Source organism: Halichoerus grypus, chromosome 12 (genome assembly GCF_964656455.1).
Source record: "Halichoerus grypus chromosome 12, mHalGry1.hap1.1, whole genome shotgun sequence".
Taxonomy (NCBI): domain Eukaryota; kingdom Metazoa; phylum Chordata; class Mammalia; order Carnivora; family Phocidae; genus Halichoerus; species Halichoerus grypus.
This window is the reverse complement of record NC_135723.1, coordinates 37,146,099-37,368,183: the sequence shown is the minus strand read 5'-3', so window position 1 is coordinate 37,368,183 and position 222,085 is coordinate 37,146,099. Positions and strand designations below refer to the sequence as shown.

Here is a 222,085-nt window from a genome sequence, read left to right as displayed (position 1 = left end):
GGTTCTTATTAAAACCCAGTATTATATTCCCACATCTCTCCTTACATCCTCAGTTTAAAATCTTCAAAAATCCCTGAATAAACCAGTTCTCATTACTGGCACCTGAAGTTCATTTGTGGATTCGCAGCAGTAATCAGAGTTATCATCATTTGATTTTGTGCTAAATGGGGAAATCCATCGAAACCCTCCAAATCTCAGATCTCATCTATGTCGATGCCACTGCCTTTCAGAGGTGATTTAGTTGTGGAAAAACAAAAAGTCAGTTTGTTCTGGTTACATATTTAGTGCACCCAAAGAAAATTACATTCCTTCAGTGAAAATGTATTTTGGATACTAAAGTGGCTTATGTCTCCTTTACTGAGTATAAGGGAGGAACTGAAAAGAAGGTATTTTTCCAATCACAGTGTTTATGTAGTGGTGTTCCTATTTTTGTTTACAAACATGGAAAACAGAGTATTTGAGGCAGCTCTAGTACAAATGTGATAATATATTGCTAAATACTCTAGACATTATTGTGCTATTATAGGGGCTGACGAAACAACACAGCTTACCATAGAATTATACATAGTGCCAAAATGATGTGAACTGCTTACGCTATGTATATGTATAAATTAATACAGAGTATGTTAAAAACAAAAAGATGTATATGTGCATATTTTTCTAAAGAAATATATTCTCATCTTTCATTCATTTATCTTGTCTCCTGCTCATTCCATGTTCATTTTTTCATTTCAGTCATGGGCAGCTAACATCTCATTTAGTTTGGGTAGCAGGAGGGGGAAAGATAATCCAAAAGTATAGGTTAGAAAACCATATGCAAAAACATCGAGGTTATTGTCTTTGTCAGTGTAATCATCTTCCTTCTTCAACTTTACTATAAACTCCATAGCACTGTTCTCATACCCTTGATAATGCAAAAACCACACACAACTGTTGATCTCTACTGTGTAAGTTTTGGAAGCACAGCAAAGAAATCTAGGTCAAGAAGTATCACATCCTTTTATTGGTTCTTGACTTTTTTTTTCTTCATTATTCTGGGACCAGACTTGAACTGTCCAACATCACATCAGATCATTAGAATTGTTACAATCATTGATTTTTAATATAGTCTGGGAGAGAGACTAAGGTGGGATAAAAGGCAACTAATTAAATGTCATTAGAATGCATAAAGGCCACTATTGGAAAGATTTTCAGATCTGGAAAGCATGAAATGGAAAAAATGAGGATTAAATGAGAACTGTGATAGGCTAATAAAGGAGAACAGGAACAATTTGTAGGTTCTGCACACTATTCAACTATTGTCCTCGTGAGAGCTGGAGAACTTTTTCAGAAAAGATACATAAGGGCTACATCTTTCCTTTATGTCCCAGTAGGCAGTACAGATAGATATCATTACCCTTGTGATCTTGAAAAACAAAAGTGAATTTCCATCATACCATAAAACCTGATTCTTCAAGAGGGCAACTTGAAGATGGTCAGTTGCCCACCTGCTTTGATCCCTACTACAAAACAGGCCTTTAGTACACACAGATATCATGGTTCTTGAAAGAGGGAAAGAGGTTGAAAAAGAAATGAGCGAAACACTATCATCATGGAGCTCCAACCTTGCTCGTTCATTCCTTCATTCATTACCATTGATTCAACAGACATTTCATACACTTTTCATTTAGCTCCATGACAAATATTTATTAATAGTAGTTATCATGGCAAAGTTTCTTTGCCGTGGTGACTGCTTCTTTCCTGTGTCAATGGTACAAATCAAAACCTACTAAGTGAACCATTACCCTAAAACCATAACCACTAATATCTTTGGAGTGGGAGAACAAAGGGACCCATGTGGTTGGAACTGGTAGCTGAATGTGACCTTTTCTCCTTATTAGTGCTCAGTAGGACAGCTCAAGTTATAAGAAACATTCTCAGAACAAAATCTCTGCATAAACACTTAGCGAGGACTCATTTTCATAAGAACAAGGTCTAACAGTGATTCTTCCATTGGCTAGACTACCATTCAACTCCTTATTGGGGGGAGTTAACACTTTAGAATTTAAAATAAGGTTATACATGAAGAAGGGAGATCAGAAGCCATATTTAGAAAAGCTATCAGGTAACGAACTATAGAAATGATCCCTGAAAGTATAGTACAGGTAAACTCAGAAGGAAATTCCATTTACTATTTTGAGAGGGGAGACAAGATGCCTCACTCCTAGCTTAAGCTTACATAAAATTGATTTTAGTGAATTAATCCATAGATAATTTACGTGTCTGCAGGGGGGCAAAAGGGGGGGAACAATAACTGGAAACATAAAATAAAGAATGATATGTGCTTGTGAGAATCAAGCAAAGTGGAAAAACCACATTTGAAAAGTAAGAACTATCCTTCTGATTATTTTTGTTCTTCTAGACATAGGATTAACATCTGTTTACTACCTGTGAATAATATGAAGCATTGAAGGAGCAAAAACACAGTCTGACTCAGGTCAGGGAGATTTTCTAATAGCAAGTCTTCCTCCATTTGGATTAGTGAGCATCTCTGAAAGATTTCAGAGATTTTCCGTTATCTTAAGCATTGACCAGCCAGGCCCTCAGGTCACTGATCAGACTTACAGAAATTTCCACTTACAGAAATTCAATGCCTTCTCTCTAACTTTCCAGAAACCCTCTTGGCTGACTGACCAGCAATGCCGCTGCATGTCACTGCCATCTCCTCTACTTAAGAGACTTCTTATCTTATTTTAATTTGGAGAAATTGCTTCCAAACAAAATCTCAGAGTATTACAAGTGAAGTGCTGAATAGAAATTCAGTGAAACCAGTTGAGATGTCCTTAATGAGGGGAGGAAAGAAAATACATTCAGAATAGACCAGGAAATCAGTGTCCATCAACCCCTGGCCGACCGGCTACTCAAGGCTAGTGCACCGGTCTCACACAGATGCCCTGCACCCAAACATACACCCAGCTGCAAACCCCTGACATGTGCACACAGCACTGTGGGTGGCTACTGTCAGGGCTGCAAGCATTTCCCTCCTGTGCCCAAGCATGACAGCTTCTGCATGCTGTCATCACAAGAGGGCTACTATCATGGGGGTTAGTGTGATAGAGAGCATCCCTTAAATAGAGATGATTTAAGAAGAAAAAAAGAAAGGAACTCCAATCATGGAAACACCATAGGCAATATGAATAGACTCCTAGACACTAGCTTACTTACTCTTTGTAACAACTGAACCTGTTTTAATCCCCATTTTAGTGATGAGAGAACTAAGTGAAAGAGAAGTTAAATAATGCACCCACCACAGTCACACAATTAGTAGTAAGTGGCCAGGCTAGGATTTGAATCAAGAATACCCGGTGCCTTTGCTTTTTAAATTGCCATCTTGGTTGGGTGGTTGCACCATCCTGCCTCTCAGAGTTAAGACCATTCCCCTCTTAACTCTAAAGGACACCAGATCATTGTCTCCTGTTGACTGAGAGGATAGAGGTTGTTTGCAACATGTTTTTCTTTTGGTCCAAAATTAACTTAATTCGTGCTCCATAGATTCTTTCAAAAAAATGAGTGGTCTTTAGATGAAATTCAGCCTTCTATAGCTTAAAGGGTTTCTTTCTATAGTGATGACTTCTTTTTCTACCCAGGGATTTTTTTTCACACACAGTGCTGGTTTGCAGCTTTTTCATTTCAGATGTGATCTTTGTGCAGACATTTGGGAGACAAAAACATGCTTTGGGAAACTCTCAGTGGACACCCCAGGCCTAACTTGAGGCCCACAGTAGAGCTGAAGAAGTGGAAGGAAGGCTGATCTTAGCACTGTTTGTAATAAGACTTCCACTTACTGATTTTCAAGAATGGAGGCCTGCACAAAGAGGACAATAAAGACCATGAACATGAACTCACCCATGGAACTAGGTATCAGGTGATGAAGAGAGGCAGAGTGGAGAAGGAAAAGGCTCGAGGAACTGTAGGGCCAGCCAAGGGGGCAAAGTAGTTGGGGCTGCCAGCTCCAACTCCAGAAATCAGCCCTGGAGAAACCACAGAAACAGAGGGCACACATGCATTTCAGGAATTAGCATTTAATGGGGGAAAAAAAGGAAAAGGAAAAAAGAAATAAACAAAAATGAAAAACTCTAGGTTTCTCGAATGAGTGGGTACTTTGAGGAGAGAGGAAGGGGTCTAGACAACGGCTGGAGGACAGAGGAAAGAGTTTTATTGTGTTCTGCTCTTCACCTTCTCTGGGCTCTGGGACCTCTCCTACAGCCACAGGTTGATCCCAGGGTCCACAGAATACTCTCAGAGTGGCACAATAGCCCTAAGGGAGTAAGGAGTTCATGAAAACAAGTAAGTTTGCACTAAGCTGCCACCTTGAGCATCCATTCCTTCCCTGGGGTTCTTCTCCAACCCCACACGTCTGGTGCATTATAACCTGGATGGGGTGGGGAGGGGAGGGTCTTATCCCAAAGCTTCACACCAGCGGCCAGGTGTAAGAGTTCCTGTGGAGTAGCAGCCCAGGAAAGTATCCAGGATACCCCAAGGTGACTTGGTCTTTACCCTGGGACCCACTCCCTTCATTCTCCTTAAATTCACCAGGATCCACAAAGCCACGGCTTGGTCTTTGGCTACTCCCCAAGAGACATTAGAGACCAATTACTCCAAAGTCAGAAGCTCATAGGCCAAGACAATTAGACGTATCAGGAATACAACCATTCCCAAGGAGAGCCAACAAACTAAACAAAGTCTACAATAAGCCAGCATGATTAGGAAAGGCTGATGAAGAATTCCAAATAAGCTTGAAAACATATATTGAAGGACATAAGGAAAGATTATTAGCAATACGGAAAGGAACAAGAAATAATACAAAAGAACCCGGGGGAATACTGTTTATGAACAAATGTAATAGCTGAAATAAATCACTCTATGTGCAATAATTGCAATGAATAACAGTTAATTAGTAAGATGGACACAGCTTTTAAATGAATTAGTAAGAAGATCTGATTAGGAATCTCCCCCAGAGGAAGCAGGAATGAATAAAGAAATAGACAACAGAAAAGATAAAAAATAGAAAACAGAGTTGGAAGTGCCAATGTGTAGACAACAGGAGTCCCAGAAGAAGACCCAAAACATATAAATGGGGAAGGGGAAATATTTGAAGAAATATATTTTTTAATTAATTAAAGAAAGAGACCTCAAATAAGAAAACTCAAGTGTTAACAAATAAATACCCCAAACTAAAATTCTTGTTGATATTGACAAGACTGGGGACAAGATCAACATGATAAGCAAGCAGACTAAAGCTTTTCTGGGTTTTTTGGTGGGGGGAAGGGGGAGGATAGAGATTGGGATAATTAAGAAAGCAATATGGGTAAATAAACATGAATATGGGTCTTAACATGTGTGAAACAGTCTTAACATAGCATTAATTATAATACAGTGGTTGTGGTCACCAATTAAAACAGAGAATCTCAAATTAAAAAAAATAAAGCCCCACAATGTACAGGCAACAAGAGATACATGTAAGACAAAAAGAAAATGAAAGACTGAAAAAAGATGGGAAAAGTTTTAAAAGAAATAATTGAACAAGAAGATTATAGCCATCATAAATTCACATGCACCCTAAAATATAGCTTTAAAACACATCAATACTGAAAGAACTTCAGGAAGAAATATGTAATTTATCAATTGTAATTGATGATTTTTTTAAAAGATTTATTTATTTATTTGTGGGGGGAGGGGCAGAGGGAGAGGGAAAGAGAATCTCAAGCAGACTCTCCACTGAGCGCGGGACTTGCTTTGGGGCTCGCCGCGGGGCTTGATCTCATGACCCTGAGATCATGACCCAAACTGAAATCAAGAGTCAGATGCTCAACTGACTGAGCCACCCAGGCGCCCCAATTGTAGTTGATGATTTTGACACACCTGCCTCAGAAACTGATAGAAATAAAATGTTAGAAGTATTATAAAAATATCTGGAAAATACAATTACCAAACTCAAGCTATTGAAAATATATTAGCTAAGCTCAACAAACAGGAAATATGCATTCCTTTTGTGTATTCACAGAATGTTTACAAAAACAGCCATCTTTAAGATCATAAAGAAAACCTCTATTAATTCCAAATGATTAATACCATTCAGAAGATCTCTGACCATAAAGCAATAAAATTAGAAATTAATAACAAAATTGTAGGTTCAGCAGTCTGATGTTGGAAATAATATTTTAATATAACCCTTACCTTAACAAGAATATTAAAAATTATAGGATGGTGACTGTCTTATATTACTGTCATCTTAGTTTTTAATTATTAATGCTATTTAGCACTACATCTCTAAATTTACAGGACATACTAAAGCAGTTCCTTGAAGGACACTTAAATTTTTTTTTTTTTTCCAATCTAAGTTAAGCCATCTCCTGCCATAAGCAAAGGGATGGGAGATCAGTATACCGGTCATCATTTGATACAAGTAAGGAAGGTGAGCTTAAGGTCCCATGTACATTTCTGGCCTATGTGCAGAGTCATAGTCCAAACCAGTGCTGTGGGCCTCACTGGGTAGTGGGATGACACTTAAACTTTAGATATATTTATCCAAGAAGAAATAAGATGGTGAGCAACAGAATGAAAGCAGAAAAACTTTCTGCTGTTATATGAGAATTTCCCCTGAGGTGATGGTATTCTCCAAGTACACTATCGGGCAAGCTATCTCAGAAGTCATGGCCCACAAAAGCTTATAGACCAAATTAACATGCTCAAATCATGCAGTTTATCTAATCAAGTGAAAACACTCAGTGAGAAGCCTGGAGAAGGAGATCTTAAGGTAGAGTACAGCAGGATAGACTAACCATACTACCTGAATCCTTAGATAGTGTTCCTCTCTAAGCCATATTCCCTGCTGAAAGCATAGATATGAGGACCAGAGTTGAGGTTTGAGCAAAGAGGCACAGAAGATGGAAGATGTCGAGAGCCAACACATAGTGCTTGCACTACCAGGGAAATGCTGGACTAAGTACTCATGGCTACAATTGCAGCTTGCCAATTACCATAATTAACAGCTATGGATTTTATCTGTATTTCTTGGGCAGAGGGCACAGGAACTAGAATAGATGTCGCATGTGTGGTATATTTAATCTCATGACTATTGAATGTCTTAGAAGCCTCATGCATATGTAGTATATCATTAATATTGGGGTTTGTATACCTTGGTATCTTTAGTAGATCATAAATACTTGGTGTCTTGTGGTTCCTCCATATCTTAATAGTCTAGGTTAAACACACATATGCTCTATTCAAATTATTCTACATCTAGTATATCTCACAGGTTACTAATCTACTTACTATTCATACCTCTCATTTACTTTCCTTGTCTTCTATGGAAGAATTGAACATTCCAACTAACTTATAAAACATGTATTACAGAGGGATATAAGTTTCAGAGCAGAAGTCAATAAAATAAAGAACAAAAAAAGAGAAGAGGAACAAAACCAAATATTTGGTTCTTTGAAAAAAATTATTTTAAAAAAGGCCTCTAATGAGACTGATCAAGGAAAAGAGGATGCTTAGTTAAAAAAACATAATAAAATGATGAATAATTAGGACACCACAGATATTATAAAAAGAGTAAGAGCATTATAATATCTATATGTATACGTTCAAAGTACAACCATACACTAATAAATTCGAAAACTTAAATGAAACAACTAAATTTCCAGAAAAAAATACATAAAAATGGACAAATTGGGCAGCAAAAATAGAATACTTGAATAAACAACCCAAAAACCACAGTCTTAGATGGTTTTATAGATAAGTTACATCAAATTTTTGAGGAATTGTTCATTTCTACCATAAAATTTTTCTAAATATACAAGATTTGCCAAAATATATAACAAAGATGGCACCACAAATCAGGGAAAAACAATGATTTGTTTAATAGATGGTGTTGGAAAAATTGGCTCACAACATGGAAAAAAATAAAACTGGATCTCTTATTAATCCTACATAAAAAGGTAGAGTCCAGGGATATTAAATATCTAACTATAAAAGATAAATAAATGCATGTATGAAAAGAATATGTGAGCAAATGGCTTGAGGGCAGGGAAAGATTTCTTAAACAAATAGCATAAACCAAAAGTCAAAAAAAAAAAAAAGATGAATTTGCTTACATCAAAATCAAGATACCTCGTCAACAAGGAATAGTGTCCCTTGTCAAATATCTTTAATTGACAAATGATATGATGGAAGATAAAACTGAGTTAATATCTAGAACATAAAAAGAACTTCAGCAAATCAACAAGAAAAATATTAGCATAGAATATGAACAAGCAGGTTACAGAAGAGGTCATCCAAAAGGTTAAAAAGTGTATGTAGATATGCACAGACTCTTTCGCAGAGAAGTCCTTACTAGAACAACAAGGCCACTATTAGACATGGGAACATGACTACTTCCAGGGAGAACCACCAAGGTCTGTAGCTCATCTTGTGAGAGAGGGGAACTTGCAAAGTGGGCATTATTTTTTACTGATCCAAAAGTTTCACAGATGATATATATTTTAGGACCAGACAGGTATGGGGAAAGCAACCCTCCTCCAGTTCACTGGAAGACTAGAAAGAATAGAGAAAAAAATTCTGAAAGACTAGAAAGGAAGCAAAGCCAAAGTTTGGAACTTAGTGACTAGAAAAGCACATAAAAAAAAGATAACTCTTGACCTGATTTATATGACAACTATAAAGCACTTAATCAACAATGACAACAGAAAACCCTACCAATCTAAACTCAATTAATAACAAGACATAACCTGCCTACCCCTGTACTTGGCATATGTTGAAATAACTGAACCAGAGAAGATACTTTGTGCATTTAAAAAGTGGATAAATCTCCAATCCAGAACAGTATGTTGATGAACTGATAAGCCAATCATCACCTCTCCATTCACACCACCATCTAAGAGTATCTGTCTCCCACCCATGCTTTGGCAGCTATGTTTAGACCACATGATCTCACTGTCTTTGCCACAGCACATTGGGCCATGAGCAGGTAACTAACCTAATCTGAACTAATTAAATTCTATCTCAGGAATCCTAACTAAGAAACATAAACACTATTAATTACGTGGTGATGGACTTTGGAGATATAAGTCCACAAAGATTCTGAGTTAGCAGACATTTTTAGCCAGAAATACATTGATAAATAAGAAAGAGAATCAGGAGAATTCTGATATACTGAGGAAATAGAGACAAAGAACCATGATGAGAGAGAGAGAGGCTAGGAGGGAGGGATGGGGAGAGAGGAAGAGAGAAATGGAAAAAATAGCTGCCTGATTGCTTTCTATCTCTCAAGAGACCTGGCTGTATTTCCAACAATTGGATTCTATAATATTGCCATTTATTCTTACAATTAATCACTCTTTTCCTTGAAATAGTTTCAGTGGATTCCTGTCCAAATATCACAATGTGCCCTAAGATAATTGGCTTCTTAGAACATATGTCTAAGCCCTGAACAAAAGCTTGCCAAGGCTCATTAAATGCATCAGACATACTCTTCTTACTCCTATAGGAATGAATAGTAATGTCATAAAAAATGATTCCTGTCAGAGGGTTTTAGGTAAGAAGCTGAGGGTCATGGAAGCACAGATGGTTTTCATTTCTTCTTCCAAATGATGGTAGCAGCTTTGTCAGGGAAAGAAGATAAAATGAGAGGATATGAGTGAAAAATGAATTTGGTTTTCTGAATCTTATTACAACAATACATTGAGTCTCTGCTGAGGACCTGCCTGCTCTACCTAAAGGCTGAGAGGATTCTACTGGGCAGAAAACCTACTGGTGAAATAAAAAAAATTTGAACTGAAAAATAAAAGGAGTAATGGTGCCCAGATATAGCTCCACAACCTTCTCTGGAGGACCCCAGTATGCCAAATAAAGTAAACTGAAGAAGAATGGGTATGTTTCATGGAAAAGTATCTGGGAGGAAATTCAGAAATAATTCTTATATCCTACAAAGACTATATGACAATGTGAAGTGGGGCAGTAACAAAGTGAATCAGAAATGTTAACACAAATAGAGAAGTACTGTCCCATGGATGTTACAGAAAGTTGGAAGGTCAACAATAGAAAGATGTGATGTCATATATATGTGTGTGTATAATGATGCCAAACATATATATTTTATTATATACATATATTTTAACTCAACTATCAAAGAAATGGAAGACCAGAATAGTATATTGAAAATATATGGAAAAATAATTGATATGCCTATAAAACTAATAATGGACCTAATGAAGAAGGGGGAAAAACTATCTAAAGAAATCAGCATGGTATTCATGAAGCTCTCTGAGATACAGCATATTATGAAGAAATATGCTCAACTAGAACTCTATTTCTTTATTTTATTTTATTTTAGAGAGAGAGAGTGCAAGCACAAGCAGGGGTGGGGAGGGGCAGAGGGAGAGGGAGAAGCAGACTCCCCGCTGAGCAGGGAGCCCAATATGGGGCTCGATCCCTGGACCCTGAGATCATGACCTGAGCTGAAGGCAGATGCTTAATGGACTGAGGCACCCAGGCGCCCCTGGAATTCTTTTTTCTACTAGTGGTTTGTGAGGTAGTTCAGATTAATTCTTCCAGAAAACACTAAAAACTTTGATAAAATATTAAAATTATCTTGTTAAAAACATAAAAATGAAAACAAGAAAAAACCCAAGGCACAAAATTAAAAGTAAATGGAAAATAATAACCCAAAATGATAAGTGCTCTCAGAAGCCACTCACACACTGAGGTCATTTGCTGATGTGAACCTTAATTTTGACAGACAAAGAAGACAGACAACTAACAGAAGAAATTCTTCCCCACAAGAAGCTATCATCTCCAAAAGGCTGAACTGTCAGGATTCAGGATGAGGGTGAATTAAGGTGAAATAATTTATGAAACTACATCCCATCCCCCTCTTCAGGATAAACTAGGGAATCTCAACTCTTGAATTTAGTTTATGTTCTTCAGAAACACTTGTGCTCCCCACTTGTGCTTTAGCAAAAGCAAACTCAAATGTTCTATTTTTTTTTTAAATGTAAGTGTAAGTTTTGCCAATAGTAAAAAAAATAAATAAATAAAAAATGATGTGCAGCACACAATCAAAAATGACTAGGCACATAGGAACTAGGTTTCATGCGGAGAACAGGAAAAGAAATAGACTTGCAAAGACACCAGATATTGAAATTGCTGTATGTAGACTATGAAATAATTTTGCTGACTATGTTAAACATATAAAAAAGAATGAAGATATCTACAGAGGATAAAAAATTACAAAAAATATAAATAGTATATAAAAGAATCAAATATAATTTCTGTAATGAAAAATACAATAATATTTGAGAGACAGTAGATGAGTTTCATGGATGATAAGGCAGAGATATAGAGGATTCACGGACTAAAAGAAGAGTGAGAAGAAAATATCTGGCGTTCACACAATTTGATAGAAGAAATAGGTAGAAGAGAAGCTAAGAAATGTGAGAAGGTCTAACATCTGTTTAATCAGAGCTCCAAATAAGATGAAGAAAGAGAATGAATTGCAAGTAGTATTTGAAAAGATAATGGCTTAGAATTTTCCATAAACTTGGAACACATCAATCCACAGACATAAGGAGCCCAACAAAAGCCAAGAAGAGTAAATAAAAAGAAATTCATAGTCATACAGACTAAATTCACAGAAATCCAAAAATAGGAACTCTTAAAAAGCAACCAATGACAATAAACAGACTAACTTCCTAATGAGTGAATTAATTACATCTCAACATTAATAATGGAAGACAGTAGAATGAGAGAATCAATAAGATAAAAATAAAATTAATATCAATCTAGATTGTGCACGAATTCAAAGGATCTTTTAAGAATGAAGGCAAAATAGAGAAGAGGCACATCCAGAATGGCAGAGTAAGGACTTCCAAAAATCTGCTCCTCCATTAAAGCAATGAGAACACTAGCAAAAATATGTCAAAATCAATATTTTCAGAACTCTGAAAATTAACCAAAGGCAGAATTATTCTGGGAAAGTCATTAAGCAACTCAGCTAGAGGCTTCACCCTGGGAAAGGAAAAAGTTGGAGCATACCTCTAATGTTCCAGCTTTTGGGGCCAGGGAATACCCAAGAGACTTGTTTCTGTCTCACGCACCACAGGCACTGATGGGAGCAGAATACTCTAGGAGCCTGAGGGCTGCTGAGAACAAAAGAAAGCTGGGACGGTTGCAGCAGCTCCAGAGAAACTGCAGTACTGCAGACAGACACCAGAGGGAGTCAGAGATCACAAACTCCTGGGGGTGGGGAGGAAGTAAATCCCTCTGATTGAGAATTTATGCACACAAATCCAGAAAAGACACAACAACAGAAAAGGCTTGAGAGGCCCCCAGAATCTCTAGCCAGACTGATTTGGTGGTGGTTTTTCCTGTGCAAAGCCTATTTGTAAAGACTGATCAGTCATTTTCTAATGACACTAAGTCAGGAACTAAATAACAGAGGCCATTCTCAAACACAGGTCTTCTCATTTTAAGTGTCACTATTTTTACCACATCAGCTTGCCTTCATGTGAGAAAGCTTGATATTGTGATGTTTCACATAACATCTTTTTCTTGTTTGTTTAAGGTTTTTTTTAAATTCAAATTCTAGTTAGTTAACATACAGAGCAATATTGGTTTCAGGAGAATTCATATGATTACATACATCACCCAGTGCTCATCTCAACAAGTGCCCTCTTTAATACCTTAATACCTATCACCCATCTAGCCCATGCCCCACTTGCCTCCCTCTAGCAACCCTCAGTTTTCTATCATTAGGAGTCACTTATGGCTTGTTTCCCTCTCTCCTTTTTTTCTTTTCCCCCTTCCCATATGTTCATCTGTTTTATTTCTTAAATTCTACATATAGTGAGATCATATTTGTATTTCTCTGACTTATTTTGCTTAGCATAATATATTCTAGCTCCATCCACATTGTTGCAAATGGCAAGATTTCATTCTTTTTGATGGCTGAGTAATATTCTATTGTATACATGTACCACATCTTCTTTACCCATTCATTGGTCAATGGACATTTGGGCTGTCTCCATTGTTTGACTATTGTTGATAATGCTGCTCTAAACATTAGGGTGTATGTACACCTTCGAATCTGTATTTTTGTATCCTTTGGGTAAATACCCAATAGTGCAATTGTTGGATTGTAGGGTAATTCTATTTTTAACTTTTTGAGGAACCTCTAAACTGTTCTCCAGAGTGGCTGCACCAGTTTGCATTCCCACCAACAATGCAACACCACATTCCCACCAACAGCTGTTGTTTCTTTTGTCATTAATTTTAGCCATTCTGACAGGTGTGAAGTGGTATCTCATTGTGGTTTTGTTTTGTATTTCCCTGATAATGAGTGATGTTGAGCATCTTTTCATGTGTCTGTTAGCCATCTGGATGTCTTCTTTGGAAAAGTGTCTATTCATATCTTCTGCCCATTTCTTAACTGGATTATTTGGTTTTGGGGTGTTAAGTTTGGTAAGTTCTTCATAGATTTTGGATACTAACCCTTTATTATATATGTCATTTGCATCACAAAACATCCTTCTCCACTGGCTATTCCTAGTCTGTAAAACTTAGTAGAGATGGCAGAAGACAAATTGCTGACTCTGCTCAGATATTTCCTTGGTGGTTTAGATAAGTATTATGCATCCTGGGTGAGCCAATTTGTGTGCAGAATTTTGATTAGTAAATTCACAATAATTTGAAAATCAGTGGAGATTTAATTTGTAGCTCTGGGGATGACTATTGGCGACTATATTTATAGAGACTGGTATCCAGAGAGCATGATTGAGTGTTTGTCAAGTTCCAAACACCATCATTAAAATGTATAATTATTTTCACACTCAGGATATTCAAAGTCTGCACATTTGTAGGAGTCTTTGCGAACAAAGTATATAAGACATTGGTCTCACAGGCTTATTGCTTATACCATGCACGTATCCATCAGTTTACAGATTTAAAAGCAAAAACAGAAACAGACTGGGCTTGTGGCAGACATTGCGAGTGTTGTTTGGTTCTTCCTTTAGGAAAAGACTGGCTGCCCAGACGTGTGTTGAGCTGGCAGCCACCAGCTGTTAATTCCAGGTCCCCCTTATCTTTTGAGCTGAGCACACACTCAGAGTGGCTCCAGCCAACGACTAAGTGACTAAATGACTCAATTTCTTAAAGTGAAGTCTAGAAGCTAACACATGCAAGAGAAGAACTCAAAACTCAAATTTGATAAATTTTTTTTACCACTTTTCGATAAATTTTTTAATCATTTTTCCAATCTTTACAGTTGTCTCACCCCCACTTATTTCAACAACAATTTTTATGACTCATTCATCATTAGCGTTGTTTCAAAGCATTTAACTTAGTTTTCTTAAAGACAACACTCTCTTTTCATATGCTTATTTAGCTTTATGTGATACTTGGTTAAATTATATAACTACAAAAGCAAGAACAACTGGTATCACATGATTTGGGAGCAAGCATCTGTTAAGCAGGTGTCCTTGTCATAGTACTTCTTAAACTTGGACGTGTTTCCAAGTCACTTGGGGAAGGGGGGAGGGTCATTAAAATACAGATTCCTATTCAGCAGGTCTGGGGCTGAGACCTAAAAATCTGCATTTCTTTTTTTTTTTTTTTAAGATTCATTTGTATATTCATTTGAGAGAGAGAGAGAGCAAGCATGTGCGTTAGGGAGAGGGGCAGAGGGAGAGGGAAAGAGAATCTTCAAGTAGACTCCCCACTGAGTGTGGAGCCTGACTCGGGGCCTTGATCCCAGGACCCTGAGATCATGACCTAACGCTCAACCAACTGGGCCACATAGGTGCCCCTAAAAATCTGCATTTCTAACAAGGTGATGCCAGGTGATCCCAATGCTGTTAGTCCCTGACCACACCTTCTTGAGTATCTTCTAGCCAGGAGCATTCAGCATGTCATGGGCATCTGCTAGTGTGTTTTACACAAGAAAGGAAGAATACTGTTTCATCTGGAAAATCAGGAGAGTTTCTTCAATAATGACAAATGAGGTTTTACTCTGATCACATGCTATGCTAAGTGCTATACATACATTATTTCATTTTATCCCCTCATACACCCTACCAGGGAAGATATTATTCCCATTTACGGATCACGAAAGTAAGGCTCGTCCAGCTAACTTGCTGAATGAAACACAACCAGTAGGTGGCAGAGACATTTTGACTAGGAGAGAGCAGTTATTCTTACTTCCAATTAAGATTTTGAAAATCAGTTAAATGGAAGAAAATACAACCAGTCTGAAGAGAAAACTACCTCACTTCTTTCTTTAGACTATAGTTCAAGGAATTTTCCCAAAAGGAATGTGAAACAAAAAAAAGAATGAACAGTGTTTAAATTCTGAGATTTCTGAACAGATTCTGGGGGAGAGGTAAGCTCATGCCATACTTTATTTACTGAAGGCAAAATCCTTATCTTTATTAATGGAAATACTTTTCATGCTTGAAATTCTGTCATATTTACTAATTTATAATGTTTGTGGATTTTTGAGTGCTCATGAATCAAACATATCACATTAGTCCTTAAAGGGATGCACCATCAAAAATTACAAATAGAAGTATGAAACCAAACCCAAATTGAGTTTTACTGAATCCTAAATATTAAAAAGTTGCTGAATAATCTAGCCCTCTAAAAATCTGGAGGGATGCCTGGCTGGCTCAGTCGGTGGAGCGAGCACCTCTTGATCTCAGGGTCGTGAGCTCAGCTGCCCACTAGGTGTAGAGATTACTTAAATAAATAAAACTTTAAAAATCTGGAAAAGATTCCCTTCTCTTTAGTAAGGACCTAAAAAGAAGAGCCACATTTGTATTTTATCCTATTCTTTGAATCACTATTTTACCATCTACAAGAAAATGAAGCAACACAATAAACCAGTATCATAAGCCAAGAAAGCAGAATCCAGATGTTTTTAAATTTTTCTTCCTGAACAATAGTACAACTAAAAGATATTCTCAATTCCACAAAAATTTTCTACCTTAGTTACATTCATTATTAGCTGACAGAATTTTAAAGAATAAAGTTAACTTCATAATGCACTCTATCAGAAAAGCATTTTGCAGGGGCACCTGGCTGGCTCAGTTGGTGGAGCATGCGACTATTGATCTCAGGGTTGTAAGTCAAGCCCCACATCGGGAGTAGAAATTACTTAATAATAAAATCTTAAAAAAAAAAGTTTTGAGATGGTAATTTCAGTCTGTTATTTATGGAAAGACTTATTCAGCTTGACAAGTATTTGAGTGCCTACTAGTGGTTAAAATATGGCACTGCACCATGGGGCCTCATCCTCTTGGAGAAATGAGGGCCCTAAAAACTTGGTTCAGAGTCTGCAATACTCAACCAACTCTCTTGCTCCCTTCAAAAAGCTGAATCACTTGGAGGAAGACGACATAAAAAATGAAATTTAGTATCTATTACTTTAAAAAATACAATTTACCAATATATTCATTTTCTTGAAAAACAAAGATTTCTTTTGGCAAAAAACCACGCTGGAAAAACCTGAGGCGATGGGGAGCCTGTTGAAAGGGTCATCCCAATACCAGTGTTCTCAACCTGGCTCTGTCACACACTATCTCTTGATTTCCTTATCTGAGATGAAGCTCTTTCTGGCTTTATAATTCTAGACTGTGTGAAGAATTTCCTTAGCAACGATAAAACTTCAAAAAATATAAACACAGTGATTGAGTTACACCTAACTTTTGAGACGTTACGTTATGAATCAAAGAAGAACAGCCATAATTATCCAAAAGAGCTATTAAAATACTCTTCCTTTTTCTACTACATATCTGTGTGAGGCTAGATTTTCTTTATATACGTCAACCAGAAACAATGTAATTCAACAGGTTGAATGCAGAAGCAGATATAAGAATCCAGTTGTCTTCATTAAGCTAGTCACAGGGGAGAGACACAAAAATGTAAAATAATACTGCTCTTCTCACTAAACTGTTTTGTTTTGGAAAATATAGTTAGAAAATATGTTATTTATGTTATTATACAATCGGTTCATTTTAAATAAATAGATATTTAATAAATAAATGTAGTGATTGTTTTCATTTTACAGCACACCATACTGAAAGGATAGTTACCAAAAGTTAGCAGAGGTTACCTGAGGTTGGTGGCCTAAACTATTTAGGGATTTTTATTTTCTTCTTTAAATACTTCTGTTTTTTCCTGAATTTTCACAGTAAGCACTTATTACTCTTATATTCATAAAATGCCATTTCAAACTTGAAAAATAAATCAAGTGGACCACAGTTCTTTCAATAATATATATTACATAGCATCCATGAAAAATTTCCTCTCTATTCAACCCCAGCAATAAAGTACACATATTATTAATAGCCATTTGTGCCACCATTGAGATATGTTGCATTTTTAATGTGGCTGATTGATATTTCTTTTCAGAAAAACAAATTAATATTAGTATATGTGCTGCCGAAGCGAGCACCAGAAAAACAAATTAAAAGCAGAACACTTTCTTCACTCAGAAGCTTGATATCATGAGAAGAGAATGGTTTCTTCCATCCCCATATACTCACCCAAGGACCCCCAACCCTTCTACTTCCCAGCTGTAACTTTACACAAGTTAGCCAATATTTCTACGGATGGGGTGGAGCTATGGTGTGGGTTATCCGCTAACTGCCTCTTAGGACCAAGGCTCTCATCTGTATTCTGCTCTGGGATGCTGAGTCTGGGACTCTAAAAACTACATATCCCAGATTCCTTGGCAGCTGGATTCCTACTAAGATTTGTCAGTAAGAGTCACTGGCTGGTGATTGGAAGGTTTCTAGATTCTCTCAGCATCCCTCCCCAACCTCCTCCTCCACTGCAGGTGACCCTCCAGCTCTAGCTTCTCTCAGCACTCCCTCCCAGCACCAGCTACACTAAGACCCTCCAGAACATCAGCCAGCTGCTCTGCATCAGGGATCCAAGCACTATGCAGTGTGGGCCCCAGAAGCATCAGCACCAGCCACACGGCACACCTCCTGTTGAGTTCTCCACCTCCGAAGATCCAAGCACCACTGCGTTGTACCCTCACCTCAGAGGTCCAAGCACCAGCTCTAGAGGTGAGCAGGAGTATCTCTCCTTTGAGCCCCTGTGTTCTAATAACTTAACTCTGCCCTGTATCCTCACATCTGTAAGAATGTTCCAAAGTCTGCAATTTCCTGCATCCCTTGTAAGGACAATTCTACCCCCAGGAAGTTCCACTTCCTAAGTGAGTAAGTTCCCAGTTAACTGGGAGAATTGATGTCCCCCACCCCCCACAAAAAAAAAGTGTCATTCCTTCCCCAAACCACTAACTTTTGACTCCTCACACTTTCATTCCATTTTCATCTTGGAGGAAAGGAGCCAAGAAACTATAGAAAGACAAATTATGTTACTTAAAAAGACCTCTACTTTAGCATTCCCTAGAGAGTTCCTTAAAGATTTTTCAATCAGTAAGAAATCCCCCTAAGATAATGATCAAGATACTATGTTTTGGGGTGCCTGGCTGGCTCAGTAAGTAAAGCATGAGACTCTTGATCTTGGGGCTGTGAGTTTCAGCCCCACACTGAGTGTAGAGATTACTTAAAAATATTTTTTAAAAATACTAAGTTTTTTGTGCATATAGTCAACTTTCAGTTGTGACATGACATAGTCACTGAAGTGATAATATACCAGACAGATGCAATGTCCTTCTCTAGGTAAAGAAAGGAATACAATGTATTTTGAGCATTTCCTAACAGATCCAGTACCTGGACCTAAGTATTGCTTCGTGTGCTCTGAGTCTCACAAAGTCCCTTGTGAAAACAGTCCTTTGATTTTTGTGTTTGAAAACTACCTCCTCTTAGAGACTAAAAAACTAGCTGGCACAGGACTAAATGTAGTCAATATGCCATACTGTTTGAAATTCCCACCTTGTAAGTCATTTTGTATTAAGACTCTGTGTGAGGAAGACTACTGTCAGATGCAAATTTGTTAACGAGAAAGGTTAACACAATACTAAACAACCATGCATGTAATTATAAATACGTGACAATTTTGAGAAAAGAGAAATTTGGAGGAAAAGAGCAAGAGCCAAGGTCCTGCAAGAATTCTGTGAAGAGCAGGGACCAGGGGGGTATCACCACAGGGGGTCATCTTAAAAATCTTAAAAAAAAAAAAAAAAACTTATTTGTGAAAGTATTTCTCTGGATGGATTGGTTTCAGTTTTTAGAGAGTATTGTATCATTTGTACCATTTCAATATTCTTAATTTTTCAGTTTTCAATTTTCAAAAAGTATTTTTCAGTCTAAACATGACCAAAGTTTTGTATAAATGAAAATTAAAAAGTACTTTCTAAAAAGTGAACTTACTTTTTAGGAATACCATATTAGAAATCATCTTGTTTAGAGAGTGCCAAACTAAATTTATTTACCTAACAAATTCCTACAGATTACCTTTTAAAAACAGGATTAAAACTCATTATAATTAACCTTTTGCTTTGACATAGCATCAAAATAACAAAGTGCTTTGCGATTTATATGGTCTTCAATTGCTTTGTTGGGGAAAGAAGCTCTCACATGTATCATACCTAAGAGTGATTATTCTATTCCTGACAATCTGAATTATACAAGTTCATATAATTTTAGAATCTTCAGGCAATGTGAAATAATCAATAAAAATAATTTTACGAAGAATATTATGAATTCAAAAGGGATATAAGTTCTTACTGATTTTTTTAAGAATAAGAAAGTACTCTATGTGCCGTAGTAAATATGAAAAAAAAAAAAATCCCACTGGTTCCATTAAAACAAACAAACAAAAAACAAGCAAAGAAATAAACACCTTCTTATCCATCCAGGCAGCAGAGACAGGCAGAGTAACATCAGTCCACCAAAAACCAAAAGTTTTACCAAAAGGAAGGAAACACAGTCATTAAAAAAGGTCTTAAAACCACAAAAAGAACACTCAAAAACAAGAAGCTGTGATGTGATAAGGAAAAGTTATCACCGATGAGCCTTAAAACGTTTGCGAATGGCACCTTTGGATAATGAACAGGATATCTATCAATAGTGAATGAGGACTAAGAAATTATTCATAAAGGAGAAATTATATCAGAAAAATGTCTGTCTACATAGATCTGGCAGGTAATGTTTTTCCTTTTTTAAAAAATAAATAAATCACAGGTCAGTCCCTGCCAAAGAGCAACATTGATTCATTTCATTTAACTGAAGCATTGACTCATTTTTCAGCCAAAAGATTTCAGAATATTCTATGTTCATTACCAAATCGTAGATCAAATATAATAAAAAAGGATTATCACCAAACATCCTCCTAGGAAAGACTTGAGTAGAAAGTAATGTAATTCCTGTGCCTTTGACAAAAAACATATATACTGCAACTAATTTATTCTTCCCATGGATGGTGTAAATAGCACAGTCTAATTTTAAGTGGCTTATTGTTGGCACTCTCACTCAAGGAAGTTTGAAAGTATTTCTGGGTAGACATCACTCAATAACATTCCATGTTGCTAGTTTCCAGTTTATTTAAATCTGGTTTTCTACCTTTTGGTGACTCATCTTGATTTGAGGACTAACCAGCATAAGAAAATTCCTAAATTTGTGTATGGAGTCAAGATGCTTTGGAGCTTCACTTCCCAGTCATTTAATACTCAATGAATGTAAAGCTGACTTCAGATATTGTTATTAACCAGGGATTTTAATTGCAAGTGATAAAAAGCCAACTCAAACCAGTGTGAGGGGAAAAAGGAATGATTGGCTCATATCGCTGAAAAAGCCAAGGTTTAGGCAGAGAAAGATCCAGAAGTTCAAGGTATCATCTGGACTTAGTCTCCCTTTCTCTTCTCTGAGTTTTGCTTTCCTCTGTGTTAGCTTTGTTCACTGGCAGGCCCTCTTCATTTAATAATCCCTGGCATTTCCAGCTTCTCTTTCCCCTTAGTTCCAATTAAAACCCAGAAAATAAGTTTCACTTGCCATGCCTGGATCACATTTCCATGCCTGCAACCAGAAGGGGGATGTGAGTAAGAGTCTATATGACCCCTCTACAAGGACCAAGGTGGGGTGGTTCCCAAAAGGAAAATCAAAATGCTGTTACTGGAAAAGGAGAGAAGGATCCTGGACAAGCGAAACCTACAGATCTCTCTCAAAAGTAGTCAGGACCCTTCAGCTCATGTAACAAACCCAGTTCTAACTTAATGAGTGGAGACTTTTGGGTCAGAAAATCAAACCACGGGCAGGGCAGGAGAACAGCTGGGCTTCAAGGACTCAAGACACAGCCAGGACCGTCTCTCTCTCCATCTCTGTGCTTCCCTCTGAGTTCCAGCCTCATTTTCTTAGACTGCACTTCCTCCATGCTGGAAACATGGTGACCTACAACTCCTAGTATCTCTTCTCCCAGCCTCACCCAGGAAAGGGTACTGGGCTGGTACCCTCTAAACTCAGACTTACAAATCCTAGGAAAGATCTCTGATTGATCCAGCAATTAGAACAATCACTGGGCCAGGGAGGCCACAACTTTGGATAAAACCATGAAAGCTCCCTCACTGTTGAAGTGGAAAGAATGGTTCCCTGAAGATGAGAGATACAATTCCCAAAAGAAGAGTGAAAGAAGGCAGGGCAAATAGAACAGTAAATGTCCAGATTTGTATCACAGCCCATTACAAGGTTCTATTCTATTATGGTCCCTATACCTTCCATATCTCCGAAAGCAGATATAGGAAATAAATAGACAAACAAACAAACATCACTGTAGTAAATGTATTCTAACGAACGGGTTCTCCAGGGCCTCTTCTGTGTGCCCTGCCTGCAAGGAGTGGTTATCTTCCAGTACAAAGCTGTCTTCTGAAAAAAAAAAAAAAAAAAAAAAGTTGCCTAAGAGGGAACAAGTATCAGTTTTATTCTGGTACCTATAAATGGACCTGGGTTAGCCTGAAAGTAGACTTGGAATCGATGTGACATATCCTATTTTCCCTTTTTCTTTGGCTGCCGAAAAGCTGACACAAATTCTTCTGTATCATTTCAGTAATTCTCTGGTAAGTGAAACTGCACAGCTCTTTTCTCTCTTCATATGATACCTGATTTATTTTTTATATGTATATTTTACTAACAGACTGCTTTAAATTACTCTTGGAAGCACAACAGGGCATATGTTACAACAAAATACAATATTAAAATACTTTAGATATTTATAAATATCAAACCAGAAAATGTTTTCTAGACCTGACATCTTATTCCTTATAGGCCCAGTCATTCCTATTACAACACAAGTTAGAAGACCTTTCAGGGGTTTCTGTATATCAAGGAAGGTCGAGAAACAAATCCATGGTTCAGTAGAAGCTATTTTACCTCAAGAATATGTATGTGTCAGGGGTGCCTGGCTGGCTCGGTCAGTGGAGCATGTGATTCTTGATCTCAGGGTTGTTAAATTCAAGACCCACATTGGGTGTAGAGATTACTTAAAAATAAAATCTTAAAAAAAAAAAAAAAAGGATATGTGTCAAATTTTGATACAAAAAACTCTACAAACTCCCAGTGACACAAAAGGAAGAAGGAACCAAAGAGCCCTTTCTTACCCAATAAGAACCTGAAATTTATGTTGCTCTCCATGGTATGCAAAGTAATCTGGTGAGATGGTCAGTGTCAGAGCTATTGTCATTAGCATTCCTGGTTTTCATTTATGAAAACCAAAGTATAGAGAGGCCCAGCGATTCATCCAAGGCCACAAACCTTTGAACCCATGGCCTGTCCAACTCCAGAGCTCCTTCTACTGCAAGACTCAGGCTTTCCCTTGTCGACTTCCAGGGGCCACTGCAGCTCTCTGGGAAGACTGCACTTTGTCTCAGATTTGTCATCATCGTAATGAAGAAATTCTGGTAAATCATGACTTCCCAAGGCTAAAAATCCTCTGCCAAGTAAACAGTGCCTGGAATTCATTAAGTCATTCAATAATTATTTTTGAATGTCCACTCTCATTCATTCACAATTTATTAGATACTAAGCTCTAGGGGTTCAGCAACAGGTAAGAACGACAGAGTCCCTGTTCTTGAGAACCTTATATTCAAGTGGAATAAGACAAACAGTAGACAAGAATAACAGTAAGTGAAACCTTTCCAATAGTGATAATGCTATGAAAAAGAACACAAAACAAGGAGATGCAATAGGCAACAAATAGGTGGCTGCAGGAGGGTATGATACTTTAGACAGGGTTGCCAGGAAAGCATGTCTAAGGAAATGACATTTGCACTGAGCCCGACTAATAGGAAAGAGCCAGCCATGGGAAGATAGGGGAGAATAGCATTGACAGAGGTCCCGAAGGAGTGAGAGGTTGATATGTGTGGGTAACAGAGAGAACAGTGTGGCTGGATCAGACTGAGCTAAACCAGAGCATCAGCTGAGGCCAGAGAGGTGCACAGGGCACACTCAATAGATGGCATCAGAGAACCAAGCTGGACCATGCTTTCTGAAAACAAGGCAGTGGTCTACTAAGGATATTTTTTCAAAGATGTTCGTATTTATTGTCATTTAAAAAAAACCTTATAATCATATGAAAATCAAATCCCATATTGCTGTACATTTTAATGTTGTTTTTTTTAATAATAAGAGATCATGACCTTGAGCACAAACTGTCCCAAGAATCCAAGAAGTGAAGCTAATGTAATAATAGCCTATGGCAGCCTTGGCTCAGGTCTACCTGGGAGACACAGAAGCCATGTAAACCCCAAAGGTGGACTGCGAGGTTTTCTTTCCTCCATTTATGATGATATGGGGCAGTTTACTTGGGAGACTAGAACATAACCTATCTCTTGCTGAAGATGTTATTCTTTGCTGGACATTTTGTGGCTTTTTGGAACTCTTTCCATTTGTACATAATCATCATGAACAATGTTGCTGTGTGAAAAATGGTCAAATCATGCAGGGGAAATAGGCATGCCCCACTTAACAGTGAATAATCTTTTAACTCCAATGGGTGCCTCACATAATAGGGGTGAACTGAACACCAACTGAAATGGAAAAAGCCAGGGGAGGAAAGCCTCACCACAGGCCTGCCCGGAGATTTAGCATCATGGCATTTCTTCGTATGAGCTCTTCTGAACACTTTGCTTTCCATAAGAGAGGTAGTCACTTCACTATCTGAGAGACACAAAGGAAATCCCAGAGAGTATCCCTTTGGGAAAGGACATGATACCCTAACTTTAAGCTTTGAATGAACCCCAAAGGAACTACTTTCAGGAACTGCCGTGGTTTCTCTGTTTCCTCCCAATTTCCTTCTTTAGCCACTTCTCCTCCCACCCATTCAAGACATCCCCTAACCACGAATCTTCAAGGGTCCCTCTTAGGATGTTTAGCAAAGCAGAAGAAAGCATTCTTCTTCCCAAACTTGCAAACCTGTTTTAGAACATGTCCTACATGGGGTGTGGCCCAACTAGATCTGGTTTATTTGTCAACCTAGAAGTTTCCAACAAAGCTTAAGTTCCTATTTTTTCATTTTATAAACCGATTATTAAAAGATCACTAGTTGGGGCACCTGGGTGGCTCAGTCGTTAAGCGTCTGCCTTCGGCTCAGGTCATGATCCCAGGGTCCTGGGATCGAGCCCCGCATCGGGCTCCCTGCTCTGCGGGAAGTCTGCTTCTCCCTCTCCCACTCCCCCTGCTTGTGTTCCCTCTCTCGCTGTCTCTCTCTGTCAAATAAATAAATAAATAAAATCTTAAAAAAAAATCACTAGTTACCTCAATAAAATTAATGGTGTTATCAGTCTAAAAAGAGACATACATTACCCCCTCTGGCATTGGAAAAATGTGTTATTTTCTGGGCCAGTCATGAGGTTTTTCGTTTTACTCTGAATGGGAACCCCTTTCTGCAGCTAACATAGGAGATGAGGCTCTAGTCAAAGCAAGGATCTTCTGAAATCACCATTCTTTTCCTAAAATTGCTTATTTTATATGCTAAAGTAGTTGCCCTTGGAGACATGAGACCAGAGAAACTAGCCAATATTCATATTTCTGTAGGGTCCAATAGGATATACTAAAACTAAGGAAAAGTTACTACATTAGTCATGGTTCTCTAGAGAAGTAGAACCAGTAGGAGATCTGCACGCATATGCGCGCACACACACACACACACACACACAGATTATAAGGAATTGGCTTAAGTGCTTATGGAAGTCAGCAAGTCCCAAGATCTGCAAGGCGCGCCAGCAAGCTAGAGCCGCTGGAGAGCTGATGGTCTAGTTCCAGTCCAAAGGCCTACAGGCTTGAGACCCAGAAAGAGTAGATATTTCAGTTTGAGTCCGAAGGCAAGAAAAAGCCAATGTCCCAGTTCCAAAGCAGTCAGGTGGGAGAAATTCTCTCCTACTGGAGGGCAGGTCAGCTTTTTGTTCTATTCAGACCTTAACTGATTGCAGGGGACCAGCTTATACTAGGGATAACAATCTGCCTCACTCCATCTACTGATTCAAATATTAATCTAATCCCAAAACGACTTTACAAAAACACCCAAAAATAAGGTTTGACCAAATATCTGGGTACCCCATGGCCCAGCCAAATTCACACATAAAATTGACCATCACATTTACAAATATAACTGTATCTTAAGCCAGATCCCCAAATTAATTGTTTGATGGAGGTTATGGAGCCAGAGGCTTGCCTTTCTCATCCAAAAATTACTGCTACTTTGAGGCCGGACAATTGGTTTCGGGACTTGTTTTGAAAGCATAAACAGGACTATAGTTGTGTTAGTCGCATTATTAACTTAGCTCCACATTCTGTTGTGGCCCCTACTTGTTTTAGGCACCTCTTAACCTTATGCACAATCAATCATTAACTTTGCCTTTTCACCCCTACCCTCTGTGTACCTACTCATTGTAGAAACCTAATGGGGACTGGATTGCAACATTTGTCTTCAAATTATCTGGTGTATCTAATCTTACCAGCTCTTGAATAGAGCCTCACTGTCCAGAAGAATGCATATCTCCTTATTGTTTCAAGGCCTCTCCCCTCAAGGTTTCAAGAAATCCCTTAACACCCTCTCATGTATGTAAACTGTCCCTAGGCTCAACGGGGCAAGGCAGCTTTGGGAGTGATCCCCTGCAATTCTGTTAATAAAGCCTTCTTTTCTTCAAAACCGGTGTCTCAGACATTGGATTACTGTGCCTCAGGTACACGGACAAGTTTGAGTTCAGTAACAACTTTACTCAGGACATTTTCAGAGGGTTAAGTGTGCTCCTCGGAAATACGGGAAGTTCTATGTTACGAATTTTTTTGTCCGATCTAGATTATACCTCATGAAATTTTGTGCAACTGAGATTTATTAAGATTATTTAAAGCTGGGGATTCTCTTTATACTGTCCCTGACTTTAAGAAACTTGTAAACTTCCTTCATGAAGAACCAAACAGCCTAGGGGCGCCTGGGTGGCTAAGTCCGTTAAGTATCCAACTCTTGATTTCCGCTCAGGTCATGATCTCAGGGTCGAGGGATTGAGCCCTGCCATAGGGCTCCATGCTCAGCATGGAGTCTGCTTGAGTTTCTCTCTCTCCCTCTGCCCCTCCCCATGCTCTCTCTCTCTCTCAAATAAATAAAATCTTAAAACAAAAAACCCATAAGGTAAAATCTCAAATAACCAGAAGCTTTGATTAAATAGTATTTTCCAATATTTTTTAGAAGAAACAAAACACAGTTAATGAAGCACAAATCATGCCATTTAGTCAAAATGCCAACCCACAAGAGAAGACAGATATAGTTGATCTCTTACACCTATACTGACATGTTTGAATGAGAATTCTGAGAGTGATGACCCTGAGTTACTACAGCGTCTTTAATCATTGTCAGACAAATAACAACAAAAACCCCTCAATTATCTACCAATGAGTGTGCATTTACTAGACTGAGATTCTTAGAAATATCTTGTCAATAAATATTGAGCCCAAAGGGTTTGGAGATGCAGTTTGAGTTTTAGAGCCAGACAGGCCTCAGTGATATCAAACGCGATGACATACGGGAGTGTAGCAAGCTATTTAAAAGGGTCTTCCTGTTTAGCTGGTTCTCAAAAAACAAATGCTCATGGGGTTTTTGCTTGGTCTCAGGCTCATGCAGGAAAATAAAGCTGACTTTCTGAGAGAGGAAATAATTCCACGGACAGATGAAGGAAGAAATGTCCTCACCTGTGAAAGAGTAGACCATCCCTTTATGTCCCAATTTTGTGCAGGACTCTGGATGGGGATATGAAGGCAAGGAGCTTATGAAGGGTGGCTACAGAGCCCTTAGGTGCTGTGGAGGCCTCTGGGTCTGAGCCTTTGATTTGTACAAAAGAAAGGTAAGTACGTTGTCTCTGAGGTAAACTCAAGTCCGAGGTCCAAGAACACAGACCCAAACTGTACAGTAGCATCTGTAGTGGCCAAGGTCAACTGATCTTAACCCATTTTCTAGGAGCCACACAAGTCCCTAGAATTACTCCATGGCCTTAGCAGAAACAAGGGCCCCAGGAAACATAACTGAAATCAAACTTCTTAATATCTTGACAAGTGGGAATATAAAAATATTTAAGTTTTTTAACAGCTTTATGAGGCAAAATTGACACAATAAACTACATTTGCAATTCCTTCATAGCTAATGAATTAGAGCATCTTTCCGTGTGTTTATTGGCAATTAATATATTTTTTTGGTGAAGTATATATTCACATATATTGTTCACTTTTTAATTGGAATTTTGTTTCTTAATTATTGAATTTTGAAGATTCTTAATATATTCTAGATACAATTCCTTAATTAGATATGTGATTTGCAAATATGTTCTTTCAGTCTGTAGGGTTGTCTTTTTTTTTCTTTTAACAGTGTATTTCAAAGTTCTTAATTTTTATGCAGTACAATTTATAAATTTCTTTTATGGATCATCCCCCCCGCCCTTGCTTGCTCTCTCACACACACTCTCTCTCAAATAAGTAAATAAAATCTTAATTAAAAAAAAAAAGAAAGAAATCTTTGCCTGATCCAAAGTTACAAAGAATTTTTCCTATGTTTCATTATGGAACTTCAAAAATTTTAGGTTTTATTAAAATTTAGATCTAGGATCCATTTTGAGCTAATTTTTTTAAAAGATTTTATTTATTTGACAGAGAGAGCACAAGCAGGGGGAGCAGAGGCAGAGGGAGAAGCAGGCTCCCTGCTGAGCAAGGAGCCCGATGCAGTCTTAATCCCAGGACCCTGGGATCATGACCTGAGCCGAAGGTAGATGCTTAACTGACTGAGCCACCCAGGCGCCCCTTTTTTGAGCTAATTTTTATATATGATGCAAACTAGGGATCAATTCTTTTTGTTTTGTTTTGCATACAGATATCCAATGGCTCTACTAGCATCATTTGTGGAAAAGACTATCTTTCTCCAATAAATGGCCTCTGTACTTTGTTAAAAATCAATATATAACCACATACATGTGGGTTTATTTCTGGAATTTCCAATCTGTCCCATTGGTCTATATGTCTATCTTGACAGCACTACTAAACCATCTTGACTACTGTAGATACATATAATAAGTCTTGAAGTCAAAGTGAATAAGACTATTGAGAGCAGACATACTTGCTTTGTTCCCAATCTTAGGGAGCAAGAATTCACTCTGTCACTATTAACTATAATGTTACTTACAGTGTTTTTGTAGATACTCTTTATCAAGCTGAGTAAGTTCTCCTCTATTCCTTTCTCTGACGGTTTGCATCATGAATGATGCATTTTTTTCAAATGTTTTTGTGCATTATCCTTTCTCCACTGAATTGACTCCAATGGAATCAAACTGGAATCAACAGCAGAAAGATAACAGGAAAATCTCTAAACACTTGGAAACTAACCAACATATCTCTAAATCTTTATGTCAGAGAGGAATTCTCAAGGAAAATCAAAAGATAAAATGAACTAAATTAAAATATTTCATATCAAAGCAAACAGAAAGAAGAAATAACAAAATCAGAGTAGAAATCAATGAAATTGAAAACAGAAAAATAAAGTCAATGAAATAAAGAGCTAGTTCTTGGCAAAGATCAGTAAGATGGACAAACCTTAACACAAGACTTAAAAGTGAAAAAAGAAGAAAGAATCAGGAAGGTAACAACAGGTATTACTATAGACCCTGCAGACACCAAAGGACTAATAAGGGAAAGTTACAAAGAATTCTGTACATACAAATAAATTTGACAGTTACAAGAAATGAGGCAAATACTCAAAAACACAAACTACTACAACTCACTATGAAATAGATGATCGGAATAGCCCTATATATGTTAAGGAAATTGCATTTGTAATTTAAAATCTCCCCAAAAAGAAATCTCTAGGCCTAGATTGTTTCACTGAAGAATGAACACTAATTCTAAACAATCTTTTCCATAAAATAGGACAAAATACTTCCTAACTCATTCTATAAAGTTATTATTATCCTGATATCAACACTTTACAAAGTCTAAAAAAGAAAACTATAGGCCAATACTCCTCATGAACATAGACACAAAAATCCTTTTTTTTTTTATTTTTATTTTTTAAAGATTTTATTTATTTATTTGACAGAGAGAGTGAGAGAGCACAAGCAGGGGGAGCAGGAGAAGGAGAGGGAGAAGCAGGCTCCCCACTGAGCAGGGAGCCCAATGCGGGGCTCGATCCCAGGACCCTGGGATCATGACCTGAGCCCAAGGCAGACGCTTAACCGACTGAGCCACCCAGGCACCCCAGACACAAAAATCCTTAAGAATATTAACAAATAGGATGTGAGGGCAATCTGGCTGTGACAATTGTCACCCCACTGATGGCCAGGATTGATTCGGCTGATCTGGCCGGCTAGGCTGGTGTCCCCTCTCCCCCTACCTGTGTTTCCCTCCCGAAGCTGCACGCTGGGTTGAAGAGGACGACCTTCCGCGACAGAGAGGGACTAGTCTTCGGTCAAGGGTACATGAGTAGCTGCACTCCCCTGCTAGAACCTCCAAACAAGCTCTCAAGAACATTAACAAATAGAATTCAATGATATATAAAAAGAATTATACACCATGACAAAGGGGGTTTATTCCAGGGATGAAAGGCTGGTTCAGCATTTCAAAAGAAATCAATGTAATCCACACATCAAGGCTAAAGAAGAAATGTGGATTATGTTTCCCTCACTAGCCAGAAGTACAATTACATTACAAACCTGTACAGGCTCTAGGAACATGTCAACACAAAGACACTTCAGGGTTGGGTTTTGGTCTGCCTTATAAGATTCCTAAGACATCATAAGTGGTCAAGGCATCGAGGCTTGTGCTACCTATTTGCTCTATTGTAGGTTAAAATTACCAACTCATACAGTGACTAAGTCTATTCTCCAATTTACTGACATAGAAACCAGGATAAAGGGAAAACAGAAAAACCAACACCCAATTAAGAGTTAATAATAAGGGTGCCTGGGTGGCTCAGGCGTTAAGCGTCTGCCTTTGGCTCAGGTCATGATCCCAGAATCCTGGGATCGAGCCCCGCATCAGGCTCTCTGCTCAGTGGGGAGCCTGCTTCTCCCTCTCCTGTCTGCTGAGTGCTTGTGCTCTTTCTCTCTCTCTGTCAAATGAATAAATAAAATCTTAAAAAAAAGAGTTAGACTTGCTTTCAGAATAAATCCAAAAGCACCATTTTTTATCAAATTGCATAAAGACTACTGTAGAGCAAATACAATAGTCACAGTCCTGGAGGCAGTTTTTTAAATTTCAAGAACTGATTAATAAAGTGGAGATGATGAGAATGCGGGAAGAACAGAACCAAATTCCTAGGATTCATGGTACCATGGTCAAAAAATGGCCCCTGGGCAATAATAATAACTACTATATATTATCTCATGTTAGGCATTTTACTATGAATTTTACGTATTTTATCTCATTTAATCCTCCACAAAATGTGACATTCAATTATTCCAATTTTACAGATGAGCAAACCAAGGCACAAAGAGGTTAAGTAACTTGTCTGAGTTCACCTAGCATGTTAGACTCCAAAGCTGAGTTGCTTAACCACTATCCTATATACTGTCTCCCCCAAAAGAGAACAGGTGTGAGAAAATGGTCAGGAAAAGATACCACAGTCCTATGTCCAGAGACTGAAAGGGAATTCAGCTCTAGAAGAACATTTAAAAAAAGAAGGAGAGGAAAAAGAAAAAAAAAAAAGAAAGAATAAAGGAAAGAAAGTTTGACTATGGAGTTCCCAGCAATCATTCTGAGGAAGGAGACAGAGTTGTCTGAAGATGATTGGGTGCCTTCTCAAGGAATATTCTGCTCATTTCACTGCAAAAAATAACAAAAGATGAAAAGAAAGATAAGTGCATAACCAGAGTGAAATACAAGAGGGACAAGGGACCTTTCAGGAGGTTAAAGTATAGTATGACCTGAGATAAAAGAAGCTTCAGGACAACTCTAAGGGTTTTTACATATGTGTTCCAAGCAGAAAGGAGGAGGAAAACACATCACTGCTTGAAGCATATGGAGTAATATTAATTAGGTTTTAAAAAAAAAAAAAAGAATGTTCATTGCACTAAGAAAGGGAAACACAAACATGATTAAGATAAATGGGAATCAAACAAACTGAGGGTTGCTGGAGGGGAGGTTGGTGGGGTTATGGGGTAACTGGGTGATGGGCATTAAGGAGGGCACTAGATGTAATGAGCACTGGGTGTTATATGCAACTGAAGAATCACTAAATTACTTCTGAAACTAATAATACACTATATGTTAATTAACTGAATTTAACTTTTAAAAAAAGACAAATGGAAATCAGAGATGGATAATATTCCAAAGTACCCAAACACCTAGAAATTTACGTGAGTTCAAGTTTTCCTCCTGTGGTGAGAAAGGAACAAGAATTAGCAGAAATTTCTGCACAATTTTATGAATGGCAGAGAGATGTCTGAAGTCTGGAATTAGGTGAATAACATTCTAATGTATTGAAAGAAATTAGGCTTCCCACACAACCACCTGTGAGCTTACCATAGAATACTTGGCAGAATTAAAAAGTATTAAAAAATAGTTTGTGAGCACTTAAAAAATTTAAAATGTCATCACCAAAAGCCTTTATGTGAGGTTTTTGGTAAGGACAAGAATATAGAAATATTTTCACTTTCCATTTTGAGGGTGTTGCTAGTACTATATTCCCAGCAAAGAATTTCACAAAATTTCATATTACCTTGTGGCCAAACTGCAAAAACATGGGGAAGGTGATGAAAGATAGTGCATTCATGGCTCTTATACACTTGTTCAAAGAGTTCTGATTACTGGAGCTGCCTTGTGCCAGGGCTGAGAGCTCTGTCCTTGGTTCTATCCCACTCACATTCTTGTCCACTTGACTAAGGACCTACAAGAAATATTTCCTTATCACTTGGGCAGCAAAGTAGAACATGCTTCACATTCTAAATGACAGAATCTGGAACCAAAAAATTCCAAATAGGCTGCAACAAGGTCCAAAGTAACAAAATAATATATTTTAGATGAAAATTACTAAGATCTTAAATTGGCATTTAAAACTACTGTACAAATGCTGAAGAGGACAGGATTTTTTTTTTTTTTTAAGATTTTATTTATTTGACAGATAGAGACACAGCGAGAGAGGGAACACAAGCAGGGGTAGTGGGAGAGGGAGAAGCAGGCTTTCCACGGAGCAGGGAGGCTGATGCGGAGCTCGATCCCAGGACCCTGGGATCATGACCTGAGCTGAAGTCAGATGCTTAATGACTGAGCCACCCAGGCGCCCCTGAAGAGGACAGGATTTTAACAACACTGAATAAATGTAAGATCTTTAGTTGACCAGAAGCTCAAAGTGAGTTGACATTCTGCTTGTGATCTGGTTATCAGTCAATGTGGCTACTGGTGGCGTTAATGGAGAGGAGACAGACACTTTTTTTTTTATCAACCAATAATCTTTACTTTTTTAATTAACATATAATGTATTCTTGGTTTCAGAGGTAGAGGTCAGTGATTCATCAGTCTTATATAATACCCAGTGGTCATTATATCACGTGCTCTCCTTAATGTCCATCACCCAGTTACCCCATCCCTCCACTCGCCTCTGCTCCAGCAACCCTCAGTTTGTTTCCTATAGTTAAGTGTCTCTCATGGTTTTTCTCCCTCTCTGGTTTCGTCTTATTTTTTCCTCTCTTCCCCTGTGATCCTCTGTTTTGTTTCTTAAATTCCACATATCAGTGAGATCATATGATAAGAGTCTTTCTCTGACTGACTTATTTCATTTAGCATAATACCCTCTAGTTCCATCCACATCATTGCAAGTGGCAAGATTTCATTTTTTGATGGCTGAGTAATATTCCACTGTGTGTGTGTGTGTGTGTGTGTGTGTGTGTGTGTGTGTGTGTGTGTATACATACCACATCTTCTTTATCCATTCATCTGTCAATGGATATCTGGGCTCTTTCCATAGTTTGGCTATTGTGGACACTGCTGCTATAAGCATTAGGGTGCAGATACCCCTTCGGATCACTATATTTTAATCTTTGGGGTAAATACCAAGTAGTGAAATCGCTGGATTGTAGGGTAGCTCTATTTTCAACTTTTTGAACAACCTCCATACTGTTTTCCAGAGTAGCTACACCAGCTTGCATTCCCACCAACAGTGTAGGAGGGTTCCCCTTTCTCTGCATCCTCACCAACATCTGTCATTTCCTGACTTGTTAATTTTTGCCTTTTCTGACTGGTATGAGGTGGTATCTCATTGTGGTTTTGATTTGTATTTCCCTGATGCCGAGTGATGTTAAGCATTTTTTCATGTGTCTGTTGGCCATTTGGATGTCTCCTTTGGAGAAATGTCTGTTCAGGTCTTCTGCCCATTTCTTGATTGGATTATTTGGATGTTGAGTTTGATAAGATTTTGGATACTAGCCCTTTATCTGATATGACAGACGCATTTCTATATTCTCCCTGATTACAGCGCACAACAGAAGACAATGAGAGTAGGTCACATGGAGTGCAGTTTCAGATCCAGGAAGATCTCTGATAATCCGAGCTTGTGAAAAAGTGAGTTACCTGTTGCTGGAAATTCTTAGGAAGTAGCTAGGACTGAGGAGGAATGCTGTAAAGGATATCCTCCCATGTGAATACCCACAGGTTATGGACATCCATAACTTTCCTAGTGGAAGGTTGCACTAGGTGACCTCTAAGCTCCTTACTAGCTTCAAAAGTTAGATTTTACTCTAGAAGCTTCTCAGCACTTTGTCTTCTTATTCCCTGGGGCTACATATTGAGATCACTGCTGCCGAGCCCATATGCTGCCTCCAACACAGATTCACTGGATCCTGGGTGAACAGGATGTTACTGGACTTCGGGTTTACAAAAGACTCCTGGACACTTCCTGCCTACTCGTGACTTTCCCAACTCTGCAGATCCACTGTGGACTCCCCAAGTCATGGTGAAGAGATCTCTGTCTTTTTTCTGCATGCTCAATTGTTACCTGTTTTTACTATTTTTGACTCTCCAACTCACCTTGCTAGATGCACAATCCTCGTGTGATTCTGTCACTGCTACATCTTCCTATTTCAAATTCTACAGTTCTGTCATTTATGCACTGTCCCTGAAGCTTAGGGAACAGCAGCTCATCACACCAACTGGTCAATACCTGCCCACCCAACCCCTGTACAAAGTGTTCTATGCCACCATCATTTTGATTACATCATGATCTCTTCCCAAAGTTTCTCCTCATAATCTCCTGAAGATGAAATCTAAGAGCTAAAAAAGCAAAAGAAGAGTCAAAGAAAAAAGAGGAGGATTTAACTTCTAACAAAAAAACCCCAAAATATATTTTGGCTTAAAATGAAAAAAGCAGCCATCAAAATGCCTTAAACCACAGAAGCCAAGTTCCTATTATTCTGGTTAAATACCAGCCAAACAACACTTCAAATTGCCAACATGTTGAAAACTGCTGTAATGTGCTCATGGTGAGCAATGGAACTTCACTTATGAGGATCACCTTGGCTTTTCTCTACAAGATGCTTAGAAAAGCATTTAAACCAGCTTCCAACAAGTGAGCTTTTAAACATAAAGACAAAGTACTTACTGAGAAAAGTGTATCAGGTACCGCCAAATCCCAGTCCCTGGTGTGCGCTAAGTATAATCTCATTTACAGTTCTATTATTGACACATACTTAAGTCTCAGTGACCAAACTGCAGGTAGTTTGCTTGGAACAAACCTTGTCTCAAAGATTAATGACTTAGAAGAGGTAACCAATGGATCTCAGCCCAAATAAATTTTAAAACAACCATTCCATTATCTGAAGAAACAGGTATCAGGTAGTACATTTGTTTGTTTAGTCAACGAAGTTGGGGGCACAGGAAGATGTGTATGAACACATGAGCCTGGAGAGGAAAATATCAGGTTCTTGCATTTATAAATTTACAAACTACAAAGAAATCTACTAAAAGAATTGAGGATACTCTCCTGACAATCTTAAGATACTGATAAATGGCAGGGTTATACTTCCATTAATGCCTCTGTTGCTTTTCTGTGCTTCTGTTGCTTTTCTTTGCTTCTCACACATCCAAGTACCATTTTTCCTCCTTCAACCCTCAAAGAAGCTGAACTAATGAGTCTAAGAAACTCCTAATTTAAGTGTGAACAAAAATGCACCCACTTCCAGAACTCTTCTTTTGTTCCCTAAAACATGCTAAGATTGGGGCTGGGGAAAGAGGTTGCAATGGGGTGACTGGGATGGAAAAGGAAGGTAGGGAGAGAGCTAAGCAGAAAAGGGGGAAGGCAATTCTGCACATGGGCAAGAGAGCAGAGAGGGGACTAAGTGCTAAGCTGCCCAGTGTGGACATTTCTATTATCTGTGGACCACCTACCACTTGAAAGCCCCAGACTTAAGACCCCACATGGAGAAAACCTTCCCCACACCTGAGGGGGAACTGAACAGAACGCCTGGAATTTCCGTTGAAGCTGATATGGCAGCAGAAACACTACCACTGTCACATGACTCACAACTGAATTTCTTAAGAGTCAGAAGAGGGTCCCTTGGATGGTTTACCAAGAGAATGCATGAAGGAAAAGACTCCTGCGCATTTGCCTATCATAATGGCATAAACACTGATTCTCACTTCCCCAAATCAAGACACATCACTCACTCATAATAGGCTCTGCTATTAAATTAAATTACACCAAAAATGTAAGGAATCCCATTGAGGACCAGCATATATTCTGCAGTGTGCCAACTAACTCCTCAGGAAGGAGGCAAATGTGTGGCCAAGGCACTGATACTGGGATGCAATTTAGGCAGACCAGCATTCTGAAGAGATGTGATGAGGTCCGTCAGTGGCATGTGATCACATGGCTGCTAGAAGCAGTGACAGGAAGAACACTGGACTCAAGTTCTGATCCCATCCCTTGCAGTGTGACTTTGGGAAAACTGCTGCAGCCTCCTAGGCCCCAGTCACCATCTGCACAAAACAAAAGCCCCATGAAGTGGGTACTATTACTATTCCCATCTTAGAAATACAGAAATACTCTTTAAAATGATGGCACAGAAGGGGAATTAGAGACTAGGCAAGGTGCAAGAGTATGAACTCAACAGAACCCCAGCCACCAACACATCCAGCTCATGCTAAGCTTCCCTTACCAAGTGGCTCCTCGTTCCATCTGATTCAATCAGCTGCTGAGAGAATCAAGGACCAAATCTCCGTAAAATGATACAATATTCCTCCAGTTCCACCATCTCACTGCACATGACTCTTGCACCAATTAAAAATCTGGGAAAATCTCTTCCCACTCAAGTCCATGTGAAAGAGATGCACATGTTTGTTGGCCTGTTCAAACACAAAATATTGTCTAAAAAACATTAAAAAAAGAAAAAAAAAGGCCTTCTCAGCAGTGTGTCTGGAATAGCTACCCTATAGCCCTGTGAGGGGAAAGAAAGTCCAGGTGAACACCTTCTCTGCATCACCTCATCCCACTGTGTCTTTGAAGTCAGTGGTTCCCAAAGTTCAATATGCATCAGAGTTGTTAAAATACCAATTGCAGGGTTCCACCCCCAGAGTTTCTGATTCCATAGGTCTCTAGTGGGGCCTGAGAATTTGCTTGTCTAACGAGTTCCCAGATGATGCTGAGGCTGATGATCTGGGACCATACTTTTGAGAACCACTGGTCTAGGGCAGTCTATTAAAACACCTCAAGCTTCATCCCAGGCAGTCTGCAGGTGTTAAAAAGTTAAGGAATTGAAGTGAGTTATTGCTTCTTTTTAAACTGCTAATGTTTAATGGCTTCCAATGCCAGTGTGGACCTCTCTTCAACAATCACTGAGTAATTAATCCTCCTTCCACAATATTGAGAAGCCAACAAACAAACAGCAATTACACGTCCGATCCAGTACAAGGAGCTCAGGGGTGTAAAGAAGCATACTTGGGACAAGCCTGCCCCGGAGACACCAAGCAGCACTTCAGGACAGTTTAGGGAAGAATTCTAGTTCAAAGGGCCTCAGTATTTGCCTTCCATTCGACCATTCCATCCATCATATAGTTCTGAGCAAAGTAAGATTCTATGCTAAGTGCTGTCGAGATGTACAGGGGAACCCACAGATAGATGTTCTGGGGAATTCCCTTCCCTATACAGATTCCCTTCTCCCTGGAGCTGATGGGCCAGTGGAGCTCATTCATTCGTTTGGATGCAGATATTAAAATTTGACTTGGAGTGCCTGTTGGTTCAGCTGGGCCCACATTGCCCACATCTCAAAATGCCTGTCACGCATTATTGAATAAGACCTGCTGCTTTATTCATTTGTGTCTCCTGCTTGGCTGCACAGGTTTTCTAAGTTCTCCACATCTCCTCTGTCTTCTCTGTGCCCCTTTCCCTGCCCCTTCTGGGTGCCAACCACCCTGCCCTTTTTTTTTTTTTTTTAAGATTTTATTTATTTATTTGACAGAGACACAGCGAGAAAGGGAACACAAGCAGGGGGAGTGGGAGAGGGAGAAGCAGGCTCCCCATGGAGCAGGGAGCCTGATGCGGGGCCCGATCCCAGGACCTTGGGACCATGACCTGAGCCGAAGGCAGACACTCAACCGACTGAGCCACCCAGGCGCCCCCACCCTGCCCTTTCTGATCCCGAAGCACACTCTGCTGTCAGCCTCCTCCCCTAACACCTGTTCTTCTTCAGTCTCCCCTTGAACATGTCTTCCTCAGTGTTGTTCCTAACTCCCACTCTGGAATTCTCCTTTGGAGTACTCCCCAGAATGGAATGTGTTTGTCTTACATCTGTTTATCCTACTAGATTTAAACTCCTGAGGCTAGGAACTATTTGTCCAATCCACTAGAACCCAGCCAGTGCGTGACTCAAGACAGGACCCTGGAGCTCACTCTGGTTGCCTCAGTGATGAGCTAGCTAGGGCAAGGGCTGCACCGGAAATCATCCGCCCCAGGGAAATGGCTTCCACTTCCCAGCCAAATAACTACACTGTCCACAGGCCTCAGGTCACTAGGTGGCAAGTTTTTCTCACAATTGCTCTTAACACCTCCCCCTTTGCCCCCTCAACACAATCTCTGCATGCTCCCAGCCCTGTCTCATCTCTGCTAGTGACAATGCCAAGAAGGTGGGAGATAATGCCTGCTCCTTTTGCTCTCCCAGGCTTGTGAGTTTCCCCAAAAAAGCCTCTTCCTTAACCTATCCTGTGTGATGGGGAAATTGTCCTGAGCTCAATTGCAAGGCAGATGGCAACTCTAAAGGGACAAAACCTCTATGACCTATGCTTATTAACCTTCACGGGCCAGGTATGACTTTTCTGCGTCCTAAAGAAAGCTCTGGGTTTCTATGCTATACGCCGATGACTCCCACACTTACATCTACAGCCCTGACTTCTCCAGACTCGTGCACAGCTGCCTCTCTATACCTCTAACGGTATATCTCAAGGTCTCTTAAAACTCAGCTGTCCAACTGTTCTCTTGATCATCTTCACAAACCCAGTTCTCCCAGAGACTTCTACTTTCTCAAGCCAAAGTCTTGGAATCATCTTTAATTCCTCTTTTCTCAAACTCCACAACAACCAATCAACAAACCCTGTCTCTACCTTTGAAACACATCCAGAATGTGATCACTGCTCACCATATCCACCAAAACTCCAGCAGTCTGAGCCTCCATTATGCTGCTCTTAGTTTACTGTATTAGCTTCTTACTCTGTCGCCTTGCTTCAGTCCTTGTTTTCCTCCGGCCTTTTCTCAAATATACAGGTAGAGTAATGTTGCTAAAACCTAAGTCAGAAATGAGGTGTCTGCTCTGTTCATAATCTTCCAAATGCTTCCTATCTTGAGAGTAAAATCCAAAGTCCTTTCCATGGTTCATAGGCCTTCACTCTGTGTGCCTCGTCCTGTCACATCCCTTCCACTCCTACTCTCTCCCACTTGCTGTGCTGGCCATGCTGGCCTCCTTAAAGCTCTCAGAGCAGAAGCCCTCACCCTAAGCCTTCACTTTGCATTTACTACTCCCTCAGCCGGCAACACTCTACCTGAGATAACTGTGTGGCTGGCCTCCTTACTTCCTTCCAAGAGAGACCTTTGGCCATCTTCCTTGTTAAAATTCTATTACCACCACAACCACCACCATTCCCTTCTTCCCCATAGCACCTACTCCTGAGAAGGACAGGTTTCATGGAAAGTACAGCATCTTGGTTGGGTTCTTAAAGGTGGAACTGTGACAGGAAGTAGAAATAAGATAAGGCAGACAGCAGGCAGTCAGCAAAAATTGTCTTCCAATAGTTACCTGAGGGTGTAATTACACTGTAGTGGAGGCTCCAGAAGGGACTTCTACTGAAATGGAAACTGACTAAAATGTCCCTCCCATCTAAAGCAAAGATTAGTATGCTATTTGTGGTAGTTGGACCAAAATGCCCACAGTATGAAAATGTCTTTTCTTTAAAACATAAATCCTTTTGGTTGCTGGTAGGCAGAATCAAGAAACAAGGGATGGGGGAAGAAAGAGAATAAAATATAGGTTGTAGATTTTTTAAAAATCCCTTTTCTGGATTGAAAGGCTTGGCTCAGTGTGAAAAACTCTGTAAAGAGCAAACCTGGAGATCCAGTCTTGAGATCGAGAAGTAATCACAAGGAACTTATAAAAATGTTTCTTCATCAAAAACAAAAAGCAAAACAAAAAAACTGTTCTAAATAAATCAATAAAGTACCAAAATCCCATAGAGAGACTAGTTATCCTTCCTCCCCAAATTCCTGCCCCTTCCCCCAACATCCTTAGCAAATAAAGGAGAGAATCTAATTATGGGTTTGTTTTCAAACTGAACAAATGATGCAGGTATATCTAGCAATATTCACAAAAGGATGCACAAATCAAAAAAAGTCTCTCAGAGTTAATGCACTATTTTCCTCCATTATTTTCAAACAAGTTAAGAATTCTCATGTATAAAATCTGACATAGTTTTGTCCTTGGGAATGTTGTGCACCTTGAACTTTCTGATGGCCTTTAAAAATTTGTGGATGATAAGAATTGAGCAAATATTTTCCATAATACTAAAAGAGAATATCTGCAGAAAGCTGCACTGGTCTTAATATTTACAAAGATCATACCAGAGTATTAATAATTTTCTTGTCATTAATCATTCTCAAGAGTTAAATATCATTTGTCTTAACTACCAAGTCTGTATAAAATTACTCCAAAGAATAAATATAGAAATATAAATATTTTTCCCCAGGACTTCTTCATTTTGCTCTGAGCACAATTTGTATTTCATCTTCAGGTCCAATTTTTCATTACAAAAGATAACTATGCTTTCAAAGTGAATTGAATTACAAGTCTTTTTTATGACTACATTTCAGTGAGCAGGTAAAGAAAAAGCTATTCAATCTAACTTAAAGTTTCACTTTAGCACTCGGCTAAATAGAAATTTTCAAAGGAAATTCTGCTTAAAGATATGATAAAATACCATATGGCCCTCGCTTCAAGCAAAATTCTATTTCATTTTGTAAGTTGAGCAAATGAGCTTACTAGTCAAAGTGAACTTATAAGATCTCTGTAGGCTTTATAAACTGAAGCAAACTAGTTCATTTGAACTGCTATGTATCTCCCTAGCATTTTAAAATGCAAGACAATATATTTATAGAAATAATCATTCTTTATCAGGGAATGCTATTTTACCATGCTCCCACATTAACTTAAAATCTTGAATTTCATAGGATACTTTCATATAAAATGTCAAAGTTCAGGAAAACTTAGACACAAAAAGAAATTTTTGTAACAGTAAAAATTTTGGAATACAGATAATTCGATTTATATTCTCACAATTTTCAATTCTATTTATCTTAAAATTAGTTTCACAAAATGTTATATGGTTATAATTCATTATCACTGCATAATGTATTTGAGAAATGTCTGGTAACTCTCTTGTTATTAGGTAATTTCACAACTCAAGTATCCTGTTACTGTTTTGATGTTAATGAGCACTTATTAAAAGCTACCCTGAAATGAAGAAAAAGAAAAGCTTTTTCAAAAATATTTATCAAAGCAGAGTATGGGTAAGTTAAAAGGTCTGTCTGACTGCATGGCTGATTCCCTAACAAGTAATTCTTTTGTATCAATTCCTATCATCCTGGAAAACGCTCTACCAGGTAGGTAACTGCTGTCCATACTACCTAGGGCAAACTAAACTGGAAATTAAAGAAAGCCAACTATAAAGTCCATGTAAAAAAGAAACAAGCAGTTCTTAATCAACTGAGAAATAAATGAGACTGATTAGCTCTTTATGTCCCAGCTGAAGGTGTCATTTAAACGACAAGGACCAAGCTTATTTCATATTCGTTCTCTTCCAGTGGCTGTACATGGATAACGGCTACTGGCAGAATCTGCCTTACAAGCACACATTCTAATGCCACAAGTAGACCATTAGAGCATCAAGCCCATACCTTTTAACCAAAGGAAAGTTTTACTGGCAATATTGACGTGAATGAACTGCAGAGGCTGAAAAGAAAAAACTCATCGTACAGACACACATACTAACACCTGCACAGAGATAGATTCTAAAAGCACTTTCTAGTATACTGTGCCAGTCATGAGTATCTGCAGGGAAAGGCAGACACTGAGTGGCAATCCCCTCCCTCCTTCTTCACCTCTATGCTTGATCACGTACCACCCTTCGCCCTCCACTTCCGCATCCCAGTTCCCAGAAGACTCACAGGACACAAGGCCCATTTCTCATGGGATGATGCTTTAGGATTCTGGGAGCTACTGATGTTATAGGTCATGCCCAGTACACCTGGACCAAAACCACACAAACTTAAGAGTCTTCTACTCTCCAGTCAAAAAGAACATGCAAAAAGTTCCGTAAAAGACAGTTGGCAGGAGTGAATGGGAAACTGATTTTTATGTCGTATATGTTGAGAGAAAATCTCTGGTTTCAAAGCAAAGTACACAGTTACTAAAGACTGAGTTCCAAAGTTTATCCCTAGCTAGATCACATTATTTTACATCTGTGATACAAAGCAGATCTCTAAGAAAGGTGAACATATGACCATAAACTTATGCTTGACTACTAACAGTTCTTTCCCTAACTCAGCTAAGCCAGGTTTTCCTGTCTTAAGACAGAAGCAGAATTCAAAGAGAACAACGCTTATGTGAAAAAATGTCCCATATTAAAAAAAAAAAAAGAAAAAGAAAAGAAAAAAAAAAAATCCCATAATCACTATTCTGGGTGCTACTCAGGCTCTGAAAAGGTACATCCAATGAAATTACTTTTCACCACTGGTACCAGGATGTAAGATCATTAAAATTGTTAGAACACACTGAAAAGTTCTGTTACAGTTTCATAAATGCTGCCTGCCGTGGAACAATATCAAAATTTAGTCTTACATAGGCGGACCATGGTAGAGTATAATATTTATTCAATTTCATCATTTATGATCACGGTTATAACCAAATTAACCCCAACATAAACTCTGACATTTAAAAACACAGAGAACATACTGATTTTTCAGCTATTTTGCTTACATGTACTTTTCAATTCTCATGCAGTGCTCATAATTAGGAGATACTGTACAAAACCCTCTCACTTATGTATTAAGAACCAAGTAGAGAGGGTAAAAAAATACCAACATAAATTCATTCTCCAAAAACTGCCCATGGATGCATTATCACTGTTCCTTCTAATTATATACTTACAGTGCATTCTTCAGTAAAATGTATAACTGTAGTCACATAACAATACTTATGACAAGGCAATGATATCATTTCAGAAAAAGAATACAACAAATGAGACTAAAAGTTGAAGAGAAGGATCAGAGCGTATAAAAGTCATTTGAGAACACCACACGAACTTCAGTGTTTTCCACTTTCCAGTTGGAAAGAACATGCACAAGGATTTCTTAGCAGACAATAGTCAGAAGTGCATGAAAAATTGGCTTTCATGTCATATATGTTGAGAGAAGATCAATGCCATTGAGAAAAAAGAATGTGTTCATTATCTTTTGGGTCTATCTATATCATCTATAGCAGCTAGAAGTTTTTGTCTTGCTTTCTTATTGATATGGGATCCCAGGCAAACATTTACCAGATTGGTCAGCTGCTTCGTTGAATACTCCTGCTCGAGAAAAAAAAAAAAAAAAAAAAAGATCCAAATTTAGTACACTGAAAGACATGTATTTGATCAATGCAAGGAAAGAACAGGCAGATACTCAGTTTTCAGTGGATAGTGACCAAGCACTACAAATCAGTGAAAAGCAGAGGAAATTATAGTTTGAGACATGGAAACAAGTTGTTTACTCAGCCGTAATAACAATAAGGACGCCGCAGGATACATCGAAACAGAAAGGACTAGAATCTCTTCAATATGGCAGAGTAATCTGACATGCCTATGCTTTTGCTACTTTTAAGACCACACACTTTATGCTTGTTTCTGTGACAGTCTTTATTAAGTTATTAAAATATACTGACCTCTCAAAATTTTAAAATGCTACTAAATAGTTATTTTCTGGCACTCCACATTTTGCAAACATTTTAAGTGAAAGGAAAAAAATCTCTAACCATAGAACAACTTTTCTGAAATATGATAAATGAGTAAGGTAACAAAGATCAGAAAGCTACTGGCTTTTAAACCCTCATATTGTCATTATAGCTAGTAAGTAAAATTAAGACTAAATCTTTTATGCTGTACAAATCTATTTGGTTCCTGAATTTCAGATAATGAGTTCCTAGGAAAAGAATGAATAGGGATTCACCAGAAAGGTTTGCATATTGATCTCGTTCTGGAGGATGAATAACAAGAGTTCAGATAAGGAAAAGAGAGAATTCTATACTATCATCTAAGAAGAAAAGTCATCTGTCTTCACTGGAGGTAACCACCTAAAGATAGCACAATTTCAAAATATGAGAAAGAGTTCATTTTAAAAATTCAGCAAACTATTCAGTTTGTGTATCTGAGCTCTGACAGCACCTGTTAGCATCTGATAAATTCTTTTAATCAGTCAACATTTAACAAGTATCCACTGTCATCAGCACTGAGCCAGACACTGTCCTGGAAGACAGAATAGTCGGCTCCTGAGAAAATTTCACCGAATTACAAATATCAGCTAGTTAAAGTTCTCACAAAATGCTAAGCTAAAAATTTTGGTGCACTATATTAAAAGAGGAAACCTGAAAATTGGTATCTTTCTTGCATCAAATAATGGATATCTAAGAGCTGTGCTTTTTCTCCTCAGTTACCTGTACTCTTTCCCTAAATACCTTCCTCAGTAGCAACCTCTAAGTGTTTACAGCTTACTTTACTAAATGGATTCCAGCAACATTCAGCAGTCCATCTGTTCCTGGGTTTAACATTCTGGTTTTCAAATGTCAGAAGTCAATGGGACTAAAAGGGACGACATTTGTCTCAATTCTGGTGTACTGATAAAAATCACTGAAAACAATATGTACATTTCTATTTTGCTTCTAAAGATATGAAACTGACCCACAGTGGGCACATTTCCACAAAATTCAGGCTAATATTCATTTCATTTTTCTAGAGTATCGAAACCAGATTGGATGAGGCTGATAAAGTATAAATAATTCCTTATTTCCTCACCCAGTCAAATGAAATAAAAATTTACTTAGCTTTTACCCATGATGTTTATATAGCATAAGTAAGTGTGATCACTAGAGTTACTGAAGGAATAAAATGAGGTGATAATTTTAATACTTCCCATATTTTCATTAAATCTGTCTCCCCACACTGCCTACCTAGACAAACGACAGAACAGTCGTATTAGGAAAGCTCCCCAGACTGAGCATGCTCTGGTGACAGATGTTGAGTTGAACCGTGTCAAAAATTCAGCATCCTAAATGACACTTAATAAATAATACTTTTCTCTACTTATTTTTATAGCCACACAAAAGAAAAATAATCACATCTATACTCAAGGTAAAATCTAATGTAGGAGGAAGTTAAATTTAGCCATTTAAATATTAATATATTCAGTCATCACTAATATATGTCAGTGTGGTCAGGATGACAGCAACTCACTGTTGAGAGCTACAAGGTTTAAGTTATATAACAGACGTTAGCTTGTGAATCCCTTCAATGTTGCTGTCTTCAATTTGTCTTGATGGTAACCAACTTCAGCCTTCTCCCACAACACAGTTGCAGGATAAACACAGCTAAAGTTCAGACTCTGGCTACCATTCCAGATAATTACTGCTGCAGTTCAGAAAGATCTCAAAAGGATTCGATTACACAAAGGGCACTGCATAGACACAGTGTGAATATGGCAAAGAATCAGCTGATGCTTTATATTTCACTCTCATGATTTTGAATTATATAATACACCAGACAAGAACAGCACAAAGGAAAAGGAATAAAAACTTAATTAACTGTTTTCCAGCTCTCACCCTGTGCTCTTTGATCCAGCGTTCCATGTCATTCTCGGTTAGATAGTAGGCTTTAATATAGGTTTCCACAAATTCTTTATCAGGAATGGGTCTAATATCTGTTAGTTTTTCAAGTTTCATTAAAAACTGTTGAAAATCCAATTGCATCAAGGCACGACCCTCATTACTACACTTCTTGACGTTGGCATATCTAAGATACACAATAATAAAAAACCAGAAATGATGGGATGGAAAAAGAAACCTGTAGGTACTTAAACTCTTCTTTAACCCATATCTGGACAGATTCTCCAGAAACGAGAGGATTCTAGGGAAAAGAGCACATGAGCCTTGTGTCAGAAGGACTGGGCTGTGTTGGGGCCCTGGCACTCAGCTGTCATTTTACCTATGGGGCCTCAGCTTCCTCATTTGCAAAGCAAAGAGATCTAATAACTTCTGAAGTTCTTTGCAGCTCCACAGACTACAGTTTCCCCCACCCCCAGTCAATTAACAGAATCATCTGTAAGAAAGTTTAACTGGTCTTCCCGTAAATCTGGCTGCCAAGAATTATTTACAAAAATTGAGCTAGGAATACTCCAAACGAATCTTAGTTTCATAAAACTGTTCAATATTGTAACTACTGGATGCAAAGAAACAAAAGCAGTAACTCCCCCATGGACTGTCAGCTGAACCTAAGAAACGTGTGAGCATATAAGCAAAAAAAAGGATATACATACTTGTCATAAACCTTAAAGACTTATTCTGACACCCCTCACTACTAAAAAACTGTGTGTTCTAAGATGGAGTAGTAATAAGAATGTATTAACCCTAAGAGTACAACATGTTATTACTCAGAAGTCAGTGTCTCATTCCTTCAATAATACAAAATGTGGAGAATCCAACCCTAGGAATGCAGTACTTCCCCTGAGGAAATTTGCAAGGACACTGAAGAGCGTATTGTTTGAAGTGACTGGGTTTTTTTGTTTTTTGTTTTAATAAAAAGTGTTTTGTACAGTAATATAACATTATTCACTTTTCTACTTTATTAAACAAATTTATTAAAAATACTTTTCAGTTGTGACTCTTGACACAGAGCCATTCTGTGATTTCCAGCACCGCTGGTTTCAATACAGAGTGCCAAAACTGTTGTCAGCTTGTCACTGTCACCTTCCCATTCTCTAATAACATTCTTCTTTATATCAAAGAAGAACTGGAAAGAAATCAGATAAATGATAGTGTGGAAAGTCAACTGATGTGCAATTCCAGACCACTGTGAATGGTCTTTGAGACAGCCGCTCGCTTTCCAAAGATAGTTTATATTCTAGATGTAATAAGCGTGGTCTCTGAGTAAGTGGGAAAATTAGAACTGATATATCTTTAAACTCAACATATGAAAGATTTATACAGTTTACAATGATATAATAATGATACCACTAACAGACATAGTGGTTATGAGGCCTGATTTTGCCATCAGAAGTTCATAAACCTTCTTGGTGTTTGAAAACTGTGTCAACTTGGACAAGTTACTTAATCTCTCTAAACCTTGATTTTTCTGAGGTTTTCTCCTTGATAAAACAGAGAGAATAATGGGTCTATCAAAGAGTTTATGTTAGGATTTGGTGATATAATCCTGTGAAGTGCTTGATCCAGTAAATGACACATAGTGCTCAATATGTGTTATGCATAATCATAATAATTATATCATTAATAATAATTATTATGAGTTTAACTTTCAGATAACCATGAGATGCTACTTTCCACTCTTCCCTACTAGCTGGCTCTAGGTTACCACTGAGAAAAGAAAGCACAGACAGAGGAGGCACAGTGGGGTTTAAGGTTTCTTCAATTATGTTCTAAAGTCAAACCTGAATTATTATAGGACCATCTGCTATCTATGACTTTCTCTACCTATTCTCTCCAGTAATGACAACATACAATGTGATCCGTATATTATGATTTATCATTGAAGACTCAGATAATGCTTTCATGAAAACTTACCCCTCCACAATAGTTCTGTTGGCCAGCCGTATACAGTGTTCCCAAAGTATATTAGACACGGGCAGGGGTATCCGAACTCTCTTAGAAACCTCATTTAACCTCCTGTTAAACTGCTCAAATTCCTAAGAAGACAAAAATCATGGCCATATGTGGATATAATTATAGTGCCACATTGCTTTCCAATCTTCCCGGCAAAGAAGAAGATACAGAAAGACTCAGAATCAAACTGAGTAAAACAAAAAGAGAATACAAAAGATAACTTGGACTTTTAAGTATCTCACATTGAATAAACTATGTTGTGATACAGAGTACACTACATTTCATCTCAAAAGAAGTAAGTGTCATTAACAGATTAAACAATGCTAACAATGTTCAAATGCTTCTTCATCTCAAATTCTTCTATGACTGCCGGTATGGATTAAAAGAGCTTAATAACCTAATATGTCTTTAAAATTATCTTCAAGAAACTCATTTTAAAAAATATTTTGATAAGCTTTCAACTCAGAGTGAACCGTGAACCATTTGTAATTTGAGGCTACACTCCTTAGAGAACAATTGGATAAATTATCCTCTCTCCTAAACATTCTTTAAAAGTAAATAAATTATTATATTCCAAATGATTTGAAAGTCATGTAATAGCTGCAAATTTTTAGTGCAAAGGAAAAAATAAAACATAAAATACTTCCTGTTTCCTACAGAAAAACTGAGTATTTTCATTACTTATTAGGAACTTTTATGATACCTCTCCACTAAAAATAAAAATATATGTAACTAATTTAGACAAATTCTAACAATCACATGAAAGCAAACAGTCTACCCTTCAATAAATGTATTTCTAGTTTCTCTGGACTACTGCCATCTAAATATGTTCATTTACAAAAGTAAATGCTATCGCTCCTTCCCTGACAATACATTTCAAATAAATTTAACAAGGTTTAAAATGACATTTTTTCCTTTAGTTTCCTCAGGACAGCAGCTACATAATGCTTAACAAGTCAAGAGTGACATGTGTTCAAATTCTCTAATAACACACAGGAGGAAAAAAAAAATCTAATCATCACCACTCAAGCTACCACATGATTACTTATTATCCTTTTGCTGTTTCGCTAATCACAATTTTTTTGATTTATTTTTGACAGTTAAATGCTTTTAATTATTTATGAAAAAGTGAATTTTTAATTCACTAAGCTTACTTTTGAAAATCAAAGCTAAATAAATAATTGTTCTTCATCCTTTTCATTTTATGAATCTAGTAGAACACTAGTATTTGCTATTGCATTTATGCTTCACCGCAGTAAACTCTGCTTTAGATTTCCAGTCATGATTCAGTACTTTCCACTAATATTTTAAAAATAAAGTTATATGCTGTGGCGTCTGGGTGGCTCAGTCACTTAAGCGTCTGCCTTTGGCTCCGATCAGGATCCCAGGGTCCTGGGATGGAGCCCCGCCTTGGGCTCCTTGCTCAACAGGGAATCTGCTGCTCCCTCTCCCTCTTCCCCTCCCCTCCTGCTCAACTCTCTCTCTCTCTCTCAAATAAATAAATAAAATCTTAAAAAAAAAAATACAGTGATATGCTAACTGTAAACAATGTCATTCTACTCATTGCTAAATTCAATGTTCAAGAATGTTGTTAAATGAACAATAAAACCATTTCATTTTACTTAAGATTTCTGGGGGGCAATAAATGCAGATTGCTTTTTACCTAAAAGTTTGGACTTGGAAAAGTAATAGAATGAATAAAAGTTATATAAAAGCTTCTTTAGGAAAGAAGGTTTTAAGCTGCTAAAAACTGGGTTCAGGTTAATAATCTGAATAAACTCGGTTCTTTCTTATAATATTAATGTTTCTCATAATTAAAAATAATCAGGGGCACCTGGGCAGCTCAATCGGTTGAGTATCTGACTCTTGGTTTTGGCTCAGTCATGATCTCAGCCCCATGTCCAGCTCAGTGCTGAATCTGCTCGAGATTCTCTCTCCCTCTCCCTGCTTGTGGTGCACGTTCTCTCTCGCTCTCAAATAAATAAATAAATAAATAAATAAATAAATAAATAAATAAATAAAGTCTTTAAAAAAACCACAAAAATACAAGAAGAACTAAAGCAAGTAGGCTCCTACTAGTATATATATTCACTGAGTGCAGAAATCTCTCTCTTCTTGCATCCCTATGAGTACCATGGTTAGCATGCCATAAAAAATAAACTTTTCAAAAACAAAACTATAAAAAAAAAAAAAAAAGGGTATGTGATTATTTATAAATTACATTTGTCTATCATATTCCAAATTAAAATTCCCAACTGAAATCTCATGGGGAGTCTAGACAAAGTTCTCCCAGGGTGGCAATTACAGAACACCCTTGTCACTTAGCCTCAGACCCGACAGTAACCCCTAGACACTGCTAACTGATCTCCCACCCTTAGTTCGAGTCTGGGGAGGGTCTTGCAGTCTCCATCACAGAGCTCGAGAAGGGCACCAGTCAGAGAGATGATGAATTCTGCTGCTATCTCTGTTTTGATCTCTGGCTTTGCTTACTGGTTCTCAAGTGTCCCGGCTACCATCTGTTGCCCTGGACTAAGCAGGTAAGAATGTTTGTGTGAACGAGATAAAAGTCAGGAGCTTAAGAAGGGCCAATTTTCTTTTCACTGACAAATATGAAAAACAAGACTTTTCTGAAAGCAGTTTTCATCTCCTCAGATGCCCTTTCCTCACCTCAGACATCCACATGGCTCATCTCCTTGCTTCCTTCGGGCCTCTCCCCAACTCTCACTTTATCTCCTGATAAGTATCCCCTTCTCTGACAACACATAAATAAACAATATTGCCCCCAACCCACACCCTGCCACTCTATCCCTTTTCTGCTGCTTATTTACTTTTTCACAGGGCTATTCATTATCTGAGATATTTTATCTTAATTTATGTCTTTACTGCTGTCTCCGTACTGGCATGTAAATTCTCTGAGGGCATGTAAGTTCCTTAATTCACAACTATGTTGTCAGCACCTAGATCAGTGTGTGGCACACATCAGGTGATCTACAAATATCTCTTGATTCATAAATGACAAAAAATGTACAAGTCTTTCCAGAAAACTTTTAAATGTAAGTTTTAAATACAAAGGTGTTTGCATGACACATTGCAAAAGTAAAGTGATTTCTGGAAAAACAACAACAACAATGGAATAATCAGGGGCCTGGTCTCTTGCTAATAAATCTACACAACTACAGAAATATCTTCTTGTCACCACAGTCATGGTTACTGAAATTATTTAATATGAAAATCAGCCAAGACATGCCAATCAAACTCTAATTCAAGATGGGAAATTAGGGAGCAAAAACCAAAAAAATCTACAAAGAATTCTTGGGTCTAAAAGAACCCAAAATTCAAAAAGGAAGTCTATTCTGATTCAGGGGCTTTAATATCATGATGCTAGCAATGTGGTAATAACTATAATCTCACTACTTTAGAGCAAGTGCAATGATAGGAACAGTTCTCCTGGTAGACTCGTCTTTAACAAAGGTGTTTCTGTGTACTTGCCTTTAGCAGTGCATCTACATAGATGTTGTGCTGTGACATAATTTCTTTTACGTCCCACTTCACGTTGGCCATTAGGAGCAGCATCTGTTCATAATCAATAGCTTTACCAGCTACAATCCAATAAATTGGTTTGCGTAGTTCACTGGCAGTTGAGACTGTCTGAAATACATTTCACAAAAACGAAAACAAATATTTTCTAAAAGTATCAAGTTTATAAAAAATCTTCTGTGCCTATTTCTAGTATACATCACATCTAAAAATAAAACATATATATCTGGAGATTTAAATTATGAAAACACCTCAGTTCGTTGGCAAACGACTTACTCAAAACATACTTTGGAGACATCCCATCAACGTGAGGCCACGGGTAACACAACAATAAAAGAACCACAGATCTTCATGGAGATGAGCAAATATTTCTCATGGTTTTTCACGTCTCTCCATTTCCACTCCAACTGCCCCACCTCAAGATTTCGTCACCTCTCAAATGTAAACCTGTAACAGCCTACAAGCCGGTCTCCCTGCCTGCAGGCCTGTCATCTACTGCTGCCAACTACACACTGACCATGCCACTCACCGGTCTCAAATCCTCTGGTACCTTGCCTGTACCCTCGAAACAGAGTCCGCCTCCTGCCTGAGAGCACTGCGTACCATGCAGCTCCTGCTTCTTCCTCCAGCCATCCCTCTCACCACTAGCCCCCTTCCCTGCTCTGACAGTTGGACTTTTCCTCGGCCGCTGACACGCACCCTGCTCTCTCTCACCAGCTGGTCTTCATGTAAGCCATTCCCTTAGTTTGCAATATACTCCCGACGTAGCCGGCTGCCCCAGCTTAAACATCCTTCCTCCAGACAGCCTTTCTAGACAACCTTCTCCCAATGACACATGCCCCTTTCCTCCTCCAGCCAAGGTTAAATTCCCTGCTGCCATTTCTTCCCCCTTCTCATACTTTATTGTAAACACAGCTGTAATGGGCATTAGACTAAAAGTTATAGGAGGTGCTCAGTACTTCATACAGGAATTCTATGAGTGAATAAACGTATGCTAATTGCTCTCCTGGAATTTGGAGACTGGCCACTAGCCAAAAAACCCCAAATAATGTGCTCACAGTTGAAATGACATCCAAGAGTGTCTCTGACCTGAGAATAAAACTGCTGAAGAAAGGGCTTTTTGACTGCGGGCATCACGGCATCCAGATGGGGCTGAAGGAACTCAAACTGTTCAGCCAAGAATACCCTAAAGGGAATAAAGAAGCCACGGCGTAAGCAGAGTGCAGGATCCACAGGCCGGTCAATACTTCTGTATATGTCATCTTTAAGATCTCTAAGCAAAAATTCGACCATTAAAATTCTTTTCCACTTGAGTGAACCACCTTGTATTAGCTCATTTACAACCTACCCAAAAGTTATTGCTGAGCTTATCATAGAATGTGAGCAGAGGTGGAAGAAGGAGACTTCAGATCAACTGCTCTGGAAACCACAAGGTGTAGAGCTATGCTGCTCTGCATGTGACACAGAAGCACAGATCACAGAAAAGACGGAAGAAAAAACGTAACAGTTTTTTTTTGGAAAGGATTTCCCATAAGGATCCCATTTAATTATACAGAACAGAGAGGTGAATTCACAGACTTAACATCTGGCTGGCACTTCTCCTAAGTAACCTCATGCAGCAAACTGCAGCTTGGCTGAGACACACGTGAACTTCAGGTCAGGAGGCTGGTGTGCGGGAGGGGGTCATTTGCCCGGAGTATTGCCAGCAGCTGCCCTCTTTTTCTCTATTTTTTGTAATGTACACAAAAACTCTTAACTGATACTAGACTACATTTAAAGGAAGAAGTCATGTGCTTTACCTGTATTAAAAACTGGGGGATTTATAAAGGTCAGGAAGCATTCTTGCTGATGTCAAGGGCTGACTACAGTTAACACTAAACTGACATCGTAACTAGTTTCTCTAGAATCACAATTTGATAGGAAAATATAAAGTATGCTATAATGTGGTGTTTTTTAAAGTTTTACTTTTTTTTTTTTTTTAAGATTTTATCTATTTATTTGACAAAGAGAGACACAGCGAGAGAGGGAACACAAGCAGGGGGACTGGGAGAGGGAGAAGCAGGCTTCCCGCCGAGCAGGGAGCCCAATGCGGGGCTCGATCCTAAAGTTTTACTTTAAAGCAAGGATCATGTTGCTAAAGACTGAAACCTAAAAGATTTCCCTTCTTCCATTTATGTAACTGAAAACCAACCATGCAGTTTTAAAGATCGACTGGTAATCTATTTTAGGATAGACTTCTCAGAAATATATAAGTGACACTCAGAAGTGGGAGATGGATACAGCTAGAAATCTAATTATACAATGCTTACTTTTATAACTTTTCTTAAAAACTTAAAGGCAAAGCAACGGTTTTTAACAACTTACAAGGATTCTGTGGCTACCACCCTTTCCGCCAGCCCATATAATGTATCCCCAGATGTCAAAACCACTAGGTGACTGAGGTGTGGACTTGGTACCTTCTCCTTTCTCTCTTCTGCTGCTGTGAGGGTGGCAGTAGGATCAGCTGAAACTTCCTGAAAATACAACACATGTACACACACAGCCTGAAATCAAATCTAATAGCAATAAACCATGTGGTTTTACAAAACTGGACCTGTAATTAAAATACTCGTAGGCATACATATAATTACATTTAGTTTCTGTTCTTTCTTTTCCTTCTTTTTTATTTTCTAACTACTGGAAATTTCCTTTTTATACTAAGTGAAAATGATCCAACTCCATATGCTATTATCTGCGCATAACCTAAAATCGGCCAACACAAGCAATCTTTATGAATTGGCAGGTGTTTCATAGAGACAATAGTAAGATGCCTTCGAGAACCTGGAAATGAGAAAAGAGAGACGGCCTCTGGAGGACTGAACTGGCACATTCCAAAATTATGGTGTGGTTAACCATTTCACATCCACACTTTAATCAAGGTAACTCTGGTATATCTCAAGAAGAGGAGTAGAAAGCACTTATAAACTGAAACTGAGCTAACTGTATTGGTAGATGTCTGGGGTCATGTTACTGATGAGAAGGAAGATGGTTAATGGGAATAAAAGAAAGGGATGCCCGAAAAGCAGGGTGTATTGAGCTTTAAGATCCTCCAAGAAAATTATGGCACAAAAATTGGATACAAACAAGTCTAAAAGTGTACAAAATGTAAATCTAGATTACTTCTTAAATCAATTATATAGTCACGAATCTCCAACACTTGCCTTATGAATGAAAGAGACATCAAATGCACAGGACTCTGGGAGCATAACAGATTTATAAATTTAGCAAAATGGAACTAAAACATTATAAAATCTTCCAAGTTAGAAAATGGTTTTATTCTTCTTTAGTTCTTTTTTATATCCTATCTTCTATAAAAGATATGGTTTCTCTTCAATCTCTAATTACTCAATTAGCATTTAAAAGTTATTTTGGGAACAACTGTGCTTTCTCTAAGGGAGGATCAGGATAAGGAAACTATGCAACTTAATCAATGTTGTGGCTCCATTATTTATTTTCTTCTACTAGAAAGGAAAATTATCACCCCTCTCCTGCACACACAGTCACAAAATTACATACTGTTTGGTATGGCTGCCTGTGCTATTTCATTTAATGCTGGTGGTTATGTAATTACCATCTACCAGACTGTCCAAGTGAGGAACCCTGGAATCATTCGTGTCTTTCCCACCCTCCCCCCTCCATCATGTCTAAGCACACACCTCTCCTTCGTTTCTTCCCCTGTCACTGCTTCATCGGGACCAAGGCCCCACAGCATTTCTACCTGAACTTACAGTCCCCAAATAGAGACCTCTCCCTCTGGCTTCTCCTATTTCTACTTCACTTTGCACACAGTTCACTGGCTGATTTTTCTAGAATACCCAAGTGATCTTTCTAAAATGGAGATGTGATCACACCACTCCCGGTTTAAAAGTCTCAATTAACTATCCACTCCTTACAGACAAAAGCCTAAACTTGTCATTATGATACTACTCCTTTACAGCGATACCAGCTACCTTGCCAGCTTCATTTCCCAGTAATCTTCTATGCCCCTAGGATCTAGCTGCACTGGACTACCTCCTATACCTGTCTTCCTGACACTCTTCTCTTACCAGCTCTCTGCTCCTTGTCTGCCTAGCTCTGTCCTTCTCATCTTTTAAGTCTGAGGTCATATTTACCTCCTTTCTGTAACTTTCTCAGCCTCCCAAGAAAAATTAGTATCTTAATTCTGTTTTTTTTTTTTTTTAATTTTATTTATTTATTTGACAGAGAGAGAGAGAGAGAGCACAAGGAGGGGGAGTGGCAGGCAGAGGGAGAGAGAGAAGCAGGCTCCCCACCGAGCAGAAAGTCTGATGCGGGTCTTGATCCTAGGACCCTGGGATCATAACCTGAGCGGAAGGTAGACGCTTAACCGACTGAGCCACGCAGGCGCCCAGTATCTTACTTGTGTTAATGTTACCTACACATATACGTATGTCTATACATGGGATCAAGTGCACTTTGTCGGTTGTGGTTTCCTGACCCCTCTACCTCACTGTGAGTTCTTGGGAGCACTGGGACCAATTTCATCATCTTTGTATCTCAAGACCTGGGCATGCCTCCTGGCATGAGTAGGCCCTCAAATGGTTTAACTGATGGAGATGGTAAGAGAGTCTTTACTTCCTCTCCTCTTACTCTCTTTCAAGCCCATTCCAATCAGGCTTTTGTGTGCCCTATTCCAAAGAAACAGTTATCAAAGTCCCCAATGGCATCCTATGGCCAAGTCCAATAGTCAATTCTGAATACCTATTTTATTTAAACTACTGTAGCATCCTACATGGCTAATCCTGAAAAACTTTCTTCACTTAGTTTCCAGAGTACCATACCCTCCTGGTTTTTCTCCTATGCTAGTCTTGTCTTCTTCTCCCTGACCTTTAAACACTGGAGTGTCCTAGAGTTCACGCCTCAGACTTCTCTCAAATTCTACTCCCTAGATGATTTCATCTTCCATTTTAAATATCATCCACATGCCAAGAACTCAAAATTTACATGCTAGCCCTGACCTCTCTCTTACCTTTAGTACATTTAACATATCTGAAAACTGAACTCAAATGTGTCCCTCCTAAAAGTCTTATCCATCTCCACTCTCCAGAAGTTAGGTATCATCGTTGACTCCTCTCTGGGTCCTACCTCACTTATAATCCATCAACAAATCTGGATGGGTCTACCTTCAAAACACATCCAGAATCTGACCATGTCTCACTACTTCTTCCATTAACACTGGTACAAGCCACCTTATCTCTCTCCTTAACTGTGATACACTATGGCAAAAATAATTCTCTTTTACCTATTTAAGGCAGATCATGTCAACTCTTCTGCTAAATCTCTTCCAACAGCTTCCTGTCTTCCTTAGAGTAAAATCCAAAGGCCTTACATGATCTAGGCTCTGGCTATATCTTTGGTTTTATCTATCACCAACCCTCCTACTTGCTTCATTCTAGTTATACTCATCTCTGTGCATCAAGCATGGTCCCACCTCAGGGCCTTTGCATTCCCTGTTCCCTCCACCTGAGACACTTTTCTCCAAAATATTCCCTCTCTACTAGCAAACAAGTTGCACACGAGTAGGGAGTTTTGTTGGATTGCTCTCTCCCCACCAAAATTGTATCCTCAACTCCCAGACAGGGTCTAACATCATATATAAAGTGTTCAATAAACCAGGCACTAAATAAATGTTGTTAAATAAATGAATTCTCATCCTAGTGGCTCACTCCTCTATTTCTTCCTTTAGGGATCTACTTCAAGGTTACCTCCCCAGAGAAGCCATGTGTGATCACCTAAACAAAATCACACCCCTTCTCTATTTTGAGTTTGAGATTGTGCAATATTGGCAGAAAGTTCACGTCAGTTTGTGTCAATATAATTACAGAATATTTTATTTTATTTTTTTAAATATTATTTATTTATTTATTTCAGAGACAGAGACAGAGATAGCGAGAGAGAGGGCAGGAGCAGGGAGAAGAGAGTCTGAGGCGGGACTTGATCCCAGGACTCCGGGTTCATGACCTGAGCTGAAGGCAGCCACTCAACCGACAGAGCCACCCAGGTGCCCAAAACACACCCTCTTTTAAAATATTCTGTAATTAAGGGCGTCTGGGTGGCTCAGTCAGTTAAGCGTCTGCCTTCAGCTCAGGTCATGATCTCAGGGTCCTGGGATCGAGCCCCGCATCGGGCTCCTTGCTCAGCAGGGCGTCTGCTTCTCCCTCTTCTCCCTGCTCCTGCCCTCTTTCTCACTATCTCTGTCTCTGTCTCTGAAATAAATAAATAAATAAATAAATATTTTAAAAAATAAAATAAAATATTCTGTCATTACACTGACACAAACTGACGTGAACTTTCTGCCAATATTGCACAATCTCAAACTCAAAATAGCACCAGGATAACCCTGAATACCATGAATACCACATATTTATACTAGCCGAGTTACTTTTGAATTTCATTCTTTTATGATTAGTTATCACTTATATATAAATATATATAAAAACTAAAAATATATTTAAAAACTAAAAGTTCCTGTGAATATAGATATTAACTAGCTAATTTAGGACAGAAGAGGGAGATAGTGCTAGAAGGTGACAGAAGGCAAGGAGAGGTTTTATCTATGGCCTGAGAGAAATGAAGTTTATCTCTGGGTATGCAGGAAAGGCCACAAGCACTCACCTACTCTGTTCTTACCTACTCTTTACCTACCTGCCATTCAAATGTGCTGAACTCCCTCTTTACTCACAGAGCTCTTTCACAAAAACATTCCTGCAGTGATCACTGGAATTGTTGCCCCCACTTCAAAAGGTTTGCATTAGGATGCCATTCTTTGTTCCTAGTTAACACTGGCATTTTAGGCATAAAAATTATGGTAATTATCTGCTTAAAGGCTACAGTTCTGTGTTTACATTTAGGGAAACAGGCTTGAAGAGAGCAAGAGAGTCACAAAAATGTCAAGCTGATATAAATAAATGGTATGTGCTTATTGCACACTTCAATGGAAAAGCTCCTAAACTGGATCAGTGTTTCAGATTACACCAGTACAATAAGGAAAAGATATAAAACCCCTTGAAGACTTTGAGAAATAAAACCTTAATAAAAATCTTTAGTTTCACAGTGAAAGTCACAGTGTTTAACCTCTCCTGCCACTAATAATTTACTACTACAAAGAGAAGTCATTTTTATGGACTTTTCCGGACTGATTTAAAATATATTTTTATTATCAAAGATTTCAAGTTAGTCAAAGATCTTAAAGTAAACAATTTAGCATCATCAAGTATATAACTAATAATTCACAGTTCTGGTACCAGTATGACCTATACCAGCTTCCCTTTCTTCTTCCCCCTAGTAGACTCCTTTTCTTGAACTTCTATTTGATGTGTCGAATTTTCTTATTTACATTAAATATATATGATAAACAATTTCAGGTGGCGTTTTTAAGACCATAATGATTCCATGATACCTTTCACAGCTTAAAGAGAAGCAAAACTTAGAAGATATATATGGAGAAAATGAAATTACCAGAAATGTGATTATTACACTTTTAACCAGGAGAAAGTACAACTTTCATCTAGTGGTTCCAGATTGATTAGGCTATAAATTATTTTAATAGCCAAAGACTGTATTGAATAGCAAGAACCAATTAATGTTCTCTGCCAATATAGACGCAAATTAATGAAGTGAAGAAAAATTAATATAACAGCTTACAAGAACCTGAGATCAAGGTCTAGCAAATGACAAATATATTTTCCAAAATAATATACCAATGCTTATCAGTATGAGTAATAATTTAACATGTAACACTGGAAACCAACAGAAAATTCGAGAAAAACTTCTGTATTGCTGTAGGAGGAATAAGGACTCCGGAGAGACCCTGTCAAAAAGGTCAGCACTACTTACAAACTGAAGAAGGAATGACCGCTCTCATGGCCTTCTGATCCGAGGTGCAGTTTGATTTAAGAGATGGTAACGATAAAGACTTAAAGAAAAGATTATCTTTAAAAGACCAGATACCAAAGAAAAAAGCAGGCATATCTATCTATCCATTTACTGGGGAGGGGTTTTTAAAAACACGTTTCTAAATCTGACTACCAGTTCTGGGAAAACTTACCCAGCGAACACAGAACTGGTCAGACAGCATCTACAGATACACTGTTGTCCACAGATGGGTGGCAGCTGGTTTGAATAGCTAGTTTATTTACTCGGTTATGATACTTCATTACACACCGTATGGCAAAATCTGAAACATCAAATCCATGCCTTAAAGGTCAAATTTGGAACTGTGGTTTGACAATCATGAGCCAGTAACTAGCAGAGATGACCGAGACATCAGAGTGAATGGTTCTAGTGGTAAATTTTGACCTATCAATCTTTTTAACTGTATTATTATTATTTTATTATTAAGGAGACTACTGCTATAACTGTCATGAAGCCGAGACTAGGTTAACAGTAATGAGTTCTAGAGGTAACTATACCCCATTCTGGACTTCTGATTATGACCATTCAGTCCATCAATGTCATGGCTTTCAGCCAGAAACAAGAAAAACCTAAGCTTGTGGACTAAGATCTGCAAAACAAGATGTGATGGTCAAGGTTATACTAAGTATCAAACAAGGAGAAGCAAAACAGAAACATGGGTAACTTCTAATGGAGTTGAAAGCCAATGGATTTTACAAAACAAAGACAAAAATATATATAAATAAGTGGCTGGGTCAAACAAGGAGCCTTGACTCTGAACATGATCAGAATTAAATGGATAGCAAAGCCAAGAAAACAAAACAGGTTAAGCCAGAAGACAAGATAACTCAGGGATTAGAGTTTACTCATTTATTCTATGAACATTTACTGAAGAAATGCAGTTTGCTGAGATAAGTGCTATGAAAATATAAATATACATGTGCTGGGCAGAATGATCTCCAAATTATAAGGGAGATGGATGAGGTGGATACAGGTGATTTCCTCTGTGTAAAGAGTGCTCTCCCGAGATATGAACACATGCCTCTCTCATCTTACTCACCTCTCTGCTCAAAGACCACTGTTCTATCACTCTGCTTCCTTTTCTTCTTAGCGCTTCTCAGTTTCTGACACTATATTACATATTTGTTTGTCTCTCTGCCTCAATAAAATATTAAGTTCCAAGACAGGAATTACCTCTTCTGTGCACTGATGAATGTCCAGCACCACTACCACACCCAGCAAATATTATTTCAATTAGTATTTCTTAAAAGAATGATTACATTGCTTTATTAAAACTCCAATAGCAGAAGTATGTACATAATAATAGACTTTATGAGAAAAGAGGCAAATGACTGCTTGTTTGGGTAGGTGAAGAAAAATTAGAGGATCCTGGGGTTAATGTAGATGCAGAGGAATGTGCTGAACAACAACAATCTCTAGCTACAGCGACCCATCACAAGAAAAAAACTTTGTTATTTTAAATGCCTATGTTAGCTTAAGCACTACAAAGGCTCAGCCCTGTTTTGCTGCCTAACTTATTTTCTTAAAAACCATGTTACATCATATGACACAACGGTCAAGAATCCAGACCCCCTACTACATAGCCAACTATACCCAAACCTCTTCCTTGAATCTCAAGGCCATTTGTAAAGTGGTTCCTAAACAGTCTCTGCAACCCGACTCTTCAGTATATACCAGTGTCCCAAACTCAAAGATGGCCAAACTTTGGGCAGGCCTGCTCCCACCTCCGGGCCCTTTCTCAGCTTCTGAACCTTAATCTGAATGCCAATCTTTCTTCTTTTTCCCACTAACCCCATGCCTGTTCTTCAAAGACTAGCAAAAGTTTCACTTCTTTAATTATTCTCTGAAATCACGTTTCCACATGAACCTTTCCTCCCCTTGAACTTGTACTGGATGTACAGCCAACATCACACTCTTCCATGTACACCAGTCTTTTCTCTCCAATCAGACTGTAAGAAACCTCTATTTACTTCCTTACAAGCACATAGTGTAATACTGAGGACTCAGGCACTCAATATACATATAAACGTACATTTATATGTAGTTGATTGGATGGCTAATTTTCATTTTCTGTAACCCAAAAGAATTATTTCCAACTGGTTACTTACCATATCAATAAGGCTTTCTTGTATTCTGTTAAGAGTTGTTCTTAGTCTACTACTACTAAGGCCTAGTCCTGTTGATTCCAGCTGAAAAAGAAAAAGAAAGGTATGCTACATCACTTTGGAGATAATCTTTTATACGTTATAACTTCAAATTAACCAAAGTTAAGAATCTGATGAGTTTTCACTCAGATACTTAGCCTTCAGAGGGTCTCCAAACTGTATTTAAAAATTTCAAAACGTCAAGCATATTAGTCAAACCTTAGCCTTCAAGGGAACAAGAGAACTACTTTACACATTTGCATTTACAGGTCACACTAGCATCTGTCAACCTAATAAATTTATCAGGAGAGAGTTCACCAATATTTCTCTTTCCCAGAAGTTATTATTTTTAGTTCTAAAACTTACGATTTCAGATACTTAAAGATATTGCACTGTGTCGTATTTATGTAAAAGCATTATAATGTAGACTGTTTTAAATTTTCTTTTCTTTTTTTAAAAGACTTTAATTATTTATTTGACCCACAGAGAAAGATAGCGAAAGAGAGAGCACAAGCAGGGGGAGAGGCAGAGGCATAGGGAAAAGCCGGCTCCCCGCTGAGCAAGGACCCCAATGCCGGACTCCAGGATCCTGGGATCATGACCTGAGCCGAAGGCTTAACTGACTAAGCCACCCACGTGCCCCGTTTTAAATTTTCTAACACAAATTACAGATAGCCCAAATCCTTACCCAAAAATTAAGGAAAGATTTTATTAGGCTCAGTAAACATTTCACAGTATAGACTTTGCTTTACTACATCAGAGCCGAAGCACTTGTAAACATTCTCATGCAAGAATATAAATGAGAAGGGACACTCGACTGTTGAAATGAAAAGCTGGGGCGCCTGGGTGGTGCAGTGGGTTAAGCATCAGACTCTTGGTTTCAGCTGAGGTGGTGATCTCATGACCGTGAGATCAGAGCCTGACAGTGGGCTCTGCACTCAGCGCGGAGTCTGCTTGTCCCTCTCCCTGTCCATGCTCACTCTCTCTCTCTCTCAAATAAATAAATACAATCTAAAAAAAAAAAAAGGGCATGAAAAGCCAGTTAGTCGGCTCCTTAATTGGTGATGATTCAATTGATGAATATAAATTTAATTTAGAGGTAATCATAGCTACATACAGACATCTGGAAAAATGTTAGAATGTTCTATATGAGCCAAAAAATTTAAAACATTGGTAACAGTAAACTATAAAATATATAGTCTAATTCATTCATAGAAAATTATAATATATATGGCATGCGCACACATTTATTGCTCCTCATCCTTTCCTATCTGAGATAGGATGAGAACAAGGAATTACTTACACGACACGTGACAGAAAGCCTCAAGCTACAATAGTGGTGTGATGGCATGGTGTAGTAAAACATGAACTCATGTAATATGGTTATTTTTTTTTTTTTAAGATTTTTTTTTTTAATTTTTATTTATCTGACAGAGAGAGAAACAGCCAGAGAGGGAACACAAGCAGGGGGAGTGGGAAAGGGAGAAGCAGGCTCTCCACGGAGCAGGGAGCCTGATGCGGGGCTTGATCCCAGGACCCTGGGATCATGACCTGAGCCAAAGGCAGACGCTTAACGACTGAGCCATCCAGGCGCCCCGTAATATGGTTATTTTAAATAAATTTTACTTTCATTAGGTTTTATAAACTTTATTACTTCATTTCCCCTCTTTTTTCACTAGGGCCTTATTTTTGCACAGTTAAATTTAGCCACTGCAAATATATAGTTTGATGAATTTTGGTAACTGTATATAGTCCTATGACCAGTACCACAATCAAGATGTAGAATTTCCCTCACCTTTAAAAATGTCCTTAAGCCCTTTGCATGGATTCCCTCCCTCCACCCTTAATCCCTGATCTGTCACTGCAGTTTTGCCTTTTCTAAAATTTCATATAAATGGACTCATACATGTGTAGTCTTTTGTATTTGACTTCTTTCTTGTATTTAACATGCTTTTGAGATTCATCCATGTTGTAAGCCTATTAGTAATTCATGCTCTTTTATTGCTTAATGGTATTCTATAACATGGATATATCACAACCTGTTTACTTATTCATCAGTTGATGAACATCTGGGTTCCAGTTTTGGGCTACTTGAATAATGTCACTATGAACATTTATATATGTGTATATGTCCTTGAGAAGACATACATTTTCTGTTCTTTTGGGTAAATACCTAAAAGTGGAATTTCTGGTTCATAAAATAGGCATAGTTTTAAGTTTGTAAGGGACTGCCATACTGTTTTCCAGTGGCTGTACCAGTTTGCATTTCCATAAGCAATGTATATAAATTCTAGTTATTCCATTTATGGACTGAATGTTTGTTGTCCCCTCAAAATTCATATGTTGAAGCCCTAACCTCCAATGAGATGCTATCTAGAGATGGGGCCTTTAGGAAGTAATCAGGTTTAGATGAGGTCATGAGGTTTGTTGCCCTTTTAAGAGACACAGCACATAATTTACACTTCTTTTTCTAGTTTCTTAAGGTGGTAGCTTATCATTAACTTGAGACTTTCTTCTTTTTTACTACAGGCATTTAAAGCTTGATACTTCCTTTTAAGCACTTATTTAGCTGATACATTGTGTTTTCATTATTATTCACTTTAAAATATTTTCTAATTTCTCTTATGATTTCTTCTTTAAACCAATATTTATTTAGAAGTGTGTTAATTTCCAAACACTTAGATTTTTCCTAGTTATCTTATTGGTTTCTAATTCAATTACATTGTCATCAGAGAATATATTCTACATGATTTTAATCTTTTAAATTCACTAGAACATACTTAATGGCCCACAGAATATGGTCTATCCTGATAAGCATACCATGTGCACTTGAAAAGAATATATATCCTGCCACTCTTGGGTGTGTTGTTCCATAAACATCAATTAACTGAAGATGGTTGAAACTGTTGTTCAAATCTTCTATGTATTTGCTGATTTTCTATATACTTGTCCTGTTAGTTACTGTGTAGTTTTAAATCTCCAGCATAATGGAATTTTTTTTGTTTCTCTTGAATTCTGTCAAGTACTGTCTTATGTATTTTGAAGCTCTGTTAAGTAGCCACATACACATTTATGCTTGCTATTCCTTCCAACTAAATTGACCCTTAAATTATTATGAATCCCTCTATCTCTGGTAACATATTTTGCTTTCAAATTTATTTTGTCTGATATTAACATAGCTAATGCAACTTTTTTTTTAAGATTTTATTTATTTGAGAAAGAGAGGGAGGGAGGGAGGGAGGGAGAGAGAGAGAGTGCGAGCACTCGCATGAGCAGGAGGGGCAGAGGGAGAAGGAGAAACAGAGTCCCCGCTGAGGGGCTTGATCCCAGGACCCTGGGACCATGACCTGAGCCAAAGGCAAGACTCTTAACTGACTGAGCCATCCAGGTGCCCCAACTACTGCAGCTTTCTTAAGAAAGCAAACACTTACTGTTTGCAAAGCATATCTTTTCAGTGCATTTGCTTTCAACCTGTATGTGTTTTTTTTATATTTAAAGTGTTTTTGTTGGGTGCCTGGGTGGCTCAGTCATTAGGCATCTGCCTTCAGCTAGGGTCATGATCGCAGGGTCCTGGGATCAAGCCCCACATCGGGCTCCCTGCTCAGCGGGGAGCCTGCTTCTCCCTCTCCCACTCCCCCTGCTTATGTTCCCTCTCTGGCTGTCTCTCTCTCTCTATCAAATAAATAAATAAAGTCTTTAAAAAAATAAAGTGTTTCTTTTGTTTTAATCATTCTGACAATCTCTGCCTTCTAATTTGATTGTTTAGTCCATTAACATTTAATGTGATTATTGGTTGGATTTAAAGCTACCATTCATTATAGGTTATCTCTTTTTTGTTCCTTGGTTCCTCTTTTCTTGCCTTTTCTGATTATATGAATATTATTTTTTAGAATTCTAATTTAATTTTCCTATTGGCAAAAGATCTAAAGTCTTAAATATTATTTTTCATTGTCCTATGAATTACAATATACATTTTTGGTATTTCACAATCCATTTGCTGTTAAAAATGTTCTGTTTAACATAATATATAGAAATCTTGCCATCTTATAGGTGCATATCTTGTTATAGTTGTTATATGTAATATACTTACATATATTATGAACTCCAGAAAAATAATGTTATGATTTCACTTTTAATCAGCTATGTGGTTTATACAAAAATTAGAAAAAGAAAAAAATAATCTTTTGTATTTCCCCAAGTAGTTTCCATTACCAATGCTCTTCATTCTTCCTTGAGGATCCAAGTTTTCTGGTATCATTTTCTTTCAGCCTAAAAAAAATTCCTTCAGCATTTCAGTATTACATGTCTGTTGGTGACAAGTTGTCTTAGTTTTTTTTTTATCTAAAAATGTCTTAATTTCACCTTCATTTTTGTTTTTAAGATTTTATATATTTATTTGAGAGAGAGTGAGAGAGAGAGATCACATGAGAGAGTACAAGCAGCGGCAAGAGGGAGAAGCAGGCTCCCTGCTAAGCAGGGAGCCCAACATGGGGCTTGATTCTAGGGTTCCAGGATCATGACCTGAGTCAAAAGCAGATGCTTAACTGACTAAGCCACCCAGGTGCCCCTCACCTTCATTCTTTAATGATGTTTTGCTAGATATAAATTCTGGATTGACATTGTTTTCTTCTCTTTCAGTACCTTAAAGGTATTAACTCTCTCCTAGCCTCTACAGTTTTGCATGAGGAGTCAGCTGAATCAGATCATTGGTCCCTTTATGTAATAAGTCCATTGTACTTTTCCAGAGACAGTTTCACCATGAGGTATCATGCTGTATGTTCCTTTGTGCTTACTCTGCTTGCTGTTCATTTAGTATCTTGTATCTGCAAATTTTTGTCCAGTGTTTCTTCAAACATTTTTTTTCTACCTCATTCTCTCTCTTCTCCATCTGGTATTCCAATTACCTGTATATTTGATCATTTGATATAACTTAACATGTCCCTAAGGCTTTGATCATTTTGCTTTCCAATCTTTTTTCTCTATGTTCTTCGTTTTGAATTATTTCTATTGATTTATCTTCAAGTTCACATATTCTTTCCTCTGCCATGTCAATTTGGTAGTAAAGTACATTCAGTAAATTTTTTTTAATGGCTGAAATTCTATTTTTCACTTCTAGGATTTCCCTTTGTTTTTTTTATTAATGTTTCTACTAGAACTTACTATTTTTCTACTGAGATGTTCATACATTTAAAACATCTTTTGTTTTACTTTATTTGAGATGGTTCTAATAGTCCATTTAAAATTCTTATCCCTTAGTTTCAACATCTTGGGGCCAAACTAAATTGATTTTCTTTTTACTTAAGGATGTACTCAATTTTTTTTGGTTTTATGTATGTTGGGTAAAGTTAGACTGCATTATCAATTTAATTCTGGAGATTTTGGATTTTGTTATTTTTCTCCACTGGGCACTGTTTCCTTTGTTTTCACTATGTAATTTTCTTGGCTGGGCTCGTACTACAAACTGTCTCTTATGCAACAGCTTCATTCTCTGTTCACATATTTTTTTTCTTTGGCTCTAGTCAATCTGTTTCATATAAACAGGTTATGGGTTAATCAAATATGGGGGTAAAAGATTTGGGGGATCGCCTCTCTACCTCTTTTTCTTCTGAACTTCCCCCTACTCTTTTCACTTTCCCAGTTTCCTGGCTTCACTTTTCTGGTTCCCCAATCCATAAAGACTGAAGGTTTTCCTATGCCTGCCTCCACCTTTGTGCTGTGTGAACTGTATTCAATCCTGGGCTACAAGGCCAAGGAGATGGAATTTATTTTTATAGCTCCCCTTTCCCCAACCTACACAGTAGCATGAACTGTGCCCCCACCACCCCTAGAGTCTATGCTTTGTTCACCCTCCAGTATCTTTAGGTAGTTGCCTTTTGTGTAACATTTAGGTTTTATAGTTATTTTTTTTTTTTTAAGATTTTATTTATTTGTCAGAGAGAGGGCACAAGCAATGGGAGCAGCAGGCAGAGGGAAGATGCAGGTTCCCCGCTGAGCAAGGAGCCCGATGTGGGACTCAATCCCAGACCCCGGGATAATGACCTGAGCCAAAGGCAGACACGCAACCTACTGAGCCATCCCTATTTTCTACAGGGACTATTATCCAGTAAAATCTTAGTCCTTCACAGCCAGAAGCAGAAGTTAATTCATTCTTAAAAGTTTAAAAACTGAATCACAGACTCTATATGGAAAAAAAAAAATCTCATTAATGAAGGTAACTTTAAATGATGCTCATAAACTGTTTTCAAGTAAGAACACTCATCAGATTTACTTGGATAAGAAATAATTAGGACATCAATACATGTGTCCTAAGAATCTACTATGTGCTTATTACTGTGTTAAGGTAAGATACAGAATGGTCTTCATGAGATAATATAACAGGAAGAACTACAGAAACTATAACTCTAAAGGTGAATAATGGAAGGTTGGGGGCAAGGCAAAATAAAGCAACACTGTAACTAACATTATCATAATAGAGCCAAATGGATTAGATACATAATAGAGCATGATGTAGTAAGTTATGAACAGTTCAGCAAAGAGCAAGAGCTTCTGAAGGAATTAGTATGAACACTAAGAATCCCTTAGCCTACTGCATACACTATGGCTCCCCAGCCAATGACTTTCTAGAAATCCTGAGAAACATACACTTATTCTTCTACAGGCAGCATCCATCTAAAGTCACTCATACAAGTGTCTTTCTTCCCTGGAAGAGAAGCAGGAGCAATCATGTACCACCGTGTTCTTCCAGTTCTACCAGTTACCTAATTACTCCTCCCCTCCTACCACCTAGGACTCAACAGCTAACACGGCAATTTGGAGTATGTATGTATGTATGTATGTATATACATATTTGAATATCAAAATTTCTAGGACTTCTAATGGACTTGAAGGCTTATCTTCTTAGCAAATTAAAAGCTACCGCTTCAGTCTTATACACTTGCATATGCTTATTTATGCTATTTAGATTGTCTTGTTCCAAAAGGAATTTAAAGTAGGAAATTAAGAATATAATCTTGCAAGGTAAAAAACCCAGAAACCTTAAATAGATATAAAGTTAAGCAAAGCATGGGGCGCCTGGGTGGCTCAGTCAGTTGAGCGTCAGACTCTTGATTTTGGCTCAGGTCCTGATCTCAGGGCCATGGGATGGAGCCCCACATTGGGCTCCATGCTTGACAGGGAGTCTGCTGAGATTCTCTCTCTCCCTCTCCCTCTGTCCCAGCCCCCACCTGAGCTCCCTCTCTAAAATAAATAAATAAATCTTTAAAAAAAAATTAAGCAAAGCAAAATATGGGTAGAAAGATGGAGTGGTTCTTTTTACAAATGTGTAAAACCCCTTTTTATGGAGATTCAGTCTTTGTTTTGCTTTAAATAGTGTTTCCTTCAGTTTGGCAGAATCAAAAATAGTAGGGTCCGAATTATAAATTGTTCTATTTGAAGATGTGCATATTTTCAATATTCACATGGTAGATAAAAGCTAGTATTACTAAGCATACTCTAACAACAGGAAAAGTCTTTCTTAAAAAGTACAAGACATAGAGGCAGCACTGTATTCATACATCCTCACTCATAGGCACATTGTATCGGTTCAAATAATACAAAATGTTTCTAATATGACATATGTATAGACACCCAGGTTAAGGACAGAAATGCTTATAACTGACAGCTAATTAAATAGCTGTTACTGAGTCTTATAAGACTGAAAATGCTTTTAATATAAAATATAAGGTTAATGTGTTCTTTAAAACATGACATATTTTAAATAAAATATGTAGCATATTTTACAATAAGCACCTAACTATATTTTGCTAACTTTCTCAGGTCCTAGTAACTCCACTGTAAACAAATCTGTGCCAATATATAATCAGCTAGAAATTCAAGTCCAAAAGCATTAGTTCCCAAAAGCTTCCAAAGAACCCTATTTTAACACATCTTATCAACAATGTGGTCCACAAGTACTCTATCCAATATGACAGTCCCAGCCACATGTGGCCATTTATATTTAGAGATAAATTAGCTAAAATTAAATACAATTAAAAATCTGTTTCTCAGTTCCTCAACTAATCACACAAAGTGCTCAATAGTCACATGTGGCTAGTGGCTACCATAATAGAAATTTAGAGCATTTCCATGACTATAAAACTTCTCTTGGACAGTGCTGGTCTGGAGGCTCAGCTCAGGAGAGAGAGTAAGGCTCATCTAGAAGACTTAAAGATTCTGACAATTAGCTAAAATTCTAGAATGTCTTTCTTCTCTAATATTTATTTATTGAGTTTCCAAATTCAGAGCAATGAATTAGTACATATTTTATAGTAACCTAAATTCTGTAGCAACACTCTGACTTTATTAGTATTCTTTCTAAGGAATATTATAGAGAATTAAGAACAGGAAACTCAGATCCCATTATTAAGAGATCATGTCTTTGGGGCGCCTGAGTGGCTCAGTCAATTAGGTGTCCAACTCTTGGTTTCGGCTCAGGTCATGATCTCAGGGTCATAGGGTTGAGCCCTGTGTTGGGCTCCATGCTCAGCACGGAGTCTACTTGTTTCTGCCCCTCCCCCCACTCACACACTCTCTCTCAAATAAACAAATAAAATCTTTAAAAAAATAAAAACAAATAAAAGATCATGTCTTCGATATAACTGTAATCACAGCAAGGATATGAACATTTATATAATAAATGTAGTTATCCATTAAAATTCATGTTTTTATTTTTTATTCATTTATTTATTATTTTTAGATTTTACTTATTTATTTGACAGAGAGAGACACAGTGAGACAGGGAACACAAGCAGGGGGACTGGGAGAGGGAGAAGCAGGCTTCCCGCGGAGCAGAGAGCCCAATGCGGGGCTCGATCCCAGGACTCTGGGATCATGACCTGAGCCAAAGGCAGACGCTTAACGACTGAGCCACCCAGGTGCCCCAAAATTCATGTTTTTAAAAAGATACAAAATATAGTACACGAAAACTTTGTATTATGATATAGTCATAGGACCCAACAGTATCCTTTTACACAGAAATCTATCAAATGTCTAGGTGAGCCACATAATAATTACCAAATATCAGATAAGTTACCTGCCTAATATTGTGTTGTTCTCTTTAGGAGTAGAAAAAGATAAAATCAATAAGAGCTTTGGAAACACAAAAAGGAGGTATAGGAAACAATTCTGTAGCAGACAGAAGGTTCAGTTCAAAGGTTTTCAATTATTTTAATAAATATTTGCCATTATCTTCTGAATGTAGTAGTGCCTGCTAAGGTTTGTAAGCCAATATTTAAAATGTCTCATTTACTGTGTAGTAATTACACACTGGGCCAGATTTAAACAAGGCAACCCACACATTTTTCATTGCCAAAATATGTCAAGGTTAAAAAAAGATGCTGCACTTTTTCTGCCAAAAATCTGAATAACATAAAATATGTTTATCATTTCAAAGCTTAAAATTAATATATAAACAAGGTAATTAGGCAGACAAAAAGCTGACAGCAAAAATTTTTAGATTTCTGATGAATAATTTTCAAAATAATATTATTTGTGTATTTTATACAAAGAGAATGAGAAACTTTGTATTTTAAAATTAAAAGAAACAGACTTTCCCTCCAAAGGTGACTTACTGAATCATTCCGACCAAAAAAGGTATATATTGCATACAAGTAGTAATCAAATAGCTGAGACATGAAATGGATAACATCAAAGGCAATCGGCTTAAGAATGTTCATCATCTGCATATATTTACCTGAAAAGAAAAAAAAAATCAAAATCAGAAAAAAATTAAAATCTGTTAGTCTATCATCATAAGAGACAATCAAATTGCACACCCAGAGCAGGTGAGTTTTATGCTATATAAATGACACCTCAATCTATTAAAAAAAAAAAAAAACTTTACCAAAATATATATTTTTGATGAACTATTACATTCCTCAGCCCTAGCCATGTTTCAAGGACTCACTAATCATTTGTGACTAGTGCCTACTGTATTGGACAGCACAGATACAGGACAGGTACATCATCCTGGAAAGTACTGCTGGACAGCACTGATATACATACTACTTACAAAAAAGTTTTTATATCATTATATTTTACTGTCTGTCAAATATTCATGGGATATCTATGCTCTTCTACAAATGACACTGCACAAACACACAACACAGTTCCACATTCTTGGAGATTCCATTTAAAATAATTTCCTCAAAAATGTTTAGGTATAATAAAACAAAAGACAATGTACTTGAGAAAAAGCATTTTTTTCCCCCCATAAGCTTATATACACATAGCAAAAGTAAAAAGGCAAGAAGAAAAAGGATACATGGGAGGTTTCCCCTGAACTCTAGCCCTGTGAAATCTTGTGGCAGAGGCCAAGGACATTTCTTTATCACTACATCACTCAAGAGCTCAATACTCTCAAAGTGCCAAGAAAATGTCCTCCTCATTCCTTCCTTTGGGAGATGCCAATATGACATTCTCTTTTCTCTAAACATATGATGCAGTTAGGGGAAAAAAATTTAAAAACCAAAATTTCTGCATTTATAAACTTGTTAATGTATTTGAAGGGTGCATGGGAAATGGGCTGAATCAAGGAACAAATAATAACAAATCCTTAATTGTGTTTCTGTTTTATGGGGAATAACAGGGAAAAGAGTGCATCTATAAAAAATGCTCTTCTGCAGAAGATGTTAAAACAGGCCATTTGCCTAATTTCCAAATGAGCAAATAATTCAGGTGCTCGCTCTACTTAATGTAACTGTTATAAATTTTAAATTGGTACTACTGAAGACACCATGACTCAAGAGAAACACATTAACTGCAATAGAAAAAAATGACAAATTTACTCTAATGGAAATGTCTACTATCGAAACCATCCATTATTTAAGAACTCCATACAGCTGTCTTAATTTATATGAGCGATGATTCTAAATAATACTCAGATAGTCAGGAAGAGAAATATACACACCAAAAAGTAGAAACCATTCAACTCAGATTCTATTCTTACTCTTATTTACAAGTCTATTGTTTCAGAGTCATCTTTTATAATTCTTTCACACAGACAATTTTTTAAAAATCACAAATGAAAAATATTTGAAAATTATGCTCCTAGAACATTCTGGATCACTATGCAGATATTTATCAACTACAAACATGCAGTTTTCAAACTGCAACTATTTACACATAAAATAATGTGACACCGTGGAAAAAAAAGGAAAAATACTATGATACGTTATTTTAACTTGTAAAAGAAAAAAAGAGAGCTAATAAGTAAAATGAGGTAGAATGCAAGTATCTGGGTTGATACATATCCAGAACACAAAGCTCCTCTCCATTACTAATAATAAGATTAGCCATTGTTCATATAATTAATCTTAAGAATATATAAATGAAAAAATAGGTAAAAGCTATTTTAAATGTTGCATTCAAAAGAAAAACTAGATAAAAACCCACTACTCTAAAAAAATTTTTAAACATATTTATATTCATTTATTCATTTAATATTCAACAAAGACTCTTTGAAGGCTTACTATGTCCTTGGCTTTGTGTTAAGACACAAGGAATTAGAGTCCCTGCTCTCACACCTTAAATGGTCACACAAGGAAGGCAGCCATTGATAAGCAGGCTGCTGGCATATTAAAATGTGTAAGAATAAGAACTCTGTCTTTCCAGCTCATGAGGGCACAGTAGGCATTTGGAGGCCTGAGGAGGCTTATGTACCTCCTCAGAATTACTGAATTAGAAGAATTTTACAGTGGATTAAGCCTGTATCTATGAAGAGAAAGGAATGAGGAGGTAAAGGTGAGTAGGTATGATCACCAGAAAATGAGAAATCTCAAAAAATTTCTAAACCAAGGGTTGGTAAACTTTTCTTGTAAAGAGTACATCGTTCAGGGCGCCTGGGTGGCTCAGTTGGTTGGGCGACTGCCTTCAGCTCGGGTCCTGGTCCTGGAGTCCCGGGATCGAGTCCCGCATCGGGCTCCCTGCTCGGCGGGGAGTCTGCTTCTCCCTCTCCCGCTCCCCCCTCTTGTGCTCTCTCTCTCTCAAATAAATAAATAAAATCTTTAAAAAAAAAAAAAAGAGTACATTGTTCAGGCAACTACGGCAACTACTCAGCTCTGCTCTGCCTGTCTCCGTGGCAACTAGCAGCTCTGCCTTTGTAGCACAAAAGCAGCCACAGACAACATATACACAAATGAGCATGGCTGTGTTCCAATAAAACTTTATTTTATAAAAACAGGTAGCCTAACTGATTGGACCTGCATGCTGTAGTGTCCCAGCCCCTGTCTGGATGACAGGTAAGAGATGGGAGCAGGGAGCAAAGATGACCATGAAGGAGGTGAAAGCTATTCTTGTAGGATGGTGATTGCTTAGACTCAGTGGGTAGAGCAAGAGGACAGGAACAAGAAATGGAGCTGAAAAAGGATGGATTAACTGAAGGTTCACGTATGGGATAAACTACCAGTCAGCAGTCCCTCCTCTACCACTATCCCTCAACAACATCAGAGTACAGGCTGCCAGGCTGTTCCCACAGACAAAAACAAAAGAAAACGAAAACTCTTGGGATTTCTCTCTAAAAGAAGGAAACAGGGGCTCCTGGGTGGCTCAGTCAGTTAAGCATCTGCCTTCAGCTCAGGTCATGATCCCGGGGTCCTAGGACTGAGCCCCACGTCAGGCTCCCCGTTCATTGCTTCTCCCTCTCCCTTTGCCCCTCCCCCTGCTCCTTCTCTCCCACTCACTATCTCTCTCAAATCTTTAAAAAAAAAAAAAATAATAGAAGGAAACAAAACAAAAAAAATTGAGCAAACTTTAAAAAATAATAAATTAGGAAGATGAAGGCTTCTAGGGTAGCTGTTGGCACCACAGATTAAAATCTACCCAATTCTAGAAATTTGAGGATCTGTCCCCGTAAGGTAAAGACTGCTAATAAATCCACCCAGCCCTGCCCTGCTCTATACAAAGTTCCCAGTCAGGATTCCTACTGAGAAGGGGCAGTGAGAGGGTAGCTCTCATTACTCAGCAGGGGACACCCACAGCAGCTACCTAGGCCTTCTATTTTGGATATGAATAGGTCATCAAAAATCACCAGGCCCTGGAGGAAAACTCAGAGAGTAAAAGTAAAAAGAAAAGCTGATCCCAGAGAAAACAATTAATTCAAGCTAAACAAATATAATAATTATGTAAAATCCTATAGCAGAAAAATATGGGAGGGAAAAAGAGAATATGGAAGGGCTCCTAAAGATTTCAAAAGTGATTTTTAAAGTTAAAAATTGAAGAAAATAAATGAAAAAAGGAAGTCTTCTAGAAGGTACAGCAAAAAGACAAAAATATGGAAAACATTAGAGAAAATATGGGAGACAAGAAGGGGCCAATCTAAGGGACTAAACATTGGAGCAACAGGAAATCAAAGAAAAAAGAGGGTAGAGAAAATGGGGAGGTGGAAATCATCAAATAAATAGTAGTATTAGTCACAACTGAGGAGCACAAGAGCTTTCAGACTGAAAGGGTCACGAACTACCCAACACACTTAATGAAAAATAACTCACACCTGGACAGATCACTAGAGAATTCTGAAATCTCAAGGGAATAAATACTAAAAGCTTTCAGAGAGAGAGAAGAAAGAAATTCATCTATGGTAAAATGAACAGAGAACACTAGAGGTTTCAACTTTCTAAGGCAAAATAATTCTTAATCTACAATTCTATACACAGCTAAATTGTCATTCAGTGAAAGGGCAGAATACAGACATATTCAGACTGACAAGAATTCAAAACATTTACCCTCTCATCACCCTTTTCTGAGAAATTACAACTAGTAGAAAGGCAAACAGAAACAGACCAAGAAATTGCCTGCAGGCTGGTGGCAGGGAGACTGGGGATAGGAGAATGCTGCTTTTCATCACGACCTCTTCTTTACTATTTACTGTGTTACGGTGAGAATACTACCTTAATAAAAATGTAGAAGCATGGCTCTGAAGTTAGCCGGCCTAGTTTAAAAAACACGGCCAGTGGATTAAGATGTGGTTCATTCAGATGCACTTCACCTTCCCTTTCTTCCCTTCTAGAGTGCCCTAGAGAGGAGAGGTGAAAGGAGTGGACACAGTGTGCTTTGAAAACACGGAGCAAGGTTATTTAATACCCAGATTGATGCCAGACTGGCCAGCACCCCAGAAGGGAGGGCCTCAGGCCCCTTGCTAAGAGGGCTCTTGGCTTCATGTAAGAAAGAATACAGGAGCAAGCCATTTAGAGGAAGGGACAAAGATTTATTAAGCATAGAAGTAAGAAAGCGACTACTTTATAGACAAGGTAACAGTCTCTCCTCCCAGGTGAGGAAGAGGACCCCCCCTTTGACTCTAACAAAGGGTTTTATAAGTTTTATTTAAGTTAGCTAATGGTATAGGGAGGGGTTTACTCTTTAACTTTGGGTTTATCATTCACATCGGGCAGTTAGTTTTTCCATTATCTTAAGGTTATGGAATTACCCACAGGGAGCAATTTTAAGAATGTCCAGGCTGTATGGCTTTTACTGCCAGAGGGAGTGGGTCTTACGGTTTTCCGTGAGTATGATCTTATGATTCTTCATGACCTACTGACTTTTAGGTTAAGGTTCAGCCTAAAACCAAAATGACTTTACTTTGGTGAACCTGTCTTCCAAGCCTCCCTTCCCTCCTGTCTCAAGATAACTGACAAAAGCATCTCTTCCCAAATAATCATCTGCGAGAAGTTCTTATTCTTGCTTCTAACCTATACTGTAACCTCTCTGAACTTTGTCTAGGTAGAAGAATTAACTTTCCCAATTTCCTCTACTGGTTGTGAAGCATGAAAAGAGCCTCCTGGCTCTAGGATCAGACAATCTGGGTTCTACCAGTTAGCAGCTGTGAGACATTAAGGCAAGTTATTTATCTCTGGGCTTTAATGATTCGTACATAAAAAGGGTACTGTGAAGAATTCATGAGAAAATACATGTAGAGTGTTTACATAGCCTATAACAAGGGAACAAGAACTCTTAGCTACTGCTGTTATTTTAAAATAATTATAGTTATGATGAATGCAATAAGGGAGAATTATAGAGTGCTATGTAAAAGAAACCTAACCTGATGAGGAAAAGCTTCACAAGGGAAGCGCTGTTTAAACTATTATCCTAAAATCTGGACCAGGAGTCCAGTACACTCATGGGGAGAAGCCACAGGAAACCAACCAAAGAACAGCATGGAGGAGAACTAGAACCAAGAGGAACAGTGGGCCTGCCTTACCCAGCTCGTCAGCAGGGGGCACAGAGAGCCATGCCATCACCACCTGAAAGGTGTCCCGGGGAAATTCAATTAGTGAGCCCCACTCCTATGCAGAGGAGTAAATACCAGGGTACAGAGAAGGCGCTGAAAGTGTGTGTTCCTCCACTATGGATCAGGACAAGAGAGGAAGAAAATGTGTTTCTCCAATAGTTGAGATGTTAAAAACTAAGGTTTGTCAGTCCCGTACATTGGGCACCTATGAAAGTGAAAAGTGCTTGGCTGTATGCTCTATATGCTGCAAAGGTGACTCCAACTCCAAATGTTTTCATCTGTAGGAGATGACAACCTGATGGGGAAGAGCAAGAACAGAATCCAAGCTGGAAGGATGTTCATTATTTTTATTACAGTACAGTAAGTTGAGACATCATCAATGGATATAAACAGCACATAAAAGTGAACTAGAAATGCTATAAATGAGGCATAAAGGAAAGGAAGGAAAAGTCAGTTCAGCTCAAACAATCTAGAAAAACGCATTGAACAATGTAAGTGAGGACCAGAGTAAAAAATTAGTAAGCTAAGTCCTTAGCTTTTATTCCATTCTTTGAGAGCTTTTAATCGATTATTTTATTCTATTATTCTATCACTGTATTGTTATTTATTTTTATTATTGTTTGTATATTCTTAGCCCCACCCCCAAATCTCCAATATCATTTTCTTGTACATTGTACTCAAGGATGACACTTGGATCATTCTCTCAAAATATCATGTTGTATATACAGCTACCAGCTCAGAAAGTGTTTTAAAACTGTTTAAAAATATCTCATATAAATGACAAAAGTATTTTTAGAGAAATAGATATATTGGAATGTAATCTAAACAATGATAAATTTTTTCCTTAAACATTGCATATGAAAATATTAAGTTTCTTAAAAGATAACTTTATTCTGGTTTCATGTTAAATCTGGATGCATGATGTGCTGGTGTGTTATTTTTTCAGCTGCTAATGTAATAAATTTATCCTACGGTCTGTAGTTTTTACAAGCATGGATTTTGGCAACCTATCATACCTGCTCAAGTGAGAGCTGCCTCCAGGAGAGAGAACTTTGAATAGCAAGGCTATTTCAGTGATGAGACACATTCCTTAAAATTTCTCTGCCTCTGTCTGCAAGAAATTGTCAGGCTGACAGAATTTTCTCTATACACAAGCAAGGATTCTGATTAGTTCTCTGCACTTGTGAACGGCTCCCTGGGCCTTTCTAACAGATTTAGGTACCACCTGGGGCTGGGAAGCCCCATTAACACTTTTTTGTTTAATCTCTCCTAATTACCTGCCAAATAAATACTACTTGAAAAGGACATTTTAAATATGCCTTTAGTGTTCTAAAATGTGCCTCCCAACTATTGAATAATTAGTTCCTTCATCTTCCCAGGCACCCAAAATGAATCAATCTTATTTACACAACTGTACTTCTGGCTTTGTAAGAAGAGACATTACCTTTGCCAGTTTATTATCTTCAAGCACCTCTATGCAATAACAGGGGATAGAATAACATTTACTGGTTGGAGACGCCTTAGTGAGTGGTTCTCTTAAAGCTCTATTTTATGAATATGTACAAACTGAAGATAAAGACATCCCAGGGAGAGAAAGTGGTGGGCATAAAAGTCTAGTGGAGGGAATAATGGAAGCACCTAATCCCAGCTCTAAATGGGAAGATGGGAGAGTTAAAAGCATAGTAGGCATTGTTTCCTAATTGCAATTCTAGTAAAAGATCTGGTGGTGGTGAAGGCTGAAATTAAAATGGTTAGATTCTCTTCACTGAGTAAGGTTTTATTCAGGCTGTTCTGCTTTATAGGGCTGACACACCAAAGGCCCCTAAAAATGCAACTTTTCCCAGTTGCTTAAATCCACTATTAGAAAACAATGTCCACTATGTCAATGAGTAATCCTTAGATAAGAATTTGTTGTTACTGACTTCTGAATTTAGCACCAATAGCACATTTCTATCGTTATTCGATCCCCTTCTTACATAATGAGAAGAGCAGAATGCATTGTTTCATTTCCTTATGTCTACCAAGAATTGAAGATTTGCATTTGTTGTCTGCATTTAACTGAATGAAACGTGATTTCCCCCTCCTCAATTTTGTGTTAGCCTTATTTTTGATTTGATTCTACTAAATATGTCTTTTAGAGTAAAAGCAACAGGATGACCTCTAGCTCTTTTTGAACTAGGTGAAGTAAAAAATATAAACCACCACTTCCATGGGGTTGATTGTACTATTTTCCCCAATTATCTCCACCCACTCCCCTTCCCTGTAAGAAGATTATGCATCCTTGTCCAATGCCCTGAACTTGTAGTGCCCTCCTGGGGCAGAAGCATACTTCTCTCTCCAATAGTTAAGCCTGACTTGCCATGGCCAGGGACTTATGGCGGAGGAAGTCAGGGTGCCACATCAGAGCGGAAGCCTTAAGAGTCATTACATGGTTCAGCTCTTGCTCTTTTCTCCATGTTCCAAACTGGTGCTATTTTTTCAGCCTGCATCTCAGAATGACACATGGAACAGAAGAAGTAAGGTGATCAGGAGCCAACATGCATCATGTAAACTTTTGTGGTTGAAAGTCACTCATCGGGGCGCCTGGGTGGCTCAGTTGGTTAAGCAACTACCTTCAGCTCAGGTCATGATCCCAGGGTCCTGGGATCAAGCCCTGCATGGGGCTCCCTGCTCCTCCCTCTCCCTCTGCCTGCTGCTCCCCACTGCTTGTGCTCTCTCTCTCTGTCAAATACATAAATAAAATCTTAAAAAAAAAAAAAAAAAAAAGCCACTCATGTGTTACAGTGGTTTGTTCCTTCAACATAACCAGGCAAAAGATGAATTCATTAAACTACATCTCAAGCAGCATGTTCAGAAACCAAAAACTACATTGAGTCCAAAAGGCTGAGGAGGATGACCAGGATTTTGGAATATTTATCAGTGAGAACCACATGAGGAAAATGAGCACACTCACCCTGAAGAATGAACTGGGGGAGCATAAGGGAAGAAGGACAGTATAACTACCACCCACACCTGAAAAGTCATCACAGGGAAGAGTAGGAGAAAAAAGTATAGATTTACTCTTTTTGCTTTTAAAGGTGTAGCTGAGACCAACAGAATTACAGAGAAAAAAGAAATTCTGGTTTATCATAAGGAGGAGATTTCTACCAATTAAATCAGTCTAATAGTAGAATGAGTAGTCCTACAAAATAATAATGTATCCACGGACTGCGAGACATGAAACAAAGGCTAGCTGGCCACTACAACTTGGGGGCATTAGATAAAGAAATCCTAGTTTTACAGGCATTTATAGCAGGTGAGCTCTCAGAACCCTTCCAGTTTCCGTTCTATAAATTCCACAGAGTAACTAGAAAAGCTAATTTCCCTGGCAATGATCAGCCAAAAAACACTTTTTAGAATCTGTCATTTTTCTGTGTGTCATGAAAATATATACTTTTCCTTTTCCTGCCAACTCATTACTTCTTTTCCACCATTTTTCCTAAAGAAACTGGGACTTCTAAGAAACATTTTTGTCTGCTTTACCCTATTCATTAACAGAATTTAGAAATTATCTTCAAGAACACAGACCATTTTATCAGAGCCAAGAGTAATCAAACTAGAGAGCAGGACATTATCATCTCCATATAAACAGAATACGGAGATTTTTTTTTTTTTTAATAGAACACATTACAATTCCTGACTGGTATAGATGACTTAATTAATTTGAGAAGATATCTCTATAACTTATTTGTCAAATGTACAGACTTGTGAGATATAAAGGTTAAGATGGCATATAAAATGCTGAAATACTGACATTAAAAATTCCACATCATCTTCAAACCTAAGTATTTTAAATGGCATTTCTTCATGTTATTTGCCTTCTACAAAATCATCAATAGAGGTCTTATCTGTAATAAGAACAACTCTTCCTATGGTGTGAACATTCAGCTTATAGAACTCTTGTGTCTGAAAATACCAGAGAATCACTATTCACTCTGCCTATTTGACAGGAAGATTGTGAAGATCAATGAAACAATTAAGCACAAAATATTGTGTAAATGTAAAACGGGTACTATCATCATCCTACATATACCTCCAACTCACATAGAGAATTTTTCATTACATTTCAATTAATTGAAATATTTTAGAAAAAGTAGAAGACACAAATACTAAGTAGTTAACCAAAAAATAAAAACTAACATTGTTAGTATTATACTATTTGAACAATTATGATGAGAAAGCACTGACATATGACAATATTAAAACCTTCCTTATGGTGGGCACTGCAGTGTACAATGAAAACCCCAATAAAGTAACAAAAGTAGACTGATTTAACTAATAATGTTTTTTTTTCTTAAAAGGTGGCTACTTACCAACAAGTCTTATTACATTCAATGTTGTATTTGTTAAGATGGGTGCATTCACTTTATTTAGACTATAATCTGACTTCTTCCTGCTTTTTAGAGTTTCTCTAGAAACGCTTAATATGGAAAAACAAAACAGAGTTGCAATTAGGGTTGTCAACTAGTAAATCAGTAAGTTATTCCAATTAGGATCTATCTTTCATTCACTAATTAGTTACTGAAACTGTTACCGTGTGTCAGGTGGGGATATAGAAATGATCCTCCTGTCCTTATAGAGCTTACAGCCCAGAGGGGAAGAGAAATTCGTAAGTAAAGAAATAAAGTACCATACTGTACTTCTTTGATTCTAAGACATTCATTATCAACCATTAAAAGAAGCTATGTCACTTAAAAAAACAAAACAAAACAAAAAACAGATGTTCCAGGGAAATTATATATCAAATGTACCAAGTATCCTGATTTCAGACTTATAAATATGAAAAAATACCCTCCTTAGAACCTAAATCTAATATCTAAAGTATAGGGGAAGATGATAGAGTCTGGGGTTGGGGACGACACCAGGTTCAAAGAAAAAATTGAAGTTATATGGTAAGTACACAAAAAAAGGGGACAACATGTAATAAGGTCAGAGGTAGGAGAAGTGAGTGTGCTCAGAGAAGCACAAAGAATTCACATGGAGAATGAGTGGGTTGAGGGAAAAGTGACACGAAAAGAGGTAAAGAAAGGCCAGATCACTGAAGGCAATCAAATCTAAAGAGTATGAACCTAACCCTGAATGCAAATTTTAACCAGGAAAATGACATGAGCAAATTTGTATATAAGAAAAAAAAAACTGAAATTTGTATCCAAGAGGGATTAGGAGGGGGCAAAACTAGAGACAGAAAGCCAAGGTAAGGGGGCTGAGCCAATAATCTGGCACAGAGAGGATTTTTGCATGAACCTGGATGGTAGCAGTGAAATACAAAAAATTTTGATAAATTCAAGAGATACTTTGAAGTTGGAATTGATACTAACTGACTGAATGCAGTTCGTAGTTTATATTATTCATAGTTCTTAGAGGTAAGTTAGGACAGTTTAGGAGGGTAACTGTCTGTATAACATTACCAAAAATGCAAATATATACACATATATTGGCAGACACTATCCTACACGTTCATTTCAGTTAGAGCTTTTCTTTCAGCCAAAATATACCCAAAACATCCAATGAAGAAGTCCAACAAAAACAGTTCTATTCTGTTCATAATGGACCATAGATGGATTTAAACATCACACATACATGAAAACCAATGGAAACAATTTTTCCCAGTTCATATATCTACAATCACATGAGTTGCTCATTTTTGAAGAGAGAGATTATATCAATCAGGGTTTCAAATTAATTAGGTACTAACTAGGTACTTTGGGGGCAAAATATACTTAAATCTATCATTAAAATTTAAGTATATTTGTGGTCACTAAATGTCTGATACTTAGTCATGAAATTAACTCACTTGCATATAAGAATCAGGCCCATTTAACAGGGAGAAGGTGACAAAAAATTCTTATGTAATTATCATAGTTTTTGAAGAGGACACTTTATCACGGAAATAAAAGAACGAAAGAACCTTAACAGAAGGCCCAAATAGTGAATGTAATTGACCCTGGAAAGATGAGTGGAGACTTTCTGTATTTACTAGATTGAGGTAGGAATTCCACATGCAAGACAAATAACTACTTTCCTCCTTGAGGTTTTCTAACCTACGTGAAGCAGGAATTGCCTCCAAAGGCAGTACTGATTTTACAAATCAGAAGTTTGTTTTTCTGCAAAAACCACTGCTCTCTAAATTAAGAGCTCTTTGATTATGCCCAATATCAAAAAACTACATTTTCAAACTTTCAGCAATTTAAAACATATTGACTTGTCACATGACATCAAAAGCTACCGAAATATTTAATTTTTTTTCCCTAACATTTAAAGGAAATCCTTTATTTAAATGCATAACATAGGGGCGCCTGGGTGGCTCAGTTGGTTGGGCGACTGCCTTCGGCTCAGGTCATGATCCTGGAGTCCCGGGATCGAGTCCCGCATCGGGCTCCGTGCTCGGCGGGGAGTCTGCTTCTCCCTCTGACCCTCCTCCCTCTCACGCTCTCTGTCTCTCATTCTCTCTCAAATAAATAAATAAATAAATCTTTAAAAAAATAAAAAAAATAAAAATAAAAAAAAAAAAATAATAAATGCATAACATAAAATATGAAATACCATACAACCTAAGAACAATTACCTTTTCACAGGCGCATCACCTGTTTGCTCATCCACATAATCTCGTTTCAGTTCCTCAGGAACATCACTGTCACTGTCATACTCCTGATAGGCACTTTTTTCTTGTTCATCAGATTCATACTGAAGAAAACACAGTATATTCAACAATGAGTATGAAAAGCCAACATTTCTTGGAGTCTTTCAACACAATAAGAGTATCCAATTTTTAAGAAGTAGTTTAGGGAAGAAAGTTCTTAATAACTCATCTCTAATTTTGCCATCAAGAATATTAACTTTCCATTTTCTTCTTCTTCACCCATCTTAACCATCAAAAGAAAAAAAGGAAAATAAAATACATTTTATGCCTACAAAAGCTCCTAAATGTCTCCCCCAAAAATCAAATCTCCATATAAAGAAAACAAACAAACAAACAAACACAAACATCATGCTAGGCCTTTAGGAGAGGAAAAGAGTGTACATTTGACCAAAAAACAACAACAACAACAACAACAAAACCTCTTCTCTTCCTCCATGTGGTTTCATCATACTTACTTCCATTTTGCTAATTCACTATAAAGAGGCTGAGTATACAATTCTGGCACCGTGGAAATGTTAATTCAGCGTAATAAACTCTCACAACACACATGCTAATGTCCTAATTCATTATGATGAGATTTAATTCCAAGGGAGCCTTAGAAAATTACACTGAGCACTGAGGGACTACTGAGAGCAAGGACGAAAATGGCGGATTTCCTCCTGAGAGGAAGGGTGACTTCCTAACACTGTCATCGTCTTTATGGCAACATGGCCCCATGACAGCATGGGGGGACAGTGGAGTCCATGCACAGGAAAGAAAGCAGCAGCAGCATTATCGCTTAATATTATAAATTAATATGATTAAATCATGGCTAACATTTCTTGTGTTAAGTGCTAAGTGCTTTCATAAATTTTCTCACTGAATCTTCAGAACAATTCTGTAACAAAGTTTATCCCCATATGCCAGTTGAGGAGACGAGTATGAAGACAACATGAAAAGAAGTTGGTCCCCTAATTCAAAAACCATTTTTTGAGAGCTTAAAGCAGTGTGATAGGTCATAGTAAGATGTGGACCCTGACTCTGGAAAGATTAGATCACACATTAATAACTGCAAATGAGCATTCCAGGCATTCTCATCCGCCTGTACACACTGTGATCCTAATAACCTTCAGAAAGGGGATCCACACAAACCAGGCTCACCTGGCTATAACAAAAAGCTTCACAATTCCACAGTACAAGAGATCATCATTTTTGAGGATTCTGTATTTTTGCAAATTTCTGTACTTGCTAAATTTTATTTGTAACCCCAACATTGATACTTTGTGACACTTTCACAGTCAAACATGGATATGTACAGAGTATGCAGAAACTTTTGAGTTATCCAACATGCACGTTCCTAGCTGAGTGCAGACAAGGTGACGCTCTGCCTTCTTGCTTCAGCTTTCCTACTTAAACACATGTCCTTTTCATAGTCTAGTGCCACATTTAAAAAAACATGTGTGGTTTTTGCTGGTGATTTCCCTGTTTAGAAAGGCCCCTAAGTGTAGGACTAAAGTTTTGTCTAGTGTTCCTAAGTGCAAGACTGTAATATGCCTTATGGCAAAAATACATGTATTAGATAAGCTTCATTTCAGGCAGGAATTCTAGTGCTGTTGACTGTGGGTTCAATGTCCAATACTATATATTAACTTAGGTGTCTTCAAGCAAAAATACACATAAAACAAGGTTATACACTGATCAGTTGATGAAAATGTTGTGATCAAAGGCTCACAGAAACCTAATCCTGTATTTCACTTAGGAACAATAGTTCTGTATTTGCTAATTCAGTGTTCAGAGGGACTTCATAGAACACAACTGCCACGAATAATGAGAATCGAATGTTATGTGAGATTTAAATTAGCAAATTACCAGTACAGAGGGATATATTATTTCCAAAATATTGAAAAGACTTTTAATTCCTTCCAGTTTAGTGTACTTTAGAGAGGCAAAGTGTCACTAAGAATCACTAAATTGTAATTGTAAATATGGCTTATTATGAAATAATTTCTACTTCATGATAAAACATGACAACAATACACGTTCATGGCAATATTTTTTAAAATTATATCTTCACCAAACAAAAAAGAAAATGCCAAAACTAAAATACATACACAAATTCAACAGATTTTCATCAAATCTGAACAGTTTTCACTTCAGCTTCATCAAATCTAAAACAAAAACCATACAGGGTCCCCTGGAAATGATGAAGATCAGAAGGACCCATCCAAATTAAATACTATAAAAACACAGATAACTGTGAAGTAAACATTCACTCATTGTAAATATAGGAAAACTGAGGGTCACAGAGTTAAAATAAGTTGCCAAGGGCCACACAGTTAATAAATAATAAAGGTGATATTTATTCAACTGCCTTAAAATCCTTTCCATTAACTCACACAACCTAAGTTACATTATGTTTTTTGAGCTGCTCAAAGTGTTAAAACATTGTACTTCTAAATCCTAAAAACATCCCTGCTGGGTAACCAGGTAAGATGTTACTCTCTCTCAGATAAAGGGACATGGAATAAAATAATTCAGATGTCCAAGAGTGGAGTTGAGAACTAAGTGCAAATGATCTATTCCCTCATCCATCTATCCAACAAATCACAGAAATATGCAGTGAATAAACTATACTCCTATGTGATATAGTAATCTAGTAAGAACATACAGCAATCTAATAAGAGCACAAAGTAAACATAAGGGCAAAATGTTTTTTTCAAAAGGACTTTTCAACAAAGCATGTTGCAGAGCCATTACTGTACAAGTGGGATCACAGGTATATAAGCATATAGGTGGGAAGGTGGGTGGTAAATGGATAAATAAATCTAGCTAATTACCTTGCTCCCTGGGTAGAACACTTTTCAATAAGAAAATCTCACTTATGTTCCACATTAGGTTTTAAAAACACTACATACCCCGTTAGAAGCCAGGACATCTTCTGTTTCTTCATCTTTGTGGTTGGCCTGGATTTCAAATGGATTCCCATCACTACAGTACTGCTCAAACAAGGTCACTGTTTTTGAGGATGTTGAGGCTGGCTGCTTACTAGGTGAAACTGATGGGGAACGAGACTGTTCCATGAATTTAAATTCCTAGACATTAAAAAAAGGAGCCAGATACCTTTTAACAACAATAATAAAATTCAAGTACATAACATATTCCATCAATATAAATGTTGAGTTAGTGGAAAAAAAATAATCCTGATTGATCAGGTTATTCACTTTTAAATCTTGGAAGTTGTCTGAAAGCACAAACTTGAAAATATGTGCTCAAAGGTTTGCCTAAAGACAACTCAGCTGCTGGTATCACTTTAAAAAGTGTTATCTGCATCAAGCTGCTTCTGGCTTAGTTTACAGAACTGCACAGAAAATTTCTGAAAATAAATTTGAATCCTAAAAATTTTAGCATAGCAGCAAAGACCTAGTAGAATATGATTTTAAGCAATAAAAAGGCCACAATAAAGATTAATCATTGTTAATAATAATTAATTATATGTTTATACCATTTAAGGTACTGTATTCTGTAAAAACACATTAGAATCTTTGTTATATTGATGTCTATAAACTTTCATTTCTTTTTCTTCATACACCTACAAGTAGACAACACAAACACACATGCTAAAGTCAAATGATCTGTCTTCCAGACCTAAGGTTTGCCATTAACCCATTAACTTCCTATATAATGTTGGGAATGTCTCTGTGCCTCAATTTCTACATCAATAAAATGAGAAAGTCAACCTCCAGTACAAGAACCACAATGCTAAAACTAAAGAGCTGTTCCCAGATGAGGAAACCAAAGTAGTCCAAAGGGATTCAGTGCCAGGTTCAAGACCACAGTGCTTATTAGTGGAAGAGATGGAATAATCTCTAAAGTTCCTTTGAGGGGCACCTGGGTGGCTCAATCAGTTAAGAATCTGCCTTCAGCTCAGGTCACGATCTCAGGGTCCTGGGATCGAGCCCCACATTGGGCTCCCTGCTCAGTGGGGAGCCTGCTTCTCCCTCTCCCTCTGCCTGCAGCTCCCCCTGCTTGTTCTCTCTCTGTCAAATAAATAAATAAAATCTTAAAAAAAAAAAAAGTTCCTTTGAATTACAAAACTCTTGATGATTTTTCATAAAAATCCGGTACACATTTTTCTTATACCTTTTAGTCTTTTTAATGTTAATCCCAAATTTAAAATCTTTCCTATTCAAAGATAATCTTAAAAATTACATATGTTTAAGTTTCAAATGATGTGTTTATTTTCTTTCTAAATTGCAGTTACACATAAAATCAGATCCATCATAATGCTCAAAAATTATGCCATTATTTTTATAATTCTAAACAGGGGGTGACTCTAATTTAATGAGATGATTTTTTTTAAAACCGAATCTACAGGAACACAGGTGTCAAGAGAACACTATCTCAGTTGTGAATAGTTTTCAAAGTAACTACTTTTTAAAATTGTTGTTAGAACACTTAACATGAGATCAACCCTCTTTTTTTTTTTTTTTAAAGACTTTATCCACCCATTTGACAGAGACACAGTGAGAGAGGGAACACAAGCAGGGGAGGTACGAGAGGGAGAAGCAGGCCTCCCGCTGAGCAGGGAGCCCGATGCGGGGCTCGATCCCAGGACCCTGGGATCATGACCTGAGCCAAAGACAGATGCTTAATGACTGAGCCACCCAGGCGCCCCTACCCTCTTTAAAAAAAAAAAAAAAAAAAAAAGATTTTATTTTTAATTAATTTCCACATCCAATATGGGGCTGAAACCCACAACCCCGAGATCAAGAGTTGCCTAATCCACTGACTGAGCTAGCCAGGCGCCCCAAGATCTATCTACTCTCTTAAAAAAATGTTAAGTGCATAATATGGTATTGTTAACTATAGGCAAAATCTTGTAAAACTCAAGGTAACTACTTTAAAGGAGATAATGCTTACTTGGATGGAAATATTTCAAATGTATCTTGTAAAAAACTGTTTGATAATTACACCAAGTATATGTGTTCATACATACAGACATAATTTGATGGTTAAGTAAAATTATTTAAATAGGGATTCTAAAATCAATGTTAGAATTCTAAATAATGTCAAGGAATCATCTTATTTAAGAATTCTAAAATAATGTTGGGGCGTCTGCGTGGCGCAACTGGTTGAGCATGCGACTCTTGGTTTCAGCTCAGATCGTGATCTCAAGGTTGTGAGACTGAGCCCTGCGTCAGGTTCCAAGTTCAGTGTGGAGTCTGCTTGAGTTTCTCCTTCTCCCGCTGCCTCTCCACCCACCCCTCAGCCCCCGTGCACCCTAGCTCTCTCTAAAATAAATAAACCTTAAAAAAAAAGAATTCTATATCAGACAAATTAGATTTTAAACCAAAGACTACAATAAGAGATGAGGAAGGACACTATATCATACTTAAAGGGTCTATCCAACAAGAAGATCTAACAATTGTAAATATCTATGCCCCTAACATGGGAGCAGCCAATTATATAAGCCAATTAATAACAAAAGCAAAGAAACACATCAACAACAATACAATAATAGTAGGGGACTTTAACAACCCCCTCACTGAAATGGACAGATCATCTAACCAAAACATCAACAAGGAAATAAAGACTTTAAATGACACACTGGACCAAACAGATTTCACAGATATATTCAGAACATTCCATCCCAAAGCAACAGAACACACATTCTTCTCTAGTGCCCATGGAACATTCTCCAGAATAGATCACATCCTAGGTCACAAATCAGGTCTCAACTGGTACCAAAGATTGGGATCATTCCCTGCCTATTTTCGGACCATAATGCTTTGGAACTAGAACTCAGTCACAAGAGGAAAGTCGGAAAGAACTCAAATACATGGAGGCTAAAGAGCATCCTACTGAAGAATGAATGGGTCAACCAGGAAATTAAAGAAGAATTAAAATAATTCATGGAAATCAATGAAAATGAAAACACAACTGTTCAAAATCTTTGGGATGCAGCGAAGGCAGTCCTAAGAGGAAAGTATATAACAATACAAGCCTTCCTCAAGAAACAAGAAAGGTCTCAAATACACAACCTAACCCTACACCTAAAGGAGCTGGAGAAAGAATAGCAAATAAAGTCTAAGCCCAGAAGGAGAAGAGAAATGATAAAGAACAGAGCAGAAATCAATTACATAGAAACCAAAAGAACAGTAGAACAGATCAACGAAACTAGGAGCTGGTTCTTTGAAAGAATTAATAAGATTGATAAACCCCTGGCCAGACTTATCAAAAAGAAAAGAAAAATGACCCAAATCAACAAAATCATGAATGAAAGAGGAGAGATCACAACCAACACCAAAGAAATACAAACAATTATAAGAACATATTATGAGCAACTATATGCCAGCAAATTAGATCATCTGGAAGAAATGGATGCATTCCTAGAGATGTATAAGCTACCAAAACGGAACCAGGAAGAAATAGAAAACCTGAACAGACCTATAACCACTAAGGAAATTGAAGCAGTCATCAAAAATCTCCCAACAAACAAAAGCACAGGGCCAGATGGCTTCCCAAGGGAATTCTACCAAACATTTCAAGAAGAATTAATACGTATTCTTCTAAAACTGTTCCAAAAAATAGAAATGGAAGGAAAACTTCCAAACTCGTTTTATGAGGCCATCATTACCTTGATCCCAAAACCAGACAAAGACCCTATCAAAAAGGAGAATTACAGACCAATATCCTTGATGAACATGGATGCAAAAATTCTCACCAAAATACTAGCCAATAGGATCCAACAGTACATTAAAAGGATTATTCACCACGACCAAGTGGGATTTATCCCTGGGCTGCAAGGTTGGTTCAACAACCACAAATGAATCAATGTGATACAATACATCAATAAAAGAAAGAACAAGAACCATATGATCCTCTCAATAGATGCAGAAAAAGCATTTGACAAAGTACAGCATCCTTTCTTGATCAAAACTCTTCAGAGTATAGGTATAGAGGGTACATACCTCAATATCATAAAAGCCATCTATGAAAAACCTACAGCAAATATCATTCTCAATGGGGAAAAACTGAGAGCTTTCCCCCTAAGGTCAGGAACGCGGCAGGGATGTCCACTATCACCACTGCTATTCATCATAGCACTAGAAGTCCTAGCCACAGCAATCAGACAACAAAAAGAAATAAAAGGCATCCAAATCGGCAAAGAAGTCAAACTCTCACTCTCTGCATTTGATATGATACTTTATGTGGAAAACCCAAAAGACTCCACCCCAAAACTGCTAGAACTCATACAGGAATTCAGTAAAGTGGCAGGATATAAAATCAATGCACAGAAATCAGTGGCATTCCTATACACCAACAACAAGACAGAAGAAAGAGAAATTAAGGAGTCGATCCCATTTACAATTGCACCCAAAACCATAGGATACCTAGGAATAAATCTAACCAAAGAGGCAAAGAATCTGTACTCAGAAAACGATAAAATACTCATGAAAGAAATTGAGGAAGACACAAAGAAATGGAAAAACGTTCCATGCTCATGGATTGGAAGAACAAATATTGTGAAGATGTCAATGCTACCTAGAGCAATCTACACATTTAATGCAATCCCTATCAAAATACCATCAACTTTTTTCAAAGAAAGGGAACAAATAATCCTAAAATTTGTATGGAACCAGAAAAGACCCCGAATAGCCGGAGGAATGTTGAAAAAGAAAAGCAAAGCCGGTGGCATCACAATTCTGGACTTCAAGCTCTATTACAAAGCTGTCATCATGAAGACAATATGGTACTGGCACAAAAACAGACACATAGATCAGTGGAACAGAATAGAGAGCCCAGAAATGGACCCTCAACTCTACGGTCAACTCATCTTCGACAAAACAGGAAAGAATGTCCAATGGAAAAAAGACAGTCTCTTCAACAAATGGTGTTGGGAAAACTGGACAGCCGCATGCAGAAGAATGAAACTGGACCATTTCCTTACACCACACACAAAAATAGACTCCAAATGGTTGAAAGACCTAAATGTGAGACAGGAGTCCATCAAAATCCTAAAGGAGAACACAGGCAGCAACCTCTTCGACCTCAGCCACAGCAACTTCTTCCTAGAAACATCGCCAAAGACAAGGGAAGCAAGGGCAAAAATGAACTATTGGGACTTCAAGATAAAAAGCTTTTGCACAGCAAAAGAAACAGACAACAAAACCAAAAGACAACCAACAGAATGGGAGAAGATATTTGCAAATGACATATCAGATAAAGGGTTAGTATCCAAAATCTATAAAGAACCTATCAAACTCAACACCCAAAGAACAAATGATCCAATGAAGAAATGGGCAGAAGACACGAACAGACATTTTTCCAAAGAAGACATCCAAATGGCCAACAGACACATGAAAAAGTGCTCAACATCGCTCGGCATCAGGGAAATCCAAATCAAAACCTCAATGAGATACAACCTCACACCAGTCAGAATGGCTAAAATTAACAAGTCAGGAAACGACAGATGTTGGCAGGGATGCGGAGTAAGGGGAAGCCTCCTACACTGTTGGTGGGAATGCAAGCTGGTGCAGCCACTCTGGAAAACAGTATGGAGGTTCCTCAAAAAGTTGAAAATAGAGCTACCATATGATCCAGCAATTGCAGTACTGGGTATTTACCCCAAAGATACAAATGCAGTGATCCGAAGGGGTACGTGCACCCCGATGTTTATAGCAGCAATGTTCACAATAGCCAAACTGTGGAAAGAGCCAAGATGTCCATCGACAGATGAATGGATAAAGAAGATGTGGCATATATATACAATGGAATATTATGCAGCCATCAAAAGGAATGAAATCTTGCCATTTGCAATGACATGGATGGAACTGGAGGGTGTTATGCTGAGCGAAATAAGTCAAACAGAAAAAGACATGTATCATATGATCTCACTGATATGCGGAATTCTTAATCTCAGGAAACAAACTGAGGGTTGCTGGAGTGGTGGGGGGTGGAAGGGATGGGGTGGCTGGGTGATAGACATGGGAGGTTATGTGCTATGGTGAGCGCTGTGAATTGTGTAAGACTGTTGAATCACAGACCTGTACCTCTGAAACAAATAATACATTGTATGTTTAAAAAAAAAGAAAATAGTAGGAAGGGAAAAATGAAGGGGGGGGGAATCGGAGGGGGAGACGAACCATGAGAGACTATGGACTCTGAGAAACAAACTGAGGGTTCTAGAGGGGAGGGGGTAGGGGGATGGGTTGGCCTGGTGATGGGTATTAAAGAGGGCACGTACTGAATGGAGCACTGGGTGTTATATGCAAACAATGAATCATGGAACACTACATCAAAAACTAATGATGTATGGTGATTAACATAATATAATAAAAAAAAGAATTCTAAAACAATGTTAAAATCATTGTTAATTTTGCTGTCTCTAAAGCATTTATTAATCGACATGTTTCACTGTATTTAATATTTCCACATTAGGAAAGGAATATGATAGAACTGGATAAGTAAGCTATTATACAATATAAGCATAAAGACTATCCCTATTAAAAGCTTTTAATCATGTATTCTTTACATTTATCTAGAATAAGAAAATTGCTTCTAGCAAGCCATTCCTTCCAAAGGCAAAATCTGAACATACCGGACCTTCTATACAGGGACCTATGTTTATACATTGTATTTTGACATTTGGTATTTGTAGACACCATCTATCACACAAGGAATATTTATCTACAATGTGTTTCAACCAAGGGAAAACAAATCAGTTAATATTTTCACGGATTACATATTCTGTGAGGATTCAAGGAATTAGTTAACTAATAAAAATTAGTTAAGAGTATTTTTTGTAAATGCCTCTTTTATTTTGGAGGCATTGTCTGACTACAGGTACATTTATGAGTTGCAACATAAATTAAGAGCCTTTTAGTTCCTTTAAGAAATGACAAACAAACAAGAAATCACAAGCATTCTGTGAATGTAAGTTTTTTCATTAAAGACCATCAAAATACAACTGATTAATTTTCTGCAGAATTTAAATAAAGCAGATCTCTTTCTGAAATCAAAAGAAAAAGATTAGGCAAAAGAGTTTTCCTAAAGTATATAAACTGAATTTGTAAAAAGAGACAGATTTTGACATTCATAAAAGGATCACTCTTATAAAAGAGGCTGGCTATTACTCACTTTTAAGCAAGGAAGGAAAGATGCTATTCTTTAATTTAATGATTTTAAAAATGATTTTTTAATATCTGTTTTTTTTTAAGACAACTAAATAAAAGACAGACTCATTTGTTCCTAAGAGACACTTACATGAAGTTGCAAGATGCTGAAATTTGACTTCACAGGACAAAGCTCCCATGTCTCATTCTCTAGAAACATTCTCAGTTCATCAAGCCGTGTTCTTAAAAAAAGAAGACAAACACTCCAGAAAGTTAGAGGAAAAGTACACTGCACACAAGAATTAAGAAAATAAAATACAATTATAGAATTATCATCATAATCATAATCAACTTGGAGAATCTATTCAAAGCAACACAGTAAACACAAACATGTACTTTTACTTGTTAATATTTTATCATCTTTAAGAGAAAAAGCTCTCAAATGTTTACTAAACTCACAACATCTCTACTATATTACAAAAATAATGAATGTACAGGAAATGATATTTTTATTAAGGGATGAAACTAAAAGCTACTCCCCAACTCACATAGTTAAAATATCCCTAGCTAATCATATCTCAATGCCAAAAAACAGAGAAATAATTTACAAAGTTTATGAGATCATTAATACTAATAAATGCTTTATGCTAAATAGCAAAGATCTTAATCATACTTACTAAGCCACAAGATCAAGATAATTATCACTCTCCAAATATATTTAGCTCAGGGCCTCTCTCTACACAGCACTTACAAATTAAATTACCAAGTACGGCACTTACAGAGCCAGCACCGCACTAATCACTTACATCACATTGATCTCTTCTTTCCTTTTTAATGCTATTGTGGTTTACTGTCTATCCTGAATAATCAGTACATTATACAGGCAGTTCCAGAAAAGTAACTACTTCCTTCCAGTTGACCCAGGAAATAAAGGGCCAGTGCCTGCCCTACTTTTCCCCTTCTTCTAACAGCTTCATTGTTATTACTAACCTGCTAAAAACAAAATCTAGATTTTTTTTTAAATTCACATTTCTAAAGTAAAGAGGCAATAAATGGGTAAATCTGTAAAAACAAAAGCTGCTCCAAATATTAGAATTAACAGAAGGCGACTTTAAGATAACTATTATAATTAATAAAATAGAGAAAAAAGATGTATAAAATGAATAGAAAGAAGTTCAAAGAATTGCAATAATAAAAACAAACAAAAACAGAATCATATTCTGTAACTGAAAAATACAATTACCTTAAATTAAAAATTGGTTAAGCAGATGCCAGGATTAATGAACTCAAACACAGATCAATAGAAACTATTCAAACTGAAGCACGAATTGAAAACAAAAATGGAAGCAACAGAAAAGATCATAAAAGATACATGAGACACAGTCAAAACATCTAGTATGCATGCAACTGAATGGAGAAGATAGAATGAACGTAAGCAGTTTTGAAGAGGTAATGGCTGAGATTATGTGCAAAAGTGATTATGCGCAAATCTCACATCATATACAAAAATTAACTAAAAGGGACCACAGACCTAATATAAGAACTAAAACTGTAAAAGTTTACAACTCTTACAATTCAACAATAAAGACAAACAACACAACTGAAAAATGGGCAAAGGTTTTAAACAGACATTTTTGCAAAGATATACAAATGACCAATAAGCATATAAAAAGATGCTGAATATCATTAGTCATTAGGAAATGTAAGTCAAAAACATAATGAGACATCACTTCATACCCACAAGGATAGCTATAATCAGAGACAGACCGTAACAGGTGTCAATAAGGATTTGGAGAAATTAAAAGTCCTTATATAATGCTGATGGAAATTGAAAATGATAGAACCACTTTGGAAAACAGTTTGGTAGTTCCTCAAATTGTTAAACATAGAATTACCACTTAACCCAGCAATTCCACTTTGTATTGGTTTCCTGTGGCTGCTGTAACAAACCACCAGAAACAGAGTGACTTAAAACAACAGAAATTTATTTTCTTATAGTTCTGGAGGCCAGAGTCTGAAACCAGTACCACTAGGTTGAAAGCAAGCTGTCAGCAGGGCTACACTCTCTGCAGACCTCTGCACATCATCTACCAATCAGTTCCTTGCCTCTTTCAGCTTATGGCGGTTACCACCATTCTGTGGCTTGTGGCCTCAGCACTCCAATCTCTGCCAATCTTCACATTACTTTCTCCTGTGTGTGTCTTTTCCTCTGTGGCTGTGTCAAATCTCCCTGTCTGTGTTAAAGCATGAGAAAACTCTATGTGCCATTATTGACTTTTAAGATGGAAATGGTCGTGCTCAAGGACTGGAGAGAAGCTTCTAGAAGCTGAGAATGTTCCCAAGCTGACAGCCACCATGAAAATAGGGATCTCAGTCCTAAAACCACAAGAAACTGAATTCTGCCAACATCCTGAATGTGCTCAGATGTGGATTCCTCCCCAAAGCCTTCAGATCAGAGCCCAGCCCTGCTGATCCTCTGATTTGGGCCCTGTGAGATACGTAAAAGTTGAGCACCTAGACAAGCTGATCCAGACTTCTAACCTCAGAACAGTGGCATAATAAATGGATGTTGTTTTAAGCTGTTAAGCTCATATCAATTTATTACATAATAATGATAAAAGGTACGAACTCACAGATAAAAGCAGCTTAGTGAACCCTCTGCATAAAGAGTATACAGGAAACAAGATAGAAAGTAAATGATAAAAACATGTAAAAACACTAAAAGGATAAGAAAAAATAAATGCAGTTACAAAGTCAGTTCTCGCACTATTCTGGAAGTATACCAACCTACGGTCAACTATAACAGAACAGGAGTGCATATTGAAAAGACAGTAACCACTACAAGAATCTATTTTTAAAAAGCTAACTGAGAAACAAAATAGTATTAAAATATATGCATGATCAATCCAAAAGAAAGGAAGACAAAATATAAATAGAAAAAGAATAACACTTTTAGAAATAAAACAGCAATATGATGGATTTAAACCCAACTATACCAATAAATACATTAAATGGAAATAGAACAAAAACCAGTTCAAACAAAATACAAAAATCATCAGACTGGATTTAAAAACAACAACAAAACAAGATAAGCTATATGCTGTTTACAAGAGACACACTTTAAATATAAGGCCATAATTAGATTGAAAGTAAAAATCACACACAAGCATGATTTCTTACAATTATGAAATAGGGTGGAATTTTTTTATCAAAATTTTTTTCTTCATCTATGGGATTTTAATTAATTTTAAATATTTAGCCAATGTTGTATGGGATTTTTCCTATATTCTGTTAATTAGCAAATTAAATTTTAAATATTTAGCCAACATTGTTCTCCTATAATATTACCTGTTTGTGATGTCATTATCCTTCTTAGATATCACTGAATGTAATTTGCTAATATTTGTTAACAATTTTTACATCTATGTTCTTATGAGCCCTGTAATTTTTCTTTTTTGTAATGTCTTTGTTATGTTTTGGTATCAGTGTTATGCTGGCTTCATAAAATAAGTTACAAAGCATTCCCTCTTTCTCTAGTCTCTGAAAGAGCTGGTGTTGATATTTCCTCCTTAAATGTTGGGTAAAATTTACCAGGGAAGGCAGCAGGCCTAGAGACGGAAATGTTTTTAAAAAATACAGATTCAATTTCTTTAAGAGACACAGGTCTATCAGATATTCTGTATTTTATTTTGTCAGCTTATTAAGTTTGGTTTTATGAGAAATTTGTTCAATTCATCTACATTGTCAATTTTATTAGCATAAAGTTGTTCCTATCATTTTATTATGTATCTATATCACTACACATTTACTGTATTCTTTTTTAAATTGAAGTATAGTTGACACACTACTACATTTTTAATGTCTAGGATCTATAGATCAACTCCTGCTAATATTGGTAATTTGTGTTGTTGTTTTTGCTCAGTGTTACTAGTAGTTTTATAGAATTCTATTATACATTTGCTTTCTGTTTCATTGATTTCTACTCTATAATCTTCCTCCCTCTGTTTCCTTTTGTTTAATTTGCTGTCATTTTTGTAACTTCTTGAAATGGAAGGTTAGGGCACTAATTTTCAAACTTTCTTCTTTTCCAAAAAATACACTTACAGCTAGAAATTCTCCCCTCTGCTTTGGATCCCGTAATTTTGATGCCATGGTTCTATTATTATTCATTTAAAAAGATTTTCTAACTCCCAATATGATTTCTTCTTTGACCACTGGAAATAGGTTGTTTAATTTCCAAAAACTGGTGCATTTTCTTGTTGTCTCTCATTTATTTCTAGTTTAACTTCACTGTGGTCAGACAATGTAAGCTCTATGATTTCAATCCTTTGGCATTTTTATTTTATTATTATTTTTAAAGATTTTATTTATTTATTTGACAGAGAGGTAGAGAGAGAGCACAAGTAGGCAGAGCAGCAGAGGGAGAGGGAGAAGCAGGCTCCCCGCTGAGCAGGGAGCCCTATGCAGGGCTTGATCCCAGGACCCTGGGATCATGACCTGAGCCGAAGGCAGACGCTTAACCGACTGAGCACCCAGGCGCCCCAATCCTTTGACATTTTTAAAGAACTTGCTTTATGGCACAGTGGATAATCAATTTTGACAAACTTCCTGTGTGCTCTTGAAAAAAATATATACTCTGCAACTGTTGTGTGGGTCTCTCTCTCATACACGCAGACACACACACATACAAACACACACAAAAGGCAAATGTTATTAAATATGTTAGTCGAACACATATCTTCAGTGATTTTTTTTCTGCTTCCATTATCACTCACTAAAAGTGGCATACAAAAAAATTCAAGGATTATAGAACTATTTCTCTTTTTAGCCTGAACATTTTGCTTTATATGTTTTGGAGTTACATCAGTTGAGGCATACAAATTTAGGATTGTTATATCTTCCTAATGAACACTCTCTTATCATTATGAAAGTATTCTCTTTATTTTTAGCAATACTTCTTGACTTAAAGTATACTTTGTCTCTTAGAAATTTCTCTAATCTGACATAAAGTATCTATAGAAGTCTACCACAAATATCATACCTAATGACAAAGCACTGCACAATAAAGATACCCTTGTCACCACGTCTATTCAAAATTGTATCAGAGGTCCTAACCAGTATAAAGATTAGAAATGAATATATAAAACTATCATTATTCACAAATGGCATAAATGTATACATAGAAAATTCAAAAGAATCTCCCAACTATTAGGTCTAATAAAATCCTTTAACCACCAGATCACAGGAATTTCAGGTCAACATACTAAATCAACTTAAATATGTATACGTATGTATGTGTATATAAGTATGTGTATGTGCAAGAAACAACTGGAAACTTTAAATAAAAAGCAAAACAATTCAGAATGGCATAAAAAAATATTTATACAATGCTAAAAACAGGCAAGACTAATCAATAGTGATATAAGCCAAAATAGCAGTTATCTCTAAGGATGAATTTTGAATGAGAAAGGACACAACAGATCCTTCCAGGGTAGTGGAAAAATTCTGTATCTTAACCTGGGTGGCTTATGTGGTATACAGATATGTAAAAATTGATGGAGTTGTACATTAAGACATGTATACTTTTATATTACACTTTAATATATTTTTTCAAAAGAAAAAACCTTAATAATCCTCTTATTCCCCTAACTAAACTGTCTGCAATAAAGGCAGGCTTGTTTTAAAAATACAGCCACAGAGGGCCTTAGGCAACATCAATCCACTTGTGAAGGGTCACAAGGTCACAACTAGTAGACAGCAGAGGGGCCCTGATTTCCAAATCTTTCTTTTCATTGCACCACTGTTGAAAAAACATAGTCAAAGGCAAAAATCTACTTATTTTGTGACTGTGAATGATAAATTCGTTAATATTATCCAAATTGAGGGATGCCTGGGTGGCTCAGTTGGTTAAGTGACTGCCTTCGGCTCAGGTCATGATCCCAGGATCCTGGGATCGAGTCCCACATCGGGCTCCCTGCTCAACGGGGAGCCTGCTTCTCTCTCTGCCTCTGCCTGCCACTCCCCCTGCTTGTGCTCTCTCTCTCTGTCAAATAAAGAAATAAAATCTTTAAAAAAAAAAAAAAATATTATCCAAATTGATTCATTAAAGCCACGGAAAACTTCCTTTACATCTCTGCCCAAGAACATTTTTACACAAGTTGGAAGGTTTGCATTTTACTTTTTTCTTCTATTTGACTCTACTAATACACATAAAGAATAACAGTTACGATGAAAAAGCAGTGAGTTCATAAATTACAAACTGCAATCAGATGCTGAATAACAGAAATGAATGCTGACCTATTAAGTGAAAAGCAATTGTAATTATTACTGTTTAAGCAGTTCAGGTGCCCCTCTGTCTTTAAGAAACAAGATATAAATAGGATACAAAGAATCTCCTGTGGAGTACAAAAGAATAGGTACAATTCAAATAAAATTTAAAAGATTTTAAAGGGCAAATATAGTAAAGAAGACAATAACCAATCTAAGAGGCATCTCAAATATGCTGACCTACTAATTAAAGGGAAAAAAAAAATCCACGAATTGGAACTGTGTGAAATCCAGATCTTTTAACTAACCTGATAAAAGACTTGATGCAATAAAAGGCAGGTTCCAAAAACAAATGATAAAAACAAACACTTCAAGGAAGGTAAAGATTCCACTACAAGCCGGCCACATTTAAAGAGAAGGAACTTGATGCTCAGAGAAATTAGAAAACCAAATTACAGAGGTGGTAAAGCTAGTAAGTAGTCCAGAGGTAGGAATCCAAGTCCACTGATAACACCACACTGCCCCAAACATTTTATCAGCAGGAAGAAAACTGGAAATCAATAACAACAGTATAAACTAAGAGGAGTTTAAGAGTGGTCTACCCACTATTATTATATACTATGGCAGAGGGAGTTAGTCTGACATCAGATAGATACCATGAAGACTTTGTTCTCATTTTAACTCCAAAATTTAAGCCCTATTGTATAGTTTAGAAATGTAAATGTTTTTACTTTTAAATAATCTAATTTACAGTATTTTAAATATTAAAGATAATTTACTGGTACCATTATCACCAAGTCCAAGAACATTTGTTTTCTAAAAATATTTCTCCTATTTTCCCAAGGAATATAGCAAAGAGAGTTGCAACAATTACCTCCTATCCCACACACATTCTCTCATACAACATGACCTTACCACGCCCCCATCAAATTTCCCTCCTCTTAAATCTGGGTAGCCTCACGACATGTTTGTATTCAATGGAATATGGTGGAAGGACTGCATGACTTCTACGCCTACATCAGAAAAAGCCTTGAAGCTTCTGCCTGGGTCTTTTGGAAAACTAGTGCTGTGGGAAGCCAGGTGCCATGTAAGAGAAGTCCCACCACCCTGAGATCATCATAGTGGAAAGGCCACATGCAGGCACAATGGCTAACAAACTCAACTGTGTACATCCTTCTAGCCATCTCCACCAAGGTGCGAGCAAAGCCATCCTGGATTCTCTAGACAAACCCTACCATCAGCTGAGTACTACTCAGTCACCTCAGCCAATCCTCTAAGGAGCAGAAGATTAATTCAGTTCATCTCTTCGTAAATTCCCGACTCACAGATTACATGAAATAATGATAAAATGATGGTGGTTTTAAACCCTTAAGTTTCAGGATAGTTTGTTAGGCAACAATAGTAGTTAAAATGTAAGTTGGACACTTATAAATTTAAACCTTTACATTTGTTAAGATTGTTTCCTTAAAAAAAAATCTGAGATCTATCATAAAAAAACTAAAACTACTGATCACTTATTTACTGCCCTCTCTGAAACCTTAACCAAAAGCGCTTATTTGGCAGAGAATATATGGGGGGAGAAAAAGCAAGTGAGTTCTACAAGATATAAAGCCCAGTACTCAAAAAAACAAAAAAGATTAAATCACTTGGTCCAGGCAGAAAACAAAGAGAAGTATATGGATAATAAACTTGATCCTAGAAACACACATTTTGAAGATGCTTACAAAAATAAACCTTTCTTACTCAGGCAATGGGAAAGTATTTCTCCCTAAAAGGATAGGGGACCTCTCCCCTCTTTTAACACCAGTCGCTGTACCTTCAGGATCCTCGAAAATATTTTATAAGATTTGATCATTAGAGTAATTACAAATTAAAGTGCACTTGTTAAATAGAATGTTCTGGCAATTACACTACATAATTTCTATGTCATTACTGTTTAAATCAGATAATTTGTGCTTTTGGGACTTCTGTAACATCTGGCAGAAGAATGATAGCGTTGGATGTATACAAACTTAGCACTGAACATAAAGGAATTTGGGGGAATAAAACCTATATTTTTGTAAGATAAGAATTCACATTGATAGAGACTGTGTTCCCTCAGTCTAATGTAATTTTGCCCTAGAAAAAGATAATGGCATACAGACTTTTATACAACTACCACAAGCAACATGAATATACTTTATATAAATAGATGTTCCACCCAAAGGTAAAATGCTTCTATTTTCACCTTATTATGCCGACATCTCTAAACCAATAGCCTAAGCGGACTCTAAGTCAGAATAATTTGGTCTAAGAATTTCTTGATTCTCAGGAGCTCTATTTGGCAGTAGAGGACCATGAAACAATTGTAAGCATATTTTAACACTTAGGTTACAAAACTAAAACCCACTTGATCTATAGTTCACCATGTTTCACACTGCTTTTAAATATTTATGTAGTATGATCTGGTGAAGAAGATATTAAATTGGAATTTAACAGATTTAGATTCATCACTAGCTAATGTAATGACTTTCGTCAATTCAGTATTATGTACATTGGCATCATTTCTAAACCACCTGTTAAGTTTATCTTGCTTATAAAGAAAAAGATTTACTTCAGAACACATTAATGGTTGGCATTAACTCTACCAAATGATTTTTATTATAATTTTCCAAATGGCAGCTGTTGGACAGATAGTGACCATAGCCAGTATATAAGCTGGGGATAGAGGAGAATACTTTTAGAAAAGTTAAATCTTTACTTTTTAACCTATTCCAATATTCCAATATACAACACAGCAAGAAAAAAAGGGTAAGATCTATAGGCAACACTTACGGAGACCTTTTCATCTAGCCACCCCATTTGCAGTTGATAGAACCATCAGCCAGAGTTAAATGATTTGTTCAGTGTCAGAGAGCTGGCAAGCACCAAAAGTGGAATAAGAACCCAACTCTACTACCTCCCGGTCCAGCTCTCCTTCTGAAAGTACTGTACAGCCTTTTCAATGGGAAACAAATTTCACATATATTTCTAAGAGAAGTCCATTAAAATGCTGAGTGTTTTGGAAACAGTTAATAATTCATTTCTAGTCTCTAATTTCATCAAGGTAAACTTTGGTGAGGAATCTCCATCATGGTCATAGTCTAGAAATGCCCAGACCTGGCTGCCATAATGACAGATACCTTATGATAATAAGTAAACTAGAATGCAGAATGGAGACCATTAAATAAATCAGGGTTGTCTTTTTCATCACACACATTGTGCAGTCACTAGGAACACAAAAGGTCTCCCAGTTGTCTTACTGACTAAAAGTAATCTTTGGGAAATGGACATCTGTCATGCTTTCATTCTGACAGGTAAGTGAGGCTTCTGGCTCCTTCATAGTTCCTTATCCTTTCCCATTTATGACTTTAAAACTCCTCCTTTTGTACAGCAATGTGTACAAGCCAGGCTATCTTTTCAGCAGCGCTTAAATTTTAACAGGAAAAAAATATATACAAATAAAGGCAGTGTTAGGGTTTCATGCTCTCCCCTTACTACTGTTTTCCTGAGGTTTAATCAATTAAAAAATTTTTTTTAAAATCTTCTAAACATTCTTTTCAATTCAACTACAAAGCCCAAAGGCTCTGCTTTGGTACAGGATCAAATTTAAATCTCTTTCAAAACATATTTAATAGTTTACAATAACAAAGAACACTGGTACTTAAATATATTTAATAATTAATTAATCATTGGTTTGATGCCCAATAATCTCTCTTCTGACATGGCACCTATCACTCTGACCAGGTATTGACTCTGAACAAGCAGAATTAAACATACATACAAACATACATACATACATACATAAATAAATAAAATAAAAATCATTGAGACAGGAAAAAAAACCAATAAAATAAAATAAAATCGGGGTGCCTGGGTGGCTCAGTCATTAAGCGTCTGCCTTCAGCTCAGGTCATGATCCCAGGGTCCTGGGATCGAGCCCAGCATCAGGCTCCCTGCTCAGTAGGAAGCCTGCTCATCCCTCTCCCACTCCCCCTGCTTGTGTTCCCTCTCTCGTTGTGTCTCTCTCTGTCAAATAAATAAATAAAATCTTTAAAAATAAATAAATAAAATAAAATGTTTAAAAAATAAAAATAATAATAAATAAAAATAAATAAAATAAAATCCGTACTTTCTCTGGCACCAAATAACAATAAAATCAAAACATAATTCTAAAAAATAAAAATGTAGAATAAAAAGTAAGATACAACAATTCAACTGATAAAATATATATAAGGAATACACTACAGTCTCCACCTTATATCAGGAAAGGTCTAATAAATAGCTCTCTCAATTTAATGCTGCTTTAAGCATACAATCACATTGCTAATTAAACACTCTTTCCCATCTTCCTCCATTCCCAAAACCATTCCTAATCACGCTTTCTAAAGTCAGTAGTGACTGTTTTGCAGTGTAATACATAATTTTGACTTTGTAGCTAGATTCTGAATATCATGTCTTCTTCTTTAGAACCTTCTTACTCTTAAAAGGTAGATGCTTTCAAGTAACCCCTCCCTGAGTGCTGCCTCTAGTGATCTAACTCCCTCACTAGCTCACACCATATACGCAGATACAGGATAGTGGCCAAATTCTTTCGGTGAACTCCAATAGAATAATCATCTTTCACCCATAAAGAAATTGGTTCAATATTTAGTTCAACATTTTAAGCCTCTCAGGACAATCTATCAAAATTTACAATAAATAAGGAATGAGAATATTTTATGATATTTTTGGCAAAAAAAAGTCCTTAACCATCGCAAAAAGAACTGCAAAGGAATTCTTTCAAATTCAAAAGTAATTGTTTTAGGGGCTCCTGGGTAGCTCAGTTGGTTAAGTGACTGCCTTCAGCTCAGGTCATGATCCCAGGGTTCTGGGATCGAGTCCCCAATGGGACTCCCTGCCCAGCAGGGAGCCTGCTTCTCCCTCTCTCTCTGCTGCTCCCCCTGCTTGTGCTCTCTCACTCTCTCTGTCAAATAAATAAAATCTTTAAAAAAAAAAAAAAAGTAATTGTTTTAAACCAATTAATGCTATAAGGTTTAAGCATTAGACAAAGTATTCTCATTTCCTAAATAAGTCTATTCATATTTTATTACAGTTCTTACCTATGGTAGTTCTTAAAATAGTTGACACTCTGTTTTCTAATGGACTCTTGCAAAACTTCAGATTTGCTACCACAAAATTCTTCTCCAACTTGCATTAACCTAGTTGGATAAAAAGATTTATACAAATTTCAGCAACATTCTTATTACAGAACAAAAGTAGTCCAGGTCATCTTTCTTCAAAGATAACACACCATAAAAATGGATGTTTGAAGAAATTCTAATGTTCACAAATTCATTATGGCTTACAGACATCCAAAGGGCAGAAATATTTAAACACACTCAAACACACCCAGCAGAAATTAGATTATGAATGTTCAATTGTCTTCATTTCCATGAAAAAGTTATATATAACTCACTGATTCATGATTTCTTTGATTATCATCGTTGAATGACTCAAGCTAAAGAATAAAACAAGATCTCACACAGTACCTGCTGATTATATCCAAAACAAAGATGAAATCATCATATTTAAAGATAGACAAATCTGTTCCAAGCAAGTAGGTTTTTACTTTTAGCTGAACATCCTGCAAAACAAAACAAAAAAATATTTCAAGTGAACCCAAAATATAGAATATAAGCTCCCAGAACCATTTATTCTATAGTTACACATTGAAAGAGACAGGAATACATTCTTTTTTTTTTTTTTTAAAGATTTTATTTATTTATTTGACAGAGAGAGACACAGCGAGAGAGGGAACACAAGCAGGGGGAGTGGGAGAGTGAGAAGCAGGCTTCCCACCGAGCAGGGAGCCCGATGTGGGGCTCGATCCCAGGACCCTGAGATCATGACCTGAGCTGAAGGCAGACGCTTAACGACTGAGCCACCCAGGCACCCGACAGGAATACATTCTTAAGAATATATATTTAGGCCAATAATCAATATTCTTACAGTGATATCCCTGAAACAATTCCATAAACATCAGATATAAAAATAATAATGATGACAATCATCACTATTAATACAGACACATATGCAAGATAAAAATTATATCCTCATTTTGGATATGAAGATAAAAATCACCATCATTTATGTGTGGCTTGGTAGGCTAGAAACTCCAAAATAATCAATTCAAAAATAATTAGAATAATCAGTTCAAAAATAATTAGAATAAATAACTATGTGATTATGTGCAATACATAAAAATTAAGTTTTCGTGTATTTCTGCTATAGTATCTTAAAATGAGATTCCATTTAAAATAAACATTAAAAATATAATGTACTTAGGAATAATTTTAATAGGCAACATTAGACCTGTAAGAAAAAGCTAACAACTCTAACAGGATACAAAAGAAATTTCAATAAAATGAGAGTCAAGGGACTGAATGGGTATAAAGACATCAACTTTTCCAAATTAATGTTGGGGTTCAGTGACATTTTAACCAAAATCACAAAAACCTTTTCCTATGAACAATCATTCTAAAATTCACCAGAAATAAGAAACAGGCAATAACCTCTTTTTAAAAAACAAAGCTTTGAAAAGATGGAGTAAAAGTTATAAGTGATGTTGAAGGACTTGTCCTACCTGTACTAAATATATTAGAAACTATTTTTTAAAAAACAATACTGCCAATACCCAAAGAATCAACAAAATAGGACAAACAACTCAGAAATAGTGCTAATATATATATATATTAATAAACAACAGTAAAAACTACTGTTTGCTGATTGTTTACTTTTTATCAGCATTATACTAAGAACTTTACATATTATCTTTAATCCTAAAACAGCTCTGTTGAGCAGGCATTTATTATCCTCTGAAGAGAAGAAAAACTGAAAACAGGACTGAAAACAGTAATTGCCTAAATTCACATGCCCCGTGAATGACAAGGCTAAGATTTGAATCCTGGTCTCTCTACCTTCAGAGTCTCCTCTTTCCAGCAGACCTTGCTATGAGGAGGCATCACACATAGACAAGAAAAAAGATTATTCAGAAAGTAGTAGAGAAAAAAAAAAATCAACTAGATTTGGAGGGAAAAACTCCTCTCTCCTCTCCTTATATCACATATCAAAAGACATACAAATGGATTAGATAACTGTTTTTGTATGTTTGCAAAAGATTAAAAATTAATCCAATAAAGCAAAAGTATTTTCTCAGTACTAAGTGTTCTAGGCAGTACTCCAGGTATTAGGGATATAGCAATTAATATAAAGTTTAGATAAAGATCTATAATTACCAGATGAATATTGACCTGAGCTTTACACAGGAAAAAGTATTTTAAGAATAAATGTAGCACAGATATTGAACTCAAGTTGGAAGAGGGGACTGTGGTCTCAAAACAGAGGTAAAACTGCTGCCCAGTTTACCCCGAACCCAACCCTCCCCCATCGCCATCGCCACTGCTGCTAGGGAAGGAGGGCCAAGATCCAAAGGAACCAGAGCCGTTGAGAAAACTTTTTTTTTTTGGTGATTTGAGCTTTGAAACTATGGATGACAGTTTAAGAGAACATTCTGAAAAATGGGGCACAATTACAGATTGTGTGGTGATGAGAGACCCCCAAACAAAATGTTCCAGGGGTTTTGCTCTTGTGACTTATACTTGTATTGAAGAGGTGGATGCAGCAATGTGTGCTTGACCACACAAGGCTGATGGGCCTGTACTGGAATCAAAGAGAGCTGTTTCTAGAGAGGATTCTGGAAAGCCTGGTGCCCATCTCACAGTGAAGAAAATTTTCATTGGTGGCATTAAAGAAGATACAGAAGAATATAATTTGAGAGACTATTTTGAAATGTATGGCAAGACTGAAACCATAGAAATTATGGAAGACAGGCAGAGTGGGATTTGCTTTTATAACTTTTGATGATCATGAGAGAGTTGATAAAATTGTTGTTCAGAAACACTATTAATGGGCATAACTGTGAAGTGAAAAAGGCCCTTTCCAAATAAGAAATGCTGTCTGCTGGATTTCAAGACATCGTGGAGGTAGGTGGATCTGGCAACTTTATGGGCTGTGGTGGAAACTTTGATGGAAGAGGTAGCTACGGTGGTGGAAGTGGCAGGAGAGGTAGTTTTGCAGGAGGTGATGGTAGATATACTGGATTTGGAGGTGTTGGTGGCAACGATGGTGGTGGTCCTGGTTACAGTAGTAGAGGAGGCGGTGGTGGTGGTGGACCAGGATATGGACACTGAGGAGGTGGTATGGTGGCAGTGGTGGAGGACAGGACGGTTACAATGAAGAAGGAAATTTTGGAGGTAACTATGGTGGTGATGGGAACCACAATGATTTTGGAAATTATAGTGGACAAAAGCAATCAAATTATGGACCCCTGAAGGGGGACAGTTTTGGTGGAAGAAGCTCGGGCAGTCCCTATGGTGGTGGTTATGGATCTGGTGGTAGAAGTGGTGGATATGGTAGCAGAAGGTTCTAAAAAAATTTCAGAAGAAAAGGGCTACAGTTCTTAGCAGGAGAGAGAGTAAGGAGTTGTCGGGAAAGCTGCAGGTTACTTTGAGACAGTAGTCCCAAATGCATTAGAGGAACTGTAAAAATCTGCCACAGAAGGAACGACGATCCATAGTCAGAAAAGTTACTGCAGCTTAAATAAGAAAGCCTGCTTGTTCAGGAATGTCATAGCCACAGTTTACAAAAAGTGCAGCTATTGATTGATGCAATGTAGTGTCAATTAGATGTACATTCCTGAGGTCTTCATCACATATAGCTTTGTCTTTGTCTTTCTTCTTTTCATTACATCAGGTATACAGCCCCGTAAATTGTGGTAGCGGTACCAGGAATAAAAAATTAAGGAATTTTTAACTTTAAAAAAAAAAGAAGAAATGTAACATAGGTCACAAAAGATAAAGGTCAATGGTCTGACCTCATAAAAATGCTGATCATCTGCATATTGAAAATATAATAAGTGAAAATAGACAAATGACATACAAAAGATTACTCATTATCACATAAATCATTTTGGACCTATAATCAAAAAACATGAGCAAATAATTCACAAATCAATAATAAATAGATTTTTAAATGTTCAGCTTCTCTAATAATTAAAGAACTATGAATTAAAACACAAATAAAAATATAAACAGATTGAACTGCCCAATTAAAAGACAAAGAGAGACAAACTAAGGGTTCTAGAGGGGAGGGGGGTGGGAGGATGGGTTAGCCTGGTGATGGGTATTAAAGAGGGCACATACTGAATGGGGCACTGGGTGTTATATACAAACAATGAGTCATGGAACACTATATCAAAAACTAATGATAATAAAATTTTTAAAAATGTAAAAAAAAAAAGATAAAGTCTCTCTCTCAAAAAAACATTTCTTTTGCATTTATAGAAGACACAACAAAAACATGATCTAAAAGCATTTAAAATAAAGGAACAGTCAAAGGAAAATATGAACAAAATAAACACAGCAATGGTAATAATAAAGCAAACTAGAATTCACGGCAAAATGCCTCAGGACAAAAGAACTATATATTTTTTTTAAATTAACAAAGGAATTACATACAAAGAAGGTAGGTAAAGTAGTTATTAGCATTGCAGCATCAATCGACATAGCATCCAAGTATAAAAAGCAAAAGCTAATGTTAGAAATAAAACAAAAACCTGACAAAATTACAATCCTTCTGGAAGGTTAAAACTCCTCCCTCAGAATTACACAGGCCAAGGAAACAAAGAAAAAATAAAGATATAGATTAGAATAATACAATTAATAATAAGCTTGCTCTAATATACACAGAGGACTTAACCCTACCAGAAAAAAAAATACAGTTATTTTCCAAATGCTCAAGCAAAAATTTTTAAAGTGGGTGGCATTCTAGGATGTAAAGAAAACCTCAAATTCACAGAAAGTAGAAATATTGCAACCCCAATGCTCTATAACAAAAAGAAATAAGTAGCATAAGAATAATATGAATAATTTCTTATGTATCAAATATTTAAAGATGAAAATGAAAATCTTGGAAGATTGAAACTTTCATATAGATTCGTAAGCTCCATAAGGTCAAGTATCATGGATTCACCACCGTGTTCTTAATTCCACAGTGTCTGCCAAATGGTACAACTCATACAACCTTTTTTCTTACAGATTTTCTATTTGAGTCAAAATGCATGGAAAATACTCTAAAAATTTTCATATAAAAAAATCACAGTCATTCTGACTTTTAGTTTTTATGTTAAAAAAGTTAAGTATCTTCTTATGCTTTTCAATCATTTTTCATTATCTCTATATACATTTATAATAAATGTATATAAATTGTCACATGCTAACTTGTGCTTTGGAATTCAAGATTTCAGATGTTAGAAACGTATCATGGCACATATAGCATATACATTTAACACCCCCCAGTGGGGGCAGTATCCCAAAATAAAACACATTAATATTCCTGCAACATATAAACGTTCACTTTAATGCGATAAATAAATACTACACAAAAAAGCTTAATGACAATACAGGTCTGGTTCTGCTGCTGAATGAATTCAAATCAGGTCAGGTTTTGCCTGCTGAATGTGTTATCAAAAAACATTTGTTTTTCAGAGGTTTTGCTTTTTTCAACTGAATTGAGCCTTATAATTTCAATTAACACTCAATGAGTTCCTAAAGTCTGCAAAATACTGTTTTAGAACTATTGAGAATGGGGGGGGGTGGCAAATGAGACTTGGGAGTGGTGGAGATGAAGATATTCTAAAGCTTGAAACCTACAACACAATAATCTATACTCAAAAGCATGATCACTTGCATTAAACTGGCCAAATGCTTAAATGAGAATAGCTTTACTAAACCTCATATTCAGCAGACTTTCCTAGATCTGGAATGACATCAAGTTGCCAGACTGTATGGAAACTAGCTATATAAAATGCCAGGTCAATATTTCAAAGCACACTGAACTACCAAAAATTCCATTGTGGATTCTACAATTTTAACTAAGTACGATTGGTGTCTATTAGTAGGAGACTAAATCAGGAGATTAAATCAGAAACAACTCATAATCTGACCTTAGATGTATATTTAATGAGTATGAGATTTCCCTTTCCAGTATACATAATATTCCCAGAAAAAAGTTAGCCCATACCTGTAATTAATGGTAAATTAAAAAGTAGTTTAATATATAATAAAGGCCATATATGAAAACCCCACAGCTAAGATACTCAATGTTAAAAAAACTGAGAGCTTTTCCTCCAAGATCAGGAACAAGACAAAGATGCTACTCTTACTATAACTTTTATTCAACACAGTACTGGATGTCCTAACCACACCAATCGACAAGAAAAAGAAAGAAGCACCACCCATATTTGTAAAGAAGAACTTAAACTGTCACTGGCAGATGACAGGATATTATACACAGAAAACCTTAAAGACTTGACCAAAAACTACTAGAAGTAATAAACGAATTCAGTAAAGTTGCAAGACACAAAATTAATACCTAGAAATTGGTAGTGTTTCTATAAACTAATAACAAAGTAGCAGAAAGAGAAATTAAGAAAATAATTCCACTTACTATTGTCCCAAAAAGAATAAAATACCTAGGAATAAACTTAACCAAAAAGGTGAAAGACCTTTACTCTGAAAACTATGAAACAATGATAAAAGAAACTAAAGACAACACAAACAAATGGTAAGATATTCCATGTTCGTGGACTGGAAGAACTAATATTGTTAAAATATCCATACTACCCAAAGCAACCTACAGATTTAATGCAATCCCTATCAAAGTACCAACAGCATTTTTCACAGAACTAGAATAAATAATCCTAAAATTTGTATGGAACCATGAAAAAGACCCTGAATAGCCAAAGCAATCTTGAGAAAAAACAACAAAGCTGGAGGTATCACAATCCCAGATTTCAAGTTATACTATAAAGCTGTAGTAATCAAAATAGTATGGTACTGGCACAAAGACAGACACATAGATCAAGGGAACAGAATAGAGAGCCCAGAAATAAACCTACACTTGTATGGTCAATTAATCTATGATAAAGGAGGCAAGAATATACAATGGGGAAAAGACAGTCTCTTCAATATATGATGCTGGGAAAACGGGACAGCTACATGCAGAAGAATGAAAATGGACCACTTTCTTAAACCATACACAAAAACAAACTAAAACAGGGGCACCTGGGTGGCTCAGTTGGTTAAGCATCCAACTCTTGATTTCAGCTCAGGTCATTATCTCCAGGTCCTGAGATCGGGCCCGGCATCAGGCTCTGTGCTCAGCACAGAGTATGCTTGTCCCTCTCCCTCCACCCACTTGCACTCTTGCTCTCTCTCAAATAAATAAAATCTTTAAAAAAAAAAAAAAAAAACCCTCAAAATGGATTAAATACCTAAATGTGAGACCTGAAACTATTGAACTCCTAAAAGAAAACACAGGCAGTAATCTCTTGGATATTAGCCTTAGCAACATCTTTATATGTTGCTATATGTCTCCTCAGGCAAGAGAAACAAAAGGAAAAATAAGGTATTGGGACTAAATCAAAATAAAGAACTTTATATGGTAAAAGAAGCCATCAACAAAATGGAAAGGCAACCTAATGAATGGGAGAAGATATTTGCAAAGGCATGTTATTCTCTTCTGAAAATAAAAGAGGATACATTTTCAGATTTGCTTCACAACGTTTTTGTTTTCCCAAAAAAATCATTTTAATTCTCATATATTGTAAGCCTATGTAAAATTTTAAGGGGTTAATACCCAAAATATATAAAGAAATTCTATAACTCAACAGCAAAAAACCCAAATAATCCAATTAAAAATGAGCAGAGGACCTGAGTAGACAATTTTCCAAAGAAGATACATAGATGGAGAACAGACACATGAAAAGATGCTCAATGTCACTAATCATCAGGGAAATGCAAATCAAAACCATGAGATATCACCTTATAACTATTAGAATGGCTAAAATCAAAAAGACAAGAAATAACAAGTGTTGCCGAGGATGTGAAAAAAAAAGGAACCCTTGTGCACTGTTGGTGGGAATGTAAATCGGTGCAGCCACTCTGGAAAACAGGATTGAGGTTCCTCAAAAAATTAAAAATAGAGTTACCATATGATCCAAAAGAGCAGTCCAAAAAGAACAAAAAAGAGTTATCTTCAAAGAAATTATACTTTTATCTAGGAAATAATAAATTTTAACAAATTAACAAATTTAATTATCTGATAACAACAACTATGCTACTAAACTGCAAAATAAAAGTTAAAGAAGATACATTCAGCCAATAAACACATAAGATGCCTTCAAGGCACAAAAATCATTGACTGAGAAAATTTTTTTTCATTCTATACTAGATTTCAACCCAACTATATCACCTATTTAGTTATCCTTTTCCTAAAATTAATAGAAAAGGAAAGAAAACACAAATGAATGAAATAAAAATAAACAGAGTATCTCAATAAGAAAGCAATTTCTTTAGGAAAGCATACATTTGCTAGGACACTAAAAGAAAAAACGTAATAAAGGAATATATGTATATTTCCAATGGAAATTTTTCAAATTAAAAATTTATAGTCAAATACAACTGTGAACTAAATTATAGAAGTTAAAGGACAGATTTAGTCCAAAGAAAAACTAACATAGAATTAACTATATAGGAATGCAAATGAGTACAGAAAATTCAAACACTGAATTTCTAAACAATTTAGACATGAAAGTTTCTATTGCTTTTGTAAAAAAAATAATTTAAAAAACCCAAACCTGCCATATTCGTGTAAGTCCGTGTTCTAATTTCTTTTTTATGTAGCCACGATCAAAATTAGTTTCTTCAGTACCCATATTACTCCCTTCTGAAAATAAAAGAGGATACATATTTTCAGATTTGCTTCACAACATTTTTGTTTTCCCAAAAAAAAAAAAAATCATTTTAACTCTCATATATTGTAAGCCCATGTAAAATATAGAAAATATGTTCAATATTTATACAATCAAAACAATGTCAAAAATAAGTGTTAGGATTAAACGCATTTGATACATAAACTTAAGACTGTGAAATGTTAAGTATTTTACACCTAAGACCACTCAGTACATATGCGATTGGAGCTGGGATTCCAAGTTGGATAATGTGATCCCAGACACTGGGTTCTCAATGACTTATATACTGCCTACTGCCGGGGCATTACCAGACCCATTAACCTAATTATCAGTTAATGTGCATGTTAACAAGGGTACAGATTGCAGAACTGCTCGTGCACATGTTTTATATCTTTCATGATCCAGAATAGTCTAACAAAGAATCTAACAATGTCCAGTTCAACAGGTGAGAGCAATGACCTGCTTGAAAACAAATTTCCCCCTAAAAGCAACTGAAAATACACATATATACATTTATATTAAAAAGATTATGCCTTTTTTTGAATAAACTGTGGAACAACTGAGAATACTATTTCACCTTAGGCTAGTAGGGTGAGCACTGGTAACCAGCAAAAGGCCCTTGCATAGGCCAGGGCCCATATTCACGCCTAGTGTACCTCTGACCACTCCTACAGCTTAAGCTTTATTATCTGTATGGTCTGGCTATTAGGGACCCAGCAGTGCACCTGGATGACAGCTTTAGAGTTTTCTTTTAGAATGGTAAAGCGTTAGGATGCCAGCAGTATCACTATAAGGCTACAGCAAACAACCTCTTGAGCCCCTATCAGCTTTATGACGTTCTGGGAAGAAAAAAGTTCAAATTACTGACTCCTACAATTGTATTCCTTAATGTGAATATGAAAGGATTAATTGCAGGTGAACAAATGACTTTTTCAAGTTCAAGATATTGTCAGATGTTAGGCTAATCAAGGTCCTGAATATTCTTTAGATAGCCAGAATCAGGTCAAGGAATTTTAGCAAAGAGTACTAATAAGTATATAAGGCTCAGTGTTTTAAGTTTGACTTTACACCCCAATGAAAATACATACATATATACAACAATACATGCAATCTATGAGCCTGAAGCAAAAAAGCAAACTTCACTATGATGAGTATGTATCATCCCCTAAACTCTTATATTTCAAGTGTGTATTAATATTGTTCCAAACTTTCTCTCTGGTTTCTCCCTAAATAATGTACTAGAAAAGGGAAAAGAGGTGCTGAAATGTCTTAATAGTTTCTGCATCTAGAAAAAAATAAAAGTTGCCAAAACAGGATAAACTTGTGAAGGTCTGGGGTCCCAGTAATCCTAGCAATTCCCTAAGTAACCTGAGATTAAAAAAAAAAAAAAAAAAGGCCTGTGGACATTTTGTCATCATTATCATCATTATTATCTCTTGACCCATTTCCTTTGATATTAACAACAACCAGTGTAAGCACGTTACATTATCCTTAAACTTTATAGCAAATCTACGGGTAGATGCGTTACTACCCTATGGAGCTGTTTGTTTGTTTTGATTTTTTAACCTCCCACTTTAAAAAGGAAGCTGAGGCCTGGAGAAGATAAACTTCTTCACATTCTCATCTTTGGAAAATGGCAGTCAAAAATCTAAAGCAGGTATCTCTGACTGCAACACCCGTGCTCACCTGGGTAGTACAGGGATGAGAGTACAGGAGTTGGGTAAGAACAGTCTGGCCTAGAAACCTGGCCCCCTCTTCTCTGCTTTCTCCTCCTCCCTTCCTTTACCATCCCCCCAGCAATATTCCTAAAAGGATGAAAATCCTTCTATAGAATCTTCCTCTGTTATTTTTTGCTATCTATATTTACTATCTATATTTATAAACTTCTTATGAGTCAAGAAAAATATTAAACTTATGCCTTCTATACTGTAAGAATCCTACAATACGATTTGTGTTCTTCCACGCACCCAAACACAGAAACCAAACACCTCAGAAATTAGAAGTTACTAAAATAATTTGATTGACTAGCTACATTAAATTGTATGCAATACAAAAAACCTGTGCAGTATAATTTATTTTGCCCATATTAAACAGAATGCTGATAAAAACATTTATTACTTTAAAAGTATTTTGAATACTTAATCATATTGTTCAAGGATGATCACTTAAGATATAATTATACAAATGAAGTAATTTAAATATAATGTCTAGTTAATAATTCCTCAAAGATTTGTTCTTTATGTAGCTGACTATACCATAGTCATTTAAAGTTGTGTTTTCCATTCAAATATTAATATTTTAAAACCTTGTTTTTTATAAAATTTTAAGTCCTGCTGTGTTTTCATAGGAAGAAAAGTATAATTACGATTTTTATTTTTTTTCAATATTTTATTTATTTATTTGAGAGAGGGAGAACATAAGTGGCAGGAGGGGGTGCAGAACCCAACATGGGGCTCGATCCCAGGACCCTGAGATCATGACCTGAGCCGAAGGCAGACACTTAACCGACTGAGCCACCCAGGCACCCCAGAAAAATATAATTATTAATTCTTAGAATCTAGCTTTATTAGTACAACTTGCAAATTAGCAAATAGATTTAATATTAAACATTAGCATTAATTTTACAGTAAATTGGACAGACCAATGTCTTACCTAGTTTGCAATTAATTTTTTAAAAGCCCTTTGTTAATAATTTAGTCCTAAAGCCATCACCACATATTCCTGAAAGCTGGTAATATCTATCACTTAAGAAGTCCTTTGGTCCAGTTAATCCCCAAAGTTAATGGAGCTTTTATAGACACTGAATGACTTTCTTCAGTGAATATTTAACCTATGGGTCACTAAAGTTCCTGAAATGGCTATCCCTTTTCTTTCTCCCTATTCCAGAAATATGGCATATTTATAGTTGTTTTTAAAATAAAATAACTTCCTACCAGAAGCAGAAGTAGTATCCTCATTGTCATGCTTTTCATGCCATTCCATAGTCCTGTAATAGCTGAGCATAACTTCCCACAGTGCTTTGCACAGGTCAGCAAGGCATGGAATATAGCTGTCTGGTGTAACATGCTGAAGAAAATGAGCAAAGTCAACTTTAAAAATTATCACAACTTGGAAAAAGGAAATCAATCCATTATGTCATTTGTGTAACTTAAGTACCTTTGACGATCTCTAAATTCTAGAAATCACATGGATATTATAGATATTCCATATCTATTAGTAACATTTTAAAATAATGTTTTATATAACATAACTATGAAACAATATGTAGTCTCAAATCTCCCTAATGAAAATGAGTATCTTTTTCCCCCTCTATCCTTTGTATAAACTACCAGCTTGTCATTCTGCCCTCTTTTTCTGTGGGTAGAGTGATGCCTCCATTCTATTTTGCAGGCTGTCATAATGGAGCATTTGCTTCATCATTTGAGATTTCGTAGCATTTCTTCCTTTTGTAATCAATCTACCACAACCAATCGTGCCAATAAAACACTAAAAGGCTAGTAAGACTGGTATATACTAAGCCCTCCAAAGTACAGAGCTAGTAGAAATAAGTTACATAGCAAATATGGCTATGGTGTGATTGATGCTTAAGACAGCACAGGTTGGTAGTGGTCCTCTGTCTTTCAAAACATTCTTTCCCTCCTCTAAGCTCCATGTTTATTAAAACATTCATCAAGCAATTAATAAAAACATGAACTTGTATGGCTCAGTTCACTTTTGTGCAAGCAAGTCAAATCTCTGAAACTCAACTAGGAAGTAGTAAAATAAAGGAGTTGTTAAGCTCTGGAGTCAGACTACCTGAGTTGGGTTTATGCCAAGAATAGCAGGATGGTTTAATCTAAAAAAATCTATTAATATAATTCACCATATTAACAGTCTAACAAGAAAAACCAAATGATTATCCTAACAGATGCTCGAATAAACCTTTTGACAAAATTCAACAGCCGTTCCTAATAATAACTCATAAAAAAATTAAAATGGATGGATATTTCTTTAAGATAAGGAAACTAAGGCAATACCCACTGTGGTCAGGAACAAGACAAGGATGCCTACTATCCCCACCACTATTTAACAATGTTCTGGAAGTATTAGCCAATGTTATTAGACTAGAGAAAAGAGTAAGAAGCAAATAAACAGGAAAAGAAGAAATCAAATAATTTCTGTCTGCAAATGATAATAATATATCTAGAATATAATTCTTAGAGAATCAATAATAAAACTAACTCAAGCAAAATAATTTAGCAAGGTAGCAGGTCACAAAATTAATGCAAAAAACAACAGCATTCATATATACAAATAATAATCCATTCCTCATACCATACACAAGAATAAACTCCAAATGGATAAGAGATCTAAATGTAAAAAATAAAACTATACTAGCACTAGAAGAAAACTTGAGTTAATTCTTCTCTCAGCTTGATATAGGGAAAGTCTAACTATGACTCAAAATTCAGAGGTAATAAAATGTAAAATTTGATACATTTTAGTACATAAAAATTTTAAAAAAGAATTTACATGGCAACACGAAACACCATAAGCAAAGCCAAGACAAATGACAAACTTGAAAAAATATTCACAACATATATCACAACAAAGAGTTAATATCCTGCATCTATAAAGAACTCTTAAAAGTTTTGGGGAAAAAGACCAAACATCCTATATAACATCCTATATAAGAATGGGAAGAAGTCACAAGCAAACTGCACAAATAGAGATACAAAAATGGCCATTAAACCTATGAAAACATGTCCAACTTCATTCATTAATAGGACAAATGAACATTAAAACTACAATAAGACACAAATTCTCACTCATCAGATTGGTGAGAATTTTAAAGCTGACTATTAACAAAGATTCTCTCCTTGACCAAACTCTAGCCAAGATCCTCTAAGCTAGGCCTCATTCTTGGCCTATAAAAACCTGAACAAAACACTAACATAGTTTCTAACAGCCCAAGGCTGCATCCCTAGGATGACCCTAGTCCCCGTTAAAGTGCCTCTCTGAGAAAACTCAAGCCTGCCAAAAGAATTTACTGTCTGTTCCAGGTAACACCTGAAGATAGGGCCCCCATCTCCCAGGCTCTGAGGGAGAGAGTGGGAGTCTAACTTCAATAAGCCCAGTTAGCAAACCCAGATGGGCTTCACAGGGACTAACCCCCACTTCCTGTTTTCTGCAATTTTTCATTCCCTGACTCTGAGCCCTGCCTCATCTCCCTCCCTTTAAAACACCCAGTCATCTCTGTACAAATGGAAGTTGAGCCTGGTTCACACTGGATTCTTTTCCCTATTTCAACAGGATATTACTAGTTAAAATCTGTCCATACAACTTTAATTTAGTATTTGGCTTTGTTTATCTTTGACACTCTATTCTGTTGTCGAGGCTGTGAAAAAGTACCCACTGTCATACATTGCTGGTGGGAATGAAGGATGACATAACCCTACGGCAGGAAATTTGGCACTGTTTAACAAAACTACATGTGTATGTTCCCTTTGACCCAGCAATCCTACTTCTAGGAATTTATCCTGAAGATACCACTCAAACAATGTGAAAATATATATGCACAAGGTTATTCATTGTGAAGGATTATTTGTAACTGCGAAATACTGGAATCTATCTAAATGTCCAAACAGGAGATTGGTTGAATAGACTACTGTTCATACACACAAAAGAGTACTACACAACTATGAAAAATAATAAGCGGATACATGCATATTTAAATTTTTTTAATTAAAAAAAAAATTCTCCTGGTAACCATCTGTTTGTTCTCTATAGTTAAGAGTCTGTTTTTTGGTTTGTCTCTTTTTTTCCTTTGTTCATTTGTTTTGTTTCTAAAAGTCCACATAAATTTTTTCTCTGACAGACATATTTCACTTAGCATTATATTCTCTAGCTCCATCCAGGAGGGGAGGTGGGTGAGGGGATGGGTAAAATAGGTGAAGAGGATTAAGACTACATTTATCTTGGGGGTGCCTGGGTGGCTCAGGCAGTTAAGCATCTGATTCTTGGTTTTGGCTCAGGTCATGGGATTGAGCCCGCATGAGGCTCCACACTGGGCGGGGAGCCTGTTTAAGATTCTCTCTCCAGCTCCCTCACGCTCTTCCTCTCAAAAAAAAAAAAAAAAGAGTACACTTATCTTGATGAGCACTAAGTAATGTATTGAATTGTTGAATCACTATGTTGTACACCTAAAACTAATATCATACTGTATGTTAATGATACTGGAATTAAAATTTTTTTAATTTAATTTAATTTTATTCTGTTATGTTAGTCACCCTACAGTACATCATTACTTTTTGATGTAGTGTTCCATGATTCATTGTTTGCATATAACACCCAGTACTCCATGCAATACGTGCCCTCCTTAATACCTGGAATTAAAATTTTTTAAAAATTTTAAAAAAAATTTCCCCTTCATGACATACATATATGAGAAAGGGAAAAATTTTAAATTATATGTATAACATATAAGTTACATATACAATATAAAAAATATATACTTAAAATTATACATATGTCATAAGAAATAGAAAAAATTTAATGCATATATCTGATATCATCACAAAAATAAAGAGAGAAGATAAACAAGAAAATATTGAAGTTAGTTATCTTTACAAGGTGGGGCTGGGGATGAAATGGAAGAAATGTAAGAGGAAGTGACACTTCTCTAAACATACCACATTGGCTATAGGTACATATTCAGAGAAGAATTAGAATGACCATCCAGATTTACACACGGCTGGCAGAGATGAATAAAAAATATTTTTCCACACTTATACCATAATTTGGAGTAATTTTTTATGTTTACATTTCATGTTTACTTTTGTAATTACCACCTTTACAATGAACCAGTCTTGATTTTTTCCCCCTTGGTTTATCTTTATCCCATCACTACATATCCCTTATAGCACACTCATGTAATAAAAACTTGATCCTGATGCACAAGGTCAGGAAAAAGCTAAAAGCAGAAGGCAAAGGAAAGAAAAAAATCACAAAAATGTTCTGGGCTGCAACTCCCAGCAATCATTCACCTGAATAAAGGTACTCTTTTACAAGTCAATTTTTTTTCACCTTCATAAACTCAACTTTACATAAATTTATATTTATATTATGCAAATAAATTTAATCTAATTATATCCCAACATTCTTTCGGGTAGAAAAAAGGAAGACAGTGTTAGTCTTATTTCTTCCCAAAGAAAAATTACGACTATACAAATAACTGTGTTATAGTTCACCAATTAATTTTTATTATACTTGTCACAGTTTAACAAACCAGAAAATTAAATCTTAGAACTACCACTACCTTCTATTTTCTACCCAGACGCTGTCTAGCTACATTATTTGCCTATTTATTCGAGGAAAAGGAGGTTCTTTACTATGTTACCTCTTGATGATTTGCTGAAATGTAATGGGTTTGGATGAGATACACAAAGACGTATATGTAAATTCTTTTCCAAAAAAAAGTTGGCATTATTGAAGTTATAGCAAGCTTTTTCTCACCAAACTGATCCAAGTGTAAATAATTCACAAATCTAGCTAAACCACTGCACATGCCTGAAAGTCTTCCAAAAGAATATAAATTGCATTATCTTCACAAATATGTTCATATGTACAAACATAAGACTATGACGTACTGAGCACCAGATAACAAGATGACTCTTGCCTAAATTTATATTCTAAAATAGAAACAAATGTAGAGATTCTTTGTACTAAATACACATGCAGTAAATAGTTTAAGGAAAGAGGGCAAGGTGGGAGAGAGAAAAAATACTGTTTTTAATACATTTAAGCCCAGATATGTTAATTTCTGCACGTGAAGACCATTTTGGCAATAAGTTAAAAGAGTCCTTTCATTTTAAAACTGGACTCCAAAAACCACTTTTCTCTGTACCATGCAACCAACTGGTGTCAACTCTCATAGCAACAAATGCTTCTTATGCTTTTAACACCTTATTACTAAAATCATTCACAACTAGTGTTCTCTCATCAATTTATAAGAATCACCTCTAAATTACAAGTAGAGAATCTTATCACACGGACATGGGTGAATCATAATTATAACAAAAGAAATTCAAAGAAACCAGCAAATAAGCAAATAATTGCATAAGTAATCAAAAAATAAAAGATAGGCCAAGAAGAGAATTTGAGTTTCTGAATTAACAGACCATGAAACTTCCCCTCAGACATCGATTCTTCTTCACACCAGCAGGACATAACAGGAAGAAGCCTACAGAAGGAATTGGAAGCCCTGGGTCCAGCCAGCATGAGTTCCGCAACTTAGCGGTCACAAGCCTTACACAATAAACCACTGGGGACTGAAGTTTCTGCCTTTCATAAAACACTGTTAGAGATTCCTGGATCTGCCTACCTCATCACTAGTTTTATCTGCCCACCAATTACTAAATACCTAACACTTCATCTCAGTTCAAGTCCCAATTAAGGGACGGTTCATTTAGGATAAGACCAGAAATACCAAGGCAGGGGAATGCCATACTCTAATCCCAGTTCCATGTTCGTATCACCTATCAATAATAGCAATGAAAGTCTTGAATTGATCCATTTAGAAAATATTCACAGTGAGACACCCCAAAAGAACTAAAATAACATGTCTTTAAATTCTGTTTTAAAAATTAAGAATAGGGGTGGGCGCCTGGGTGGCTCAGTTGGTTAAGCGACTGCCTTCGGCTCAGGTCATGATCCTGGAGTCCCGGGATCGAGTCCCGCATCGGGCTCCCTGCTCGGCAGGGAGTCTGCTTCTCCCTCTGACCCTCCTCCCTCTCATGCTCTCTGTCTCTCATTCTCTCTCTCAAATAAATAAATAAAATCTTTAAAAAAAAAAAAAAAAAAAAAAAAAAAAAAAAAAAATTAAGAATAGGGGTGCCTGGGTGGCTCAGTCATTAAGCATCTGCCTTCGACTCAGGTCATGATCCCAGGGTCCTGGGATCGAGCCCCGCAGCGGGCTCCTTGCTCAGCGGGAAGCCTGCTTCTCCCTCTCCCACTCCGCCTGCTTGTGTTCCCTCTTTCGCTATCTCTCTCTGTCAAATAAATAAATAAAATCTTAAAATAAATAAATAAATAAAAATTAAGAATATATGGGAAACAGAAATTTAATTATCAAATATTTTTCTATGTTCTAGAGCTATTCTCCATTGCCATTCTTTGGCTGAAAGCTAGTAGTTTCAATTCATTCAGCAAAAGTTGTGAGGTAAGTGGAAAAGAAAAAGAATAGTATTTTAGAAATATCTCAAAAAACATGTAGAAAAGAAAGTATATTTTAAGTAATATAATTTTTTAAAAATCCATAACCCATATACAGGTAACATACATGTCTAGTAACTCTGAGGATTATAAAAGGCAACAAATATTCTTGGGGAAAGGATTTGGAGAATATTCACAAATCTGGATGTTATAATGTAACATTATAAGTAGAAAGTCCAACACAGCATTTCCACTATGCTTCACTATTCAAACATCAAAATAGGCTTCTTAATCAAATCTTGATTAACACTTTCAAAAAATCCACAGAAAGGATATGCTATTCCATCACTGTTGGCTAAAGTAACACTCTGCACCTTCCATTTCTGCTATTTAACTACTTCAACCAACCTACCTGGTCAAAATAAAAAGGATGATATTAGCTTAGTAAAACCAGCAACATCTCAGCCTTAATTATAAACAATAAGTAAAAATCTAGAGGTCATTTTCAAAGAACATGAAACGAATAGGAGCATGCTCTTCCAATTTGAAGCACACAATGAAAAAAAAATGCCATCTTTTAAAACTTGCTTAAGTGCAGAGCTAAGTGGTACATATGAAAAAAGGAGAATGCCAGATTTAGCTTTTTAATTCTTATTAATTTGCTTTTATACACATCAGAAATCTCTATTACCAAATACCTACAAAAATTTCAGGAAGATGATTTTTAAATTACAACGTCAAAATAAAAATTCTTAGGATTATCTTAAATTCTTAAGGTATTTTTTGTTCTTGTTTCATTTTGATTTAGCACTCTAATCACATCCTGACAAACATAAAAGGAACAGATGTCTTGGCATCCTCACAGGGACCCAAAACTCCCAGCGCTGCCATCCCCCCATCCCCAACTTCATACACACACTGATAGATGGATTTCAAAAAACAACAGAGTTAGCAGTATCTCTAGATGAATCCTGTTAGCACTGTGAGCTACATCACCAGAAGCTGGTACTACTGCCCGTCTGGGAGGCTTCAGGAAGTATGCTGCAGATCCAAACGGCACTAGACCCAGGAGCTAAAAACATCTCTGGGGAGGCTGAACTCTGGACCTAAATAAATCTCTGGGCCAAGCAATTATAAGATCTCTCCAACCACTAATTATTTCTGTAAGGGCCAAGCTGTACAAAATACGAACATCTTCAGTACTTTCTAACCATTGGAAGCCAGAGATGTGCACAGTATAGTGGAGTGGACAGAACACATTTGGGCTTGGGGCCCAATTTTGTGACCTACTTGGTCATGAGGCTATAATATCACTTCATTTATCTAAACACCCCTGGATAAAGCAAATAACCTACGTTCTCTCTGAAGCTTTAAACACTATGACTCTCCAAAGACAACAATGTACATAAGCTGTAGCAAAACTTTCCTTGTACCAAAATAGATTCATTCATGATTTAAAAACACAAACATAGGGACACCTGAGTGGCTCAGTCGTTAAGCGTCTGCCTTCAGCTCAGGTCATGATCCCAGGGTCCTGGGATCGAGCCCTGCATCAGGCTCCCTGCTCCACAGGAAGCCTGCTTCTCCCTCTCCCACTCCCCCTGCTTGTGTTCCCTCTCTCGCTGTGTCTCTCTCTGTCAAATAAATAAATAAAATTTTTTTTTTTTTTAAGATTTTATTTTTTTTATTTATTTATTTGACAGAGAGAGACACAGCGAGAGAGGGAACACAAGCAGGGGGAGTGGGGGAGGGAGAAGCAGGCTTCCCGCAGAGCAGGGAGCCCGACGTGGGGCTCGATCCCAGGACCCTGGGATCATGACCTGAGCTGAAGGCAGACGCTTAATGACTGAGCCACCCAGGCGCCCTAAATAAAATATTTTTAAAAAAATAAAAAAAAAACACAAACATATCATGGTAAGAAAATAGTCACTCTCATCTCCCATTTTATCATTAATACTAAAATTATATATACCCACAAAATCATATTTATCTGTATGATATAAATGATCCTAACTTGGAACTAAGTGACTAGCACCTTGAGAAATTGCTTGTAAAGTACTAAACTGTGAAACAGAAGTGTCTCCTCTAAACCATTGGAACTAAGTAACTAGCACCTTGGAACTAAGTAACTAGCACCTTGTGAAATTCCTTGTGAAGTGCTAAATTGTGAAACAGAACGGTCTCCTTTAAACCATTCTCGGGTTTTTTTGAATTGCTGTTAAATGGCATGAATCAAATAGACAGGTTAATACTATAAAATAAGCAAAGCAGGTGTAGTCAGAATACATAATTATCTCCCAAAGTTACAATCAATAAAATGCTGGGAACCCCTAAACTGAGATTATCACCAAAAAAAGGGTAGTATTTAAATGTAAAAGCACCATCAAATTAAAAATAGGGTTTCTTGAAGGTCTCAAGAACAGCCTTCTACCAGTAAATTATTTTTTGTTTCTGCTGGCAGTAAATGCCATGCTCTAAAAACAGGTTGGGTCTTTAACATTTACTCCCAACCCTCCCCCACCACACACACACACACACACACACATACACACACATTAACTTTTACTCCCAACCCTCCCCCATCACACACACACACACACACACACCAGCACACACACACACACACACACCGCCCAGCAGTCTACACTACACTGACAGGTTCTTAGACTTGGGCAGCCCAGGGGCCTTGCCACACCTGAGCCAGTTTCAAGTGACCAGGAAACCCCTCCATTTCTAGCCAAAGAGGGAAGACTGGCTACTCAAATAACTACAGCCCAAAGCATGCACTCCAGAGGCACTCAGTCCCAGAGAACACTGAACAACCAAATCTTCATACTGAAAATCCAGTTAAACCAAGCCAGAAGACCTAAGGTTGGTTCCTTTCACCTGCCCTAGGCTCTCCTCCTCTCGTGCCATTGCTCAGGATATTTCCTTATACTTCCCCAGGACCCAGCTACACACAGTGTGCTGTTGAAATCCAAGACCCTCAAAACTTGCAGCCTCCTCTTAACAATAAGATACAGTTTTGCCTTCCTTGGACCCCAATAACACTACGTTGTTTGAACTTTTCTTATCCTACCTCTGATCATAATTAACGTGACACCTTACTGGATTATAAATTCTATAAACCCTTATCTATCCTTGTTGAGCTGAACTGATTACTTGATTAACAAACGCTGAGTGATGATAAGGGAACTGGCTTATGCTTAGCAAGTCAGAATATTAAGAAAATGGAGTCTTGTGTCCTTTGCCAGCATCCATGAAAGGGTAAGGTACTAGCTTGTCAGTTTGTAAGTAGGATAAAATTTCAGACCCTTAACGGTTTTTGACAATCCAGAGAGTAAATAGCAGGGAAAATTTTTCCTTACCTAACTTTTGATCATTAAGTTTTGAATTTTAAAAAATTACCAAAACCTAGTTTTTATTTTATTTTAAATATATAGACATCAATATATATTCATATATAAGAAAATATACGAGTGGTGATGGTAAAAATATGTGATAATAAATCTGACAGCTTTATTCTTTGGAGTATTCTAAAACTGACCTGAGGAAGCAACTCAAGTAAATGTATAGTATTACTCTTCTAACTGAAAAGACTTTTCTCTTTGAGCAAATGTTCAAATTTGTAGCTTCCAATAAGAGAGAAAAGGTCTACTCGCCTAACAAATCAACCAAATTAACTCCAACAATCAATTAAATGTCCCAGTTTAATTTCCTTCACATCCTAAATATGCCTGAGTGATAAACAAAATAAATTATTCTTGATATGCTACCTTCTGGTATCTGACAATTAAGCTAATAAATACAAAATAATCAGCATTCATGTGTACAGGGAAAGGAATAAAAGCAGACATCACTGATGAGGAGTATAAACTGTAACACACTTTCTAGAGGGCAATTTTGGAAAAATGAACCAAAATCCTTATAAATGCAAAGCCTTTGACAATGCAATTTCATTTCTCATCACTTATTGTAAATAAAGATGTGTACAAAGATTTAGCTTTAAGAATATTTACTACAGTGTTGTTCATAATAACAAAAACTAGAAATAAAATAAATATCTAAGAATAGGAAACTGGTTAATTAATCCACAGGATCTTACACTGAAATACTGTCAAGCTATTAAAAGTTATGTGGGTAGCATATTTACTGAAATGAAAAATTATTTATAACACAGAAAGTGGGGAAAATGTTATAAAACTGTGTGTACAGCATAATCCTACTTTTAAAAGCTATTTGCTTACAAACACATTAAAAGAATCAGCTTTGCATGCATAAATATTAATTTTTATTTTCTTCTTTTTAAAGCTTATGTATATTTTTCTACTATGTTTTACTTGTATGATTTCAAATATGTATAGTTTTAAGAGTAAACATCATGTTAATTAATGATTGCTTAGTTTGTGCAACTACTTACATAATCCACATTCTAACTCTGTAGACTCTAAATAATGTAAGAACATATAAATACCAGACTAGTTTAAGTCAGAAAACAGTCAGCAAAAGAATAAAGAAGCAGTTAATTCTATAGAGAAGCAAAAACATGATTGTTTGATGAGAGACAATATATTCTTCATAACAGAAAATGCCCTGAGAATTTGGGAATAGAAACATGTTTTTGACTAAAAAGAGGAATTTGTCTTTAGGTTTCTATATGAACATCAAAATAAACTATACCTGCAACAGAGATCTTACTAAAGATATTTACTAACCCTCAAAAAAACTGACATTGAATTCAGTATCAAGAGAGAGTATTTACAAGAAAAATTTTATAAAGCTTAGAAGAATGGAATGTTAGACCAGCAGTCCCTTTGTCTTTCTACGATGTACACACATAAAGCATCTGTAAAAGTACATGGCACAGGGGCACCTGGGTGGCTCAGTCGGTTGAGCATCCGACTCTTTATTTCAGCTCAGGGCATGATCTAAGGGTCGTGAGATCAAGCCCCAAATCAGGCTCCGTGGTCAGCACGGAGTCTGCTTGAGATTCTCTCCCCTCTGCCCATCCACTCCACAGCCACCCCCCCACTCACTCTCTCTCTCAAATAAATAAATAAAATCTTTAAAAAAGAAGTCCATGGCACACAAAAGATGCACAATGTTGGTTTTCTTTCCCTCATACTTAACTTAAATTTGAACTGTGTCAACATCGTACCAATTAGAGACAAGGAGGGCAATTGAATTTACTCAAGAAACATTTACTAAGCACCTCCAATGTGTCAGACTCTGGGAAAACATACACTGAAATGATTTCAAAGTTTTTTCTAAAAAAACTCCATTTTTCACCAAAGTTATTACTACATTATCAAGTTCATTTCAAAAACAGAACTCAAAACTCATTAAGCTCATTTGGAAATGAAAAACTGAAAAATGGTTGGGAAAATTTCAGCCAGCGTTAGCCAGCTCTATTATCATAAAATTAATCAATAACATCCTAATTAACATCTTAATACAAGCTTCCCAGGGAAATCCAACAACCTGTCAAAGAAGGTTGTAAAAAAAAATTTTTTTAACTTTCAAATAGCCTACAAAAAGTTTCTCTACAAGGTCACTAAATAAATAACATCCACTTGGTGTCTATAAATCTCTCCACAGACTGGTATCAACATGTAGGGGTACATCAATGTAAATGCAATCACAAACAAGGCTTAATTTTTTTAAGTAAGTAAAATGACCACTAAGCCCCTTTCATTGGCCCTTTCCAGAAATGAATGAGGTTTAATTCATTTTGAAATTTTTGCTAAGTATCAGTCATTTATTTGAGCTCCGAAATAATGTACACATTTTTAAAGGAGCCTAAATTACTGATCTAACAACAGTTCGCCAATACATTCAAGAAAAACAGGAAAACCACACTGAAAGATAAACTGTAAGAAGAAAAATTGTGCTTCTAATGAAATCATTCAGAAAACATTGTTTAGTAAAGAGAGAAAAGTAAGTACATTCAATTACAAAATAATTTCAAAAAGCTCAAAGCCAACTAAGCTTTTAAACTCAGAGCAATGGTTGACAGGACACAAATCGCAGAAATCTCGTAACGGGATAGGATGTTGCTGGCCTTAAGAACTCTGAAGTTCTCGGTTTACCAGAGTAAATAGAAACAGAATGGTAATTTTACCCCAGATTTCTTTGTAAAGGGATATCAAAAAACTTAAGTTCAATTTCATTCTAGCCCATTTAGTAATAGATGGATATGAGTGGTTTAAAATAATACTATGAACAAGGGCAAGCAGATGATTAGATCTCTTCATTTCCAATCTCTTTCCATTTAAAGGAAACACAATTGTTCCCGTTTACAGGAACTCCACCCCTCTCTCAACTCTGATGAGTATACTATTTCATGTATTTCATTTTTTAATGTTATATTTAAACTCTATGATTAAGGGCTTCCTTCAAAATACTGCTATTATACAGAGAAAACCAACTGCCCAAATGCCTGAACTCTTTCTTCTCATTTCTAAAATCTACCAGTCAACATCTTATATGCATTTCCCGAGGGCTCTGTTGCTTCTTTCTTACCTGACATTCCATTGCCACATACACTCTCCCATTAGCACATCCTCAGTAAGTATTCTCAGTGACTTTTAATCAGAGCTAAAATGATTTCCAATTGCTACATATTGAAAAAATCAAGAACCTTACATTCTAATACAAGGCTCCTTCACAAATCATCTCCCTTGCCTGAGCTGTGCCATTCCAGATCCTTTATATGTGTTCTCACCAGGAAAACATATTTAAATCTCCTTTCATCAGTTTATTTATTAAATTTCTAAGGGCTGCTTCCATTTTTCCTCTCCTGAGCTAATCATCTTCATTTATAGAACTCAGTTACTAAAAGGTCACATCTTTTCATCAAACTAACTAACAAATAAACAAATCTGATGAGAAATAATTTCTTCCTAATCTTCCCTGGCTTAAACATGTCAAATAGAATTCAAATATTATAAAACAAATTAAAACTTAGTTAGGTTTCAAAGAGATATCCACGTCCCTGTCTGCCTGTGGCAGCACTGACTTAAATACTTCTAGAGGCCTGGGGTAATTTCTGAACTTCTTTAATTTCTTATTGAGAATTGTGCCAAAGAAAATGGGCCACCTTAAAATGCATCACATTCTTCACCTCATTATTCAGCTCCCCTAAGTCTGTTCTCTCAACATAAAGAGCCCACCATACCTAATTCTGTTAAATCCTTTCCTCAAAAGAAATTCCTTCATGAAGCCATCATCAACATTTGCTACTATTCTCATCACTTCAAAACTCTTTCAATGAATGTTTTAGCACAGCTTGAATATAAACCAGAAGTGTACAACTGCATTGGATGAATAATAACCTATGTGCTGGCTGTTCTGGGTGGAGGGGGCAGTTTCTATCCCTAAGCTCTAGTATACCAATAAATCACTTGTTTCCTTAATTTAATTATATATACCTCACTACTACCACACATAGATAGATAATTTTATAAAGAATTACCAGATGTTTCTTGGAGTCATTTTAACAAGCATTAACTCAAAATAAAATCAAGAAAGATAAGCCCTTTGTTATCTGATAATTTAAATATACACACAGCTCCTTCAAAAGTCAGCTTTAAAAAAAAACAGTGAAAGAAATTCCAAAAAAAACCAAAACCCAACAACCTATGGTAAACACTTTAAGCACAAATTTTTGTTCATAAACATTTATAAGTACAACTTTCAGCTTTGTATTACATAAATGTACAGAGGACTTTCTCAAGAAGCAGGAGCACAAATATGTCTTTGACTTAAAAACATATAAAAATTTAATGGTAAAAGTATACTATGCACATACACAAACACACACCAGATTTAACCAAAGTAAAGAAGACTGAAGGACAAAAGCCTAATTTGTTTAAAATGTTTGTTTTAATTATTATAAGTTATTTTCTGCTGTAACAGAGAAATCACCAACTTGTAATAAATTGCTTTACCATTTAAATCATCTCTTCATGACAGCAACAATAATAGAATCAAAAAATGAAACTGATTTCTTGTATATTTAATTTAAAAATATATACTATCAACCTAAGAAAATATATGAATAAGAACAACACATTTCAAAATCATTGAACTTTAACAAATGATGGCTGTACTTAAAACCGGATATTCAAAAATGAAATTATGCAACTATATCACACTTTAAGTTAATAATCATTAAATTTGTGAAAGAGTCCTCATGATTTATAAAATGATTTTAAAGACATTTTTAAGCTATATTAACAACCATCCACTGTCATTATTAACTTAATCCTTCATCTATCATATATAATCACATCCTCCTGGAATATTTATTGTAGCTCAAGTAAGAAGATTTCTTCAGATACCAATGAACATATAACCCGCACTTTTGACAAACTCACTAAAGAATTAAGATTCGCTTAATTTTATACTAATCCCTGGACATAATTATAGTAGAGAATAGATATCTACTTCCTAGAACTGTTATTTTCTAAGTTGATGTTACAAATAATTCAAGAATGTCTCCAGTGAGAGACACAGAACATTCTTGAACTAGAATTAAAGAGACCAAGGTCAACAATAACCTTCACATTGTCAAATCAAGGGTCAATTCTGTAATATCACCTTATGCAGACTCTCAGAAGCATCTGACATAGGTTTACGGTCAATTCTCCTTGAAATACTTCCTTCTGTAGACTGTTCCACCATCTCCTAGCTTTTCCCCCACCTAGCAAGCTGCTCTCTCTCTGGCCCTTCTTCCTGGTCTCTCCTCCTTACCTAATTCCTGAATGTCATAAGGCCCAAGGGTCCCATGGCTCCTTTATCTACACTCCTTTCCCCCATCTTCCTATCAAGTATAATGGCTTTAAGTACAATTAGATTCTGACGACTCTATCACTTCAGCTCTCATCTCCGTAAGTTTTTATCCAACTGCCTCCTCAACAAGTCCCCTTGAATGTTAATAGTTATCAAACAGAATTCATGACTCCCCACTACAAATCAGTCTTCCTTGTAAACACATATGACACCACTCACTGTTCTCCCAGTTGTTCATCATTCTCTTTTCCTCACACCCTACATCAATCCATCAACAGGACCAATTCTAAAACAGAGCCCAACTCAGTTCACTTCTCACCTGTGGTTATATTACCTATAGACCTCTGTTTCTTTAAGAATGAAAAGAAATTGGTTATAGATACTGACAGAAACAGCATTCATACACACGGAAAGACTGATGGAAAGGGTATACAGGAAACCAGCTAAGATGATTGCTTAGAAGTACCTTAGATGCAATCACAGAAGAGAATTAAGAGCCTGAGAGAAAAGGGTAAGAGAAGCTATGACGGAGTAAAGAGTCCATTTAGAAGCAAATACACTCCATCAATCTGTACCATCTCATCAACTTTTACCATTTGTGTGATTCAATCTTCCATTATGAGAAAAAGAACAACATGGGAGAAAAAAAAAAGCTTTCGGCAAACGTATTTCTTTTTATTTCAGTAGCATCTTCAAATAATAGGTGCTAAGAAAAACGGAATATGAATTCAAAAACTAAAAGAGAGGCAATATGAACAGAACAAAGTCACTACATACTGTACAGAGATCCTTATATTGCAGCTTTTGGAATTTCGTATCTGTGTTTCCTGAACATAGTTCCACATAACCAAGAACAACTTGAAACACAGTATTATGAATGGCTTGAGTGAAGTGCATGTGAAGTTGATCCATTGCTGTCTGTGGAAAGAAAAAAAACATACAACATAATTTCATGTTATTAAAATAAATAAATTTCAATGGACTTGAAAAACATAGGAAAAAATCTTTACCAATTATAGATACAGCACAAAGATCACTATTGTTATAAAATTTTAATTGTACTGATTATTTGCAAAGAATCCTTCAAATAACCACAACATCCTATCCCTAAAAATAAATCTGAATCATGAACCCTGCTCTGTTGCTTTGTATTTATCCATCCTGCCTATATTTGTTATCCATACTGCTCTTTTTTAGACATGTCATGTAAAATCACACCTTTGGATCTCCTCTGCGTCATTCCCTTACATTGTTCAGGATGCTTCTCAATGGTTACCTTCTCAGAGAACCCTTTCCTGACTATCCTGTATAAATCAGTGCCTTCCATGACTCTATCCACTTATCCTGATATATATTTCTTTATAGCACTTGTTACAAACCAAAACCCTGTCCATTTATTTCTTTAACGTTTGCTTCTGTTACTAGAAGATAAGATAGATGAGGGCCCATATTGAGGTGCCTGGAGCAATGCACACAATAGGGGCTACTAAATATTTAATGAGTAAAAGAATTAGTCTGATGAGGGTAGTTAGAAGTTATAATCATATTTTCAAAGGTCTTTAAACAGGTCCAAAATTACCAAGTGTCTATCTTCTTGTAATTTCTCCTCAGTAGCTTAAGATGTGCAAAATAATTAAGTAAAAAACCAAATTTCTTTATTCAGACTTAAAATGCAAACAGTTTCAATGGTTTGGTAAATTCTTAGATCTCCTAAGAGATGGACAGGAGACCATTTAAGGGAAGAAAATATTTGTATCTTTCACGTTTAGCTGTTTTATAAATAAGCGTATAATCCTGTACAAGCAGAGGGTACAATTAACTTTCAATGACCCTTGTTGCAAATTTTTCAAGGAAGCCCTTGGGCAGTAAGAGAATGTAAAACCATGCACCGTGGGAGTAGTGAAGTCATTCGGAGAGTAAGAGAATCTCTTGAAAAATATGATAAATGAAATGGAGCTGTTTTACAGATAAACATATACACTACACAAAAGTTTACATACCACTTTGAGGGAAACATGCTGGCCCATCTCAGAACCATGAAGCTCCAAATTAAGAAGTTCTTATTCAGGACAAAGAGCTGAGGTAAAAGACTACACATCCCCTCCAACTAAATTATCTTATAATAACACTTCAAAAAAAAAAAAACTATATAAAATTGTGAAAATATTAAACCTGATAAACACTTCATAGCTCAAAACAAACTTCTGTCATGTTTTAATCATACTCCATACACTGAACCTATGTTAATATGGCATAAAAATGTACTTTGTTAAATGAAACTTTTTAAGGACACTACATTAGTAATATTCAGACTTGAGCATTCATAAAGATCAACAGATTCCTGATTAAGAAAAAAGCAAACATTCTTTCAAAACTAACCTGTGTTTTTCCAAGAAGTCGATAAGCCTGCTGAACCTTGGTGTAATGGTTTATGTCAAAATTCTTGCAAATTTTAGAAAGAGCTACATCCAACTGTTCCTATGGAATTAAAACAAGTGGCGAGAGGCAGTTAAGGAATTGTTTTCAAGGTAATGAGAGGAAAGTATTAAGACTAATTTTTCATTTTTTAATTAATATCTAAAGATATTTACTATCACACTAGATTTAACAGTCAAAAACAAATTTAAATAAAAATATAGATTGTAATTCTCATGTATTACCAACTATATACCAACTATAATCAAGTTTACTAAGATGTCATTAATAAATGAGGAATCTAAAGACCCATGTCTAGTGTTTCAAGAGATACAAAATAAGCGTAATAGTTACTAAAAGTATTTTACTTTTTATTTTTACTTTATGTTTCCTCATACATCTGCTAAAACTTACAATTATATGAACTGAATTTATAGGACTATTAAAAAATAACAGTCCTTGTATAATCACTGAAAAGTAATTCTCAACAAAACTACATTGACCTTAAAAGCACATACCTCAAGATACATACTTTTATATCTAAATGCATCAACTCTGTTTAAGGATTTCTATTTCAATGATTTCATTTCAAAATAATGATTCTCTACATAAGTACAGAATAATATTGTATACTGAGAGTGAAGAAATACTGAGCTTTCAAAAGAAAGTCCTCAATATTCAAATGATTATTTACTTAAGGGATTTTCAAAGCATTATCTTTATGTTTATCAAATAAACTGCCATTCTTACAATTAGTAAATAACTGCATTTATGATGAAAACGTACTTTCACAAAAGGTTGTTTGAAAGTCCAGCCTCAATTTTTATAAGTACTCTCATCAGAAAAATGTAAAATAAAATACCAGAAAATAACAAATAATTCTTATTTATTAAAATGAATACCCTGCTTTGCAAAGATTGCCAAGTAAAGAGATGAACTCTGAATAAATGTAGGAGGAAAAGCAAGACTTCATGCTCATAATGACGTATCTTTTCCTTTCCATTTCTACATTTTGATGAACTGTATGAATAGTAGAAGGTTTAGGAATTTAGGAGGGTTCATCAGCCAATAATTATTCTTATATAAATTAACTCACTGAACTAAAAAAGTTAATAATCAAAAAATAATTAATACATGGTAAATATTTTGGCTATAATTTACATGAAAACAAATCTATGATTAACAGTTTTGGGATCTTTCTGGATAGGGTGTTTTCAGATACAAAATACCATTTTCAGATCCCACAACTCCCATAGTATTATTGAGTTTACAAGTAGATTAGCATTAACTCAACCATGCACAGATATCCCAAATTAAAAAAAAAACAATAAAGTGTTGTGATCTAGAACACTGGTAATAACACAAAAATCATAACATAAGATGCATATGTACTATTCAAAAGCCTCTGAAAAGAGAAAAGCACTTAACTTATGATGTAATCCTTCTTACCTCAATTTGTTCTAAAGTATCTTGAAGCTTTGAATTCAATTCACTATCAAATAAAACAGAGTTAGATGTGACTATCTTTAACAGAGGCAAACTAAGTGCTCAAAAAATATACATTAGCTGAATAAATAATTCATAAATTCACAGATAAATAGTATGAGCAGTAAGATATGTTGATTCTACAGACAGGACAATAAAGCAAGAAAAATAAAAGGAAAAGAATTAGAAAGAATAAAAGAGTCATAACTGACAGCAACAGAATTGTATAGGTAGAAACTCCTAAAGAATAGGTAGATAAAAACTAAGAATTCAAGAAATCAAAATTGATAGCAAGTTTTAAAGATTAAAAAGTATAATACAGATAAAAGGTAGAATTTCCAAAGTAAAATCAATTTCTATATACTAGAAACAAAGAACTAGACAATAAAAAATTTTAAAATACCATTTCAAAAAACCAAATACCTAGGAATAAATCTAATAAAAAATAGGCAATACAAAACTGAGCTAAAATAAAGAATACTGAAATACATGAAGATATATACCATGGAAACAAACTACAGCCTTCAATATCATTAAGATACCAGTTCTCACCAAAATGATCTTCTAGAATAACTAAAATTTTAATTAAAACTCCAGCAGGTTTTTCTTTCTTTGTGTATGGAAAATGTCAAGCTGCTTCTAAATTTATGTTAAAACTCAAATGATTAAGAATAGGCAGGAATATCTTGAAGAACAATGTTGGAGGACATATACTAAAATAGGTAAAGGTTATAAAGTCACAGCAATAAGATAGTGTGGTACAAACAGAAGAATTCATAAACTGATCAAACGAACAAGAATAAAAATAAAGGGCAAAAGGCTTGAACAGATACTTGACAAAGGAGATATCTGATTGGCCAATTAACATACAACAGGCACTCCAAGTAGGCATTAAGGAAAAGCAAACTGAACCTACAATAAGACAACATAACAGACAACCAGAATAGCTAAAAATATTTTTTAAAAATTAAAAAAAATGACATCAACAAATGTTGGCAAGGATGCAGAACAAATGAAACACTGAATTCAATGTTGGAGGAAGGGGAAATTGATAAAACCTTTTTGAAAAACTGTAAGATCTACTGAAATTCAACATACATTCACTCAATATTCCAGGAGTCCTAGATACATATCTTACAGAAATGCACACACAACCTTTGCAGCATTATTTGTAATGGGCAAAACTTAAAGCAACACAATTGTCTATGAATAATTAAATGAATAAAGTATATATTTATATGATGAAATACTATAGCAATGAAAATGTATCACCTGAATCTCAAAAACAAATTGACAAAGTCCACCATATAGAAGTTACTACATGATAACATTTATATAAAGTTCAAACCAGGCAAAACAAACCATAGTGACAGAAGTTAGAACAGTGGTTAGGTTACCTTGGGAGAAAAATGACTGGGACTGGGTATGAAGGAAGCTTCTGGGGTAATAGAAATGTTCTATTTGCATTTCTGGGATGTAATTACACAGCTATGTTTACTTTGTAAAAATTTATTTAGTTATACACTTTGGATATGTAGTTGAATCTGATTTTGTTCCCTTTAATTTTCCCTAGATCAGTGAAAAAAAATTAAAAACCAGAACTGATATTATTTGAATTATAGTATTTCCTTATTAAAAAGGATCTGTGATATCTAACAAAATAAATACAATCATAGAGAAAATATTTTAACAAAAAAAATTAAGGCAAACTAAAATAAAATAGAACAAGTGAAAAGTATAATTGTACAAGGTATTGTTTTACAACTGTTATCTGTTTATGAACTTGACTCTCAAGGTCCTAGCAGCCAAAACAAATAGGGAGGGTCCAAGTACACAATTTAGTGTCCATAATATCAAAAACATACCAGCATTCAAGGGAAAAACAAAACAAAAAACCAAAGAAACAAAAATCACTTTTGTTGGCATTTAAGTTCTGGGAGAAAATTTTACCAGAGTCCTGAAAAAGGGAACAATCACCTTTTATCTCCTAAGGCACAACACCCTTGACAATAGCCTTATATAATATATAATAATGGATTCATGGATTCATTGCATTTGCTTCTTACAGAACCTTTTAATGAAAGCTGAGGAAATAACACCAGAGTGATGAGACATATGTAGATACATATATAGATACGTAAATATAAAGCAATGTATCAGAAAAGTAAAATCAATAATACAAGTACCCATTTTTTGATGGTCTCAGGGATAGATGTCCAAATATATGGAGGAATTAGACAATTTGCTACAAATACTACTTATTGTAAGCACACTTTTGATTAAAGTTGAGAACTGGAGATTATTCTAGTAAAAACTGAGACTGAGCAAAACTATGTACTTTGACAACCAACAATATAGGGTTGATATCAGAAAAATTAAGATCTCTAACCAGGATTTATGCCTAGAAAAATAGCCACAGCCACAGACATAGGTTAAGGGAATATGTGTAGGCAGGACTGAGATTTTCCTAAAAAAAAAAAAAGAAAAAGAAAAAAAGGGTTCTGGGACAATTTCTGTTCAAGAACAATGAATGAATGAATGAATGAATGAATGAATGAAAATGAGACTTAAAGACCCCCAAATAATACACTAAAAATGATAGTCATGATAAGTACCTTGGCACTTAGAATTAAAAAGTTCCTCAGCTCCACCCCCTTCCCCCCAATACGACTTCTCCTACAGTTGTCCTTTCTCCCACGTTCTCTTTTTTTTTTTTAAGATTTTATTTATTTATTTGACAGAGAGAGACACAGTGAGAGAGGGAACACAAGCAGGGAGAGTGGGAGAGGGAGAAGCAGGCTTTCCACTGAGCCGAGAGCCCCATGCGGGGCTCGATCCCAGGACCCTGGGGTCATGACCCGAGCCGAAGGCAGACGCTAAACGACTGAGCCACCCAGGTGCCCCATCTCTCTTTTGATTCAGGTCATCACCACCCATTCAATCTAAGCTAGAAATCTCTAGGTCATCTTTAATTCTTTCCTCTCTTCATGTGTGAACTGGTAAGTGAATCCCGACAATTGTACCATTTCAGTATTTCTCATATCCACCTATGCTTCTCTTTTTTCAATTATGTGTCCTAACTCAAGCATTACCACCTTTTGCTTGAATTATCTTAATGGTCTCCTAGTGAATCTCTGCACACAACACCCACACCCACCCTTCAATCCATCATCCATTTATTTGACAAACACCATCAGCCTACTGTATACCAAGCATTGTACAACATCCTCCAAAAAGCTCTCAGGGACAGCTCTGAGCAGGGGTCTCAATATTCTGCTTGATCCGGCAAACACAGTTTTTCCTCTAGCTTATATGTGAAAGGCTTCAGGCAAGGCCTGATCAGTCCTGTGGGCCTGACCATTTCCTGCTATCACACATCTAGCAGCTTCGTGTAAGTTACCTGCCTGGTCCCTACAGACATCTGAGTTTGCAGCTTGTAATTAAAGCAGAAATAAATTCATATTAATCCACTGCTTTAAAACCTTTGGTGGCTCCCCCAATAAACCAAAGATAAAGCCCCAAATTAGTACAGCATGTAAGATTCTTAACAATGACATGAAAAATGAACTTCCCCTTCACTTTTCAGTGCCTACATTTTAGTCATGTGGACTACGGGCAATTCCCCTAAGAACCTCAGACCTTCATACCCTCTGTTCTTGTATATAATGTTCATGAGAACTAGAACATACTTTCTCCTTTTCTCACTCACAAATATCCATCTGTCTTTCCAGACCTATCCTAATGTCATCTTTTCTGGGACGTCTTCCCCTTTAGACTGTTCTGCTCAGTTTCACAATGCTCTGTTTCCAGCATCCCACATGATAGAAGGGAGTATCTGTGACTGTCCCCCTAAGCAGAGACTGTGGCTTATTCTCCAGGACTCCCTAAACTAACTAAACTCACTGCCTGACTCACTGCTGAGTCAAATTTGTGATTCAAACAAAAAGAGTGAAATTTCCCATCACATTCCTTTAGCCCCTATTTTCTACCTCAATAAATAATCAGAGATAGAAAAAGAGAAAGGAGCATGTTTTAGAAGAAAAAGAACTGCACTGAACTCTAGGTCTACAGGTGCATTAGCAAGAAGACAAGAGAGATAAGCAGAACTAAAGCAGTTCCACTCTTCTATCATATAAGGCTAAGAAGCTCATCTAAGGCTGAAGATAGAGACACAGATATAGAAAGGCAAGAATACCTGGAATAATAACTAGGTTAGAATTGGTAAGCATATTTTTACAAGGAGTATCTTGAGTTTGGTGGAAAAATAAATATACCTAAGCTCATTCACAGTTGAGAGTAATGATTTCTTCAACTCGGCAACTGGAAAAAATGGGCTTTAGTGTTTATAAAATTATCATAAATCTGGATGGTTTTACTGCTTCTATTACTTATGGTTAAAATGACTCTATATCCTATGTATTAAGAGTTAATGTAAACATGGTAATGTAAATAGTATGTATAATATTTTAAATATAAAATCTATAAATCAAACATTTTGGCTTTAAAATGCTTTTAAGGGGCGCCTGGGTGGCTCAGTCGGTTAAGCATCCAACTCCTGATTTTGGCTCAGGTCATGATCTCAGGGTTGTAAGATCAAGCCCTGTGTCAGACCCCATGCTGGGCCTGCAGCCTGCTTAAGATTCTCTCTCTCCCTCTCCCACTGCCCCTCCTCCACCTCACTCCCCCTCCTAAAAAAAAATGCTTTCAAAATCTACAAGTGCATTTTGACAACAATTTACTACTAATTGAAAATACATATATAAAAATTATGTGATTAAGGAGTGTATATATTAACTGTACAGCCTTCAAAGAAACTTTTAGCCATCATTTAGAAACACAAATTCAAGTGATTTGAGTCAATTAATCAAAGTATGCTAAAAGGATCTATTCATAAACATTTGGATAAATAAAAGCTACATTATGGTCAAAAAAATTTACCAGTTCTCAGATGGAAGGCTAAAAGCTATTAAAGGCTATCTGCAAGCTGAATAGAATGAAGTAAACAATTTTGGGGGGCACTTTTAACATCACTACAGAAGATATTAAATATATCCATAAGTAACTAATATTGTTCTCTTAAATAGCTGATCTAGGACATATACACTCATAAAATGAATCCTGGAAAGGCTGCATATAAATCAGAATTTTGTACCAATTTGACCATACAGAAAAGCAACATGGTACAGAGGTAATTAGCATCTTAGTGATCTTTCCCTGGTCTGTTATTAATGAGTCATGTGGTTTAAGTCTCTTTAATATTCCTGGGCATCAGCTTCCTATACAAAAGTGTGCTAGATCCAGAGGGTTGCTTCCCACCCTAAAGTTTCAAGATCCTATTACATGCTAAATATCAGTTACTCAATTACTGCATCTTTGTATATGATTCAGTGGAGTGCTAAAACTTATAAAATTAGCTTAAGTAAAATTTATACTTGCAAGTTTATACTGTATGTCCATTGACCCTGGATATTCCACGTATTTAGATCAGAGATCTATTCCAGTGGTTTCAATCTAGTCACAGCTGTCAGACAGTTTATTAACATTCTTCAGAGAAAACCTGACTTTCAAACACTTTGAGGCTAAACCAACAATGGTGAGATAACCATGAAGTGTCCACATGGTCTTTCAAACCATGTACAGACTGTAAAAGAACTCCAAAAATCACTGAACCTACCCAGATCTCTGTCCTCACTCTGTTCAAAAATCAGAGTCCAGGGGCGCCTGGGTGGCTCAGTTGGTTGAGCGACTGCCTTCGGCTCAGGTCGTGATCCTGGAGTCCCGGGATCGAGTCCCGCATCGGGCTCCCTGCTCAGCGGGGAGTCTGCTTCTCCCTCTGACCCTCCCCCCTCTCATGTGCTCTCTCTCTCAAATAAATAAATAAAATCTTAAAAAAAAAAAAAATCAGAGTCCACTACTAAAACTACTACAGATATTCAAAACATCTCCAAACTTTATGAATTCTAATTCTAGAGCAGAGGTCAGGTCCAGGAGCCAAATCTAGCCAACAGCCTATGTTTCTAAACAACGTTTTATTGGAACACAGCCACATGAACTTATTTACATATTGTCTATGGCTGCTAGGGCAGAGCTAAACAGTTGCAAGTGAGACCTTATGGCCCACAAAGCTTAAAATATTTATTATCTGGCTCTTTAAAGACAAAGTTTGCCCACCCCGGGCTAAAGTTCAACAGACCTTTCAGTTGGTCAATTGATCAAAGTTAAAACGAGAATATTTATACCTGTGTGTGTGCATGTCTATTTACATGTATGTTGAATGTTATAAGTACAATTGTATAACCGTATTTCATTTACCCTTTTCTGATTTAGACCCAAAATCTTCTCATTTGAGTGGAGATTTAACTTCTTGGTTTTACATGAGCCAAATCACACACAAATTGTCTATAATTTCAAGTTTCAGCTTGTCTGTGATAAGGTAGGAACTTAAAGACAAATGCAAAACAATCTGAATGCCAAATCACATTTAGTTACCTTATATCCCCCAGTTTTTATGAATTGTCTTATCTACTTTCAAAAACCTGTTTCATTAGTTTATTTACTTAACATAAATACAGTAACAAACACAACTGGTAGAAACAGGTTTAGGAAAAAAAATACAACAAACTCAGCTACCGGAGATGAATAAAAATCGGCCTCCTAGCCACGAGCTTCTGCTGCATATAATAGTTATTACATTATCAGACAATACAGTGTAGTAGTGGTTAAGAGCAAAAAGCTCTGCATTCCAGGAGACCGAAGTTTAAATCCTGACTCTGCCACCTATTTTACAAAGCATCAATTTCCTCATCTATAAAATAGAAATGATAATAAAACCTCTGTGGAATATTTTGTCAATACCAAATAAGAAAAGGCAAGGGAAATGATTAGTACAGTGCTTGAACACATAGAAAAGCCCCAAAAATGTTAAATATTATCACAACCATCATCACTATCATCACCAAAATGATTCAATTTTTAAGAGCTAAAAAAATAAAGTGTTAGTGAAAAAAACCTTATTACAATCTAATTTAGAATTACTGCACAGTTGATGCTGTCAAAGCTAGCAGTGCCTAGCTTCTATTCACACTCTTATACATGTCAATATTTCCATTCCCATAGGGGTATAAGAAGCAAGCCATTCACAGCATGAACATTTCTGATGGTCTTTTGTGTACTCTGTGTTTTTAACTGGCATATTATCCCACAGTCCTGCCTGTTAACTGCCTGTTATTATAAGCTCCTGGAGAACAAATACATTTCAAAAGCTCTTGGTATAACAAGAAGCATCTCATGCAGATAAGGATTAAATAAATTTCATTCTTGTCTCATCATCTAGGAGTAAAGAGTCTGACACAAATGACTTTCCTAGACAACTGGTGAAATTTTAGAACACCAAATAAAAAGAGAAAAATCCTTAAAGTTTCTTTAAAAAAAAAAAAAGGCACTATTTGTGAGAATGAGAATAGTATCTGACCCTGTCCTACAAACAGAAGGCTAAAAGGCAACTGAGCAATGCATTTCATTTTCAAAAAAAAATAATAATTTTTCTTTCAATCATGGGTATGGACTAAATTAACATCATTTCAAAATCTGAAAATTGATTTCCCATATATTCCATATCAAAAAAATTTCTCAAAGGGATAACTGTAACAAAACAAGACAAAGGAACATATAAAAAAGGAAACATTATAGAAATGATAGCAGTTGAGTAGGACCTAAAAAAGGTGAAAAATGTTCAACAAATAAAAAAAACACCAATAGATTTTGATTTTCATGTAGAGAGAAAGAATTACTTTTCTTTTTTTATAAGTCCAACCACTCTACTTAGTCCTGCAGATAGTATTTATATAATCATGATATAATAAATACAATTTCTATTAGGTTAATTTTTCTGGAAGTAACCTACTGAGAAAACACAGAAGATTTAACTATAGCTGCAAAAGAATATAAATGTTATAAACTTGACCAAGTAAAAATAACATTTTCACTAATATATCCTGGAAGACAGAGAAGAGAAGCAAAAGGAAGTATACCAAATTCCTATCTCTTATTGGTATTTTAATAGGAGGAGTAAACAGTCAGAGAATCAACAACTATTTACAATGATGAATCAGGAAAAAGATATTTTAACACAGTACTTTAAATTACAATGAAATCTACTGGAAAAAAAACTAATAAGCTGTAAAAGTGGTTTACTTCAGGGAGTAGGAAAGAGAATGGTGGGTAAGGCAGAAAGAAACTTTTACCTTTTGTTTAAGACACTTTTGTTTAAATATTATGTTTTGCCATCAGTAGATTTTACTTTACATTATTTCAAAATGGCACAGCATGGGGGAGGGAGACAGAGGAAAACAAATTAAAATAAAAGATAAGGAGCGCAGGCAGTATCGAATAGCATACTGTCAATAACTTGGCCCATAAAGACAGAGCAACAAGGACTCCAGATGTACCCATGGGTCTAGGTAGCTGGCCTGGTGACCCAGCCGAAACACTCACTGCTCCGAACACAATCCCAGGCAGAGTTCCTAGGTTCCCCTTGCCTGAACCTAGACAAAGACAGAGCATGACGTCTTGCTAGAAGGGAATCAAGGGCAATAGGGGACGCACAGTCCCTAGTATTGCTGTATTTGTACCAAAAAGCTGGGTTCATTATTCTAGGATTTAAAGAAGTTCTACAACCTACAATTTTTATTCCACTACCAAGTTCATATTCTGAGGGGGAAAAAAGGGTATTTTGAAGATTATGAGAAACTAAATACATGTGTCTATGCTAAAGTATAGTACTCGAGAAAGATATTCTAGTTCTGGTGGTATACAAACTTTTGAGTGCATAATCCAAAATGCTCTCAGATTCCCTCAAGTAGTTTCTTTCAAATGAAATAAACAATAAAGCAGTTTTGACTTTTAAAAATAACTTTTCTTGAAACTAATTTAGATAAATTTCAAGTGAAAAATAAATTAAATGCTTCATTCGCAGACATACTTTAACATAAACATACTGATTCCTATTCCCAGTAAATCCCAAATATATGATTCTGTCGATCAACTCAAGAAATGTCAAATAATGTAAAAATGTTCCCTGTCAGTTATAAAAGTGAACAAAACTGATATACTATCTTTTATTAAAGATGTTGAAACACACCATATCTCAAGGAAAATACAAGGTACTGAAGGGGTACAAGTTTTCTTTCAGTTTTCAATCAACTGTGTACATTGTATTACTTGGTACTTTATGTATTAAGCTACACAGTCATATAACCTGAGACAGACAATACAGTCAAGGGTTCTTTATGCAGAAGCAAATACATGAATTCTGTTTTTCCTGCTTTCAGAATCTTAAGAGTCAGCCCTCAGTTGCCCCATGTAATCTACTCCTAAGACCACAGGGTCTCTCCCATCTACCAAAACCCTTTTTTCCAACAGAAGAGCAATGTGACTAGCAAAGAAAAGAGGAACATACACTCTACCTAGGAAAAATTAAAAAGTGGACAAGCAGGTACGTTGTGCATATGAACTTGCCTAAAGTATATTAAAAAAAAAAAAATTACACCAGAACCCAGAAATGCTCTGCATCACGGGTTGTTCTCTTAAGGACATTTCTAAAGCGAATATACTTCATGATTCTCTAGCCATCAAGAGAAATGAAAATAAATTTAAATGTTAAAGAAAATGAGAGTATAAACAGTTGGAAATTAGTTACTATTCCTCGGATTACCAGAGTGTCAAATGATTTTTCACTCTGATTCACTCAGGTCCAAGCAAAGATTAAATCTTGCCTTTGGTTAAATTCCACAGCTCCAGGTCAATGAAATGAATTTTTAAAGTGTTGATGAATCATGTCTGAGCAGTCCCAACCAGAGAGCTCAAGAACAGGTACAGTACTGTATTTAGAAGACCAGAGGAAAAAGAGCAAAAGAAAGGAAAATAAATGCACAAAATAAAAGAGGTACATCCAATTAATAAAGACATAAAAGGAAGAGAGAATAAAATTCCTTTCGTTTTTGTGGACTCAACCTGACCTACACGTCAACTAACTCTATCACCATAGCTCATATCCCATTATCTACAGGAAGTGAGCAAATTTCTCATGCTCTCCCAAGTAGGAACAGAAGTGTAAAACAAGAAAAAACGAGATTGGGTTAAGCAGGATGAATGGGGGCTAGCAGAGCAAACAGTGCTGGTGTGTGAGGAAGAATCCCGGTGGAAGGCCTGGCATCGCCACCAAACAATTCCAACTAATAGCAAAGCTCTCTGAGCCACGCCGACATTGTCACTACATCACCAAGTTAAAAACACAACACAAAAACACCTGCAAAGCCTAAGGTGAAATTAATTCCTTGGGACATTTTAATATATTTGTGCATGTATTTTTACCTATTTTCAAAGAATAAGACAAACTTTTCTTATTATTACATGTACAATTCACATGTGTAAACACAGCATGCCTCTTACATAATGTACTCCCTAAAATAAAGCAATTATTACTTTAAGTTACCATTACTGATCTTTTCAATTTCAATCTTTTCACCAGGTCGGATAACTGTAGTCACAGCTCCTCCACATATCACTACATACCTTAATGAGAAAGTACTCAGAAGTCACTTCACGCTAACTTTAAAAAGCCCAAATTAAAATTTCCTTAAAAAACATTTTGTATAGTTAATTCTCATCAAGTAGATAATTACTTTAGCACAGCCAAAATTTTTAATTATTGAGGAAAAACAAAGTGCCAACACATGTCACCCTCTACCTCAATTTCCTGCCATCAAATTTCCACACCCATTCTTTCCTATTATAATAGAAGGTGACCTTTTCAAAGTCACCTCTACTATAATCCCTACAAAGCCTTAGCATAATATTATGTCCTCTATTTTATTTTCAACCTCTCACTTTCCAATAGATTTTCAAATATGCAAATTTCCCCCTCAATTCCACATCTCCCCTCTTTATAAAATTTTCTCATCCTATACTTATACTTCAGGCAAATCTATCCCAACAAAGTCAGCTATGATTTCTTTGGATAGATATTTTCAGTCCTCATTTTGCTTGTTATCTCTGCAACAAAGACTTCATCATAATACCCATAATCTCCTATCTACAACCCTCATACCTTGTCTTAGCTAACTCCTATGCCCCTCCTTCAAGTCCTCCTTAGTCTTGACCCCGAAGGAGTTAGATCCCAATGCTTCCTCTGTATGCTCAACACCCATCTCCCTAAGACCCCATCCCACCATCCCACTATGCCTTCTTCAGTCCAAGCCCTTATTGATAGATTACCTAGGTAATCTAGAAAACCAGGGATTATAATGATTACATTATGTATAGTTCAACACTATTCAGCCAATTCTAAAGCAAAGCACCTGGCATATAATAAACACTCAGTAATGTATAACTGCCTGAATTATGTTCACCCAATCATATATAAGCTGTTCTCACTGTAACTCATTTATCACCACAAAATAAACTAAATGCGTGCTATGTCTCCTCAGGACCCAGAAGGCCAAGCCTTGTTAGAAATTTTCAAATACATTCAACATATTAGAGCTAATTCTCTATTTACTCAATTTAAAAAAATCTAAATAACATAATCAAGTCTTTAATAGCGACAGTTAATCGGTGTCAAAATGGATAAAAACAAACATCACTGGAACTACCCAACTATGCATTTCCTAATCAGATAAAAAGTGTGTTGATTCAGTATGCACAATCCTAAAGAAAAAAATACCATAAATATTAAATAGCATCTCTAGTGGGAAAATAGCTAGCTCTTATCCTACAACCTGCAGAGACCCATGATGTGGGAGTATATTAAAAGAAAAAAATTTAATTAAATCTGTATTAATGTTTTGGTCTTCCCTAATCCTTATATTTTTCAGATACGAACAATCAACATCTACAACATGGGTGCATCGTGCTCACTAACTGCCAGAATTTCCATACAGGAGAGACTGAGGGGTTATGTTCTAGGATAGGTATGAATTTAATTTGAAACTGGGTTTGCTTGGCAAGCACACGATTTTACTTAGATTGTATGTTTACTTGAGATGGTTTTAGAGGAATGATGGAAATTACACCTGGGGATTGAGCCTCCCCAAGGGACTGCCACCAGTAATGCAAAACTTTCATTTTAAGCAGACCAAAAACCCATTAATAAAGTAGAACTAATAGCAAAGGCTGCAATGGCCATTTTTACACTGTACATTTTATAAATAACTAAATAAAAGATGTAACACATCAAATACATAATCACTTAAATATGACAAAGATGATTATGACATAAAATTAAATCACACTTAAATTTTCCAAAATAATTCTTATCAAGATGAGCCAAACACTTGAACTGTCTGGATGTGAAAAACAAACTGCAGTAATACTCTCAATATTTATAAGCTGGGCAAAGTTAAGGAGGAAAAATTCCCAAGAGATGCAAGAGAAATGTAAACAGATAAATTTATTCTTCTCTACTACTCTATAAATTGGAAAGAATATGAAAAAAAAAGTTTCAATGAGGTGAAAAGAAGGGGTAGGATTAAAAATATCTGATCTTTCACACCTTATGAATTATTATTTATAATTTCATTGTACTGCCCATTTATGAACAAGAATGCTAAACTAGAACATAACACTTAATATTAATTTTCAATGTTCATTAACATTGTGTGTTACACAGCTCGTATGTTAAAAACTGACAACAGAGTCACCTTTAAAATTTTTATATTACCCTACCTTATGCAACTGTAATGTTTAAAAGTGCTGGCGGCTTTCTGACATTCCAGGCACAACTGAATAGCTCCTGGATAGTCTTCCTCCTTAAGATAACAACAACAGAAGTCATTAAACAGGAAATATTTTTCCTGAAGTCCCTGAAAAAAATAAATCTCCGCTCATACTCCATCCAAAAGTTACAGAACCAGAAAATTTTAAGTCCTCTTAAGTAAGGATTAGAATACCAATGATAAATAAATAATATAAAGAGACGACTAGCTCCAAGCCTAAAATGTATGCATAGAAAAAATATTCTCTTCCCTCATATACATAGTAACAGCCCTCTAAGACCATGACATGTGGATAAAGCCTACACAAAATAGTAAGCTGCTTCACAGGGAAAGTGTTCTTTAACTGTTAATATATCTTCTTTCAGTAATGTTTATATAAAATGTTCCAAACCAGTATGAATTCCACTTGTAATCAACACTCAAGAGTTTTACCACCAAGAAATCAATAAATATTTTAAAACAAATAAAGTTGTTAGAAAGTGAAATATTCGGTCTATGGCCATACCATCCTGAATGTGCCCGATCTCAACTGATCTTGGAAGCTAAGCAGGGTCGGGCCTGGTTAGTACTTGGATGGGAGAAAGTGAAATATTCATTAATAGCCTTGGAATGTTTTTATCATCTAAAGAGTAATTTAATGCCAAACGAAATTTTCATATGCATTTCTCAAATCTAAGTTTAGAAGTAACACGGTGATTACTGAAAACCATAAAAAAGTTTTCCTATGCTCATCTCTATAATTGGACAAATGTACTTCAAACCAGTGGGGATGCTGAGATGATGACAAAGTACCTACCTGAAGGACCTCAAGTATTATGGGAAACACACACATTCCCTTATGCTTTATAAAACAAGTACATAGAGAATGCTAAGAAAGCATCAAAGAGAAAACAGATGGCTCACTCAGGAAACCAATTACTATGAGATACCAAACATAACTCAAATATGACATATTCCTTAAATCATTCCTATATGCTTGATACAAAAGATAATTTTACTGCTATTTGGGTGCAAATGCAATCAATATACTGAAGTTAACATTCCCACATTGCTACAAAGTAAACATTTCCCCAAATAAATTTTTCTAAATGAAATATGTCAATAGAAAAATGCTCTAGAGCAAGTACCTTTACATGTCTAAAAATGTTCGTTATACCATGTAGCAATTTGAAAGAAATGCACATCTGAATGTTTTCCACTACAATTTTTCTATTTAATAGTATCAGGATCACCAAATTTCCAAACTTTGTTTACTTACCTCCAGCATTTCACTTAAGCGCACATCTGTTCTTTGCTAGAAAAAAAACACACACACACACACACAAAAGTCAAAGGTAAATCTGTTTCAACCATAAAATTGAGTTTTAATTTTTAAATAGTAACCTGTATATACCAATGTTTTTATAGTTCTCAGAGATTTCAGAAGTCCAATCAGCAACTGACGTTTCCTTTGATTTGCAAGAAGGCCTAAACTAGCTTGAGTAAAACCTTCCTTGGCAATATTCAAGTGTCTGCAAAAAAGAAGAATAAATACTTAAATTTTTCTATTATAATAAGAACACTATTCACACAGAACAATTAGGCAACTGACGAGGTGATATCCTCAATTACTCTTAAAATCAGGGATTGTGACTACTATTTGACAAATGTATTCAACGGCTCAATCTCAACCAGCATTACTCAAAGCATGGTGGGTGGACTGGTGCCAATCCTCAAACTGTTACTGATCCATCACAAGAAAAGTACAGAAATGGAGAATAAGTATTAAAAAACTACTTAGAGCAAAAATTTATATAATAATTTTAAGTTTGATGAATCAATAAAAAAATTGAGACAACATTCTCTATGTCATAGGTTATTTTCTTAGTATTTTGTTTTTAGTGCATTTTACAAATATAGTAAAAAAAAAATGGAAATTAAAAAAGAAAAAAAGTCTGATCCTTATAGTTTGAGAAGCATTAATCTAAACAATATAAAAACAGCAGTATGTTAAGGCCATAATGAGATTTATAGATATTTCATTTCACACATACTTTCTTAGTGCAGCTTTTAGATCATAATATATATTCAGTTAATGAACAGTATTCTAGAAACCATAGTCATAATAAAAACTCAATTATCAATGACAATTTCACAATTTTTCTTGAAATGTTTTCCAGCTTAAAAAACAAAATATTCATCAAATGCAATACCTCCTCCCATTTGTGCAGATAACAGCAGCTAACTGAAGACCCGTCTGTAATGAGGTAACTCTTTCAAGTTCCTATGGAAAAATTAGGTATAGGTTACTGTGGAGGCATTTTATTTTTCTTTATTATTCATATGATACTCTAACAAAAACTTTAGTGGGTTTCAAAGAAAAGCCTGCTTAGAAAACAAAGTAGCAACAAAGATAGCTAAAATTGAAAACTGTTGGTGTATCTTTCACAAAATAATTTAAAATGACTACTTTCAAATGATTTTCACAATGACATATGATAAAATATTTAGTCAGTATTGCTCATAAGGAAAACTAGATCCAACCTGTTTTATACAGGCATAAACAAATACTAATAATACATCCATTGAAATGTTTCTACCCAACAGAACTTCAGAAGATAATCAAGGATATGACAAGTATGATTTCTGTTTCCTAAGATGCTTTGACAACAGATGTCTTCATTTGAACACTGGTAGGTATTTCAATGGATTTTGGAGTCTCTGATTTTCTGATTCAAAGACAGATTCAGTTATAAGATTCCAATTTTATTATCTTTTAAAGACAGATTGTTACACTGCTATTGAGCAGTCATTATTAATGATCGACATGTTACAAAGTACACAGAAGGAATTTTCACTGGGCCTTCTAAAGTTTGGAAAAACCAAAGAGATTACTTTAAAATCAATTATAAAAAGTCACTTCTTCAGTTTGGTAAATTCCCCCAAATGAGAGAGAAAAACATACATATATAGCCCCCCCCACACACACCCCAAATAGAGTCAGTATGTTGCTATAGAACTACAGACAAGAGAATAAATTATTTCAACACTTTCAAGTGTAAGTCACTTAGGCATTTTTAAAAAATTTTACTATTAAAAATAACAAATATCATCCTACCTTTACATAAGCAGGCTGTTTTTCAAGGATTAAATCTGCTACTTTTTTAGAGACCTATAAAAACATGCAATCAAACAAAGGAAGTAAAAGAAAAAGCCACATACTTCCCGTTTCATTTTACATTTTAAATTTTTGTAAGAATATTCCATAGTTCTTCCCAATAACTTCTACAGCAGATATTGGCATGCTCTGGGCTATGAAATTAGTAAAAGGGATATAACAGAGAGCATAATACTTGGTCCTTAATAGAAACTCAATAAATGGTCATTATGACTGTTAATAATATGAGAATCATCTGATTTATTAACATGCACAAAGGTGTAAGATCTTTAAGGGCTTAAGATTTGCTTTTAAAAGACGAACTCGTAAGACAAACAATCAGTTGAATTTATGGACACAGTGTCTGGGAAACAGAGAACATCCTGTACCCTTTAGATCCTTTGTACCACCTAAAAAGACAAACAGTAATTTGGTCCTCTACTTCTGAAAACTTGAAAACGTGTTTTTGGGGGGATTTTTTTTGGAATGCTATGAACATACCTAAGGTTTCCTTGTTCAATTCCATGAAAAATGTTAGTGTATGTAAGAATTATAATGATTTTGAATATGAGGCTCTTATTTCAGTTTCAGGGGCACCTGCTAGACTACACTACAGGTACTATGGAGCATGGCACATCCAAAGCATTTAGTGAATTTTTGCTCAAAAAACTCAATTAGTTGAGTTTCCCTTCCCCTTCCCCAAGCAACTGAGAACAAAGAATTACACATACATTCAACTATTGCATTAACCCTTCTATATTTTCTTAACTGCTTTGAATTTGTTTAGATATGAATTTATATAGATGTATAGACAGAAACTGGCCTAATTTTATCAAACTGGGGTTTTTTTTTTAATAGTTTAAAATAGACAGTATAGTTGTTAGTCTGCACTGTGTCAGGCAGTGTACTAAGTGCTTTCCCTACATTATCTCAATCAGTACTCATAACAATCTATTAAAATGGGTTCCTCATTTTCCAGATGAATAATCTTAAATATAGTAGTAACTGACCCACAGCCCCCACAGCAAGGCCAGGATTCAAGCCCAGGTGTACCAAATTCTAAAGGTCACTGTGCTATGTGGCCCCTGTAATGGGGCCTCATTCCCTAAAGAATACCAGCAGATCAAGTACAGAGACAGATGTGTACATATTTAAACATGCTGAAACCAACAGAAGGCAAAAGATGCCACCATCCACTGGAATCCAGTTCTCTAAAAGCACTTTTACCACACAACCCTCTATTGGTCAAGTCCCTTCCCAACACCACTGCTGCTACCCCCAGGGAGATCCTAGCACCCACTGAGACCTCTGAGTGTAGTACAAAAGAAGGAGAAGTATATCTTCCTTTATTTGTCAGATGTATTATTAAAAAAATAAATAAATAAAAATAAAATAAAATAAAATAATTATCAAGATCCCGTACTAACATTATTTAATCTACAGTATAGTCTAAGTTCTATTAAAGGAGCTCAGCTTCCTCAGCAAGGAAAATCACAGAATCACAGAATTTTACAGCATCCAAGAAAATGCAGGCCTAACCCGTCACTTCACAGATTGAGCAAGGCTAAGTGACTTGCCCAATGCCAGACAATTAATCAGTGACTACAACTGTAACATTCTGAATCTTAGCTCTCTTTTCTCTTTGGGCCTATTTCAACTACAAGCGGGGGCCTTTATTCTGAGATAAGAAACTATAGTAGGGAAGTCATGCATGCATGACAAGGAGCCTAAAGGTACTTAGCAATCCAAAAAGAAAAGGTTCAAAAATCTTTGATCACATTCAGGATTCCAGAGAAAAAACCTCTCAGTTCTAGAAGGAAATCTATATCAAGGTAATGGGAGGGAAACTGAATAGGCATTAAATTTTTAAATAAATGTATCATTGAGTCTGAGTCATGTTAAGTAATATTTGTTTAACATGTTAAGTTAAACCATAAAATCTGCAAATATTACACCTCCCTGCTGTTTCATTTAGTTATGTCAGAAAGAAAGGTGTTTTTTACTTACTGCAGCTTGCTGTTGTTTCAATTTGTCTCTGTACTCCTCTAATTCTTGCAAATTGAGAACAGGAGGCAGTTTCTAAAAAATACCCATAAATGAAGAATAAAAAATAGTTTAATTTGGTTTCATTTACCTGCATACTTCTGACTTACAAACTATCATCTGTGCATGTAAAACAGTGCCTCATCCCATTCCCACCCACGCCTCTTGGCCTCCCCACTTTCCCCACTAGACTTCAGACACGAAAGCTTCCACATGTGTGTTGCCCAACCCTCTCACGTGCCATCCCTCACCCAGCCCTATAGGACAGAAGAAAGTCCCACATCTTAACCTTACCCTCTATCAGCCATAGGTATATCCCTACTTGTCTACAACAGAACTCAAAACATTTCCCCTCTGAAATATTAGGAATAGTAACTAAGCACTATACTGTGATAGTGACAGTTGCTGGAGTACATTCTAGATTCCGCATCAGCTTTCAAAAGACAGGATGGGAAACTAACAAAAATGCATACTGCTGTGTATACTGGAAACTCCAAGTTTCAGTCAATGGACTGATGAAACTTCAGAACGACTGGGGGCTGATGGTGTATATAGTGCATATAAAGTATGTATGCATACTGTATTTGGTTTCATCTAAAACCAGATTTTACTATTCTTTTTTGAATTTCCTATAAATTTAAAATGCCAACATTATAAACATCATGGCATAGAGGTCTTTATCATGGCAAAACAATTATGTAAAGATACATTGATGATTAAAAGTCTCAAAGTTTCTCTAAACATATTTTGACAATATAAAATAAGATAGAGGCAGCACACCAACATACTGCATGCTAACAGTTAAAAACCAAAAATACATGGAGGGGGGTGGGAGGGATGGGGTGGCTGGTGATGGACATTAGGGAGGGTATGTACTATGGTGAATGCTGTGAATTGTGTAAATAAAAATAAAAAAATAAAAACCAAAATTACAGAAATGTTTCCTGGACCAATATTCTATAGCCGCACTTAATTTTACATTTTTTAAAATAATTTAATCATTAAACAATGTGGACAGTTCAATAAATCACTATATGGTCATCATAAACCAGTCCTGGTATTAAGGAAGGAAAGAAGGAAGGAAGAAAGGACGGCTGAACACCCCTAAAAAGCATTCAAATCTCATCCCCCAATTCAGTCACTGCACAAGATAGGGTTTAAATAGGTTTTAATGAATTTTGTTTTACCTCCAGCTCATATTTAACAATATCAAATGAGTCTGTTGAAAAATATACTTGTTCAATACTATTAATTAGCTCTTGTTCAGCTTGAGGGTCACTAGGCTGGTCTCGAAGTTCTCGGAATTCCTCCTTTAAGAAAAAAAAAAAGAAATCACAATTACAGTACTTGTACCTGTTATAATTCTACCTGCATGGAAATAAATAATCACCTGTCTTAATAGTCACAAATCTCCTGGGAACCATTCCAAGCAAGGAGATAAACTGACAGAAAACAGGAAAGTTCATGGAAAATTAGGACTACTAAAACACTAAAATACTAAAAACTACTCATCTATTGGAGAAAAAAAAAACTAGCCAGTTTGAAGATTCAGATTTTATTTTCAATTCTGTGTGTGCCAATGGATAGGTGGAAGAATTTATAAGTTCAACAAAAGGAAAAACCAAAGTGACTATGTAGTATCTATCATACATACATACCACATACATACGCATTTTCATCATTTAACATTCTAAAATCTGTCTTAGCACAGATAACCAGGGAATATCTCAATGACTTGCAGGTCACAATCAGCATTAAAACCCTGAGCAGAGCAGACATCCTTCCTTGTGCTAGAAATCTCACTGCTCGGCTAAGAAACACTGGCTCCAAAAAAGATTCACAAGTTTAGCTCTGTAATCCTATGAGGCTTCCTTCAAAGTGTGCTGATAATGCAATTAATGATCTGATTATGAATCTAAAGCTCTGTATTTGATAAAACGCTTTCTTTCTAATGATACAGAATGGAGCTTCTATGGATTTACACAACTAAAAAGAGCTTGACAGACAAATCCCTACCCCTAATGTCAGCATCCTGATCCTATGCAATTTCACTGCATAATTGGATAAACCTTCAGTTAACTGGGAAATTTCATTAACTCAGACACCCACTCTCTGCCATACTAATTAATCAACACATTATTATAGACATTTAACAATTTAGTCCTTTGATTTTTTTATTCATATTAATCTCAAATACATTTAAGAACACAAAAGAAACTCATACTTAAAATAATTTTATAGTCATTAAAATAATACTTAACAAAAATCCTTAATAAATCATTAATTAAATACACAGAAATTACAATGTCAATTAGAGAACATTGTTTTCCAAATAGAAATACTCTAGATTATTTTATTGCAGGGCACAGTTTTCATTTATAAAAAAGAATCTAGCTTATATATCTTTCAGACTTTAATTTATAATTTAAATATGAAAAATTATTAATTATAAAATTATCTCCTCTTAGATTCAAGCTAAAAGAAAATATTAGAGCAATAAATCTGAAACTCAAGAGAATAATTCTGTTTGTATTTAAAATTCCAATAAATTTAAAAGAGAAGGCAAAGTCATACAAAAATCAACTCTACATAATTAAAAGTGCATGTGAAAGAAAATGCCTCTTCTGTACCAAAACTCAACTTATAAAATACATTAACCAAAAAAAAAGGGTCAAAGATACAGTCATCAGTGATTTAGCATGCAATCAAATACTATGAGTAAAGTAAGAAATCCAGTGTCCAAACAGTGGGAGCTGCATTCCTCTGTGTGTGTGTGTGTGTGTGTGTGTGTGTGTGTGTGTAGCAGGGGGTTATCGACAACAAACACACTAATCTGCGTTGCACCCTGGACAATGACGCTGAGGCACAGACTTGGGTTAAAACCACACAACTTACAGAAAGGTTTCCAACTAGGCTACTCATGGGCAACCTCCAAGCATTTAATAAAAATTTGAAATGAGTGAGACATGAAATGGAAAACGAGATCAGAAATTCTTGGCAATCTCCCTCCCTAAGAGTCCACAGGCATTTGAAATACCAGCTTCTGATGCTGCAACCTGAGGCAGGGAAAAAGACCCAGGTGAGGATACGGCAATGCTGCCTCCCTAGGAATTTCACAGCACCACTAAGAAACAAATGAGGTTGGTACCATTCAAAAAAAAAAAAATTATAAAAATTGCTAAGACTGAAAATATCAAGTACGAAGTCAAGCAAAAAATTCAAATAGACTGCAATGAATGAACACTTTCATCTTAAATATAGATATGCCAATGACATAGAACTCCATGCTGAGGTTCTCCATACACTACCTAATTAACTGATCTAAAGGTAAAGACCCTTAGGTTTTAGTTGTGACTCTGGTATTAACTTGGGCAACTCATTTTTTCACCTGTAAAGGACATATACACAAACACACACACACAATGACAAGTGAAACAAATATCCAAAGTTATTAAGAATGTCAAAGGGAAAACATGATTTCATTTATAAATATCTCACAAGTGTACACTTCACAAACGTAATGAATCTGTAAAAAGGGTACAATCTGTATATGTACATAAAAGGTCAAGTGCCATTCCTTCTCGGAGAACTAGGCAATTATATCAGAGAGAGCAGACAAACCCATATAATTTCAAAGAACAGACACATAACACTTGACACTCTAAGTAACCTAGACTAAGAAGAGGGATAAAATCAAGAACGGCAGAGAAAGAAACATAGCACACAAAGTAGAATTCAATCCAAAACAAATGTCCAAACTATATCCCTATAAAATACCCTCTCCTTTCGGACAACTTAGTGGCTCATCTGTGAAAATATACACCTGAACTCATTTAGACAAACTCCATTCTAACTAGATCCTGATCACCTTGTTCCTTTCAATCCCACTGCACCTGAGGGCTGCAAGACTCTGCTTCTACCTGATCATTCTCTACATGTTTCACTACTGTTAGTGCCCCCTGCTCAATCCAATAACACACCTTTTGAGAACTGAGATTTCTCCCTATTCCCCATCATTATGTTCTGTAGTGCCAAGGCACACTGTAGAAAGCAATCACTGACTGACTAAAATTAATTTACATAGTGAGCTGTATAAAAAAAAAGAACAAAAAGAAAGGAAAAGACGTTGTTTTGATAGTCAAAACTTTCCACAAACTCTTAATAAAAGATCTCTTTCTTCTAACTAGAAATAATAAAAAATGTTACGTGATTTTAGGGATACTTTAAGCATGTAAATTAGAAAAATAAACAAAAACAGCAAGATTGTATATTCTTACCACAATTACCCCATAATTTTGCCATTATATAAACTGGTTTCCTTGAATTGGAGATGTAGAAAAATACATAATTCTTCACCTAAAACCAATTTTGCAAGCCAATATATACGTATGAGGCAAAATTTTACATAAACAAAATGAACAAAATATTTCCTACAAAAAAAATTTAAAAGGCAAAACCAGGGGACCAGAATAACAAATGAAACACCTTATACCATATTAAAATATATGATTTCTTTTAAAGTTACAATAATTTTTGATAAGCTAAGTTTGAGAATCAAGTATTTCAGTCTTACAGACTATTATAAAAATTCTTTAAAGAATTTTATTTTATAGTAAATTTTAAGTCACATAGTAACTAATAAATACATGTTATCATTAAAGTGGTATAAATGCTCTATAAAACTTGAAAATCCAAAAATAATATATCGACAACTATACACCATCAAAATTCGCCACAACTTGCTTGCTAATGGTAATCAACTACACTTAAAGAAAAAGTACATTGCTTACCCCAAAATTAAAACTGAAGAAAAACCACAATTAAGGTAATGAATTTAACTGTAAAGGGGATAAAAATAAAAATACAATGGCAAAAAAGAACAAATCAAGTCTCTCTTCCATACTATCATTAGGAAATAACCTGTCTACTTTCAAAGCTCTCTTATCATACCTTTCTCAATTGAGTCACATATTTCAATTTAACATTTTTTTTTAATTCCCACTATGTAAGAATTCCCTATACTAGGTCATACAGAAATAAAGTTGAGTAAAAAAATAGCTGCTGAAGTAATAGGAGAGGTCAGATGAAGGAAGAAGCAATGCCCCTGCAAGGCAGAACATAAGGGAGAACAAACAAAACCTAGGGCATCGAAGGGCAGTGAGTTCACATTTGATGGAACAGGTGCCATTTAGAGAAGAGAGAACAGGTGAAATTTCAAATTTGAGAAATTTGGGGAAATAAGGTAACAAATACAAAGCAAAGCACGAGTAAAAGCTGTAGCGGGAAAGCATACAACAGGTTAAACGGCAGAGGATGGCTTCACAGGGTGGAAAAATGTCAGAGGGAGCATCTACATATACACCAAGAGGCAATAAAATGCAACAATAGAGTTTTTTTTTAATCCAATATATTTTTATATATCCTAGAACCATATTTTTCCTTTACTAAAAATAAAAGCTTAACACCTATCACCGTGCCAGATGCTGTATCAAAAAAGTAAGCATAAATATTCAATATTTTCTTAACATAATAAACCAAGCAGGATTATTTTAGACAAGTGGTAGAAAACAAAGTAGTCAATATTTTAGAGGCTGTCTTTTCAGCAGTCACAATACACTGTAGGATTGCATCTAATTCTACCTAGCCTATTTTTTTCCATTTTGATCAGCTCTGAGATAAAGTTGTACGAACATACATATAAAATGCACATTATAAATGTAACTTTATGAAAAATGAAGAAAAACAATCATAACAGAAATTTAAGTGAACATCTTTGTTTTAGCCAAGTCATTTTTCCTCTCAGCATAACAACAAAAGATTTTATGAGAACTGGGGATTCAGGTCTATAAAACAATTGGAGCCCTCAAGTGTAAGATGTTATAAAACATTTCCAGTGTATTTATGGTTTCTAAGGAACTAGGCTATAACTTTACAAAGCAATTTCCTACTTAAGAGTTCATCTCTTATGGGAATGTATTCAAGTTTAGGACAAAAAAAAAAAAAAGACTACAAATTTTGCATTTAACCACTACTTTTAAATTATACAAAATACCACACAAATTAAAAATACCGACTCAAGTTCAAATTTTTTAATTCTATTCACTTTCATAAGTGTAAAAAGTGAGCTATGACAACTTCACAGTTCTCCTTACCATTATTAAACTCAATTTTCTCTTTAATTTCGAAAAGCAATTTAACCTAATTTTTAAACTCACAGAACAGCTTGGAAACTTAAGAGTCTTCAATAGTAGGTTTTTTATTCAAACAAAAAAGATGAATGCAAAATCTTCATTTCATAGGTCAAGTTTTAAAACTCCACAAAAAAATGTACAGAATAAAAAAAAAATGAAATGCAAACCAACTTCCATTTCTGTACATAGTTTATTAGACTACGGTTCACATTACAATCCTGAATGGCAGAATGCATTGTGTTGAGAGGGGGTGAGGAAGAAAAAAAAAAAGAAATTTTATTCTTGTAAAGCATGAATTGGGGTTTACCAAGACAAATCTTACCAAAGGTTTTTTCTTACTGTTTGCATTTCTTTGTCAATCAACATTTTAAAAAAAGCTACTCTGCTATAATAAATTCTAAAAATAATTATAGTCTATTCAAAGTTAATATCACATTAGAGCTTTAAATGAGAGCAAAAAATGTTTAGCTACCAAAATCTTCTAGCTAGGAGAACAAAAACATGAAGTTTTCAATATTCAATCAGTATTATAAAAATCATAAATCACTGAACAAAAATAGGTTTTGTTTCCAAATGAAACAGGATTCAAAATCAAATACCCTAAAACCATACATATACCATATAAATTTGTAATGAATTGCCAGATGTCGGATTACGCAGGGAAATGGTACATTTTCTTAAAATCCCACTGGAACAACAATAATGATCCATCAAAGCACCAGGCTCATCATCCATTTGTGTTTGTGTGTTTTAAATAAAACATAGCTTTTAAAGCCTACCTAGTTGTTGTTGGTTTTTTTTCAGGCTTTCAGTGCCATCTAGTGGAATACTGGTGAGGTTACAATTGGGAGGGAGGTTTCCATAAAATGATTTATAGATTTTTCTAGAAGGTTATTAAAGTGGCATTATTTTAATCCAGCTTTATAACACATTTAAGTGATTTAAATAATGTATTTTAATCACTTTTTATACAAAAAAGCATCCAAATAAACACATATTTGTTTTTAAAGAAAAAGATTATGAATGAGAATTGATTTTATTCATAAAAATATACCTATTAACATATAATAAAAACACAAAACTAGAAAGCAAATCTTTCATATGTGATACTCTGCCAAATGTTTTTATTTACTTCTCTTACCCAACAGTTATATTTTTCACGGGTATTTTTCTAAATTTATTTCTATGAAAAGGAAAACACTAAAGATAATAGCTTTAGAGACATCAAATATTTTTTTTTAAAAAAGCTATCTTTAAAAATTACTCAACTTCAGTGAAAAACATCAAGCTGTCTGCCACATTCCTGTCCATTTGGACGCTAATACTAAAGAAAGGCACGTCACAAACTGAAGTAAAGAGAGAGAAGCCCAGTGTATAGTCTGGATTCTATTTTTCTATTAGTTTTAAAAACATCTCATCAGACCCACTCTCCAAAAGAAGAAATACTATCTATTCTGAGAAAAGACGTCACAACACCTTCGATCTCAGTGTCTAGAAACCACAGTCTTTCCAATACCTTCACCTTCCACGTCCAATAAAATCCTCAGTCCTAAATTCTGCTTTTAAAACATCTCTCAAATTTAACCCTTCCTCATTTCCTAAACTTCATGTTCTTATCTTCTTCTTAATCACGCAATTAAGACAACTTCCCTCACAGATCTGTACCTCTGAAACAAATAATACAATATATGTTAAAAAAAAAAAAAAAAGAAGATAGCAGGAGGGGAAGAATGAACGGGGGGAAATCGGAGGGGGAGACGAACCATGAGAGACGATGGACTCTGAAAAACAAACTGAGGATTCTAGAGGGGAGGGCAGTGGGAGGATGGGTTAGCTTGGTGATGGGTATTAAAGAGGGCACGTTCTGCATGGAGCACTGCGTGTTATACACAAACAATGAATCATGGAACACTACATCAAAAACTAATGATGCAATGTATGGTGATTAACATAACAATAAGAAATTTTTTTTAAAAAGACAACTTCCCTTTCATAAGCTCAATATTTACCTCAACACCTGAACCTAGCTCTCTTGACTCTTAATCCAACACACTTTCCTCATATCTTGGTAAAGTTCTGAAAACCAAGCTCTGTAGTTAGTGTGTGGTTTTAGGATTCTTTTCATAGATGCTAAGAAGTCAAGTCAAATCCATTTATCTTACTTCACAGAAGTATTTTACAAGCAAGAAAACATTCTGCGCAAACTCCTAGAACGTTATATAAGAGAAGATACTCGATAAATATTTGTGGAATGCATTAAGTATGCAAACAAAAATACTTTCTTATATTTAGACAAATATATTTTCAAGTTTTGACTGCAACCGAGATTTCTTTTGTTCCCTTGGCCTATATTTTCTTTAATGAAAAAAATCAAAAGCATAGCTAAATCAATCGTGTAATAGCAAACCTAGCTGAATCCTATTTGTATTTATGAGTTAGTAAATTCAGGGTCTTAAAAACAAACAAAAAAACTTTAAAGAATAATACCAGAAGGCAGTAGTTCAGAAAAAATACAATGTTAATATTAGTATTGTTTTTTCTCAGTACTCTTTTTATGATATATAACCATTACGGAAGAACTATGGAAAGTGTTTACTTAAAGTTAAGATACAGATTTATAAGGTTCTGAATACTGATATTTTTAATCAGGATTCAACATATACTCTTGAATACAGTCCTAATAAGTTCTGTAACTACTAACCCTGTGGCTATTGTGATTATTATATATTATAATAAATTTTGGTCTCAAGTCTTCATAAGTCTTACAACCAATTAAATGAAGTAAAAACCTTTCACATCATTCAAAAGTATTAATTTCTTTAAATGGGAACAAATTTAGTCAGTAAATACTATATAGCTTAATTTCTTATATCCTTACCTCAGCATGGAAGTCCCATTAATTTGAAGTAAACAGAATCCATTCCCCAGGAATGAAATTTTAGGTCATCACTAACTCTTTACTCTTTCCACAAAAACTGTCCATAAAACTTCAAAAACTTTTTCTACAACAGTTCCTGTGGTTCCCCTTTCTCCATTCTTGTCATCACGTCCTCCACTTGGCAAAACTTCCCAAACACTGCTCCACATTGGAATCACCTGGGGAATCTCTAACTTGACTGATGGTACCTGGCTCCACCCCACACACCGTGACTTAATTAGAATGGGGTGGGGCCTGGTTATTAGTGATTCTAATATGCAGCAAAGTTTGTACCCCACTGACACTGGCTCTGAACAATTTAAGCTGAGATTTTTGAACGCTCTCTCAAAGTTTCCTTTTCTATAGAAAGTTCTGAAAAGAATCCTAATTTTTTTTTCTATTTTCTCCACCAAAATTCCAAATTTTCAGTATATGGATCATTATTTGACTCACATGTCTTAAAATAGGATACAGTGTCATCCTGTCCATAAAATGCAGAAATTGTACCAGATGATTTCTAAGGTTTCTTCCCACTCAGAATTTATATAGTTCTCAAAAAAAAAAAAATCAATCAACAGTCCTTTCTGGATTCTCAAGCACACCTAACACCCTTTAGTTTTCCTTCACCATCCTCCTCTTTCTAGTGAGTTGCACCATATGAAATTTGCCAGTATTAGATTATTTTTAACTCAAAGAAACAGCCATTTCCTATGATTCATCCTAATATTTCCCTACTATTTATTCTTTATACAAGAACTTTTTAAAAAACATTTATTTATTGGAGATCGAGAGAGAGATTTATTTGAGAGAGAGAGCGCACACAATCAGGGGGAGGGGCGGGGGGAGGGAGAGGGAGAGGGAGGGAGGAGACGGAGAGAGAGAGATAGAGGGAGAATATCTCTAGCCAACTTTCCACTGAGAGTGGAGCCCGACTCGGGACTCAATCCCATGACCCTGAGATCATGACCTTAGCTGAAATCGAGAGTCAGACGCTTATTAACCAACTGAGCCACCCAGGTGCCCCAATACCAGAACCTTTAACATAACGCAACCCAAGCTAAACTACTTCTTTCTTGACAACTCCACTGAAATCTCAATTCCTTATCACAACTTAGACATTATGACAAGAAAGGGAAGAAGAAATGGGTCCATACCTAAAGACCAAGGATGCCTTTTTTTTTAATGTTCTATATACGTATACTTGAGTGCGTTAGAGCTATTAGATGAAGTTAACGTTTAAAAGTTTTACTATACAAGTATTTACATTGACTACTTAAATAGCATAAATTGAGTTTGTTTTTTATTTCTTGCATTAGAATATCAGGGGAACCCAAACTAAGACAGTGAGGGTTTTTTTTTATTATTGAGAGGTACAATTGACATGCAACATTATATTAGTTTCAGGTGTACACATAATAATTCAGTATTTGTATACATTGCAACATGATCATCACAATAAGTCTAGTTAACATCCATCACCAGACATACAGAATTTCTTTTCTTAGATGAGAACTTTAAGATCTATTCTCTTAGCAACTTTAAAATATGCAACACAGTATTATTAACTATGGTCACCATGCTGTATATTACATCGCAATGACTTATTTATTTTGTAACTGGAAGTTTATACCTTTTGACCCCTTTACCCATTTTGCCCCCTCCCCACTGCCTCTGGTAGCCACCAATCTGTTCTCTGTATCTGTGAACTGGTTTCTGTTTTGTTTTGTTTTGTTTTGTTTTTAGATTCCACATATAAGTGACATCATATAGTATTTGATCATATGGTCTTTCTCTGACTTATTTCACTCAGCATAGTGCCCTCAAGGTCTATCCTATGCTTGCATGTTTGCAAGTGCGTGCACACACACACATATACTTTCTTTATCCATTCATCCATCTATGAACACATTAGGTTATTTCCATGTCATCGCTGTTGTAAATAATGCTGCAATGAACATGGGAGCGAATATATCTTTTCAACTTATTGTTTTCATTTTCTTTGTAAGTGGAATTGCTGGATCATACAGTAATTATATTCATAATTTTTTTCTGTTAAACTCTCTATATTATTATTATTATTATCTATTTTTAATTTTTTAAGGCACCTCCATACTGTTTTCCATAGTGGCTGTACCAATTTATATTCCCATCAATAGCGCACAAGGGCTCCTTTTTCTCTACATCCTCACCAACTTGTTTCTTGTCTTTTTTGATAACAGACAATATAACAGGTATAAATTAAGTTCAAAAAATATCTACCCAAGCCAAACTACTGGGTAGCTTGCTTTTCAAACCTAGTATTATACTGTAAGCATTTTCTCTGCAATACATTTTACTAACTTTAAAACCCAAACTTCAGAATAATTTATAGGATTTAATACCATTTTTGAAAAAAAAAAAAATGGAGGAGAGGGGAACCTACACTGACTACTCTATGTGAAAGAGCCTCTGGCTTCAGAGTTTAACTTATCACCTTATTTCCTTTATAGTATCTGTCAGACTTTGCAATCACCTTGTTTAGTGCCTGTCTTCCCTCCACTTGAACTAAGTTCCCTGGCAACAGAGTTTTGTCTTTTTCACTGCTATATTCAGTCCCTAGAGAATGTCTAGCACAAAACAGATGCTCAATAAATTTTTGAATATACATAGGGAAAAGACCAAAAGGCAATGTTAAACTTGACTATGTTGGTGATTTTGTGATTTTTTTCCTTAGGTATCTTTTTCTGTTTACCGTGTTTTCTATTTACAGTATATATTATTTTTATTACAGGAAAAGGTTATTTTAAAATAATCATTTCAGGGCACCTGGGTGGCTCAGTCAGTTAAGCATCTGACTCTTGATTTCGTCTCAGGTCATGATCTCAGGGTTGTGAGATTGAGCCTCCCCCACCCCCACCCTTCGGCTCTGTGCTCAGCGGGGAGTCTGCTGGAGATTCTCTCTCCCTCTCCCTCTACCCCTGCTCGTGCACACTCTCTCTTTTTCTCTCTCTAATAAATAAATAAATCTTTAAAAAGTAAAAATAAAAAAATAATCATTTCAAATTAATGTTTCAGACTTTGTAGAAATACTTCTAATAATTTGAAAAATTCAGTATAAAGGTCATCTTTTGAAGTCACAGAAGTTCAGTTTATCAAGAATTAGCCATGACATTGATTTTAAGGCAACTGTATAAAAACAAATCATGTAAAAATATATATCACCACCACTCATCATCAGGGAAATGCAAATCAAAACTACAACTCACCCTATAGCACTTGTGATGTTTCAAGAGAATGCAGAGAGAGAACAAGCACAAAGAGCTTATGAGCTTTCTTAGCATGAGGCTACATTTAAGCTGATTGCATTGATCCTAATTTTGCTCTTAACTGTTTTACAATTTAACAACTTAGCTTCTTAGACCAATGCCCCAAGCTTAATCATCACCTGAAGCATTTACATTTGCTGACCTTGTGATCCCAGACCGGCCTCTCTAGCCAGAGCCAGGCATCTCAAATCACACATTGCAGGCCACGGATGGGGCTGGGGTGACGGGACAATGAGAAGACTGGGTAATGAGATCATTATAAATTCACTACCTACCCCTACTGGAAAAACATCAAGGTGCATGGTTTAAAGACAACAGAAGTTCATGCAAGGTTTAAAAACAACAGAAAGTTCTTATGCAATACATTCATGTATTTTTTAAAGAGGCTCACCATCAATTTTACACTGGTTCTGAAACATCTAATGCAATCTAATTCAAGGCATGTTCATAATGCATGATCTCTTTTCTTGACTCAAAGAAATAAAAAGAATTATTTGTCAATTAGGATTTATGGTTATGGCTTAGTTCCCAATTTCAGCAGATGCAACAATCTCTTATAACAACAAACAAAACTGTTCAAAATGCCTCTTTAAGCTTTTTGTCTGACTCATTTCATGCAAATGGGCTGGTTAGAATTTTATCACATTTGGAGAATATGTTTGAGCCTGACCCAAAATTAAAGCTAAGCTATAAATACAAAATTCACGTTAAGGGGTAAGACTCCTCATAGGGGTGGAAAATCACTCTCCTGAGCAGCTGACACTGAGGAGTCACGACAGGCCTTATGATTGCTGACCAAGAGAAACAAGCCCTATGTATTAAGATGCCAGAAACAGAAAACAAATAGTACTTTCAAATATGATCCTCAAATTGAAAATCCCAAGAGCAGACATTCAGAAGACACTTTGATCTGTGATGGAGCTGCTATTCACGGAGGCAGCTCTAAGTGGCAACACCCTGGAGTGAGAAACAGCAGGGGATTTTTTTTTTTTTTTCCAATGGTTAATAATTCTCCTGAGGGAAAGCCAGCTAGCTTTCAAATAACACCTATTAAATTTGTAAACTGAGAAGTTCACATAAATCAGGGGATTAAAATCTAAGATAGCTACAATTTAGTATAAATTATGCTTTAGCTACCTGCTCAAAAATCTGCTCCATAACAAAAACATAATTAACGATGATTTTTGACTCACAGTGTTACAGCATAAAAAGTAAATTATTTCATTTTATTTCTCCAAATTACAGCAGAAAAATCAGTAAGTTTCACATACATACATATATATGTGTGTGTGTATAAAACTGCTTTCAGGCTAAAAAGTTGATACAATAATAAACTCTAAATTTATCAATTTTGCATTTTCTGCTTCACTATAATGAATCATACTGCATCCCAATGAAGAATGAAAGCAAAAACAAGCCCCAAGCCTACTATACTATAAAAATTTACCTAGCTCTATCATAACTACCATCTGCCTGTGGGAAGGAACAGCTTCTATGAATCAATTATTATCCAAAGGCAGTATTATTTCTCAAGGAAGTGAAAAGTCACGCTCACACATGTAGATCAATACCTTTCCAGGGACCCGGAGACTCTCAATGGCACCAAGATCACTAAGGTTTTCCGGAGGGCTTTTCAGACCCTTAAAAAAATAGTAATAATAAAATAAAAAGAATTTTAATTATGCTGCAGAACTGTAAAATGATAGAACATACTTATTAAAATAGAAATCACCATTTTAAAAATAGGAAGTTTCCTGTTTTAAAATATATAGAACATGTCTTCTAAAAACAACTGTCACTTAATACATATAGTACTATTATCAAATCAAGTAAAGATGTACTTTGGAAGTTTAAAAGTATTATATGGCAGCTTCATAACTAATGGTTGAAGTCTAACTTAACCATGGTTTAAAAACAACCAACAGACAAGAAAATTGGGTGACAAAAAGCATTCTATAAAAGCACTTATATATTAAACATTATCAAATTCACCTGATAAGAAGGACCAATTATTATGATTCTGTGATATAATATACCAACCAGCTAGCTAATCAAAGACTTTTAAATAATGCCAATTGCTTAATTAATACATAAATACCCTTGATTCTACCTGATTATTTCTCACCAATGTACCCAATTTATACTTCAATCTCATGGGACTTCAATCTCATGTCTTGCTGCTTTCTACTGTTCTTTAGCTCCTTGGTACCCAGTAATTTCTATATTCACATCAACTGAGGGATTCTGAAAATCTCATTTGAACCAAGGAAAGTTATCAAGACAGAAAGAAGTTAGCAATCTCACTTTTCTTTGAAAGCTCTTTTTAAATATAGGCTCTTCAAAGCAGATACCTAAAGTCCCTGTAATATTAGTTTGTAAACAAAATTAGCTGGTACATAAATTTGAAGAGCATTTTTGTCCTTTAGATGCCCTATATTTGCCCTATGATGTCCTCAGTTACCAAAACATATGGCATACTTAGGTTGACCATTTGAGACTTACAGCAGAACTTACTTATTTTTAAATTATAGAGCTATGTATTCTATCTTCCCTATTATAAAATATGACCAGCCATAACTACATTTTTTTAAGATAAGGTGCTTTGCCTCACCCCTAATTATTCCACTACTCCCAGAACACCCCACCCAGGCTTCTCTCACTTTCATTCTCTCATATTCTCTCTATCCCTCTTTCTCTCCCTCTCATACACACACATACACACATATACACACACATATACATACACACATGAGTGCAAAACTTCATAATTTGATTCAAAATCATGACCACTCCAAAATATATTTTTAAAATATAACTGCCATGCCTTTTATTTTTTAAAGACTTATTTGAAAGAGAGAGCGCACAAGGGGAGGGGCAAGGAGAGAGAGAGAGAGAGAGAGTCCCTAGCAGATTCCACAGAGTGCAGAGCCCAATGCAGGGCTCAATCTCACAACCCTGAGATCACAACCTGAGCAGAAACCAAGAGTCGGACACTTAACCTACTGCGCCACCCAGGTGCACCTGCCATGCCTTTTAAACAAGTATTTTTAAAACTATAGATGTGTTTATCCAATCTAACAGAAATTCTTGGAGGAATATATCACAGGTAATTTTCTTTCTCCCCAGAGCTACTCAGTAAAGAAATCAATGCCTGAAATGTAAAGAAGAATGTATATCAATATATAGGAAAAGGCCTTATCTCCAAATTAGTCACCCCATACAATAATAATTTGCTACTAATATATGGCAACTTTCTACCAAATGTACAAAATAAAAGAAGTAAAAATTGGAAACCCTGTTACATGTTAGGAAGTAGGGGAGCTCAGTGATTCAGGGAATGGGCCCCGTGGTCTTGAACAACTTATCTAACCTGCCCATCTTTATATTCTAATGAATGTGACAATAATGCAGAGGCCAATAATAAGGAGTAAAGGAGATAATGTATGTGAGAGGCCAAAAACAGTGTCTAGTACATGGCAAGCATTCTTTAAGTGCTAACCATTATTCTGATTATTACTGTGATCACAGAGAAATGCTTTTCTTTTATCAAAACTGAAATAAAGAATTACATAAATGTCTCAGAGCACATCTGACACATGTATTTTAGGGTTATAGATCTTGAAGCCTTTGATTAGCAATTTTATAAATTTCTACTGACAAAAATGAAGTCATGATTTTTATCCTCACTTCTCTAAAGCAGAAAGTCATGGTTATAACTATGGTATTCTGCTTTTATAAAATCATTAACCATTATTGATTTTCTTTGGTATTTGGTATTTGTTTGGATAAATTTCTCCAGTTTAAATTTATACAAAATTCAGCATAAATAATACCTGCCTCTGCACTTTATTTCTTTTCTCAAAGAAGATTAACACTTCAGACTACTTCTGTTATGTCTACATGACTCTTCTATTTCCATTTATGAGACCAGCAACTTATGTTCCAAAGATCAAAAGGAGCATGTGAGGTGATTTCTGCCTCTTTCTCTTTTCAGCGAAATTCAACATAGTGGTTATACTCAGTCCTCAATTTCTCTTAAACCTACCCTAATCAGGCTTTCCTCCCCATCACTTCATGAAAAGTGCTGCTGTCAGGTACCTGATGACCCCCATGCTGCTCAGTCCAAAGGCTCATTCTCATCTTCAGCCACCCATCTGCAGCAGTTAGCACAGCTGATCACTCCCTTCTCTTTTAAATTTTTTACTTCGGGCTTCCACTCTACTTGGTAGCTCTTTATCTCTTTATCCACCATGTATCCAAAAAATATTTACTGAGCATCTGATATGGGACAGGTGATCTTTGAGATGCAGTCCTCCCTTACTGGCTGCTCCTTCTCAACCTGCCTCGCTAGATCCACCTCTTCCCCTAACCTTGTAACACTGAAATCTCAAACGTTCCAAGTGTGGACCCCCGTTTTATATCCACACTCATTCCACTGATGATCGTAGCCAGTTTATGTACCTTATATGTGCTTGTAAGTCCCAAATTTGTATCTATATCCTGTGTTTCTCCTCAGAAATCGAGACTCTTAGCCAACTGCCTATTTTATCTCGCCACTTAAATATCTAAAAGAGGCTTTCAAATGAACAAGTCTAAAAACTTTCTGCCTTTCCTGAATCTGTTCCTTCCTCAGCCTTACCCACTTCGTTAAATGGCAATTCCAATGGCTGGGGCCAAACCATCTGGAATCAACCTTGATGCTTCTCTTTCTCTCACAGCCCAAATCCCATCTGCCAAGAAATCCTGTCAACTCTATATTTACAATATACAAATGATCTAACCTCTTCTCAACCCTTTCATCACTAACACTCTGGTTAAGGCCCACACATTCTCTCATTCAGATTACTGCAATAGCATCCTTTTTGTTCTCCCTGGTTTTGCTCTTTTTCCCTCTTCAAACTATTCTTTTAAAAGAGGCCAGAAAGATCTTTCTGAAGTCCATTTATGTAAAATGAGATCAAGCCTCTGCTTGCTATTTCAATCATAATAGAAGCATGGCTTTGCTATTAGTGAGAAGAAAAGTAGTAGGAGATGAGGTCAAAATGAGGTCCTGTGTGATCTGGCTTCCTGCTCTCAGCTCTCTGACCTCATCCAGACCTCATCTCCTACTGTTTTCTCCTCACTTACTTTACTCCACCCACACTGGCGTCTGGCTGTTCCTCAGCCATGTTCCTGCCTCAAGGCCTCTGCATTTGCTCTTCCTTCCACCCGGAATGCTCCTTCCCAAATATCCGCATAGTTCCCTTCCTCACTTCCTTCAGGTTTTTACTCCAATGTCACCTTCTCAGTGAGACCTTCCATGGCCAAACTATCTAAAATTATAAATGATCCCAATTTGCCAACAACTCCCAGGCCTCCCTATCCCCTATTCCTCCTAAGCATTAATCCCTATGTCTGCCTGAGCACTTGTCTGTTTTGTTCACTGCTACACCCCCAAACTTAGAATAGTGCCTGGCACATAGTGCTCTGTAAACATTTGTTGAATGAACTGAAGGAACAGAGGGCCAGCATAATAGAGAGAGCTGAACAACAGACCTCATCTAAATAAAGAGTGCCTACAAAGCCCATCCTCCCACTCTTTTCCACACCAAGATCCTTGCAGAGCTGAAATACCAAAAAACCTAAGTTTCATAGACCTTTCTTGTCTCTCCACCTTAATGATATTATCAGCATATTCTTTAGCCTTACAAAAAAGAAACATCTTTGTGTATATTTATTTGTAATACTACTAAATTTAACCCAATAATAAACAGTACTAAATAAAAATCTCCAATGTAACTCCAGGCAGCAGCCTACTTTCATACCTCAAAGATTCATGAAACGTGTATTAGTAATGATTAAACATGTGGAAGTCAAGCCATAAACAAACATAATTAGGATGACTTTTAAAATCTGTGTAGGGGCGCCTGGGTAGCTCAGTCGGTTAAGCGTCCAACTCTTGGTTTCGGCTCAGGTCATGATCTTGGGATCATGAGATCAAGCCCCACATCAGGCCCTGCATTCAGCATGGAGTCTGCCTGAAATTCTCTCCCTCTTCCTCCACCCTGCCCCCCATTCGAGCGCTCAATCTAAAATAAATAAATAAAATCTTTTTAAAAATCTATGTAAAACTCCTAATTTTACCTCACTTTTTACACAGTATAGTTCCAGCTTTTTGTATGTGTTCTTTAGTTTTTTTTCTATACCAACTAAGCACTGATTTGACCTACTCAAGTCCAATAAGCAACTGATGGAGGCTGAAGAATCACCATTTTCACAACTGCACTACATTTAGGAGACCTCTGTGATCAAGCACTTCCTTGATAAGACCCAGGAGATGTGTTAACTCCTTTATCTCTTCATCTTCATCATATCATATGAACATCACCACCAGGCTGACCCCATGAGTTACATGTTACTATCTATATTTTAAAGATGTGGAAACAAATGCTCTAAAAAGTTTGGTGACTTCCTCAAGGTCACATGGCTCCAGCAGGATGGAGCAGGACCCAAACATCCTCAAGTAACAAGTGGTATGAACCATAACACCAGTACTCAACAAATGTGAGGGATCGCCACTTACTTAAATCTTTTATTATTCAAAGAACTTTTAAATTTTATTTTCATGACATTAACAATATAATTTAAAAGGAGTAAAATAATCATGTAGGATTCATGTATTCTTCACAAGATATTTATCATTTGTAACCTATTCAGATTATCTCTCAAATAAGAGTTTAATTTGGAATTTGTAATCTCCTAATCAACAACAAAACTCACAAATGAACCTTTCACTGAATGATTATCCTCCATATTCTCCAAAGTCCTCAAAATTCTCTGATTTAAAATTCTAAATTATACTTCTTTCATATAAAGATAATAATGAATGGCCAATTCTGGTGAAATATTAGAGTTGAATAAATAAAGGTATTTAAAACCAAGTCATAACCAGTAAGTGTGTAAAAGGAAATTCTGCCACTTCTTCCTTGAAGGAAGCTGAGACATTATTAGGAAGTCCCTAACATTTATGAGATGGAATAAAAAAAAAAAAAAAAGCCAAAGTTTTTATTCATGAATTGTCATTGCAGCAAAAAATAAAAGGCCATTATTTTGCCATAACAACGATTTTTTAAGTATCTTTTCACATACATTAAATTATTGGTGACTCTCATAATAGAACTATAAAATAAGATTAACAAAAATAATTATTATTCTCATTTTCACATCTGGAAATTTAAGCTACAAGGTTTGTGAACTTGCCCAAAGTCATAAAGCTACCAATTCTGTCTTCAACTCATCCGTTTTTTTCACGCTTTCCAGTCATCTCTATTGCACAGACCTCACCTCCCTACCCAGGCCACCTGCTCAAAGACGACACACAGCCTAGATAAAGGGAGCCCTGCAGGGTAGCTGGGGCTGTCACTGGAAAGATGGCAAAAAGGAGAGGAGACAAAGATAGCCCTCACTGAAACTCGCTCACTGACCTTATCTAAAGGAATATTTCTGGGACGCCGCTACCCGCCTGAGCAGGGCTCAGATCACGGTGGCTCAGGTAAGTTTTCCAGGGTGTGCCCCGGCTTCCCAGTGCCCCTGATACCTGCCACCAGCCATACCTTCAGTTAAGCCAGCAAATCTTGTTGCTCCGCCCGCCCCAGCCCAGAGACAGAACATCTAGGCTCCTCTACCAGCAAAGACGGAGGAGGCCTTCGCTTCAGCCTCCGCTACTTACCTGTCGGGTCATAAGAGATTTGATTTTTTGCATGTCGGAATCGTAAGAGTGGTACCCTGCAGCAAAGAACTAATAAATCACGCCGAACCACCAGACAGCTGGCCCGGGCACAGGGAAGCCATAGTGAGTAGTCACGTGGAGCTGCTGACCCGGGTCATCCTTTCCTGCGCTGAGCATGCTGGGCATTGTAGTTTTCCGGCCGCCGCGGACACCGGCAATGAAGAGACGAGGACAGCTCAGGTACTACATTTCCCAGGAAGCAAAATAGCGGACGCTTCAGTTAAGCCAGCAAATCTTGTTGCTCTGAGTGACCACGGCGACCGCCAGTCTTTACGGAGGTACTTGCTCTTGGTCACCCCGCTTCGGTAAGGCGAAAACCTAACTCATAGCTGACCAGGCATTGAGCGACAGGAGCAAGCCCTGAGAAGACCGTATATAAACCGGACTGACGTGATTTCCCCCTCACAGTGTAGTGGAGGAAACCCAACCTGGTCCAGAGAGGCGGGGTGGGAGGACGTGAGACTGACGTGACAGGATCTCAAGGAAAGGCACTCCCAGAAGTGACCTGAGAACCTGGGACTCTGCAGCTGGTTCCGGGCTTTGGCCTGAGGAAAGGTGTGGTCCAATAGGCAGCTGTCCAAGGTTAGGGCTGTTCTTTCTCAGTCTTGACATCCACTGCAAAAAAATAAAACCGCATCTGATCTAAGGCAAGTCGAGATAGAAAATATAACAATAATAAGTATACATGACACTTTAAAGTTCTCATTTCAGCTCTTAGCAGTTTAGTTAAATTGAGGAAAGTAATAGGAGAGGTGTTAGGCGTTTGATTTAAGAAAGAACTGTCCAGGGGCGCCTGGCTGGCTCAGTCAAGCATGCGACTCTTGATCTCAGGGTTGTGAGTTCGAGTTCCCTGTTGGGTGAAAAGATTATTTAAAAAATAAAATCTCTAAAAAGAAGGAAAGAGAAAAGAAAGAACTTTCCAATTATGAGAATACTAGGGGGAAAAAAGCAATCCAGAGTTAACAACAGGTAGCATTTATTGAGCTTACTACATGTCAAGAACTCTGCTAAAAGCCTCACATATATTATCTCATTTATCCACACAAACATCCTATGGGGTTGTACAATTATCCCCAATTTATTTTTTTCTTTTATTTTTTTCAATTATCCCCATTTTATTTATTTTTTTTTTAAAGATTTATTTATTTATTTATTTATTTGACAGAGAGAGAGATAGCCAGAGCAGGAACACAAGCAGGGGGAGTGGGAGAGGGAGAAGCAGGCTTCCCGCCGAGCAGGGAGCCCGATGTGGGACTAGATCCCAGGACCCTGGGACCATGACCTGAGCCGAAGGCAGACGCTTAACGACTGAGCCACCCAGGCGCCCCAATTATCCCCATTTTAAAGATGAGGAAACTAAGGTATGGAGAAACGAAGTAACGTGTCTAAGATTACTGCAACATACAAACAGAAACTGAAGGAGTGATTATTCGGATGTTGTTTCAAGTAAGAGTTTCATGTATGGTGTTGAAGAGTGAGTCATGAAGTATGGTACCAATAATTTTTTAAAATTTACATTTAATTAATGTTTATTAGAAAACCTGTGAGTTCAGAAATATTTCCTAGGACAACTGAAAAAGTGTTGAAGTGTGCCAAACTAATGAAAAATACTAGGTAAACCATAGTACGGGTGGTAGAAAGATATGGCAAAAATAATAAAAGTAGTTTGCAAATAACTGAAGCTTAGAGGACATTATATAGAGGTTATTTCCAATTCTGAAATTCTATCATTTGACCTCTGAGTCTTGCCTTTCCCTTTGTCTCATTTTTACAAATGAGGTTGTAATATTTGACCTAAGATTTTGTAAGGATAAATGAGATGATGTAGTTGAATACCAATTTATAAATGGTAAAGCACCTTACAATTATGAAGAATTATAGTCACAAGTCTGCCTAGTTTGCTGCTCCAACAGAACCACTTTGTGCATACTTCTATCATTGTGCTTAACAGTTGCTTTTGAAATTACATGTTTACCTATATGCTTCTCTGTTATTTCTAACCCCATAAAAAATTCCAGGCACTTTTGGGCAATCCTAGTTTAGTTCATTCTTTACCTGCTCTAGTCTTTATTGCCAGGCAGTTCTTATGTGAAAATAATCAATATTTAAAAGTCCTTGAAGGGGTGCCTGGGTGGCTCAGTCAGTTAAGCGTGGGACTCTTGGTTTTGGCTCAGGTTATGATCTCGGGGTCATGAGGTCAAGCCCCGTGTCAGGCTCTGTGATCAGTGCAGAGTGTGCTTGAGATTCTTTCCCCCTCACCCACCCTCCCCTCTGCTCCTCCCTCTGCTCACTCTCTCTCTCTAAAATAAATAAATAAACAAACAAATAAATAAAATCTTTTAAGAAAAGTCCCTCAAAGCATCAAAAGAAACAGAAACTGCTGACTATATTAGCATATAAAATGAAACCCAATTCAGTTTTTGATTGTTAGGCACTAGGCAACACTACACTAAACACTTTACATTAGTAACGTAGAGTTTTGGTCCTCAAGCAGTTTACAATTTAGTTGAAGAGCGTGTATTAGAGCTGATCCAAGACCAGTAGTCTCAAACCTGACCAAATGCACCTGAGGAGTATGCCATTGTTATTGTTTTCTTTTAGGTTCTTTGTTTAAGATCTTCAGTGATTCTTACAGGCAGCCAGCTCTAGCGTTTCAAATCCATTCCTTAGAAATGAGAAAATTGATCCATCTAAAGTTTCAAGGTCACACATTTTAAAATTAGAGCTTGAATTGGAACTAGAACCCAGATCCAAAACCAGAATTTCCCCCTTCATACAGTCAATACACAAAGTTACAAGTGACAAAAAAGGTTTTTTATTCCACGTATATTTTGTCTTTTTCTATCAGCCTAATTGGGGAAATTAATATTTTCTGTAACTATTTGACCCTGAAAAGTCAAGAAAGCATTAAAACTTTATTTTACCCTAATACTCTAAGTTTTAGTTTATTTCTTATAAACTAAAAATAAATGAACAATCCAGTCTTCTACAAGTTCAAAGTCTGTAACCATAATATTAAAAACATGTAAATCAGTGCTGTTGTCTAAATAAACTATATGCACATAAGGCTTATTTAGGACTTTTACATTTGCCTGAAGGCTGTTAGTGATAGGACAGAGCAACTAGCAGAAAGTTTGGATGGCCTGCCAACAAGTCTTGAGGAAAGCTTGCCGGATGATAGCCCCTTAGTAAAGGACTGCCAGCCCCATTTTTGCAGATTGAAACATCAGGGCTAAGAGTTTAAGTTGTTCTGATTCAAGACAGCAGCATTAGCAGTAAAGTACGATAAGGGCATATTCCTGATGGCCCAAACCAGAGGAACCTCTGGAAACTTAAATAAAAGCTGGTTTGATTAGGAAGATACATTTCAAATCATCCTATAAATAAATATCAAAGCAGCACAAAGTTGTGGCCTCTCCAGGATGAGGTAACTACACTTTCTGAGCAGAAAACAAAACACTTGCTGAAGGTAAAGGGGTAAGCTGGAGAGGAGCCCAGGAAGGAAGACTGCTGCATAGTCATTTAGCAGCCACATCAGTAGATCCAGGCTTCTCAGAGGCAGCACTGTAGATGTAACTATAGAGGAGTGAACACCAGCACAGGCATAGGTGATTGAGATGGCCTCGTCTAGCGGCCAGCTTTTCCCAGTAACCTGTAAACTGTAACCTTTCCTAGGATCTGTCTAATTAGAACATAAGACAGTGCTTTCTTTCCCCAGTTCTTAGTCTCCACTATTCTACATTGACTTTGGCATTGGCATTTTACCACCTTTCCAATTCTTCTTAACCATTCCAAAATATTCATATGCTACTAATAAATAATGAGTGCAGGTTTTTAAAATGCATGTAGCCAACTGCTTGCCTTATGAAACAAGACCAATCTTATAATTTAAACAAACTAGATAATAAATGTGACTTGAGAAGTGACAAAAAAGCCCGCCCCCTCCAAAAAAAAACTCCCCCCCCATACACAGCAGCTCTTTTCATTGCTTGAAATTTAATCACTATAGATATGGATTGCTTAAGTTAATCAGCCTTTTCACTTTAAATGTAAATATAACTAAGATCAATAAACAGGCTCCTGAAGAGTATAGTAGAGCAGAAACCCCCTGTAGATTACAAGTCAGCTGTGAGATATTGATGGTGGGAAATTTCTCATATAATAATAAAACACTTTAAACCGTTTTTTGCAACCATGTAAAAACTGACAACAGTTGAAGTTCTATTTTAGCATTACCTTGTATGGCTTCCTGAGTAAACATCCTGAATTCAGAAATTACTCCGGCAGGTAAGATTTTATGCATATCATCTGCCGCTAGAGGGCGCTTTGTCGTGGATGTGCCACGTAGCACTTTCCCAAGGCTTTTGTCATTTTTTCATGTTTGCCATGACATGAAAAGATCACAACTATGATTCATTTTGGCATTTATTTACATTTATTTACATAGTGTCCATTATCACCTATGTCATAAAAGAAAGGACATTTTAAAGTAACACGAATGGACATTTTAAAGTATAACACGAATTTGCCTAGGACCCAGAAAGCTTCACCATGAGCCACCACTGGGTTTGAAAAACCCTGGAAAGAGTTTATTTTAAAAATGAAATTAGAAATTAATATTGATTTAAAAGATGTGAGGGGAATCTATGCGGTATCTGTAGAATGTCTATATTACTGAATTGTGTTTTTTGCAAACCAATGTTAAAATTTATATGCGTTTCTTAACTTCAATTGAGAATCAGAAGACAGTGGCCAAGGAGCATTTGGGGTTTATTTCTTAACAAAAACGCTAGTTAAGCACCGGTGAGGTGCTAAGGATCCATAATTAATTAGAATGGTTTCTGTATTTGAGTTGCCCAGAGCAAAAATAAACATGCAAGAAAATTAATTGAGGTTAATGAGATAAGTGCTACAATAGATGTATGTCCAAGATTTAGAGATAGCACAGAGAAAGTTGTGGTATAGTAATCAGCTGGGGGGAAGCTCTTGCTGTTTTTCTGAATCATGGAGAGATTATAAAGTGACCTCTGAAGAGGCCTCAGGTTTTCCAAAAGTCACTCACTCTCTTTGCCTATAGAAGCACTTCTGGAAGAGGTGGGAGCCTTACTGCAAAAAATGTTTCCAAACCTGGATTCTAAAATAACTATCATTCCTTTTTTTTTTTTTTTTTTTACCTTTACACTTAAGGAATAGTCTTTTTTCCATTATTTAATTCCTTCAGTGAGCCTTTACTGTTAAAAATGATTTAGGCAGGAATTTTGCTGGATTTGATGCAGATTTTATTACATACTTTATGTTATATGCTTCATGTTATATATGTTTGTTATATACTTTACATAGTGGCAGCCTTAGACTAGAACCTTCTCGCAATAAATGAAATTAAATGGGAGTTAACTTATAACTTAGTAAATTAAGTGGAAGTGCTAAGACTGCCTGCTCCCATGGCAATGAAGAGGTCAGGCTGAAAAGCTGTAGCCCGGACACCACAGTAGAGATAAGAGCTTCTCTGGGCCATTGGTTTACTTCCTCTATGCTTCAGCTGTGAAAATGTGGCTTCAGATATTATCTGTTTTCATTATAATTATGCATGGTCCATGATTCACTGTCACTTGGAAACACACCTGTGGTTTGCTTTTAAAAATAACATGAATCCATAGATTCAATAAAACCATGCCAGATGTTTATAATAGAAAATAATACGTAGAAAAATACATTTTTAAAGATACTCAGGCTCTCTGTTTTGATTCTTTGGTATAACTTTTACATGTTAGTGACTTCATGATGATTTGTAGTTTTAGCAGATAGATGAAATACTTCAATTTTCATAGAAAAAGAATTTTAATTTCAAAATAATGGCATAATTTTGCATGATAGGAAACCAACTTACCTTTTTCAGGAAATTTCACAATATGCTCTCATTATGAAAGCATACTATTTTTCAATAAAGTCACCCAAAAGGATGTTTTCCTTCATGTGATTATTAATAACCAAGAATGATTCATGAGATATACTGACAATTACTGATAGTCTGATAATCACTAAGAAGCTGTTCTAAAGTCATAAGCCTGTATTCTTGCAGAGTATATAACAGGTGTTCCCACTCCCTGTGTCCTTTGTATACACATTCATTCTGTATTCAAATCACAGAAGCAAGAGACAGGATAGGGTCTGTTACCTCACTGCTAATTTCCCTAGCAAATAAACCAGCAGCTGCTGGTCCATGAACCAAGTTGCCACTGGGAAGAGGGCACTGTGTGCATGGGACAGGATGCTTTCATGGAGTCCTTCAGCAGCACAGTTGGGGGCTTTCAGTGCAAAATATACCTCCTTCTCTTAGGTAAGGCACTGCATTTCAGCTGTTGTTTGTTTTGTTTTGTTTTGTATTTTTAATTGTGGGCATAAGGTAAATATTTGCTTTAAGCTGTAGATTCACTCAGATAATTGAAGAACGGCTCAGAACCTTTTAAACAATAACACACTTTGTTCCAGTAAAGAAGCAGGAACATTTAGGAGAAATGAGGTTCAATAAACGATGATTGTGGTTTTCTTAGAACAGCAATTACTGTCAACAGTACTCATTAAGAAAGTTAAGACCTTCTAAAAACCTAATGAATTTCTTCTTTTTACAGAGTTTACATATAGATTTAATAGTCTTCAATGCATTTTATTTTGGCAAATATTCACATAGGCCATGAATTTGTGATCGTTTTTAGTGAAACCCATAACAATTTATGAAAATGGTTCTAAGTAAAAATATTGTGGTAAACTGTCAGCTCTGCTTCATTTTAAATTACCTATCATAAAATGTAGAAAAAGGTGAGGTTCCAAAGTTACAAAAAATATTGTATACACAATAGGGAGCTATTTGTGTTAAAAAGTATTATTTCTCCAAAATACCTTTAGCCTTTCTCTTTGTCCAATGGTTAGTCTTACTACATTTTTTTTCCTTGACTTTACTGTTTTCTCCTCATTCTCCTCTTCATTCTTAAAGAGTCTTTCTCCAACATTCCCACTGTTTTTGTGTCATCTTTTTTTTCACTAGGTGTTCTCTTTTTCATTCTTCCTATTTATCAGTTTTAAAAGTCAAGTTCATTTCTTGTTTTATCTATAGTCAACAGGTAGGGACTCAAAAAAGACTTTATTCTCTAAACTTTAAGAACAGATTAGCTAAATAAGCAATTTAAGTCTTAGCCTTTTGCAGTAGCTTAGAGCCTTGCTTTCACTGGTATTTTTTGTTATAGTTTTCATTGTAAATGTGATTATTATTCAAATTTATATGTAATGTTGTATATAATCCCATGTATTTGAAATGTTCAGTTTGTAATTTTTTCTAAAAACTGAGTTTCCCATAGTTGGTGATTGTTTTACGTTGTCAAATTCAAGCCTATATAGATTTTTAGTTTTTGAAATTTTTAGAAAAAATCAACAAGTACCATTACTGACTTTTTATCTTTGTGCATTTTTCTGAGCTCTGAAAGTATCCTGTGTGTCAGTGCCCCCACTTATTTTTAATTTTATAACAACAGGCATGCTGTCATTTCATAAGTAATATTTTTGAAGCTGGCTTTAAGAAGAACTTAAAAACAATTTATTTGAGGAATTTGACTAAAATAAAATTAAAATTACTAATACATAGAAATAGATAGCATGTTCCTAAGTAGTTAAAATGGTTATCCCTTAAGTCTTTCTAACACAAAATCACTTTTCTCCATTGATAGTGTGTTGTAAAGATCATATGTAATGTGGAAATCTCTTTGTTTTTAAAATATTGGATATCTGATTTTTTTTCTTTTTGAAAAAAAAAATCTTAAAAATTTTGAAGCCCAAAATGTAGTTTGTAAAGGCTATTCAAAGTACAACTTCATAGTTTCTATTTTCTCTAAAGATGCAGGAGTTTATTTTCAGTCAACAATAGTTGTGTTATGCTTGCTAATATCATACATGATAAAGGGGAAGTAAATGCCAACTATTTTAAGGTACAGCTAGAGGTCACTTTGTGAAGTCTGATGTTTATATTCAATACAGTGAAACTGGTCTAGGGAGTCTTTTGTTTCTGGAATATAGATAAATTTTACAGTATGACTTCAAGTGTTTCTAAACACTGGACATTCGTTTATAGTGCTGTTAGACAGTTTAAGGGAGTCTCTAAAAGGGAGATTATTGCTATAATGTTGTATGTTAATTATTAATATTTCTTCAAGTTAATGTAATGCCTTATATGCAAAAAGTCTAAGAATTTTTCTTTTTTATATTTAAAAAGTAGGTATTACTGACTCTAATACTAAAATTGAATTTTTATTTAAGTCCAATTATTTGGAATATCAAAAGGAAATTAAATTTCATCAATTTTTAAAATTTATTTTCTTAAGGTTTATTTGTTCACGCAGAGGTTGACTTCCTAAAATCAATAGTTTTAGTTCTTTAGGTTTTCTCATACAACTAGAAAAGAGAGCTTGAAAAATTCTCAAAATGAAACTAATTTTTTTAAAGTTAATACAGTACCGTATGAGAGCATAGATTTACCACATCTGTAGTGCAAAATACAACAGTGAAAAAAAGAGTGTGTTCTTAAGATGTAGAGGAGGTATCTAATCATCTGTTTATTCACCAAAGTTCACTACAAGTAAGGATTGCATCATATCAATAGGTTCTTTCCTGCAAAATGAAAAAATTTTAGTAGCTGAGATAAGATACTCTATAAAGAAAATTACAATCTTTGCTGATATTCTTATAACTTGCTATCTATAATTTATCTGATAAAATGGTATAGGCAATCTAAGGAAAGAGCTATTGTAATAGCTGTGCTCTCTCTCACTGTCATACGTATATTTGAAAAAGCACATATATTTGAAAAAAAATTAAATGATATGATTTCATATGATTTGGTATTATAAACATTGAATACATTCAGAGATATTGATAGCAATGTATTATTTAAGGCATTATTACATGACACCATTTCTGAAATAGCCCAAAGAACTAGTTCACCCCACTTAAACAATTATTGTAAGTGCCATATAAAATGTTATTTTCTTCTAAAGTAGTTCATTATTCCTGGGCTGCAATATTTGTATTGTATTTAACTGTGCATTTAATAAAATTTGCTTCCCATAACTTCAATCATAGACTTTCCAATCAGTCTTTTCATGCTTAAGATTCAACATTCTGATTCAAGATCCAAAAGTCACCAACATTTCTATTCTAGTCATGCTAGCACTACATAGTAGTAAAGTGCCTCCCAACCATTTTCTGACTACTAAAATCTTAGTTAATCTTTAAACTATAACTACCAAAAAAAAAAAAAAAGGTAGATGAAAAACAGTTCTTCCCCTTTTCCAAAAAATAAAACAAAAGGGAAAAAAAGACCCTAAACAAGGACTTATGACTTCCCCAAACAAGAACAGATTGGCCGGAATTGCATTCAGGCCATCTATATCTATAGCTCACTGTCAAAGGCAACTACCGAGTTTTAAGTCAACAGCCATGAAACTTTTTCCAGAGCATTCTCAAGGCAATGATGTAGATTCCCACCATCCCCCATGGTTCCTTGGTAAAAAAACACAGAGTCGCTGCCTTACTAAAGGACATCCAGGGATTGTGGCTTAAGTGGACTAAAACCTGAGACTCAATACTTCAAAATTCTGTGGGCCCTTTCAATTAAATATGGGCCTTTCACCTTTAAAAGTAAGGTAGCTGCTACCCTGAGAAAAGCACCTCAGGATGTCAAGAACAAACATAAATAGTAGAGAGAGACTTAGACCTCATCTAATATTACCCTCCTTTCACACATGAGAAAACTGAGGTCCAGAGAATTAGAATGACTTTTCTAAGGCCACTTAACTGGCCAATCATCATTTTATCCCAAGGGTGTGTCCTTTACTAAGACCTTGCATTTCATCAATTTTTAACTTTATCAAAGTGTCAAATACAGAAATCTCTCTGCAAATTTAGAGATTAGGTTCCTAAAATCTCTTATTTCAAGGCAATTTGCAAGTGATGAATTTAATGACTAAATGGTGACAGTAGGACAAGGAAGTCCAAGATCAACAGTGAACTGTGAAACCTCATAAATACTTTCATATTCACTGAAATATAAAAGGAGACAGCAACACACTTCATAAATACAGTGAAAATTATGTTTGATGTATCTTAAGTTAGTAATAATGGGTATTAAAAAACAAGTTTTTATTTATTGCTTACCAGGAATTTTTCCAGAGCTTCCTATCCCCAATTTCAATGAAAAGCATGTAGATGCATGTTGTTTTGTGCAGATAACACATATGCTAAGAGGAATCTTTTCCTTTACTGGTCCCTCATCCAAATGCCCAATGTGTTTCTCAGTCTGTGGCTTGAAGAACTTTACTCTCTTCTGTTGGCCCCTGTTTCACATATCACAGACATTACTAGGTTTAAGTCCTAGATTTACCTTCTCTTCTTTTTTCTCTCTTTTATGATTTCCTTGCAGAAACCACTACTCCTTTTCTGCAATCCATTTTATCTCTGCTTTAGAATTCCCAGCACGAGTTCCTTCTTTTTCTAATGATTCAAACTAGGAACAACTACAAATTTAACATTCTTGCACTTGCCAGAAAAGAAAACAGAAGCAAATCCTCATACCTTTGTAACTCCTTTGTTATGAACCAAATCACTAAAATGAATGTACAGTACAGCCCATTATCAGGAAAAAAAATTACAGAGTCCATCACAAATACACACAGAGCCCAAGGAAACTATAAGACACATATTTATTTTGCCCATAGAGTCACCTAATTCTCAGTCCATACGGTCAGTTTCAGGTGAACATCTGGGAGTTCCTTCTCCCTCTAACCTCCTGTGATCTTCATCTTTTTGCTTTCTCCTGAGTTTTTCTCTAACTTATCTGCCAGACCCAGGTCTCACTCTCTACTAATAGCTAACTGAGGACCAAAATGATGGAAATCTTTACTCTCACCTCCAGCCTGGAAAGTAAGAGAGAGATTTGCTGTTGGTAGAATTTGATTCCTCTTAGTGGCAGACTACATCTTTCAGTTTCTCCAAAGAAATCATCACACAAACAGACCTTTATACCTTTCCTTTCCTAATATTGATGGCCTTTTATAACATCACTTAGATAAAGCTTAAAGACCCTCTTTCTAGTAGGGATGAAAAGGGAAAGCACTTAAAGAAAATAAACATTTTTATATGAGAAAATTAAAATTGTAAGGTATCTCTATTTGTGCCCAAATTTCTATTTTTTCTTACCTAGGATTTTTTTTTTATTCCACGTTCACTCATCTGTATTTGGCTTCATCAAGTTTTCTCTTTCTAGTGGATCATTTCAGTAGCTACAAACATACTGTTTAGCATCCATCCAAAGAAATAGAGAAGAAAGAAAAGAACATTTTTCTGCTCCCCTTCACAGCAGAACTCCCCAGAAGTATTGTCTATACTCACTGTCTACAGTTTCCATTCTTTCTTTTTTCCCTCAATGTTTAAAATACTTCACATTTAAATTCCTCCCATTCTCTCCCCATTTCAAATGTTCATATGCTGTCGGTAGTATCTTGCTCCTTTTTAAAATGATGCCAAAGCAAATAGTTTTTAATTAGGATTCAAGCAACATGGTAGTCTGAACTAAGGAGGAGTCTCTTCTTAATTGCAAATACATAGAAGTGCTAAATAAAAACTTAAAATATATATCATGGCTCAAGGTAAAGGTATGGAAATCTCCAGGTGCCAGAAAATAGGAAGAAACCTGCAGACATAGCAGTGAGTGCATGGGTCCAAACAACACAGGCAGGCAGGAGGCTGGGAGCCAGGGCCATGCGTTGGGCAGAGCTCCATGGCCCAAGGCCCTCCAGGCTCTCATTCTGTCTTAAACCCACATTAATCATGCTTTCATGCCCAGTATATCCTTTCAGTATTGCCCCATGGATGTCAAATGGGTATCTCAAATGAACATGTCCAAAACTGACTCCTAATCTGCCCCACAAAAATCTCTTCTCCCCAGTCTTCCCCATGGTTAATTTATTAGTTGCCCATTAATAAATGACAACCATTCTTCCATTTGATCAGGTCAACAACCTTAGAATCATTCTTGACTCTTCTTTGTTTCTTGTATTTCACCCCAATGTGTCATCAAATCCTATTAGCACCACCAGCCTTTCTCACAATATCTTTTACTACCACACTTGTCCATGTGACAAGCCTTTGGCTAAAGAGGAAAACTTCCAATAATGGTCTAGTAAGCCATTGCGGAAGACTTTGGAGAGAGATTCTGAGGAGGAAGTAACTCCTCAGTGTTTCTCAAATCACAGAGTTTAATTGGGATATGATATGATTCAAACACAATTTCATAATTTTTCCGGGTTTCATTGGACTTTAGAATTAACAATCTTTCCCAGTTCTCTTTTTCCCATTATTCTTTAACAGCCATAGATAATAACTTCTGCTTTTCCTTTTCATCTTGCCTTTAAAGAAGCCATTCAATCAACATAGTCTTGGGTGGAGTTTTTAAAATGCAGAAGGTTTAAGAGACAAATATTTACCTCTGCAGGTACTAGAATGCTCAGTACCTAGAAGCCTCTCTCCTTTGTAAGCATTATCACCCGATCAGGTTCTCTCTGTATTGCCCCTTAGATTGTGAAATGTGGTTCAGGGTCATTACAACTTTCCTTTCCTTTGTAGCAGGCGCTTGCTCAGGGCTGAAAGTGACAGTGCCCTCACACACCGTTCATGGCATCAGGGGCCAGGCCCTCTACCTCCCTGTGCACTATGGATTCCACACTGTGGCATCAGACATCCAGATCATATGGCTGTTTGAGAGACCCCACACAATGCCCAAATACTTACTGGGCTCCGTGAACAAGTCTGTGGTTCCTGACTTGGAATACCAACACAAGTTCACCATGATGCCGCCCAACGCGTCTCTGCTCATCAACCCATTGCAGTTCACTGATGAAGGCAATTACATCGTGAAGGTCAACATTCAGGGAAATGGAACTCTATCAGCTAGTCAGAAGATACAAGTGACCGTTGATGGTGAGTCCACTATAAGTGACCTGGGCCGCAGGGAGCATGGCAGTTAGTAACAGCTCAGGAGATTAGACTACCTGGGCTTTAGGTCCTGGCTATGCAACTTTGGGCAGATTAATTAACCCTCAAAACCTCAGTGTTTTGGGGCGCCTGGGTGGCTCAGTTGGTTACGCATATGCCTTCAGCTCACGTCATGATCCTGGAGTCCCAGGATCAAGCCCCAAGTTGGGCTCCCTGCTCACTGGGGAGCCTGCTTCTCCCTCTCCCTCTGCTGCTTCCCCTGTCTGTGCTCTCTCTCTCTCTCTGTCAAATAAATAAAATCTTAAAAAAAAAAAAAAAACCTCAGTGTTTCATGGCACAAATTCCATTATATATCTCACAAAGCTTTCTGAATATTAAATAAGACATGCATGTAAAGTACATGCATAGTGGCCAACGAAAGGTAATCAAGCAATAAGCAGAACTTAATTTGTTTGCCTGGAAACTATCAAGGATAAAGTTGCTGATACAGTAAGATGGAGGAATTTTTTTTCCTCAGTATCAGAACACACCCTGGGAAGAGCCCTGTTTTTGTCACATGAAGACTTTTATTTTGATACACTGTTTGGGGGAGGATGAGACTTGCTCAAGGACTGTACTTAAGGAACAGTAGAAGTTGCTGGAAATGTCCTCTGAGGGATTATGGAGTCAGCTAAATTTCAGACCTTTATTTTCCTTATTGAGGTATATAAGTAGCATGCCTTAAATATACTATGTCCAAACCCCAACTTCTGATTTTCCCCTTAAACCTGATTATTTAACAGGTTATTACTTAAAATTTTCTCCATTTTAGTAAATACCAACTCCATTCCATCAGTTGCTCAGGCCAAAACTTTGCCATCACCATTGACCCCCTCTTTCTCTCACACCCCACATCCAGTCCACAAGTTATCAGTCAGCTTTACCTTCAAAATAGTGTTCAGTCACTTCTTACCACCCCCTCTACCTCTTCTCTCAACCCCACCACCAGCTCTGAACTGGACTATCCCTAATAGCCTGCTACCCGGTCTCCTGCTTCTACTCCCACCTCCTGCAGCTTTAAACCCTCCCATGACTTTCTATCTCACTTAAAATAAGAGCCAGAGTACTAACAATGTCCTACAAGGCCCCACATGATCCCTCCCAGCATACCCAGCATCTCTCTGACCCCATTTCCTACCTTCCTCACCCCTCACTCACTCTGTTGTGACCACACTGGCCTCCTAGCTTTTCCTAGAATAGGCCAAACACACTTATACCTCAGGGCCTTTGTACTTGCTATTCAGTCTACCTAGACTGCTTTTCTCCTAGATAATAGCATGGTTCCCTGCCCTATTTCCTTTAGGTCTCAGCCAAAATGTCACTTTATCTGTGAAGGTTTTCCTGACCACGTTATAAAGTATAGCCTCATTCCCCCAAACAGAGAGACAAAGAAAGAGAGAGAGAGATTCCCCCAAACAAATATATAGAGAGAGTTACTATCTATCTTGAGTTCTGTTTTATTCTTTTCACAGCACTTATTTCCACCTGGATATATTATATATATTTATTTGATTATTTTTTCTCTCCCACACCTAGAATATGAGGTCCATGGGAGCAGGGACTTTGTATTGTTTGCTGCTTTGTCCTCAGTTCCTAAAAGCCGATGCTGGCCTTTAGTAGGCACTCAGTAAGTGTGTGTGGAGTAAATGAGTGGAGACCAGAAAAGCTGAGGGAAGCGAAAGCAGAGGATATGGAAGCAGATGCCCATAGAGCAACTGTGAAAAGAGAAAAGGAGAAAATGTTCATGAAATTCTCCTGGGTAGTATCCTATCTCTCCCCAAAACTTAATGGAATATTCATTACATTTTAATATCTAGTAAAATTGGGTCTGTTTGGCAAAATGCAACTAAAAAGTCTTAATAGGGCTTAAGGCCTATGTAAAATATCTTCCTGGGAAACTTCCACATGTGAGTCACACTCTTTAAGGCAGGTATATGATCACAGCCTATTCTGATTGGTTCTCCCCATAAAAGACCTTCGACATTACTTCTTTCCCATACCAGATCTGTTTCCACACAGAGAGATATTTGAAACATAAGCTTTTCCTGTGTAATAAATGTACACAACTCATTTTTTCTTTTTAAATCATAATAATGTAAACAAAAGCTATTCTACATCCTTTGTTCTTGCCAGGGACTCTAAAAGATTAAATTGAACGAACAAGTTGATTGTACCCATCTTAAGAAAAACTGAAGGCTTCAGAACTACTTAGGTCCCCTGCAAATTATTTCAGTTTCCTTTTTTCTTATTTTTCATTTTCTCCTATATTCCCTGGGCTGAAGGACTGGGTCTGTTTATTCCCCAATGCACATTTTTCCATGTAGGAAAATGAGTGCATGAGTCAAGAGGAATTTACCTTCAGAGATGCATCAACCCCAATTTAAAGCCTGATAGGAAATTGAAATCTAAATATCTGAGCCAATCATTTCTCACTTATCTATCATCTCACTCTCTGTGTGTCCTGTGATGATGCATAGAAGGAAATTATTAAACATATATCTCTCCAAAATGCAGGAGAGAAACATTGCCAGATATAAAGCCCTCTTCATTTTGTCACTGACTGCTGTGTAACTCTGGTCAAGTCACTGTCCTTTATCAAACAGAACTGAGAACGTCAAAGATTAATGAAGTTTGCTGAAAATATTTGTGGATACTTATATAATTTCAACCCTTACCCAATAATTTTACAGTTAAAACTCAGGGAGGAAATATTTACTCATTCTTGGAGATTTCTTCATTTGACAAATAGCATCATGTACCAGATTCATGAGATATAACTATTTTCCTATTACTTGAAATTCCAACGGGAATTACTATTGGATTTGTCTTTTATATCTCTAATGGGATGTAATCACAATAACACATTTTATCCTGTTTTCAAATTGTTTTGTTTTGTTTTGTTTTTAAGATTTTATTTATTTATTTGACAGAGAGAGACACAGAGAGAGGGAACACAAGCAGGGGGAGGGGGGAGTGGGAGAGGGAGAAGCAGGCCTCCCGCAGAGCAGGGAGCCCAATGCGGGGCTCGATCCCAGGACTCTGGGATCATGACCTGAGCCGAAGGCAGACACTTAACGACTGAGCCACCCAGGCGCCCCTCCTGTTTTCAAATTGAATCAGTGTTGAAATGTAGGCTTTGGTTTGTAAAGTGGCTAACATAATGTTGCAATTGCACAGCAATTAAAACATATAATTAGTTCACTTACCTAAAAAGAAAAGTAAGTGGTGAAAATGTGATTCTCTAAAACTTTCCCTCAATATTCCACAAGTGTAATATATATGAGCTTTATATTTTACAGATGGTGGATAAAAATTTAGGTTCATCTACCCCAAGCAGCTATTCTTGGGACATTAGAACAAATCAAGAGAGGGGAATGCCATGTAAACTTTGCCTGTGAGAGTATACCTTTATGATGTGGGAAAAGGCACAATGAACAGGAAATAAGGAAGTTGGTGTTCTCTACACTAACTGCATTATCTATAAAGTAAAGGTTTTCATTAGAAAATCCTTGAAAAGTACATTCTAGAATTTTGGTTATCTCTGCTATAAATGATATTTTTATATTTTTATCATTTTGCATTTTCCATTGATTATTTTTTATTCTCTTCTTTATTTTCTGAACTGTGTACATCTATAAAAATGTAAAATTTTAGAATCATTTCCCCAGGATTTGACGTTTGAAAGACCACACAGACTTGTATTATAATTCCGTGGTGGCAAAAACCATTTCTATCTCTTTTGATATTGCAGATCCTATCACAAAACCAGTTGTACAGACTCAGCCTTCCTCTGGAGCTGTGGAGTATGTGGGGAACATGACCCTGACATGCCTCGTGGAAGGGGGCACCCGGCTGGTTTACCAGTGGCTAAAAAATGAAAGGCCTGTCCACACCAGCTCCACCACCTCCTTTTCTCTGCAAAACAATACCCTTCATATTGCTCCAGTGACCAAAGAAGATATTGGGAATTACAGTTGCCTGGTGAAGAACCCTGTCAGTGAGATGGAAAGTGACATCATTATGCCTACCATATATTGTAAGTTTTTAAAAATATGTATATTCATGACTTTTCTTCTGGGAAGTTTACACAAGGGTGGTCACAGAGAATATCAACACAAACTGTCATTTGTTTTTTACATTATTGTAATACAGTACTAGTTTTAATTATACTTCCTATACATAGCCTTTGTCATGAAATATAGCTAGTAGAATGACCCTCTTTCTTGAGTATCAAGTTGAGATACTGGCTGTGAGCCTTTTAGGATACATTTTCTGACTTGGTCTGTTGTGTGACTTTATATCCAGTGGAAAGTAGGAAACTCAATTTTAAGAACCAAGAACCAATACAGAAGGCACTAATTTATTTACTCTAAGGACGAAGAATTGGTGATCATAAACTGGAGGAGGGGGGTGCTCTGTAGCTGACCGCAGGGAGAAAGAGTGTTCCCAGATTATGCATGGGTACTACACCCCAGGGCATGGCTATTCTTCTGCCCATTTTCTCAGCTCCATTTTTAGAGAAAACTTAATTGTTCTGCAGTAAGCTAATAAGGTTCCCAGAGGATCGGTAATTATTTCAGATTTCAATTTTCTTTGTTTTTTTTCCGTTGTTGTTGCTGTTATTGTCATTTAATCTCACATACAGAGTTAAGTTCATCAAGCTCTTCAGTTTGTGTCATATTATCATCCCAGCCCAAGCAGGATCCCTCTTTCTTTATCATATTATTTTTCCCAGTCCCCTCTACTTCATAGCACCACCTCTAGTATGTTTAATTTTGCAGTCTAATTTCAGCTTCACACAGGGTTTCTCAGTGTCCACACTACTGACATTTTGGGCTGGACAAATCTTTGTTGTGGGGGCTGTCTTATGTATTATAGGATGTTTAATGGCATCCCTGGCCTCCCCACCTTCAACTGTGACAACTAAAAATGTCTCTGGATATTGCCGTATGTCCCCTGTTATGGAGGGTGCAAAATCTCCCCTAGTTGAGGACCAATGACCTATCACACTGGGTATTCTTCTCATCAGTCACTATGTAGCTTAGAACATAGCCACAACAGCAGTGTAACAAAAAGAGTGAGGCATGGTAAAGGAAAACTTCTCAACCCTGTGGCATGAGGGTAGAGGTTTCAGCTAGTTGAACCATTGGGCAGAATTAACTGTATCTACTTACTCGCCAAATACTATCTGTATAATAATACTAGGAGAGGCCCCAAAGCCTAGTGTTTAGGTGCTTAGGAGGTAGACAGACCTAAGTAGGAGATGGGTTCTATCATTACTCATATGACCTTAAGAAATTCCTTGACCTTTCTGAGCCTCATTTGTAAAATGGAGATAGTTAAAACTACCTCACCACATTGCTGTGGCTCAATAAGGTATCTGAAAAATAGCTAATGACTGACACAAAACAAGCATTCAGTAAACAGAGGCTGTTTATATTACTGATTCTATTTTCTTCAATAGAAAATTGATGGAGTCCTCTTGAGGAAATGTGTTATTAACTTTTTGGGAAAAAGCACCAGCATATGTACAAAATGTAGGCTTTTCCAACTAGATAAAGCTCAGCAGTAAAACTGAGCTCCAGGATTGGGGCAGGAAAAGTAGCTGCAGGGAGAGGAGTGAAATAGTGTGATTCAAGTATCCAGTAAGGTTTGCTTGAGCCAGCAAAATTAAGCCAAGAAAAATGGAATCATTGACTCTTGAAACAGGAAGCTATCCTATAGTTAAGCAGACGTGAGAAAATATGCACAATAAAATGTGTGAAAGAGAATGTCATAAATACTATAGGGAAGTGTACAAAGGACCATGATGGCTAGGAACAAGAACTCTGGAGCCAGAGGCCTGGGTTCAAATCCTGTATCTACTACCTTACCTCTCTGTGCCTCAGTTTTTTCATCCATATAATGATGATAATACCATTATAATACCAAGTAATACCTACTTCATAGAGTTACTGTGAGGATTAAATCTGTTACTACATGCAAATTGCTTAGAACAGTGACTGATAGTAAGTATTCTACAACTATTAGCCATTATTATCACTATAATATTATGAGACTATGAAATTCAAAGAAAGAAAATATTACTTCTGGCTAGAGAGAATGGTTATTGTAGGAAGTAACATTTGAGATGAATCTTGAACAATGGGCATGACTGGGGCAAGTAACAGTGTCTGGAAAAACCATTTTAGGCAATGGGGACAGCAGGAACCCAAACCCAAAGCAGAGGTCAAAGTTTAGGCAAATGGTCAAGTTTAGTTAGAGTGAAGGATACAGCAAGGGGTGTGGTAGACTAGATGGTCAGATAGATATGTTTGAGTTAAATCATGGAGAGCTTTGAACACAGACCTTATATGGTAAATAATGAGGAAAAATTATTTTTTAAACAAAGGTTCAAATAAAAAAAGACTAGAGAATGGTTTATAAGCTAAAATTTAGACACACATATTCTAGGCTAAATCAAAAAATGTTTGTCAAGAGAGCACGTTTTCAAGATAGATCACAAACATCAAACAATTATAGAAATGGTATACATAGGAAAGGAAAAAAGGGAAGTAGGATATATTTTATTAACCAAAAATACAGAAAGGAAAAGTCACCAATTTTGAACTATATACCGTGATTAAACTTATTTAAGAGCAATTTCAAAATATTTTTTTCTGAAAAGTATTATCCACATGGAAATAGAAAAAACGTCATACACTGTATAAGTCATTTTTGGTTTAGGGGAACCAAAGAGGATTAGCTCCTAGTCCAACCTAGTCCAAAATTCATTGTCTCAAAGATGAACCATTCCCTTCATTTGGAAACAGAAGAAATTATATTAAAAATGCCAAAGAAGGAGGAAATTACAGTTTTTCACCAAGAAATACCACAACACCCATACTGCAAGCAACTCACTTGAGATTTGTTACAGTTATTAATTGCATTATGTTTAACAATGGCATTATTTTTATAGCAGAACTTTTAGCTATATTTTTACAGTTTTATATAATTTTATATTCAGATGACATTGTGAAAATATTGTCTGCCTTAATGCATAGACTGAGAAATAGATTCACAAAGGAAGTTTAAACTGTGCCTATCTGCATGATAACATTGTATTGGAGTGAAAAATTCAGATTTGGTGTGGTCTATTTATAAGTGTAGTTATCTTCTTGACGGAATAAGTTTATTCTGACATGAATTAACACTTCCATTCAACTGCAAGTAGCACAAGACCTAAGTATTGAAGTTATTCAAGCACAATGAAAAAAAAATGTGAGCAGGCAAGGTGAATCAAATCTAGGGCTATGCAGATACATCTTTACGTTATTCTTTATTACTTGGTCTAAATGGTTTACATTCACATAGAAGGTACAAAATGCAAAAAAAGATATTAAAGCAGCCAGATATCATCTACTGAATATTAAACCTAAGGAACCGTCATTCAGTGTGGTCAGAGACAGCAAGAAGTGAGCTTGTGCTGGAGCATCCCTTGTTAACTGATGATCTTTTTGTTTCAACCACATTAAATTCTAGTTAATATCATGTCATTTGGGGAGTGCAGTGGAGAGCACAGTGGTTATGAGCCTGAGCTGAAAATTGAGACTGCCTGGGCTAACACCTTGGTTCTGCCATTAACAGTATATGCAAGTGACCCCCTTTTTTGTGCATCAGTGTCCTCATTCTCCTTATCTCCACTGTCCTCTGTATAAGGCTAATACCTGTCTCAAGTTGGATGGGAAGGATTAGGTGAGATTTTATGAATAAAGAAGTCAGTGAGTAGCACATAGGAAGAACTCAATGATCTTAGCTCTTCCCTCCCCCCTTTTTTCTTTCTTTTTTTTTCTTTTTTTTTTTTTTCCCTGTGAGCCAAAACTATGCTGACATAATTGGGAACATGGCAGCAAGAAGTTATGGAGAGCGTGGATCATTTAGAAGATGCCTACAAAGAGAAAACTGAAGGAATACCTTAAGAAGAACATTTTCTTTCCCAAACATTACCAGTAGTTAACATTATTTTCTTTACATGAAAATATTTTCTTTACATCAGTTTTTTTTTTTTTTTAACATCTATCTGTCTCTCCATCTATTTGCCTATCTTTAAACTCTAGCTATAGATTTAAATGAGAAATTCCCGGGGCGAAATTGCATAAACAGTTACATGAAAGTATCATTTGCATCTTTAAATACACTTTTATTTGGCTATATAGTTTATTTTAATCTGTCAAAGTGAGACTAAGACTTTTTTTTTTTAAAGATTTTATTTATTTATTTGAAAGAGAGAGTGCATGCACCAGGGGAGGGGCAGAGAAGTAGACTCCCCGCGGAGCAGGGAGCCCAACGGAGCAGGGAGCCCAACATGGGACTCAGTCCCAGGGCTCTGGGATCATGACCTGAGCCAAAGGCAGATGCTTAACCAACTGAGCCACCCAGGCGCCCTCTTTTTTTTTAGAGAGAGAGAAAGTACGCACACACAAGAAGGAGGGGAGGGGCAGAGGGAGAGGGAGACAGAGAATCTTAAGCAGGCTCCATGCCTAGTGCAGAGCCTAATGCGGGGCTCATTGTCACAACCCTGAGATCATATGACCTGAGCTGAAATCAAGAGTCAAACACTTAACCGACTGAGCCACCCAGGCACCCCAAATTTTTCTTTTAACATGTACAAGTTCATGCCCCAATCTCGTTATTATCATGGAATATGGTGATACACAGGGTATAAAGAATAAAAATGAGGGAAAAACCATAGTCATACCTATAAATATTAAATATTATGCTTTAAATTCCTAAATCTTCTTTCTTATCCTGTGTTATTTTAAAGGATGAAAATATCCCCATCCAAATAAATTCAAATTTCACAGAATATGTCTTCTATTATGGACTAAACCTTTTTCTTTACATTGTTTTAGACATAGTCTATGGAAATCTCACAGAGAAACGCCAGTCATGAGTAAAGACTAATGGTAGATAGTAGGAAGAAGAACATTTGGAAAATTTGTAAGTTTGCACTGTAAAGATGAATTATCTAGATGGCTTAACAACAATTATTACTCTTATTAAGTGGTAATTGTGAATATAGTATTATTAATTTACTTTCTTGACTATTTTTACATTCAAATGCAAAACTCTTCACTTAGTCAACAATCTCATCTTACTGACCTTCATTCATTCACTTATTCACTCATCCATTCATAGTTTGTTTGATTCAAAAATCAAACATCATGGTCTGGGTTGTGCTTAACAATTATTACTTATCACATAGCATATAGAAACACAACCCAGACTCATTAACTTTTTTCAGACTCATTAATTTTTACATTTTTCTTTCTATTGCTATTTTAGCCCTGTTTTATTGTTTGTTTTTATTTTTTGTTCGGTTTGGTTTAATTTGGGGTTACAATAATTAAGTAAAGTATGTAATGTGAAGATTTGTCATTTATCCTTCCTGTTGATGTAGCATCAACATTTTTGCAATCTTTATCATTCTATACAAACTGGGAATATATGCCTTGGTTGATGTTCCCACTTCTCTTTCTTCACCTGGCTACACCCTCTTCTCCTTTCATAGTATCATCTTCTCCAGAAAGGCTCACTTGCCCCGACCTTGTTTCAGCTCTTCAGTGTGACTAAGAGGTTCGCTGTGCTCCTATAACACCTCCTTCCTGGTACTCACTGTACTGGAGTCTTTCTATTCATAAGCACTCTGACCCCAAATAGGAACTCTGCGTTATTCATCTTTGTATCCCTAGGGCAATACTTGACACAGATTAAGAACTCGATACAGGTTTCTTGAACTTGACTAAAATGGAACAGATGATCTTTCTTCATATCCCTTTCTTAATGATGCAAGGCTAAATTCCCATCGTAAGATAACAGCTTCCTAATTACAGTGCTTTGGCCTTTTATTTTTTGTTTTTGTTTTTGTTTCTGATCTTTAGCAAAGTTTCTCAATAAAAATGTCATATTCCAATATTCCCCCACAGAGGTCCACATCATAATTTAGAATTTCAGCATTAATTAACGAGTCTGTTTTCTTAAGGCACTGTTTCTGTGACAGCTTCCTTCATGAAAGCAGGAATTATTTTTTATTTTGGCAGAAAAAGTTTAACAGAATCTAATAAGACTGGCCATGTATGTATGAGATTATGATGTCATAACCTAGTAATGGACTTGTTTGGAATATAACATCAAGTCAGTAATTCAGACAAATACCTACTTATAGTCCATGAAATGTATATGCCTTCCAGCTTCGTTGTAAATAATAACCCAGTAACCACTGCATTTTGTGTGCAACATATGGCACTGCTGCAGGGAAGTATTCTAAGTGGTAAAAATTAAAGAAAAAAAAAAGGTCATTCACAGTAAATACTTACCATCTGCTCCCAAGCAGGGTTGCAAGCAGCATCATGATGGAAATTTCAGTACTGTTCCCACCCAGCCATAAATTGTTAAAGAGAACAGATGATATGTGATTTTACAAGTCACTTAGTAAACAGCCATTTCTGAGGCAAAAGGTTTATTTCTGTTGGGAGTTCTCTGCCACAGGGCAAGAAACTGAACCATAATCCAAAGTCAAAATAGAATTATCCTTCTGCTTTCATTTTCAATGTCAGAGGCCACACTGGTTGAATCACTCCAAATGTCTTCAATTGGATTGCCCATTCTCATGAATAATACATTCAGCTGCACCTCAAAGTAAAAGATGGTCAGACTGAAGTGCTAAAAAGGAAATAACATCATAGTGTAGTAAGAAGAAAACACTGTAAGCAGTGTATAGAGAGAAAGAGAGAAAGAGGAAGGAAGGAAGGAAGGAAAAAGGAAGGAAGGAAAGAAGGTAGGAAGGAGATAGATGTGTGTGTGAGAGACAGAAAGAAGTATATAAGATTGAAAGATCATACACTGAAATCGGATATTCATTCTTTGAATGGTAAAATTACAAATGAGTTTTCTTTCCATCCTTGTGAGTCTCTGAATTTCAAGGTTTCCTGCAATAAACATATATTTCTTATATAATCAGATAAAGTATGTTATATTTTTAAGAAATCCTATCAAAAGCAAGGAACTTAAATGCTTCAAGGTGTTAGGTTCCAAGAATTGGGAGAAATGTTTGTATGGGGGCTGGGAAAGTTTGAAGGATTTTGAAGCTAACTCTGAAGAACCAGATATAGCATATAATTAAGACAGAGGAGAAAAGTTTATGTCAATCATGAAACGCAACAAATGGGGAAGTAGCCAAATCAAAATATGCATACGTATAGGGAAGATAAGCTGAGATTCCTTTCTTTAGAAGCATGTTTTATTTTAAACTAGAACAATATTATTAAATTAGATAATCAACCTTATTCACCAAATTTGGCTGTAAGTGACTATGGGCTTCCTTTACAAATTGAGCCCATTCTCCAAAATAAAAGAATTACTACTTTTGAGAATACTCCATTATGTTGCAGGGTCCTAAGGCAATTCCAATTGAGGAGTTCTCAAAAAAGTTTTGAGTAATGTCAGCACACTGAAAAGAATATTACTCATTTTTATGTGTGTCAAATTATCAAGCAATTTGTTTTTATAGTCACATTCTGTAAACCCTGAAAGCCAATGAAGACAGACTTAAACTGAATGGCTGTATTTTTATGACCACACTCTTGTTTATCACTGCTCGCAGAAAAGCTCTCTTAGACTTTAGTTTTTGTGCACAGACTCAGGTCTCTTGTTGTTCCAAACTTTAGTTGATTCCTCCTCTTGGTTTCCTACTATGTGAACCATAACCAGTACTTACCAGTTGGTGGTCTTTGCTTCTTTAATGTTCTGTCAATGCTAAGAACTTGAAGGGACCCTGCTGCTGAAGGGGGCCTGGGAGAACAGCCACAGGAATCATGTCTACGACACTCGGATTCTCCCACAATGCCTAGAACAATACTATGCACACAGTGACATCTCAGTATTGATTTTGGTTGAATGAGTGAAAACAACTCTTCGTTCCCGTTACACAACCTACTGTTTAGTGGAATTCAGAATAAGAGGGTTCCACTTAGCACACAGTTCTGAAAGAGTGGTTTTCCCCAGAGACTGTATCATAGCCTGAAATGAGAGCCATATGACAGGGTTCTAGTACAGCTAGTACAGTGCAGGAAAGGGCATTCATTTCTCTTCACTATAATCTTCCATCTCCTGTTCCTGATTACTTTACATTTGAAGATACTAACGTCTTTATTTGGCTTCTGAAATCAGGATCATCTCATGTATACATATTAATGTAAATCTATAGCTTCCCTGTAGAAGTTTGTATCTTTAGGAAGCAAATATGTGTAAAGTTCATGTTCCCTAGCTAAATATAATTTATTGTTTTGCATCTTCAGTTTCTGTTTTATCTTAGGAAATGTGTTTTCCCAATGGTAGATTGGTCAGAAAATGCTGACACAAAAGGGAACCACTCTGGGAATCTGCAAAATTAAGGTTGGTTTGCCAGTATCCAAAATAGCTTTAGCATGGCATCAATCATTCAAGGTATTTCAAAGGGAGAAGGAACTTGGGCAACCATTCATGCAGTCAACCTTTTTGTAGCAAAGGTGAGGAAAGTGAGACCTAAAAGTTTAAATGACTTCTGAAGAACACTTAAATAATTATTGACAAAATCAGGATTTAACATAGTGATAACTGATAATGAGTACTGTGTAATCATTACATCATATTATTCCCTATAATGAGAGATAAATAGTACTTTTTAAAAAAAAAAATCAGAACCGGGGCACCTGGGTGGCTCAGTCGGTTAAGTGTCTGCCTTCGGCTCAGGTCATGATCCCGGGGTCCTGGGATCGAGCCCCACATCGGGCTCCCTGCTGAGCAGGGAGTCTGCTTCTCCCTCTCCCTCTGCCCCCCTCCCTCTGCCCCTCATCCCGCTTGTGCTCACTCTCTCTCTCTCTCTCTCAAATAAATAACTAAAATCTTAAAAAAATAATCAGAACCTTTGAGATTAGGTTATTACTGAGCAAACCATCCATAGCCTTTTCCATTTTATTAATTCCTTGAGAGTAAGAACTGTATCTTATACATTTTTTCTCTCTTATATTAAATATATTATCTAACAGTATCTCTCAAACAATTTGTTGATTGATTACTTGATTAACTGAGTACAGAATTAATATATAATTAGACAATTTTAGCTTATTATAGAGATAATACTATAGTTACACAACAAGAAACTATTCTGATATAGAAAATTATACAACATACATTTTTTGGGAGGTAATATGAATGATCAAATGCATATATTTTAGAGTTCCAGCTCTGCTATATAAAAACTTTGGACCATGGGAAAATTAATTTTTAAATGTCTCTTCCTTCATCCTATAATGAGAATAATAAATTCTACCTCATGTGGTCGCTTTAAAAATTAAATGTGGTTGTCTGTGTAAGTACTTAAAGTGCTTTCATATGGAAAGTAGCCAACAGATGTAGGTGATGATCAGCTGAAAACTGAACACAATCATGTCCAAACCTTAAAGTTTTTAGAATTTAAACCAGGATTTAGACTGGACAAGAAAGACTTTATCTAGCTCGGAAATTTTTTCAATCTCTGTCTTTATTTTCTGAAGAAAGCAATGGGAAATACATCTTCATCTACAGGCAGTCTGGTGCCATGGACATAGCAAAATGCCACAAGAAAATTGCAGTAAGGAAAAACACCATGGGATATCCATGATTAAGTAGTTTATGATGATCAATGAATATTTGTTAATGATAATGAAGATGTATTTTTTCCAAACAGGATTCTAAGCTTGGTTTGCAGGGAAAAGTTTTTTAAATTCTTTAAATGTTAATGTGTCATGAAAATACGGGACACTTCTGTATCTATTTGCACAAATCTGTGCTCCATGTGAAACTATTTTATTAATATTTGCATGACCTACCTTAGTACTGAAAAGAAAAACAGATAATACTCAAAGTATGAGAAAATAATGGCCATAATCTATTTATAATATGCTTTCAAGTACAATTATGGTTTCAGAAAGATGGTACTTGTCTAACACGATTGCAGATTTATCAATACATTAATTACTCAAAAGCTTAGCATACGTGCTGGAGGGGAGAGGGGTGGAGGGATGGGGTAACTTGGTGATGGACACTGGGGAGGGTATGTGTTGTAATGAGCACTGGGTATTATATAAGACTGATGAATCACAGACTGGTACCCCGAAACAAATAATACATTATATGTTAACTAATTGAATTTAAATCTTTAAAAAAGTGATGATGAATAAAAAAGCTTAGCATACAGTTATGATGGCAGTGTCTCTAAAATTATATACTAAGTTTCAAGGCTTTTACTATCTCAGATAAGTTCAATCACATCTCAAATAATTTCCATTGTCATGGATATCAGAATAACACATTTTTAGTCTTCACAATTTATTGGGAATCTAAATGAGGACCTATTTGCCCAAGTTTAACTTGAAGACTTTCATGGAAAGTAAAATGCTTCTGAGCTCTCCCAAACTCTATAACTATGTTGTGATTCTTTATACCATCCCTTTGTTTCTTTTTTCTATCAATGCAGATGGACCTTATGGACTTCGAGTTAATTCTGACAAAGGGCTAAAAGTAGGGGAAGTGTTCACTGTTGACATTGGAGAGGCCATCTTGTTTTATTGTTCTGCTGATTCTTATCCCCCCAACACCTACTCCTGGATCCGGAGGACTGACAATACAACATATGTCATTAAGCACGGGCCTCGCTTGGAAGTTGCATCTGAGAAAGTAGGCCAGAAGACAACTGACTATATGTGCTGTGCTTACAACAATGTAACTGGACGGCGAGATGAAGCTCATTTCACAGTCATCATCACTTCTGTAGGTAAGTGTGACATAAAAAGCAAGGATCCCAAGGAAACACAAATGCAAGCTAGCCTTGCTCTAGCCCCATTTTATATCTATGTGGAAGAGAAAACTATTGTGGATTGTTGATAAACTCTAAGAAACTCTCTTTCCTGAGTGATTAATCCATGGCTTCTATGAGTCAAAGAAAGAAAACCCAAAACAGAATGGAGAGAGAATTCAATTGCTAACTGAGGGACTATGAAGAAAAAGAGAATTCAATAAATGACTTAAATATGCATTTATGCTTTCCTGATTTTAAAATCAGGAGTAGAAGAGAAGCAGTCTACTCATTTAAACTGGTTTATATTTGCTATTGCATTAGCTCAGGTGAATAAATCTCCATGAGTTGGAAATCTGGTTTTCCTACTATCTGATTTGACTCCTCTTCTCACTGTCCTTCATGGGCCTCCCTTCCTCTTTCATCATTTAAACACCTGAAATCTGGAAGTTCTTAACAGGAGTCTCAACACCTTGGAAACTATAACATTTTGTAAGTCTTTGAAATTTGACATTCTCTAGAAATCATCTGATTTTTATAGAAAGCTCATCAATCCACAAAAAGTTAAGTATCACTACCTAAAAATGTGTGTCCACCAAATTCTCATCCTTTTGAGCCTTCTCTTCTCTCTCTCTAGAATAATTTTACTTTCCTATATAATTTCATTCACTCCCATGGTTTCATGTAACACTGGTGCATCCCAAATCCATATCTTTAAATCTCTAAAACTGTATACCCGGTTGCCTTCTGGGTGTCTCCAAGTTGAAATGCCAGAGGCAGCATATAAGTCAAACATACCAAAACTGAACCATCTTCTTCCCCCCCAAATTACTATTCTTTCTGTATTCCCTATTTAAGTGAATGGTCTTACTATCTACCAACCTGAATCAGGTAGCTAAATGCCACTCCAGACCCCTTTCTCTTGCTTATTGCCCTGTCCAACAACCAGTCACCAAGTTTATCCCTTCTCCTTCCTTCCTACTTCTCAAACCCATTTCTCTTCTCCTTCTTTCTTAAATTTCTTCTCCTCTCCCTATCCCTCTCCCTGTCCTCCTCCTTATCCCCCTCTTTCACCTTGTCCTCATCCTCCACCTTTTTCTCCTTTTGCTTCTTCCTCTACTACCAGTACTTCTGCTAGTATCAGGTCCTTCCTGGACTTAGCTTTGCATACAAAGACAAGTCAGTATCCACCTGGGGAACACCTGAGAGCAGGTTTGGAATGGTGGCTAGGGTGCCTATTAGTGGTGTAGGGACAAGTATGCAAAAAGGTACCACACATCAATACTTTCTCCTTTGATAACTTCTCTTTCTCTGCCTTTATAGCCCTAGTGCCTAGATTAGGGCCCATAATATAGAAAGAGTCAATACATTTTTTTGAATAAATGAAGCAAGAATACAATCCTTGTAATTCTTAGGCTAAATTTTTCAATATGTGGCCCTTGGGCCATGTGCATCAAAATCACCTGGGGAGGTCTACTAATGTATTTTCATTAAGATACCTCAGACCTATTGGGTCAGGATCTTGAAGGTAGGATCTAGGAATCTGAATATTTAACAGGCATAAGTATGGTAATTATGTGTTAAAGGTGTTTTGTTTTTTTTCTCCTCTGTAGTCTTTTGAACTTATTAAAAAGCCACCAAGAATTATAAGACTATAACAAATTACAAACCGATGAAGACATATATAGTGGATAGAATCCTCCCAGGATTCCTTAAAATTGAGAGTATTCATGTTTGTGAGATCCTCTGAATATACTGGAATTTATATACTGGCACGGTGAGGTTTTGTTTTTTTATATGAGGAAAATACAACACTCTCTAGAAAAGTGCTATCCAGGGGTGCCTGGGTGGCTCAGTCAGTTAAGCATCTGCTTTTGGCTCAGGTCACAATCCCAGAGTCCTGTGATTGAGCCCTGTATTGCGTTCCCTGCAAATCAGGGAGTCTGCTTCTCCTTCTCCCTCTGCCCCCCAATCGTGCTCGCTCTCTTTCTCTCTCTCTCTCAAATAAATAAAATCTTAAAAAAAGAAAAGTGCTATCCAATAGAACTTTTTTCAGTGAAGGAAATATTTGATATCTGCTCTAGCCAATATGGTAGCCACTACCTTCATCTGGCTTTTGAGCACTTCAATTTAGCTATGGAACTGAGGGACTGAATTTATTTTATTAATTTTAATTTAAATTAAATAGCCACATGTGTCTGGTAGCTACCATATGGGACAATGCATCTCTAGAATTTTTACTGAATTATGTGTCATTTGGGCAGTGGATAATATATTTCCCTTATTGCTCTCCAAAGCATATATGTGTGCAGGGTGCTATAAATCAGACACTCATTTATTCATTATTTAGCACCTATTATGAGCCAGATACTGGGATAAGCATTGAGAATGCCAAGTGAAAAAAAAATCCTGCTAACAAAATGATCACAACCTAATATGGGTAGCAGGCATGTAAACAGCTAAGGTGCATCCTTTGCTTTCTATTTTACTAAAATTTTAATTGGCTTAACCAGCTTTTTACCTCAGTGGCTAACCAAAACATAATTTTAAAGCAAGCCATAATTAAGCATATAAAGTCATTTAGTAGCAATCTGGTTGTCATGTTAGACTTGTTCCTCATGCTCATTGCAAGTGAAAACATCGCTATAATATGTACTTGTATATCCCATTGAAACCTTTCACACTGCCTGAAATTTCCCCATTAATATTTAGCCAAAGTATTTTCATAATATCAGAAGCCCCCAATATTGGATTAAGATCCTATTACCAAGGCCCAAAGACAGCTACAGTCTTTATATCAAATAATTGTCTTTTGCAAAATATAAAAAAACCTGTTTGACCTGTACAAAGACCAGGTATTTGTTATTATAGTAAATAAGAAGAGCAGGTGCTTAATTTTCAGAGGGATTCAGAGTTGTCAACATTAGTGACCTCTTTATGGTTTTTAGAGCTATTTTTCAACCCCCATATGTCCACAGAACTTTATTATTTTTATTTTTTTTAAAGATTTTATTTATTTGACAGAGAGAGACACAGCGAGAGAGGGAACACAAGCAGGGGGAGTGGGAGAGGGAGAAGCAGGCTTCCCACTGAGCAGGAAGCCCGATGCAGGGCTCGATCCCAGGACCCTGGGATCATGACCTGAGCCGAAGGCAGACGCTTAACGACTGAGCCACCCAGGCGCCCCCTCCACAGACCTTTAACTCAAACAGCAGCAAATGGCAAAGTAAATGAATAGTATGTCTTAAGTATCTGATTTTTTTTAATTTTCCAAATTAATGAATCTCTGCAATGGAGATTAAGTGTACACTAACCTACAGTGAAAAAATGAACATCACCAGTTGAGCCCTGACTGACCATCCACTCTGATAAGCAAGCAATCTATATTAAGATCAGTGAAATGGGGCACCTGCCTCCCTTGACAGTCTTGATTGAGAATATCAACAAGACTATGGTCTTTCTAAAACATAGATTGCATATACAGGATACTGTGTATTTTCTCATCACCTTAACTAATTTTGTGCTATATACAAAGAGATACTCTGGTTTGTCCATGACATGTGTATGTTTTCATATTAATGGGAAATTATGAAGCCTGTAACTAAAAATCATATCTAGAATATAAGTTTCAAGGAAAGACTAGCAATTAAAATAATCAATTACCACTTGTATTTTGAAAAAAATCAATGATTTTATTTCTTTGACTAAGGACTTCCTTGAGTGCAGGTGTCCATGCTTTAAATTTTAATGGGGTCTAAATCACTACTGTAACATGCAATATATAGAAAATGAAAATGTTTATGATCAGAATTCAAGTGTTCACGTTTAGTGAAGACATTCAAATATATAAATTATTGGAGTTCCCAAGAGCCACATGGCTGTAGTTTGAGATTTAGATATAATAGAAATGTCTCAAATTTGCAGGTGATACTGAGAAATCTATCATTTTTTATATTTATTTCTATTGTACATCTTTTCATATGGAAGAGAAAAAGAAAGTGACCTAAAGCAGGAAAATGAATTGACTAATTTCTTCTATCTAGAAGTTTCTCCTGTTTAAGATCTTAAGGAGATGTATTTCACTTTGGGCCACTGGAGAAAACAGCTGAGAAAGAACTACAGCCCTGACATCCAGACCCTAAGACCATAGGTGACATCCCCATGAGCATCTAGCACAGAATAACTGTGTCTATCAGGTGGGGCCATGGAGGAGTATGGAAATAGCACACCCCCCAGTATGGTGCTTTCATCTCCATAGGGACATGAATCAGCTACCATAATCAGCAAACAGATTGGATGGGAGAGATCTCAGAACTCCATTCTGATCTAGGAATAGAAATGCAGACTGGGGGGGGGGGGGCGCCTGGGTGACTCAGTCGTTAAGCGTCTGCCTTCGGCTAAGGTCGTAATCCCAGGGTCCTGGGATCGAGCCCCGCATCGGGCTCCCTGCTCTGCCGGAAGCCTGCTTCTCTCTCTCCCACTCCCCCTGCTTGTGTTCCCTCTCTTGCTGTGTCTCTCTCTGTCAAATAAATAAATAAAATCTTTTAAAAAAGAAGAAAGAAAGGAAGGCAGGCAGGCAGGCAGGCAGGCAGACTAGTAGCATATGGCTGTCCTGTTCTGGGTGCAGTCTCTCAAACAGCAGAGCTGTGATACCATGGATACCACACCTTTGCCCATATTTGCACTTAATATATTATTTCATTTTATTTGTTTGCCTAAGGAGGGGGCAAATAGCATTTGCACTAGGGCTTTGGTAAATGAGTCAGTCATATTTAAATAATGAAGAGAATGGCATGCTATGAGCTGAACAGTAGAAAACTCTCTGAAAGAAAGAATGGGGCTCCTGCGAGTGTCCAGAACTGCATTCAGAATTCCTATACATTCTCTGTAGCAATAGGATCAGAATTTCTCAAGTTGGGGTCTGGAAGTCCATCTCTCCAAAATACACTTGCCTAGAGCTGAGACTGCAGCAACTGTGCCCCTTGATTTGATTCTTGACATATTTGGCATTTTTTATTTTGTGAAAGGGAGCAAATTTCATGTTCTGAGACAGAGAATCAATGTTGAGAGGAGAGACTCAGAATGCTCTAGAAAGAAGGGGGCCTAACGGGGAAGATCATTTGTTCTGAGAATAAAGACTATCCCTATTCCTCATTCTCCAGGGAAGGATGCTTGGCCTTCACCATAGCCAAGGTTTTGGGATACAGACAGTGGTCACTACAAGGTGGTTCTCTGATGTATGGCTAACAGGGGCCGAGGGGAAAGGAGGCAAGAGAGCAATAAGAAAGGAGTCTGAAGAGATAAGGAAGTAGGGGTGCCTGGCTGGCTCAGTCAATGGAGCGTGCAGCTCTTGATCTCAGGGTTGTGGCTTCAAGCCCCATGTTGGGTGTGGAGACTACTTAAAAATTAATTAATTAACTAATTAATTAAAGAGATAAGGAAGTAATGGTAAAAGTAATAAGTGGAATCCTCTGTAGGACGAAATGTGTAAATTCAATCATTTTAAGAAACAAATCAAAAGGGACAAAAAGTTAAAAATGAAGGAGAGGCAAGAAGATGTCTTATTTAAATGTAAGATAGCCAATAATTGCATGTTAAACCAACTTTTGGTTGGTTTCAGAATCACAGAAGTGCCTGGCGAAGAGCTGATGTATGCAAGAGTGTAACCTCACCATTAGAATGAGAAGTACTTGGAAGTAATAATTATTAGCATATTTTCAAGCTTAAGGGGGGAAAAAACAACTGAGACTCTACTAAAATGTTTTTCTGCAGTTTTTCTCATGGTAAAGCACATAGCAGAAACTTGACAAGAATAAATCACCACTCAATACTTTTTTGAGGGGTTAGGGGAATTTTGGTGAAGGCAGTCCAACTATGAAGAAGTGAAAGAGCTGAAACACATCAAGCCTCCTGTTAGAAAAGATTAGAGGTAAAACTGGATACCTGCATTACAAAACCATTCTTTGACTATGGATTAACAGGAAAAAATTGAACTTGCAGTAGGAAAAAACCTATGTTCCAGTCTTAGTTCTATGACTTACTGAATATAGCAAATATTTTAGTTTCTCTGAGACTATTTCTTTGTCTGTACCTATAAATGGTACTTTAATTTTTTTAATTATTTACATTATTACTGATATGATACATCTATACCAAATAAATGGGAAACAAATGTACATTTAGTTTTATGTACATATAATGCTCATAATTTAATTGTGCAGGTCTGAAAATCGGCTAGTTTTGATTTTAATATTGGATCTAAAATGAAGAAATAGAGAATTTACTTGCTAAAAGTGGTATCCAAATCATATACTATATCTTAAATTATGCCATTCTATTATTTAGTATTTCTTCTTTATTACATTGCTTTTCTATCCCTGGTGGTGTTTCAAGAGAGTATTCTATTTGCCTTTATCTTATTGACAACCACACCAGAATATGGGTCCTTCTGAATTTATATTTTAGAAGTAAAATAGATTAACTTTTGTTGAGTTTCCAAAATTCTATCTCTAGGACAGTAGAGAATGTGGAAATCAGTCATACAAAGAACAATAAACCATCTGGAGATATTGAATCTGAAGAAGAGAATTCTAGGGGAGATATGAGAGTTTCAATAAATAATTGAGATGGCATCATGCAGAAAAAGATTTGATTTATTTTTTGTAATTTCAGTTGGTAGAACTGAGTGGCTTTGGGCTTAATGAGTGGAAGGACTTCTGTTTCTTCACTTCAGGTGGAAGTGGTGGAAAGCATAGAATTATAGTCAGACATTAATTGAGTTCAGCTTTGTATCCTGGAGTCTTAGCCTTTTCATCTTTAATATGGAACTTATTCTTGTATTTTGGAGGCCAATGGAAGTGGCAAGCAGTAAAAGTATTAATTTTGGTTAGTTTTTTTTTAATCTCCAAAGTCTAAGAGACAAAGAAAAATGTACAACTACCAAGTAACTAGAGAGGAAAAGAGGAATAAAATGAAATCCTGATTAATCCAAATTAAGACAAGAAAGGCGAGATAAAAATGGAGGAAATATAGAAAAAATAATAAGATTGTAGATCTCAGCCAAATATATTTAGTAATTCCATTAAATGCTAATGTACCACATATTCCAACTAAAAGACAAATATTGTCAAACTGGATTAAAAAATACTATTTGATGCAAAAAAATACAATTTGGTGTTTATAAGATATACACCTTATCTGTAAGGATACTGAAAGATTGAAAGTAAAAGAATGAACAGATAAACCATAAAAATAGCCAGAAGAAAGCTGATAAAGCTCTACTAGTATCAGGCGAATTAGATATATTTTTTAAGATAAGAAGTATTACTTTAGATAGAAAGTGGACATTTCATAAGAGTAAAGTGATCTATCAAGCAGGAAAATATAAAAATTCTGAATTTGAACGCATCTACTAGCATTGCTTCAAAGTATAATAAATAGCAAAAATTAACAAAGAAGTAGAAAAATCCATAATCAGAGAGAGATTTTAGCATATCTCTCTCAGTAACTGATAGAATACATAGACAAAAACTTAGTTGGAATAGAGAAAAACAATCTGTCCTAATTTCAGTAATGTAAAATATAACATACAACAACTGTAGACCACACCCTCTGTTCATATGACCATGTATATGGTCATTTTTCTAAAATCTTAGCATTCGAATGATTGAAATAAAACAGGGTCTGCTCTCTAACTAGAGTGGTGGACTTCAACTAAAAATCAACAACAGAGAAGAAAACTAGGAAACTCCCAAACTTCAGGAAATTAAGCAACATGCTTCTAAATAACTCATAGGTCAAATAAGAAATCTCAGTGAAAATTATAAAATATTTTGAACTTAATGATCATGAAAATACTACTTTTGAAAAACTCACAGGATGTTGTTCTATAGTAAAATTGTCTACACTTAAGAAAGTGATGAAGAAAATAATAATAGAGATTAAATTTAAAAGTATATTGTGTCCAGGGGTGCCTGGGTGGCTCAGTCGTTAAGCATCTGCCTTCGGCTCAGGTCATGATCCCAGGGTCCTGGGATCGAGCCCGCATCCAGCTCCCTGCTCAGTGGGAAGCCTGCTTCTCCCTCTCCCACTCCCCCTGCTTGTGTTCCCTCTCTTGCTGTTTCTCTCTCTGTCAAATAAATAAATAAAATCTAAAAAAAAAAAAAAAAAAGTATATTGTGTCCATAGCCATTACATTATGTATGGCACAAAAAATTGAGGACCTATTCTTCCAGCATCAAAAACTATTACTCAGTCCAGCAGTTATTCACATCATTGATGAATGTATGAAGTTCCAATGTATGTTGTTATTTCATTTTCATCTTATTAAATATAAACCAATATCTATGTTGAAACTACACTTGATCATATATGATGTAAGCTATTTCTTTGCTCAATTGCATAGTAATCATAGTAGTTATTTAAAGTCTATTTTTTTCAAAATATGGTTGAATTTCACCCATGGGTGGAAAATATAAGAGTTCAGCAAAAATCAACAAATGCATTTCATGAGAATCAATTAGCTATATGTAATTAACAATAAAGAGTATTGCATATTTTACATAGCACATAATTCTAAGTTATGTGCTACACTTCCATTTTTATCATTAAAATTTGTAACTTGTGTGTGTGTGTGTATATATATATATGTGTGTGTACATACATACATTTTTTTTGAGACTCAGTTACCTGTAGACCCACTGGATAGTGTCCTATTTACATAATATACATCATGTAAAACTCTCTGGCTGCCCCAAATTCTAGGATATTAGAGCAGCAAGAGAACTTAAAGGCCTCTCACTCTAACCTCCTCATTTCACTAGTGTGAGAATCAAGGCCATCAAAGTCAAGTGGCTCATCCATTGTTGCCCAGCTCTCTAGAAAGAACAAACCCTTGAAGTAGGAGCAGAGTATCTGAAGAAAGGCTCAAACCTCACAAAGAGATCACCCAAATGCTAAAGTAGTTCCAAACTAAAAGGTCAGCTTTCCAACAATGGGAGAATATAAATTAACAGAGAAAAGAAGGAAAAATAATCTTTCTAATAAGTTTTTTGATGTTCTAGTGGAGATCTAGAACCAAAAATCGCCATTCTCATTCGTTTTAAACCACCCTGTGATGCATTTATTTCTTCCATCCAAAGTTTAAGAGTTTAATTTAAAATATGTTTAAAAGCAATAAATATTGCACCGGTATTGTAATCCCACAGAAAGAACGTTTTAAGAACACAGTTTTCTGAATGTGTATCAGAAATTTATAAACTTCCCATCAGAGATAGGAAAAATTTTTGATAATGCAAAACAACCTTGCTTAACTCTTAAGGATTTAAGGGGAATATTGGACAGCATTGTGTGAGAAAATTAGAAGAGATAAATGATTTCCATGACTTTTTAACTGGAATTTGACATATGGGATCTATATTATATTATGAGAAGATTCTGGGAAGATTAAAAGATGAAAGTGTTCTAGATAGAAAAGCCATGAGAGTATGTATATGGCCACAGTGAAAGAATGGAAATAAATACTAAGGTTTTTTCTTTGTCTTTGCTGCTAGAGACCTCAGCAGAGCCTTTATTGGGGAAGACAACACAGTACAGCCTGGATATTTATTGCAGAGCTGGGTGGCCACCAAGCTCTTCACTGCACCCAAGTTCATCCAGGATGGAAGCAATATCCCATGACGTTCACTCCCACATTAAGCTGGACTGGGACAGGCAACTGCCACAGTTCATTTCATTTCCACATCAATACCTGAGTCACATGATTCATGGAAGACATCTGTTACTCACATTTGTTGCAGGTCACAACTACTTCCCACTTTATAGATTAACTCTATGACTAAACATATCATAGTCTAAAAGTGGTGTTAATGTAGCCATGGTTAATAAGTTGGTTTTAAACTGCATCAAAGGGGGGGCACCTGGGTGGCTCAGTCAGTTAAGCAACTGCCTTCAGCTCACGCTCAGGTCCTGATCCCAGGGTCCCTGCTCAGCCAGGAGCCTGCCTCTCCCTCTCTCTGCCCCTCCCACCCACTTGTGCGCTCTCTCTCTCTCTCTCTCTCAAATAAATAAAATCTTAAAAAAAAAAAAAAGGGGAGGCAGCACTAAGTGTCAAGAGCCTGGGCCACATCTGAACTCTGCCCACTTATTAGCTGAGTGACCTTGGGCAAGCCTCAGCTTCCTCATCTATAAGAGGAGGATGATAATAATAATACTTCCTTATTGATTGTTGTGAACATTCAATGGGTTAATATATATCATATACTCTTAGAACAGAGCCGGATATATTATAAGCACTCAGCAGGTCAGGTGTTAGCTATAGCTATTACCCCATATTTTATATAGGAATATTAAATAAAAGGAATGACTTGCAAAACAAAGTGAATTTTATTTTTTTTATTTTTTTTTAAGATTTTTTAATTTATTTATTTGACAGAGAGAGACACAGCTAGAGAGGGAACACAAGCAGGGGGAGTGGGAGAGGGAGAAGCAGGCTTCCCACTGAGCAGGGAGCCAGATGCGGGCTCCATCCCAGGACCCTGAGATCATGACCTGAGCCAAAGGCAGACACTTGATGACTGAGCTACCCAGGGACCCCCAAATGAATTTTAGTTACAATGTGGGACTCCAAATATTTTATTGACAATCACACATATTCTATTTTAGGAATTAAAATTTCTTTATTGGTCAAAAATTAGTAGAGTGTATTTGAAATAAACACTTCCCCTCTGGCACTTTAATCACATACTACCTGCCTAGAAAATCCATGTACCTGAATTATACTGAAAGAGCGAGATGGAAGGAAAGAGAACAATTCAGCAACTGGGAATGTTTTATACAATGAGATCAAACAGATCTAAATTAAATGGTGGTGAACACTATTGGAAAGTATGACATAAGCTATTTGCTACATCCAGTACAACACATCAGTATTATCCTGGGTAGATTACCACATTTCCAATTACAAATATCCTTAGAGAGTTTAGGCCATTGTGGTCAAATGGCTGTGTTTTCTAAAATAAGTGCATTCCTTCTGCTTGGACTTTCTCATTCTCACTTGCTAACACACACTCTCCCCTCCCCCCCCCGTCTCTCTCTCTCTCTCTCTCTCTCTCTATGTATATATATATATATATATATATATACATACATTCACACACAAAAGAAATAATATATATTATATAGGTGCAGTAATGTCCCCAGATAAAGCATAAACAACTCAAACTATATAGTAATTTATTATTGATCTTTAATAAAAATATTTAAAATATGTCTTTTATTTAGGACTGGAGAAGCTTGCACAAAAAGGGAAATCATTGTCCCCTTTAGCAAGTATAACTGGAATATCACTCTTTTTGATTATATCCATGTGTCTTCTCTTCCTATGGAAAAAATATCAACCCTACAAAGGTAGGTTAAAATTAGAAAGAAAATTTACAAATTGTTTTATATGTGTACTAAAAAGTACCTTACTATGGTTTTTTTTCCTCTTGGTTTTAGTTATAAAACAGAAGCTAGGAGGCAGGTAATATGTATGTTCCTACAAAAATAATTTTTTCCTGAATGCTTTTTCCTCAATTATTATCACTGACAGAAATACCTATTTTTTTTTTCAGGCCAGAAACAGAATACAGGAAAGCTCAAACATTTTCAGGTAATGGCCATGCTGAAAGGGACTAATATCAATGTTAATGTATATGAATTAATATTGTTGATAATAATTATTATATATAATGTACTATTGATATAATTCCCATAAGCTATTATTGATATAATACTAACAGTCCTTTACCTTTAAATAGTGCCTTTACTTTACAAAGTGCTATCTCTTGTATTGGTTTTATCTAAGTCATGCAAGTCTATAAAATAAGCCTGAAAGGCACTCAACTCCATTTTTATAGGCAAGAGAACCAAGGCTTAGAGATTAAGTCACTTGCCCACCGTCACTGAGTTCTTTTGAATCCTAATCCATTGATCCTTGTATTATTTTGAAAATGCCCAGGACCCTCTCAATTTAGTCTTTCCTAAAGCAGATACAATGCTGGCAGCTCCATCCCAGGGAGAAAAGGAAAGGGAGGTTTGACAGCTTTGCTGCTTCTTTGTCCCCAGATTGCCCCTCATTGCCATTCACTACTGACTCCCTACAGAGTTGTTATAAGCTAACAATGGGGCTTTAACTCAGGCCTTGGAGTCACATGGAGCTGGGTTTCAGTGCCATATATGCCACTTTTTTCCAGTGTCACCTTGAGAAAATTAATTAATTTTTCTTGACCTCAACTTCCTCATCTATATAATAGAGATAATAACTCCCCCCCACACACACACCAGGGTTGCTATGAGAATTAAATACAATGATGTAGGTGGAGTGCCTAATATGCCTGGATGCTTAGTGAATGTGGGTCTGCTTCCTCTTATCAAGCCCCAGAGACCATCTGGTTCCTCCCAACCACCCCATTCCCATCATTTTACAGATGATAGTTTGGGTGATTTTGATATTGCCTTGTATTATATTTTGGACACATGGGCAGCTATATTTAATTATGTATTCTTATTAGTTCTGATGGTCTCTGTTTTAAATTTGGCAGGGTGCAGTACATATTATGTGTAGATTAAGAGTTGCTGTGACTCCCAGGCTGAAGCCTTAGTGTGCTCTTTGGTAACTGAGAGTTACAAAGGACAAGCCTGCCCACACGTGTTCATTTGAATATAGAATACACCTTCCCACATCAGGCTTTAAGAATAATTGTCCCAATTTAGTTTCAATTCTCAGCTTCTGAAGGAGTGATTTCCAACACTGCTTAGTGACAATATGACTATAGGGGATTAGGAAATGTTAAATTGGTTTTATACACATACCACTTGAAGCAAACAGTAAAGTTTTACAAAGGCTTAAAAAAAACTACAGTAGCAGTTCGAGGCATTTGATTTGTAAGTAGTGTTTGTTTTACATTTCAGGCCATGAAGATGCTCTGGATGACTTTGGAATATATGAATTTGTTGCTTTTCCAGATGCTTCTGGTGTTCCCAGGGTTGGTTTCCCTAGTGGCTGATGAACCAGAGGTGTAAGCGGCATTCAGTTAAGCACTCCGGCAGTGTGGTCAAGTGGCTGTGCTACCCTCAGCAGGGTTTACTCACTTTGTAGTGAATGATGTTGCCAGATCTGAGGAGCTAAAGCATCTTTCTTGGCCTTTATAAGTAAGGCTAACACAAATTAGGAAGTTACACTAATTCGTAAACATTCTTTACCTGGTAAGCTCAGCGAAGAGAGAACTAACTAGGTTGAAGTTCAAGAGAACTTAACAAATAGGGGATCAGGGGACCCTGATTTAAATCATTCTGCATCACCTTGATGGCTAGAGCCTGTCACTTCACTGAACTCTCTCTCTCTCTCTGTTCCTCACTTTCCCTTCCCTTCCCCTCATAGCTTGCAAAGACAATTGATCATACCCTTACTCATACCCTTATGCTCTTCAGAAGAAAGGTACTGTATAAACCCAAAGTATGCAAGTACACATCTTTATTTTTTATCCTAAAGGTGCCTGAGATGTGAGATGGGGAGCCTTTACGCCGTTGAAACATTTTTTCAGTTTGCAAAGACAAGGTCTTTTAAAACAATCTGTTTTGTTTAACAGACTTAAAGAATGTTCTCTGAGCTAATAAGCTCGTTAGCATTTTTATAGATTTCTGTAGGGCCAGTCTTACCTCTGCTTTCTTGTTCCCCTATGATAGTTTACTTAGGGAAGGGGCCATAAACAGACTACTTGCTTCAGGGCATTTTCATTTCCTTTTTTTTTTTTTAAGAACTATTTGTCATTAGGGATTGGTTACCTCACCTGTCTGTTCAGTGAATTCTATCAATGCATAAGGTTCATACAGTAATTTTCCTAGCCACAGACTTTACTTCACAAATGCTATGTGAGTAATAGAGGGAGACTGATTTGTATTTCATCCTCCTAAGGGCACGTTGGTAGCACCATGATCACAGATGAAGGGCAGAACTGCATTGCAAAGCTTCGCACTACCCTATTCAGTCTCAGACAGCACTGGCTCACCTTTCACTTCTACAACGAAAAAGACAAAAATAAATATTTGTAGATCAATTATTTCAAACAGCTTCTCACCACAGCAGAAAGCCCCTTGTCAGGTGTGGCTTTTAAATAGGAGAGCAGGAAACTGAAGAGCTGGTAAGACTTAGAATTGAATTTTTGAAACTGGGGAGTTTCTTTAATTATAATAATGCAGTTTTTATTCCTAGGAATTCATGAGGAAGGAGTGAGATCTATGTAAGAAGCTTTAAATTTAACCTTGTGATTAATTAGTATTCAGTTTGAAGATGTTATTGGGAAGACCTGTATGTTCAAAATGCTATAATCCTCAAGAACTTGGGGCAGAGAAATGAGCACTTTGATTACATATCAGAAGCTGCCCTTATTTCTGTTATAAGTAGAATAACTTAATTTGGAGCTATGCCCATCTTCAAAGCTGAAAATTCCTGAGGAGTCAGCTAAGGTTCTTCATTGGTGGTGCAAGGTGCTTTGGGAAGAAGTGAGAAATCAACACCAACAATGGAAGGAAAAGGATGAGGAACAGGACATGTGTAGGACAATCTGTGTTAGAAGAAGCCAGCATGGCAGTTATGTGTGAAGATTAGCAACCAAATGCAATGGCTTTGAGAAGAAAAGGAAAAATAATAATAAGGCCAAGATGTCAAAGTTGAAGTTAAGAAGGGAAATAACTTACTAACTTTTTGAGTTTTTAAAAATAAGAATCATCTCTCAGCTTGTGGTACATGGACATGTGGAATCTTCCTCCTCTCTCTACTTGCTGTAGATTTTACTGTCCATTTAGCACCTCTTTGGGGAATTGGACAGAAAGCTATGGCATGAAATGAACAAATTTATTCCTTGTTATCAGCTGATATGAGCTTAGGTGAATAAGTCATTACCTATAGATTGCTTTTATCATAGCCCCCAAACACCCCCATACCAAAAAAACTCAAGAGTTGATCTCAAGTACACTTGACCCTGGAACAACATGGGGGTTAGGGGTGCCAGGGCTAACCAATCAAAAATCTTCCTTTTGACTCCCCCAAAACTTAACTACTAGTAGCCTACTTTGACCAAAAGTCTTACCAATAATATCAACAGTCAGTTAATGCATATTTGTATTATATATTGTATTCTTACAATAAAGTAAGCTAGAGAAAAAATGCTAAGAAAAGCATAAGGAAGAGAAAATACATTTACAGTATGTCCTGTATTTACTGAAAAATATCCATGTATAAGTGGACCTGCGCAGTTCAAACCCAGTTTGTTCAAGGGCCAACTGTACAAATGGTAAAGAAAATCTCCTTGGCACAAAAATGATAGGATGAATCACATATCCTAGGGCTGCACGTGAGAACTTAGGCAAGTGGAATGGAAACTGTTTCCAAAGAAAACACAGAGCTAAGATGTTCCAATGCAACAAAGCAGATTAAATTGGATTGAGATAACAAACTCTTCAGATGATTTATCAAGGGCAAAGAGTCCTCTAGGTGATACTCTATAAATACAAGACTGAAAGTGATCCATTGGAAGTGTGATGAAAATTGGAAGAGCTTGGGATGAGGAGGGGAACCAGACTTTAGCAAACTAATTGGAAGGCAGTGTTTACAAGAAGAAGAAAATTATCAGATACAAGGAAGGGGAGTTAATAGAACACGAATGCCGGTTTCAGCAAAATACATGTTGGTTTTTACCAGGCAGAAATATACTGCAGTGCTTCCCACATTCTTCCAAGCCTTTAGTTAGAGCCCATCCATGACTGCATTCAAACCAAAACATCTCCCTTTGTGTGTTCTGTATTTCTTGGTACTGTCTGTATTAACTTGCAGTGTGATGAGGGCTTTTGTCTACACATTATTCTTTCTTTTCAACCATCCTTGCACATGTAACTGGCAAACAGTGTCAAAAAGCTAACTGAGATGTAATATAAAAGATAATCGTATACGCTCTCTGATTCTAAGCTGTCCTGATATCTTCTCTTTTGCTATTTTTTTCTTTCTATTATATTTCCTTTACAGTATTGCCAGCTTTTTTCTTAAAGGAAGAAAAAAAAGTGATAGCATTGTTAAGCTATTCCTCTTCTGACTTCATAGCTATGCTGCTGCATAAACTACCATAGGGTAAGTGCAGGAAACTATAGCAAGGAGAAGATGGACATTGTAGGGAAGATAAACAGATCTAATCCTCTAATCATCACTACTTCCAGTTGTTTTCAACTACGCAGCAGAGTAGACATACTATTTACTAGTCTGCTAATTTTTTTTTTTTTAATGTGCCACATTTTCTAGATGCCAAGTAGGTCTGCTCCAACCTCTGATGGCGTATCAGGACAAGATTTGCACAGTACAATTTACGAAGTCATTCAGCACATACCTGCCCAACAGCAAGACTGTCCAGAGTAAGTATGAACTTGCATTTGGTGATGCTACTTTGGAAGGGCTGAGTATTCAGCCCCTGCTTTGCCCAGAATTTACTGAAAGGCTCAGAAGAAAAATATTAAAACAGGAAATTATAGCTTCTGTACATTTGAACACACTTGCCCACTGGAAAATAATTTTAGGGAAAAAAAATAGACAAACACACAAGTATCTTCTAGGGTTGTGCACTTGGGCCAGTGGACTGGATGCAGAGCTCTGGAATCCAACATTTCCCTCCAATGAGTCTGGGTATGAAAGAGATTTTCAGGCCAGTTCTCAAGCCTGATAATCTTGGTTATCTTGACACTTTTCCAATGACTGTGGTGATTTTAGAGCCAATGATCTGTCACTATGAATAGGACCAGGAAAAAAAACCCTACAAAATATGCACAGCACCGTCACCATCAAATGTCCAACCTCTTACAGATTCAAAGCAGTCTACTCTCAAGTGAACAGAATCACAGCATGGACTGGCCTCACATCCAGAGACGGTAAAATCTGAGCTGAGGCCAAAGCCAGGAAACTACTTATCCAGTTAACCTCAGGGCTGACACTAAGGAGTTGCCCTCCCTTCCCCGGCCACCACGGAGAAACTAAGCCTACAGCCTTTTGAAATAATGAAATGAACTTCCCCTTTTTGTGTTATAGCTGCCTGCAGGCATAACTGCCACAAATCATCTTCCATCATTTCTTTATTTGTCATTTATTGACTTTGAAAAGAACATCAATAACCACACACAGGAACTTCCCCTCTGGCAAAAGAAACAGTTCTAGAGAAGTAATTCATGCACACCTCTGGATAAATACCAAAAACAACAGCTAGCAGTGGATGAATGCATGGGAAATCATCTTAGGGGGAGGAGACCCAGTCCTGGGGCGGGGGGGACTATGCAGTCCTTTAAGGGCTAAGTGGCAGGACACCTCAGAGGACCCCATCAGTGCATTGCTTCTTGACCCAGGGAGCCTGGAGAAAAGGGAGTCAGGTAAATTAGGAGCAGACCCTGACAGACTAGGAACTTCTGGCTTGAAATGAAAATGTTTTAAAGAATTATATTATTGGGGCACCTGGGTGGCTCAGTCTGTTTAGGGTCCTACTCTTGATTTCATCTCAGCTCATGATCTCAGGGTCCTAGGAAGGAGCCCCAGGTAGGGCTCCCTGCTCAGCGCCTCCGAGAATGCTTTCCCTCTCCTTCCCACTTTGCCCCTCTCCCCCTTGCACACTCTCTCTCAAATAAATAAATAAAATCTTAAAAGAATTATTTAAATGCTGTATTTAAAAAATCAGAACACAAGAGTGAAATATTATTCCATGACAGTTAAAAAAAAAAAAAAAACACCTCTCTAAAATGATACCTGACTCTCTTTACTTCTGGACTAGAAAATTAAGGGATTTTTGTTGTTATTGTTGTCGTTAAATGTAAGGAATAGAAAGAATTTTGAGAGTATGTCTGCTTCCCAATTTTAAGATTATATCCAATTAGGAATTTTATCCTATTTAAGTTCATGTGTTTTTCTATTTGTCATTTATTCTGCATTATCTTTTTTTAAATTTAGAATGCAAACAAACCAAATGAAAACTTGAGGTTTATCTTTTAAAGCTCCCAATGATAAAATAAATGTTGATTTATTTATAAAGCAGTAGAATATGGCAGCTATAATTTCAGAACACAAAATAAAGTGATCAGGTTGGTTTTGCATGTCAAAAAAAAACATGATTCTCTAAGTTAAAAAAGAAAATCACTCTCTGAAACTAGACTGCTTTCAGATATGAGCAACATCTTTAGAGTTTCTTGGGAATATAAAAGTTTATTTTAGAAATAAACTCAGAAGGTTGAAAATAAAGCAGAAATGTTCTTTTTCAAGCACATAATGGACTATTCAAACTGCTATTGAGGATATGCTCCCTCGAGGGGCGGCAACCTGAGAACCCCAGTTCACACCACCAGTCCTCTGTCTCCATTGCCTCAGCTCACCTCCTTCCCTGTCCTCCTACTCTTTCTTTGCTTCCCTTCCTGTGTCTTTGTCTTCCAGGGACTCTCTCTTCCTTTACCTCCATCCTTCAATATCTGCCCTCTCTGAATATTCCCTTCTTTTATCTTCTCTCTCTGGAAGACTGTCTCCCTTCTCTCTAAAATCTCTTAAAATTTTCCTTTTTACACTTATTTTATTTACAGTCAATTTACAAACATTTCCAGAACATTATCTTCTAGGGATAGAGATTAAGTAAGGCTAAGTCTTTTAAGGATTCTGTAGTTTAGTAGGCTCTTGTTTGCTTATTGTAACTAAAGACTAGTGGTCCTTAGTAGAATAAATATTCCTCAATAATTAAATATTCCCTAAACATACAGAGGGCATTTTTCTCTCCTGATTGCCTATGGCTTTATTCTTTAAGTTCAATTAAACTCAAAGATCCATTTTATGAGTAATGCAATATTACAGGTGGCTGGTAAATCTCTCTCCTTCCCCCTTCCCAAAGTGAATGTGCAAGCTCTGGGTAAAGAATAATAACTTTCTGCTTTCTTGTACCTCTGTTTGACAGTTGCTTCTGAGATAGGAAAGACAGCCAAAAAATTCTTTTCTTTGGCTCTTAGACTATTCTAACAGTGTTGTTTTCATTACTGTATGTGTCTGTTACCTAATTGGACTGGTGTTTAACAAATTGGTAAGTTGACCTGTTTTCATATTTTAGTACTCAGCCCAGTTATTTGGTTATTGAACTTATGGCTACATTTATTTAAATGCTATCTGTTGACCTCATTAAAGCTCCTGGCACAGTTTGTTTTGAACCCGTGACTGGCTGTTAGTATCTTAAAATCGGGACATTTGAGTAAGTAAACCTTTACTTTCAAAAGGAAATTATCTACAGAATTTAGTGATTGCTGATTTAACTTATTGGTTTATAAATGTAATTTTCTTGATCTAATTCAAAACATTCCTATTATTTGCAGCTATTGAAAGAAAGAAAAAATTTAAGGTTCTTCTACCTGTGGAACTGGAAATCTGTAGAATATTTTACATATCTTGTAACATCTTTTTGCCAGGTGAGCATTCATGGGTAAAGCAGTGCATTGGAGTGAAATAATGAAGGAACATTTTGAGGAAAAACAGTGGAAATGTATATTCATCTGGAATCAGTGAAGAAATCAAGCCCAATACCTCTTGCTCATTACTCCTTTTAAATGCAGAATAGAGTCATTTATAAAAATTGTACTGAAGGTTTTCCAGCATACACACAATGCATTGTGTTATAGAGGAACATGGTGGGGAAGTAGTCCTCAGGGGACAATCTTTATCATAGTGACTGAGAGGGGGAAAAAAAGGACGGGACTTTCCAATTACTCTTTTCATATCAAATTTCTCTAAAAAGCTCAATTAGTTCTAATCTACACTTTCACTTCATCAACATGGACTATCCTATCTAATTTACGAATGTGGAAACTTTATATTTGTAAAATTTCTGGTAGGCTTTGTTTTTAATTGTTTTTGTTTAATTCTCATTACTGTTAAATTACTATATTAATTTTTAAAATTTTATTCCCAAACTTATTTCCTGCTATTTGTACCACCCAATAAGGATGGCTCTCACAACAGCAAGACTTGCCTTCTCCTAGGTCATCAGTTACCAGTGGCTTTTTTGAAAAGACATAAAATACTGAAGGAAATGACATATTAAAGTCTTATTTTTATTTTTGTTCAAGGAAAGATGGATTGAAATAAATTATTCTGGTTTTGCTTTTATATGACCTTGACTCTTTGTCTTGTAGGGCAAAAATTTTACATAAAAGTCAGATTGTACAATTAGATTTTTTATCCTTATTTCCCAGTGTGCAATAAAGTGTAGATTATAGAGAACTACTAAAATAAGAATCTTCCTCTTTCATGGCTATTTTTTTTTTCAGGCTTGAAATTTTTACTTGATTGAATTGCTGATTCTGGGAAAGGCCTCCCTTCTTGTATATTGCTGTATTTAAAAAATCAGTAGACCAAGTGGCAGAATTAGAAAACACC

The 222,085-nt window shown here is 36.3% G+C and overlaps 2 protein-coding genes and 1 pseudogene across 14 annotated transcripts; 2 read left to right on the top strand and 1 right to left on the bottom strand.

The window, feature by feature from the left end:
* Positions 1 to 42,839: 42,839 nt before the first annotated feature.
* VPS50 (VPS50 subunit of EARP/GARPII complex) lies at positions 42,840 to 173,794 on the bottom strand. Of its 2 annotated transcripts, XM_036113279.2 has the most exons (28): positions 173,634 to 173,794; positions 167,497 to 167,565; positions 154,700 to 154,822; positions 153,477 to 153,548; positions 151,431 to 151,484; positions 150,526 to 150,596; positions 149,727 to 149,844; positions 149,592 to 149,627; positions 148,284 to 148,366; positions 135,525 to 135,567; positions 134,040 to 134,138; positions 132,438 to 132,578; positions 116,609 to 116,741; positions 113,562 to 113,650; positions 105,355 to 105,449; positions 104,926 to 105,024; positions 93,690 to 93,780; positions 86,339 to 86,515; positions 83,370 to 83,488; positions 81,118 to 81,224; positions 71,115 to 71,236; positions 61,471 to 61,551; positions 53,756 to 53,904; positions 52,481 to 52,577; positions 51,344 to 51,502; positions 47,816 to 47,937; positions 45,842 to 46,031; positions 42,840 to 43,559 (listed from the first exon to the last, which is right to left on the bottom strand). In XM_036113279.2, exons 1-28 carry the CDS (start codon positions 173,664 to 173,666, stop codon positions 43,440 to 43,442), a joined length of 2,892 nt encoding a protein of 963 aa, XP_035969172.1. In that variant the 5' UTR covers positions 173,667 to 173,794; the 3' UTR covers positions 42,840 to 43,439. The 2 variants fall into 2 exon arrangements, with proteins under 2 accessions (XP_035969172.1, XP_035969173.1); XM_036113280.2 differs by lacking the exon at positions 149,592 to 149,627.
* LOC118549099 (heterogeneous nuclear ribonucleoprotein A1-like) lies at positions 105,897 to 108,343 on the top strand (annotated as a pseudogene).
* Positions 173,795 to 179,944: 6,150 nt separating the features above from the next.
* On the top strand, positions 179,945 to 221,815 carry HEPACAM2 (HEPACAM family member 2). 12 transcript variants are annotated; one of them, XM_036113292.2, is made up of 10 exons: positions 179,945 to 180,030; positions 186,360 to 186,713; positions 190,519 to 190,803; positions 201,301 to 201,597; positions 212,899 to 213,024; positions 213,115 to 213,139; positions 213,231 to 213,268; positions 214,570 to 214,643; positions 217,949 to 218,058; positions 221,119 to 221,815. In XM_036113292.2, exons 1-10 carry the CDS (start codon positions 179,952 to 179,954, stop codon positions 221,120 to 221,122), a joined length of 1,392 nt encoding a protein of 463 aa, XP_035969185.1. In that variant the 5' UTR covers positions 179,945 to 179,951; the 3' UTR covers positions 221,123 to 221,815. The 12 variants fall into 12 exon arrangements, 11 of the variants coding, with proteins under 11 accessions (XP_035969185.1, XP_035969184.2, XP_035969178.1 ...); XM_036113291.2 differs by having other exon boundaries at positions 221,026 to 221,134; XM_036113285.2 differs by lacking the exon at positions 221,119 to 221,815 and adding an exon at positions 218,504 to 220,065.
* The last annotated feature ends 270 nt before the right edge of the window (positions 221,816 to 222,085 follow it).

Coding starts and splice junctions, on each gene's coding strand:
- VPS50 (XM_036113279.2), bottom strand. CDS start 173,666: ATGCAAAAAATCAAATCTCTTATGACCCGACAG. Junction 71,237..81,117: donor GAATGTAATAAGACTTGTTG/GTAAGTAGCCAC, acceptor TTTTCTTTTCAG/GTAAATATATGCAGATGATG. Junction 53,905..61,470: donor AAGAAAGCCTTATTGATATG/GTAAGTAACCAG, acceptor TTGTATTTTCAG/GAAGTTTCAGCTGATCCTAC.
- HEPACAM2 (XM_078059266.1), top strand. CDS start 186,320: ATGTGGTTCAGGGTCATTACAACTTTCCTTTCCTTTGTAGCAGGCGCT. Junction 213,269..214,569: donor GAAAGCTCAAACATTTTCAG/GTAATGGCCATG, acceptor TTTACATTTCAG/GCCATGAAGATGCTCTGGAT. Junction 221,119..221,651: donor TTGTAACATCTTTTTGCCAG/GTGAGCATTCAT, acceptor CCACCCAATAAG/GATGGCTCTCACAACAGCAA.